Source organism: Mobula birostris, chromosome 2 (genome assembly GCF_030028105.1).
Source record: "Mobula birostris isolate sMobBir1 chromosome 2, sMobBir1.hap1, whole genome shotgun sequence".
Lineage (NCBI taxonomy): Eukaryota > Metazoa > Chordata > Chondrichthyes > Myliobatiformes > Myliobatidae > Mobula > Mobula birostris.
The window spans coordinates 75,158,810-75,407,646 of record NC_092371.1 but is presented as its reverse complement, the minus strand read 5'-3'; the positions used below and the strand labels follow the sequence as shown (position 1 = coordinate 75,407,646).

At 43.9% G+C, this 248,837-nt stretch overlaps 2 protein-coding genes across 14 annotated transcripts; one reads left to right on the top strand and one right to left on the bottom strand.

Annotated features, from left to right (window-relative positions):
* Positions 1-109,354: 109,354 nt before the first annotated feature.
* Positions 109,355-167,142, top strand: tp53inp2 (tumor protein p53 inducible nuclear protein 2). 5 transcript variants are annotated; one of them, XM_072243350.1, is made up of 4 exons: positions 109,355-109,656; positions 147,895-148,211; positions 161,174-161,306; positions 163,115-167,142. In XM_072243350.1, the coding sequence occupies exons 2-4, from the start codon at positions 148,094-148,096 to the stop codon at positions 163,362-163,364; spliced, it is 501 nt and encodes a 166-aa protein (XP_072099451.1). In that variant the 5' UTR covers positions 109,355-109,656; positions 147,895-148,093; the 3' UTR covers positions 163,365-167,142. The 5 variants fall into 5 exon arrangements, with proteins under 5 accessions (XP_072099451.1, XP_072099412.1, XP_072099441.1 ...); XM_072243311.1 differs by having other exon boundaries at positions 160,967-161,306; XM_072243340.1 differs by lacking the exon at positions 109,355-109,656 and adding an exon at positions 109,718-109,739 and having other exon boundaries at positions 160,967-161,306.
* Positions 167,143-168,380: 1,238 nt separating this feature from the next.
* On the bottom strand, positions 168,381-240,769 carry ncoa6 (nuclear receptor coactivator 6). 9 transcript variants are annotated; one of them, XM_072243235.1, is made up of 18 exons: positions 240,591-240,768; positions 230,896-231,010; positions 229,079-229,240; positions 225,910-226,170; positions 224,487-224,642; positions 223,577-223,690; positions 218,914-219,057; positions 214,401-215,159; positions 212,881-213,030; positions 211,260-212,373; positions 205,413-205,540; positions 200,681-203,605; positions 194,347-194,400; positions 190,208-190,273; positions 189,346-189,382; positions 189,196-189,264; positions 185,738-185,895; positions 168,381-169,160 (listed from the first exon to the last, which is right to left on the bottom strand). In XM_072243235.1, exons 4-18 carry the CDS (start codon positions 226,130-226,132, stop codon positions 169,108-169,110), a joined length of 6,150 nt encoding a protein of 2,049 aa, XP_072099336.1. In that variant the 5' UTR covers positions 226,133-226,170; positions 229,079-229,240; positions 230,896-231,010; positions 240,591-240,768; the 3' UTR covers positions 168,381-169,107. The 9 variants fall into 9 exon arrangements, with proteins under 9 accessions (XP_072099336.1, XP_072099327.1, XP_072099362.1 ...); XM_072243226.1 differs by lacking the exon at positions 230,896-231,010; XM_072243261.1 differs by lacking the exon at positions 230,896-231,010 and having other exon boundaries at positions 201,194-203,605.
* Between the last annotated feature and the right edge of the window lie 8,068 nt (positions 240,770-248,837).

Sequence of the window (248,837 nt, the reverse complement as noted above, 5' to 3'; positions counted from 1 at the left end):
CATCATGGGAAAAACCCTTCCAACCATTGAGCACATCTAAATGAAACGTTGCTGTAGAAAAGCAGCGTCCACCATCACAGATCCTCACCACCCAGGCCATGATCTTTTCTTGCTGCTGCCATCAGGTTTAAGGTACAAGTGGCTCAGGACTTGAACCACCAGGTTCATGAACAGTTACTACCCTCAGCCACCAGGCTCCTGAACAGAAGAGGATAACTACACTCATTCTACTCCTGGTGTTCCCACAACCAATTTTGTCACTTTAAGGACCCTTTATCTTTTTTTTTCATGCACTCTTTATTTATTACTTTTTATTTGTATTTGCATTTGCATTTTCTTGTTCATTGATCCTGTTTACAGAGACTGTTCGATAGATTTGCTAAGTATGCCTGCAGAGACAAGAATCTTAGGGCTGTTTGTGGTGACATGTATGTACTCTGATAATAATTTTTGCTTTCAACTTTGAACCATTGCAATCACATCCTCCCCCTAGTGTGGTGACCAAAACTGCACACAGTTTTCCCCTGGATGCCTACACAGACCATAAGACCTTAAGACATAGGAGTAGAATTAGGTATTCAGCCCACCAAGTCTACTCTACCATTTGATCAAAGCTGACTTCAAAGTTCAAAGTAAACTTATTATTAAAGTACATATATGTCACCATATGTGACCCTGATATTCATTTTCTTGCAGGCATACTCAGTAAATCCTTAACAGAATAATAACCAAACCAGAATCAATGAAAGACCGCACCAACTTGGGGGTTCAACCAGTGTACAAAAGTTAACAAGCTGTGCAAGTACAAAAAGAAATAATGGTTGGTGGAGGTTGGCACCGTCTGTCTCGAGGGACAATGGGTGATGATGATCACCATCACAAGCCTGGGCGGAAGGTATGGAGATCCTGAGATGCCCAGTCATCAAGATCCCCTCTCGGCCTCACCAGCGTAGTCCAAAGGAAAGCTTATGAAGCAATACGTTTGTCACCAGCTTGGCTGCAGGAGCTGCCGGAAGGATGTTCAATCACATCCAGCCACCTTAGGTGCACCACTCTGGATCTGCTGTCTGGGTTTACTCCTGTAGCCTTCGTCTCTCCCAAGGCTGCCCACAAGGCAGTAGGGCTATTTACCCACGGCTGGGGATCTGGTTCACAAGCACCAGGGCGTGTCCTCACACCCATGGGCTTGGGTGCTACACGTGCAGGGGCCAGACCTCCTCCCCGTCCTCTGTAGTTCAGACAGAGACCAAAAGGGGTTCAGTTTCCGTGTGTCACAGGCGAGGAGGCATTACATGAGGCTTGCTGTTGGAGAGGCTATGTACTGGCAGGGAGAAACTTTACCATCCGGAAAACAGTACCACAATGTAAATGCCAGGACCAACCATGAGACTGATTAATTCATGCTGATACAACTGTATTTCTATGTAATATTGACCGTCCTGTTGCACATACTCTTTATTATAAATTACTATAAGTTGCACATTGCACATTTAGACGGAGAAGTAATGTAAAGATTTTTACTCCTCATGTATATGAAGGATGTAAGTAATATAGTCAATTCAATTCACTTCATTCAGTTCTCCTTTTTGCGAGACTGCTAGCCAATGGAGGAAGCTGAAAGTGAAGGTGACAAGCACTACCTACTACACTACCACACTGGACACGTCAAAACAACCATTTTGACACCAAGAGGAATTAATAGTAATAAATAAATAAGGAATAAATATTGAGAACATGAGATGAAGAGTCCTTGAAAGTGATTTGATAAGTAGTGGGAACAGTTCAGTTATGGGGCAAGTGATGTTGAGTGTAGTTATTGCATTTGGTTCAAGAGCCTGATGTTTGAGGGGTAATAACTGACCTAGAACCTGGTGGTGTGAGTCCTGAGGCTCCTTGTACCTTCTTCCTGATGCAGCAGAGAGAAGTGAGCATGACCTGGGTGGTGGGGGTCCCTGATGATGGATGCTGCTTTCCTGCAACAACACTCTGTGTAGATGTGCTCAATGGAGGGGAGGGCTTTACCTGTGACAGGCTGAGCCGTATCCACTACTTTTTGTAGCCTTTTCCCTTAGAGGGCATTGGTCTTTCCATATCAGGCTGTAATGTAGCCAGGCAATATACTCTCCACTACACATGTATCAAAGCTTTTCAAAGAGAGTACATTGACTGGCTGCGTCACATCCTGGTATGGAAACACCAATGCATTTGTTATCTCTCTCAACCCCACTCCCCTGCCTTCACCCTATAATCTTTAATATCCTTACTAATCAATAAGCTAGCAACCTCCACTTTAATATACCCAGTGACTTGGCCTCCACACCCATCTGTGGCATGAATTCCACTGTGGGACCAAGGGTTTCTGTACTTCCTGTAAAGTGCCTGTTTCTTTGTTGAATGGGATTACAAGTCTCTCATCATTATCATCATCATTAAGTGTGGTGTCATTTGACGTGGGTAATCATGGTCTTCCATCTGTCTTTCATCTGAAGCTCTTCAAATTCTTTTCTTTATCCACGACCATGATTGTTCTTGACAAATTCTACAGAAGTGGTTTGCCATTGCCTTCTTCTGGGCAGTGTCTTTACAAGATGGATGACTCTAGCTATTATCAATACTCTTCAGAGATTGTCTGCCTGGCATCCGTGGTCGCATAACCAGGAGTTGTGATTTGCACCAGCTGCTCATACGACCATCCACCACCTGCTCCCATGACTTCACATGACCATGATCGGGGTGGGTGGCTAAGTGGGTGCTACACCTTGCCCGTGGGTGACCTGCAGGCTAGCGGAGGGAAGGAGAACCTTACACCTCCTTTAGTAAACACATATCTGGTCAAGGAAGAAACCTCCTCTCGTGCTGCTTTAAGAGAAGTGACGTTTTGGGCTCATTGTTCTTCTGTTACCTTGTCAGTACTGTGGCTTCACGCTGCCTTCTTGAACGTAACCCAGCAGGGGGACCCCTAGTCACACTGACACATGCAAGTCAATGCTCACACATTTCTTGTGTTCAGAACTTGAAGGGAGTGAGGAGTGTATGAAGGGAAGTTGGGTGGCATTGGGCCTGCACTCGCTGGAGTCTAGCAGAATGAGGAGGATTCTCATTGAAACCTATCGAATACACTGGACAACAAACTTTGTTGAAAGTATTACTTCCTCATTTGTGGTTATAATAGACCATTTGAAGCTGAATGCAAATTTGGAGAAATAAGAAGTGAACTTTTATTGAATATAATGTGTTTAATTGCATGTCAGAGCTGACATTTTGCAATAGTTCATCTAAGTTAAGAATATTTTGTTGATGATTTACATTTGTACTCAGTGTCTGAGGCTTCTTGCTTCAGTGTCCCAACAAAAATCAGATGGATTCCAGTTACCCTGATGCTATTTCTCCATGACCACAACATCCTGGTGAAACCTTTCACCATGCTTGTCACTGTCAGCGTCAAGATTTGCAGGGAAGAAGTTACAATGGGAATGCGGCAAATGTGTGGAGCCTAGGCTTTGCCTTGGTCACCAATCTTACAGCCAAAGTAGAGCTTTTTAAATAAGAGGAGTCATGATCCATCTTTGAGATTTAAACGTATACTCACCACAAATATAACAGAAAGTAACTCAGCTGTTGCAATATTGGTGGGATATTTTACTATCACAAACACTCCTGAAAATATAATTACTTTATTATAATAAATAAACACAATCAGAATCAGAATCAGGTTTATTATCACCAACATGTGACATGAAATTTGTTAACTTAGCAGCAGCAGTTCAATGCAATACACAATCTAGAAGAGAGAAAAAAATAAATAGAATTAAAAATCATAAATTAAATAATAATAAATAAACAAGTAAATCAATTACAGTATACGAATATTGAATAGATTTTAAAAAGTGCAAAAGACAGATACTGTATATTAAAAATAGTGAGGTAGTGTCCAAGGATTGAATGTCCATTAAGGAATCAGATGGCAGGGGGGAAGAGGCTGTTCCTGAATCACTGAGTGTGTGCCTTCAGGCTTCTGTACCTCCTACCTGATGGTAACAGTGAGAAAAGGGCATGCCCTGGGTGCTGGAGGTGCTTAATAATGGACGCTGCCTTTTTGAGACACTGCTCCCTGAAAACGTCCTGGGTACATTGTAGGCTAGTACCCAAGATGGAGCTGACTAGATTTACAACCCTCTGTTGCTTCTTTCAGTCCTGTGCAGTAGCCCCCCCCCGCCACCAATGTCAGACAGTGATGCAGCCTGTCAGAATGCTCACCAACGAACAACTATAGAAGTTTTGTGTGTACTTGTTGACATGCCAAATATCTTCAAACTCTTAATGAAGTATAGCTGCTGACTTTCCTTCTTTATAACTACACACCAGGTTAGATCCTCAGAGATCTTGACACCCAGGAACTTGAAACTGCTCACTCTCAATATACTATGTGTGTAGAGCAAACCAATATAAATGTAAACACAATGTATAGAATGGTATAACACACACAAAATGCTGGAGGAACTCAGCAGGCCAGGCTTCATTTCAGGCCAAAACGTCGACTTGTGCTTTTTTCCATAGATGCTACCTGGCCTGCTGAGTTCCTCCAGCATTTGTGTGTGTTGCTCGGATTTCCAGCATCTGCAGATTTTCTCTTGTTTGTACATAGAACAGCATGTGTGTGATGCTTTTATAGTCTTTCTAAAACCAGTCCTGCCGTGCAGGTCCCACCCTGCCTAAGCATGCTCAGGCATGCCTGGACAAGACAGAAAATTTTTCAGCTGACATTATGGATAACATTTTAACTGACTTGAACTATGAATTGAAATAACAAACATAGGTGATTATAAAAAATGGTGCGTGAAAGGGAAATTTCACTATGATTTTCATGATCAGTCCAAAATCCATAAGATACACTCGAAAGTATTCAGGAAGCAAAATCTTCGATGTTCTGTCATATTGAAAGGCCTAGGCAGGGTGGACGTGGAGAGGATGTTTCCTACTGTGTGGGAATCTAGGACCAGAGAGAACCGTATCAGATTAGAAAGATATTATTTCAAACTGAGGTGAGGAGGAATTTCTTTAGCCAGAAGGTGGTGAATTTATGGAATTCATTCCCACAGATGGCTGTGGAAGCCAAGTCACTGGGTATATTTAAAGTGGAGGTTGATAGATTCTTCATTAGTAAGGGTATCAAAGGTTATGGAGAGAAGGCAGGAGAATGGGGTTGAGATGAATGGAATGGTAGAGCGAACTTAATGGGCCAAATGGCCTCATTTTGCTCCATTGTCTTATGGATAGGGATGGAGATGTCCAGACTTTTGTTTATACACCTTAGGAGAGATATTCTGACCATCTGTCCAACCACATAAGCACATCAGAGTGGAAAACTGGCAATCAGGTTGTTGCCTTGTGTTCGGCACAACTCCTTCTGTATCCTGTTTACACTCTGATGCAATAGGAAATTACAAGCTAAAATTATGCCATACTGCTGGGGGGGAGAGAAGTTAAAAAAAAAACAAATTGTGTTTATATAGCGCCTTTCAGCCATCACAAATATCCCATGATGCCACAGAGGAGAATCATCAGGCAAAAATTAACGTTATTCACCTTAGGGTAGGTTTGAAGAGGTAGAATTTAAAAGAAGAGTGAGAGGTAGATTATGTAGGGAGGGAGCTTAGGACCTTGGCAGTCTATTTTCCACTGCAAATCCCCTGGGTATATTATCCCTGACATATGTTCTTGCCTTCTATTAATCGTTGCCCTTGCTACTTCTTTTAGCCGGCACTTCGCTCGCTTTCCAAGTTTTACCTTCACTTGAAGGAAGGGCAATTTTTAAAAGTGCTTTGAAGAGTAAATTAGCAGATGTTACAAATATTTCTTTGGTGACTAATTTATCTAGAGTTTTGTCTTTACTGTTAATTAGTTTTGTTTTAGTTTTCGGAGTAGGATAACAGGCCCCTCTGGACCAGCGAGCCCATCATGCCAATTTTACACCCTAGTGACCTACTAGCCCGTAAATCTTTTGAACGTGGGAGTAAACTGAAGCAGCTGGAAGAAGCCGACGTGGTCACGGGGAGAACGTAAAAAACTCCTTTCAGACAAGAGTGATATTAGAAACATAGAAAACCTACAGCACAATACAGGCCCTTTGGCCCACAAAGCTGTGCCGAACATGTCCCTACCTTAGAACTACATAGGCTTTACCCATAGCCCTCTACTTTTCTAAGCTCCATGTATCCATCCAGGAGTCTCTTAAAAGACCCTATCATTTCCACCTCCACCACTGTCACCGGCAGCCCATTCCACACACTCACCGCTCTCTGCGTAAAAAACTTACCCCTGACATCCCCTCTGTACCTACTTCCAAGCACTTTAAAACTATGCCTCTCGTGTTCACCATTTCAGCCCTGGGAAAAAGCCTCTGACTATCCACATGATCAATGCCTCTCATCATCTTATACACCTCTATCAGTTCACCTCTCGTCCTCCGTTGCTCCAAGGAGAAAAGGCCAAGTTCACTCAACCTACTCCCATAAGGCATGCAACATCCAGGCAACATCCTTGTAAATCTCCTCTGCACCCTCTCTATAGTTTCCACATCCTTCCTATAGTGAGGTGACCAGAATTGAGCACAGTACTCCAAGCAGGGTCTGACCAGGTTCCTATATAGCTGCAACATTACCTTTTGGCTCTTAAACTCAATCCTACGATTGATGAAGGCCAATGCACCATATGCCTTCTTAACCACAGAGTCAACCTGCGTAGCAGCTTTGAGTATCCTATGGACTTGGACCCTGAGATCCCTCTGATCATCCACACTGCCAAGAGTTTTGCCATTAATGCTATATTCTGCCATCATATTTGACCTACATTGAACCCAGGTTGCAGACTGCTGCACTACTGTGCCTGCGACTGAACTGTGCACTATTCATAGTACACAGTTTATCATGCTCTACTCCTTTCTGCCTTCAATGTTTGAGGAAGATCTGCTGCAACCATAATGTAATTTTCATTATAAAATGTCTTTGAATTGACACCCATAACGCCACAGATCCTAGAGACTGAAGTAAAAATAGAAAATGCTGAAAGCACTCAGCAATTCAGACAGCTGGGAAAGAGTTGCAGTTAATGTTTCAAGCATTAAAGATGCTCCTACTCTCTGCACCGGTGCTACCTGACCCGCAGAGTGCTTTCAGCGTTTTCTGTTTTTATTTCAGAAAAGACAGTCAGAAATTTGTAGAGTTCATATTGATTGGCCTCGGCATAAATTTCTCTACTATATTTATGAGGATAATGTCCAAAAAGGATGGCATAGTAGCACAGTGGTCAGCACAATGCTTCGCAGTACCAATGATCCAGGTTCAATTAAGGAGTTTGTACATTTTTCCCATGACCGTGTGGGGTTTCCTCTGGGTGTTCCAGTTTCTTCCCACAGTCCAAAGACCTATCAGTTAGTAGTTTATTGGTGATTGTAAATTATCCTGTGGTTAGGCTGGGGTTAAATAGATGGGCTGCTGGGCGGCATGGCTCAAAGTACCGGAAGGGCCTGTTCCACTTTGTATCTCAATCAATAAATTTATAGAAAGGAATTTAGATTTTTTTATCCGCAAAATCAAACCATTGACCTCGTCCGCAATTTATGCTGCATTTTAGGGAGATGAAAAGAAGCAGAGGACAACCCTTTATTATTTTACCCTAGGATGTTCACCTGTATGTCGGGAGGGTGCAGAGGAGATTTACCAGTGTGCTGCCAGGACTAGAGAGCATTTGCTCGGAGGATAGGTTGAGTGAACGAGGGCTTTTCTGTTTGGAGCAAAGGAAGAAGAGAGGTGATTGGACAGAAATGTACAAGATGGTAAGAGGCATAGATCAAGTGGACAATAAGACACTTTTCTCGGAGTGGAAAGGGCTAACACAAGGGGGAATAATTTTAATGTGATTGGAGGAAAGTATAGTGGGGGTGATGTCAGAGGTAAGTTTTTTCCAGAGAGTGGTGAATGAATGTAATGCCCTAGCAGGAGTGGAGGAGGCAGATATTAGGGGCATTTAAGAAACTCTTAGATAGGCACATGGATGATAGAAAAATGGAGGGCTACGTGAGAGGGAAGGGCTAGATTGACCTCAGGGTAGGTTAAAAGGTTGGCACAACAATGTGAGCCGAAGGGCCTGTACTGTGCTGTGGTGTTCCAGGTTCTATGTTCTATTTGACATGTTAGAGTAAGTGACACGGCTAAAACCCATGTTCCTCTGTGTGTTGCACAACACAGCCGTGCAATTCACATTCAGTCACATACCAGCTCCTATGTCACACACACTCCAGTCCATTCAATGTCGGAAGTAGAATATGACGTACAATCCATTTACTGTGTGGAGCAGTACGACAGAACGGAGATTCACCTACTTGCCTGAACAAAGCTTGGGCTGTTGGCTTAGAGGCTGGAGCTCAAATCCCCAAATGGCAGATGGAGGATTTATATTCAAGCAAAGAAATAAAGCTGGAATTAAAATGGCAGAATCAGTAATCACAGCCGTGAAACTACCAGCCAGTTGGAAAACCCAAGGTGCTTCAGGGAAGAAAATCTGGCCTTTATTCGAGTCCCTGTGGTTAACTGGTAACTCTTTTTGAAATGGGCTGTGAAGGCACTTAGTCTCGGGTGCCAGTTGGAGATGAATGATGTACATGTTTACTATATTTATTTAGAAATACAGCATGCAACAGGATTTCTGGACCAACGAGCCCATGCTGCCTAATTAAACCCACGTGACCAGTTAACCTACGAACCCATACTTCTTTGGAATGTGGGAGGCAACTGGCATGCTCGGAGGAAACCCACGCAGTCACGGGGAAAATGTACGGATAGCAGAGGGAAATAAACCCGGTTCACTGGTGCTATAACAGTGTTACATACCAATATGCTACTGTACCGCCCTGATTAGCTTTTATCTGTCACATGTACATCGAAACATTAGAGCGAAATATGTCATTTGCGTCAACAACCAACACAGTCTGAGGATGAGTTGGGGGCAGCCAGCAAGTGTCGCCATGCTTCCGGCATCAACATAGCAAGCCCACAACTCACTAAGCCCCTATTACGTCTTTGGAATGTGGGAGGAAGCAGGAGCATCCGGAGGAAAATCACGCGTTCACAGGGAGAACGTAAAGACAGTGGTGGGAATTGAACCCCGATCACTGGCTTTGTAAAGCGTTATGCTAACTGCTAAGCTACTGTGCCTGCAATTCCATGAATAAACAAAATGAAAGATTTTTGTGTTGTATTATGGCACTCTTATCTCCACTGTGACAATGTGAATGAGTTTGCACAAAATGGGGTTGAGAAGGATAATAAATCAGCCATGGTGGAATGGGGAGCAGACACGATGGGCTGAATGGCCTAATTGTGCTCCTATATCTTATTGGTCATTAATTCCTAGTACATTTATGATTTATCTATACAACTGTGCATCTACCCAATCAGCTTCAAGCCAGAGGTTTATCCCAGCAAATTGTTCATTTGCTCTTTAAAGATATGTCCTCTATTCATCCATGGAAACAGAAATGGATGCCAAGTTTACTGTGGCAATCGACCGGGCTGCTTCTTTGTATTTATGAATGTCTGAAATATCAAGAAGGGAACCTATTTGGAAAACAACTTTCATTAAAACTAATTTCATTTTCCATAGCAACGGCCAATAACTGCAGTTAGTTAGGCAATGTACTAGATGAAGGGTCTCAAACCGAAATGTCAATTATTTTTTCCTTTCCATTGATGCGGCCAGACCTGCTCAGTTCCTCCCGCATTTGTTTGTGTTACTCTAGATCAGGGGTTCCCAGCCTGAGGCCCACAGTCCTCTTGCTTAACGGTATAGGTCTATGGCATAAAAAAGGTTGGGAACCCCTGCTCTAGGTGTGCTAGATAGTGATAGTGTACTGGATCCCAATCAGTTCTTGAACGAACTGGCACAACCTTAATCAATACAGTATAGTAATATAGACACAAGGAAATCTGCAGATGCTGGAATTTCAAGCAAAACACATTAAAATTGCTGGTGAACGCAGCAGGCCAGGCAGCATCTGTAGGAAGAGGTACAGTCGACGTTTCGGGCCGAGACCCTTCGTCAGGACTAACTGAAAGAAGAGATAGTAAGAGATTTGAAAGTGAGAGGGGGAGGGGGAGATCCAAAATGATAGGAGAAGACAGGAGGGGGAGGGATGGAGCTAAGAGCTGGAAAGTTGATTGGCAAAAGGGATACAAGTCTGGAGAAGGGAGAGGATCATGGGATGAGAAGCCTGGGGAGAAAGAGAAGAGGAAGGGGAGCCCAGAGGGTGGAGAGCAGACAAGGAGTTATAGTGAGAGGGACAGAGGGAGAAAAAAGAGAGAAGAAAAAGGGGAAATAAAAATATTTTTTTAAAATAAATAAACAAATAAGGGATGGGGTGTGAAGGGGAGGAGGGGCATAAGTAACATTATGATTATGATGGCCACTTTGTAGTAAAATGAACATTTAAAAAAATTTGGGCATGGCACTTGCAAATTTCCACAGATATACCTGTGAAGAGAATTCTAACTGGCTGCATCATTGTCTGACAGGATTGAAATAAACTGCAGCGAGCTGTAAACTTAGTCATTTCTATTATGGTCACTAGCCTCCGTAGTATCCAGGATATTTTCAAGGAGTGATGCCTCAAAAAGGCCGTGTCCATTATTAAGGAACCCCGTCACCCTGGACATGCCCTCCTCTCATTGCTACCATTGGAGTGGAGAAACAGGAGCCTGAAGGCAAACACTCAGCAATTCAGGAACAGCTTGATCTGCTCTGCCATTGGATTACTGAATGGACATTGAACCCATGAACACTACCTCATTAATTTTCTTTCTCTTTCTGCATTACTTATTTAACCTTTAAAAAATATATATACTTCTTTATTGTTTTTATTATTATATATTGCAATGCACTGCTGCTGCATAACAACAAATTTCACAACCTGTCAGTGATATTAATCCCTGATTCTGAATTCTGAATTTGGAATGCAGTGCCATTGGTAATGGTAGAGGCTGAGCCCTCTGGTCCTAGACTTCCCCCAGCATAGGGAATATCCTCTCCATATCCACTATATCGAGAACCTTCTGCTCCTATATTTTATGGGCTTATGGTTATGTATTACCAAGTTCCAACATACTAGTTTGATTCACTTCTGTTGACAACTTTGCCACTGGTGTCCAGATCCCAGTGACTCACTGCATGAAAGAAAATGCACTTTGTTTGATTTACTTCTGTCCATTCTAACCGTCAATCTTACAACTTGAAGATTGTTTATTGTCATTCTTCAGTACATGAGTGTAAAGCAGGAAAAAAAAGGTGGTACTCCAGATCCAATGCCGCATAAAAAAATAATAAATATATACACAAAACATCATCGTCATCATTATGCGCCGTGTTGTATGACGTGGGCGACCTGTTCTTTCCATGACCATGATTGTTCTCGGCAAATTTTTCAATAGAAATGTTTTGCCATTGCCTTCTTCTGGGCAGTGTCTTTACAGGATGGGTGACCCCAGCCATTATCAATACTCTTCAGAGATTGCCTGCCTGGCGTCAGTGGTCGCATAACCAGGACTTGTGATGTGCACCAGTTGCTCGTACGACCATCCACCACCTGCTCCCATGGCTTCATGTGACCCCGATCAAGGAGCTCAGCAGGTGCTACACCTCGCCTGAGGGTGACCTGCAGGCTGGCAGAGGGAAGGAGCACCTTACACCTCCTTTGGCTGAGGCTTATCTCCAACCCGCCACCCAATCCTATAAAAAACGCTTAAGTTACTGAGTACATAAGATTAGTTTATATACATAAACACACCTAAAATGACCCAAGGTGCAGGAGTATCTGCACAAATGTGACTGCAACAGGAAATGATTTCACTTTTATTTTTTTCGTTGAGATACAATGCAGAATAAGCCCTTTCTTTGAGCCACTCTACCCAGCAACACCCCAATTTACTCCCACCCTCATCACATGACAATTTACAATGAGCAGTTAAAATGACAAAATGGCTCTTGGCGATAGGAACTCTTCTAGGTAGCAGCAGAAAACACAGTAGGACAGTAACTGAGACAACAGGAATTCTGCAGATGCTGGAAATTCAAGCAACACACATAGAAGTTGCTGGTGAACGCAGCAGGTCAGGCAGCATCTCTAGGAAGAGGTGCAGTCGACGTTTCAGGCCAGTAACTGTGTCACTGTAGGCGTGAGGTGTGGAGTGTAAGTGTAAAGTGACCATGTATGAGGGGATGAAGGGTGCTGAGGGGCTGTGGAGAGGAGTGGTTGATGTGGATGTAATGCTGGTGGGTGTGATGGGGTGGGTTAATGGGTGGATTGCCTCTTAAGCTGATCTCTGTCAAAATTTAAAATGGGTATGCAACAAAATAAGCACTCTTTAACAACTTAAAAATGCATTTATTTATTAAGATACTGTGCGGAGTAGGCCCTTCCGGCACTTTGAGCCGCACTGCCTAGCAATCTGCAATTTAATCTGAGCCTAATCACATAACTATTTACACTGACCAATTAACCTACCAACCAGTATGTCTTTGGACTGTGGGAGGAAACTGGAGCACCCGGAGGAAACCCACACAGTCATGGGGAGAATATATAAACTTCTGACAGGAAGCAGTGGGAATTGAACCCTGTACTATAAAGTGTTGTGCTGCCCCCTTTAGTCAAAAGCCAATCAATACACAGCTGAGCCTTATTGCAAACAAGAGCGAATCTGCAGATGCTGGAAATCCAGAGCAACACACACAAAATGCTGGAGGAACTCAGCAGGCCAGGCAGCATCTATGGAAAAGAGTACAGACGACGTTTCAGGCCGAGACCCTTCATCAGGACTGGAGAAAAAATGATGAGGTGTAGAGTTAAAATGTGGGGAGAGGGAAGGGAGAAACACAAGGTGCTAGGTGAAACGGGGAGGGGGAAGGGTGAACTAAAGAGCTGGGAAATTGATTGGCGAAAGACATACAGTGCTGGAGAAGGGGAAATCTGATAGGAGAGGACAGAAGGCCATGGAAGAAAGAAAAGGGGAGAGGAGCATTAGAGGGAGGTGATGGGAAGGCAAGGAGATAAAATGAGTGAGGGAAAAGGGGATGGAGAATGGTGAAGGTGCTGGGGGGGGGGGGGGGAGGGGAGGCCATTATCAGAGTTCAGAGGAATTGATGTTCATGCCATCAGGTTAGAGGCTACCCGGACAGAATATAAGGTGATGTTCCTCCAACCTAATTATGACCTCATCACGACAGTCAAGGAGACTGTCAAACATATCAGAGTGGGAAAGGGAAGTGGAATTAAAGTGGGTGGCCATTGGAGATCCCACTTTTTCTGGCACTTTTTCTGCTTGTGACTTCACCCAGCATAGGGAATATCCTCTCCATATCCACTATATCGAGAACCTTCAATATTTGATAGGTTTCAATGAGGTCACCCCTCATTCTTCTGAATTCCAGTGATGTATACAAAAGGTAGGGTTATGGGCAGTGTAGGAAGGAAGGATTAAATTGATCATAGAGCAGATTAAAAGATTGGCACAACGTCGTGGGCCAAAGAGTGCATACTGTGCTGTACTGTTCTATGTTAAATTGTGTTCTTTCTTGTAAAAACTGTGTATAATTTGTTTATGTCTTTCTTGTGAATTCTACTTACATGATGCAATGTGCCTGTGATGCTGTTGCAAGTGAGTTTTTCAATGCACCTGGGCATACTTGTTACAAGCACAAGAGGTTCTGTAGATGCTGGAAATCCAGAGCAACACACTCAGAATTCCAGAGGCACCCTGCAGGACAGCCAGCATCTATGGAGGGGAATAAAGAGTCAAAGTTTTAGGCTGAGACTCTTCATCAGGTCCAAAGTGTTGACTTTTTATTCCTCTCCATTGATGTTGCCTGTCCTGCTGAGTTCCTTCAGCACTTTATGCATGTTACTGTGCATACATTGCCTCTCAAAGTCCAGCCCATCATGAGAGGTCGAAATGGGTAAGGTTGACCAACAGGGCTCTGGTGAAGCTGTTTAGGCCAATCCCCTGTACAGCGGATACGAAGGATTGCAGAAACGTTGATGAATTCCAACCAGACCATCGACTTTGGATGATGGAGATGGACAGTCATCAATGGCCTATACTCCACTGGGAGCTCAGGGCCCAAGAACAAGAAGACTGTGCAAATATGTACTTGTGCGAATGAAACTCAACTTTGACTTCGAGTTGTGGTGTCCCAATTTAAGTTGAAGCAATCATGATTCTTATGTGCCAGTACTTGAAAGTGTTTTAAAATCTACTATCATTTTATGGAGAAGATATGTTTCCGATTTTCTGCGACTGTACAAGGGCTTTGCCTTTGACAGACGCTGTAGAAGCTACCTAATCTGCTGGGTATTTCCAGCATTCTGCTTCGTTGTAGAGTCCCAGCAAGTGCCCTGTTGAGGAGTGCTTGATGACTCTGGGTCTGTACTAACTGGAATTCAGAAGAATGAGGGTAAATCTCATTGAAACCTATCAAATGTTGAAAGGTCTCAATAGAGTAGATTTGGAGCAGGTCTTTCCTATGGTGAGGGAGTCTAAGACCAGGGGATATAGCCTTAGAGGGGACATCCATTTTATAAGGGAGAAGAGGAGGAATTTCTTCAGCCAGAGAGTGGTGAATCTGTGGAATTCATTGCCACAGGTGGTTATGCAGGCCAAGTCACTGGGTATATTTAAGGCAGTGTTGATTGATTTTTAATTAGACAGGGCAAGAAGGGATACAGGCACGAGGCAGAAGATTGGAGCTGAAAGGGAAAATGAATCAACCATGATGAAATGGTGGAACAGACTCGACAGGCCAAATGGCCCAATTCTGCTCCTATATTTTATGGGTTTATGGTTATGTATTACCAAGTTCTAACATACTAGTTTGATTCACTTCTGTTGACAACTTTGCCACTGGTGTCCAGATCCCAGTGACTCACTGCATGAAAGAAAATGCACTTTGTTTGATTTACTTCTGTCCATTCTAACCGTCAATCTTACAACTTGAAGATTGTTTATTGTCATTCTTCAGTACATGAGTGTAAAGCAGGAAAAAAAAAGTGGTACTCCAGATCCAATGCCGCATAAAAAAATAATAAATATATACACAAAACATCATCATCGTCATCATTATGCGCCGTGTTGTATGACGTGGGCGACCTGTTCTTTCCATGACCATGATTGTTCTCGGCAAATTTTTCAATAGAAATGTTTTGCCATTGCCTTCTTCTGGGCAGTGTCTTTACAGGATGGGTGACCCCAGCCATTATCAATACTCTTCAGAGATTGCCTGCCTGGTGTCAGTGGTCGTATAACCAGGACTTGTGATGTGCACCAGTTGCTCGTACGACCATCCACCACCTGCTCCCATGGCTTCATGTGACCCCGATCAAGGAGCTCAGCAGGTGCTACACCTCGCCTGAGGGTGACCTGCAGGCTGGCAGAGGGAAGGAGCACCTTACACCTCCTTTGGCTGAGGCTTATCTCCAACCCGCCACCCAATCCTATAAAAAACAACGTTTAAGTTACTGAGTACATAAGATTAGTTTATATACATAAGCACACCTAAAATGACCCAAGGTGCAGGAGTATCTGCACAAATGTGACTGCAACAGGAAATGATTTCACTTTTATTTTTTCGTTGAGATACAATGCAGAATAAGCCCTTTCTTTGAGCCACTCTACCCAGCAACACCCCAATTTACTCCCACCCTCATCACATGACAATTTACAATGAGCAGTTAAAATGACAAAATGGCTCTTGGCGATAGGAACTCTTCTAGGTTGCAGCAGAAAACACAGTAGGACAGTAACTGAAACAACAGGAATTCTGCAGATGCTGGAAATTCAAGCAACACACATAGAAGTTGCTGGTGAACGCAGCAGGTCAGGCAGCATCTCTAGGAAGAGGTGCAGTCGACGTTTCAGGCCAGTAACTGTGTCACTGTAGGCGTGAGGTGTGGAGTGTAAGTGTAAAGTGACCATGTATGAGGGGGTGAAGGGTGCTGAGGGGCTGTGGAGAGGAGTGATTGATGTGGATGTAATGCTGGTGGGTGTGATGGGGTGGGTTAATGGGTGGATTGCCTCTTAAGCTGATCTCTGTCAAAATTTAAAATGGGTATGCAACAAAATAAGCACTCTTTAACAACTTAAAAATGCATTTATTTATTAAGATACTGTGCGGAGTAGGCCCTTCCGGCCTTTGAGCCGCACTGCCTAGCAATCTGCAATTTAATCTGAGCCTAATCACATAACTACTTACACTGACCAATTAACCTACCAACCAGTATGTCTTTGGACTGTGGGAGGAAACTGGAGCACCCGGAGGAAACCCACACAGTCATGGGGAGAATATATAAACTTCTGACAGGAAGCAGTGGGAATTGAACCCTGTACTATAAAGTGTTGTGCTGCCCCCTTTAGTCAAAAGCCAATCAATACACAGCTGAGCCTTATTGCAAACAAGAGTGAATCTGCAGATGCTGGAAATCCAGAGCAACACACACAAAACGCTGGAGGAACTCAGCAGGCCAGGCAGCATCTATGGAAAAGAGTACAGACGACGTTTCAGGCCGAGACCCTTCATCAGGACTGGAGAAAAAATGATGAAGTGTAGAGTTAAAATGTGGGGAGAGGGAAGGGAGAAACACAAGGTGCTAGGTGAAGCGGGGAGGGGGAAGGGTGAACTAAAGAGCTGGGAAATTGATTGGCGAAAGACATACAGTGCTGGAGAAGGGGAAATCTGATAGGAGAGGACAGAAGGCCATGGAAGAAAGAAAAGGGGAGAGGAGCATTAGAGGGAGGTGATGGGAAGGCAAGGAGATAAAATGAGTGAGGGAAAAGGGGATGGAGAATGGTGAAGGTGCTGGGGGGGGTGGGGGGAGGGGAGGCCATTATCAGAATTCAGAGGAATTGATGTTCATGCCATCAGGTTAGAGGCTACCCGAACAGAATATAAGGTGATGTTCCTCCAACCTAATTATGACCTCATCACGACAGTCAAGGAGACTGTCAAACATATCAGAGTGGGAAAGGGAAGTGGAATTAAAGTGGGTGGCCATTGGAAATCCCACTTTTTCTGGCACTTTTTCTGCTTGTGAGGCGACTTCCCAATCTACGTCGGTCTCACCGATATACAAGAGACCACACCCGGAGCATTGGCTACAGTGGATGAATGACCCCAACAGACTCACAGGTGAAGTATTGCCTCACCTGCAAGGATTGTTTGGGACCCTGAATGGTAGTGAAGGAGGAGGTGTAGGGCCGGGTATAGCACTTGTTCTGCTTGCAGGGATAAGTGCCAGGAGGGAGATCAGTGAAGAAGGATGAATGGACAAGGGAGTCGCATAGGGAGCTATCCCTGCAGAAAGCAAAAAGTGGGGGGGAGGGGGAAGGCAAGAGATGTGCTTGGTGGTAGGCTTCCATCGGAGATTGCGGAAGTTGCTGAGAATTATGTGAATGCAGAGGCTGGTGGGGTGGTAGGTGAGGATAAGAGGAATCCTATCCCTGGTAGGGTGGTAGGAGGATGTGGTGAGAGCAGATGTGCCTGAAATGGAAGAGATGCGGTTGATGGCAGCATTGATTGGGAAGGAAGGGGAGCCCTTTTCTTTGAAGAAGGAGGACATCTCCTTCTTCCTGGTATGAAAATCCTCATCCTGAGAACAGATGTGGCAGAAATGGAGGAATTGAGAGAAGGGGATGGTGTCTTTACAAGTAACAGGGTGGAAAGAGGTATAGTCCAGATAGCTGTGAGAGTCAGTGGGTTTATAATAGATATCAGTAGATAAGTTGTCTCCAGAGATAGAGACAGGAAGATAGAGAAAGTGGAGGGAGGTGTCAGAAATGGACCAGGTAAATTTGAGGGCAGGGTGGAAGCTGGAGGCAAAGTGGATGAAGTCAACAAGTTCAGCATGGGTGCAGGAAGCAGCACCAATGCAGTCATCGATGTAGCATAGGAAAAGTGGGGGACGGGCACCTGTGTAGGCTTTGAACACAGACTATTCCATGTAGCTGACAAAAAGGCAGACATAACTGAGACCCATGCGAGTGCCCGTGGCTTTCTTTATTTGAAGTAAGTGAGAGGATCCAAAGGAGAAATTATTGAGAGGACAATTTCCACCAGATGGAGGAGAACTGGTTGAGTTTGGTGTCCAGAAAGAAATGAAGAGTTCTGAGGCCTTCCTGGTGGGAAATGGAGGTGTAAAGGGAGTAGACATCCATAGTGAAAATAAGATGCTTGTTACAAGTGGGGCACTGGTAGTGGACCCAACTGTAAAGCACAGACACTGAAGTTCTAGGAACAGGACTAGGATTATCGAGATAGCAAGGTGAGTCAGGAAGAAATTATGCTGGACATTGACACAGGCCCTGGATGAGACTAGAATTCAGGGCCTGGGCTAGGACTTGGGCTAGAAGCACGGGATCCGGATGTGGAACTAGGAACAAGGAGCCTGGACTAGGAACTCGGAACTCCAGAACCAGAGTCTGGACAAGCACTCGGAACCGGAACTCAGGTCTAGCCAAGGCACCGGAACCCGGGTCCAGGCAAGGAACCGGAACTAGGATCTTGGCAAGGACAGGATGTGGCTACAAGACAGGACGAGGAATCTCCAGCACCAGGTTGGGCGAGGTAATCCTGGGCTAGGTTTGGCTCAGCTCTTGGACTCAGCTTGGTTAGGCTCTTTGGTACAGAGCCCGGGCTCCTCCTTGAGCGCAGGGCTGGGACCCTTTCTAGGACGCAGCGCCAGGATGACTGCTGAGGATACTTGCCGAGGGAACTGCCGAGGTAAACTGCTGAGAATTCAGATGGGGTCGATCCAGCACAGGGTGAGGAATTTCCAGCACCGGGCAAGGAATCTCCAGCACCGGGCTGGGTGAGGCACCAGAACTGGATGAGGACACGAAGCTCAGACTTGGACAGGGCTGGAACATGGTGCCTGGACTTGGTCTTGGAACCCAGGGACACAGAGCCTTAGATTTGAGCACAGGAACACAGAGCCTTGGACTTGAGCACAGGAACAGAGAACACAGAGTCAGAACCCCTCCTTGGGGACAGGATGTAGGGCCGGGACTCATATACAGAACACAGACACCAAACACAGGGACACAAAGAGACAGTTCCAAACTCAACAATAGATAGTTCCTTATCTTAGCGTGACAAGGCTCCGTTCTCACTCCAGCGGTTGAATTGGACAGGGATACTGACGAGGTTTCAGAAGGAAGGGGAAGGGAACAGTCCAGCAGGGAATCCTTGGTTTGAGAGGTATCTATGTGCCAGCCCACAATGAGAATCAGGTGCCTCAGTTAAGGCACCCAACAGAACAGGGGAGAAAACAGGAAATCCCAGAACAAGGATCGATGGACCGGACCGTGAACCGGAATGCAGACTTCACGGACCGGACCATGACAATGCTGGGGGCCAGGTAACTTGAAATCATTGAAAAGGTCCAGAGCGTGAAGTGTCACGGATGTGGGGAGGAAGGGACTGAACTAGGGGGGAATGAAATAGAGTTGAGGTATGCAGATATGAGTTCAGTGAGGTGGCAACAAGCTGAAACAATGGGTCTACCTAGACAAGCGGGTTTGTGGATCTTGGGTAGGAGGTAGAAACGGGAGGTGCAGGGTGCAGGAACTATGAGGTTGGTGGCAGTGGATGGGAGATCCTCAGAGTCAATAGGTTGGTGATGGTGTGGGAGACAATGGCCTGGAGCTCCTTAGTTGGATCCTTACTCTGGCTGCATTTTTTATGGTGATTTGAAAAAATATAACATTTTAACTTTATCTCTCTTTTCCATTCTGTCTCTTATTTTTCACTTTTATTCTCTTCTTTATTTCTCTAGGTATGAACCATAGAGGGAGTACAAAGAAGGTTCTTTGAGGCTCCGGAGGGTTCCTGTGCTGTGGAAGACGTTCTGCCTCGTCCCTGTGCTGAAGACACCGCGCCCCAGCGGCCTCAATGACTACAGACTGGTGGCATTGACCTCCCACATTATGAAGACCCCAGAGAGACTTGTTCTGGAGCTGCTCCGGCCTATGGTCAGGCCACACTTAGATCCACTCCAGTTCGCCTACCAGACCCGACAAGGAGTTGAGGATGCCAGCATCTACCTGCTGAACTGTGTCTACGCCCACCTGGACAAGCCAGCGAGCACTGTGAGGGTCATGGTTTTTGACTTCTCTAGTGCGTTCAACACCATCCGCCCTGCTCTGCAACACTGTGTGTCTGACAGAGTGATCAGCAGCACTGGGGCTCCACAGAGGACTGTCTTGTCTCCCTTTCTCTTCACCATTTACACCTCGGACTTCAACTACTGCACAGAGTCTTGTCATCTTCAGAAGTTTTCTGATGACTCTGCCATAGCTGGATGCATCAGCAGGGGAGATGAGGCTGAGTACAGAGCTACGGTAGGAAACTTTGTCACATGGTGTGAGCAGAATTATCTGCAGCTTAATGTGAAAAAGACTAAGGAGCTGGTGGTAGACCTGAGGAGAGCTAAGGTACCGGTGACCCCTGTTTCCATCCAGGGGGTCAGTGTGGACATGGTGGAGGATTACAAATACCTGGGGATACGAATTGACAATAAACTGGACTGGTCAAAGAACACTGAGACTGTCTACAAGAAGGGTAAGAGCCGTCTCTATTTCCTGAGGAGACTGAGGTCCTTTAACATCTGCCGGACAATGCTGAGGATGTTCTACAAGTCTGTGGTGGCCAGTGTGATCATGTTTGCTGTTGTGTGCTGGGGCAGCAGTTGAGGGTAGCAGACACCAACAGAATCAACAAACTCATTGGTAAGGCCAGTGATGTTGTGGGGATGGAACTGGACTCTCTCACGGTGGTGTCTGAAAAGAGGATGCTGTCCAGGTTGCATGCCATCTTGGGCAATATGTCCCATCCACTACATAATGTACTGGTTGGGCACAGGAGTACATTCAGCCAGAGACTCATTCCACCGAGATGCAACACCGAGCGTCATAGGAAGTCATTCCTGCCTGTGGCCATCAAACTTTACAACTCCTCCCTTGGAGGGTTGGACACCCTGAGCCAATAGGCTGGTCCTGGACTTATTTCCTGGCATAATTTACATATTACTATTTAATTATTTATGGTTTTATTACTATTTAATTATTTATGATGCAACTGTAACGAAAACCAATTTCCCCCGGGATCAATAAAGTATGACTATGACTATGTTCACCAGATTCTTGCCATAGAGGGAGTACGAAGAAGGTTCACCAGATTGATTCCTGGGATGGCAGGACTTTCATATGATGAAAGACTGGATCAACTAGGCTTAAACTCTCTGGAACTTAGAAGATTGAGGGGGGATCTGATGGAAATGTATAAAATTCTAAAGGGATTACACAGGCTAGATGCAGGAAGATTGTTCCCAATGTTGGGGAAGTCTAGAATGAGGGGTCAGATTGCGGATAAAGGGGAAGCCTTTTAGGACCGAGATGAGGAAAAACTTCTTCACACAGAGAGTGGTGAATCTGTGGAATTCTCTGCCACAGGAAACAGTTGAGACCAGTTCATTGGCTATATTTAAGAGGGAGTTAGATATGGCCCTTGTGGCTAAAGGGATCATGGGGTATGGAGAGAAGGCAGGTACAGGGTTCTCAGTTGGATGATCAGCCATGATCGTACTGAATGGAGGTGCAGGCTCAAAGGGCTGAATGGCCTACTCCTGCACCTATTTTCTATGTCTCTATGTTTCTAACCAGTGAGAATTTGTAGCAACATCTCTTCCTCGCTGACTATCAATACAGGCGTACTTTAAGGCTGTATGTTTTGGCCGTAGCTCTTGTGAATCAGAAACACGAGGAAATCTGCAGACGCTGAAAATCCAGGGCAACACACACAAAATGCTGGAGGAACTCAGCAGGCCAGACAACTCTATGGAAAAGAGAAAACAGCTGTGTTTTGGGCTCAGACCCTTCTTCAGGACTGAGTAGGGAGGGGAGAAGGGAGAAGTCAGGATAGGAAGACGGGGATAAGGGAGGAGTAGTGCAATGTGACAGGTAAAAAGTGCAAATAATCGGAGAGCAGCTGAGATCACAGAAGGAGAGCAGTCAGAGAAGGCTTCACTGAACTCCCCTTCAACAGGTTGAGTTGAGTTTTCCTGCTGAGGTCCTCCAGCATTTTGTGTGTGTTGCTCTTGTGAATGTGGTGTCTCTGATATTATGTGCCTGTGATGCAGCAGGAAGTCAGTCTTTCATTTCACCTGTACACTCATGTGCCTCTACATTGAAAATAAATTCAAAATTGACCTTGGAGTGCAGGAAGGAGATAGTGAGCTTAGTAACAGGGTGTCATGGCAACAACCTTTCCCTCAATGTCAGCAAACGAAAGAACTGGTCACTGACTTCTGAACGGGATGCAGGGGGAGGGGGTTCAGAGTACCTGTGCCTCTCTACATCAATGGTGTTGACTTTGACAGGGTTGAAAGCTTCAAGTTCAAGGTGTGAACATCACCAATGGCCTGGCAAGGTCCAATGAATTTGATGTCACAGCCAAAGAAGTTCACCTCTCCATCTACTTCCTTAGGAGGCCAAAGAACTTTGACACATCCCTGTTGACTCCTGCCAGTTTTCATTGATGCACCACTTGGATGGCGTGGTGGAGATACGTCTCTACTAAAGGAGGTGTAAGGTGCTCCTTCCCTCTGCTAGCCTGCAGGTCACCCTTGGGCAAGGTGTAACACATGCTTAGTCCCCCCGATCAGGGTCACATGAAACTATGGGAGCAGGTGGTGGACGGTTGTATGAGCAGTTGGTACATATCACAAGGCCTGGTGATGTGCCTACTGACGCCAAGCAGACAATCTCTGAAGAGCATTGATAATGACTGGGGTCACCATCTTGTAAAGACACTGCCCAGAAGGCGGCAATGGCAATGAACTTCTGTAGAGATATTTGCCAAGAACAATCATGATTATGGACACCATGATTGCCCATGTCATACGACACTGTCACAACCGCAGATTCGGCAGCACATCAGATTCAGCAATTGTGTTCGTGAATATGCAAGTGTCAGCTAATATTATTTTACTGTGATAGTATTTAACTCCAATCACTCAGTCGTAGTGTTTGTCAAGACTTGAATGCAGGACATAGCTGCAATTCGTTTCCGACATTCCGCCTTGCCTGAGAAATTGGACTGTCAAATCAACTGACGCTGAAGACAAGCGGTATTCGTTTTATTCTTCCTGCCACCCCACTAGGACATCTGCTCTCACCCCATCCTCCCGCCACCCCACTAGGAATAGGGTTCCCCTTGCCCTCACCTACCACCCCAACAGCCTCCGGGTCCAATATATAATTCTCCGTAACTTCCGCCACCTCCTACGGGATCCCACCACTAAGCACATCTTTCCCTCACCCCCTCTCTTTGCTTTCCACAGGGATTGCTCCCTATGTGACTCCCTTGTCCAATCGTTCCCCCACCCCCCGCATCCTTCCCCACCAATCTCCCTCCCGGCACTTATCCTTGTAAGCGGAACAAGTGCTACACATGCCCTTACACTTCCTCCCTCACCACCATTCAGGGTCCCAAACAGTCCTTCCAGGTGAGGCGACACTTCACCTGTGAGTCGGCTGGGGTGATATACTGCGTCCGGTGCTCCCGATGCAGACTTCTATATATTAACGAGACCCGACGCGGACTGGGAGACCATTTCACTGAACACCTACGCTCTGTCCACCAGAGAAAGCAGGATCTCCCAGTGGCCACACATTTTAATTCCACATCCCATTCTCATTCTGACATGTCTATCCACAGCCTCCTCTACTGTAAAGATGAAGCCACACTCAGGTTGGAGGAACAACACCTTAAATTCAGTCTGGGTAGCCTCCAACCTGATGGCATGAACATTGACTTTTCTAACTTCCATTAATGCCCCACCTCCCCCTCGTACTCCATCCGTTATTGCCCATCTTCTGGGCTTCTCCCCTCCCCTTTTCTTTCTTCCTAGGCCACCCATTCCATGATCCTCTCATATCCCTTTTGCCAAACAACTGTCCAGCTCTTGGCTCCATCCCTCCCCCTCCTGTCTTCTCCTATCATTTTGGATCTCCCTCTTCCCCTCCCACTTTCAAATCTCTTACTAGTTCTTCTTTCAGTTAGTCTGACGAAGGGTCTCGGCCTGAAACATCGACTGTACCTCTTCCTATAGATGCTGCCTGGCCTGCTGTGTTCACCAGCAATTTTTATGTGTGTTGCTTGAAATTCCAGCATCTGCAGATTTCCTCGTGTTTGCGTTCGTTTTATTCTCAGTTGTTCTTTTCAGCCGCAGTGTTGGCTTCGTTTTCCATTTGAGAGTTTTAGTTAACGACCCTGTTTGACCTAGCGTTTGTTGTTTTCTTTTCCCTTTAACACTGTCCGCATTAAAGTCTGTGAAATATCAACCTACTTCAGTGACTCTCACTGGGCCATATCTGAACCGGAGGTGACACGACACGGCACATAACGAATGAGCATAGAAAGTATTCTGCCTGGATGTATAATGGCTTGGCAAGGCAACTGCTCAGCATGCGATCCCAAGAAACTGCAGAGAGCACAACACAGAACGCTATGCTTGTCTAATGAGCCAATGGGACCAGGCTGCCCAATTACATCCATGTCACCAATTATCCTACTAGCCTGTATCTCTTTGGAATGTGGGAGGGAACCAGAGCATCGGAGGAAAGCCACATGGTGAAGGAGGTATAAACTCCTTATAGACAGCAGTGAAATTGAACCTGGGTTGCTGTACTACACTATCATGCTGCCCTATATTTCTAAAAAAAAGTTCAAAGTAAATTTTATTCTCAAAGTACATATATATCACTGTAATCAACCCCCAAGGTTCCTTTTTCCTGTTGGCATAGTCAGCAAATCTACAGAATAGTAACTGTAAACAGGATCAGATCAAGTAGAACACAAAAGACAACAATTTGTGCAAATGCAAATATAAATAATTAGAAATAAATAATGAGAGCATGTAAGATTGAAAGGTTAATTTTATTGTCAAAGTATGCATGTACAATACAGCTCAGAATCAGGTTTATTATCACTGGCATGTGACGTGAAATTTGTTAACTCAGCAGCAGCAGTTCAATGCAATACATAATCTAGCAGAGAGAGAAAAAATAAATAAAATAAAACATAATAATAAATAAACAAGTAAATCAATTACGTGTATTGAATAGATTTTTTTAAATGTGCAAAAACAGAAATACTATATATTAAAAAAAAAGTGAGGTAGTGTCCAAAGCTTCAATATCCATTTAGGGATCAGATGGCAGAGAGGAAGGAGCTGTTCCTGAATCGCTGAGTGTGTGCCTTCAGTCTTCTGTACCTCCTTCCTGATGGTAACAGTGAGAAAAGGGCATGCACTGGGTGCTGGAGATCTTTAATAATGGACGCTGCCTTTCTGAGACACCGCTCCCTGAAGATGTCCTGGGTACTCTGTAGGCTAGTACCCAAGATGGAGCTGACTAGATTTACAATCTTCTGCAGCTTCTTTCGGTCCTGTGCAGTAGCCCCCCTATACCAGACAGTGATGCAGCCTGTCAGAATGCTCTCCATGGTACAACTACAGGAGTTTTTGAGTGTATTTGTTGACATGCCAAATCTCTTCAAACTCCTAATAAGGTATAGCTGCTGTCTTGCTTTCTTTATAACTACATCGATATGCTGGAACCAGGTTAGACCCTCAGAGATCTTGACACCGAGGAACTTGAAGCTGCTCACTCTCTCCACTTCTGATCCCTCTGAGGATTGGTATGTGTTCCCTCATCTTAATCTTCCTGAAGTCCACAATCAGCTCTTCCGTCTTACTGACGTTGAGTGCCAGGTTGTTGCTGTGGCACCACTCCACTAGTTGGCATATCTCACTCCTGTACGCCCTCTGATCACCACCTGAAATTCTACCAACAATAGTTGTATCGTCAGCAAATTTGTAGATGGTATTTGAGCTATGCCTAGACACACGGTCATGTGTATATAGAGAGTAGAGCAGTGGGCTAAGCACTGATATTTGTCTTCTTAAGATAGCTGTTAAATACAGAAAGACTATTGGTGTTGATGAAAGAAAAGATATCAACTCCTCCTCCTCCCAGCACATAAAAGAAAAGAAACAAAACTCGCAGACTCCAAAAATCCACCCCTCCCCTGCAGCAAAAATAACAGCAACAATAACAGTCCCCAATCCCCCCACGTGTAGAATAGGAGCAGTGACAGTAGCACCAAACCCCCCCCACACAAAAAAATTAACAGATCAGCCACAAGAAAGAAAACACTGAAAACTGAAGGAAACCAATATAAAGTACAGTTCAATAATCACACAAATCGCAGAATATCAAAAACATCTTTTCATCTGCATATGAGGAGAGCAGTCGCATGAGCTCAGTCCTTCTGTAAGGAGGGAGTGCAGACCCGGTTGCTAATGCTGCAGGTCCATAGCCGAACACGTTGGTCCGGCTGCTGACCGTCTCCATTGGGAGCCATCACTGACCCCCACCATATTCACCTCGATGCTTCAATCCTCCTCACCTCTTCAAGATAGAGCCATTCATGACCCTGTTTCCTTGTCTTTCATCTTTTCCCCGAGTCAGCTTGTGTCTCGGTCCTTTTCGAACCCCTCGCTCTCCCCCTTCCCGCCTCTAATCTCCACAGGGCAGCTCTCCAGATATAGCATACTGCTGGATCCTTCGACTGAGATTCAAAACTGTACATCACAGGCTTCAACAGTTTCTGCAACAGACAAAAAGAACAAGCAGAAAGCGTAGAAAAAGTGAAATAATTGGAAAGATTTGCTATCTGAAAGATGGTGCCCGAGGAATCGTCGTTTGCTGGTGCCATCTTGACTGGAAGTAACAAGATAAAGTTTTTCTGGCAATTTTGTGAGTGACTAATTGTTTTGTATTCCGTCCTGCTAACTCGAGCTCCAGGACTCTCAGAGGGAACTGATGAGTCTTTCTGAGCAGAGCAAGCTGCCTGGGGGGATGGTCCAGCACACATGTGAATTAGCTGACACCCCCACCCCAGTTCACCGAAGCCTTTGATCCAATGTCAAAACTCCACTGAGGTCCATCCCACTGTGCAAAGAAAAATAGCCTCAGGGAAATGTGGGACTAACTCACTGGCATTTTAAGCAAGCCAGAACAGATGCAATGGATGCCTTAATGCTACAGCATTCTGTGACTCTACAAGCCTCCTAGACATCGCCTCTATGCTGGATTTTGTCCTCTGTAAAGGAATCCAAAATTACCTTTTAAAAAATCATTGCTGCAGCATCTAACAATCCAAATGCAGAGATATAATTCATGTGACAGAAGTGTCCTTTGCACTGAAGATCATCCTTATGCACTGAGTTACTTATCTCCTGTTTAATGTTGTTTATGTTTCTTGAGTTGATCAGCCATGGAATTATCTGTCAGCAGATGTGACAACAAATAGCATTTACATTGAGTTGCTAAGTTATTAGGTGCACCTGGACACCTGATTGATTAAGCAAATGTTTAATCAGCCAATCATGTGGCAGCAACTCAATGCACAAAAGCATGCAGACATGGTCAAGAGGTTCAGTTGTTGTTGAGACCAAACATCAGAATGGGGAAGAAACGTGATCTAAATGACTTTGACCATGGAATGATTGTTAGTGCCAGATGGGGTGGTTTGAGTATCTCAGAAACTGCTGACCTCCTGGGATTTTCATGCACAACAGTCTCTAGAATTTACAGAGAATGGTGCAAAAAACAAAAAAAAACCCAGTGAGCGGTGGTTCTGTGCGTGACAGTGCCTTGTTAATGAGAGAGGTCAGAGGAGAATGGCCAGACTGGTACTGTCATAACCACAGATTCGGCAGTGCAGTAGGTACGGCAATTGCGCTTGTGAATTTGCATGTGTCAGCTAATTATTATTTAATCATGACAGTATTTAACTCAATACTTGTCGTCGTAGTGCTTGTCAAGACTTGGACAGAGCATAGCCACGTTTCGCTGCTGTTTTTGCTTTCCAGCTTCCCTGAGATATTGGACTTTCAAGTCAACTGACTCTGAAGACTGGCGGTATTCGTTTAATGTTTAATTGTTCTTTTCAGCCACAGTGTAGGCTTCATTTTCCTTTTGAGAGTTTTAGTTAAAAGCCCTGTTTGGCCTAGTGTTTATTGTTTCATTTTCCCTTTAACACTGCTCACTTTGAAGTCTGTGAACTATCGACCTGCTTCAGTGTCTCTCACTCCGCACTTGGGCCATGTCCGAACCTGGTAACAGGTACAAGCTGACTTGAAGGCAACAATTGCTCAAATAATCATGTGTTACAACAGTGGCGTGCAGAAGACCACCTCTGAACACATAATACGCCAAACCTTGAAATGAATGGGCTACACCAGTAGGAAACCATGAAGATACACTCAGTGACCCCTTTATTAGGTAAATGAAGCGGAGATACCTGACAGGAAGACAGGCACCTAATAAAGTGACCACTGTGAGTTTATAGTCATATTGATGGGGTGAAACATTCCAAGTTGTCTTATTAAATAAAATCAGACAGCATGCTATAGAACCTCCAAGAGGACCACAGCCTTGTGTTGGGTTTGGAGGCTTGTGTGCCTCAATAACCTGCAGAGCTATATTACTTGGAGTTAGGGCCTTGTGCTTTGGCTCTTGGTAGGGCCACCCATGCCAAACAGGTCAAAGGGTAGAGGCCACACTAAGAGTGGTCAGGGGTTCAGCTCAGAGCTATAAACACTGAATTGTCAAAAAAATTTGTTATGGACACAGCAATGAAGAATCCTATAAAGTGTGTGACAAGATGGCCAAGGACAGACAGAGATGGAGGAACCCTGAGATTTTGCTCTAATGTGTTGTTTTGCACATACTTTTCTGAATCTCTTAGAACATAGAACAATACAGCACAGTACACGATATTGAGCTGATCTTTTGACCTACTCCAGTGTTAGCTTCCCTCCCACATAGTCCACCATTTTCCTTTCGTTCATGTGGCTACTTAAGAGCCTCTTATATGTCCCCGATATATCTGCCCCTACCACCACACCCAGCAGCATGTGCCATGCATCCACCATTCTCTGTAAAAAACCTACCTCTGACATCTCCCCGACACTTTTTTCAATTACTCTAATATTATGTAATCTTATCTTAGCCATTTCTCCTCTCTATCTATGCTTCTTATCACCTTGTACATCTCTGTCAGCTCTCATGCACATTTGCTGCAAAGAGAAAAGCCTTAGCTTGGTCAACCTGTCCTCTACAATCCAGGCAGCATCCAGGAAAATCTCCCCTCACCCTCTAAAGCTTCCATGTCCTTCCTGTAATGAGAGGACTGGTATTCAACACAATGTTCCAAGTGTTGTCCAGCTGGGGTGTGATAGAACTGCAACATTACCTTGCGGACCTTGAATCCAATCCCCAAACTAATGAAGTGTATCACACCTTGACTATCGCCCAGTGGCACTTACATCCACAGTGATAAAATGTCTTGAGAGGCTGGTGCTGCTATATCAGCTTCCGTATGAGTGGTGACTTGGATCCGCTCTAATTTGCCTACTGGGACGACAGGTCCACAGCAGGTACCATTTCATTGGCTCTTCACACAACCCTGAAACATCTGGACTGCAAAGATGCTCTTTATTCATTACGGCTCAGTATTTAATACTATCATCCCCTCAAAACTAATCAGTAAACTCTGAGATCTGGGCCTCAATACCCTCTTGTGCAATTGGATCCTGGATTTCCTCACTTGCAGACCCTAGTTAGTTTGGATTGGCAAAAACATCTCCTCCACAACCTCCATCAGCACAGGAGTACTTTATACTTATACTTTATACTTTATTGTCGCCAAACAATTGATACTAGAACGTACAATCATCACAGCGATATTTGATTCTGCGCTTCCCGCTCCCTGGATTACAAATCGATAGTAAATATTAAAAATTTAAATCATAAATCATAAATAGAAAATAGAAAAATGGAAAGTAAGGTAGTGCAAAAAAAACCGAGAGGCAGGTCCGGATATTTGGAGGGTACGGCCCAGATCCGGGTCAGGATCCGTTCAGCAGTCTTATCACAGTTGGAAAGAAGCTGTTCCCAAATCTGGCCGTGTGAGTCTTCAAGCTCCTGAGCCTTCTCCCGGAGGGAAGAGGGACGAAAAGTGTGTTGGCTGGGTGGGTCATGTCCTTGATTATCCTGGCAGCACTGTTCCAACAGCGTGCGGTGTAAAGTGAGTCCAAGGACAGAAGATTGGTTTGTGTGATCTTCTGCAGCTTCTTCCGGTCTTGGTCCAGAACACAGGAATGTGTGCTTAACCCCCTGCTCTATTCACTTTACACCTCTGACTTGGTGGCTAGGTACAGCTCCAACACCTGTATTCAAGTGTGCTGATGACACCATTGCTGTGGACTGTATCAAAGGTGGTGATGAATCAGCATACAGGAGGTAGGTTGAAAATTTGGCTGAGTGGTTTCATAACAACAACCTCTCACTGGATGTCAGCAGACCAAGAAGCTGATCGTAGACTTCAGGAGAGGGAAACCAGAGATCCATGAGCCAGTGTTCATCAGAAGATCAGAGGTAGAGAGGATCAGTAACTTAAAAAATTTCTGGGTGTCACTATCTCAGAGGACCTGTCCTGGACCCATCATATAAATTAAATTGCAAAGAAAGCACATCAGCACCTCTGTTACGAGACGCCGCTAATTGAGGCACCTTCCGGGATTTAGACGCTCAAACTCCCTGAGGTATAGCTGACGTGCCCCTTTAAGATTTCAGGACCGTGCTGCTAATCGGTAATCATGTTTCAAAAATTGAGTATTTAAGGATCCCCTGAACTGTGGTTCGGTGCTCAATCATAAGCCTTACTAGTGATTTCACCTAGCGTTTGTTTAGTGCTCAGTTCCCGACCCAGCTTGAAACCATGTCTCGATCTTTGCCAAGGATACTCTAGCATTTGGGTCCAAGCCATCCTTCTCAAGGACTCTCATCGCAGTACGACTGGGCCAACATGGACCCAGCAGAGTATTGGAGCCTTTCATCAGTTGTGGCCAGCCATAGCGAGAAAATTTCCAGACAGAGCCTGGAGATACATCACCTCCAGGTCGTCATGTGCCAACTATTGCAGGAGGGAAGCCAAGGTCGTTCGAATGAGGCTGTCGGTCGCTCTGCGGAGTCAGTCCATGTTCCAACCCTGGAGAGATTCGACAGTGACCTGGGCTCCTGCTGGGGCTTCAACATCCAGTGTTCATTAGCTTTTGAACTCCAGCCACCCCGGTTCCATTCGGAGTGCAGAAAGGTGGCCTTCATTATCCCTCCTCTGACTGGAAGAGCCCTGGCCTGGGCCATCGCACATTGGAACTCAGATCGGAGATTTGCCTGATTTGGAGGAATTTGTGGCCATTATGAAAAAGGAGTTCCATCATGCCACTGGAATCAGCAAAGTTTCAGACCACCTGATGAAGACTGGACAGGGTAGAAGATCAGCAGCTGACTACACAATTGAATTTTGGACCGTGGTCCAAGAGAATGGCTGGAACGGGGAGGCCTTGACCATGCCATACCACTCAGACTCTGAGATGAACTGAAGGGTGCCCTCATCTTAGGAGAATCAGCTGAAGACTTACAGGTTCTGATCAACCAATCCATTCTTCTCAATAATCGTCTGACAGAGTAAAAGTAGGACCCCTTTAGGAGGTTGAAGAGAGTCAGTCCGAGCCTGGTCCCTATACAACACAGTTCCACTCCCTAACCTTGGACCAAGACCAGCCTATCACCTGCTCGAGATCCAGTCGCACCCGTGCAGGTCAGCAGCACTAGGGTCTATGCAAATGAGAGGTCCCGGCGTCACCGCCCCCCCAACAGCGCTAGCTTCTGGGATTTAGATGCTCAAACTCGCTGGAGTACAGATAGCTGACGTGGCCCCTTTAAGGGTTGAGAACTGTCCCGCTAACTGGTAATCATGGTTCAAAAATTGACTATTTAAGGAACGCCTGAGTTGTGGCTCGGTGCTCAATCGAAGCCTCACTTGTGACTTCACCTAGTGTTTGTTTTGTGTTCAGTTCTCGATCCAGTTTGATACCATGTCTCAATTCTTGTTTGGATACTTCAGCATTTGGGTCCAAGCTATCCTTGTCAAGGACTCTTGTCACAGCCTCTACTTCCTTAGGAGTCTGCAGAGATTCAGCATGATATCAAAAACGTTGAGAAACTTCTATAGACGTGTAGTGGAGAGTGTATTGTCTGGCTGCATCATGGCCTGGTATGGAAACACCAATGCCTTTGAATGGGAAATCCTACAAAAGGTAGTGGATTTGGCCTAGTACATCAGGGGTAAAACCCTCACAACCATTGGAAATGTCTTCATGAAACACTGCTGTAGGAAAGCAGCATCCATCATCTGACATCCTCAGCACCCAGTCCATGCTCTTTTTTTCGCTGCTGCCATCAGGTCGAAGGTACAGGAGCCTCAGGACTCACACCACTAGGCTCAAGAACAGTTACTACCCCACAACCATCAGGCTCTTGAACAAAGGGGATAACTACGCTCTCTTACCCATCCATTGAGATGTTCCCACAGCAAATTATCTCAAAATAAGGACCTTTTATCTTGCTATCTCATGTTCTTGTTATTCATTGCTATTTATATTTGAATTTACACCGTTTGTTGTCTTCTGCACTCGATCTTTCGATCTTTCACTGATCCTGCTATAGTTGCTATTCTATAGGTTTGCTGAGTATGACCGCAGGAAAAAGAATCTCAGGATTGTATATGGTGAAATATATGTACTCTAATAATAAATACCACTTTGAACTATATGCCATCAATGCATGGCAACTGAGGATCAGCTATTGTGGAATAACACATGGGTAAACTGGGTGAGGATGGCAAACTTTCTTCCCTGAAGGACATCACTAAACAAGATGAGTTTTTGCCACAATCCAACAGGTTTATGTTTACTGTTACTTGGATCAATAAGCCAGCTGTAATTTAATGTCAAACAAACTAGACGTAATTGGGTCAGTATAACCCGATCTAGCACACCACAAAAATGTTTGCAATCTAATACTGACTGGAGATTATTTATAGGCAATGATTTAAGATGACACCCTTATGCTCCTGTAATGATAAGAGATTAACTCATTATACCAAAATATGACAATTATATCATTATTTGTCGTAAATTGGCAGTAGTTGGATTTTTTTTTCAAATCTTCAATCAGTGATGTAAGCTAGTGACTTGGTATATTTTGCTTTGATAATCGCTCCACATGGGTGGCAAGGTGGAGATACATCTCTACCAAAGGAGGTGTAAGTTCTCCATCCCTCCGCTAGCCTGCAGGTCAACCTTGGGCAAGGTGTAGCACCTGCTTAGTCTCCCGATCAGGGTCACGTGAAGCCATGGTGGTGGATGGTTGTACGAGCAGCTGGTGTACTGCATATCACAAGTCGTGGTTATGCGAGCACTGACACCAGACAGACAATCTCTGAAGAGTATTGATAATGGCTGGGATCACCCATCTTGTAAAGACACTATCCAGAAGAAGGCAATGGCAAGCCACTTCTGTAGAAAAATTTGACAAGAACAATCATGGTCAAAGACCGTGATCGCCCACGTCATACGGCACGGCACGTAATGATGATGTCATATGACATGGCACACAATGGTGATGTCATACGACACAGCACGATGGTGATGACTCGCCCCACCCTGCACACTGGTTTCACTGTGAGAAAGTGCCTGAACTCAGCGCTGTGAAAGGCAGAGGAACAAATTCAATTGCTTTTCCATTCGAGGCTGTGCTTCAACTGCCAAGATCTTCAGCTCTGGAACACCCTTTGTCAACCTCATTACCTCACTCCTTCCATTTCCTTCTTGGAAACATAGATTCCAGCCACTTCCCAAAGCCGGTGTGGTGACTAGGTTTGACGACATCGCCTTTTTCCCGCACTGTGAAAGGGATATTTTAACTGCTGGTGTTAGTCTTACAGTCCTTGTAAGGCAGGCAACTGTCATCTGCACAACTCCTTGTGTTAACCACAACCAGCTGTTGAAATCCAAGCATCAAATCAGAATCAGGTTTATTACAACAGTCATACATCATGGAGTGCTGTTTTGTGGCATCAGCTCAGTGCCATACATAAAAATTACTATAAATTACAATAAGAATATATAAACAGGAACATATTATTTTCTTGAACTTCCGGTAATTGTTCCCCCCGCCTTCACAATTCTCCATTCCCATTTCCCTCTGTCACCTTTATCTCCTTACCTGCCCATCACCTCCCTCTGCTGTTCCCCTTCCTTCCCTTTCTTCCATGATCTCCTGCCCTCTCCTATCAGATTCCCCCTTCTCCAGCCCCATATCTCCTTCACCAATCAACTTCCCAGCTCTTTACTTCCCCCCTCCCCCCTCCTACTTTCACCTATCACCTGCCACCTTGTACTACTTCCACCCCTCCCCCGCCTTCTCAGTCTGACTCCTTGCCCCTTCCTTTCCAATCCTGGTGAAAGGTCTCAACCTGAAACGTTAAGTCTTTACTCTTTTCCAGAGATGTTGCCTGACCTGCTGAGTTCCTCAGGCATTTTGTGTGTGTTGATCCGGATTTCCAGCATCTGCGGAATTTTAAGCAACACACATAAAAGTTGCTGGTGAACGCAGCAGGCCAGGCAGCATCTGTAGGAAGAGGTGCAGTCGAGGTTTCAGGCCGAGACCCTTCGTCAGGACTAACTGAAGGAAGAGTTAGTAAGAGATTTGAAAGTGGGAGGGGGAGGGGGAGATCAGAAATGATAGGAGAAGACAGGAGGGGGAGGGATGGAGCCAAGAGCTGGACAGGTGATTGGCAAAAGGGATATGAGAGGATCATGGGACAGGAGGTCCGGGGAGAAAGACAAGGGGGAGGGGGGAAAAACCCAGAGGATGGGCAAGGGGTATACTCAGAGGGACTGAGGGAGAAAAAGGAGAGTGAGAGAAAGAATGTGTGCATAAAAATAAATAACGGATGGGGTACGAGGGGGAGGTGGGGCCTTAGCGGAAGTTAGAGAAGTCGATGTTCATCCCATCAGGTTGGAGGCTACCCAGACGGAATATAAGGTGTTATCTGCGGAATTTTCTTGTGTCTGACATGTTATTTTGTTACTGAATGCATTATTAAAATCAGAATCAGGTTTATTATCACAGTCATACAGTAAACTGTGAAATTTGTTGTATTGTTGGCAGCAAGGCATAAAAAATTAATGTAAGTTACAAAAAAAAGTAAATCGTGCAAAAGAGGAATGGTGAGGTAGTTTTCATGGGTTCATGGACCGCTCAGAAATCTGGTGGCAGAGGGAAGAAGCTCTTCCTAGAACACTGAGTGGGGGTCTTTAAGCTCCTGTACCTCCTCCCTCGTGGTAGTAACAAGAAGGGGGCATGTCCAGGGTGTTGAATTAGAATCCAGATCACGTTTATTATCACTGACATATGTTCTCTGCAATGGTCATCTCCATGGCGCTAAGACCATGGAGACTGCCTCGGCTACTGTGCTCCGTGCCTGCTAATAGGATGAACTGATAAGGGAGGCTTTGGGCCTACTCAGTGTGGTGATATGACGTGTCAGAACGTGATTGGAGAGAGTTCTGAGCATGCGCAGAAATGTTAGAATGATCAAGAACATGGTACTGTAAAAACATGGTTTGGTTGTTGCAATAAATGAAAGTTCTATGTCTTCCAGAATATATGATTCTTTATTAGTAACCCACAGTACGTATAAATATAAAGGACACAACATGGTGTCAGAAGTTGATCTGGAAGACAACATGGTGTCAGAAGTCGGTCTGGAAGAATAATACGTTACCTAACACGGGAGAATCGAAGATAATCGAAAAGAGTTTGAACTGTTTTGGTGTGCTAACACAGTGGTCCCCAACCACTGGGCCGCGAACCGGTACCGGACCGCAAAGCATGTGCTACCAGGCCGCGAGGAAACGATATGATTTGGCGACATAAGTCAGCTGCACCTTTCCTCATTCCCTGTCACGCCCACTGTTGAGCTTGAACGCACGCGAGGGCATTACCCGCGCGTCATCCATGTCAGCGCGGGAAGGAGATCAACTCCTCGAGCTTGCAAATGACGGCGGGCTGAAAAGTATGTTTGACATAACATCTCTGCCGGCGTTCTGGATCAAAGTCAAGGCTAAATATCCTGAGATAGCCACGAAAGCACTGAAAACGTTGCTTCCATTTCCAGTATTTTTCTGTGAGGCGGAGTTTTCTGCAATGAATGCAACGAAAACTAAATTTCAGAATAGACTGGACATAAGGAACCCCCTTCGAGTATCGCTGTCTCCCATCACCCCTCGATAGGACCGTCTTGTTGCAGGGAAACAAGCCCAGGGCTCCCACTGATTCAGCGATATTGGTGTGTTGCAATGATTTTATATGTTCATACAGGGAAAATATGTGCTGTGTGTTTAATATCCAAATGTTACTTAAAATGTTATGATGCTATTGACTTACTTATATAACCATATAACAATTACAGCACGGAAACAGGCGATCCCGGCCCTTCTAGTCCATGCCGAACGCCACTCTCACCTAGTCCCACCGACCTGCACTCAGTCCATAACCCTCCATCCTTTTCCTGTCCATATACCTATCCAATTTTTCTTTAAATGACAATATTGAACCTGCCTCTACCACTTCTACTGGAAATTCCTTCAACACTTACTTCAAGCTCCCCTGATAATTGGCTTATCACTATATTCATGCGAGGAAAATATGCGCTGTGTGTTTAATATTAAATTCGTTAGATAAACCCTTTTAGAAACGAAATTGAGTGTATTAGCCACTTATCACCTATATTCCAGTCGTGATTAACACCCCCCCCACCACCCGAACAGAATTGGCAAAAACGATTTGTAGAAAAAAATTGGCACGTACACGCATGCGCACTGGTGCCCGCGCAAGGCTTCATGGTCATTGTAGTCTTTCTCTGGGTAAACAACGTATTTGACTGCTACTCTTGTCCGTTGGCATCCCCACCATCCCCCCCTCCCCCGGCTCAGCCGGTCTGCAAGAATATTATCAATATTAAACCGGTCCGCAGTGCAAAAAAGGTTGGGGACCCCTGTGCAAATGGAAGGGCTGCAACCTCCACCGATAATTCAATTATCTGGTAACTTAGCTGAACACTGGAGAAAATTTAAGCAGCATTTTGAACTGTATTTATCGGTGATTGAAGCGGATGGAAAACCGGAAAAAACGAAAGCAGCGCTTCTACTCCACATAATAGGTGACGACGCAATTGAGGTATATAATCATTTTATTTTTGAAAATGGAGATAATTTAAAGTTGGAATTGATAATGGAAAAATTTGAAGCGTTTTGTATACCAAAGTGTAATGTGACGTACAAAAGGAATAGATTTTTCACATGTGCACAGAGAGCTGGTGAAACAATTGATCAATGTGTTACTGAGCTGAGACACCGGAGTAAAACATGCAAGTTTGGAGAACTGACAGACTCTGTCATTAAAGACAGAGTTAATTGTGGCATTCAGGATAATGGTCTGAGAGAAAGACTGTTAAGAGGACAAGACTTAGACTTGGAAAAAGCTTTGATGCTCTGTAAAGCTTCGGAAACCATGACGTCACAGGCTAAAAACCTTTTCATTGAGAGCTACAACGTAGACGCTGTGAGAAAGCAAACATATTAGAAAAACTAATAAAACGATGACAAAACCGACAGAGAGCAAGACGTCATCTGAGAGAAAAAAGCTATGTGATCGCTGCGGGCAGCAGCATCGGCCAAAACAGTGTCCAGCGTATGGGAAAATGAGCAACGACTGTGGTAAGAGTAATCATTTTTCACGCTGTTCCAGAAGTAGAAAGAAAATAAGACACATAAATGCAGCGCTTGGAAATGAACTTGAGGAGTTCTATATAGATGTGCTTTGTGAAAACAAACAAAGTAAGAACGACTGGACTATTTCATTGCAAGTGAACCAAAACAATATTCTGTTTAAACTTGATACTGGAGCACAAGTAAATGTTCTTGCAGAATCTGAGTTTACTGCATTAAAGCCAAGATCAAAGTTACATAAGACAAATACTAAAGTGACTGGGTATTCAGGTGCAGACATTTCAGTTAAAGGAACATGTGTGGCAAAAGTGTCACACAAAAATATTCTGCACACGCTTTCATTTGTAGTGGTGCCAAGGAATGTAGAGTCAATACTGGGTTTATCTGCCTGTAGGAGACTGAATTGGTGAAAAGAGTATTAGTCCTGGACAGTAACTCAGAGTCAGAATACAGTGACTTAATGAAAGAGTATGAGGACTTGTTCAAAGGGCTTGGTTGTCTTCCAGGAGAGCACAGGATTATAATTGACAACACAGTGCACCGGTAGTACACCCATGTAGAAAAGTGCCTTTTGCATTACGTCATCAACTGAAAACAGAGCTTGACAGAATGGAACGGCTAGGAGTCATAAAAAAGTTGATGAACCTACTAAATGGGTCAATTCGCTTATCATTGTTGATAAGAAAAATGGAAAACTGTGGATTTGCCTAGATCCAAGAGACTTGAATCGGGCCATTAAAAGAGAGCATTTCAAATTGCCTACTTGTGAAGAAATTATGTCACAGTTTGCTAATGCCAAGTACTTTAGTAAATTAGGTGCATCCTCTGGATTCTGGCAACTTAAACTAGATGAACTGAGTTCAAAGTTGTGTACCCCTAACACTCCTTTTGCCAGATGTTTTCTTCGGCTTCCGTTTGGAATTACATCAGCTCCTGAAGTGTACCATAAAACCATTCACATGCTACATGAGCACATTGAGGGCGTAGATTCTTCCATGGGCGATACTGTTGTTTGGGGATCAGCTAAACAAGAGCATGACACCAGACTCGGACAAGTCTTTGAGGCAACACGCAAGGCAAACCTGAAGTTGAATAAAGACAAATGTCAGCTAGGAGTGACTGAACTTACCTTTGTGGGTGATATCATCAGCAATGAGGGTGTGCATCCTGATCCATTGAAGGTTTCTGCTATTGAGAACATGCCGAGACCGCAATGTAAAAAGGATGTTCAAAGGTTCATGGTCAACTACATGGGAAAATACATACCCAGTCTTTCAGATCAGCTTGCTCAATTGTGTAGCTAACAGAAAAGAGAAACGAATGGAGCTGGAATCATGAACAGAAGAAGGCATGGCAAAACCTCAAGAAAGTGCTCACCAAAGAATCTGTGTTGAAATTCTGTGATGCTGAGAGACCCATCAAAATCTCATGTGATGCATCTCAAGCAGGCTTAGGGGCAGTATTACTCCAGAAACATGATCAGGAATGGCTACCAGTAGCATATGCTCCTCGTTCATTATCAGATCCAGAAACAAGGTATGCCCAAATTGAAAAAGAATTGCTCAGCGTCATGTTTACTTGCGAGAGATTTCATCAGTTTGTGTCAGGGCAATCTATTGATGTTCAAGCTGATCATTAAGCCTCTGATTGCATTGTTTTGTAAACCTTTAAAAAACTGTCCTTTTCGAATTCAGCGAATGATGATCAAATTGCAAAGATATGTGTTGAATGTGTTATACACACCTGGGAAATTCATGTACACGGCTGACACACTTTCCAGAGCTGTGGATCCAACAACAAAAGACAGTCACAGGGACGCTGTTGATGTTCAGGCATTTGTTGATATGATCATAGAGACCGTACCTGTTTCTGCTGAAAAGTTGGAACTGCTGCGTCTTGAGACAGAGAAGGACAAAATTCTCAGTCAGGTAATACAAGTGGTGATGGATGGATGGCCAGATAATAAGCATGACTGTACCTCAGTAGTACAAGAATGTTGGAACCACAGATCAGAACTGTCTGTTGTGGATAGGATATTGTACAAAGGTAGCAGAATTGTGATTCCTAAAAGTCTCCGAAAAGAAATGTTTGGGAATGCTTGCCACCTAGGTATTGAAAACTGTAAGAGAAGGGCACAGGAGGTGATGCTTTGGCCCAGGATGAATCAATAAATTGCAGAATTGGTGTCTTCTTGTCAAATGTGCCTTAAATACCAATCTAGCAACCATAAGGAGCCACTGCATCCACATCTTAATCCTCAGAGACATTATCAGAAGGTGATTTTTTTGTAACTAACAACAAAGGTTATCTATTAATAACAGATTACTACTCATTGTATGTTGAAGTATGTGGTCTGAGCAGAACAACTGCAGAGAATGTAATTACATGCATGAAATCAGTTTTTTCCAGACATGGTGTACCTGATGAAGTTTTCACAGACAATGGTCCACAATTCAATGGTTAATGCATGAGACATTTTGTTCATGAATGGGGCTTTGTTCATATAATATCTAGTCAATATATATAATAATGAACACAAAGCAAAACAGAAATCATACTTTGACAGATGTTCTTGTCCATTACCTGAACTGCATCAAGGAGATGAAGTAAGGACACAAGACAAAATGAGCACATGGACACAGAAAGCTACAGTACTTGAAGAAGTCCAACCCAGATCATACATGGTCCAAACAGAAGTAGGAGCAGTGTTAAGAAGAAATCACAAAGACCTTAAGAAAGAGCCAACTTCAGAGTTTCAGTTAACTGATGCAGACCAGACAAAACATGGAAATAACAACGAGACACAAGAACTGTGTGAACCACTTAGAAGGTCTACTCATATTCGTAACCCCCAGAGACTGATAGAGACATGTTAAATTATGTATTTTAATGGTCAATGTTGCTAATCATTTTTCTTTCTAAGGAAAGGAAGATGTGGTGATATGACATGTCTGAACGTGATTGGAGAGAGCTCCGAGCATGTACAGAAATGTTAGAATGATCGAGAACATGGTACTGTAAAAACGTGGTTTGGTTGTTGCCGTAAATAAAAGTTCTACATCTTCCAGAACATGATTCTTTCTTAGTAACCCATGGTACATATAAATATAAAGAGCATAACACTCAGGGCTGCTCCAGGGTTTGGATCTGAGGACTCAGTTTTGGTTCTGAATGCTGTTGTTCGCTTCAATTGTTTGCATGGTTTTTCTCTCTCTTGGGCAATGAGCATTCTTTTATTTTTAATTTTTATTCTTTTTTCCTTTAAATTAGGTTCTTTCAGGTTTCCTGCTTTGTGGCTACCTGTGAACAAGCAAATCTCAAGGTTGTATAATTTATACATTCTTCGATAATAAATGAATCTTGAATCTTGAATCTGTTGAGAAATTTGTTGTTTTGTGGCAGCAGTAGGGTGCAATGCATAAAAAATACTATCTTACAAAAAGAAATACAAAAAATAAATAAGTAGGCTAAATAAAGCCGCAAAGGGAAATTGTCTCTATAATTTGAAGTCATCTTAATAACTGACTGATGATTGCTATTTTTAGCCATTCTGTATACAATCCTAGACCCAGCAACATGGTCAACTGTTAACTGCTCCGGAGAGGCACTCTATCCGGTGTTTGATTCTGTCCCAGCCAATCACACTCAAAACCCATGAATGAATTGAATAAATGAGACAAAAACCCCTCAAAGTGTCTCAACTATAATTAGCTGCTCACAGCAGCTTGAGGATTTGTGAGTCTGTTTTGATGGGAAAACTGCTTTAAATAGAAGCAACAGAAATTACAGTGTTGCTTATCCAAATGGAACTATCAACACTTGGGGCTGATTGAATGCCAAGAGCTGAGCTCTGAAAAGCATCAGCTTGGTCTGGCTCCTGATGGCTTGGTTACCCGAGATGAGGTGACAGCTATTTTGATGTGCAAGGTGATTCCAGAGTCACAGAACATTACAGCACTGTACAGGCCCTTTGGCCCACGATGTAGTGCTGACCCTTTAACCTACTCTAAGATCTATCTAACCCCTGCCTCCCACATAGTCTTTCTTTTTTCTATTATCCATGTGCCTATCTAAGAGTCTCTTAAATGTCCCTAATGTGTCCTTAAACTTTAAGCTTCATCTCCTTTAAACTTTCCTCCCTCTCACCTTAAATACATGTCCTCTGATATTTGACATTTCTACCCTGGGGAAAAGACTTATTTTAAAGGTCAAAGGTTCATTGATTATCAAAGTATGTATCCATATACAACTCTGATATTCGTCTTCTCCAGATAGCCATGCAACAAAGAAAAAACATAAAAGGTGTTCAGTGGCAAACATAAACATCTATCAGGTCTCCCCTAAGCCTCTGATGTTCCAGAGAAAGCAACCCAATTTTCTCAAAACCAAGTTCATACATAGCTTACCATTTTTCTCTCATCTATATGCCTAAATAAGATCTTCATTAATGACCATGATGTATATGATGAGATATGATGATGTATATGACCATGATTTGTGAAAGGAAAATCATGTCTGATGAATCTCATCGAATTTTTTGAGGATGTAACTAGTAGAGTGGATAGGGGAGAACCAGTGGATGTGGTATATTTGGATTTTCAGAAGGCTTTTGACAAGGTCCCACACAGGAGATTAGTGTGCAAACTTAAAGCACACGGTATTGGGGGTAAGGTATTGGTGTGGGTGGAGAGTTGGTTAGCAGATAGGAAGCAAAGAGTGGGAATAAGCGGGACCTTTTCAGAATGGCAGGCGGTGACTAGTGGGGTACCGCAAGGCTCAGTGCTGGGACCCCAGTTGTTTACAATATATATTAATGACTTGGATGAGGGAATTAAATGCAGCATCTCCAAGTTTGCGGATGACACGAAGCTGGGTGGCAGTGTTAGCTGTGAGGAGGATGCTAAGAGGATGCAGGGTGACTTGGATAGGTTGGGTGAGTGGGCAAATTCATGGCAGATGCAATTTGATGTGGATAAATGTGAAGTTATCCACTTTGGTGGCAAAAATAGGAAAACAGATTATTATCTGAATGGTGGCCGATTAGGAAAAGGGGAGGTGCAACGAGACCTGGGTGTCATTATACACCAGTCATTGAAAGTGGGCATGCAGGTACAGCAGGCGGTGAAAAAGGCGAATGGTATGCTGGCATTTATAGCGAGAGGATTCGAGTACAGGAGCAGGGAGGTACTACTGCAGTTGTACAAGGCCTTGGTGAGACCACACCTGGAGTATTGTGTGCAGTTTTGGTCCCCTAATCTGAGGAAAGACATCCTTGCCATAGAGGGAGTACAAAGAAGGTTCACCAGATTGATTCCTGGGATGGCAGGACTTTCATATGAAGAAAGACTGGATGAACTGGGCTTGTACTCGTTGGAATTTAGAAGATTGAATGGGGATCTGATTGAAACGTATAAGATCCTAAAGGGATTGGACAGGCTAGATGCAGGAAGATTGTTCCCGATGTTGGGGAAGTCCAGAACGAGGGGCCACAGTTTGAGGATAGAGGGGAAGCCTTTTAGGACCGAGATGAGGAAAAACTTCTTCACACAGAGAGTGGTGAATCTGTGGAATTCTCTACCACAGGAAACAGTTGAGGCCAGTTCATTGGCTATATTTAAGAGGGAGTTAGATATGGCCCTTGTGGCTACGGGGGTCAGGGGGTATGGAAGGAAGGCTGGGGCGGGGTTCTGAGTTGGATGATCAGCCATGATCATACTGAATGGTGGTGCAGGCTCAAAGGGCCGAATGGCCTACTCCTGCACCTATTTTCTATGTTTCTATGTTTCTATGTTTCTATATGCCGCTACCACCACCACCATTGTGTTCCATGCACTCACCACTCATGGTGTAAAAAACTTACTGTATCTCTGACCTTCCTCCAATCTTCTTAAGAAAATGCCCCCCCTCCCACCCTGTATTAGCCGTTTCCACCCTGGGAAAATCTTTGGTTGTGTACTCTATCTATGCCTCTTATCATCTTGAATACCTCCATCAAATAATCACTCATCCTCCTTCACTCCAACGAGAAAAGCCCTAGCTTGCTCAACCTATCCCTATAAACACATGCTCTCTAATTCAGGCAGAAATCAGGGTAAGTCTCCTCTACACCCTCTCCAAAGCTTCCATGCCTTTTCTATATTGAATTGACCAGAACAGAACACAGTACTCCAAGCATACTCTAACCAGGGTTTTATAAAGCTGCAACATTAATTCACGGCTCTTTAGCTCAGACCCGGACTAATGAAAACCAATGAGGAAGATGTCATGGGGAAATACAACCTGTAAGCATAAAATCCATCTCAGTTGCCATTTAGAACCTCCAAGTTACCAGAGGCTGGGGCAGACTGAACAAGAGAGAACTATTTTTACTTAGAAGGTGGTGGGGTGGAGAGACATCTCTACCAAAGGATGTCTAAGGTGCTCCTTCCCTCTACTAGCCTGCAGGTTACTCTTGGGTAAGGTGCAGCACCGGCTTAGCCCCCCGCCCCCCCACCCCTGATCAGGGTAATGTGAAGCAGGTGGTGGATGATCGTATGAGCAGCTGGTGCACATCACAAGTCCTGGTTATGTTACCACTGACGCCAGGCAGACTATCTCAGAAGAGTATTGATAATGGCTGAGTTCATCTGTCTTGAAAAGACACTGCCCAGAAGAAGGCAATGGCAAACCAATTCTGTAGAAAACTTTGTCAAGAACAGTCATGTTCAAAGAACATGATCGCCCACGTCATAAAACATGGCACATAATGACAATGATTTTACTTAGGAGAGAGTTCAATGCCTAGGAAACCAGAAAAGAAAGAAAGAAGTGTGGGGGAAAAAATATTCTGGTAAGCAGAGGTTTGAAAGTCTGAACGGCAGTGGAGGCAAAAGCTCTCACTGTGTTTCACAGGTACCTGTGTGAGCACTTGAAAAGCATTCATCTGCAGGACTCTGCACTGGGAAATGGAAACTGGAATTAAACTCAGGAAAACAAGAGATTCTGCAGATGCTGGGAATCCAGAGGAACTAACACAAAATACTGGAGGAACGCAAACACGAGGAAATTTGCAGATGCTAGAAATTCAAGCAACACACACAAAATGCTGGTGGAACGCAGCAGGCCAGGCAGCATCTATAGGAAGAGGTACAGTCGACGTTTCGGGCCGAGACATCGACTGTACCCTTCCTATAGATGCTGCCTGGCCCGCTGTGTTCCACCAGCATTTTGTGTGAAATACTGGAGGAACTCAGCAGCTCAAGCAACGAAGCATTGAGTTTCAGGCTGAGTTCTGATGACGTATCTTGGTACCAAATGTTGACTGTTCACTCCTCTCCATAAACCTGACCTGCTGAGTTCCTCCAGCATTTTGTGCTTATTAATCTCAGGCTCTCTTTTGGCAGGCAGAGGCATGATGAGCTGAATGGTCACATCCTACAGAATAAATTTCCGTGATCCAGTAATTCCAGGATGAAATGAAATGGTGTGGTTTGTGGAAGGGTGTGTAGATTGCATGAATCAGGACGTGACACGGAGATGAAAAGTGTGAAGTACAACCTCATCAGTAATCCCTCTCTGATCCAGCTGCCAGTGACTCAAGTGAAGGGTCAATCCCACCTATTGGCCTGTTTCAAGTGGATACTCTACTTTCTGATGTAGATATTTGTCCATCATAAATATTTGCCAGAGTTTATTTTTGTCCATAGATACTGTTTCTATTTTTCAACTGTGCTAAGGATGCGGATGTCAGTGCCAAGACCAATATTTAGTGCCCATCCCTAACTGCTCCTGAGGAGGTGGTGGTGTGTCAGCTTCTCAAGTTACTGCAATCTTTCCATTGAAGGTAATTTTTTGATGCCTTTGACAAAGGAGTTTCTTGATTTAGCAATGATAGTGCTGAAGTGGTGGCCCAGACTTCCAAGTGAATAGTGAGAGACTCAGAATGGGAACGTGGTGCCATTCCCTTGTACATTCTACATCAGCGGTTTGAGAGGTGAGCTGAGGAATCCTTAGCTAGATGCTGCAGTGCCTCGAGTAGATGGTTTGGGAAGTAGTCATGTAGGAAGTTTGGGAAAGAAAGGAGCATTTGATGGTTCTGGGCCTGTACTTGTTGGAGTTTAAAAGAATGGGTGGGGATTTCATTGAAATCTAGCAAATATTGAAAGGCCTACCTAGAGTGGACATGGAGAGGATGTTTCCTATAATGAAGGAAGTTGAGGATGGGAGGGCAAAGCCATTAGTATATGTGCATGTACTTTAGGACACAGATGAGGAGGAATCTCTTTAGCCAGAGGGTGGGGAATCTGTGGAGGATAAGTCATTGTGTGTATCTAAAGAGAAGGTTGATAGGTTTTTGATCAGTAAAAGCATCAAAGGTATGGGGAGAAGGCAGGAGAATGGGTTTGAGAGGGATAATAGAGCAGATCTGATGGGCCAAATGGCTGAATTTTGCTCCTATGTCTAATGGTCTTATGGCATGTCTCTGGATAGGATTCACAAAATGGGTATCAATGTGTTGTTAACTTAAATGTATTCTTCTTAGCTTGTCAGTGTTCCAGCTGGCATCAAGAACAGTTGCCTGCAGTTTCCAACAAATCCATCCTTCCCGTCTCCCGTCTCCCATCTCCCATCTCCCAAACACTCCTCTGAATATGTGGACTATACTTACAGTTAGTCAAGCATTCATATCCCAGAGAAAACCTACACTCAGTGACCACTTTTTTTAGGTACACCAGTACACCTGCTCATTAATGTAAATATCTAATCAGACAATCATGTGGCAACAACTAAATGCATAAAAGCATGCAGACATGATCAAGAGGTTCATTTGTTGTTTGACCGAACATCAGAATGGGGAAGAAATGGGATCCAAGTGACTTTGGCTGTGGAATGTTTGCTGGTGCCAGAAAGGGTGGTTTGAGGACTGCTGATCTCCTGGGATTTTCACAGACAACAGTCTCTAGAATTTACAGAGAATGGTGTAAAAAATAAAATAAAACATCCAGAGAGCTGCAGAGCTGTGGGCAAAAATGCCTTGTTAATGAGAGGTCAGAGGAGAATAGCCAGGCTGGTTCAAGCTGACAGGAAGGCAACAAATAACCAAATAACACATGTTACAACAGTGATGTGCAGAAGAACAGCAGCGGAAGACCAACCAGGTTCTATTACTTAATAAAGTGTATATCGAGAAATTAAGCTGCATATTTATTTATTTACTTATCCATGTATTTATTGATTGATTGATTATTTATTTATTTATTAGCAATTAAAGTGCAGAACAGGCCCCTCCAGCCTAATGAGCCAAGATGCCCACTAACCCAACTATTTAACATTAGCCTAAACATAGGACGATTCACCATAACCAACTAACCTACTAACCAGTATATCTTTGGATTATGGGAGGAAACTGGAGCACCCGGAAGAAACCCACACGTTCACGGGGAGGACGTGCAAACTCCTTACAGAAGGCACTGGAATTGAACCGAGCTGCAATAGCGTTGGGCTAACTGCTACGCTGCCGTACCGTATTATCAGAACCACTGTGTGAGCACAATCATCGACATTGTTCCAAGTCTCTGTTGGTGATCCCACTTCCATTAAAGGTGTGAAGGAAAATATTTATTTCTTCTACCATCTGCTAATGTTCATATCATTTCTACTTCTGTGGCAATTCCTTAAAGTCGAGGATGACTTGGAGGTGCTTGACAGAGCAGATGTGGAACACACAGGGTATTGGTGTTGGTTTCTTATTGTCACATGTACCAGGATACAGTCGAAGTCCATTGAGGTAAAACATTATCAATGTAAGTGACTACTGGTGTAGTGGCATCCACACTGGACTTTGAGGCGAGTGGTCACAGGTTCAAAACCGGCAGGCTCCTTGCATGCTTTCCACCTGTGCTGGGTTGATGGTTGAGCTAGCAACTTGGCCTTGTAAAAAACAGACTGAAATGCAAAAGAGATGGCAAGGTTGCTGCCCGATGCACTTCAAAGCATGGAAAGGTCAACGTTGAAGTATGAGATCATAACGAGGTAGATTGTGATGCCAAGAGGCCTTGAGAGATTTGTTCAAGAGTTGGTAACAAGGGGATGGAAGCTGTCCTTGAACCTGGTGGTATGTTCTGTCAGGCTTTTGTATCCTCTACAGGAGAAAGTCTGCAGATGCTGGAAATTCAAAGCAACATGTACAAAATGCCGGAGGAACTCAGCAGACCAGGCAGTATCTACGGAAATTAATAAGCAGTCAGTGTTCTGGGCCAGGACTCTTCCTCAGGACTGAAATGGAAGGAGGAATACGCAAGAATGAAGAGGTAGCGGGTGGTGGAGGAGAAGTTGAATAGCTAGAAGGGGTTAGGTGAAGCCAGGTGGGTGAGAAAGATAAAGGGCTAGAGAGGAAGGAATCTGTTAGGAGAGGAGATTGGACCATAGGAGAAAGGGAAAGAGGAATAGACATAGGGGGAGGTGATAGGCAATTGAGAAGAAGTAAGGGGCCAGAGTGGGGAATAGAAGAAGAGGAGAGGGGGAGGGAAAACATGTTATACTGGAAGGAGAAATAGATATTCATGACATCGAGTTGGAGGCTCCACTGATGCTATGCAAACCACAGTGCTACTTTGTATTTTGATATTAAAAAGAGTGATTTAGAAGGGTGTTGAGATTTCTGCCAGTCATAGAATTTATCCCAAAGGGTGTGGACTGTTAATGAAAGTCAGAACATAAAGAACAACGCAAGTTATCACCATGGCAAGACTAAAAGAGTCAGACAGTAGATTTGACCATATATGTGCATGGTGCAAGCTGATACCTGTGCAACAGAGCCCAGACAGTCCTTCCAGGTGAGGCGACACTTCACCTGTGAGTCGACTGGGGTGATATACTGCGTCCGGTGCTCCCGATGTGGCCTTCTATACATTGGCGAGACCCGACTCTGTCAGCCAGAGAAAGCAGGATCTCCCAGTGGCCACACATTTTAATTCCACATCCCATTCCCATTCTGATATGTCTATCCACGGCCTCCTCTACTGTAAAGATGAAGCCACACTCAGGTTGGAGGAACACCACCTTATATTTGGTCTGGGCAGCCTCCAACCTGATGGCATGAACATTGACTTCTCAAACTTCCGCTAATGCCCCACCTCCCCCTCGTACCCCATCTGTTATTTATTTATATATACACATTCTTTCTCTCTCGCTCCTTTTTCTCCCTCTGTCCCTCTCACTATACCCCTTGCCCATCCTCTGGGTTCCCCCCCCCTTTCTTTCTCCCTGGGCCTCCTGTCCCATGATCCTCTCGTATCCCTTTTGCCAATCACCTGTCTAGCTCTTGGCTCTATCCCTCCCCCTCCTGTCTTCTCCTATCATTTCGGATCTCCCCCTCCCCCTCCCACTTTCAAATCTCTTACTAGCTCTTCCTTCAGTTAGTCCTGACGAAGGGTCTCGGCCCGAAACGTCGACTGTACCTCTTCCTACAGATGCTGCCTGGCCTGCTGCGTTCACCAACAACTTTTATGTGTGTTGCTTGAAATTCCAGCATCTGCAGATCTCCTCATGTTCGCGAGCAAACAAAAGCCCACATTGCAAACTCTCCCTTTTTGTTCTTTTGGACATTGAAGTTCAATATATGTTTTGTCCTTATCAACACTTATTTCCTGCCTTTTGAAATAAATGGAAACCGAACAATACCATTAAGCAAGGTGTCTGTGGGCTCCAGGTTGGGAACCCCTGATGCAGAAGATTTTAGTGGTACAATAGTGACCTTATAGCAGTGGAGGACATTCTAACTAGTTGCATCACTGTCTGGTCTGGAGGGGTCATTGCACAGGATCAGAGAAAAGCTGCAGCAAGTATTTAAATCTGACAGCTCCACCATGGGCACTAGCCTCCCAGCGTCCAAGACACCTTCAAAAGGCAATGCCTCACACATGTATACAGCCAAATGAAATAAAGTTACTCAGGACACAGTACGTATACAACTTTGAGAATCATTGTACATTGATATCTTCAAGAAGCGATACCTCAGAAAGGCGGCATCCATTATTTAGGACCCCCATCACCCAGGACATGCCCTCTTCTTGTTGCTTCCATCAGGGAGGAGGTACAGGAGACTGAAGTCCCACGTTCAGTGATTCAGGAACAGCTTCTTCCCCTCTCGGTGGACATTGAACCCATGAACACTACCTCACTGCTTTTCTTCACACTACTTAATTAATTAATATATTTTAATATATACTTTTATTGTAATTTATAGTTTATTATTATGTATTATAATAATAAATGTATTTTTGCTGCAAAACAACAAATTTCATGACATATTCCGGTGATATTAAAGCTGATTCTAATTCCCTGTATATTTAGCATCTTCGACATTGTGAAGTTTCGAGGGAGTACTAGCAAGCAAAAGTTGACAGCAACCCATGCAAGAAAGTGCCATGGCAGCTCGTATTTCCTTATAACATTGAGTCTATGCTGGCTCCCTGAACAACCCAATCAATCCATTCCCCCACTTATTTTCCTTTAACATAGTCTCTCACAAGCCTATTAACTCGTTTCTAACTTCTACTGCCCAGCTAAACTAGGGATTATCTCCAGCAGCCAACTAGTTTACCAAATAGCAAAGAATAACCTGCAGGTCGAGCAGCATCTACTAATCAATATATTAATAGCCAGTAAGCTTGATTTTTCAATTGATGTTGATAAACTACCATTGAAGAATCCTTGCACTTTCTTCAAAACAAAACCATTGCGTCTTTTACAGGGCCTTGAGTTAGTATTTTATTTTATTTAATTTATTTAGAACAGGGGTTCCCAACCTTTTTTATGGCATGGAGCCTTACCATTAACCGAGGGGTCCATGGACCCCAGACTGGGAACCCCTGATTTAGAGAGACAGTACGGAACAGACCCTTCCAGCCCAACAAGCTGTGCTGCCTAGCAACCCACCTATTTTACACTAGCCTAGTCACAGGACAGTTTACAATGACCAATTAACCTACTAACACGTACATCTTTGGAATGTGGGGGGAAACCAGAGCACCCAGAGGAAGCCCACACAATTACGGGCAGAACTCCTTACAGACAGTGGCATGTGGCGCAGTGGTTAGGGCGTTGGACTAGCGATCTGAAGGTCGTGGGTTCGAGCCTCGGCCGAGGCAGCGTGTGTGTCCTTGAGCAAGGCACTTGACCACACAATGCTCCAGTCTACCCGGCTGAGAATGGGTACCAGCAAAAATGCTGGGGGTGAACCTTGCAATAGACTGGCGTCCTATCCGGGGAGGGGGGGAAAGTCTCGTACTGTCAGTTGCTTCACGCCACGGAAACTGGCATAACCGGCCTGATGGGCCACAGGCTCAGGACAAACTTTAATCTTAATCCTTACAGACAGCACAGGAAATTAACTCCGAACCCCGACACCCAGAGCTGTAATATTTTCGCACTAATCGTTACACTATAGTGGTGCCGAGAGCCTATCTGTATGGCAACACGGCCTAAGCTCAATTCCGCACTGGATAGTCAATCTGGATGTGCTTGAGACGCTGAGTCCACTAGACTTTGGCTTACAGACAAGAGTCCTACCAGCTGAGCACAGCTACTATCTACCAAATTACCACTGACATTTCACAAAGACCTTTTTCCCCTTTATTTCATAGTCCGATGTCCTCTCCTATCAGGTTCCAAAGCACAACGCTTTACAGTGCAGTTGACCCGGGTTCAATTCCCACCGCTCTCTCTGAGGAGTTTGTACGTTTTCCCCGTGATCACGTGAGTTTCCTCCGGGTGCTCCAGTTTCCTCCCACAGTCCAAAGACTTACAGGTTGGCTGGTTAATTGGTTATTGTAAATTGTCCCGTGATTAGGCTAGGATTAAATCGGGGGGTTGCTGAGTGGCATCCCTCAAAGGGCTGGAAGGCCCTATTCCACATTGTATCTCAATAAATTTACTTATTCCACCTATCACTTCCCAGCGTCTTACTTCATCCCACCTCACCCCTCATCTGCGTTCACTTACCACCTACCAGCTTGTCCTCATCCCTACCCTCCACCTTCTTATCCTCCCCCCCCCCTTCCTTTCCAGTTCTGATGAAGGGGCTTGACCCAAAATGTTAACTGTTTATTTCCCTCAAAGGTGCTGTCTGACCTGCTGAGTTCCTCCGGCATTTTGTGTTGTTGCTCCGGATTTCCAGCATTTGCAGAATCTCAGGAAGACTTTTTCTACACACTTCCTGTGGAAGCGCTTATTCTTTGTAGTTAGCTTCATCTAAACCAGGGGCTCCCAACCTTTTCATACCATGGACCCCTACCATTAACGGAGGCCAGTGGACCTCAGGTTGGGAACCCCTGATCGAGTTGTTAAAGGCTGGAAGTACGCAGGAATAGAGAATTCCGTGGCCCTGCTCTTGCTTGAACTTTCAATTGGGATCCAAGAGGGAGGCAGCATGGCAGTTAACACAAACGCTTTATAGTGCTAATGGTGGGTTCGATTCCCACCACTGTCTGTAAGGAGTTGGTATGTTCTTCCCATGACTGTGTGGGCTTTCTCCAGATGCTCCAGTTTCCTCCCACATTCCAAAGACACACGGGTTGGTGTTAGTGGGTTGTGGGCGTGCTATGTTGGAGCCGGAAGCATGGCGACACTTGCGGGCTGCCCCCAGCGCAATCCTCGGGCTGTGTTGGTCAATGACGCAAACAGTGCATTTCACTGTGTGTTTCAATGGACGTGTGAGAAATAAAGCTAATCTTAAGAAGTTTCACCTTATGTAAACTCTCACAGTGAACAATGTGTGACTTTAAATTGCTTCATCGCATAGTTAGTAAAGTTGATCAGTAGATGCTGTGTTCCAGAGGTGTTGGTTAAAAGGCAAACATTTGTTTTATAAAAATTTGCATTTATGTGTCCAGAACTGATGATTTTAAGTCCAGTGACAACATGGTGTCTAATCACTCTCTCCTCCTGTGGAAAACCTGCCTCTCCTAGACCCAGTCTAGTGAACGTTGTCATGCTCTCTGTATAGCAAGTTCATTCTCTCGTAGGTAAGAATATGCTTGCTCAGGATATTGAAGAAAGTAAATGCATATAGTTGAAGTAGATGGGCACATTTGAACACAGGTATTTCTGTCTAAGGGACTGTGAATTTATGGATTGGACTGGGGTCTTCAGTTTTATGTCATTTATATTCTGTGTTTTCATCTGTTCTTACTTGTTGTGATTTAATTTGGTGCAATTTGTAAGTTTTTTTTGTGCGGGGAAGTGGTTGGGGTTTAATATTCTTGCAGATTGCATGATTTGTTTTTCTGAGCGTGGGGTGTTTTGTTGCTCTTGTTTCATTGCGTGATTGTTTTTTCTTCTTGAATGGGGGGATCTGTGAATGGAACCGCCGCAGGAAAATTGATTCATTACATTTGGCCTTTGTAAAAATGAAAGCATGTTCTCGCTCACCATAGACAAAGATTGGAAGAACAAGCCAGTGAGTGTACAGCCTTTTTTTTTATCAAAATAAACTTCATTCATAACAAAAATTATTTACAAGAAGATTTTCAATTTACATCCATAGACAATGCCCTAAGCAATGTTAACTGGACTGTTGTAATTACGTAGAAAGCACTGTAGTGCCTCGACTTCCTTAGGAGTTTCTGCAGATTTGGCATGACATCTAAAACTTTGACAAACTTCTATAGATGTGTAGTGGACAGCATATTGACTGGCTGCATCACAGCCTGGTATGGAAACAACAATGCCCTTGAATGGAAAATCCTACAAAAAATATTGGATATGGTCCAGTCCATCACAGGTAAAGCCCACCCCACCCATTGAACATGTCTACATGAAACACCGTCACAGGAAAGTAGCATCCATCATCAGGGATCCCCACCAGCAGGACGTGCTCTCTTCTCACTGCTGCCATCAGGAAGAAGATACAGGAGCCTCAGGATTCACATCACCAGGTTCAGGAAAACTTACTACCCCTCAACCATCAGGCTCTTGAACCAAAGGGGATAACTTCACTCATCCCATCACTGATATGTTCCCACAGCCAATGGACTCACTTTCAAGGACTCTTCATCTCATCTTCTCGATATCTATTGCTTATTTCTTTATATTGTTGTTTCTTCTTTTTGTATTTACACAGTTTGCTGTTTTCTGCAATCTGGTTGAACAGCCTAGTTGGGCAGTCTTTCATTTATCTTGATATGGTTATTATTCTATAGATTCGTTGAGTATGCTCACAAGAAAATGAATCTCAGGGTTGTATACAGTGGCATATATATATTTTGAATATAAGATTTCACTTTGAACTTTGATACCTGTGATTTGATGTTTCATCGTGAGGTCTGATCATGGCAGATGGGACCTCAGGATGAAACGTCAACCATCACAGATTTTCTTCTGAGCTAGGGAACAATGCTATGTGTCACAACAGGACAACTCCTGGAAGTACTGTTTGGGGCCCTGAATGGTAGCAAGAGAGGAGTCTGTTAGGGTCACCTATTGCATCCGGTGCTCCCGGTGTGGCCTCCTCTACATCGGTGAAACCCAACGCAGATTGGGGGACCGCTTCGTCGAGCACCTCCTCTCTGTCCGCCAAAACAGAAAGGATCTCCCAGTAGCCACCCACTTCAACTCTGCTTCCCATTCCCATTCAGATATGTCCATACATGGCCTCCTTTACTGCCATGATGAGGCTAAACTCAGGTTGGAGGAGCAACACCTCATATAACGTCTAGGTAGTCTCCAGCCCCATAGAATTCTCCAACTTCCGGTAATTCCCTCCTCCTCCCTTCCCCTATCCCTATGTCACTCTGCCCCCTCCCCCAGCTGCCTATCACCTCCCTCATGGTTCCGCCTCCTTCTACTACCCATTGTGTTTTTCCCTATTCCTTCTTCACCTTTCCTGCCTATTTCCTCCCTGCTTCCCCTCCCCCACCCCTTTATCTTTCCTCTTACTGGTTTTTCACCTGGAACCTACCAGCCTTCTCCTTCCCACCCTCCCCCCACCTTCTTCACAGGGTCTCTGCCCCTTCCCTCTACAGTCCTGACGAAGGGTTCCAGCCCAAAACGTCGACCGATCTTTTCCACGGATGCTGCCCAGCCTGCTGAGTTCCTCCAGCGTGTTGTGAGTGTTACTTTGACCCCAGCATCTGCAGATTATTTTGTGTGAAAGATTCAAATCAGCTTATTTGACACAGTACAAGATGCTCAGGAGAACAGTGAGGAAGATGAGGAGATTGTGTAAGTGTCTGACAATTGTTCAGGAAGTTTTGCCCCACCGAAAATGTGACTGAAGAGAGACAGGAAGCGGCACTTTCAGTGAGGCCCAGAGGTGGACATTGCATCAACTTCTGTTGAGTCTCCATATTCCAAAATATGCAGCACCTGCAGATATGAATGGTGAAGAGCATTTGACTCCCAGTTAATTTGCAAATCTTTAAATGTTGTTAAACTCGTTTGACTCATGTTTTAAACAGGGAAGCAGCACAGTGGATGTAAATAAATGTGATGCACCAATTTGATGGATTTAATCATATGTAGAACACTCAAAGTGCTGGAGGAACTCAAAGTTCAAAATAAATTTATTATTAAAGTACATATATGTCACTATATACTACCCTGAGATTCATTTTCTTGCAGGCATTCACAGTAGAACAAAGAAATGCAATAGGTTCAACGAAAACCTACAAAGACTGACAAAAAAACAATGTGCAAAAGAAGAAAACTGTGCAAATACAAAACAAGACATATAATAATAATAATAAATAAATATGTAAACAAGTAAATAATAAATAAATGTCTCTATTTTCTTTTTCAAGGTGGCTGTGGTCTTGTCGGAGTCTGTGATCTACAGTGGTGTGTTCCCGTTCTTGGAATTCGGTGATCAGCTGTGTTTTCGATACCTTGAGGTGCGGTCTGAAGTCGGGCGCCTTCGAGGTCCGGCCTTGCACGGCCCTGTGGACATGAATTCTCGCTGGTGTCACGAACTGGAGTGTCACAGGGAGCTGGAACATTGGGACAATGAGAGCGGCTGTCAAAGGCCTCTGCTCTCCGGTAATAGCTCACTGTCTCTCTCGATGGTAAGTGGGAGTTTGCTGCTGATTCTTGAGTTGGGGGAGCGAAATAAAAAGCAACACTGCAGATTGTGACTGTAACATCGAGACAGCAACTTATTGTCTCCCCTCCTGCTGTGGAAGGGGTGATATCTGTCTCTCCCTTGACTGTACTGAAGTCTGATGGCAAAAGGGAAGGTGTACTTAAAGCACAGAGTATGACTGAGGAATAAGTCTTTCAGGATGAATCCATGGCTCTCAGTTGGGAGAGAGCCTGAGTGATGTCGAACTGTTGGGATGTACAGTAGTTTTTGATGGAGTGTAGACCATGGTCACTCTTTGGGGTTTGCTTTTGCTGACAAGGTGTGTAGTGGGAAAGCTAATGCTTCATGCCGAAATAAGTGGGGAGAGGGGAGGGCTGATGCTGCTTGTGCATGAGGTGGATTCCTATGTTTTTTCTATCATTCATTCTTTCAGGTTTTTCTCCTGTTTTGCGGATGTCTGTGAAGACTATGAATTTCAGGTTGTATAATATACACATTCTTTGATATTAAATGGAACCATTGAACCATTAAATAAATAATACTAAGCAGATAAGGCAGCATCTATGGAAAAGAATAAACAGTTTGAACCCCGAACATCACCTATTTCTTCCTCTCCACGGATGCAGCCTGATCTGCTGCGTTCACCCAGCATTTTGCTCTGGATTTCCAACATCTGCAGAATCTCTTGTGTTTATAATCATACGTATATGCTTGTGTGCATAAGGGCAAACTGAAAAAAAAAGAATTAAATCAGACATACCTTTCTGAGCTCCTAGTGTTACTGTTTGCAGATTGCATGTTACTGCACCTGTGTCCAGGAGCCCACAGAGGTGCATATATCACAAATAGCGTATTTTCTAAATGGGGAGAAAATTCAGGACTCAGAGGTGCAAAGAGACTTGGGAATCTTCCTGCAGGATTCCCTAAAGGTTAACTTGCAGGTTGAGTCAGTGGTAAGGAAGGCAAATGCAATGTTAGCATTCATTTCAGGAGGACTAGAATTCAGGAGCAAAGAATGTCATGCTGAGACTTTATAAAGCATTGGTGAGGACTCACTTGGAGTATTGTGAACAGTTTTGGACCCCTTATCTAAGAAAGGATGTGCTGGCATATGGGAAGGTCCAGAGGTAGTTCATGAGAATGATCCTGGGAATGAAAGTGTTAATGTATAAGAAGTATTTAATGGTTTTGGGACTTGCTGGAGTTTGGAAGAATGAAGAGGGATCTTATTGAAACCTATCCAATATTGAAAAGCCTAGAAAGATGGATGTGGAGAGGTGTTTCCTATAGTGAAGAGTCCAGGACCAGAGGATACCACCTCAGAATAGAAGGGTGTCATTTTAGAATAGGGCTGAGGAAGAATTTCTTTAGCCAGAGGGTGGTGAATCTGTGGGATGTGTACATATATGGCTGTGGAGGCCACATCGTTGGGTATATTTAAATGGAGGTTGATAGGTTCGTGATTAGTAAGGGCAAAGATTATGGGGAGAAGACGGGAGAATGGGGTTGAGGGGGATTATAAATCAGCCTTGATTGAATGGCAGGGCAGTGGGAGGTAGCTGACAGACTTCCCCCCATTGCAGAGTTCAGCTCATCTCAGGACAACGCTGTGCCTCAGAGCATGTCTGCAAGACCACAAAGAGAGGTCCTTCCTCTCTATCATCCAGCCTATCTTCTGATGCCTTCTGGATGGTTCTGGTGATGGGATGATTTGCAAAATGATGTGAGCAACGTGATTTGGCAGAGCCCAATTTGGTTTAGAGTACATTTTCTGCTCTCCTTGTCATCAGTGATTCACTGGACTCTGAAAGCTCACACTTGTTCCTCAATCACACATTATTTACAAGTGCTCAAGGAGAATAGCCTGGTCCCTGACACCAAACTGTTAGGAAGTATGAAGAAAGAAATGCCATTTTTATACAGAAATTGACAAGTTGGATACAGATATTAACCAATTGGTAACCTTGTGGATGCTCAACTTCCTCATTTGAATAACCAACCACCAATCACACTACAATAATACAGGTGTTAATAGCCAATAGAATCTATGTGTTAAAGGCCAATCATTATCATCATTATGTGCTGTCTTGTATGACGGGGGGCAATCAAGGTCTTCCATCTGTCTTTAACCTGAAAAGTTCTAATAAGCTCTTCAAAACTTTTATAAAAATATTATAAAGGCCAATAATACTTCAGAATGAGTAAAGTAACTGAACAATGGAAAATGTCACCGTTGGCTGTATCTTTATATCTCGTTTTGGTATGCCAAATGGCTCCGGTTCCCTGCTGTGCAAAGGGAATCTATGCTCTTCAAAGACCTTTCTTGCCTGGGTTGACTGAACACTGTCTGTAAACTATTCTTGCCTGGACATTACCTTGACCTTTGCCTTGCTGTCTGAAACTTTTTGGTCTGCCAACACATTGAGATACCTGTGGAAGAACGTTGCCAACTGGCACACTCAGAGCTGAAAGAACACACTGACGCTTGGTGCAGCCACCACAAGGGCTCAGTGGGGGAGGACCACAGTGTAAGGTTCTTCCGCTACTGGAGAAGGAGAGGTGGGGTTCGTTGAGGAAGCCCCTCAGTTATTGTCATCGTGTATCAGCCGAGGGGGCCACATGAGTGGCAACAGTTGCACCTTCTTATTCTGTCTTCTCCCCTTCCTCTCCAGTCCTGATGAAGGGTCTCGGCCCGAAACGTCAACTGTTTACTCATTTCCATAGATGCTGCCCGGCCTGCTGAGTTCCTCCAGGATTTTGTGTCTGTTGCTTTGACTTCCCATCTGCAGATATTTTCAGGTTAGTGGCAACAGTCCTGTTGGTTTTGTGGAATGTTATAAAAGGGTACTGACAGCATTGACCGTGAATATAAGAATGAAAAGGCAAGAGGTAGTTTATTCTTGTAAACAGTAATAAATAAAGGTAATGTAATGGTTAGCACGACGCTCTTCCAGCTTGGAGCATCAGAGTTCAAATTTGACGCCATCATTAAGGAGTTTGTGCATTCTCCCCGTGACCGGGTCAGTTTTCTCCCCCAGTCCAAAGACGTGCCGGTCAGTAGGGTAATTGTGCTGTTATTAGCCCAGTGTTAGATCAGTGGGTCACTGGGCACTGCGGCTCATTGGACTGGAAGGGCCTGTTCTGCGCTGTATCCACAACTCCCTTTCAAACACTTTTCGTCTCATCTTCTCCATATGTATTGCTTATTTATTATTATTATTATTATTTCTTTTTTCCCTTTATTTTTGTAAAAAAAAGAAAAAAACGAAGACCATATTAACAGACAGAAAGATGAGCATGTACACTAAAAACAGAATACTGCAGTGCTACATTTATTCTATCCTGACTTACGGAAGTGAATGCTGGACCATTTCCCCAGCAATGGAAAAGAAACTAGAAGCAGCTGAATTATGGTTCTACAGGAGAATATTAAAAATATCATGGACCACACGCACCTCAAATGAAGAAGTTCTCAGAAGAGCCCAAGCAGTTCGATCACTCATAGCAATAATAAGAGAAAGACAACTCAGATTCCTAGGACACATCATGCAGAAAGATGAACTAGAAAAGCACATACTCTCTGGAAAGATTGAGGGGAGCAAACCTAGAGGAAGACCTTGGCTTATGTACATCAAAAGCATAGCCAGGTGGCTACACATCGAGGAAATGGAATTCATCCAAAAAACGAAGGATGGATCTATATGGAAAACCATGGTCACCAAAGTCCGCATCGGATATGGTACCTAGACAGACAGACATTTTTGTATTTGCACAGTTTGTTGTGTTTTGCAGACCGGTTGAAGGCTCAGTTGGTACAGTCTTTCATTGATTCTATTATGGTTATTATTCAATTATGGATTTATTGAGTATGTCTTCAAGAAAATGAATCTCAGGGTTGTACATGGTGACATACTGTATATGTACTTAGATAATAAATTTACTTTGAGCTTTGAAATTTGTATCTTTAAGTAAATGAAATAATTTTTTAAATTATAAATAAAGATTATTTTGATAAAAGGACTCTTGCTGTGCTGCAGCTTCCACAGCCTCGGGACTTTAAGTATGTCTTGGACTGTCTGTTAGCCAATGTGGTTGTAGTTGAAGATGTTCCTCTTCAGAAACGTCTCCGTCCAGGAGAGATGAGAGATGGGGGTTAGGGAGTGTGCCTACAGATCAACTTCCCAGGATGTCTTGAGACTGATCAGTTGGTGTGTCTGCACCTAGCCTTAGAGTCTTTCACCACAGAAACAGACCTTCAGTCCAACAAGTCCATGCTGAGCATCTAAGCTAGTCCCATTTGTCTGTGTTTCATCCCTATATGTACCTCTATAAGGAGTCTGTACTTTCTCCCTGTGACTGGTTCAGTTTCCAGGGGTTCTCAACTTGGGATCCACGGTCCCCTTGCTTAATGCATTGGTCCATGGCATAAAAAAGGTTCAGAACTCCCGCTCTAAACCTTCCTATCCATGTACACGCTCAAGTACCATTTACATCTTGTCCCTCAGTCCCTCGAGTTGCAGTAACATCTTTGTAAATCCCTTCTGCATTTTTGCAGCACTTAGTGGCATCTGTCCTGTAGCAGAGGGTCAGAACCGAATTCAATATTCTAAATACCTCACCAGCCCATCGTACACCATCCAGTATGAACTTTCTTGGAGATGCGGAGAAGAAACTTTATTTGTCACATGGACATTGAAACATATAGTGAAATGTGTCGGCTTTGTCAGTGACCAACAGTCTGAGAAGTGTGGGGGCAGGCCACGAGTGTCATCGTGCTTTTGGTGCCAACAAATTACTAACGTATGGTCATGGTGGCTGCTAGCAGGACTGGACCCAGGTGTGGAGGAACAGCAGACTCTGTCACGGCGAGCACTGGTAACGACTCACCCAGGTTCAGAGGACAGCAGACTCCCCGTGAAGAGATGGAAACAAAAGTTCAGACATAGGAATACCGACAGAACATTGGAGGCACAACCGAGCGACACCGTGAGACAAATCATTCTCCACAAACACAATGACTCAGAAACAGTGCTAAACAGGAGTCCCCTTTACATAATCATAGAATGTGGGAAACCCGTGCCACTCACAATTAATGTGACAAGATTAAGCAGAAAGCACCAGGGCTTAATGGTTCTCATTAAGACAACAATTAGCAAATACAGGTGCTTCAGAAGCCCAACGCTGTATGGCACACCACAGAGGCTCGCAGGGCTAGCGACACTCATATGTCTTCGGAATGTGGCAGGAAACCGGAGCATCCGGAGGAAACTCACATGGTCACAGGGGAGAACGTACAAACTCCTTACAGACAGTGGCAGGAATTGAACCCACTGTAAAGCATTAAGCTAACCGCTCTATGCTGCAAGGATTTCAGCATTTAGTGACACTGTGGTACTGGATCAGGGCATAAACACAAGGAAATGAATACCCTGTGGGTCGAATCATCGGGGGATTCTGCTAGAGGAGGGAATCTTTGTCTGAAAACAAGGGAAGAATTGTAATTGTTTCTTTAGCCCTTCCGGCCTACTGGGGTGAAAGGATCTGTATGGATGGCATGCAAAACTCAGTTTCTCACTGTACTTTGGTACATCTGACAGTAATAATCCATTGTCCTGCCCCCGTACTTTGTGCCCAGGTTGCCCAGAGTGTTATTTATTTATTTATTTTTAATTTAGAGATACAAAACAGAATAGGGTCTTCCAGCCCTTTGAGCCACGCACCCGGCAAACCCCAAAAACTTTGATTTAACCCTAACCTAATCACGGGACAACTTACAATGACTGATTAATCTAACTGCTGTGTCTTTGCACTGTGGGGGAAACCAGGGATCCCGGAGAAAACCCACACATTCCACAGAGAGGATGTACGGAGACCCCTTACAGAACTGCGCCAGAATTGAACTCCAAGCTCCAGAACGCCCCGAGCTGTAGTACCGACGCGCTAACCCCGACTCTACAGCGCTGCTCCCATATCATGAACAGAGTGGTTTTAGGATGGAGACAAATAACATCAGAATGTTCAAAGCTTACTTCATCATTACCATGCATATGAGAACATACACATGGCCACTTTATAAGGTATACCTCTATGCCAGTTCATTAATGCATACATCTAATCAGCCAATCATGTGGCAGCAGCTCAATGCATATAAGCATGTTGACATAGTCAAGAGGTTCAGAATGGGGAATGATTGTTGGCTGGTGACAAGCGGGGTGGATTGAGTATCTCAGAATCTGCTGATTTCCTGGGATTTTCACATACAATAGCCTCTAGAGTTTACAGGGAATGGTGTGAAAAACAAAAAAAAATCCAGCGAATGGCAGTTCTGTGGGAGTAAATGCTTTGTTAATGAGAGAGGTCAGAGGAGAACAACCAAACTAGTTCAAGCTGATAGGAAGCCAACAGTAACTCAAATAACCACATGTAACAACAGTGGTATGCAGAAGAGCATCTGTGAATGCATAACACATCAAACCTTGAAGTGGATGGGCTACAGTAGCAGAAGACCATGAACATACACTCAGTTGCCACTTTATGAGGTACATGATGTACCTAGTAATGTGCCTTTCTGTATATGTGCTCTACTTTGGTACAATTTCTTTACTAAAATATTGTCCAGTAATTTCCTGTTTTAGAATTGGGTTGAGGTTGCACCTTTTCATCTGAGCCAGAATTTGAAAAAAGAATCCTTATTAGTAAATAGACATGCCACATTTCAAACCCATTTGGGGAATTATCTTGGGAAGAATGCCACCTAAAGCACAGAAATCCTTAGACCTTGATCCCAAATCTTAACCATGCATTCTTGTAAACAGAACAAGTTTGGAATGTGAATTGTTATTTTTAAATGGACACCTTAAATGGGCAGTGTCACCATAGCAACAGCAGGCTTTGAAAGATATTTTGGTTCAAGGGAATAAGGATGTAAGTTGCTTCATCTTGGCACCATTCTGTTCTAAGTTTTTCTCCACTGAAATCCAATGGGTGCTTTAAATCTTTTTTACACCTTCAAATTATTAAATTGTTATTTTTATCATTTAATGTTGGTTGTCTCAAATTTACTGAAACCTACCGAAGATTTTAAACCTAAGCCTTTGTCATGTTGGTGAATAATGTCTTTGTTAGCTGCCTGAGATTACTCCAGCACCCATGCATTAGTTGCCTCTTTCCATTAGCCATCTGGTACTTTTGCCCTCTGACTGATCCGTGGCATGGTGCCACGCTCAAAAGCTGACATTTTCTAAATGTGTGACAAGAGCAAAGACGTTGTCAAGCTCATCTCAATATTATTGGGCTGCGACCGGCAATATTTTGTGTCTACAAGCTGAGAAAGATTTGTGTAGTGTGTACGAACCATCTTTCCAGCAATTGCCCATTACAAGTTTGAAGCTGGAATCATCTCCACTGATAAAAACATAAACCAAATTCAAACATCATAGGGCAGGCCTTTGATTTAGTAACCAACCATTGCTCTGCTCTCTTTAACAACAACAATAACTGCAAGGACACTGCTCTGAGCTCAGAGCCCAGCGATGTGGCGAGGGGACGAGGAACATTCGGAGACTAGGCCTCTGCTCTACGGCTGAAGAGCAGCGGAGTGGACAGGTGACAAGTGACGTCTGCGGGTATTGGGCTGTGCCAGTCGGTGGGTCCTGGGATAAGAAAAAGGGACAGCCGGTTGGTGAGCCCAGAGTTCAAGCCTGGAGTTTCGGGTCCTGTCATCAGTTACTCCGGGGGTCAATACCGAAGATCAAAGCTTAGAGGTCAATCAGAAAACTGGAAGTTGAGCACTGATGGAATCTGGAGACTGGAGTCCCAGAGGCCTGTCCATAAGACCATAAGACATAATAGCAGAATTAGCCATTCGGCCCCTTGAGTCTCTTCTGCTATTTCACCATGGCTGATTTATTACTCCTCTCAACCCCATTCTACTACCATTTGATACCCTCACTAATCAAGACCCCATCAATCTTCACTTTAAATATACCCAATGACGTGGCCTCCACAGCCGCCTGTGTCAGTGAATTCCACAGATTCACCACCCCCTTGCTAAAGAAATTCCTCCTCATTTCTGTTCTAAAGGGACATCCTTGTATTCTGAGGCTCTGCCCTCTGGTCCTACTGAACTGGAGTTGAAAGACTGTCCATGTGCCTGGGTGGGAGGGAGGAACGGAGTCTGTTTTACTGTTGTTCTTTGGTTGCTTGTTGTGTTCCATGCTGCTCTGCTGAGCATTGTGGGTATGCTATGTTGGCATCAGAATGGGTGGTGAGACCTGCCTGAGGGCTGCCCCCAGAACACCCTTCAGTTGTTAACACAAACAATGCCTTTCACTTTACAGTAAATTTCCATGTACATCTGATAAATAAATCTGAACCTGAACCATTTACGTAGCATCTGACAGGGGCAAAAGGTGACACTGATCTACTTAAAGCAGGGGTTCCATGGACCCCTTGGTTACTGGTAGGGATCCACGGCATAAAAAAGGTTAAAATACAAGAAGGAGGGAGAAGTGGGAGGATCTAGTGAGGGAGTTCTAGAGCTTAGGGTCTTAGCAACCAAAGGTATTGGAGCCATTAAGATGTCAAGTAGGAGAGAGGTTTGGCCATTGACTCTCTTCAGTTACCAGATTGGCAAGGATACCTGATGTTTTTCTGATGTCTCTACTGGCTTGACGAGTTGCAATTCCCTCTGTGGTGCTGGGTCTAAACCCTGGATCTCTGTACCCTGGGTTATTGCGAGACCACAACTAGAGGTCATGGGTGAAGGGTGAAAGGTGAAAAGTTTAAAGGGAACAGGAGGGGAAACGTCTTCACTCAGGGGGTCATGAGAGTGTGGAATGAGCTGCCAGCACAAGTGGTGCATGCGAGCTCGGTTTCAATGGTTAAGGGAACTTTGGATAGGTACATGGATGGTAGGAATTTTGAGGGCTATGGTCCCGGTGTAGATTGATGGGAGTAGGCCGTTTAAATGGCTTGGCATGGACTAGATGGACCAAAGGGCCTGTCTCTATGACCAGGATTGCAACTGCTGAAAATGACAGCTAAATGCCATCTCCTTAGTGGAAGCTGCTGACAAATTTTACATGTTGGCCTTGCAAGAGATGCTCACATTTTCTTAATGACTTGAAACAAAACTGCATGGAAAAGAGACTGAAAGGACAAGATACAGCGGATGTGAAGAGGATGTTTCCTGTAGTGGGGGAGTTTAGGACCAGACGGCACGGCCTCAGAGTACAAGGATGTCCTTTTCGAATGGAGATGAGGAGGAATTTCTTCAGCTAGAAGGTGGTGAATCTATGGAATTCATTGTCACAGATGGCCTTAGAGACCAGGTTGCTGGACATATTTAAAACAAAGGTTCAGAGCATCCGTTATTCAGCGTCAGCCATGGATGTTGCGATCTAGCTGTGGGTGATACACAAGCCAGGGCGGTACAATATGGAGAGAATGCTGTTGCCCACACAGCAGGCTCCCCTTCTCCATGCAGCTGAAGAACAGCAGAGACCGATACAGCTTGGCACTGGCAGCATCACAGGAGTTGCCAGTCAGTGTTGAACTCAATGTAGGACTGTCTTATGGACACCAGCTCTGGGTTTTTCCCGCAGGGTTTACTCCCAAAGCCTTCCCAGTGAGTAGGTATAGCCGCAAAACAGTGCAGGATTGAGGGCAGAGTTTTCATTCTCCTAGCTGAGCTGCCAACCATGGCTGACAAGCCTCGTCTGCCTGAAGCGACTGGTTTTAAGGCTCCAGTAACTCACCTTTGCCCCTTCTCTTGTCAGTAGATGCAGTTCCGCCCGGCTTGGCAGCTAAGCCACACGTGAAGGCCGGGAGCTGGACGTGGTTGTCAGAGGCTATTTGAGACACACACTATTGGGAGAATTAAGTAGGCAGTGGGAGCTTGTCCCCACTACCTCCAACCCCCTGTCCCGCCGGCAATAACAACTTTAAGGAAGCAGCAGAAGTTGATAAGCAATTAGGTAGTAAGGCTGGCAAATATTATGGGGAGAAGGGAGGAGGACTGTGTCCAGAGGGAAAGTAAATCATCCAAGATGGAATGGCAGAGCAGACTTGATGGGCTGAATGGCCCAATTCTGCTCTTACGTTTTATGGTATGAAGTCATTGGATAGATTTCAAGCAGAGGTTGATAAGTAATTAATTAGTAAGGGTGTTATGGAGAGATGAGAGGATAATGGTGTTGAGAGGGAAAATAAATCAGCCATGATTGAATGAGTTGAACGGCCTTATTCTGCTCCTATGTCTTATGGAGATGGGTTGAGGTTGGCAACTCTGTTTCATCTACGCGACAATACATTTCACCAGCAAAACGCAGAAAAAATACATTCCATTTCAGCTGATGTTGGCTGTCCCTTGACAAACAACATTATGTATTAAGAAGATGCTGCTTACTAAAAGGATGATGGGTAATGCAGCTGAATTTATGCTGGATGGACTATAAATATACTGTAGCGGTTGTCAGCCTTTCAAGAGGTACCATCTTGTAGCCAGAAAGGATAGCAGCAAAAGCAGTTTACAGATCTGTTAGTCCATTACTACCTGAGCTTTGATACTGGGGACAGTGTCTCACCTATCAGTATCTCTAAGAGACACATCGTAGGAGCAAAGTGCTTCTCAGAGCAAATCAAGTTTGAAGTTATTGGCACTCAACTGCATCCATGTATACCACCAAACAAAATAATGTTCCCCTAGGCCAAGGTGCACGACACAGTACACCTGACTCACACAACATACGAAGTAATGTTACCACAAATAAATTAACAAATAATAAGGTGCATTTACATCACAAGGTAAAAAATAAACAGTGTAATGTTATTGGCGCTTCATACATGATGAGACCTGGATGGTGGCTGGGAGTTCTGTAGGCTCACGGCCCGGGGAAGAAGCTGTTTCCCATCCTAACAGTTCTTGTCCTAATGCTTCTTCCCCCCCCCGCTGTCAGATTTTTGAATGGTCCATGACCACTCCCTCACTATCCTCTTTCCCTGAACTATTTGTGGGCGGTATGGTAGTGTAGCATCTACCGTAATACTGTAACAGCGCCAGCGATCACTGATTGGCGTTCGATTCCCGCCACTGTCCGTAAGGAGTTTGTGCATTCTCTCCGTGATCACGTGGGCTTCCTCTGCATGCCCCAGTTTTCTCCCACCTTCCCAAGACGTACTGTTAGGTTTCGACAGTTGTGCCTGTGTTATATTGCCACTGGGACCATGGTGGCACTTCTGGGCTGGACTCCGCACCTCCTCACCAATTTGAATGGATGCAAATAATCCATTTTGCTGTATGTTCAAAGTTCAAAATTCAAATGACATTGATTATCAAAGTATGTGTGCATTATACAACCTTGAGGTTTGTTTCCTTACAGGTAGCCAGAAAACGATGAAACAGAGGAACCCATAAAAAAATGTCTATCAAGTGTGCAGAGAGAGAAAAAAACGAATTGTGGAAACAATAAAAGTAAGCAAGTATTCAGAACTGAAGTATACAAAAGAGAGTCCGTACTCAGACATGAAGCCACAGCCTTAGTTCTGCGCAGAGCAGTGCGCTGAACCAGCCTGTCCCTCGCCTCTGGACCCAACACCCTGACCTTTTCAACGTGGCCCAGTGCTTCAATTGTGCGCACATCAGGCCGTTCCTCGCTCTCAGATCCAGGCTCTGTCACTTCGATGCGCTCTGGGGCCCAGATCCTGCCGGCTCGATTTGACCTGTACCAGACCTTTCCAATTCAACCCAGCACTTACATCAATCAAACCTCAGGTCTTTCCTCGCTCTTGGGCTCTGCCTTGACTCTACCTCTCCTCCATACCACATCAATATGCCTCCAAGTCCGCTCCAGCAATGACCGTACGTTGTCTCATTCCCCACTCTCCGTCCCGCCATGCTGCAACCATATTGCACCGTCAAGACTTCACACCGCAAAAATGCCAGGTCATGCAGGCAGTTCAAAAGCTCAACTCCGAAAGGGAAGTTACAGACTATTGTTTCCAGTGTATATAAAAATGACAAATAAAGTTAATCTTTTATGTTAAGCAACACACACAAAGTGCTGGAAGAACTCAGCAGATCAGGCAGCATCTATGGAAAAGAGTAAGCAGTCCATGTTTCGAGCTGAGAACCTTCTTCAGAACCTTATCTTACTTCATCTCTTTTTTTTGTCTGTTGCAAAGCAATAAATTTCATGTTGTATAAGACAATGATAATAAACCAGATTCTTATTCTGATCTATTGCAAGTTCGGAGACCCTCAGCTCCTCTCAATAAGGCCATTGTTTTACACCTCTTCAGGGTACCTTCGGTTTAGGGGAATGTTGCAGCATATTCTGAAAGGTTGAAAGAGTACAGAGAAAATTTACAAGGATGTTGCCGGGACTGGAGGACCTGAGTTACAAGGAAAGATTGAACTTTATGCTTTAGAACAGCCTTTCTCAACCTTTTTGCCCTGGAGGAATCCTTGAAATAGCTTTCAGGTCTCAGGAAACCCCCCTTGTAAAAATTGTTTTATCTACAGCTCACGGTACATTAGTGTTATCAGTAAGTTGTAGATATAATAATCCAAAAATAATTGTCAATTTTCTTTTGAGTACAGAATGAATTTTTAGCCAACCTTTCTTGAAAAAAATACAGATAGTTAAGCTTAGCTTACCTTTCTTGAAATTAATCTCTTTCTTTCCCTTTCATAAATTTTAAAAACTCATAAGGAAAACAAAATATATTTCTCAATTCTGGGTCGAACTTGAGATAAGCACACACGGATTTCACCTTCAACTGAAATTAGTTGATTTCTGTCTTTGTTCTTGATACTTGTTAAACAAGAAAAAGTTCGCTCACACATGTAGGAAGTTGAAAACTGCAGCAAAATGTTTATTGTTTTGCTATGAATGCCAGGATGCTCTTTTTTTCACAGAAATCCAGAACTTATCCGAGGTAGGTGAGTAAATCTCATCTTGAGTGCATGATCAGAGTACTGCTCACAAAGTTCGTCCTCTTCTCTCAAAATCAAGTTCTTAAGCTGAGCAGAAGATTCAGAGAAAGGGACCCTCACCAAGTCATGCACTTGTGTCAAAAGAGAGGAAAAATACTATTCAATTTTGTTCTCCAGTTCTTCTGGATGGTTTTCAATAGGACTTAAGACTTTCTGATATCCTTCCTCACTCTCAAACCCAAGTAACAGTGGGAACATTTCAAGATTTCCTTTTTTTAACATGATTTTTCCAAAGGTTCAGTCTCATTTTAAATCCAAGAATCTTGTCGCTTGAAGTCAAAACACTTTCTCCAGGGCTTTGCAGATCCTTGTCCAACTGGTTCATATGATGAAAAATGTCTGTTAAGTAGACTAATTTCTGCAGCCATTCTTCATCTTCAAAGCACTTTGCAAAATCTGGCCTACTACTTTCTTGAAAGTACTCCTGCAATTCACCTTTCGGCTCAAGCATCCTGTTGAGAACTCTTCCCCAGCTAAGCCTCCAGATTTCTCTATGTAGCAGGAGATTGGTGTGCTCTTTGTCCAGATTTTCACACAGTTTTTTAAATGCTCTCGAGTGAGCTGGTCATAAAACTCCTAAATATCTTGCTTCCTGAGTTCTTTTACTGATTGTGGCTTTATTTTCAAAAGCTGTAATCTGTTGATTTGAGATTCCAATAGTCATTTAATATAATCAGCACTTTTACGTGTTATCTGTCTGTTATCTGTTTGCTACATTTGTAAGTTGTTTGCCACAGACTAGGCACAATGGAATAGGACAACTTGGATCACCAGTCCATGTAAAACCCATTGATAAATAGCTTTGATTTTAAAGTCAGACGTTCTTTTCCGTTGTTGCACTGGTGTAGTGAAATGACTCAGAAGATTGTAATTCTTCATCATTAACCTTATCAGAATTGTTCGTAGGCCTAGAGTCCTCCTCTTCCACCTCACACATCCTCTCCAAAAATCACCACACTGGACTGTCTTTAGAATGAAAATTTCCCTCCAATTTTCTCTGACTCCGGCAGTCTATTTGCTCCTATAATCCAGTTGGTGGCTGTAAGGGGAAACTGGGGAGGCAATTCAGGAGGAAGAGGTTGACATCACAGCCCAAGTTGGGCAAGTCCATTCAATGCTTGGAAACCACACTTCATGCTCAGCAGCCTGCCGTCCTCCTGTGCAATACAGCGCTCACCAATTATCAACGGCTTCCCTTATCTTGCATCAGAAACTGAGAATGGACTCAACTAAATAACCACAGTCCTACTGCACACTGCCACACTGAGCTGAGATTGCTATCGGGACTGCTCGGTCACTGCCTACCACTGTGAGCGCTAACATCGCACAAAGTTGAATTTTTTAAAAATTATGGTCTCTTGTGGAACCCCGGTTGAGAAACCCTGCTCTAGAATGTAGGAGATTGAGGGAAACTTGATAGACCTGAACAGAGGTATTGAACTGCTGCTGCTAAGTTAACAAATTCCACGATACAAGCTGGTGATAGTAAACCCGGTTCTGATTCTGATTCTGGAGGGCTATGGACTGGATGCAGGTCAATGGGACTAGGCAGTTTAAATGATTCAGCATGGACTAGATGGGATGAAAGGCCTGCTTCTGTCCTGTAGTTTTCTATAACTCTGTGACTTTAAGGTGTGGTTATGCTTTATTGGATCTGTCTCACTAGCTCCTTCCCACAATGAGGGGTGTCACTGACTCTGACAGGTTCTAGGAGCTGTCTTTGGTGAGACATTCACGGGGCAAATATCACATAGATCAGGGGTGGCCAACCTTTTACATTCCATGCATCAATTTCTTCACTCTTGTACCCCCATTCAATTCTTGTAAAAATATGTTAATATAGAACTCGTGCCTGAAAAAAGTCGCATCTGAGCTCGTGCGTGAAAAGATTAACGCGTGGAATGTAAACGGTTGGCCACCCCTGACATAGGTCATCAACAACTGTGGCAGAGCCCTCAAAAATAACTGACAGATTCTAAACCTGAGCCACAGTTTAATTTGCCAGCAGACAGGAGTAATTCCACCAAGGTAGTAGGAAACAGCAGCAGCTTTGCATTCTATCGTCCAAGAAGACCTCAGCTCAACCCACACCTCACATCCACAGACCCTAGCTCCTTTAACTTCAGTTAGTTGGGAAAGCCAGACATTTCACACGATAGCATGGTAGCGTAGCGGTTAGCAAAATTGCTCTGCGGCGATCATAAATCCAGGTTCAATTTCTATTGTTGCTGTAAGCAATTTGTACATTCTCCCCACGACTGCATGGATCTTCTCCAGGTGCTCCGGTTTCCTCCCACATTCCAAAGGCACACGGATAGTTAGAGTTCGGGTAAGTGAGTTGTCAGCACGCTGTATTAGCGTCGGAATCGTGACAACACTTGTGCGTTGCTTCCAGCACATATACGGACTGTATCAGTTCTAAAGGGTGGCGGGGAGGTGGAGACAGGTCTCTACCAAAGGAGGTGTAAGACACTCTACCCCCTCTGCTAGCCTGCAGGTTACCCTTGGGCAAGGTGTAGCACCTGCTTAGTCCTCTGATCAGGGTCACGTGAAGCCATGGGAGCAGTTGGTGCATATCACAAATCCTGGTTATATGACCACTGACGACAGGCAGACAGTCTCTGAGGAGTATTGATAATGGCTGGGGTCACCTGTCTTGTAAAGACACTGCCCAGAAAAAGGCAATGGCAAACCACCTCTGTAGAAAAATTTGCCAAGGACAATCTCGGTCATGGAAAGACTGTGATTGCCCACATCATACGACACAGTGTATAATGATGATGATTAGTCACTATATATTTTGATGTTTTGATGTACATATGGTAAAGAAAACTCATCTTAGCAAGTGTTTACAGAAATACTTAAAATCATACTATTATCTTTTGAAAGAAGGTACTTTACACTAGAAAAGAGTTATGGAGAAAAACGGCCTCGAGTCCGTGCCAACCACCAAACACCCATCTCCTCTCATCTTATGTTGATCTCATTTTATTCCCCCACTCACCTCGACTGCAGTTTACAATAGGCAATGAGCTACTGACTGGTATGCCTTCGTGGTGTACATGGAAACCGACACACCCGGAGGAAACCCACGCAGTAAAAGGGAGAACATGCAAACTCCACACAGACAGCTCCTGCTGAGGCAGGTGCACCACTATGCCATCTGAAGCTCAGGGAGACATGTTGATTGCTGGATTGCTGATCATGGATCCAGGCTATCATTCAGTAAGTTGCCTGGGTGACAAATGGAATGTCGCCCACCCCCTCCACCCACTTGCTGATGGGCACTTTGTTCTTATTCCATGCTAATTGTGGAAAATCAGGCTCCCCTCCATGGACTCCATGGTCAACACTTCCTGGTACTTCAGTAAAAGTAGCTAGCATTATCAAAGGCTCACCCCCACCGCCCCCCGACGTTCTCTCTTTTTCCCTTTCCAATCGGGCAGAAGATATAAAAGCCTGCAAGCACATACCACTGGCCTCAAAGGCAGCTTCTACACTGCTTTTATAAGACTATTGAATGGTTCCCCAGCACAATAAAATGGACCTTTGACATCACAATGTACCTCATTATGACCTTATCTAAGTGCAGTGCACTTTCTCTGTAGCTTTTACACTTTATTCTGCATTATTATTGTTTTACCTTGTTCTTCCTCAGTGCACTGTGTAATGATTTGATCCGTATGAACAGTATGCAAGACAAGCTTTTCACTGTACCTCGGTTCACTTGACAATTGGAAACTTAAATCTAAGCCAATGACATTGAGAGAATGATTGTTGTCTATACCAGGTTAATGGTAAATTGTTCATTTAAATGAAGCAAATGGGACTTCTCTTTGAAAATGGTGCAAGTGTGGAAGGAGCTGCCAGCAGATGTGGTGGACGTGGCTTTGGTTGCAACATTTAAGAGAAGTTTGCATAAGTACATGGATCAAGGGATATGGAGGGCTCTGGTCTGGGTGCAGCTCGATGGGACTAGGCAGAATAATAGTTCAACATACACTAGATGGGCGGAAGGGCCTGTTTCTGTGCTGTAGAGCCCTATGGCTCTATAACTCTGAAGTAGGTTGGGTGGAGACCTGCCATGATCTCACTGAATGGTAATGGTCTTGTGGACTTCTCCCAGTTCCTTCCAAGGAGAGGTACAGTGGAACCTATCGGGCAGAACAAGCCCCAAAGGGACTAGTAACCTCATTCTGTGATATATGACTCAGCACATTAGGAATGACAATTACTCTGGACAACAATTTTTTTCGGAAGTGTTGTTTCCTCAGAATTTTTTATTTGTTTATGATAGACCACTTGAAGCTGAACACAAATATAATTTTAGACTACTTGTATCACGTAGGAATTTGAAGAAACAAGAAATTAACTTATTGAATATAATGCATTGACTTGCATAGCGGTGCTGACACTTGCAATCGTTCAACCAAGCTAAAAATGTTGTGTTGATGATTTTCATTTGTACTGAGGGTCTGCAGCTTCTCGCTTAAGTGTCCAACAATAATCAACCAGCATTGATGGATTCCAGTTGCCATGACTATTTCTCCATGACCACAATGTCCTCATGAAACTTTTCACCATGCGTGTCACTGACAGTGCCAAGATCTGCAGGGAAGCAGTCTGAATGGGAATGCAGAAAATGAATCTTTAGTGACGTGTTGCACTTCATGGTTTTGTGTGCTTGAAGCATGTTGTCAACCAGCTGCACGTAGTTTGGTGCTCTGCAGTTGCCAGGAAAATTTACAGCGACATCCTTGAACGCCTTGCATGCAATTTTCTCCGGTCCCACTAGAAGTTCTTCAAATTGCCTGTCACTGATGACCTGTTTGATCTGTGGATCAACAAAAAAGCCTTCAGTTATTCTCGGAAACATCTGTCTCAAATATAAAAATCCTTCGTGGAAATTTATAGCCCTTCTAAAACCTGTCCTGCCACTCAGCATCACCCTGCCTAAGCATGCCCAGGCATGCCTGGACAAGATAGAAAACTTTTCAGCCTACATTGTGAGCTACATTTTAATTGACTTGAATTATTAATTGAAATAACAAATATAGATGATTTTTTTAAAAATGGTGCCTGATAGGGAAATTTCATAGCAATTTTCATGATCAATAGCACAAAATCCATAAGATAAACCCAAAAAGTATTCAGGAAGCAAAACCTTTGTTGTCCAGGTTAAACACAAGAGATACTGCAGGTGCTGGAAATCCAGAGTTACACACACAATATGCAAGAGGAACTTAGCAGGTATGACAGCATCTATGGAAAGGAATAAACAGTCAACGGTTCAGGCCAAGAGCTTTTATCAGGACTGGAAAGAAAGGAGGAAGAAGCCAGAATAAGAAAGTGGGAGGGAGGAGGAGAAGGAATATAAACTGGAAGGTGATAGATGAGGGGGAAGGAAGGTGGGTGGGGAAACTTCACATTAGGATATCATTGTAACCTGCTTTACATTATGAAGTAAAGAATATTCAAGTTATGTTAACCGTTCTCTACATCCCTGATGCTTCTGCAGTCATGAGAGCTCTAATCCCATCCAATCAGTCTGCTTGGGTTGATTTAAAGCTCTGGTTGCCAAGGGATTCAGTACTGTAGCTGTTGAAATAGTGTGTTGGAAGGACATTGTGTTAATCCACTGGAACATCCACTCCCCTGCAGCTCTCCTTTAAAGGAAACACGAGCAAAGGCACAAACATTTCAGTGATAGGATGTTCTATGGAAATTTTACTGAGAAAGAACCAGACACGCCATCCTACAATTTACGTGAAAGCCGATAAGAAGTGTCCAAAGAGCTGCGGCAGCACCAGAAAAGGTGACAACTCAAAATAGCTCCAAACTTAAACTTATGACCTTACAGTGACTAAATACACTGTATGTTTACGTTCATAGCCTCCTGCTGTTGTAGCCCATCCACTTCAAGGTTTGACGTGTTGTGCGTTCAGAGATGCTCTTCTGCACACCACTGTTGTGATGTGTGGTTATTTGATTTACTGTCGCCTTCTTGTCAGTTTGAACCGGCCTGTCCGACCTCTCTCATTAACAAGTTTTCACCCACAGAACTGCCGCTTTTTGTTTTTCACACCATTCTCTGTAAATTTAAGGGGCTGTTGTGTGTGAAAATCCCAGGAAATCAAGAGTTTCTGAGATACTCAAACCATCCCGTCTGGCAGCAACCTACAGTCATTCCATGGTTAAAGGCACTTAGATCATACTTCTTCCCCATTCTGATGTTTGGCCAGATGTTTGAATTGATGAACAGATATACAGGTGTACCTAATAAAATAGCCACTGAGTCCAGTTCTGAATTTAAGCTTATGACCTTACAGTGACTAAATTAGTCACATATTGTTTATGTTACTGAGAACTGACACTTGATTTTCACACCGCCGGGTTTGGTAACAATGTGTTTAGGGAGGCTCCATGAGATGATGCCCCATTGGTTGACTTCCCCACTTCCTCCCTACTGCCCATGTTCCTGCTATTTGTCACACCATCTTTAAGGAACCTGACTTCAAATTGAACATTTACACCTAAAGTAAAAATACACAGTTTGGACCACTTGATATTGCACAGTTATCATGAATGACAAGGCATTACAAACATGAGAAGATCTGCAGATGTAGGAAATCCAAAGCAACACACACAAAACTCTGGAGGAACTCAGCAGGTCAGACAGCATCTACGGAAAAGAGTAAGCACTCAACATTTCAGGCTGAGACCCTTCATCAGGACTTGATATGAGCTGTAGAAGTTGAACACTGAAAGGGAAAGTTATGATACTCCACCTTGTACTGGGCTCAACTTGTCATGAGGTTGGAGCAGACCTTTTACATACACAGGAAGTTAGATGGGGAGAGGAATGAACAGGAGAATGGGGGATGATGGGCAGGATCAATGAGAGTGTTCTAGAGCAGCATCATTTGGTGATTCAGAGAGAGGAGCTGTGGTGTTCAAGCCCTTGTTGGAGATTTGAGAAAAAGTTGGAAAGTTGGACAAAATCTCTCTCCCTCTCTCTCTCTCTCTGTCTCTCTCTCTCTCTCTTTCACTACTCCCTCCCTCTCACCCCATCTCTGTAGCTCTTTCCCCCTCTCTCTTGCTCCTTCCATCTCTTTCTTTCCTTCCTCTTTCCCTCCCTCCTTTTCCCTCTCTTTCTTTCTCCCCCTCTCTCCTCCCTCTCTCCTTATTCTGCCTCCCTCTCTGTCTCCTTGTTTCTCTCTCTCTCTCTCATTCAGTTCCTTTCTCTCCTGTTCCTCCCACCTCCCAGACTTGAGCATTATGTTTTCATGCCAAGTGCCCATCCAATTCCCCTTTGAAGGCCCTGGGTGATTCTGTTCCCACTAGACTTACAGCCATTGAATCTCAGACAAGAGCTATTCCGACTAGAGATGTAATCAGACATCCTCTGTGCACTCGTGCTCAAAATTTAAAATAGCTGCCCCTTGATCCTTCAACCATTTGCTAATTGGAACAACTTCTCTTAGAATCGTCTCTTGATGACACAAAGGTTGGGGTTGTTTTGTATAGTGTGGAGGGCTGTCAGAGGTTACAGCAGGACATTGACAGAATGCAAAACTGGGCTGAGAAGTGGCAGATGGAGTTCAACCCAGATAACTGTGAGGTGGTTCATTTTGGTAGGTCAAATATGATGGCAGAATATAGTATTAATGGTAAGACTCTTGGCAGTGTGGAGGATCAGAGGGATCTTGGGGTCTGAGTCCATAGGACACTCAAAGCTGCTGTGTAGGTTGACTCTGTGGCTAAGAAGGCATACGGTGCATTGGCCTTCATCAATTGTGGGATTGAGTTTAGGAGCCGAGAGGTAATGTTACAGCTATATAGGACCCTGGTCAGACCCCACTTGGAGTACTGTGCTCAGTTCTGGTCACCTCACTGCAGGAAGGATGTGGAAACCATAGAAAGGGTACAGAGGAGATTTACAAGGATTTTGCCTGGATTGGGGAGCATGCCTTATGAGAGCAGGTTGAGTGAACCCGGCTTTTCCTCCTTGGAGCGTCGGAGGATGAGAAGTGACCTGATAGAGGTGTATAAGATGATGAGAGGCATTGATCGTGTGGATAGTCAGAGATTTCTTCCCAGGGCTGAAATGGCTAACACGAGAGGGCACAGTTTTAAGATGCTTGGGAGTAGGTATGGAGGAGATGTCAAGAGTAAGTTTTTTATGCAGAGAGTGGTGAGTGCGTGGAATGGGCCGCCAGTGATGGTGGTGGAGGTGGATACGATAGGGTCTTTTAAGAGACTCCTGGATAGGTACATGGAGCTTAGAAAAATAGAGGGCTATGGGTAACCCTAGTAATTTCTAAAGTAAGTACACGTTCAGCACAGCATTGTGGGCTGAAGGGTCTGTATTGTGCGGTAAGTTTTCTATGATTCTATGTTTCTAGTCAGAATCAGGTTCAATATCAAAGGCATATGTTGTGAAATTTGCTCTCTTTGTGGTAGCCGTTCAAAGCATACATAATAGGGAAAAATAAAGTCATAATCTTGCACTCTTTTATTGCATCTCATATTTTCTCAGACATAAAAGGAGGCTATAGGCACTATTAGTAATAAACATAACTTTCACGAATGATGCCTCTGATTCCTGAGATCCCAGCTACTTTCAATGAATCTTGCACACATGACCCTTGCTTGCTCTGTTCCTGCAAGCTATTTGTAACAGGAACATGTCAGATTCCTCTTGTTTTCTGGAATGGAAAGTGATGGATACAGCCCAGTCCATCACAGGAAAAGCCCTCCCACCACTGAGCACCTCTACACAGAGCATCATCACCATGTCATATGATGGTGGTGAACATGATCTCATGACCATGATTGTTCTTGGCAAATTTTTGTACGGAAGTGGTTTGCCTTTGCCTTCTCCTGGGCAGTGTCTTCACAAAGCAGGTGACCACAGCCATTGTCAATATTTAATTCAATTCAATTTGTTTAATTGTTTTTCAACCATATGATGATGATGATGACATCATCATCATCATCATCATCATCACATCATCATCATCAACCATATATGAATATTCATGAATGCAGTCAAACCCACAGTGTTACTCTGGGTTCAAGCACATTACCTACACAGGGACACATTCACGGAATAAGAGTACTGATACCCCATTCCCCCGCAACACCGTGGCCTGATGCCCAGCCCTCAAACATACAAGTCAACAAACCCATGAGTATCAATAAAATACAATGAGGCAGAAAATGCATGGATATATTCCAGACCACCCCCCCAGCCCACTGAGATCATATGTCAACACACCCTGACGCCCTCTAGATGACACCATAGTTTTGAGGCCCAGTCCTTGAGTCCTCAAAGTTCTTAAGTGGGAGGGTGAACAGCCAGACGTTGTGGTCCATGTAGGTATCAATGACATGGGTAGGATGAGTGATGAGGTTCTGCATAGGGAACTCAGGGAGTTAGGTGCTAAGTTAAAGGGCAGGACCTCCAGGGTTGTGATCTCAGGTTTGCCACCCATGCTCCATGCTTGTGAGACCAGAACTGGGTAGGTTATACAGTTTAATATGTGGCTAAGGAGTTGGTGTAGGAGGGAGGGCAGAAAACTTCTGAATCATTGGTCTTCTTCCAGGGAGGGTGGGGCCGGTATAGAAGGAATGGTTTACACCTGAACTGGAGGGGGACTAATATCCCAGTGGGAAGGTTTGTTAATGCTACATGGTGGGGTTTAAACTAGAGTTGCAGGGGGATGAGAACCAGAGTGCCAGAACAGTGGAGAAGTTGTGGAGGCAGATAGTGTTAAGACCTCAGATGAAGTTAGGAATCAAAAGGTTGAGCATACCTCAAGGCATTCTACAAGTATGTGAAGAGCAAGAGGATAAGACGTGAGAGAATAGGACCAATCAAGTGTGACAGTGGAAAAGTGTGTATGGAACCGGAGGAGATTGCAGAGGTATTTAATGAATACTTTGCTTCAGTATTCACCACAGAAAAGGATCTTGGCAATTGTAGGGATGACTTACAGTGGATTGAAAAGCTTGAGCATGTAGATATTAATAAAGAGGATATGCTGGAAATTTTGGAAAGCATCAAGTTGGATTAGTCACCGGGACCAGACAAGATATACCCCAGGATACTGTGGGAGATGAGGGAGGAGATTGCTGAGCCTCTAGCAATGATCTTTGCGTCATCCATGGGGACAGGAGAGGTTCCAGAGGATTGGAGGGTTACGGATGTTGTTCCATTATTCAAGAAAGGGTCTAGAGATAGCCCAGGAAATTATAGACCAGTGAGTCTTACTTCAGTGGTTGGTAAGTTGATGGAGAAGATCCTAAGAGGCAGGATTTATGAACATTCGGAGAGGCATAATAGAGACCTAGGGATAGTCAGCATGGCTTTGTCAAGGGCAGTTTGTGCCTTACGAGCCTAATTGAATTTTTTGAGGATGTGACTAAACACATTGATAAAGGTAGAGCAGTAGATGTACTGTATATGGATTTCAGCAAGGCATTTGATAAGGTACTCCATGCAAGGCTTATTGAGAAAGTAAGGAGGCATGGAATCCAAGGGGACATTGCTTTGTGGATCCAGAACTGGCTTGCCCACAAAAGGCAAAGAGTGGTTGTAGACGGGTCATATTCTGTATGGAGGTCGGTAACCAGTGGCGTGCCTCAGGAATCTGTTCTGGGACCCGCACTCTTTGTGATTTTTATAAATGACCTGGATGAGGAAGTGGAGGGATGGGTTAGTAAATTTGCTGATGACACAAAGGTTGGATGTGTTTTGGAAAGTGTGGAGAGCTGTCAGAGATTACAGCGGGACATTGATAGGATGCAAAACTGGGCTGAGAAGTGGCAGATGGAGTTCAACCCAGATAAGTGTGAGTTGGTTCATTTTGGTAGGTCAAATATGATGGCGAAATATAGTTTTAATGGTAAGACTCTTGGCAGTGTGGAGGATCAGCGGGATCTTGGGGAGTCCATAGGACACTCAAAGCTGCTGTGCAGGTTGACTCTGTGGTTAAGAAAGCACATGGTACATTGGCCTTCATCAATCGTGGGACTGAGTCTAAGAGCCGAGAGGTAATGTTGCAGCTATATAGGACCCTGGTCAGAACCCACTTGGAGTACTGTGCTCAGTTCTGGTCACCTCACTGCAAGAAGGATGTGGAAACCATAGAAAGGGTGTAGAGGAGATGTACAAGGATGTTGCCTGGATTGGGGAGCAATGCCTTTTGAGAATAGGTTGAGTGAACTCGGCCTTTTTTCCTTGGAGCGTCGGAGGATGAGAAGTGACCTGATAGAGGTGTATAAGATGATGAGAGGCATTGATCATGCGGATAGACAGAGGCTTTTTCCCAGGGTTGAAATGACTTGTACGAGAGGGCATAGTTTTAAGGTGCTTGGAAGTAGGTACAGAGGAGATGTCAGGGGTAAGTTTTTTTACGCAGAGGGTGGTGAGTGTGTGGAATGGGCTGCCGGCGACGGTGGTGGAGGCGGAAATGATAGGGTCTTTTAAGAGACTCCTGGACAGGTACATGGAGCTCAGAAAAATAGAGAGCTATGGGTAACCCAAGGTAATTTCTAATGGTAAGGCACAGCTTTGTGGGCCGAAGGGCCTGTATTGTGCTGTAGGTTTTCTATGTTTCTTTCTATGTTTCTATGTGTGACAAAATTGAAAAGGGTGAATACAGGACTGAAAGTGTTGTATCTGAATGCGTGCAGTATACGGAATCAGATAGATGAACTTGCAGCACAGCTGCAGATTGGCAGGTATGATGCTGTAGGCACCACGGAGACATGGCTGAAAAATTATAGCTGGGAGTTTAATGTCCAAGGGTACACATTGTATTGAAAGGATAGGCAGGAAGGCAGAGAGGGTAGCATTGCTCTGTTGATAAAAAATTAAATCAAATCATGAGAAAGAGGTGACATATGGTCAAGAAGGGGTTGAATCATTGTGGATTGAGCTGAGGAACTGCAAGGGTAAAAAGACCCTGATGGGGGTTGTATACAGACCCCCAAACAGTAGCAAGGATGTGGCCTACAAACTACAACAGGAGATAGAAAATGCATGCCATAAGGGCAATGTTACAATAGTCATGGAGGACTTCAATAGGCAGATAGATTGGGAAAATCAGATTGGTGATGGATCACGGGAGGGGAATTTCTAGTGTGACTATGAGATGACTTTTTAGAGCAGCTCCTGGTTGAGCCCACTAGAGGATCAGCTATGCAGGATTGGATGTTGTGCAATGAACCAGAATTGATTAGAGAGCTTAAAGTAGGAGAACCCTTAGGGGAAAGTGATCATAATGTGATCAAATTCACCCCAAAGTTTGAGAAGGAGAAACTAAAGTCAGATGTATCAGTATTACGGTGGAGTACAGGGAATTACAGAGGCATGAGACAGGAGTTGGCCAGAATTGATTGGAAAAGAACACTGGCAGGGATGACAGCAGAGCAGCAATGGCTGGAATTTCTGGAAGCAATTTGAAAGGCACAGGGTATAATCCCAAAGAGGGAGATGCATTTTAAAGGAAAGATGACACAACCATGGCTAACGAGACAAGTGAAAGCCAACATAAAAGCCAAAGTGAGGGTAGATAATAGAACAAAGATTATTTGGAAGTTAGAGGATTGGGAAGCATTTAAAAACCAACAGAGGGCAACTAAAAAAGTCATTAAGCAGGTAAAGATGGAATACAAAAGCAAGCTAGCCAAAGAGGATAGCAAAAGTTTCTTCAGGTATAAAATGTGTAAAAGAGAGGCAAGACTGGATATTGACTGCTGGAAAATAATGCTGGAGCGATAGTAATGAGGGGTAAGGAAATGGCAGATGGGCAGAATATGTATTTTGTATCAGTCTACACTGTGGAAGACACTAACAATATAGTGGAAGTTCAGGGGTCATAAAGTGTGTGAAGTTACCGTAACTAGAGAGCAGGTTCTTGGAAAAACAGAAAGGTCTGAAAGTAGATGAATCACCTGGCCCTGATGGTGTACACCCCAGGGTTCTGAGGAGATGGCTGAAGAGATCATGGAGGCATTAGTAATGATCTTTCAAGAATCACTAGATTCTGGAATGGTTCCAGAAGACTGGAAAATTGAAAATGTCACTTCATTCTTCAATAAGGTAGAAAGGTAGAAGAAAGAAAACTATAGGCCAGTTAGTCTGACTTCAGTGGTTGGGAAGATGTTAATAATTAAGGATGAGGTCTCAGGGTACTGGACCACAAGATAAAATAGGCCATAGTCAGAAACAGGAGAAAATCTGCAGATGCTGGAAATCCAAGCAATACACACAAAATGCTGGAGGAACTCAACAGGCCAGGCAGCATCTATGTAAGAAAGTACAGTCGACATTTTGGGCTGAAACCCTTCAGCAGGACTGGAGAAAAAAAGCTGAGGAGCAGATTTGAAAGATGGGGGGAGGGGAGAGAGAAACTCCAGGTGATGGGTGAAACTTGGAGGGGGAGGGATGAAGCAGAGAGCTAGGAAGTTGATTGGTGAAAGAGACAGAAGGTCATGGAAAAAAGAAGGGGAGGGAGAGGAGAACCAGAGGAAGGTGATGGTCAGACAAAGGGATAACATGAGAGAGGGACAAGGGAATGGGAAATTGTGAAAGAGTGGGGCGGGACGTAGAGGTATTACTGGAAATTAGAGAAATCGATGTTCATGCCATCAGGTTGGAGGTTGCTCAAAAGGAATATAAGGTGTTGTTCCTCCAGCATAGCTGTGGCTTTATCCCGATGGTGGAGGAGGCCATGGATGGACATACCTCAGCACATTTGGAAAACGGTGAAATCATCAGACAAAGTCAGCATGGATTTGTGAAAGGAAAATCATGTCTGACGAATCTCATAGAATTTTTTGAGGATGTAACTAGTAGAGTGGATAGGGGAGAACCAGTGGATGTGGTATATTTGGATTTTCAAAAGGCTTTTGACAAGGTCCCACACAGGAGATTAGTGTGCAAACTTAAAGCACACGGTATTGGGGGTAAGGTATTGATGTGGATAGAGAATTGGTTAGCAGACAGGAAGCAAAGAGTGGGAATAAACGGGACCTTTTTCGTATGGCAGGCAGTGACTAGTGGGGTACCGCAAGGCTCAGTGTTGGGACCCCAGTTGTTTACAATATATATTAATGACTTGGATGAGGGAATTAAATGCAGCATCTTCGAGTTTGCGGATGACACGAAGCTGGGTGGCAGTGTTAGCTGTGAGGAGGATGCTAAGAGGATGCAGGGTGGCTTGGATAGGTTGGGTGAGTGGGCAAATTCATGGCAGATGCAATTTAATGTGGATAAATGTGAAGTTATCCACTTTGGTGGCAAAAATAGGAAAACAGATTATTATCTGAATGGTGGCCGATTAGGAAAAGGGGAGGTGCAATGAGACCTGGGTGTCATTATACACCAGTCATTGAAAGTGGGCATGCAGGTACAGCAGGCGGTGAAAAAGGCGAATGGTATGCTGGCATTTATAGCGAGAGGATTCGAGTACAGGAGCAGGGAGGTACTACTGCAGTTGTACGAGGCCTTGGTGAGACCACACCTGGAGTATTGTGTGCAGTTTTGGTCCCCTAATGTGAGGAAAGACATCCTTGCCATAGAGGGAGTACAAAGAAGGTTCACCAGATTGATTCCTGGAATGGCGGGACTTTCATATGAAGAAAGACTGGATGAACTAGGCTTGTACTCGTTGGAATTTAGAAGATTGAGGGGGGATCTGATTGAAACGTATAAAATCCTAAAGGGATTGGACAGGCTAGATGCAGGAAGATTGTTCCCGATGTTGGGGAAGTCCAGAACGAGGGGTCACAGTTTGAGGATAAGGGGGAAGCCTTTTAGGACCGAGATTAGGAAAAACTTCTTCACACAGAGAGTGGTGAATCTGTGGAATTCTCTGCCACAGGAAACAGTTGAGGCCAGTTCATTGGCTATATTAAAGAGGGAGTTAGATATGGCCCTTGTGGCTACGGGGATCGGGGGTATGGACGGAAGGCTGGTGCAGGGTTCTGAGTTGGATGATCAGCCATGATCATAATAAATGGTGGTGCAGGCTCAAAGGGCCGAATGGCCTACTCCTGCACCTATTTTCTATGTTTCTATATCGGAATGTGAACGTGAAGTGGAATTAAAATGGGTGGCCATTGGGAGATCCCACTTGTTCTGGCAGACGAGCATAGATGCTCAGCGAAGTGGTCCCCCAATCTATGTTGTGCCTCACCGATATACAAGAGGCCACAGTGGGAGCACCAAACATAGTATATGCTCCCAACAGACTCACAGGTGAAGTGTTGCCTCACCTGGAAGAACTGATTGGGGCCCTGAATGGTAGTGAGGGAGGAGGTGTAGGGGCAGGTGAAGCACTTGTTCTGCTTGCAAGGATAAGTGCCAGGAAGGAGATCAGTGGGGAGGGACGAATGGACAAGGGAGTCACGGAGGGAGAATTATATGCTGGATGCGGAGGCTGGTGGAGTGGTAGGTGAGAACAAGAGGAACCCTATCCCTGGTAGCATGGCGGGAGATTAGGGTAAGAGCAGACGTGTGTGAAATGGAGGAGATGCGGTTGAGGGCAGCGTTGATGGTGGAGGAAGGGAAGTCCCTTTCTTTGAAAAAAGAGGACATCTCCTTCATCCTAGAATGAAAAACTTCATCCTGAAACCAGATGCAGCGGAGACGGAGGAATTGAGAAAAGGGAATGGCATTTTTACAAGTAACTGGGTGTTAGATGGTTTTCTTCTTTTAATTGGGTTTTATTGGGTTCCTTTGTTTTGTGGCTGCCTGTTAGGAGATGAATCTCAAGGTTCCATAATGTATACTGTACATACTTTGATAATAAATGTACTTTGAACTTCGAACATATGCATATGTACTTTGAAACAAATTTAATTTGACTTTGACTTCAAATAATTTAATGAGGTTGGTGAAGCAAGATGTATGTTTTTGAATCAATATAATAATTTCAGATTTTATTGGATATTGCTCAATGTTTGCTTTTCCTCTTCATGTTCAGTTGGGATTTCAAAGTGCTCCCCAGGGATATTCCGCTCCACTAACTAGCAGTAACCATGTAAGTTGTTCACCAATAATGGGCTGCAGGATCTTTTCTAATGAATATTTAATTTGTGTAGCAGCCCCTCAACTATCTGTTCTATTGAGTGATAGAAAATGCCTGCATGCATTTCATCCAGATCAGGATTTCATTTGTTTTCCTTTGAATAGCACTTAATATTTCCGTTCTTTGTTTTAAAACGCAGCCTTTCATTTCTCATCTCGTCATCAGTTGTTATCGTTTGAACCATTTCTTTGATACGCCCTGAAACAAGAGGAACAAAACGGCTGCCAAATCACTATCACCGTTTCCTCTTTGACTTATGTGCTTTATATTCCTTGACAATTTAATTTCATTGATCCTTAGTGGGAAAGGACCACAGAAAAGGCTTCTTCTGCTACTGGAGAGGGAGGGGCCAGGATGGGTGAGGAAGCCCCTCGATTATTGTAGTAGTGTACCCCCCCAGGCGGCCACATGAGTGGCAGCAGTCCTACTGGTTTTAAGGAATGTAATCGAACACTACTGAAAGCATTGACTATGAATGTAAGAACGAAAATGTATTGCTGGCTTAGTTTTGTAAATATTTTTAAAATTATGAATAAAGTTTATTTTGATCATCGAAATATTAATTGATTCTGACTTAAGGCTGATCTGTACTTGTGCATCAAATGCACGCCGTAGGCACAGCGTAGCTGCGTATCCTATGCCGAACCCGACGCCCAACCTCTCCCAAAATGTAACTACATGTTGTGGTGACGCAGACCGAAACAACTGTGATTGGTCCGCTTGGTAGCATCGCATTTCCTCCTACCCTGTAATAGCTTGCCATTGGGCGACTGAAGGGCAGGGAAGGAACTCTGGCTGCAAAGCTTTCCATAAAGCTTTACAGACCTCCGAAATTATGGAGGACCCTGTGCTTGACGCCAGTTTGTAGCTAGCTGCTACAGCCTGTTGACTTCCACCTGAAGCTAAAACTCGAATGGTGATTGCCAGTCTCTGAGTATACTGTGCGTACACTGTTGGAGACGATGAACCAAATTGCCAAATCTACCCGCCGACATCCAAAAATATTTGAAATGCATTTCCTCGTCCATGACTCTCAGTGGCCTGACAAGCACAGAAAATTCACCCTCCTTCAGTTTCAGTCGCCATTGTTTGAAGTCTGAGTTTCTTCTCTTCGTGTTGAGTTTCAACACAGTGGCATAGAAACCCCACCGCGAACTAGCGTTTTGGCGGTGAATTGCAGAGTGACACAGACACACCAACGCACAAGTATAAGTGCTCACAACAGCGTAGCCCACTTGCGTAGGCCACGGCGTAAGCTAGTGCACACAAGTATAAATCAGCCTTTACTCTCAGTAACGAGGAAATCTGCAGATGCTGGAAATTCAAGCAATTGGTCTCAGGGTCTCAGCCCGAAACATCGACTGTACCTCATCCTGCAGATGCTGCCTGGCCTGCTGTATTCACCAGCATTTTTTATGTCCTGACGAAGGGTCTCGGCCTGAAACATCGACTGTACCTCTTCTTATAGATGCTGCCTGGCCTGCTGCGTTCACCAGCATTTTTTATGTCCTGACGAAGGGTCTCAGCCCGAAACGTCGACTGTACCTCTTCCTGTAGATGCTGCCTGGCCTGCTGCGTTCACCAGCATTTTTTATGTGTGTTGCTTTACACTCAGTGCCCGCTTTGTTAAATTCCTCCTGTACCTCCCGTACATGGTGGCCACTGAGTGTATGTTCATGGTTTTCTGCTGCTGTAGCCCATCCACTTCAAAGTCTGACGCGTTGTGTGTTCAGAGATGCTCTTCTGCACACCGCTGAGGTTACACCTAGTTATCTGAGTCACTGTCACCTTCCTGTCAGCTTGACCCACTCCAGCCATTCCTCTTTTGACCTCTCTCATTAGCAAGGCATTTTCGCCCACAGAGCTGCTGCTGACGGATGCGGCAGGATACTGGAGCAGGTCCGTGCAGTCTCAGGCAGAACGTGAAAACTCTTTACAGGCAGCAGTGGGATTTGCCTTCATGTAACTACACTAGATGGTTTGTATTTGGTGTGGACTCGGTGAGCTGAAGGGCCCTGCTTGCGTGCTGTACTTCTCTATGACTCCATGGAAACTTCATACCTTTCAGTTACTCTATCTCACTCTGTTTCGACAACCTGAAAGACCAGTTTATTGGAGGTTGTGAGAAATTATTAGGTGAGCATAATTAATGGTGGCTTGTTGCTAGGACTGAGTGACTTCCTGGTTACTGACTCTTTTGAGACAGGAAACCATTTTTATAAAGTTAGGAAATTTAGGTGATCATGAACGGAACGGTGCATTTCATAATAGGGAACATAGAATACAGAGAGCAACACACACAAAATGCTGGAGGAACTCAGAAGGTCAGGGGGCATCTGTGGAAATAAATAAACAGTCAGTGTTTTGGGCCGAGATCCTTCTTCAGGACTGGAAAGGAAGAGGGAAGACGTCAGAAAAAAAAGGTGGGGGGAGGGGAAGGAGGAAAGCTGGGAGCTGACAGGGGAAGCCAGTGGGTGGGAAAGGTAAAGTGCTGGAGAGGAAGGAATAGTCATAGTCATAGTCATACTTTATTAATCCCGGGGGAAATTGGTTTTCATTACAGTTGCACCATAAATAATTAAATAGTAATAAAACCATAAATAGCTAAATAGTAATATGTAAAATTATGCCAGGAAATAAATCCAGGACCAGCCTATTGGCTCAGGATGTCTAACCTTCTGGAGGAATTGTAAAGTTTGATGGCCACAGGCCGGAATGACTTCCTATGAAGCTCTGTGCTCCATCTCGGTGGAATGAGTCTCTGGATGAATGTACTCCTGTGCCCACCCAGTACATTATGTAGTGGGTGGGAGACATTGACCAAGATGGTATGCAACTTAGACAGCATCCTCTTTTCAGACACCACCGTGAGAGAGTCCAGTTCCATCCCCACAACATCACTGGCCTTACGAATGAGTTTGTTGATTCTGTTGGTGTCTGCTACCCTCAGCCTGCTGCCCCAGCACACAACAGTAAACATGACAGCACTGGCCACCACAGACTCGTAGAACATTCTCAGCATCGTCCGGCAGATGTTAAAGGACCCAGTCTCCTCAGGAAATAGAGATGGCTCTGACCCTTCTTGTAGACAGTCTCAGTGTTCTTTGACCAGTCCAGTTTATTGTCAATTTATATCCCCAGGTATTTGTAATACTCCACCATGTCCACACTGACCCCCTGGATGGAAACAGGGGTCACCGATACCTTAGCTCTCCTCAGGTCTACCACCAGCTCCTTAGTCTTTTTCACATTAAGCTAGAGATAATTCTGCTCACACCACGTGACAAAGTTTTCTACCGTAGCCCTGTACTCAGCCTCATCTCCCTTGCTGATGCATCCAACTATGGCAGAGTCATCCGAAGACTTCCGAAGATGACAAGACTCTGTGCAGTAGTTGAAGTCCGAGGTGTAAATGGTGAAGAGAAAGGGAGACAAGACAGTCCCCTGTGGAGCCCCAGTGCTGCTGATCACTCTGTCGGACACACAGTGTTGCAAGCACATGTACTGTGGTCTGCCAGTCAGGCAATCAAGAATCCATGATACCAGGGAAGCATCCACCTGCATCGCTGTCAGCTTCTCCCCCAGCAGAGCAGGGCGGATGGTGTTGAACGCACTGGAGAAGTCAAAAAACATGACCCTCACAGTGCTCGCTGGCTTGTCCAGGTGGGCGTAGACACAGTTCAGCCGGTAGACGATGGCATCCTCAACTCCTAGTTGGGGCTGGTAGGCAAACTGGAGGGGATCTAAGTGTGGCCTGACCATAGGCCGGAGCAGCTCCAGCCAAGTCTCTCCAGGGTCTTCATGATGTGAGAGGTCAATGCCACCGGTCTGTAGTCATTGAGGCCGCTGGGGCGTGGCATCTTCGGCACAGGGACGAGGCAGGACGTCTTCCACAGCACAGGAACCCTCCGGAGCCTCAGGCTCAGGTTGAAGACATGGCGAAGTGCTTCACATAGCTGAGGGGCACAGGCTTTGAGCACCCTGGTACTGACACCATCTGGTCCTGCAGCCTTGCTTGGGTTGAGACCTTTCAGCTGTCTTCTCACCTGTTCAGCTGTGAAGCCCACCGTGGTGGTTTCGTGTGGGGAAGGGGTATAGTCAAGAGAGCAGGATGGGGGACTGTGAGGAGGGGTAGGAGGGGAGAGTGGAATATGTGTTGGTTGGGGGCCAACAACAGATGACTCACGTGGGGGATGGGCAAGGTCCACAGTGTCAAATCTGTTAAAGAACAGGTTAAGTTCGTTGGCCCTGTCCACACTGCCTTCAGCTCCTCTGTTGCTAGTTTGCCGGAACCCAGTGATGGTCCTCATCCCACTCCAGACCTCTCTCAAGTTGTTTTGCTGGAGTTTCCACTCAAGCTTCCTCCTGTACCTGTCTTTAGCCTCCCTGATCCTGGCTTTCAGGTCCCTCTGTATTGCCCTCAGCTCCTCCCTATTTCCATCTCTAAATGCCCTCTTTTTAACATTCAGGATGTCCTTAATGTCCTTTGTTACCCATGGCTTGTCATTTGAATAACAAAGGACAGTTCTTGTCGGAACATTGCAGTCCACACAGAAGTTGATGTAATCAGTGATGCACTATGTGAGGCCATCAATATCCTCTCCATGTGGCTCACAGAGTGCCTGCCAGTCTGTCACCTCAAAACAACCCTGGAGCGCCTCATAAGCCTCCTCCGATCATTTCCTCACTGTCCTCGAGGTTGCAGGTTTACTCTTCACCAGAGGCACATAGCAGGGTTTTAGATGCGCCAGGTTGGGATCTGACCTTTCCAGTGGGGGGAGGGGAGAGGAGCTGTATGTATCCTTAACGTTAGCGTACATCAAATCCAGAGTCCTCTCCCCTCTGACTGTACAGCTCACATACTGCGTGAAGTTGGGCAGTGTTCTAGTCATGGTAACACCATGGAGTCGAGGGTGATAGGAGATGAGGGTGAACCACAGGAGAAGGGGAAGGAGGACGGGACACAGGGGGAAGTGATAGCCAGGTGAGAAGAGGTAAGAGGCCAGAGTGGGGAATAGAGGAAGTGGGGAGGGGGAGGGAAATATTTTTTATCTGGAAGGAGAAATCGATAATCATGCCATCAAATTAGAGGCAACACAGATGAAATCTAAGGTGTTGCTCCTCCACCCTGAGGGTGGCCTCATCTTGACACAAGAGGACAGGAACCAACATGTTGGAATAGGCATGGGACTCAGAATTAAAATGTTTGCCCACCGGGAAGTTCCACTTCTGGTGGATGGTGCGGAGGTGCTCAACGAAGCAGTACCCCGATTTACGACGGGTCTCGCCTGGGTAGTGGAAGCTGCATCAGGACCACGCGACACCATAGACGACCCCAGCAGATCTGCAGGGGAAGTGTTGCCTCACCTGGAAGGACGGCTTGGGGCCCTGAGTGCAGGTGAATGGGCAGGGGTAGCACTTTGGCTGCTTTCAGGGATAGATGCCAGGAGGGACAAATGTGCAAGGGAATTGCGGAGGGAGCGATCCCTGTGGATAGCGGAGAGTAGTGGGAGGGAAAGGTATGTTTGGTGGTACGATATGGTGGAAGTTGTGGAGGATGATGTGTTGGATGTGGAGGCTCATGGGGTGGTAGGTTAGGACAAGGGGAACTCCATCATTGTTAAAGTGGCAGGAAGATGGGCTGAGTGCGGAGTGTAGAATACAGACATAGAACAATACGGCATGGCGCAGGGTCCTCAGCCTACAATTTTGGGCGGACTTTTTAACCTACCTGGACAAAGTACCAAGACTTGGTGGAGGAGTGCTGTTGCAAGGGGTGGTGGGCACATTGCATGCCCGTACAGGTGGGCTGCGGGGTGGCTGGGGGGGCATTTGCTGGTCAATGCCTCTGCCAAGCCTGCAGTCAAGTGGGCATCTTGGGAGCCCAGAACTGGAAAGCCATCAGGAATACCACACAGGCATCAATGCGAGCCTCAAGATAGCTGTGGATCAGGAGGGGAGATCTGTGGCAGAATGTTACTCAGACACCAGGGTCGTCCGGGCAAGGGTGTCGGATGTTGAAGGACCCGAAACACCCTGTCTAACCCTTCCCTTCCACATAGCCCTCTATTTTCTGTCATTCAAGTGCCTATCTAAGAATTTCTTAAATGCCCTTAATGTATCTGCCTCTGTCACCACCCCTGGTAGTGCGTTCCACGCACCCACCACTCTCAATGTTAGATTAAGCTAAATCCTAATCCTGCTGGTAATATCTACACAACGATCGTAAAGCACTGGAAATTCCACGTTAGTAGCACAGTATCACCATCACAATCCTTTAAAAACTCTTAAAAATTAGCTGCCAACAAACATTTTCAGTCAATATATTTTGATTTGTATTTTCAGTTTTTGATTTTTTAAATGATAAAATGATTTAAAATATCCACAAGGATTTACTTAGTCAATTCTTCATCTTCACCAATTAATTTCTGCCTTTGCAGTGAATCTCACTGTGTGAAGGCATTACCCTACCGTTCACCATGCTGACACACAGTTTGTTATGACCATGAGCAGTTGCATTGTGGTCTGGAGGATCGTGTTGCTACCAGACAGCCCCAGGGAGCTAGGTTCGACGCTGACCTGGTATGCTGTGTGAAATGTGCACATTCTCATTACGACCATGTGCACGCCTCCTTGGAATGCCTGTGTCCTCCCACATCCCAAAGATGAAACCCAGATGCTGCATCCTGACCTCTGACCTGAAGTGTTGACAGTCCTGCCCCTCCCCACTGAGGGTGCTGCTCGACCTGCCAAGCTCCTCCTGCAGATTGTTGTTCCAGATTCCTGTGAGCAGTCTCCTGGGTGTCTGAAAGGCATGCTGATTTGGTACAGTACCGTGCAAAAGTCTTGAACACATATATAGAGCTAGGGTGCCTATGACTTTTGCACAGTACTGTCCTTGTCAACATGGAGCAGAGAGCAAGTTTGTAAATCTGGCGGGAGCAAAGGAAGGCGGGAATCGCGAGGGTGGAGTGCCACGGGAGGGGTGTGGGACAGGTGGCAGAGACAGAGCACTAGGGGTGGGGGGGAGGTGCCACATGTGCAGACACACCCAGCCTTGAGACACCAGGCAAGGCCATTTGATTCCAAACAATTAGTTTATTGATCATTACAGAATGTCTCTCTGGTGCGTCCTGCTCCCTCCCCTCTCCCTTCCCCCTTTCCCAACCACAATTACCCTCTCCCTGTCCCATTCCCATTCCTCGTCCACAATAGAGACCCATATCAGAATCAGAACCCATATCACATCACTCACATATGTCAAGATTGTTTTTCTGAAACAGCAGTACAATGTAGTACATAATATTACTACAGTACTGTGCACGTGGGCACGTGGCCAAGTGGATAAGGCGTTCGACTAGCGATCTGAAGTTCGTGAGTTCGAGCCCCAGCCGAGACAGCATGTTGTGTCCTTGAGCAAGGCACTTGACCACACATTGCTCTGCGAGGACACCGGTGCCAAGCTGTATGGGTCCTAATGCCCTTCCCTTGGACAACATCGGTGTCGTGGAGAGGGGAGACTTGCAGTGTGGGCAACTGCTGGTCTTCCATACAACTTTGCCCAGGCCTGTGCCCTGGAGAGTGAAGACTTTCCAGGCACAGAATCCATGGTCTTGCAAGACTAACGGATGCCTTTACTTTACTGTGCAAAAGTCTTCGGCTCCCTGGCTGTGTATATGTACTTTTGTACGACACTTACTGTAGGTCTATTGCGTGCTGTAAGTTGATCGGTGGTAGGAGAATTTGGGGTTTGTTTTTAGGTATGTGAGGTCTAACAGGATTGAGACTTACGGGTGGCATGGCGGTATAGTTAGCGTAACACCATTACAGCTCAATTGAAACAGATTCAGTTCCGTCGCTGTCTGTAAGGAGTTCGCACGTTCTCTCCAGGACTGTGTGGGTTTCCTCCGGGTGCTCCACTTTCCTCCCACTATCCAAGCACATAGGTTAACTGGTCGCATGAGTGTCATTGGGCAGCGCAGGCTCGTTGGGCTGGAAGGGCTTGTTACCATCTCTGAATACAAATAAATAGATAAAGTGGTACCCAGGGAAGTGACCGACCCCACTTCCATGTGGATTGGACTGGTCAATGGGGTGATGGTGCTGACCTCATGGTTACCAGTTACATAAAGAAGACTTTGTTTGTACATCTTTTGCTATCATTACTGAATACAGACTCAGAAATTTGAAGTCAGAAGTTTTATTCACAATTAAGAAGACCCAAGTTTGCCAAAGGTTAATAATACTAGAAACAAATCAAAAATAAAACAAAATATTCAAGCATGGTTATAATTTTTTTTTGTTTGAGTGTTGAAACATCTGCCTAAGAGTAATGGGTCAGTGGGGAAGACAGTCATTTTGTGTCTCATGGTGCATTATGTGTTAGTAGCCATGGTTTCCTTGGCTTCCTTGGGAGTTGATAAGGAAGTTAGAGCCATAGGGTTAGAGGAAAGTACAGCACCAAAACAGATCCTTCAGCCCATCTAGCCCATGCTGAACCGTTTAAACTGTCTAGTCCCTTCAACCTGAATCGGGACCATTGCCATCCATGTACCTATCCAGACTTCCCTTAAATGTAGAAATCAAGCCCACATGCACCACTTACACTAACAGCTCGTTCCACACAATCACAACCCTCTGAGTGAAAACGTTCCCCTTCATGTTCCTCTTAAATTTTTCTCCTTTCACCCTTACACCGTGAAGTCTAGTTGTTGTCCCACCCAACCTCAGTGGAAAAAGTTTGCTTCATTTATTCTATCTATACCCCTCATAATTGTGTATCTGTTTCTTATCAAATCTCCCCTCAATATTCTACATCCCGAGGAATAAAATCCAATCTTCCCTTATAACTCAGGTCCTCCAGTGGTTTCAACATCCTTATAAATTTTCTATGTACTCTTTCAACCTTACTTACATCTTTCCTGTACGTAGGTGACCAAAACTGCACACGATACTCCAAATTAGGCCTCACCAATGTCCAATACAACATCCCATCTCCTGTACTCAATACTTTGATTTATGAAGGCCAATGTGCCAAAAGCTTTCTTCACCACCCTATCAACCTGTGACGTCACTTTCAATGAATTATGGACCAGTATTCCCAGAAGTTCCTCAAAGAATTTTCTACGGATATTTTTCTAGGCTATTCCTAGGAATTAACATTTACTGAGAGAGGCAAACTAGGTTGCACTGTGCACTGGAAGAGTCCTGACGAAGGGTCTCGGCCTGAAACGTCGACTGCACCTCTTCCTAGAGATGCTGCCTGGCCTGCTGCGTTCACCAGCAACTTTTATGTGTGTTGCTTGAATTTCCAGCATCTGCAGAATTCCTGTTGTTTGCACTGGAAGAGGTTTATTTTCTCTCCTTTATAATTATAACACCGAGGAAAAGGACAATGTATTTCCTGAATCTCAGTGAAGGGGTTTATGCACAAGGAAACAAGGAGTCTTCCCCCTTCTCAGGGATTGTGACATGCTATGTATCCATCAAAATGTGTAAAGCACTAGCAGGTTGTCCCCAGCATATCTTAACTTGTGATGGTTGTTTGTGCTTATGACGTATTTCACTGTATTTTTTGATGTCTATGTGATCCTGGGAGCTTCATATGTATTTATATATTTATTGTGTTTTTTATTTTATTATGTTGTTTTGGTTTTGCATCGGATCTGGAGTAACAATTATTTTTCTTTTCCGTTACAGGTGTGCAGTGGAAATGACATTAAACAATCTTGAATCTTGAACCTTGGAACAAGTGAGGCTGAATCTGAATGTCCGTGACAAAAGCAGAGTCAGTTGTAATTGGGTGGGGTAGGGACCAAACAAATTAATTCAATGAGACCGATATTGTTGACACCAGAGTTTCTGCAGATACCGGAGATCCAGAGTAACACACAAATTAGGTTTATTGTCATTTAACTATATACCTGTATATAAAACGTATATGACCATATATAGAAATGAGGCAATGTTCCTTTGAACCAGGGTGTAAAGCACAGTAGTGTACATAACACATGATAATTTATGAAGGTAAGGATAAAATCTACAGATGAATCACACATAAAGAACAAACTAAAGTGCATTAATATGAAATATTGGAAGGTATGGAACAGATTAACCAGTGATATTTTGAAGAGGGTGCAGCTAGGAGTTCAGAAGCTGAATGGCCTGGAGGAAGAACGTGTTTCTCATCCTGACCATTCTTGTTTTTATCCATTGTAGTCTCCTGTCTGATGATAGAAAGTCAAAAAGGATGTTGGATGGATGGGTGGGATCCTTGATAACACTAAGGGCCCCAATGAATGGTACACGCACAGAAAATGCTGGAAGAACTCAACAGGTCAGGCAGCATCTATAGAGAGGAATTAACAGTACATGTTTTGGGCTGAGACACTGGTCCTGATTCCAGGTCTAGGCCAAAAAATTGACTCTTTATTCCTCTGTATCCATCATCAGAGACTCCACCTTCTAGGCCATGCTCTTTTCTCACTGTTGCCATCAGGAAGAAGATATAGGAGCCTCAGGACTCACACCACCAGGTTTAGAAACACTTATTACTCCTCAACCATCAAGCTCTTGAACCAAAGGGGATAACTTCACTCAATTTCATTTGGCCCATCACTGAAATGTTCTCACAACAAGTGGACTCACCTTCAAAGTCTCTTCCTCATGTTCTTGATATTTATTGCTTATTTTCATGTAGTCATAGAAAAGCACAGCACAGAAACAGGCTCTTCAACTCATTGACTTGCACAGAAACCATGGCCCTCCATATCCCTACCATCCATGTACTTACCCAGACTTCTTAAATGTTGAAATCATGCACCATTTGTGCTGGCAGCTCATTCCACACTCTCACGACCCTCTGAGTGAAGGAGTTTCCCCTCATGTTCCTCTTAAACTTTTAACCTTTCACCCTTAACCCATGACTTTTAGTTGTTGTCCCACCCAACCTCAATGGAAATAACCTGCTTGCATTTACCTGACCTATACCCCTCACTATTTATTATTATTATTATTATTATTTCTTTCGTATTGTATTTGCAGTTTGTTGTCTTAGGCACCCTGGTTAAACATCCAAATAGGGTGTTCTTTCATTGATTCTGTTATGGTTATTACTCTATAGATTTAATGAGTACGCCCACATGAAAATAGATCTCGGGGTTGTATGTGGTGACATGTTTGTACTTTTACAATAAATTTACTTTGATGTTCTTTCCATAGTTGCTGCTTGACAGGCTGAGTTCCTCCAGCATTTTGTGTATGCGTTACATGAGCATTGTTAAAGAATTATATGATAAATTTATCAAATAATGCACAGTGATCAAGAAAGATAATACGCTCGGTAAAGCAGATTAGCAGGTCGTTTGGTTTGAACAAAGGCTAATCTGCCAGTTTGTTTGAGCTGTTTCATGATTGATGTACACCAAAGGCGTTAAACTGATCATTTGCACATTGTGTGATTTTTGGATTTGATACTTTCTGTTGTTTTAATGAGAATTTTAAGCTTAACATCCATACCTATTTTGGAAATTACTCGGAAAATGTGTATAAAAGCAAGAAAATCTGCAGATGCGGGAAAACCAAGCAACACACACAAAAACACAAGGAAATCTGCAGATGCTGGAATTTCAAGCAGCACACGTCGGGCTGAGACGTCGACTGTACTTCTTCCTAGAGATGCTGCCTGGCCTGCTGCATTCACCAGCAACTTTTATGTGTGTTGCAACACACACAAAATTCTGGAGGAACTCAGCAGGCCAGACAGCATCTATTGAAGAAAGTAAACGTTCAGCGTTTCGGTCTGAGACCCTTCATCGGGTCTCATGAAGGGTCTCAGCTCGAAACATCGGCTGTTTACTCCTTTCCATCTATACTACCTGGCCTGCTGAGTTCCTCCAGCATTTTGTGTGTGTTGCTCAAAAAATGTATAGCTCAGGCGGTTGATGATGTTTGGATTGTCCAATAGACCATTGTCAAGTACAGAAGAAGTCCTCGTAAGAGGTCTCAATTGTAATTTAAAAGTACAGCAGGGCCGGCTGGTGGCACAATGACATTGGCGCCAGACCCGGGAGCGGAGGTTCCCAGGTTCAAAACCAGTCGGGTCCGCTCCCGAGTACGCTTTCCATCCGCGTCGGGTTGAGTGTCGAGATCGCAACTCGACCTCGTAAAACAAAGGGGAAAATACTGTGAAAATGTCTGTGTGAGCAGTGGCACGCCACACAGTCTCTCCCGCTCCGTGGCTTGTAAAAGCCATGAAAAAGACATCATCACAGACGCACGCATGCACGCACACGCACAGACTCGCACGCACGGAGGCACACGCCAAAAGAAAAATGAGAGATACAGCAGACAAAGATTACCTAACCAATTTAGAACACATGCTCAACTCAAAAAGGTTACCAGAAGAAATGCAACAGCAGATAAGATAAATAATTATACCAGCTATGACACGCAAGAGATTCTTCAATGCCTTTATCAAGACTGGGACAAAAAGCAGTCCTCAAAAGTACCTATTTAGAATTGCTATTTTGTTAGTTAGAGATTGATGGATGACAATGTCAATCTACTTGTCAGATACAAGAATGGTTTAAGGACCGGCAGTGCAGGCAACAGATGGTTTCGATACTCCTGATGACAGCGGTACCCTGGAATGCTTCCTAATTGATCATTTAAGAATGGACACAGGAGAGAATCAGTAGCACAAATTAAAACAATACACTTACACTGTAGTAGCTGCTTCATTAGGTACACCTGTACACCTGCTCATAAATGCAAATATCTAATCAGCCAGTCATGTAGCAGCTACTCAATGCATCAAAGCATGCAGACAGGGTCAGGAGGTTCAGTTGCTGTTCACACCAAACATCAGAATGGGGAAAAATGTGATCTAAGTGACTTCGACCATGGAATGATTGTTGGTGCCAGGCAGGATGGTTTGAGTATCTCAGGAACTGCTGATCTCCTGGGATTTCCACACACAACAGGCTCTAGAGCTTACAATCGTTTTACACATCTTTCCCGCTCCACCCCTCTCCACTTTCCGCAGGGATCGGTCCCTCCGTGACTCCCTTATCCACACGTCCAACCCCACGGATCGCCCACCCGACACTTATCCCTGTAAGCGTAAGTGCTACACCTGTCCCTACACCTCCTCTCTTGCCACCATTCAAGGCCCCAAACAGTCCTTCCAGGTGAGGCAACACTTCACTTGTGAGTCTGTTGGGGTCATCTATTGCATCCGGTGCGGCTTCCTCTACATCGGTGAAACCCGACACAGATTGGGGGAACTGCTTCGTCGAGCACCTCCACTCCGTCCGCTACAACAGACAGGATCTCCCGGTAGCCACCCACTTCAACTCTGCTTCCCACTCCCATTCAGATATGTCCATACATGGCCTCCTCTACTGCCATGATGAGGCTAAACTCAGGTTGGAGGAGCAACACCTCATATACCGTCTTGGTAGTCTCCAGCCCCTTGGTATGAACATAGAATTCTCCAACTTCCGGTAATTCCCTCCCCCTCTCTTCCTCCATCCCTATGTCACTCTACTCCCTCCCCCAGCTGCCTATCACCTCCCTCATGGTTCCGTCTCCTTCTTCTACTACCCATTGTTTTCCTGCCTATGACGTCCCTGCTTCCCTTCCCCCACCCCTTTGTCTTTCAAATTACTGGTTTTTCAACTGAACCTACAAGCATTCTTCAAATGCTTCCCCCTCCTTCTTTCTTCAGTCCTGACGAAGGGTTCCGGCCCGAAACGTTGACTCATCATTTCTGACATGCTGCCCGACCTGCTGAGTTCCTCCAGCGTGTTGTGAGTGTTGCTTTGATCCCAGCATCTGCAGATTATTTTGTGTTCACATACACACGTAACAACAAAGGTGTGCAGAAGGACGTCTCTGAACAGACATCTTGTTGAACTTAGAAGTGGATGGGCTACGGCATCAGAAGACCACGATCGTAATTTAGGAAGTTCCCAAAAAAGTGGTCACAGGGAGTATATTGATGTTATTTTTGTTTAGTAGCATGATCTTGGGGCCTGCAAGAAATAAAAGGTAGAATAAAATAAGGGAAGATCAAAAGTATTGGTATTGGTTTATTATTGTCTTATGTGCTGAGAACCTCCAAGAGGACAACATCCTTGACGTGGTTCGGAGGCTTGCGTGCCTCAATGTCTCATTGAGCTCTGTTGGTTGGGGTCATGGCTTTATGCTTTGGCTCTTGGTAGGGTCACCCATGCCAAACAGGTCAAAGGGTAGGGGCCAGACTAAGAGTGGACCACCGGTCCTCCAGGTTTGAGGGTTCAGCTCAGGGCTAACAACCCTGGCTGGTAAAACAAAATTGAAAGAGCAATGAAGAATCCTTCTACATCTGAGTGCGACAGTATTCCTGAGTCTCCACGCGGGACTTGCATGACTGACAATGTGAAAACTGAGCAATTGACACAATGAAGAAAGCCCTGAACACTGCCAGAGATGGAGAACTTTTACGGCTGCCCTAAACACCAGTGGCATCACGGGCAGTAGAGTAGAGACATACTGAGAACGAGAGGAAATATTCTGTTACCCTTCACCTTCTTATTCTGGCTTTTCCCCCCCTTCTTATTCTTGCAAAAAACCAAGAATGGTCCCGATGAGAAACAGTTTCTTCCCCCAAGCCTGTTTCTTCAGACAGGCTTCTGAACTCCTGTCTGCATTCGAAGTGTAACTGGTTAATCTGTTCCATACCTTACAAAGTTTAATACTAATGCACTTTAGTTTGTTAGTTATGTGTGATTCATCTGTAGATTGTATCCTTACCTTCATAAGTTATCATGCGTTATGCGCTTTACACCCTGGTTCGGAAAAACGTTGTCTCATTTCTATATACATCATATGGTTATATACGTTATATACATGAATGTAGTTAAGTGACAATAAATGACTTGACTTTCCAGTCCTGATGCAGGTTCTCGGCCCGTAAAGTGAACTTTTCATTCCCCTCCATAGATGCTGCCTGATCTGCTGAGTTCCTCCAGCATTTTGTGCTTGTTTGTCCATTCCCAGCATCTGCAGAATCTCTTGTGCCTTTTTTTTTACGTGTCATGCAGACAGATTGTGGAATACTGTACATAATTACATCAGGATAGTAAAACAAATATTGCATAGCAGCTCTAAATGGGAGGGTGAACAGCCAGAAGTTGTGGTATATATTGGTACCTACGACATAGATAGGAAAAGAGAGGAGGTCCTGAAGAGAGAATACAAGGAGTTAGATAGATAGCTGAAAAACAAGACCTGCAGGGTAGTAATCTCTGGCAAGAGAAAATCTGCAGATGCTGGAAATCCAAGCAACACACACAAAATGCTGGAGGAACTCAGCAGGCCAGGCAGCACCTATAGAAGAAAGTACAGTCAGTCCTGCCTAAGGGTTTCGGTCTGGAACATCAACTGTACTTCAGCATAGATGCTGCTTGGCCTGCTGAGTTCCTCCAGCATTTTGTGTGTGTTGCTAGTAATCTCTGGATTGCTGTCTGTACCATGCACCAGTGAGGGTAAAAGTAAGGAAATCTGGCAGATGAATGTGTTGTTGAGGAATTGGTGCAGGTTCAGATTTCGGGATCACTGGGATTTCTTCTGGAGAAGGTATAACCCATTCTGGAGGATGGGTTACACTTGAACTTGAGGGGGAGGATTTAAACTAATTTGGCAGGGGAATTTGGCAGAGGATGGGGCAGTTGATAAACAAGTAGTGAGACTATGAGGGAGGACAGGCAGATGATAGAGCAAAGTTGGAATCAGTGGGATGAATTTGAAAAGGATGAAGAACAGAGGACTGAAGGTGTTATATTTGAACACATGAAATATATGCAGAATCAGAACTTGTTAAAGGGTCTTGGCCTGAATTATAAAATTCATATTATCTCCATTCGATAAGAATGTTGGGGATTTCAATCAGACTTGTTTGAAGAAACCCCTGCCTAATTACCATCAGCGTATAACCTGTTGCACTAGAGGTCCCAACATACTAGATCACGGTTATACTAAGATAAGGAATGCCTACCGTTCCATGCCCAGACCGCCTTTTGGAAAATCTGATCACTTGGTTGTTCTTCTCTTGCCTGTATAGAGCAAGGCTCCAAGGATTAGGACAACATAGAGGTGGTCGCAGGAGGCTGGAGTGGCTACAGGATTGCTTTGAGTCAGTTTACTGTGCCGTGTTCAAGGACACATCTGTAGATCTGAATGAGTACGTCACAGTTGTCATGGACTTCACTCAAACATCTGTGGATGAATGGGTCCCCACAAAATCATTCAGTCTTACCCAGCCAGAAGTCCTGGATGAACCATGAGATCCACAATCTACTAGAAGCCAGATTAGTGACATTCAGGTCTGGCGACCAAGAAAGTTACAAGAGGTCCAGGTACGATCTCTGGAAAGCCACCTCACAGGCAAAGTGGCAGTTCTGGACTAAACTTGATTCAATGAAGGATGCTCGACTGCTGCGGCTGGGCTTGAATGTTATCACTTCTTACAAAGTGAAGCAAGTGACATAGGTAACAACAGGGCTTCAATTCCAGATGAGTGCAAAGCTTTTTATGCTTGCTTTGACATCAAAACATGGAGGAACCAACAGAAACTCCCACAGGCCCGGATGATCCTGCGATTTCAGTCTCTGAGGCCAACACAAGACCATCCTTCAGGAAAGTGAAACCATGGAAAGCATCCGGCCCAGACGGGGTACCTGGCCAAGTACTAAAGGCCTGTGCTGATCAACTGGCTGGAGTGTTCAGTGAGATCTTTGACCTCTCACTTCGGCAGACTGAGGTACCCATCTGCTTCAAGCAGGCTTCAATTATACCGTGCCCAAGAAGAACGTGGTGATCCGCTCCAATGATTATCATCTAGGAGCATTTATATCCACAGCGATGGAGTGTTTTGAAAGGCTGGTGATGAAACGTATCAGCTCCTGCCAGAGAAGTGACTTGGATCCGCTCCTATTTGTCTACCAGCACAGCAGGTCATCAGCAGCTGCCATTTCATTGGCTCTTCACTCAACCCTGGAACACCTGGACAGCAAAGATACATCAGGATGATCTTTATTGACCACAGCTCAGTATTCAATACGATCATCCCTTCAAAATGAATCAATAAGGTTCAAGACCTTTGCCTTGATAATTCCTTGTACAATTTGATCCTCAATTTCCTCATTTACAGAGTCCAGTCAGTTCAGATTGGCGACAACATCTCCACAATCTCCATCAGCAGAGGTGCACCACAAGGCGATGTGCTTACCCCCTGCTCTACTCACTTTAAACTTATGACTGTGTAGCTAAGCACAGCTAGAATGCCATAGTTAAGTTTGCTGATGACACCACTAATGTTGGCTGAATCAAAGGTGGTGATGAATCAGCATATAGGAGGGAGATTGAAAATCTGGCTAGGTGGTATCACAACAACAACCTCTCGGTGTCAGCAGAACTAAAGAGCTGATACGGACTTCAGGAGGAGAGAAGCCAAGGTCCATGAGCCTATCCTCATTGGATGATCAGAAGTGGAGGGGGTCAATAACTTGAAATTCCTTGGTGTTATCATTTCAGAAGACCTGTCCTGGGCCCAGCGCTTAATCTCATTTGCGAAGAAAGCATGACAACGCCACTACTTCCTTAGGACTTTGCGAAGATTTGGCATGACATTTATAACTTCGATTAACTTCCATAGGTGTATAGTGGAGAGTATATTGACTGGTTGTATCACAGTCTGTTATGGAAACACCAGTGTCCTTGAACAGGAAATCCTACATAAAATAGTGGACACAGCCCAGTCCATCATGGCTAAAGGCCTCCCCACCACTGAGCTCATCTACACAGAGCATAGATGCAGGAAAACAACATCCATCATCAGAACCCCCAACACTCAGCTCGTGCTCTCTTCTTGCCATGAGGAAGAAGGCGCAGGAGCCTCAGGGCTCACACCGCCAGGTTCAGGAACAGTTACTACCCCTCAACCATCAGGCTCCTGAACTAGAGGGGATAACTTCACTCAACTTCATTTGCCCCATCACTGATCAGTTCCCACAACCTATGGACTCATTTCTGTCTATGTCTTTATTATTATTACCAATATTACTATTATTTCTTTTATTTTCTTTATTTTTGTATTTGCACACTGGTTGTCTACCCTGTTAGTCCAGACTTTCATTGATTCTATTACAGTTATTGGGTTTATTGAGTATGCCTGCAAGAAAATGAATCTCAGTGTTGTATATGGTGACATATATGTATTTTTATAATCAATTTACTTTGAACTTTGAATAAAACTTGCCCTATAAGTTAGGCAGCATCAGTAGAAGTGAATGTTTCGGACCGAGTTGTTTCATGAGGAATTGATGAAATACCTCAATCTGAAATGTCATCCCCTCCATTTTATAATAAAAATGCAGCTGCTGTATGACATCTTTCCCATGACACAAAGCCGACTGAACATACAGTACCAATGTAGCAGCCTCCTGCAAAAAAAAATTTAGAATGTAATATTTCTTTAGACATGGAATCTTCTGTTTTCTGCCTCTACGTGTGTACGTTTACACTGTGATCCTGTTGGGCAGCCGAGTCTCATGGTTTGCCTTCTTCTCATACAATGGGACTGTTTCACAGATATTCCCTTTCAGCAAACTCTAAGAGCATGTAAATAAGGGCATTCTTTTGTAAATAAACCTCTTTTTGATTGAAATGCTGCATCTTAATACATTGTGAGGACATTTCTAATTGGCAATGAGGAAGTTGAAGGACTTGTTGAACAACACTGATGAATCCCTTGTCTGTTTCTTTCAACCACCTCATCGGAATTTTGAACGTATTGAGATATTCTTCTTCCTCCTACACCCAGCCCCACCACTGGGGCATAGGCCACCAACAGCAGCTCACTGGAGTCCTCTGTCCCGGGCCCGTCTTTCAAGTTGTCCCCAGGTGTAGCCCATCTTCAAAGACCCTTCCTTTCCCAGGGATGAAGTCTTTGGAGCTTCTGCTGCCATTTCTGTAGCTCAGAATCAGGTTTAATATCTCCAGCATACCGACATCCCACCTCTCCCGGAAGTTCCGGGAGTCTCCCGCAAATTGATAGTGCTACCTCCCTGAAATGAGTTTTTACAGGGTGGGATGTCTGAGCATATGTCACAAAATTTGTTGTCTTTGCAGCAGCAGTACAATGCAATACATAATAACTGAAAAAATATGAATTACTGTAAGTGTGTATGTATATATTTTGGGTAGATGGAGCTCGTCAGCCTGGGAAGGCAGTCCATCGAAGAGAGGGAAAACGCTGATTTCAAACCTCCGCTGCCTTGCAGCCATACTCACTCATGGGAAAGGCTTCGGGTGTAAACCCTGAGACCCGGTCTTGTCTCCCTTTCTCTTCACCATTTACACCTCGGACTTCAACTACTGCACAGAGTCTTGTCATCTTCAGAAGTTTTCGGATGACTCTGCCATAGTTGGATGCATCAGCAAGGGGAATGAGGCTGAGTACAGGGCTACAGTAGGAAACTTTGTCACATGGTGTGAGCAGAATTATCTCTAGCTTAATGTGAAAAAGACTAAGGAGCTGGTGGTAGACCTGAGGAGAGCTAAGGTACCGGTGACCCCTGTTTCCATCCAGGGGGTCAGTGTGGACATGGTGGAGGATTACACATACCTAGGGATACGAATTGACAATAAACTGGACTGGTCAAAGAACACTGAGGCTGTCTACAAGAAGGGTCAGAGCCGTCCCTATTTCCTGAAGAGACTGAGGTCCTTTAACATCTGCCAGACGATGCTGAGGATGTTCTACGAGTCTGTGGTGGCCAGTGCGATCATGTTTGCTGTTGTGTGCTGGGGCAGCAGGCTGAGGGTAGCAGACACCAACAGAATCAACAAACTCATTCGTAAGGCCAGTGACGTTGTGGGGATGGAACTGGACTCTCTCACGGTGGTGTCTGAAAAGAGGATGCTGTCTAAGTTGCATACCATCTTGGTCAATGTCTCCCATCCACTACATAATGTACTGGGTGGGGCACAGGAGTACATTCAGCCAGAGACTCATTCCACCGAGATGCAGCACAGAGCGTCATAGGAAGTCATTCCTGCCTGTGGCCATCAAACTTTACAACTCCTCCCTTGGAGTGTCAGACACACTGAGTCGATAGGCTGGTCCTGGACTTATTTGATAATTTACTGGCATAATGTACATATTACTATTTAACTATTTATGGTTCTATTACTATTTATTATTTATGGTGCAACTGTAACAAAAACCAATTTCCCCCGGGATCAATAAAGTATGACTATGACTATGACTAATCCGGCGATTGAGTCCCTAAGGCAGTCTGACATTGCTTTCAACCTCGCTCTGGCAACTCCTGCGACATCACCGGTGCCAAGCTGTATCGGCCCTTGCCCTTCCCTTGGACAACATCGGTGGCGTGGAGAGGGGAGACTTGCAGCATTGGCAACTGCCGGTCTTCCATACAACCTTGCCCAGGCCTGCGCCCTGGAGAGACTAAAGCAAGACTTTCCAGGTGCAGATCCATGCTCTCGCAAGACTAACGGATGCCATCCAGTATGTATATATACAAAGCAGTTAAGAAATAGGTAATGCAAAACTAGAAGTTAAAAAAAAACAGTGAGGTAGTGTCCATAGGTTCAATGTCCATTCAGAAATTGGATGGCAGAGGGGAAGAAGCTGTTCCTGAAATGCTGAGTGTGTGCCTTCAGGCTCCTGTACCTCCTCTCTGCTGGTAGCAATAAGAACAAGGCATGACCTGGGTGATGGGGGTCCTTAATGATGGACACAGCCTTTCAGAGGCATCACTCCTGTAAGATGTCCTGGAGACTACAGAGGCTAGTGCCCACGATGGAGCTGACTAAGTTTACCACTCTCTGCAGCATATTTTGCTCCTACGCAGTAGGCATCCCCAACCCCCACAATACCAGACGGTGATGCAACTCTGGGTTTAAACAGGATGGGGTTGCTCGCCCCGTGCCCAACCCTCCTTCCTTTGCAGCTGGGCTTGGGACCATCCATGGCAGATTTGTCCTGTGGTATGAAGTCAGAGTAACAGGAGACAGTGGTGATGAGTAACACACAGAATGCTGGAGGGACTCAGCAGATGAGGTCATGGAGCGGAATAAGCAGTGGACATTTCGGGCCAAGACTCTTCGCCAGGGTAGTGGTGTTCGTCTATCATTGGGTTGTCAGAGTGATCAACCTTAGTTGTTTCACTATTGAGTGAGAGTGAGACAGTGGGCTGCATGACTGGGCAAAGGAAACATTTCAACATGACATCTAAAAACAGGGAGGACTTTGCACTCAATAGATACACCTGGAGAAAACCAGTTCAGGAGGGAGCCTCACTACACGAGAACGACCTCTGCTGTGTCACAGAGAAGAAGCGGTGGCTGCGAATGGAGAGACTGACAATCAAAAGACCCAACCACAAACCACAGCCAACACTTACCCTTGCCCACACTGCACCAGTATATGTGGATGTCAGATCAGCCTCTCCAGCCACTTGAGGAGCTACCAATAGACAATCGCTTAGGAGAACTTCAGACCTGACTTGAGTGATTGCAATACTATGACATGACTGGCTATGTTAGGAGTTCTAGCATGTATGATTAAGCTTGAGAACAATTTAGCTTGTATATAAATGAAATTAAAGCACACAGTATCCTGGAGGATGAAATATAACATCATAGTGTCATTAGAGCCCAAACGAGGATATAAAAGTAACACTCATGCCCAGAACTGATCGATGCAACAGGGGCCAGGTCTTACAGTGAGGAATGACCTGATACTTGGGTGTTTTATGCGCTGGGCCAGATGGATTGAGAAGGCAGGGTTTGGGGACCAGGGGCAAGGGTTGGGCTGGTTCTGCTCACTGAGCTGAGGCTGGGGTCTGTTCCGACTGCTCCAGGCTTCATGTCTGCAGGCTCCGCAACATTCACTCTGCTGCGCGCTGAACTGAGGCTAAAGCTGTGGCCTGCTCCGGGCTTCGTGTCTGAGACTCGCTTTTGGTCTAAATGCTATTTGCTTACACTTATTGTTTGCACAATTTGTTTTTTTCCCTCTCCCTGCGGACTGGGTGTTTGTCGGTCTTTCTTATGGGTTCTTTTGGGTTTCTCTGTTCTGTGGCTCCCTGCAAGGAAACAAATCTCAAGGTTGTATAAGGTATTAAATATTAAATAGGTATCCGTTAGTCTCATGAGACCCTGGATTTGTGCCTTGGAAGGCTTCCAGGACGCAGGCCTGGGCAAGGTTATATGGAAGACTGGCAGTTGCCCTTGCTGCAAGTCTCCCCTCCCCTCTCCACGCCACCGATGTTGTCCAATGGAAGGGCATTAGGACCCATACAGCTTGGCACCTGTGTCGTCGCTGAGCAATGTGTGGTTAAGTGCCTTGCTCAAGGACACAACACGCTGCCTCAGCCAAGGCTCGAACTAGCGACCTTCAGATCACTAGACAAATACCTTAACCACTTGGCCACGCGGCAACACAGTATAAGGCATACAAGCTGATGAAGAGTCTCAGCCGGAAATGTTGACTGTTCGTTTCCATGGATGCTGCCCGACCTGCTGAGTTCCTCCAGCGTGTTGTACATGTTGCAGAAAGCTGTCCAAGGGCATTTTGGGCCAAAACCCTTCAGCAGGACTCATTAATACTCATTAATTAATGGGTATATTGTCTTAATAAAGAACTTACCTTTGCATTGTAATTTTAGTGCTTCTTTTTTTGGGTATGTGTCTTCCACAATAAGTGTGTGTGTGTAGTTCAGTTAGTGACACATTCCTGTGCTGATGGTACAGGAATGAAAGGGTTAACATATGAGTGTTTGATGGCTCTGGGCTTGTACTCCCTGGAGATTAGAAGAATGAGGGGGGAGGGGTATATCATTGAGACCTATCGGATATAGAAAACCTTAGACTGAGTGGACGTGGAGAGGATAATTTTGTACAGTGGGGGAGTCTGGGACTAGAGGGCACAGCCTCAGAATAGAAGGATGGGCCCTTAGAACAGAGATGAGGAGAAATTTCTTTAGCCAGGGGAGGCGAATCTGTGGAATTCGTTGCCACAGACGGCTGTGGAAGGCAAGTCATTGAGTGTACTCAAAGCAGAGGTTGACAGGTTCTTGATTGGTAAGTGTGTCAAAGGTTACAGTGAGAAGGCAGAAGAATGGGGTTGAGAGGGTTAATGAACGTAAGAGCAGAATTGATGGGTCAAATTACCTAATTCTGCTTCTGTGTCTTATGGTAATTGCATTCAACAATGCTACGAGATTTTGTCTTCAACCAGTAATTGGTATAGCTTCAATCCAGAGTCAGCCTATGCAACCAAACCAAAGGTGTACTGGTAGGATCAGTTAAGTCCATTTCTAGGTTCGCAAAGACCGTTGTGATGCATTGCATTGTTACTTATTTTTATTTATTTTATTTAGAGCCCTTCCGGTCCAACAAGCCGCGCATACCAGCAACCCGCCTAGTTAACCCTAGCCTTATCACAGGTCAATTTACAATGACCAATTAACCCACCGACTTTGGACTGTGGGAGAAAACCGTCCACAGACGTACCGGTTAGTAGGTTAACTAGTCATTGTAAATTGTCCCGCGATTAGACTAGGGTTAAATCGGTGGGTTGCTGGGCGGCGCGGGTTGTTATTTAAAGTATTTCCTGAAAGGTCACATTTCGGCAACCTGCTGATCCAAAGCAACGAATGTATTTTCAATGGGAATTCGAAATGATAATAGAAAGAATTCCACACTTTGGAAGTGCGTTCAGACAACGAGTAAGTGGTATTATACAACATCTTTCCCAGCGTTGGACTGGATTTAAATAGACTTTTCGCCAAAGGTGTCCTACGACCCCGAAGCAAAAAGCTGAGGCGTCGCCAGTATGCCTAAGACTGAAAAGTGCAGCGGAGATGAAGTGATTTATCATTGGCATGACCCATCATCTTTACAACTACACCGTAACTCAAGTAGTCTGTGAGCAAACTGGTCTTCAGTCCCCGCACGTAAATACTGGTGCGGCCACCAAGGACTTCCAGCTCTGTGACGTTCCCTCTGCAGCCTAGCAACCTCTCTTTAGACGCGAAAGGGAGGCATATGTTTTTTTTAAATCTGCAATTATTTGATGCTGCTTTTGAAATGTATTGCCATCAGAAATGACATCATATCTGACCGTACGCCTCAATCTGCCCTCGCTGGAAAAACAAATCGGCCCGTACCAGGTCACGTGGGAGGGAAGCGGACGCCGTTGATTGGCGAGGAGGCTGGGGATGCGTCACAAAGTGGCCTGCCCCCCCCCCATGGTCTGGCGGAGGCCGATCAGCTGTTCAGTAACATTCTAAAATCTGATACACTCCGTGGGACCGGCCGGGCCGGGGGTGAAATAACAGATGGCCGAGTAGGGTAGCTGGGGAGCTTTTTTTCCATTCCCTCGCTCTTCCCCCTAAATTAAACGAGCAGGCTGCACTGCTTTCTGTTCAATCACATAGTTCTACCTCACTTCAACTGCCCGCGAGGTGTTTTTTTTTGTTGTTGTGTCTTGTTTTTTTTTGTTTGCCGTTTGTTTTTTTTCATGGTGCAGTCTGCAGATAATTCGGTAACAAGAAGAAGGCAGGTAAGCCTTACTGGGAATTAACCCCCACCCCTCAACATCCCCCTCACCTCTGGTATTGTGACATATTTCCTTGTGTGTGTAAGGTCAGTTGTTTTTCTCTCTCGCATTGTAACTACTTGTGTAACCGCTTTGTGCCACTTGAGGATGCGGCTGGCGAGAGGTATTTCATAATTTGTGCGGCTTTGGAGATTTTCACTTTTGATGTAATACTTTCTGTTAGGATTTTATTTCTATCTGGAATCGTGTTTAAAGTATTTCGTAGTCACAGTATCCTACTTTGTATGATTGTCATTGGTTGACCCCCATCCTCTTTCTCCGACTAAGCGAGAGAACTGTCTCCGTTGGCTATATAAATAGCTCGTTTTCCCACTAGCTCAGTATATTAATTTGAAATGTTTATTGGTACATTGATGTACTTCAGAGTGTGACCTTGTTCCCGAATAATATAAATAACTACTACTCCCCTATGGACTGTGTAACTCGGAAGCGGATTAACTGTACTAGTTATTTATTTGTGTGTTGAGATTAAATCGGGAAGCAATAATGTGGAGACCAGAATCCAGAACCCTTTCCTCCCCGGGTCTAAATATTTATATTATTTTTTTCCCCGATTTGATTCAAGCCCGAACTGTTCTTCTATTGTTAAACAGCTGATTTTTGCCGGTATTGGCTAGTTGGGATTAGTCAATAAGGTGACGTGAAGGTTATTAACATAAAAACACAGCCGCACAATGACGTAATGCTTCTTAAAGGAGCCGGCTCCTCGTTCTGTGGTTTCTATAAACCCGGTTTGGAATCGCCTTGTATCTGCGTTTGGCTGGGTTTGGAGTAACGATTCAGTAGAGATAGGTACATCTCCTTTCAAGACGCGGAGGGTAAATGTCCTTGTAGTTCATGCAGTTTGGGATGATGTCAGCTGAGTGTCAGCTTTTGAAAGTTTTCTGCAATTATGTGCGAAGTTTTGAATTAAGATAATTTAAATGCCTTCTCGTCGATTTTCCTCCATTGAATCTAATTGAACTCTTTGTTTTCCCTTTCCCCGCGCTTCCTATCGTGATTTTTTAAAAAAAAAACTGGCTACAATGTGCTATTCGGAGATGAGTTTGAGCGAAGTGTTCGGTCATTTACGCAGAGTTAAAGATTGTGGATTTTACCTTCCACAGTGGCTATGCCTGGTGTGTTGATCCGTCCTGGTACTCGTCGTTAATGAATTTTTCTCTGAATAACGTGTGTAAGAAAGTGGATGCGTGACCTGAGGTGGTTAATTGGTCCGCTGCACATGACCATTAAACAAATCGAATTGTTCTCCCTTCCCTGCCACCCCCTCCCACTCGCATCCAAGATTCTTCAAATTGTTTGTATGTCTAGTGACTAAATCTAGTCCTGTAGTAACATTATTTTATTTTAGATCCAGCCCTTCCGGCCCAAGGAGCCCGCGCTACCCTATTACACCCATGGGCCCAATTAACCTGCTAACCCGTGAGTCTTTGGAATGTGGACTGGGCTCTGACCGATCAACACCTCCACTCAACCCCCAACACCACTGTATCCAGGCAAACTGCTCCTCCCCAGTCCTGATGAAGGGTCTCTGCCCAAAACATCGAACCCTCCATAGCTGCTGCCTGACCTGCTGAGTTCCTCCAGCATTTTGTGTGAGTTACTCTTTGCCACGGTCCCTCAGCGCCTTTCAACACCCACCCCCCATGCACTGCCGCTTTACGCTTACACTTCCCACCCATACTGATAGCTGTGTTCCGATATGCTATCTAGAAGTTTCTCTTGCTAAGTGTCACTTTATCAACTCCTGTCAGTCGCCGTGTGTTCAGGTACCCCTGCACCTAGCGTTGCCTAATTGTGCTTACAATCGGTCTGTGTCTACAAGTTATCTTATGTAAATTCGGCCGGTCTCTCAGTTTTATTGTTTTATATTTATAGTGTTTTATGCTTAAATTATGGTTCTTTATGTTGCATCTGATCAGGAATAAGAATCAGCTTATTCTCCTTTACAACTGTACTGAAGAATGACAATAAACAATGTTGAATCTTGAACATCTTGAATCCTGAGTTGTGGCTCTGTCCATATCTTCACATGGCATGAAATTTGTTGTTTTGTGGCAGTACAGAGCTATAAATTGCAACAAATGTATATAATTAGTAGTAAATTAAACCAATGAGCAAACATAGTTGGCTCATTGTCCATTCAGAAATCTGATGGTAGAGGGGAAGTTGTTCCTCGAGTGAGTGAGTATGTGCGCAGGCTCTGGTGTCACCTCTTTGGTAGTAATGAGAAGAGGACATGTCCCGGGTGATGGAGGTCCTTTTTGATGCACCACCTTTTGGAGATGTACTTAATGCTATTGGTGTTACTTCCTAACAAGTATTGTTATGGCCATTTGCCATGTCTCAGTGTCTTCAGATTTGTAGATTCAATTGCCAGCTGTGTGTTTGCCACTGTATAGTTCAGCAACTTGGCACTTTGAATGCAGTGCTGAATAACTCAAGCCACATTATTGCTTCACTTTTTTTCTGAATCAAACGCCCAGTAGAATATTTGCTTTGGCACTTGCTGGAATCTATCGTATTGGGTTTTGTGCCTTGAGTGGCTGCGGTATTCTTCAGTGTGAATGGGCCCGTGGAGTTTCGGGCTGTGAAGTGGAACACAATGTTTCTGTCTTTTCCTGAATTGTGTGCGATCTTATAGGTCAGCCACAGGCTTTGTATCCAAAATGCCCTACCATCCTTTATATCCTTTTGAGATGCAGTGCATTATCTGGCCCAACAAGTCTGCGCCACCCACTTACACGCATGTCACTAATTAACCTACAAACTCGTACATCTTTGGAATATGGGAGGAAACCAGAGCAGCCAGAGAAATCCTACATGGTTACGGGGGAAAATGTACAAACTTGTTACAGACAACTGGCGCTGTAAGATTGCACTAACCATTGCACAACATGCCGCCTTGGATCTGTATTGTAATCCTGATTGGATAGAAGTCATGCGGTGTGGAAGTCAACACGGTGGGGTCAACCTGCAGATGCTGGAAATCCAAAATAAAAAAAAGTGTTTGGAAGCTTTAGAGAGGGTGCAGAGGAGATTTACCAGGATGTTGTCTGGGTCAGAACATCTCTTATGAGAAGAGATTGAGTGAGCTAGGACTTCTCTCCAGCTCACTCAACCTGGTGTACAAGATGAGGGGAATAGATTGAGTGGATAGGCAAAGACCTTTACCCAGGGCAGAAATGGCTAATAATGAGGGGCATAATTTTAAGGTGATTGGAGGAAAGTATAGGGGCAAGTTCTTCACACAGTGGTGGGTGTGTAGAATGCCCTGGCAGGGGTGGTGGTAGAGGCTGGGACATTTAAGAAACTCTAAGATAGGCACATGGATGATAGGGTGGTGTGGTGTGGGAGGGGACGGTTAGATTGATCTTGGAGTAGGTTATGGTTCAACATCATGGGCTGAAGGGCCTGTACTGTGCTGTAATGTTCAATATTCTCTGAAGTATTCAGTGGGTCAGGCTGCACCTGTGGTAAAAATGAACCATTAACACTTACAGGAGACTCTTTAAGGGAGTGAGGCTGCTGCACTGCTGGAAAGCAATCTCATAAGTCATTCTGCCAGTTTCGATTTGATATGTAAATAATTTTTTGCTACCTTCCACCCTCTTTTGAATGAGCTTTTGGTTGTTTGATTGAATGGCTTTGTGTATCCAGGAATTAATTTTTAGCTCTGGTAAGCTGGCAGTGTACTCAGACGTAGCAGCTTCTACTGGGACAACCGGTTTTGTTGTCTCCTTTAACCATTTTTTTATGATGACTCGGCCCTGCTGGACATTAGGAAGTTGTAGTACTGTGGGTCTACCCCATCATTGAGTTACTATTGGCAGAGAAACTGAAGGAGTGGGACTTGGTGAGGACTGCGACAGAGGCGCTGGCGTGCAGTCTCACAGTGAGTGGTTGTCTTACTTTTCTCTGTGATCACAATCCCTGTTGGATATTGGTTATGTGGAATGCTGCAAGTTACTGGTTTACTGGCGAGGCGGACGTGGAGGAGTGGCGTGGCCTCGGTCGTAGCAAGAACTGGACCTCAAGCGGTGGTGATGCCTGTTTGCGGCCATCCAGGAATGTTGGTGCTGGAGATGGTGTGGCATAGGGTCCAGCCTGGCGTCAGTGCTGCCCTCCAGTGATCGCTGAGCAGAAGACAAGTTGTATTGTGTTTGACATGGACTTGGGGACTTGGACTATATATATTTTTGTGTATATGACTATATACTTGGTGCTGTCTTGTGTGCTTTCTGTTGTTATGACTGTTAGTACTGTGTTTTGTACCTTGGCCCCAGAGTAATGATATTTTGTTTGGCTGTATTTATGTATGGTTGAATGACAAACTTGAACAAGTTGATAATGTTTTAAAAAAATCACCTTTTTGCTACATTATAAATGCTATATAGATGGAAATTGTTGAATCTATTGTGGGGGCACGTTTTGTGCTTCTTGGGAAAGCAAGCCAGTTGTGGACCTCCGACTTTGTTCAATCAATCCCAGACCTCTTGCCCTCCCACCTTGCCCATCACCCACTTCCACCTCCCTGGTGTGCTTCTGTACTCCACCTTGCTTTCCCATCATATCCCATCCTCCGCAGCCCTCTGCCTCCAGTATCACCGCCCAGCCTCCCTCGCTATCTCAACCCTTCCCTTTCCACCTGACTCTCTGCCACTTCCCCCTCCCGGCCCATTGATTTACTTTTGATCACTTTGTTTAGAGATGCACGGCGGCAATGAGCCCACACTGCCAATTACACCCATGTTACTAGTTACCTTACTAAGTGGCATGTCTCATCCCACATTCCAAAGACCAGAGCACCCAGTAGAAACCAGCACTTGGAGCGAACATACAAACTCCTTAGTGGCAGAAATTATAAAGTGAATGTACTAACTATAAAGGCCTCTCTCTTCTCTGTATACTAGCCCTCTCCCCTCTGCCCTCAATGCTGGTGGAGGGTTTCCTCTCACAGATGTTGCTTGAGCTGCTGAGTTCTTTCTCTAGGGTGTCTTTTGTTCCAACCCAAACCCATGTTATTCTCTCCACATTCCCATCAGCTCTCCCTCCCCTAGCACATTCCTCTAATACATTACAATTTGCCCATGTAACTACAGTGGCTGACAAACCAACTAATCTGTGCTCCCAGGAATCAGGGAGGCATGGTAGTGTAGTGGTTAGCGCAACACTTTACAGTACAGGCGCTGGGTTCAGTTCCTGACACTGCCTGTAGTTTGTACATTCTCCCTGTGACCTCATGGGTTTCCTCCCACAGTCCAAAGCCCTACTGGTTTGCATGTTAATTGGTCATTGTAAACTGTCCCGTAATTAAGCTAGGATTAAATTGGGGGAATTCTGGATGGCATGGTTCAAAGGGCTGGATTCCTGTGCTGTTTCTCAATAAATATGCCATCTCCACAGATCAAGATTGAACGGGTTTGATCATCAGACCATCAGGCATGGGTGCAGAATTGGGTCCATCAAGTCTGCTCCACCATTGAGATTGTGTCCTGTAGCTGGAATTGGTTGGGATACAGCTGATGTGGCAACTGCTCTCTTTTATATTAAAAAAAAGTAGACAATTTATTGAATTACAATAAATTATAAGACCATATGATATAGGAGAAGAATTAGGCCATTCAGTTGATTGAGTCTGCTCCAACATTCCATGGCTGATTTAATATCCCTCGTAACCGCATTCTCCCATGACCTTTGATACCTTTACTACTCAGAACTTTTCAACCTCCGCTTTAAAGGTAAGTTAGTCTGTCCCGAGCCTTATAGCTTATAGCGGTTTCCGTGGTGTGAAGCAACTGAGAGTACGAGACTCCCCCCGATAGGAAGCCATTCTATCCCAAGGTTAACCCCCAACATTTTGAGGGTACCCATTCTCAGCTGGGTGGACTGGAGCATTGTGTGGTTAAGTGCCTTGCTCAAGGACACAACACACTGCCCCGGCTGGGGCTCAAACTCACGACCTTCAGATCGCTAGTCCAACGCCCTAACCACTTGGCCATGCGCCATGCTTTAAATATCCCCAGTAACTTGGCCTTCACAGCTGTCTGTGGCAATGGATTTTTTTAGATTAGATTTTTACAAACGTTTGTAGATTAGATTGAGGACACTCAGTCCTCTTTTATTGTCATTTAGTAATGCATGCATTAAGAAATGATGCAATGTTTTTCCAGAATGATATCACAGAAACACATGATGAACCAACTGGAAAAACTGACAAAAACCACATAATTATAACATATAGTTACAATAGTGCAAAGCAATACTGTAATTTGATAAAGAACAGACCATGGCACAGTAAAAGTCTCAAAGTCTCTCAAAAGTCCCATCATCTCACGCAGGCGGTGAACCTCCAGCGCTGCAAACTTGCCGATGCAGCACCCTGGAAGCATCTGACCACAGTCCGACTCTGAGTCCGTCCGAAGCCTCCGACCAGCTCTCTGACACTGAGAACGATCTCTGACGAGTGCTTCGACCCCGGCAATAGGCAAATCCGAGGATTTACGGCCTTCCCCTCTGGAGATTCTCGATCGCACAGTAGCAGCGGCAGCGAAGCAGGCATTTCAAAAGTTTCTCCAGGTGTTCCTTCGTGCTTCTCACGGCTGCCTCCATCAAATCAGGATTGTGCACAGCCCCCAGTTAACACATAAGATATCGTTTGGAATGGCCGCGCGTGCTGCGTCGCACCACCATCTTCTCCTCCCTCCTCCCGATTTGCTATGCTCTGACCAAAGAAATTCTTCCTCATCTCTGTTAAAAAGGGATGTCCTTCTACTCAGAGGCTGTGCGCTGCAACACAGCTAACGTTATGGCAACTGCTCTCAAAATAAAAGGTTGTGAATATTTTCTTGAATTATAATAAATTATTGTAGTTTCAGATGAAATGGATGAGACTTGTGTGCAAGGGAGTTGGGTTTCTGACTGTGACTATACAAATTGAACTTCCCCACCTGGGCTGGAAATATATCAAATATTGCAAGGGTTAGATAATGGATGTGGAGAGAATGGTCCTATAGTGTGTGTGGGGGGTGGGGGGGGGAGCGGTCTAGGACCAGAGGTCCTATTCTTCTACCTCAGAATAGAAGGATGTCTCATTGAAACAGAGATGAGGAGAAATTTCTTTAGCCAGAGGGTGGTGAATCTGTGGAATTCATTGCCACAGATGGCTGTGGAGGCATCAGTGAGTTTATTTTAAGCAGAGATCGATAGGTTCTTGACTAGTAAGGGCATCAAAGTTTACAGAGAGAAGGCAGAAGAGTGCGGCTGAGAGGGGTAATAACCTTGTGGGCTTGTGGGTGTTGGAGATTGATTGATGCGGTTCCTTGTGTTGTTACTATGACAATCCTTGTTCCATGAAACAAATGATTTTCATATAGTATTCTAATTAACCTATTTTCAGAGCATATCTTGACTACTCATTATTTAGTTGTAATTAGTGATGTCACATTGGAAGTATTTTTAAAGTGAGTCATTGCAATAACTTTGTCTATTGCATTGGAACAAAGTGTGTGTGGGTAGATCACTGCTGAGTGGAATACCTGAACTATTTGTAGCTGTGCAGTTCCAAATGATGCAACTGCTTGCAAGTAGCAGTGATTTAGAGCATCATGTAACATGACTTGGATCTTTCATCATCTGCTGGGCGTGTGAACTTCAGTCTGTTCTTCATGCACCACAGAATGGTGTATTTTGTTAATGAGTCTGAAGGTGGATCAGTTATCCCATTAGACTGTGGTGGCTGTGATTTGGTGAGCCGAGGAATTTTCTCTTAAACTTGGGGTTCCAGGGCTTCAATGTTCTATCATTCATTCTATGGGGTCTCTTGTTTTGTGGATGTCTGTGAAGAGTACGAATTTCAGGTTGTATACTGTATACATTCTCTGATATTAAAGGAACCTAAATCTAAACAATTTGTCTTGAAACAGTGATCGGACACTATCCAAATGATGAGGGGCATAGATTGGGTGAATGAGTACTGTCTTTTCCCAAGGGTTGTGGAATCTAAAACTTGAAAGCATAAGGTGAGAATGGAGAGATTTAATAGGAACTTGAGGGGCAACTTTTTCCATCAAGAGGATGGTCAGTAAATGGTTTGGGTGTATATATTAACATTTAAAAGACATCTACAGATAATTGGATAGGAGAGGTTTAGGGAGATTGGGATAAAGCAGGGTTCCCACCCTTTCTTATGCCTGGGCCAGTACTCTGAAGTGAGGGGTGAAAACCCCTGCTCTAAATCCGCAGTCACTTCTAACTAAAAGGTCTCAACCCGAAACATTGACTGTTTATTTCTGTCTCTGGATGCTGCCTGGCTTGTTGAGTTTCTCCGGCACTTTTTTGTGTTGCAATGAATCAAAATCAGGTTCATTATCACCGGCGTATGTTATGAAATTTATTGACTCAGTACAATGATAATATAGAATGAAAAATAAATCATTTACAGTAAGTACTGGTGAATATTAAATAGATTAAAAATAGTGCAAAACAAATAATATACATTTTTAAAAAAAAGTGCGGTAGTGTTCATAGGCTCAATGTCCATATAGGAATCAGGTGGCAGAGGGGAAGAAGCTGTTCCTGAATTGTTGTGTGCCTTCAGGCTCCGGTACCCCTCCCTGGCGGTAGCAATGAGAAGAGGGCATTTCCTGGGTGATGAGGATGCTGCCTTTCTGAGGCATTGCTCCCTAAAGTTGTCAATGCACAATGATTCTCAAGGTTGTATATGTACTGTGTCCTGAGTAACTTTGTTTCATCTGGCCGTGTACATGGTTGAATGCCAATAAACTGAACTAAATTATATGTACTTTGATAGCTTACTTTGAAATGCGAGCAAATGAGACTAGTTTAAACAACACACATCAAAGTTGCTGGTGAACGCAGCAAGCCAGGCAGCATCTGTAGGAAGAGGTGCAGTCGACGTTTCAGGCCGAGACCCTTCGTCAGGACTAACTGAAGGAAGAGTGAGTAAGGGATTTAAAAGTGGGAGGGGGAGGTGGAGATCCAAAATGATAGGAGAAGACAGGAGGGGGAGGGATGGAGCCAAGAGCTGGACAGGTGATAGGCAAAAGGGGATACGAGAGGATCATGGGACAGGAGGTCCCAGGAGAAGGAAGGGGGGGGGGACCCAGAGGATGGGCAAAAGGTATATGCAGAGGGACAGAGGGAGAAAAAGGAGAGTGAGAGAAAGAATGTGTGTATAAAAATAAGTAACAGATGGGGTACGAGGGGGAGGTGGGGCATTAGCGGAAGTTAGAGAAGTCGATGTTCATGCCATCAGGTTGGAGGCTACCCAGACGGAATATAAGGTGTTGTTCCTCCAACCTGAGTGTGGCTTCATCTTTACAGTAGAGGAGGCCATGGATAGACATGTCAGAATGGGAATGGGATGTGGAGTTAAAATGTGTGGCCACTGGGAGATCCTGCTTTCTCTGGCGGACAGAGCGTAGATGTTCAGCAAAGCGGTCTCCCAGTCTGCGTTGGGTCTGGCCAATATATAGAAGGCCACATCGGGAGCACGGGACGCAGTATATCACCCCAGCTGACTCTCAGGTGAAGTGTCGCCTCACCTGGAAGGACTGTTTGGGGCCCTGAATGGGGCCTGCTGTGTTCACCAGCAACTTTTATGTGTGTTGCTTGAATTTCCAGCATCTGCAGAATTCCTGTTGTTTGAGACTAGTTTAAATGTGGATTTTGGGCAGCACAGTTGGGCTGAAGGGTTTGTTTCAGTGTTGTATGATTCTTGACAGTTTTCCACAGTTATTAATTCTACAAGCATGTCCAGCCTGTCTGGTTTTATAGTCTGCCGTTGTGTTACACTGCCAGTTTAATTGCAGGAATGCTATATTATGCTAAAACCTTCACATCAGGTGAAGGCACTGTGTGTATGCATGCACGCACAGGGCTCTGATCCTGACAAGACTAATCAAAGCTGGGCAAAACATAAATTGTCTGGAAATTGGAGACGGCCTAACCTGCTTTAATGTCTTACGCTGTTGACATCCTGTTGGCCTTGTTTTAAACCTGCTGAATTCCTCACTCGCTGCATTCCCTGGCATTGTTGGGTGCACGCTCACACTCCGGCATTTGTCAAGAGCAGTGCGTTGTGAAGGAGAATGGCAGATGGGGGTGATGGTGCAGTAAATCACCCAAACTAATGGATGACAGCAGCAAAATTGAATATAAATGTGTAGGGTTTAGTTTTGTTCACAGAGGACATGGAATGGCACATACAGGAAAAGTCCCTTCAGCCCATTGTCCTGATGTAGTCTCAGCCTGAAACAAGTGTTTATTCCTCTCCATAGATGCTGCCTGACTTGAGTTCCTTCTGTGTGTGTGTGTGTGTGTGTGTGTGTGTTATATTGAAAGTGAGTCTGGCTTCTTCTGCCTTCCCTATCCAGTTCTGATAGGATCTTGACCTGAAACTTTGACTGTTTATTCTGCTCCATAGATGCCGTCTGACGTGTGTTATGTTGTTCCAGTCCATAAAGCTGTCAAACTAATTAAAGTAGTACTTAACTAAATTAGTCCCATCTGTGAACACAATGCCCATATCCTTCCATTCTCTGCACATCCATGTACCTATTTAAGTCTCTTAAACACCCATATCACTTTTGCCTCCACCACCACCCCTGACAGTGTATTTCAGGCACTTGTCACTCTCTGTATTTTCAAAAAAACTTTGCACTGAACATCTCTTTTAAACTTGTCCCCTCTCACCTGATAAACTTGCCCTCTAGTTTTGACATTTTTGACCCTGGAGAAAAGATTCAATTATCTATACTTGTCATAATCTTAGTTCAAAGTAAATTTATTATCAATGTGCATGTGTCACCATGTACAACCCTGAGATTCATTTTATTGCAGGCATACTCAATAAATCCAGAAAAGAATAATTATAATAGACTCAAAGATTATACTTGTAATGCCAAATCTTTGCAAGCTCCTAAGGAAGTAGAGGTGCTCTTGTGCTTTATTCATAATTACACTTGTGTGCTGGGTCCCGGACAGGTCCTCTGAAATAATAACACTGATGAATTTTAAGTTGCTAATCCTCCAATGAGGACTGCCTCAGGGACCTCTGGTTTCCTCCTCTATCAGGTCTTCCCTCCTGTTACTTCAGAATTTGTGCAACCTTTTCCTTGTTGCACAAGTCCTCTAATCCATTTATTCCCAGAATAATCTCTTGCGTCTCAGACAATGTGTTGACTACACAACGTTAGGTGAAGGGTTGGTGTGGAGAACTGACGAAGTGGGAGGCACAACCAGTGAAATGTAGTTGTCAATTCATTCAAGGTGCTGTTGCCATTGGGAATTTGAAAAACTTAAAGGCAGATCATTTTACTTCTGCAGTTGAATCTAAGTGTGAGATTGGATCAAATGTAGCACAATGCAAGGCATATTTCTTCACTTAACTCTTTCCAGAGTCGATTGTGTTTTTTCAAAAAACAAAAATCCGGACACTTAATATTGGCAGAAATTCTTCAGAGAGTAGCTGGCCTATAACATTTGAAAGCAAGATTAGCTTTATTTGTCACATACTTTGAATTGACATACAGTGAAATGAGTCGTTTGCTTCAAATCAAATTAGTGAGGTTTGTGCTGTGGCCAGCCTGCAGGAGTTGCCACAAACCGGGCACCAGCATAGTATGCCCACACCTCATCACCCTAACCGTACACCTTTGAGAATGTGGGATGGAACTGAAGGAAACCCACAGTCTCAGTACACTTTCTCTTTTGATGGAGAGACAGCCTGTTGGTCCTCAGTGCGGGAGGTTGTAACATTGGAGCAGCAAGTTGGTGGTCTCCGTTCTCGTTGCAGGAGTGCCGTCTCTCTCCTCTCGCTGGTGAGGGGGAGTATGTCCGAGATGCCAAGTGCTGGTTTGTGGATCATGGACTTGAGGGACTCTCGGTGGTTGGGGGGGGGGTTGCTGCTTCTGGTGGAGGTGGGGTCAATGCTTTTGCTACTGCTTGTGCAAAATGACAAGGGGGGGCTTCAGGGTTTTGGGTTTTTTGTTTCATGGATGCCTGTGAAGAGGGTGAATTTCAGGTTGTATACTGTATACAGTGATATTAAATGTACCTTGGAGACAGCAGCAGAATTGAACATGGATCTTAGCATTGTCACTAAAGTGTTGCACTAACCGCTATGCTACCGTGTCACCCTGGTGTATGCCTGATATAGAAAGTCTTTATGCTTTGATTTCCATTACATGTTGGGTTGATTATAACCTTAAATGTTTGATTCATGGGGAATAGTATAACACAAAACTAAAATTGGTAAGAAGATCAGGTAACCAAGGTAATTCCTAATCCTCTTGCACACCACTCTGGGGAGGGGAGATAATCGAAAGGTTCACTGGCTAGGGTGGAGGAGGTGAGGAATAATTTTTTTAAGAACATTTGTGTAACCAATGAGAGAAGTCAGGGTAATGGGATCCTAACCTTTCAAAGAAAGGTTAAGAAAACATCTTGGGAGGACAGCATCAGCAGGCTTGATGTTGGCTTAGATTTAAGAGGATTACTTTGGGACTAATGTCTGAATGTCATCAATGTACTGAGTCATTTTGGACTCTTTATCTCAGTATTTTTTTAAGCACTTAATAGTTACACTACCAACTTTGGAAAGCAAGCAGGGGTTGTATCAGGAAACAGATGAGGTTGTTGCAGGAGAAGGGGCTTTGAAGACAATATACACTGGCCACTTTATTAGTTAGACCTGTTTAAGCTATAAATGTAATACCTAATCAGCCAATCATGTAGCAGCAACTCAATGCATGAAGCATGCAGACATGGTCATGAGGTTCATTTGTTTAAACCAAACATCAGAAAGGAGAAGAAAAGTGATCTAAGTGACTTTGACCATGGTTGGTGCCAGATGGGCTGGTTTGAGTATCACAGAAACTGCTGATCATCTGGGATTTTCACTCACAACAGTCTCAACTTTACAGAAAAGGGTGTGAAAAATGAAAAAAAAAAATCCAGTGAGTGGCAGTTCTGGGGGCAAAGATGCCTTATTAATGAGAGAGGTCAGAGGAGAATGGCCAGACTGGTTCAAGCTGACAGGAAGGTAACAGTAACTTAACCATGTGTTACAACAGTGATGTGCAAAAGAGCATCGCTGAATGCACAACATGTCAAACCTTGAGGTGTCTTTGACTGTGAAATGATAAGTGTGAGATGGGGTGGTCTGAGGTAAATACTGAAAGCGAATTGTAGAGACCTTGAAAGTGAGCCAGTTCAGTGTTTGGGGTGAGTGAAGTTACCCACGCCATGAGGGTTGAAGGTTAATAACTGTTCCTAAACATGGTGGTGTGGGACCCAAGGCTCTTGCACCTCCTACCTGATTGTAATAGCTCCATCAATTCTGCATTGGCTTGTTTGTTAAATGCTGTGCCATATGACATGGGCTATCATGGTTGTTCCAGGAAAACTTTTGTCATCTTGCCTTCTCCTGGGCATTGTCTTTACAAGGCAGGTGACGCCAGCCATTATCAATACTCTTCAGTGGTTGTCAGCCTGGCATCAGTGGTTGTATAACCAGGACTTACTAGGAAGTAGATGGGTTACGGAAGGACTCAGACAGATTAGGAGAATGGGCAAAGAAGTGGCAGATAGCATAGTGTCAGGAAGTGTATTCAAGATTCAATATATTTACCAATGTATAAATTTTACATCTCAAGATTTGTCTGCTCACAGACAGCCACAAAGCAAGAAACCCAAGGAATCCAAATTTTTTTAAAAAAAGCGCCCAAAGGAGAAAGAGAAAGGGAGAAAAAACTCAAAATCATGCGCAGTATTCCAGATCAGAGTGAGTCTCCGGACCCACTCCCAGAGTAGGCCCAAGCCTCGGTCCCAATCCATCACACCAGTGGGGCAAAAATACACGAGAGCTGGATCATTCAGTCTTGTCACAGCGGAGAAAGAGTGAACACTCAGTGACTGAAATCAGCCTGGCCGTTGAGCTTCCAGTCTATCTGTGCCAGTGTTTAAATTGTCCAAGCACTGGATAGTGCTTTGCTCTAGGACTAGGACCCGGACCCTGGTGCCACGATACGCTTGGGCCGCGCAGCCCGAAGACCTTCTCGATCTCACCAAATCGGCTCGGCACTTAGAGCGAACCAACCTCTCATCCAGGTTAGGTGGACGGACATCGAAACTCCTCTCCAAATTGCTCACTCCATCTCTGGCATCGATACCAACTCCATCTGCGACTCCCATCTTGAACACATTGTGCCTCGCAATGCCCCAGCATGGCTCATCCCTCAAACGAGCCTCACCTCCGCCTGGCTCCTCACTGCCTGCGGCAATAGTTCACCACAATTTGCTTCAGAAAAGGTGTTAAGTAATGTTTTTAGTAGGACTTCTTGCCTTCCAAACATCTTCGGTCGTGGCATCTCAAACTGGAACTGGTTATGCACTTTGGTGGTAGAAATGAAAGGTTGACTATTTTCAAAATGAGTAAATTTAAAAATCTGAGTGCAACGGGACTCTGGAGACCTTGTGTCGGATTCCCAGAAGGTTAACTTGCAGGTTGAGTCTGTGGTGAGAAAGGCAAATGCAATGTTAGCATTCATTTCAAGAGGACTAGAATATAAAAGCAAGGATGTAATGTTGAGACGTTATAAAGCACTGGTGAGGCCTCACTTGGAGTACTGTGAGCAGGTTTGGGCCCCTTAGAAAGGATGTGCTGAAACTGGAAAAGGTTCAAAGGAGGTTCGCAAACTGATTCCAGGATTAAGTGGCTTTGGAGAGCATTTGATGGCTCTGGGTCTGTATTGACTGGAATTCAGAATGAGGAGTGACCTCACAGGAACCTGTGAAATGGTGATAGAGTGGATGTGGAGAGGTTTCCTTTGGTGGGAGAGTCTAGGACCAGAGGACGCAGCCTCAAAATAGAAGGGTGCTCTTTCAGAACTGAGATGAGTAATTTCTTTAGCCAGAGACTGGTGAATCTGTGGAATTCTTTGCCACAGGCAGCTGTAGAGGCAAAGTCTTTATATGCATTAAGGCAGAGATTCTTGATTTGTCAGGCATGAAGGGATATGGGGAGATGGTAGGAGATTGGGGTTGGCAGGAAAGTTGGATCAGCCATGATGAAATAGTGGAGTAAACTTGATTGGGCCAGATGGCCTAATTCTGCTCCTACATCTTGTGGTCTTGTGATTATGCACCAGCTGCTCATATGACCATCCCCCACCTCCCATGGCTTCATTGTGACCCTGACCGGTGGGGGGAGAGTCTAAGCAGGTGCTACACCTTGCCCACGGGTGACCTGCAGGCTAGCGGAGGGAAGGAGCACTTTACACCTCTGGTGGCGACGCATCTCCACCCTGCCACCCAATGATGCATCAGCTTCAGGCCGCCACAGAGTGACGTGAGCACCTTTAGTCTCGCCAAATCCTTTTACATTACAACAAGATTTAAATTTCTACTGCCAAAAGGGAGCGTCGGAGAGAGGTTGTGGGGCTGAGCGGAAAGAGGAGCAACATTTTGCTTTCCTGCGGTGATCTGCTGAAAAGCCTACTCCTGCTGGGTCTTGTAGTAAATGTAAATGGTATCTCTGCCTTTGAAAGCAGTGTTGTGACCGGAGTTTCCCACCTTTGTGTGAAAGCTGAGATAATCAAAAGCAGCAGGAAAGAAGCTACAAGCTACATAGAGGTGAATATATAAAAAAAATTGTAAATATGTTGCTTCCTCCTTCTCCCTCTTTGCAGAAGATGACTTCAATTAACACCATTTTCTAATTCAAAGCTTCTGTGCATGACTTGGAATTCTCTCTGTGACTGTGTTTGTTAAGTCACCATGGAGCTACTTGAATTATTCCTACAGATCCAACCTCCCTCTTTCTCCTGGAATGAATTAGCTTTGTTAATCAGATTTAGTAGCATGTGAAACTCTGTACGGGAAAAACAAAGTACCAATTATAATGAGTGATTTTGTTTGGAGTCTCAAACCAGCCTGTGGTGAAACATTCCATTGTATAACATACAGTAAATAGTCTCCATGCCTTTGTTATTTGGAGTTTCCAATGGTTAGTAAAATGCTAACTTAAACACATTTCAAAGATTCAAAGTACATTTATTGAAGTATGTATACAGAATACAAGTCTGAAATTCATCCTCCTGCAGGCATCTACGAAACAGAAACACCATGGAACCCAGTCAAAGAATACATCAAACCCCCAATGTTCTTTTTTTTTTAAAAAAGAACAAATTGTGTAAATGACCAAAGCAAGAGAGCAACACATATCAAACATCAAACCAGGAGTCTAGTAATATTTGGTTGAGTTCAGTTCGCGGCCGTGCCACCAGCAGTTCAAGGCCATTTGCTGCTAGAGCCATTCCACCCAGTCCGCATCATCCATCCTGATCAAACTGCAAAGAAAACAGTAACCAGAATCCAGGAACACATGCAGTAAGAACCTCAAAGTCCTTGCCGATCAATCCTTGCAACAGAGAACCCTAGCCTCCTGCACTTCCCTCTGACAGCAGGTAGCGCGAGGAGACAAACACAGGCAGGCGTCACCGGGCACCTGCCCATCCTCTGCTCTAACCTCATTGACCTCAAACTTGCTCAACCCCGCAATGGCAGAGAAGCAATGGAGTCGATCATGGGCTCGCACCCTGTCTCCAGGCTGTGCACTCTGCTCCAAATCTCAGAGCTCCCTCGAGGAAGCAAAACGCCAGATTATTCATGGACTCAAAACACATGATTAAAATATAAATCACAGTTTCCAATTGCATGCAGCTCAGCAATTGAATAATATTTGAAAGAAATGAGAGTTTTGTAAACTGTCTGCAGGATGTTGCTGTTGGTTGTGTTTGCTGGTGCCATCTTGAAGAAATGTTTTAACATTTGAAATAAATACAAGTCCTTTTAATTTCTCCACTTTGAGATGGTTATTGGCAGTACCTCCTGAGGCACTGTGGTAATTCTCTGTCACAAGGGGAATGTTCAAACTCCACCCAGTGCCAGAGGTCAGGATTGAACTTTGCTCGCTGTGTAAACGTAAATTTGCCGGTTCAAATAACCACAGCACAAAAAGATTGTTACTTATTTTTTCACCAGTTTATTTCTTCTGTCTCAGCCGGCGAGTGAACTTGGCCCCGACATCAGGGGAGAAGCGTTCTCATCCCTCCAGCGGTCCAACAAGTTCACTGCCTGACATCAGATTTGTTACAAGTTATAAGGCCACCGATACAAAACACTCAGGTTGATACAAAAGAACAATCAGTTTGATAGACATCCCAGCTACTCAAATAGAGCAAAACTTAATAACTTAGATAAAAGACTCCACTGAAATTTAAATTTTAATTGATAAAGGAATGTCCTGTCTTAAATCGCCTTTTGTCAAAACCAAAAGGTGTGAAAAGGCAGGAGACGTCTTTTGTGGAGAACTTTATCACCTGGAGCTGTGGCAAGAACTCCACCAGCTACGCCATTGCTGTTGGAAATGTGACGGTTGCCTTAAGTTGAGTAAGCTCACAACAGCGGCGAGACGATTCAAAAGTAAAATACTGTGGAAGCTTGAAATCTGAAATAAGAAGATCGAATGATTCTTTTAAAAAGAAAATCCAAAGCGTGAGGTTCTGCAGGTGCTGGAAATCTTGAGCAACACACTGGGAAAACTCAGAGGTCGGAGCGTTTATGGACAGAAATAAACGGTCAGTGTTTTGGATTCATCAACACTCATAAAGGGTCTTAGCCCAAAATATCCATAGATGTTGCCTGACTTGCTGAATCTCACCAGCACTTGGTGTGTGTTCCACCAGTTAGATGACCCATCTGTATTTGAATACCATTTGCCTCGTGTGGTTCCGATTGTGAAGGCCCCTCACAGAACAAACAAGATCCCGAGCGACATAATGCTTGAGGACTGACGAGTCTTCTCGGGCTGAATTGTCAACTGTTCATTTCCCGCCAAAGATATTGCCTGACCTAAGTTCCTTCAGCATGTTGTTTGTGAATGCCGGTAAGGACAGTTGGTATGTATGGGACTGTGCAAAGGATTTGGGCACATACAGGATATAGGTAGACACAAAATAATCTGCAGATGCTGGGATCAAAGCAACACTCACAACACGCTGGAGGAACTCAGCAGGTTGGGCACCATTTGTGGAAAAGATCAGTGGACGTTTCGGGCTGGAACCCTTCATCTGGACTATAGGGGGAAGGGGCAGAGGCCCTATAAAGAAGGGGAGGGTGGGAAAGAGAAGGCTGGTAGGTTCCAGGTGAAAAACCAGTAAGGGGAAAGATAAAGGGGCGGGGGAGGGGATAGGCAGGAAAGGTGAAGAAGGAATAGGGGAAAACACAATGGGTAGTAGAAGGAGGCGGAACCATGAGGGAGGTGATAGGCAGCTGGGGGAGGGGGCAGAGTGACATAGGGATAGGGGAAGGGAGGGGGAGGGAATTACCGCAAGTTGGAGAATTCTATGGGGCTGGAGACTACCTAGACGGTATATGAGGTGTTGCTCCTCCAACCTGCGTTTAGCCTCATCATGGCAGTAAAGGAGGCCATGTATGGACATATCTGAATGGGAGTGGGAAGCAGAGTTGAAGTGGGTGGCTACTGGGAGATCCTGTCTGTTTTGGCAGACGGAGCGGAGGTGCTTAGTGCAAGTGCTACACCTGTCCCTACACCACCTCACTTGCCACCATTTAGGGCCCCAAACAGTACTTCCAAGTGAGGTAACACTTCACTTGTGAGTCTGTTGGGGTCATCTATTGCATCTGGTGCTCCCGGTGTGGCCGCCTCTACATCAGTGAGACCCGACGCAGATTGGGGGACCGCTTCATCGAGCACCTCCACTCCGTCTGCCACAACAGACAGGATCTCCTGGTAGCCACCCACTTCAACTCTGCTTCCCATTCCCATTCAGATATGTCCATACATGGCCTCCTCTACTGCCATGTTGAGGCTAAGCTCAGGTTGGAGGAGCAACACCTCATATACCGTCTAGGTAGTCTCCAGCCCCTTGGTATGAACATAGAATTCTCCAACTTGTGGTAATTCCCTCCCTTTCCCTTACCCTATCCCTATGTCACTCTGCCCCCTCCCCCAGCTGCCTACCACCACCCTCTTGGTTCCACCTCCTACTACCCATTGTGTTTTCCCATATTCTTTCTTCACCTTTCCTGCCTACCCCCTCCCTGCCTCCCCTCCCCCACCCCTTTATCTTTCCCCTTACTGGTTTTTCACCTGGTACCTACCAGCCTTCTCCTTCCCACCCTCCCCCACCTTCTTTATAGGGCCTCTGCCCCTTCCCTCTTCAGTCCTGACGAAGGGTTCCAGCCCGAAACGTCGACCGATCGTTTCTACGGATGCTGCCCGACCTGCTGAGTTCCTCCAGTGTGTTGTGAGGATATAGGTAGGGTGTCTAAGGCTTTTGCATGGTGCTGTAGTAATTTTATGTATTGCTCTGCACTGATTCTGCAAAAAAAAATTCAATACATGTGAGTGCTGTTAAACCTGATTCTGATATGGGTCTCTATTGTGGACAGAGTGGAATGGAGCAGGGAGAGGGGTTTTGTTGGGAAGAGGGGAAGGGAGTGGGAAGAACCAGAGAGACATTCTGTAATGATCAAGAAGCTAATTGTTTGCGATCAAGAAGCTAATTGTTTGCAATCAAGTGACCTTTCCTGGTGACTTGAGGCTGGGTCTGGGTGTGCCTGTACCCGTGCCATCCCTGGTCCTGGCACTCTGCCACCTGTCCCACACCCTTCCAGCGTTCCACCCTTGCCATTCCCAAAATTGTTTGCTCCCAGATTTACAAACTCACTCTCTGCCCCACGTTGACAAATACAGTACTGTGCAAAAGTGGGCATCCTAGCTGTATATGTACCCAAGACTTTTGCACATACTGTAAATGGAGAGGAACAGACTGAATGCTTTAACTTGTTGGCATTTCTGCAGAACCAGCTTTGATTCAAAATCATCTGCTCTTTCCGCATAGATGGGACTCTACCTGAAAGCCAAGGAAAGGGGGTATTCATTGTTTTTGTGGGTAAGGTAGGCATTATTTCAGCATCTGCAGAATCTCTTGTCCTCTGCAATCTCTCTATCCCCACTCATCAGGCTTTCCTTTGAATGCTCTTTACCACAACTATTCGATATAATAATGTATTCCACATGCCGATCATTCCCTAGTTAAAATGTTTTTTTCCAAAATTCCTCATTGGACTTTATTAATGACCTCCTCTTTGGATTCCCAGCACACAGATTAATTTTGGAGAGGTGATCAGACAATGAGTAACAATGGACAGACAATGGCACAAAGCTGGAAGTAGGCTGAACTATTAAATTCTGACCCATCACACTTGGCACCTGCAGACTACACACACACAGTCCTGGAGGAACTCAGCAGGCCAGCATTTATGGAGGGGGATAAATGGTCAACATTTTGGGACAAGACCCTTCGTCAGGACTGGAGTGGGGGGGAGAAGAGTTAGGAGTACAAGATGGCAGGGGATAGGTGAAACCAGGTGAGGGGGAGAGGGAAGTAGGAATGAAGTAAGAAGCTGGGAGGTGATGGGTGCAAGAGCTGACGTGCTGAAGGAGGAATCTGATAGGAGAGGAAAGTGGATCATGGGAGAAAGGGTTGGGAGGTAATGGGCAGGTGCAGAGAAGAGAAACTGGTAAGAAAGGGAGACAGAATGAGGAATGGAAAAAGAGAAGGGGAGAAATTACCGGAAGTTGGGGTCGAGGTTGTTGCAAATTAACCATTTCTTCCATTGACCAGGTTATGATGCTGCCTTCTCTGTTGGTGCAGTACTGTGGGTATCTTGTAAGGTGCACAGATGACATTCAGTCAGTTTATACCTGACTCTACACTGATCAGTCTGCTGATGTTATGTGAGCCCTTGAGTCAAAACCAAGAACCTGATTGATTTTATTTCTCTTAAGCCTTTTTCCTTCGAGATTTCAACGTCTACCTTCCCCTTGAGATATATTCATTTCATTATCCTGCATTGTAATTTTGAGTATCACATTTTTTTGGCAAAGATATAACTTGCACCAGCAGGTATAATCATGGGTAGATGCTTATTTCATGTTCTATAAAATAGAGGGTGATGTAGGAGGGAGGGGTTAGATTTGCATTGTAAATGTAACCTGTTTTCCCCTCCCTCATGTACAGTTTACATTGCAAATACATGCTGGTATTTGTGTATCTGTGCACACACTTTATTCCATTTACTTCTAACTTTTATGTAATTCTTTATTCTAATAATTACTGAATGTTTTTTGTTGTATGTCGCACGACACCACAGCAAATTCCTAATGCACGTAAATGTATATGGCAAATAAAGCTGATTCTTGATTGATCTTGGAGTTTAAAAGGTCGGCACCACATCATAGGCCGAGGGGCCTGCAGTGCACTATCAACGTAATTCTGTCTCAGTGAACCTCCTACATTGTAAACCCAAGACTTCTGGCCAAATGCTTGTTTAGAACAGATTCTCTTCTATTTTAACCCAGTTACCGAGCGATTTTGGAAGTATCTGTAGGCTGAGCAACAACAAGAATCATATCCCAAGTAGAGAAGGGGCTGAGGATGGGAAAAAGTGAAGATCTCTCAGTGATTTTTGGCATCAGCTAAAGCACAACTAAATACTCATGACCTTGTTCATGAACTTTCTTTGATCAGAGTTTCGCAGCTCTTTGTTTATTTAGAGATTTTTAATTTATTGAGATACAGGGCAAGAATAGGCCCTTTCAACCCATGCTGCCCAGCAATCCCCGAGTTTCATCCTTGCCCAATCACTGGACAGTTTACAATGACCAATTAACCTACCAGCTGGTACATCTTTGGACTGTGGGAGGAAACCGGAGGAGACTGACGCAGTGACGGGGAGAATGTACAAACAGAGGTGGGATTTGAATGCGGGGTCATCTGTATTGTTAAACGTTGCTATGCTATCGTGCCACCCCAATACATTGCAAAACAGGCACTTCCCCGCCACCAAGCTCAGCCACCTACAGCCCACCTATTTAACACTATCCTAATCACAGGACAATTTACAATGCCCGATTGACCTAACAGTTATGTCTTTGGACTGAGAGGAAACCCACACGCTGGAAGAACGTGATGTTTCTTACAGAGGATGCTGGAATTGAATTCTGAATTCCACGCCCCCCCCCCCCCCCCCCCCAAATGAGCTGTAAAAGTGTCAGACAAAATGCTACCATGGCACCCCAATTTTTCTCTGCTCTAGGTAGGGCTTTCATTCCAATTGTTCTTTTAATTTATTAATTACTCAAAGCTTTACATTTTTTTTACTGTTCTCAGCTCTGATCCAACTTGGATTCTACTTTGATGCTCCTAGAGTTGTACAGCACAGAAACAGGCCTTTCGGCCCTCCAGGTCTATGCTGACCTCTTTGCCTTCTCGCATGTATCCCATTTGCATGCACTAGCTCTGTATCCTCATATACTAAGCCTATTTAAATGCCTGTCAAAATATTTCTTAAAGGCAATGATTCCATCATCTCTGGCAGAGTGTTCCAAATATCAGCCGCTGTGTATAAAAAGAAATAAATGGGCAAAATTTAAAAATGACCCCTTTCCCCTCAAATCCACTTTTAAAAGCCCTTCCCTCCCACCTTCGGTCGCCCTTTTGTTTTTGGTATCTCTGTGGGTGGAGGGAGTGGAAGAAAAGATTCTATTGACTCGGACTCGCCATCATTTTGGAATTCTCTTCAGTCTCACTTGCCGGTAGCCCCACTGCCCCCTGATTTAAGTTGTCTCCTCACGTTATATATTTCTCCTCTCTGTACTTCTCTCTGTCTCAGTCAAGCAGTCAAAGACCTCACCTACTCTGGACATTCTCTTCTCCCGTCTCCCATTAATCCTGTAGGTGTGCATCACCAGGCTGAAGGACCACTTCTACCCACTGTCATAAGACTTTTGAAAAATGGACGCTTGACCTCACAGTTTGCCTGATTATGATCTTGCAGCTTGCTGTTTACTTGCACTTTCTCTGTAGCTTTTACACTTCATTCTGCATTGTAGTTGTTTTACCTCAATGCACTGTGTAATGATCTGATCTGTATGAACAGTATGCAAGACAAGCTTTTCACTGCATCTCGATACCTGTGACAATAGTAAAACAATTCCAGTTCCCTTGGTTTTACTTGCTTTGACCTGCTATATTCTTCAGTTTTTCCTGATCACCATTTGTTGGCGGGGATTGACCATGGGTATTGTTTCCTAGCTGTCTACATGATACACAAGCCAGTGTGATATGGAGAACAGGCTATTACCCATACAGCAGGCTCCCCTTCTCCACACAGCTGCTGAATCCAAAGGAACGGCAGAGACCGATACAGTTTGGCACCAGCAGTGTCACAGAAGTTGCCAGTCAGCGATAAACTTGATGTGAGACTGTCTTTGGGACCCCAGCTCCAGAGTTTTCCTCAGGTTTTACTCCCAAAGCCTTCCCCTGAGTGGGCATCACCACAAGGCAGAGAGGAGGTTTGAAATCGGTTTTCCTTCTAGGTGAGCTAGTGAACCCCATCTGTCCAAAGCGACTGGTTTTAAGGAGCCAGTAACCTGCCTTTGCCCCTTCTGTCAGTAGAAACGGTTCTGCTGGGCTTAGTAGCTAAGCCACACGTGAAGGCCAGGAGCTGGACTTGGTTGTCAGAGGCTATTTCAGACACACACCATTGGGACCATTTAATAGGTAATGGGAGCTTATCCTCACTACCACTCCCCAGTTATAACCTTAAGGAACCTCCTGATTTAATATCTTTAATGTCCTTTGTCATCCAAGGTTCCCTAATGTTGCTAGCTTTGCTTTACACCCTTACCGGCCCTGAATTTTTTTTTTTTTTTATTTTAAAAGACTGACACTGCTTTATCTGGAAGCATCTGCTCCCAATCTGCTTATGCAGGTCATCACTTGTGCTTTTGAAACTGGTCTTTCCGCCATTTCAAAACATACAACGCCTATAAAAAGTACTCACCTCCCTTGGTAGTTTTCCTGTTTTATTGTTTTATAACAATTGAATCACAGTGGATTTGATTTGGCTTTTTGACACTGAGCAGCAGAAAAAGCCTCTCATGTCAAAGTCACTGAATATCCCTTGGAGTACAGTTAAGTCAATCATCAATAAATGGAGAAGAATATGGCACAGCTGTAAATCTACCTAGAGCATGCCATCCTCAAAAACTGAGTGACCGTGCAAGAAGGGGACTAGTGAGGGAGGCCACCAAGAGACCTATGACAACACTAGAGGGGTTACGAGCTTCAGTGGCTGGGATGGGGGCAACTGCGTATACAACAACTGTTGCCCAGGTGCTTCACCAGTCGCAGTTCTATGGGAGAGTGGCAAAGGGAAAGCCACTGTTGAAAAACTCACGTGAAATCTCAGCTAGAGTTTGCCAGAAGGCACGTGGGAGACTCTGAAGTCAGCTGGAAGAAAGTTCTACGGTCTGATGAAACCAAAACAGCTTTTTCTGGCCGTCAGCCAGTGAGAACACAGGAGTTTAAAAACAAGACAGATTTATACAGGAAAGAAACACGGATAGTAGTTTGCCTCCCAGGTGCCAGTGTCTGGGATGTTTCTGATCACGTTCACGATATCTTGAAGTGGGAAGGAGAACCACGATATCTTGAAGTGGGAAGGAGAACAGCCAGAGGTCGTGGTGCATATTGGTACCAATGACATAAGTAGAAAAAGGGAGGAGGTCCTGAAAATAGACTACAGGGAGTTAGGAAGGAAGTTGAGAAGCAGGACCTCAAAGGTAGTAATCTCGGGATTACTGCCTGTGCCATGTGACAGTGAGTATAGGAATAGAATGAGGTGGAGGATAAATGCATAGCTGAGGAATTGGAGCAGGGGGCAGGGATTCAGGTTTCTGGATCATTGGGACCTCTTTTGGGGCAGGTGTGACCTGTACAAAAGGGACGGCTTGCACTTGAATCCCAGGGGAACCAATATCCTGGCAGTGAGGTTTAATAAGGCTATTGGGGAGACTAAATTAAGATTGCTGGGAGGTGGGAACTGAGCTGAAGTGATGGAGGAAAGGGAGGTTGGCTCACAAATAGAGAAAGCTTGGAGACAGTACGAAAGGGAGGATAGGCAAGTGATAGAGAAGGGATGCACTCAAACCAATGGTTTGAGATGTGTCTATTTTAATGCGAGGAGTATTATGAACAAAGCGGATGAGCTTGGAGCGTGGATTGGTACTTGGAGCTATGATGTTGTGGTCATTACAGAGACTTGGATGGTTCAGGGGCAGGAATGGCTACTTCAAGTGCCAGGCTTTAGATGTTTCAGAAAGGACAGGGAAGGAGGCAAAAGAGGGGGTGTGGCACTGTTGATCAGAGATAGTGTCATAGCTGCAGAAAAGGAGAAAATCATGGAGGGATTTTCTACTGAGTCTCTGTGGGTGGAAGTTAGAAACAGGAAGGGGTCAATAACTCTACTGGGTGTTTTTTATACACCACCCAATAGTAACAGGGACATAGAGGAGCAGATGGGGAGACAGATTCTAGAAAGGTATAATAATAACAGGGTTGTTGTGGTGGGAGATTTTAATTTCCCAAATATTGATTAGCATCTCCTTAGAGTGAGGGGTTTAGATGGGGTGGAGTTTGTTAGGTGTGTTCAGGAAGGTTTCCTGACACAATATGTAGATAAGCCTACAAGAGGAGAGGCTATACTTGATCTGGCATTGGGAAATGAACCTGTTCAGATGTCAGGTCTTTCAGTGGGAGAACATTTTGGAGATAGTGATCACAATTCTCTCTCCTTTACCATGGCATTGGAGAGGGATAGGAACAGATAAGTTAGGGAAACGTTTAATTGGATTAAGGGGAAATATGAGGCAATCAGGCAGGAACTTGGAAATATAAACTGGAAACAGATGTTCTCAGGGAAACGCACGGAAGAAATGTGGCAAATGTTCAAGGGATATTTGTGTTGTGTTCTGCATAGGTACGTTCCAGTGAGACAGGGAAAGGACGGTAGGGTACAGGAACGTGGTGTACAAAGGCTGTTGTAAATCTAGTCAAGAAGAAAAGAGCTTACGGAAGGTTCAAAAAACGAGGTAATGATAGAGACCTAGAAAATTATAAGGCTAGCAGGAAGGAGCTTAAAAATGAAATTAGGAGAGCCAGAAGGGGCCATGAGAAGGACGGGATTAAGGAAAACCCAAAGGCATTCTGCAAGTATGTGAAGAGCAAGAGGATAAGACGTGAGCAATAGGACCAATCAAGTGCGACAGTAGAAAAGTGTGTATGGAAACGGAGGAGATAGCAGAGGTACTTAATACTTTGCTTCAGTATTCACCATGGAAAAGGACCTTGGCGATTGTAGGGATGACTTGCAGCAGACTGAAAAGCTTGAGCATGTAGATAGACAATAGGTGCAGGAGTAGGCCATTCGGCCCTTCGAGCCAGCACCACCATTCACTGTGATCATAGCTGATCATCCACAATCAGTATCCAGTTCCTGCCTTCTCCCCATATCCCTTGACTTCGCTATCTTTAAGAGCTCCATCTAATGCTTTCTTGAAAGAATCCAGAGAATTGGCCTCCACTGCCTTCTGAGGCAGAGCATTCCACAGATCCACAACCCTCTGTGTGGAAAAAGTTTTTCCTCAACTCCGTTCTAAATTGTCTACCCCTTATTCTTAAACTGAGGCCTCTGGTTCTGGACTCCCCCAACATCGGGAACATGTTTCCTGCCTCTAGCGTGTCCAGTCCCTAAATAATCTTGTGTTTCAATCAGATCCCCTCTCATCCTTCCAAATTCCAGTGTATACAAGCTCAGTCGCTCCAATCTTTCAACATATGACATTCCCGCCATCCTTAGAATTAACCCAGTGAACCTACGCTGCACTCCCTCCCTAGCAAGAATGTCCTTCCTCAAATTTGGAGACCAAAACTGCACACAATACTTCAGGTGGGGTCTCACCAGGGCCTTGTACAACTGCAGAAGGACCTCTTTGCTCCTATATTCAACTCTCCTTGTTATGAAGGCCAACATGCCATTAGCTTTCTTCACTGCCTGCTGTACCTGTATGCTTACTTTCAGTGACTGATGAACAAGGACACCCAGATATTAAGGAAGAGGATGTGCTGGAGCTTTTGGAAAGCATCAAGTTGGATAAGTCACCGGTACTGGATGGGATGTACCCCAGGCTACTGTAGGAAGCGAGGGAGGAGATTGCTGAGCCTCTGGCGATGATCTTTACATCATCAATGAGGGCGGAAGAGGTTCCGGAGGATTGGAAGGTTGCAGATGCTGTTCCCTTATTCAAGAAAGGGAGTAGAGATAGCCCAGGAAATTATAGACCAGTGAGTCCTTACTTCAGTGGTTGGTAAGTTGAGGGAGAAGATCCTGAGAGGTAGGAATTATGAACATTTTGAGAGGCATAATATAATTAGGAATAGTCAATATGGCCTTGTCAAAGGCAGGTTGTGCCTTACGAGCCTGATTGAATTTTTTTGAGGATGTGACTAAACACATTGATGAGGGTAGAGCCATAGACTTAGTGTGTATGGACTTGAGCAAGGCCTCCGATAAGGTACCCTATGCAAGGCTTATTGAGAAAGTAAGGAGGCATGGGATCCAAGGGGACATTGCTTTGTGGATCCAGAACTGGCTTGCCCACAGAAGAGTGGTTGTAGACGGGTCACATTCTGCATGGAGGTTGGTGTCCAGTGGTGTGCCTCAGGGGTCTGTTATGGGACACCTGCTCTTTGTGAATTTCATAAATGACCTGGATGAGGAAGTGGAGGGATGTGTTAGTAAATTTGCTGATGACACAAAGGTTGGGGTTGTTGTGGATGGTGTGGAGGGCTGTCAGAGGTTACAACGGGACATTGATATGATGCAAAACTGGGCTGAGAAGTGGCAGATGGGGTTCAACCCAGATAAGTGTGAGGTAGTTCAATTTGGTAGGTCTTGGAGTCCGAGTCCACAGGACACTCAAAGCTGCTGCGCAGGTTGACTCTGTGGTTAAGAAGGCATATGGTGCATTGGCCTTCATCAACCATGGGATTGAGTTTAAGAGCCGAGAGGTAATATTGCAGCTATAGAGGAACCTGGTCAGAACCCACTTGGAGTACTGTGCTCAGCTCTGGTCGCCTCACTACAGGAAGGACATGGAAACCATAGAAAGGGTGCAGAGGAGATTTACAAGGATGTTGCTTGGATTGGGGAGCATACCTTATGAGAATAGGTTGAGTGAACTCAGCCCTTTGTCCTTGGAGTGACGGAGGATGAGAGGTGACCTGATAGAGGTGTATAAGATAATGAAATGCATTGATCGTGTGGGTAGTCAGAGGCTTTTCCCCAGAGCTGAAATGGCTAGCACGAGAGGACATAGTTTTAAGGTGCTTAGAAGTGGGTACACAGGAGATGTCAGGGGTAAGTTTTTTACTCAGAGAGTGGTGAGTGTGTGGATTGGGCTGCCGGCAGTGGTGGTGAGGTGGATACAATAGGGTCTTTTAAGAGACTCCTGGATAGGTGCGTGGAGCTTGGAAAAATAGAGGACTATGGGAAAGCCTAGGTAGTTCTAAGGTAAGGACACTTCTGGCACAGCTTTGTGGAGCAAAGGGCCTGTATTGTGCCATTGATTTTCTATGTTTCTATCATGTTTGGCGTAAGCCAAACACTGCACATCAAAAACAGCATTCCTACCATGAAGCATGGTGGTGGCTGCATCATGCTGTGGGATGCTTCACTGCAGCAGGCCCTGGAAGGTTTGTGAAGGTAGAGGGTAAAATGAATGCTGCAAAATTCAGGGAAATCCTGGAGGAAAACCTGATGCAGTCTGCAAGAGACTTGGTAGAATTGTTTTCCAGGACCTTAAGATTTAAAAAGGCAAATAGATTGCTAAAAACAGAAAGTATGTAATTAAAAAAAAACTAAAGAGCTTCTTGTTTGGAGGTGAGGGTGAGTGTACTTTTCTTGCCTATTTTAGGTTTCTTTTAAAAATATTTAAAGAAAACAAAGCCCACGTATATAGGGTTTTGTCTGTGAATGTGAAAATGTTTCATTCTTTGTTACACCAATGTTACTGTGGCGCAAGAGTTAACTCTGTAGCTTCCCTTTGCTTGAGTGCTCGTCCTCCACTGATGCCTCTCCAAACTGATGTGGGGCCGCCATTATTCTCAACGGCCCCACACTGGGATGTTGACAGTGCTGCTCTTTATTTCCCGCTCACTGGGCAAAGTGGAACAAACGTTGGACACCTATGACTTCAGAAAGATGAAAGTGTCTGCTGGAGCTGGAAATCCGGAGCAACACACAAAATGGTGGAGGATTTCCGAGAGGCTGGATGGAGGGGAATAAACGGTTGTTTCTCGGATGAGACACTTAAGGATTGGAAAGGAAGCCAGAATAAGTTGTTGGGGAAGAGAGGGAAGGAGTACAGGCTGGCTGGTGATGGGCGAGGAGGGGGATGATGGAAGGAGCTGGAAGGTGATAGGTGGAAGAGGTAAAGGGATGAAGGAGGAGTAATCTGATGGGGATGGAGAGTGGACCGTGGAAGAATCAGGAAAAGGGTAGGAGGGGAGCCAGAATGGGCAATGGAAAAGGAGAGAAGGGGAATATATTGAGGCTCATTGTCTACCCAGACAATGAGATGTTTCTCCTCCAGCTTGAGTGTGGCCTCATCGTGGCAGTAGAGGAGGCCATGGACTGACCTATCAGAATGGGAACAGGAAGCCGAATTAAAATGGTTGTCTACTGGGAAATCCCACCGTTTGTGGCAGATGGAGCTCAGTGAAGAATCCTCAATGTAGAGGAGATTGCACTGGATACAGTAGATGACTGAGCCAGACTTGCAGCTGACGTGTCTCCTCACTTTAAGATATTATTTTAATGACTTTAAAATGTTAGTGGGGAAACCACTGGTAACCTAATTCCAGAAGGTGGTTCTTCAACCTGCCCCTTTTAAATTTTCTCTTGGGAGTGAGCTAAGTTTGGTTCTGGAACAGACCTCAAGTAAGACAACATTTGAGTTATAGCGTGGAAAGGAAGCATGTACGGTAGCTAATAGACTGAGTACCTCCTGGAAGCTTGCAGTTCTGACAGAACGTGTTGTTTTGTAAGGCTGCAGTGATGCTGTGATTGACTTTAATGACCAAATTCCATGTGTTGCTATTGAAGTCTTGATGTCTTCACTGCTGTCGGAATCCGACGCTCTGTCGTGTCTAATAAAGCCAAAATAAGCTACAAGTTATAGTAGCCTATTTATAAACTGGAACACTTTTAACCCATTAGGTGCAGTGAACACTCTTAGAGTCATAGAAATACAGCACCAAAACAGGCCCCTTCACCCATCTAGTCAGTGCCAAGCCATTTAAACTGCCATCAACCTGCACCTGGACCACACCCCTGCCATCCATGTACCTATCCAAACTTCTCTTAAACTTTGAAATCAAGCTCGCGTGCACCACCTGCGCTGGCGGCTTATTCCACACTCTCATGACCCTCTGTGTGAAGAAGTTTCCCTTCATGTTCCCCTTAAACTTTTCACTTTTCACTCTTAACCCATGATTTCTAGTTATAGTCCCATTCAACCTCAGTGGAAGAAACCTGCTTGCATTTACTCTATCTATAGCTGACTTAATTTTGTATATCTCTGTCAAGTCTCCTCTCAATTTTCTATGTTCCAAGGAATAAAGTCTTATTATTCAATCTTTACTTGTAACTCAGGACCTCCTGTCCTGGCAATATCCTTGTAAATTTTCTCTGTACACTTTCAACCTTATTTACATCTTTCCTGCAGGTGGTTGACCAAAACTGCACACAGTACTCCAATTTAGGCCTCACTATGTCTTATGCAACTTCAAAATAACATCCTGTACTCAATAGAATTTTGTCCTTATTTCCTCATTGCTCCTCCTCTCTAGAATGATACAACGCTGGGACGGGGGGGTGTTTGTTAAGGGAGGAGATGAAGAGAGGCTTCAGGGGAATGTAGAAGGGGGATGTGAATGGGTGAGGATGTGGCTGATGCAATGTCACTTGGAATAGGTGGGATCTTCTTTGGCAGAGAAATAGAAACCCTGAGTTTTAAACAATGACAGCCAGAAGAGAAGTTGGGATAGGCACATGGATGAGAAGGGAATGGAGGATTATGGTTTGGGTGCAGATAGATGGGACTAGGCAGGAAACCAGGCTGGCACTGACTAGATGGGCCAAAAGGCCTGTTTCTGTACTGTAGTACTCTGACTCTATAAAGGCCCATTGCAACTTTGGTACCATTGCTACATCCATCGTTACCTTGTTTCCTCTGGAGTGACGGGGACTGAGCTGGGACCTGATGGACAGGGTAGATTATGCATTTTTTTTTTCCCCTTCTGCTAGGGGCATCAAAGTCATGAGGCCATTAGTTCAAGATTCGAAGAAGTAGTTTTAAGCAGGATCTGAGGGGAAAGATTTTAACACAGAGATTGAGCAAGCTCGGGCTTTTCTGTTTGGAGTGAAAGAAGATGGGAGGTAACTTAATGGAGGTGTAGAAGATGAGAGGCATACATCAAGTGGATAGCCAGAAACTTTTACCCAGGGTAGAAATGGCTAATGTGAGGGCATAATTTTAAGGGGATTAGAGAATAACTTGAAATTGGTTGGAAGAAAATATCAGGGGGGGGGTGGATATCAGATCTAAGTTGTTTTTTTTAAAGTGGTGGATACTTGGGCAAGCTGCCAGTGTTGGTGGTAGAGGCAAATACATCAGGGACGTTTAAGAAACTTAGAGAGCCGACTATTTTTGCCTATATGGGAGGAAAGGGTTAGTTTGATGTTGGAGCAGGTTAAGGTCAGTTTGACATGATGGGCCGAAGGCCTGTGCTGTTTAATGCTCTTGTAAAACCTGCATCCCACAGAAATGTGTGCCGGCTTGGATTTTGAATTTAATGAAAGGTTCTGTGGTATCTGGAGTGTGATGAAATCCAGTAATACCATCACTACACTTGGACAGGCACTTGAATAGACGAGGCATGGAAAGAAATGCAGGCGGCTGGGATCAGTGGAGATAGCAGGAGACTGGTGAGCTGAGGGCCCTGTCCCTGTGCTGTACCACTCTGAGGTGTGGGTAGGTGTTCCACAGGATCTGTGTCCCCCTGCTCACCAGTCGCCTGATGTTAATACTCAGGTATAGCATGGATTCAGGAATGTAAACAGCCTTCTGAAGGGTGAACCCATGGAAAGCAATCCGGCCGCCAAGCACTAAGAACCTATGCTGATCAACCAGCTGGAGTGTTCACCGAGATCTTTAACCTCTCACTTCAGCAGTCTGAGGTATCCACCTACTTCAAGCAGGCTTCAATTATACCAGTGCCTATGAAGCATGTGGTAACCTACCTCAATGATTATCATCCAATAGCACTTGCACCCACAGTGAGGTGTTTTGAGAGGTCGGTGATGAAACAGATCAGCTCCTGCCTGACAAGTGACTTGGATCTGCTCCAGTTTGCCTGCCAACACTACAGGTCTGCAAATACCATCTTATTGGCTCTTCACTCAACCCTGGAACACCTGGACAGCGAAGATGCATACATCACGATGATCTTTAACGACTTCAGCTTCGCATTCAATACTATCATCCCTTCAAATCTAATCAATAACCTTCAAGACCTTTCCCTCAAAACCTCGTGGTGCAATTAGATCCTCAATTTCATCACTTGCAGACTCCCATCAGTTTGAGTTGACAACAACATCTCCACAATCTCCATCAGCACAGGTGCACCACAGGACTGTGTGCTTAGCCCCCTGCTCTACTTGCTTTCCACTTACGACTGTGTGGCTGAGCACAGCTCCAATGTCGAACTCAAGTTTGATGACAACACCAGTGCCATAGGCTGAATCAAAGATGGTGACGAATCAGCATTTTGGAGGGAAATTGAAAATCTGGTTGAGTGCCACAACAACAACCTCTCACTCACTGTCGGCAAGACAAAGGAGCTGACTATTGACTTTAGCTGAAGGAAACTGGAGGTCCTCATTGGGGATCAGAGGTGGAGAGGGTCAGCAACTTTAAACTCCGTGGTATTATTACTTCAGGGGACCTGTCCTAGGCCCAGCGTGCAAGTGCAATTGTGAAGAAAGCACAACAGCGCCTCTACTTCCTTAAGAGTTTGTGAAGGCTTGGCGTGACATCCAAAAGTTTGACAAACTTCTATAGATGTGTGGTGGAGAGTATATTGACTGGCTGCATCACAACCTTGTCTGGAACCACCAATGCCCTTGAACAAAAAATCCTACAAAAATAGTGGATAGTGTCCAGTCCATCACAGGTAAAGCACTCCCTATCAAAGCTGCTCCCACCATTGAGTACATCTATGTGAATTGTTGCAGGAATGCAGCATCCATCACTAAGGACCCCTACCACCCAGGATATGCTCTCTCCTCACAGTTGCCATCAGGAAGAAGATATAGGAGCCTCAGGATTCATATCTCCAGGTTCAGGGAGAGTTACTACCCCTCAACCATTAGGCTCTTGAACCAAAAGTGATAAGTTCACTCAACTTTCATTGCTCCATCTTTGAATTGTTCCCACAACCCATGGCTCACTTTCAAGACTCCATCTCATGTTCTTTGTATTTATTGCTTATTTATTTATTAGTATTTTTGCTCTTGTATTTGCAGTTTATTGTCTTTTGAATACCTGTTCTGCACAACCAGGGTCTGATGTAACCAGTCAATACACTCTTCACCACACATCTATAGAAGTTTGTTAAAGTTTTAGATGTTATGCCGATCTCTACAGCTCCTAAGGGAGGAGAGGCACAGCTGTGCTTTCTTCGTAATGGAGTAGCCAAGTTGGTGCAGTCTTTCATTGATTCTATTATGGTTATTATTCTATTATTGAGAATGCCCACAAGGAAATGAATCTCAGGGTTGTATATGATGACATGTATTTAGTTTGAACTTGAAATGGTACGTTGGCCTTCACTGTTTATGAAGACTAACTGCTTCGCTTGTGTACTTGGCCTGTTGTGTACAGTATATGGGTCTGCCACCGTGTCTAGGAATATACTTGATCAAGGCGGTGTGGTAATAACATCACCAGATCGATCACTGAGATAGTGAGCTCATCAAGAGCGGTGTAGGCCTTGATCTGTTCCAGTGAGTGATGGTTTGACTCTGTTTTCACCCCCCAGCAACATGTGTGGATCTGGGGACTATTTCCACCAGTTTATGTGTACGTTTTGTCTGTCTGTGATCTAATTTTGTGTCGGTGCTTAATGGGGCATAACATTGACTCCCACTGAATTGTTCATGACCAAGAAAAAAAGGGAAAGAGATAAAGATTTAGTGTTATTGACACGTTAAAACATGCAGTGGAAGGTGTCATTTCCATCAAGTATTGTGCGGGGCAGCTCACAAGTGTTCTGATAGCATGCCCACAACTCACCAAAAAGAGCAACATCCATCATCAAGGACCCCCACCATTCAGGCCGTGCTCACTTCTCGCTGCTGCTGGCGGGCCGGAGTTACAGGAGCCTCAGGATCTACACCACCGGGTTCAGGAACAGTTATTACCCCTCAGGCTCCTGAAGCAGCAAGGATAACTTCACTCACCTCAACTTTGAACTAATTCCACAATCTATGTACTGGCTGTCAAGAACTCCACAACTCATGTTCTCAGCGTGATTTACTTACTGTGTGCATAATTTGTTGTCTTTGCGCATTGGTTGTTTGTGAGACTTTGTGTAGTTTTTCATTGATTCTATTGTATTTCTCTGTTCTGCTGTGAAAGCCCACAAAAAATTGTCATGGTAGTATATGGTGACACGTGCATTCTTTGATAATAAATTGACTTTTGAACTTTGAACCTTAACCATACATCTTTGCAATATGAGAGAAAACCCATGCACTCGTGAGAAGAATTACGAGCAGTGATAGGAATTGAACCCTGTCGGATTTTTACAGCCGACATTGTAAGATGTGCTAACCACTACACTACACTACCCTGGAGCAGCATAGTAGTTAACACACCGCTTTACAGTACAGGCAGCTGGTATTCAATTCCCACTGCTGCCTGTAACCCCGTGGGTTTCCTCCCACAGTCCAAAGGTCAGTAGGTTAATTGCTCATTGTAAATTGTCCACTGATTAGGCTATAGTTTTCTCAATAAATAAATTAATTCATGGACCCCAATATCAGGTGGGCTGCCCAGTACAGAAATGAAAATTTTTCCTCCAAATGGTGGTGAATCCTTGGAAGGGTATTCAAGGAGTGGATTAATGGATTTAAGAGAAATGGGGCACTTGGGAAGTGTCACGGGGTGAATATCAGCCACTATGCTGCTGAAGATCAGAATGGTACAAATGCCCAATGGAGATCTCCTAGTTCTGTTCCTTGTTTTCAAGGATCTGGAACCTGGTTTATTGGCGTCTTGCCTATAGCCGTTAGTCAAAGTGAATATTGGTAGGGTGATTAGCCATGATGGCTCAATGTCAAGTTTGTAAACTCTTGTCCTGGAATCTCGATACATCAAACAAATTTGGAAACATTACTAGCATTGGACGGAGCATAGTTTTATCAAACACATTGTAACAGTTTTGTAAATCTGGTAAAAGAGAAAAGACTTAATCAGATAATAATGTGCACTGAAAATCAAAAACCAATCAGCAATTACTGGAAAAGTGAAATGAAACACATGCTGGAAACACTCAGCAGGTTGGAATTATCATTTTCGATTAAGGATCTATCTGACAAACACTATTCCCTTCAAGCTGCACTGGTGCACAGCCGAGCAATAAATGAAATGCTCCCATGCACATAGCCTTTGCCATGCAGCTGGAATTTTATTTTATGTAATGTTAATATAATTTTGAAATCATGCTCATAATTGTCAAATAGTGTGCAAAATTAATTGTTAATGAACATTATCCATAAATTTTCTAAATAAAAAATGTACCACAACTTTTACTTTGAACCATTTTAGAGCTTCAACGTACTTGTTGGTGTTTCAAGGTATAACACTGTTACAAAGTGTAACAATAAACACAGAATGGAACTTGGTAGCTCATTGTTAATAAATTGCAGATACTATCTAAATTTAAAAGTTAACAAAATGTGAAAGATTTTCCTTGTACTGTATTTTATACTCTTCAATTAATAAAATCAACAGTGTGAGTTTTTCCATTTTCATTCTAAATATTCGTAGATTAGTATTACAATAAAGTATTAGTGCTGCACAGTTTTCAGTCTGTATATTAAAAAAATTTCCAGCTCTGAGCAATCGTTGGTCTGTGCAGCAGTTTGAAAAAAATATTAGAGGGATTGCTGCTGATAGAGAGTTTCTGACCCATACCTTTAACTGTGTTTCTGTCTGTTGTCTTCTGGTTTTATTCTGAATAGACTGTGCTTTTGGATTAGTCTGGGGAGGATGTGGATAAATGTCAAAGTCCAGCTTATCATCTGCACGAATGCACACATGCAGTGAAAATCTTATTTGCAGCAGCATCTCAGGCACGTGTACAAGGACGTTGCCAGGTCTGAAACACCTGAGTGAAAAGGAAAGATTGAATAGGTTAGGATTTTATTCCTCGGAATGTAGAAGGCTGAGGGGAGATGTGATAGAGGTATACAAAGTTGAGCGGTATAGACAGGGTAAATGCAAGCAGGCTTTTTCCACTGAGGTTGGGTGGAACTACAACCAGAGGGGAATAAGCAGTTGATATTTTGAGCCTGATCCTGATGAAGGGTCTCTGCCTGAAACATTCCCCTCCATAGCTGCTCCTTCTCTTGCTGTTTGTGGTGGTCAGGCTTATGTGCCTTCTGCCTGATGGTAGCTGTGCGAAGCCTGCATGGACCAGAGGGTGGGGATAGAGTCACAGAAAAATACCGCACAGTAAAAGGTCCTTTGGCCCATCTAGTCTATGCCAAACCATTTAACCTGCCTACTCACATCAACCTGCACCGGGACCATAGTCCTCCATACCCCTACCATCCACATACCTGTCCAAACTTCTCTTAAACCATGAAATTGAGCTCTCGTGTACTACTTGTGCTGGCAGCTCGTTTTACACTCTCAGCACCCTCTGAGTGAAGAAGTTCCCCCGATGTTCCCCTTAAACTTTTCACCTTTCACCCCTAATCCATGACCTCTAGTTGTAGCCTCACCCAACGTCAGTGGAAAAAGTCTGTTTGCATTTGCCCTATCTGTACCCCTCATAATTTTGTATATCTCTATCAAAACTTATATGTTCCAAGGAATAAAGTCCTAACCTATTCAATCATTTCTCATATGGAAGGTCTTTGGAAGTTGCTTTCGTGAGGCAAAGCTTCCTGTAGATATGACTAGTGCTTGGGAGGGATGCACCCATGGTGTATTGGGCAGAGTCACCTATTCTCTGCAGCTTCAGTGCATTTGAATGGCAACCAATGGAAGGAAGGCACGTGATGGAATCTGCAGGAATACAGCGAACCGGAGATGGTATTCCCTGATCCATATTGTCCCCAGAGTGTGCACCCACCTAAAGTTTAAGTGGAGTCCAAGCAGATGGCATATTGAGTATTTAATACTAGTATCCTATTATCTTCAATAGTGGTTTGGGTTTGCAGGAGGGGTGGTTTTGAGGCTTTACAAGGTATTGGTAAGACTGCATTTGGAGTATTGAGAGCTGTTTTGGGGCCCCTTATCTCATGAAGGTTGTGCTGGTAATGAAGATTGTCTATAGGTGGTTCACAAGAATGATCCCTGGAATGAAAGGGTTAACATATGAGCTGTATCTGATGTCTCTGGGACTATACTCGCTGGAGTTTAGAAAGCTGAGGAGTGGGATCTCATTGAGACCTATTGAATATCGAAAACCTCAAATAGAGTGGATACGGAGAGGACGCTTCTAATAGTGGGGGAGTCTAGAACCAGAGGGTACAGCCACCGTATACAAGAATATCTCTTCAGAACAGATGAGAAGGAGTTTCTTTAGACAGAAGGTCGTGAACCCATGAAACTCATTGCCACAGATAGATGTAGATTCAAGTGATTGAGTATATTTAAAGTAGAGTTTGATAGGTTCTCGATTAAAAAGGGTATCAAGGGTTACGGGGAGAGTGGGGCTGAGAGGGATAATAATGATGGAAGAGTGGAGCAGAACTCGATGGGCCAAATGGTCTAATTCAGCTGCTATGTCATGTGGGAAGAAAGGCATTTGTTAGTTATTGTTCTTGGGTAAAAGTTGTTTTACTTTTTGCGTCCTCTTGTTCCAGGCCTTCTTTTCAACTGAACCAAGTGGTCACCGTATGACAGGCCTCTGAGCTGTGCCCTCCCTTCAGCTGCCCAGCATCTGAGGGATCTTCCTGTGCTGCTTGCCCACCAGCCTCCTGCCAGTCCCTCGAAGATCGGTTGCCTGCCTGTGCATTAAGCTGCGAGCTGCGAGCCCCCCGCCCCCCCTACGATCAGACTGCCATGTTCCACCGATTCACCAGCTTCTTCTATGGGGACTCTGAAGATGTCTGCGCACAGACTCCTGATCCCAGATTAATCGAGAAGGAGGACGATGGCTGGCTAATCGTTGACTTTCCAGGTGAGTTTCAAGCACGTAATCTCAGTGGCTAGTGGTAAAATTCATTTTTGGAATCTCTTTGAATTCTGGGAATTTTTTTTTAAATGAACCACCAGCTTCAGGAACAGTTATTACCCTTCAACCATCAGGCTCCTGAACCGGTTTGGATAACTTCACTCACCCCAACATCGCACTGATTCCTCAACCAGCGGACTCACATTCAAGGCTTTGACAAGTGATGTTCTCAATATTGTTTATTCACTTATTGATTTGTTATTTTATTACTTGTTGTATTTGCACAGTTTTTCTTTTGCACATTGGTTGCTTGTTGTAGTTTTTCATTGATTTTGTTGTATTTCTTTGTTCAACTGTGAATGCCTGCAAGAAAATGAATCTCGGGGTAGTACATGGTGACATGCATGTAAGATGATACAACATAGGAGCAGAATTCGGCCACTCAGCCCATTGAGTCTGCTCCACCATTCCATCATGCCTGATTACTTTTCCTTCTCATCCCCATTCTCGTGCCTTTTCCATGTAACCGTTGATGTCCTGATTGCCTAAGAACTTTTCAACCTCTGTTTTAAATATATTCAAGCTGACCTTGGAAACGAAGTCCATAGATTCACCACCCTCTGGCTAGATAAATTCCTTCTCATCTCTGTTCTAATTGGACGTCTTTCTATTCTGTGGCTGTGTCCACTGCTCCTAGACTCCCCAGTATTGGGAACATGCTCTCCGCGTCCACTCTGTCTAAGCCTTTCGATGTTCAATAGTTTTCAATGAGGATTTCCCAACCCCCTCATTCTTCTAAACCCCGGCAAGTATAGGCTGAGGGCCATCATATGCTCCTTGTACACTAGCCCTTTCATTCCCAGAATTATTCTCGTGAGCCTCCTCTAGACTCCCCCCAATGCCAGCATGTCTTTTCTTGGATAAGGGGCCCAAAACTGCTCTCAATACTCCCCAGTGCCTCAGCATCACATCCTTGCTCTTATATTCTAGCTAACATTGCATTTGCCTTCCTCGCCACTGACTCAACCCGCAAGTTAACTTTAAGGGCATTCTGCAAAAGGACTCCAAAGTCCCTTTGTAACTTTTTGAATTTCTCCCTGTTTAGGAAATAGACCAGGCCTTTATTCCTTCCACCAGAGTGCGTGACCGTACACTTCCCTACGCTATATTCTATCTGCCACTTCTTTGTCCATTCTTTCAATCTGTCCAGGTCCTTCTGCAGACTCTCTGCTTCCTCAACATTACCTGCCCCTCCACCTATCTTCGTATTGTCTGCAAATTTGGCCAAAAAGCCATCAATTCCATTGTCCGAATCATTGATATATCATGTGAAAAGAAGCGGTCCCAACACTGACCCCTGCTGAAAGCCACTAGTCACCGGCAGCCAACCAGAAAGGGCCCCCTTTCTTCACATTCTTTGCCTCATAATGTCCATCAACCAAACTTTTATCCATGCTGAAATCTTTCCTGTAAATTTATGGGCTTTTATTCTTGTTAAGCAGCCTCATGTGCAAAACTTTATCAAAGGGCTTCTGAAAATCTATGTAAGCAACATCCACTGACTTTCCTTTGTCTATCCCGACTTTGGCGTATTTTGTCATGTGCATCCAAGTACCTGAAACCCTCATCCTTAATAATGGACTCCAACAACTGAAGTCAAGCTAAATGGTCTATAATTTCCCTTTCTTCTGCCTCTCTCCCTTCTTAAAGAGTGGAGTGCTATTTGAAATTTTCCAGTCCTCTGCAACCATTTCAGAATCTAGTGATTCTTGAGAGATTACTATCTCTTCAGCTAACTCTTTCAGAACCCTGGGGTGTAGTCCACCTAGTCCAGGTGACTCATTTACCTTCAGATCTTCCAGCTTCCCAAGTACCTTCTCCTTAGTAGTAGCAGCTGCACTCTCTGCTACCCCCTGACAACCTCAAATTTCTGGCACACTGCTTGTGATGACAGACACAAAATGTTTATTAGATACGTCTGTTATTTCCTTGTCCACCATTACTACCCCTCCTGTGGCTCTTTCCAGTTGTCCAATATCCACTCTCGTCTCTCTTTTACTCCTTATATAATAAAATGGCCTAATTCTGCTCCTATATCTTATGATATAATAAAGCACAAAAAACACTTGTTATCACCACAAATATATCCAAGTCCAAATCAAATCCACACTTCCAAAAAACCTTTAACACCAAGATGCTGAGTGATTTTTGATGATTTCTTTGATTACGCATCTTTTCCTCAATAGGGTGTGTGGAAACAATAAGAGTGAGAAAGGTTGTGAAGTTTGGTGCTCTACAAATAGAAAACCTTCTTCTTGAAGGGTATTGCGCTGTAGAAACCTATGGTGTTGCTTAATCTAACTCTGAGTCCTCCCATCTAGGGGAAGAGCAGAGGTGGGTGCTATAATGATATTTAAAAGATATTTGGATCGGTACGTAGGAAAGATTTAGGGCGGGGTTTCCAACTTTTTTTATGCCATGGACCAATACCATTAAGCAAAGGGGTCCTTGGACCCCAGGTTGGGACCCTCTGCTTTAGGGGAATGTGGATCAAAAGTGTAAATGAGGGTAGCTTAAGTGGTCAACTTGGTCAACAAGGATGAGTTTGGTTGGAGAGTTAGGCTTTATGGATCGTCCTAAAGGAAGAGGCGGAAACTGGGGTATCTTCAGGAAAAACGTGGCTCCTCACCAAAGACCTTGCACAAACATTGGGATAGAAACCTCTGTCACATCGATTTTCTGTGTTTAAAAAAGAGAACTGAAAGTGAATATACTGGGACTTGGTCTCATGCCCTGGTTTAGTGTGATGGAGAGGTGCCTGCTCTGAATGGGTACTCAATGGCAATAGGTTCATGCAGTAAGTTCATGACTGCTTGTTGGTGGGAGTGATCTGATTATTGGTCTGTCAATACATGGTACTTTGGATTGTGTTTGGAATTTATCAATCTATAGGTCATGACACTTAGACTTGGCCTATATCATTTTTTGTGACTATGTTTTACTTCTATTGTAATTATATGGGCCTTGTGCTGTGTGTGACTGTTGGTGCTATGTTTTGTATCTTCACCCCAGAGGAACACTGTTTCGTTTGGCTGTATACATGTGGATGGTTGAATACAACTTAAATTTGCACGTGCTTCACCCCAGTGTGTCTGCCCCTGTGTTTACAGCGTCACAGAAGAAAGAACTTTCTCCCTTCTCACCCTTCCCCTCCTGGCACCACGGCAGCATAGCGATTAGCACAGTGCTATTACAGTTCAGGGCGTCGGCGTCTGGCGTTCAATTCCAGCATCCTCTGTAAGCGAGCATGTGTGTTCCTTCCCTGTGCGTGCATGGGTGTCCTCCCTCAGTCCAAAGACATACCAGGTAGTACAAACCCCATTTCCAGAAAAGTTGGGATATTTTCCAAAATGCAATAAAAACAAAAATCTATGATATGTTAATTCATGTGAACCTTTATTTAACTGACAAAAGTACAAAGAAAAGATTTTCAATAGTTTTGCTGACCAACTTAATTGTATTTTGTAAATATGCACAAATTTAGAATTTGATGGCTGCAACACACTCAACAAAAGTTGGGACAGAGTTAAAATAAGATTGAAAAGTGCACAGAAAAGTCATGCTACTGTGACAATTATAGCCACCTGGGCTCAGGAGTACTTCGGAAAACCATTGTCACTCAACACAGTCCGTCGCTGCATCCAGAAATGCAACTTGAAACTGTATTACGCAAGGAGGAAGCCAGACATCAACTCTATGCAGAAATGCCGGCAAGTTCTCTGGGCCCAAGCTCATCTCAGATGGACCGAAAGACTGTGGAACCGTGTGCTGTGGTCAAATGAGTCCACATTTCAGCTAGTTTTCGGCAAAAACGGGCGTCGAGTTCTCCGTGCAAAAGATGGAAACGACCATCCAGATTGTTATCAGCATGGGTGAGTTGCATGTATGTGAAGGTACCATTGACTCTGAGGTATATATTAGGATTTTAGAGAGACATATGTTGCCATCAAGGCGACATCTCTTCCCGGGATGTCCATGCTTATTTCAGCAGGACAATGCCAGACCACATTCTGCACGGGCTACAACAGCGTGGCTTTGTAGACACAGAGTGTGTGTGCTTGACTGGCCTGCTGCCAGTCCAGATCTATCTCCTATTGAAAATGTATGGCGCATCATGAAGAGGAGCATCAGACAACGGAGACCACGGACTGTTAAGCAGCTGAAGTCTTAGATCAAGCAAGAATGGACAACATTTCCAATTGCAAATCTACTACAATTAGTATCCTCAGTTCCAAAACGATTAAAAAGTGTTATTAAAAGGAAAGGTGATGTAACACAAGGGTAAACATGCCTCTGTCCCAACTTTTGTTGAGTGTGTTGCAGCCATCAAATTCTAAATTTGTGTGTGTTTACAAAATACAATTACGTTGGTCAGTAAAACTATTGAAAATCTTTTCTTTGTACTTTTGTCAGTTAAATAAAGGTTCACGTGAATTAGCATATCACAGATTTTTGTTTTTATTACATTTTGGAAAATATCCCAACTTTTCTGGAGATGGGGTTTGTAGTTCGATTGGTCATTGTAAATTGTCCTGTGGTTAGGCTGGGCTGCAGGGCCACGCTGCATCTCTAAGTAAATAATCCGGTGTTCCCCAAGGGTGAAATTTGCCCATGGGAAATGTACCCCTTTACCTTGCTGATCTGATGACAGATTCTCCAGCTGTTTTCTTCCTGGTCTTGTGCTTCAGAATGAACTGTTTGTAACAGACTGCACTGTCCCTTGGGCTCTTACTTTGCAAGCAGTGGCACTAGTTCTGGTCACTTGTTCCAGCTGCAAGGGATATTTTGTACAAAATATTGTGCAGAGCCGATCATTTAGCCTGTCACTATTTAAACATGAGAAAGTCTGCAGATGGGGGAACTACAGAGCAAAACACACAACATGTGGAGGAAATCGGCAGGCCAGGCAGCATCTATAGAGATGAATAGACAGTCGACGTTTCAGGCCGAGACCCTTCTTCAGGAATGAGAAGGAAGGGGGAAGATGCCAAAATATAAAGGTGGGGGAAGGGGAAGGAGGCTGGCTGGAAAGTGATAGGTGAAGCCGGGTGGGTTAGAAAGATAAATGGCTGGAGAAGAAGGAATCTGGTGGGAGAGGAGAGTGGACAATAGTAGAAAGGGGTGAAGGAGCAGGCCCAGGAGGAGGTGATACTTATGCCAGCCCTCTCGATGCAGCTATTTAGTCCCACTCATTCACTTTTCCACATTCCAGAGTTTGGAGTTAAATTCTGGCACTGGCGCGACTGTAAGGAGTTTGCACTTCCTCCCGTAAACGTGTGGGTTTCCTCTGGTTGCTCCAGTTTCCTCCCACAGTCCAAAGAAATTAATCATTGTAAGTTGTGATTAGGCTAGGTAGGGTTAAATAAGTGGGCTGCTGGGAAAGTGGCTCGTTGGGTCAGAAGGGCCTATTCCATGCTGCATTTCTGAATAAATAAAGTAAATATTTTTCCCTCTAAGCACAGATTAAATGTTATTTTACTGCTGCCAAGAGCCAGTCTTGGATCTCCTTGGTCACTGGGTTATTGTGAACAACTGCCCCCTGCAGGTGTGTGGTGGAAGTGCGGCTAAGGTTTCTGCAGGGCCCAAGAGTAAGTCCTCTCTCAGCTGCAATGGATGAACGGTTTGAAATGGTTGCAAGTAAAATAGCTGCTGTTAATCTGGAATGAGGAGGGTGCAGAAAAAGGGAATAATCATAAGATATAGGAGCAGAATTAGGCTATCTGGCCCACTGACCCTGCTCCACCGTTCTGTCTTGGCTGATTTATTATCCCCCTCAACCACATTCTCTTGTCTTTTCTCTGTAACCTTTGACACCCTTACTAACTAAGAAACTATCAAGCTGTGCTTTAAGTATACCCCTTGATTTGGCCTCCACAGCCATCTGGCTAAAAAAAAATTCTCTTCATCTCTGTTATCCTTTAGTTCTGAGGATGCATCCTCTGGTCTGAGATTCCCCCACAATAGTAAACATCCTCTCCAAGCTCACTGTATCTAGACCTTTCAATATCTGATAGGATTTGTGTAACTTCCTGAACCTGCCAGCTATTGAGTATGAGCCTGGCTACAAATTAGGGAGAGGTCACTGTTACTGTGCTCAAAGCTACTGTGTCGTTCCATTGTGGATCTGATTGTAATCTCATCTCTGCAGCCCTGATAGCTCTCAGTAACATTTCACCCCATACTGGTGCACCGGAGGTCACCGGTTGACCTATGATGCCAGCCTGGGAAATCGCGCCATCGATCACTCTTTGTTTTGCTGTCCTGGGAACAGCATGCACATGCCATCAGAAAGAAGGCACATCAGCACCCCTGCTTCCTTAGAAATTCGTGTAGATTCAGCTTGTCACTGAAAACATTGACAAACTTCTCTAGAGGCACAGTGGAGGGTACCCTGACGGGTTGCATCATGGCCTCTTGTGGAAAAAACAATGCCCAGGAATGGAAAAGTCTACATAAAGTGGTGGATACAACCCAGTCCATCACAGGCAAAGCCCTCTCCACCAATGACTACATTTACATGGAGCACTGCCACAAGGAAGCAGCATCCATCATCAAGGACCCCCGCCACCCAGGCCCTGCTCTCTTCTCGCTACCACCATCAGGTAGGAGGTACAGGAGCCTCAGGTCCCACACCACCAAGTTTAGGAGCAATTATTACCCTACAACCATCAGGCTCTTGAATCAGCTTGGATAACTTCTCCCACCACAGCTCTGAACTCGAAAAATACACCAGGATGGTTCGGCGGAGCAGGTTTGGTGGGCTGAATTTTTGTCCTGTCTCTTGCGGTCCAAGTGAGGTGGTAGGTGGTGGAGGCTTTGGTAAAATTCAAGAGTCATGTGAATGAAGTATTGAGTCCAACGATTGGATCCAGAGTAGAACTGAATTATTCCGAGTTCCACATGGGCTCCTTCAAGTTCTCTTTTGGTTTATAGAGCTTTTCTAATTGCTCTGTTATCTCTGTATTCTGCTATCAGGATGCTAGTATTTGTGTTCCTGTTCAGCCCTTGGGTCAGCTGCTACATTGGTGAGCTGCATTCCCTGGTGACTAGAGGGGATTATTGTGACAATGTGACTAACGGTTCGAAAGTGCTGCCTGATGTACTATATCAAGAAGGCTTGAGAGAGTAATTTGACCTTGGGACTTAAAAGCCACTAGATAAGAACATAAGAAAAGGGGCCAGCTTGCCTACCTATATTTCTTGAATTTGCTCTGGTGTTAATTTAGAAATGTTATGGATGGGCTGAGTCCACCCTAAACATTAAGTACTCATTTACATCGATCCTATTGGACCATAAGACGTAGAAGCAGAATCAGGCCATTTGGCCCATCAAGTCCGTTCCGTCATTCCATCATAGCTGATTTAGTATCCCTCTCACACCATCCTCCTGCCTCTTCTCCGCAACTTTTGACACCCTCCGAATCAAGAACCTATCAACCCCCACTTCAAATATACCCAGTATCAAGAAATTCCTCCTCATCTCTGTCGTCCTGTTTTCTTAAGCTGTGTTCTCTGGTTCTAGACTCCGCCACTATAGGAAGTATCCTCTCCACATCCTCTGTATCTAGGTATTTCAATATTTGGTAGGTTTCAGTGGGAACCTCTCCCTCATTCTTTGGTGGCATTGGAAACCTGGACATAACAGATTTTTCTGTCTCAGGCCACGTCCCTGCACTTGTCCCCACGTCCCCTTATTCCTTCAAAGAATCTATCAGTCTGTTTGAATGGACACAACGATGGGGTCTCCTCGTGCCTCGAGGAGAGAATTCCAAAGGTTCACTACCGGCTGTTTGAAGTTTCTCCTCTTCTTATCCTAACCAGCCCTATGCAACAGTAAATTGGAAACACGAGAGACTGCATGTGCTGGAGTCTGGAGAAATGGGCCTAGCGGGTCAGAATCTTGTCCTGATAAAATGTAGTCCCATGAATGCCCCTAATGTATTTGCCTCTACCCACCCTTGGCAGTGCATTCCACACATTTGCCATGCTGTATGAGGAAAACCTACCTCCAATACTATATACTTGTCTCCAAACACTTTATAGTTATCCCTTTTGTATCAGCCATTTTACCCTGGGGAGAGAGCGTTGTCTGTCCACTCTGTGCCTCTTATCATCTTGAACATCTCTATCAAGCTAGCTCTCATCCCCAGTCCCTCCTAAGAGAAAAGCCCTAGATCACTCAACCCATTGTGATGCAGGTTTTGTACCCAAAATGTCAACAATTAGAGGTAGAGGCAGATACATTGGGGAACAGTCTCAATGGGCCAAATGGCCTAATTTGCACCTATATCTTAAGGTGTCATGGTCTTATTTAAGACTGCTTAGATAGCCCTCCGCTTTACTTTTGTCATGTGTTTGAGGGAGGAAAGGATTTAGTTGATGTTGGAGTGAGTTAAAAACATCATGGACCAAAGTGCCTGTACTGTTCTGTTTCTAAAAACATTTAATTTCTAAATGTGCTTACTCAGAGTAAAGTTTCTACTGCTAAAACTCTGCTCAGGGAGTTGAAATCTTTGGAGGTGCAGGAACCAACAGGGGTAGGTGTCACAACCCACAAGACTCCAACTGAATACCCATTTGATAGGGCTCCTCTGTCTGACTGTCCCTTGCGCTTTAACTGATTTATTAAATACTTCCTTTCAGATGAACTTTAATTATCAAATAAAACATTAAAGCAAATAAACATTTCGTAAATTTTATTTCCCATAAAATCTTTTAAAATTTCACGAAAAAGAACTTCTGTTCATTGGTCACACTGATCCTAGATGGTTGGGGAGTCTAGGACCAGAGGGCACACCCTCAGAATAGAGAGACGTCCATTTAGAACGGAGGTGAGGAGGAATTTCTTTAGCCAGTGGGTGGTGAATCTGTGGAATTCATTGCCACAGACGGCTGTGGAGGCCAATTCATGGGGTATATTTAAAGCAGAGGTTGCTGGGTTCTTGATTAGTAAGGGTGCGAAAGGTTATGGGGAGAAGGCAGGAGAATAAGGTTGTGAGGGGAATGGATCAGCCATGATGAAGTGGCACATCAGACGTGATGGGCTGAATGGCCTAATTCTGCTCCTATGTCTTCTGGTCTTGATAATGTCCATTCATGTCGAGGTCATCTGCTCTCTGGAATAACAGCTGATAATATTTTATATGAAGATGGATGAGCCAAGAAATAATGAGATGTGTGAAGCTGGGATATAGAATGTCACAGTAACCGTCATACAAGTTGCTGGTGAACGCAGCAGGCCAGGCAGCACCTCTAGGAAGAGGTATGGTCGACATTTCGGGCCCAGACCCTTCGTCAGGACTAACTGAAGGAAGAGCTAGTAAGAGATTTGAAAGTGGGAGGGGGAGATCCAAAATGATAGGAGAAGACAGGAGGGGGAGGGATGGAGCCAAGAGCCAGACAGGTGATTGGCAAAAGGGATACGAGAGGATCATGGGACGGGAGGCCTAGGGAGAAAAACAAGGGGGAGGGGGGGAAAACCAGAGGATGGGCAAGGGGTATAGAGAGAGGGACAAAAAGGAGAGAGAGAGAAAGAATGTGTGTATATAAATAAATAACGGATGGGGTACGAGGGCGAGGTGGGGCATTAGCTGAAGTTTGAGAAGTCAATGTTCATGCCATCAGGTTGGAGGCTTCCCAGACTGAATATAAGGTGTTGTTCCTCCAACCTGAGTGTGGCTTCATCTTTACAGTAGAGGAGGCCGTGGATAGACATATCAGAATGGGAATGGGACATGGAATTAAAAGGTCACAGTAACCTTGTTGGTTTTTAAGCACCTCTTTACTTTTAACTTATTTGGAGTTCCTTGACCTCTCCACTTAAGTTTCCATTGAGTTCAACTGAAAATTAAGGGAGGGGGGCTCAGTGAACCCAACTTATTTCTGTCTATGACCTTGGGAGTTCTACATACCAGCTCACCAGCACGATGTCGAAGATATCTGGGGTGGCCAATGATTGCAGATCTTGCTGGAGGCCTGTTATTGTCAAGAGCAGGGGTTCCCACCTTGGGGTCCACAGACCCCTCAGTTGATGGTAAAGCTCCATAGCATAAAAAGGTTGGGAACCCCTGTTCTAGAATGAAAGCTTATAGTTATGCCCAAGAAACAGGAGCAAGTGAAGGGCAGGTCCTTGCGCTTCCATTGTTTAGTTTGAAGACTTTGTTTTGTCTGGTTGTTTCTAAGTTTTACACATAACCAACAGTCCCAGAGCTGCACCAACACTTTGACCCAACTTGTCAATGCCAGGTCACCATATCAACTCATCTCTGCCAACCAAGTTGTCCACTTGAGCTAGTTCCTTTTGCCTGCATTTGGTCTATATTTCTCTAAACCTTTCCTATATGTGACTATCTAAATGTCCTTTAGATGTTATAGTTGTACTCACCTCTGCTGCTTCATAGCTCAATCCATATACTCACCATCCTCTGTGTGGAAAAAGTTGCCCCTCGGGTCCCTTTGGCTCTTTTATCTCCTAATTTAATCATGTGCCCTCTAGTTTTGGACTCCTCTACCCTTTGGAAAAGATGGTGACCTTTCAGCTTATTGATGCCTCCCATTGTTTATAAAACTCTATGGGGCCGCCCTTGGCCTCTCTGTCACCCTGGTTTAACGTTAGAGCAGCTGCACTGGAGAAATTACATCTCCCTCTGACTCCCTCAGTGGGAGTTCCTCGACTATCCATATATACCACATTAAGAGCAGCATCCATCATCAAAGACCCCCATTGTGTATGTGCGGAGCAAGGACAACAACAGAGTAGTCGGATTAAATGTTTATACTGAGTCACATTAGTAAAACAATGCCTGTTGGGCAACAGTGTGGGAGTGACGAACTGGGCTCACAGAAAAGAAACACGTGCTAACGCAAAAGCCCGCACCCAGAAGAGGGAGGGTGAGAGCCCTGCGCGCGTAGGAGGCCCAGTTAATTCACAGTGCGATCAAACGGCCATCAATCCAGTGCAGTTCACCCACCATCCAGACCATGCTCTCTTCTCGCCACTTCCATCAGGAAGGAGTTAGTTACAGGAGCCTTGGGTCCCACACCACCAGATTCAGGAGCAGTTATAACCCTACAACAGTCCGGAAGCTCCTTAGCCAGCATGGATAATTTCAATCACCACAGCTCTGAACTGATTCTACAACAGACAAACTCACTTTCAAGGACTCTACAACTAGTTCTCAGCATTACCCTTTGTACTTGCACTGTTTGTCTTTTGCACATTGGTTGTTCATCAGTCTTTGTGTGTAGTTTTTCATAAATTCTATTGTATTCCCCCCCACCAAATACCTCCAGGAAAATGAATCTCAGGGTTTTTATGGTGACATATACGCACTTCGATAATAAATTTACTGTACTTTGCATGGTCACTTGTAAATGTAGAAGTTGCATTATTTAGGATTGACTGTGCAACACCAACAAAATGCTGGAGGAACTCAACAAGTCAGACAGGATCTGTGGATGGAAATAAACAGTTGATGATCGAGCCAGGATCCTTCACCGGGACTATGGAAATGTATAAACAGTCGATGTTTCGGACTGAGGCTCTTCAGCAGGACATGATAAAGGGTCTCTCCCAAAACACTGACCGTTTGTTAATTTCTATAGATGCTGAGTTCCTCCAGCATTTAGTGTGTGTTCCTTTGGAATTGACTGAACCTGATTGGCATGAAATTTGCTTTACAGCTTGGCCTGTATTTCCTCTTTATATTTGAATGTAATGGCTATTAACTCTGAACCCACTCACAATTACCTTTAGCAGTTAACATCACTGCAGTTGCTGTGGCTTTGAAGTGTCCTACTTCAGAGAGCACCAAACATTAATTATCGGAGAAATACTCTCCAGGATAATTTTACGCATTTCTTTTGATTCCTAAGTTTGCCTTTAGCTAGAGGTGAAACCACTCCCCACAAAGAGAGTGCACATTTTATGTTTATTGTAATGATGTTTTCAATTCTTAGAAAGTGGTACTTGCCATTAGTGATGGAAAGTTGGGCTGGAGAAAGTCACCACAGATAACGTGTGCACCTCCAGGACATGGTTCCACTGAGTTCTGTGCCCGGTGTAGTTTCCATGAGACATTATTTCTTCTCTCCTCATCACCCTGCTCCAAAAATAATTTGTAACATTCCTTTTCCCAGTTAGTTTTGTACACAAAAGGGAACCTACCTATCACCTATCCACCTATCACCTTTCAGCTTCTTACTTCAGCCCCCACTCACCTGGCTTCACCAATCACATTTTAGCTTGTACTTTCCTTCCCATCAGCCCCACCACCTTTTCTGGCTTCTTCCTCCCCCCCACCCCCACCTCCTTCCTTTCCAGTCCCGAAGAGGGCCTCACCCAAAACGTTGTCTGTATATTCCTCTCTACAGGCTGAATTCCTCCAGCATTTTGTGTGTGTTACTCTGGATTTCCAACATTTGCGGAATCTCTTGTGTGTACAAAAGGGAGTTCGTTCTTTGGAGCAAATTGTTCTTGGGCCGTTTGCTCTTAATGGACTTTAAAGAGAAATGCTGGACCTGTCATTATGGGGGAAAATGACTAATCAGTCTTTTTATTTTTGTTTTTTTTTTCACCCTCTCCCTAATTTTCCCTTCAAACCCTTTCAACAAAATACTTTTGATTCTCTCGCACCAACTTGTTACGACCACCATGCCCACCACTGGATGATGGTATTGCCCCTCCTACCCGTACCTGCAAGTTGTGAATCGAGATGCTTGCATTACCCCCTCAAGCGAAGAAGTGGAGGTGAAGGCAAACACTACCGTGCCTGACGACACCCCTCCTCCACCGGCCCCTTCTTCTCTTGAGTCTCTTTCTAGCGGCAGTGACTCCAGTCCTGCCCGGTCTTCGGCTGGCACGTTGGAAGAGAGTTGGTTTGTCACCCCTCCCCCCTGTTTTACTGCAGAAGGCCAGGATGACATCCAGGTGGAGAGCAGCCCTTTGGAAAACCTGCTCATTGAACACCCGAGCATGTCTGTTTATGCCGACAGCAACACCAACATCAGTACCCTGGAGGACGTCAGCGAGATCAACATTGGGTAAGAACTGCCTGGGGCTTGTGAGAGCGTGTGGTGGGAGGGGGGGTGGTTCGATGTAATGGAAAATGTCCTTTCCTCCTCATACAGTAACTAAACAACCCCTTTCAGGGTGATTAAGTACACAGTGACACTCCGATACCCTTCACCCTTGCCACTGGCATGGTGACATAGCGGATACCTAACGCTACTGCAGTGCAAGTGATCACCAATCAGGGTTCAGTTCCGGATTTGTAAGAAGTTTGCATGTTCTCCCTGTGTTTGCGTGAGCTTCCTCCCACATTCCAAAGATGTACAGGCTCGGGTTCGTAAGCTGCAGGTGTGCTAGGTTGGCACAGAAGCACTTGCAGACTGCCCCCAGCACAGTCCTGTCTGTATCGGTCTTACACATTTCACTGTATTTCAATGCATATAATACAAAGTTCATCTTTAAAAGATGAGCTTTATTTGTCACATGTACATTGACACGTACAAGTGATTTGCGCCGTTTTGCATCAATGACCAACACTGTCCAAATGTGTGCAGGGGGCAGCCCGCAAGTACTTCTGCATCGACATAGCATGGCCACAACTTACGAACCGTAACCGACACATCTTTGGAATGTGGGAGGAAACCAGAGCCTCAGAGGAAAGCCACGCAATCGCAACTTCCTTACAGACACGGCGAGAACTGAATCCCTCTATGCTACCGCGCCTGATGAGCAGGTTTTCCTGATATTCGGAGTGAGCCCCACATAATTTTGTACATATGATAGAGTAGTATCATTGTTTCCCGTGAATTGGGTGAATTTACAGGGAGCAAGCAGGGAACTGAGCTCTGTCAGCTTCAAGGGAATGGAAGCAACCCAGTAATTGGAGCTTTTCGAACTCTGGACTAATGAGGCAGCCAGATGCCGAGCTGTCACATAATGGATTTATTGGAGTTTTACTGTGCTTTCTTCCAATTTGATTGCAAAGATTTGTTACAGTGCTATTGTTACCTTGTAGGCTAGACAATGTGATCTCAACTCCACAGCTTTTGTTCCAATTCTGAATTTGGTCCTCTGATCACTTGTTGACAATGGCCTCCTGATAAGTAACACGTCCTAAGTGTTCATCCTTGTTTTCAAACTTCAATTCCTTACCCACCCCCTCGTAGCAGCCCCCTGACCCTTCAACAGCCCGGATCCTCAGAGTTCAATTCTGATGTCATCTGCAAGGAGTCTGTACTGTGCATGGGTTTCCTCCGGGTGCTCCGGTTTCCTCCTACATTCTAAAGATGTAATATTTAAAAGGTTAATTGGTCGTTGTAAATTGTCCTGTGATTAGGCTAGGATAAAATCAGGGGTTGCTGGGATGTAAGGCCCTATTCCACACTGCATCTCGATAAGTAAATAGAAATTTCTGCACCCCTTCAGTTCTGACCTCTGGCCTGAAGGTAGTCATCAAAAATCAAATTAAAAGAAGCAGATCTGTGGCAGACTCTCTTAGAAGATCAGTAGGCAGGGGCACGCCATTTGGCCCATCGAGCCTGTTCCACCATTCAATAAGATCATGACTGGTCTGGCCATGGACTCTGCTCCACCTGCCTGCCTTTTCCCCATAACCCTCAATTCTTTTGCCTTGTAAAACCAAACATAACTGTGTCTTAAGTATATTTAATGAGGTTGCCTCTATTGCTTTCCTGGACGATGTGGTTGCACTCTATTGTGCTTCATTTCCAGGTTAAGTATGCAACGTGCATGTGACATGTTGACAGGGAAACAATGGTGTGGATGTAATAATGTGTTAGAAGTCTGATTCATGAAACTTGGCTTCTTGCTCCCTTTGTAGAACGACGGCTCAGACTAGGGTGGAACGTTGGGCACCCCCGGCTCCTGCAGCAGTGCTAGGGCGAACGGGCATCTTGGAAAAGGCAAATCAGGTCCGCCGCATCCAACGGGCGAAACAGCGGGTTGAGAAACGCCAGTTGAGCCGCAACCGACTCCAGAGGCAGAACCTAGCGAGGGACAGCCGCCACCGACGGACCAAACAGCATGGCAACTTTGTGTACCAGCCACCCCGGCGCCAGTACAACTACTAAACCACTTCAGGAAACCGGGTAGTTTGGGTCAGTCAGATGGCATTAACAATAAACCTTGGGCAAACTGTGCACCTCACCGCCGCACGGTTTTCATTGTAGCTGGCCTTTTTGTTCTGAGGTAGCTCTTTCAAAATAAAAACAATTTGTTCCATTCTCCAACAGGGACACATCATATGGGACCTTCTCTTGTCTTTCCGCTTAGTTCACCTTTTGTTTTCAGGAACATGCAAATGAGCTTGCCCGTTTGCTTTCCTTCCTAATTAAGCTAGTAGAACCCAGTGCTCGGCTTTGCTTTATTCAGACAAACTGAAATGCTAATATGCCAACAGGAGAATTAGTGAACCTTCTACCACTCTTGCCTATTCCAGCCTGCAGTCAGTCAGCTATATTGGGTTAACTTAGCCCGACCAGAGTTTGGAGCTCAAGTTAGTTAATCATTTTCTGCTTGAATCCATTTCACTGAGGGGAAAATGCTTCCGAAGGGCCTGTTCCTGTGCCGTACTGCTTTATGCTCTGTAGACAGGCACGTGAATGTGAGGGAAATGGAGGGATGTGGACACTGTGTAGGCAGAAGGGATTAGTTTAGTTGCCTATTTGATTACTAATTTTAATTGGTTCAGCACAAAGGGCCTGTTCCTGTGTTTAAATTGATATCACTGTAAAGAGTTGTCAATAAGTTTACAGATTACTCTGGACTTTTCCCTCACCAGATCAAGTTCCCTTTGCATAATAGATCTGGCCGAGATCCAATCCTGATGAAGGGTCTCGGCCCAAAAATGTCAACTGTTTATTCCTCTCCATAGATGCTGCCTGACCTGCTGAGTTCCACCAGCATTTTGTGTGTGTTGTAGTGAGATCACCCATTATTTAAACTAGCTGCATTTAATGGGACATGGCCTCAGGAAAGTACAGCCCAGAAATAGTGTACCAGACTAAATACTACCACACAAAAATAACATGCAATGCAGATTGTGTACATGAACGCTGGAACTCTGAAATGAACCAAAAAAAATGCTACTGAGATCTAACAAAGGGTTCCATTATGTACTGTGACCTTTGCATTCAAGGTGCTGAGAAAACCACTGTGCATTTGGAATAATTCTGTTCATTTTGTGGGTGATAGCTTCCATTGTCAAATCTTCTTGGGCCCTTTGGCTTTGCAGTCTATTCGTGCTAGTTTTGGATGCCTCCATCCCAATCTCCAGCTTGTCAGCGATGCTAAGAATGCTTAGCTTTTTAATTGCTTCCCCTCTAAAAATGAACTTTCTCCAGTTTTGAATGAACAAATGCTTGTGGGGTGCCGGTGGCGTGCTTCTGACTCCAATGACAAATGTGTGTTTGAGATGCTTTGATTAAATACTCAGTGCACTGAACCTCTACTGGTGTAACTGGGGCTTTCAAGAGCAATTCGTATCTACCTACTAACTTGTACTGAATGCCTTGTTATAAAAGAAAGTCCTTATACTAGGGTCTGACTATGGATCTATCCAAGTGTGGTGCTGAACTGATAGAATAATACAATTTTATTTTGTAACAGAAAACATGTGAGTTTGTGGACAGTATTATTTCTTGATTACTACAACAACTAAAGGTTTTGAAGTTTCTGCTGTGCTGCTGTTGAGATCAGTGCTCTGAAATAGAATTACTTGTCAGTGACTGGGATGAGTGTTTTACTGATGTATGTTTCTGAATAATTTATTTAAGGATAAATGTGTTTTGTGAGCTACAGTTTTTCATGCTAAACTACACAGCACAGGCTCTCTCAGGGACAATACTCCACAATGCAGTGTGTTTGTTAATTTAAATTAATATCCATATAAATAAGAAACATGAGGCTTATGTACATAATCTTTTGTTTTTGGGCTCCTGTTCATCATGGATTTTGGGTGGCTTATGTGGAGTAATAGTAACTTTTCTCTCAGGATGAAGATCGCTACTGTTCGGATAAAGCGGCGGCTTCATTAACTAATAATTTTCTGTCAGTGCTATTTTGAGATTTGATTAAGTTATCGTCTCCAGTCTATCACAATGAGGTGATGTACTTGGTTGGAAACCTCGACAGATGAATCTCCACCTTTCAAGATCACTGTTAAGCTTTAGTTCACTTGTTCTGTGACAAACTTCTAAACCACAATTGCTTGGTCTATTTGAGAGGACCATATCTTTAATTACAAGTCCTTGAATGCTTGAATGTGATCATGATTGAAATTGTCTGATTTAGGGATGCCACAGTAGTATTACAGCTCAGGGCGCTGGGAGTTCAATTCCGGTGCTGCCTGTGAGGAGTTTGTACATTCTCCCCATGGTGCGTGTGGTTCCTCCAGGTACTGCTGTTTCCTCCCACAGTCCAAAGACATGCTGGTTAGCAGGGTAATTGGACATTGTAAATTATCCTGTGATTAGGATAATGTTTAAAAAGGTGGATTGCTGGCTATAAGGGCCGGAAGGGCCTATGCCATGCTGTTCTCTACTTATGAAGCAGTTAATTTCTGTCTAATGTAAGGGTTGATATACAACACTCAGTTCTCTGTGCATTGCTTGAAGTTTATATATATCTATAATACCTGAACTTAAAGCAATACTTTTATAGGGGTAGGTGGAGCTAATACTTTAAAAAATGGCATTTCTCCTCTTTTCCCCTATCACCAAGCTGTGGCTTTGAAATATAAAATCCTCAATGCAAAAGAAGCAACTTTGGATTTCAGTAGTGAAATTTCAAAAAGAGAATGTTACAAGGTTGAAACAAGCTAATGAATCCATTAGATCAGGGGTTTCTCAACCTGGGGTTCACAGACCCCTTGCTTATGGTATTGCTCTATGGCATATAAAAGGTTGGGACTCCTGCATTAGATCTTTGCTCGTATGTGCCTCTGGATGAGCTCTATATAGTAATCCCTCTTTAGTTTTATTTCCAATATCACCTTAATTTTCCAATTTTTTCTGGATATTTTTCATTTTGTTTTCTGATGTATAATATTTAAACATTAGATACTGCATCATGCACATCTAATTAGCACTAAAATGCCATACTACAAACCTTAGAATAAAACACAATACTAGAGCGTGTTCTGTCTTTTAAATTTTGTGATTCTATTATTAATTGTGTACTGCTGAGAAACATTTTTTTTTGTTAGCATAGTGTCTGAGTCCTTGTTCTAACTGCAGTCTGAATGTGTCATCTATTATGTTATGGGCGTTTATTGACAATACTGCTGGCCAGTGACTCTTAATGAAAAGAAACATATCCACACTGAAATTGTTTCGTTTCTGCAGGGAAGTGTGCAAGCGGTGGATTGTTGCACACAACGTAATCTGGCCGCAGCAGTGTGGTCACCAAGGTCAATAGGGGAAATCCCCACATCCAACGTCTCTGGATGCAGTATTGTCACTATATGCAGCCATTTAATAAAATAAATGTACTAAAAAAAATTAGTTATACAGCTTGTGTTCATCAAGTTTACCTCCCATGTATTGATTTGTGTACGTGCCTTCCATTCTGGGGCTGAAGTGAGGGGAGGGGATTTTAATTCGAGATGTGTATACATGAACAGAAATTGACATTTGAATGGCAACAGTAAAGTCCTATGCAAAACAAAGGGCAGCTTGTGTGTGTGTGTGTTTTTTTGGTCTCATAACTGTTTTCAAACCGTTTCTAAATATTGGAAGTGTGAAATGTAACTGGATTATGGATGTTGCAGTAGTGCTTGTTATTATAGCCACTTGCTGACTGTGGGAATTTCATTATTTTCATATATAAAAATATCACTTTTTCCAAAAACTATTGCATTGTGTCCTCAATGTGTTTGGTAATTGTCTAAATCTTTAAACATAGAAAAATAATTATAATTTCTCCTTCCAAAAGCCTCTGGAGGATGGACAGATATCTGCTAGTGTAGTGATTAGTGTAACACTATTACTGTAACACTATTACTGTGCCAGCAAATGGTTAATTGATTATTTGGATGTGGCAGGCTCCCTGGGCTAGAAGGGTCTGTTATTATGCTGTCTCTCTAAATTAAAAAAAAAATGAAGTACTTAAGTTACAATGTCCTTTAATTCATAGTGGAGGTAACAGTCCTCCTCCTTTGGCCAGCCAGAGGTCTTATTGACTATTTAACATCTTATTAGCTTACCACTAACTAGACTTTGTAAGATTATTGTTCAGATCACATTTGGAGTGGATAGACAAGAACGTGGGAGATGGAATGCATAAAGTGTCAGTTTATCTAGTTGGGTGGAGAAAAAACAAAACAGCAATTTTGAATAATGAAAGGTTGAAAAGTTTGAAAGGTGTTCAGATAGCTCACCTCAAACCTGAGTTACTAAGTCAATATACAAAAACAAGCAAGCAATGAAGGCAACCAATATATTGGCCTATATCTCAAACTGGTTTGAGAACAAGAGTAGAGGTTTCATATTGTAGTTATGTAGGGCAATGGTGAGTTTGTGGCTGAAAAGCAATATATATTGGTCTAGTCTATTTCCAGAAGGACGTACTTGAAATAGAGAAAACTCAAGATCCACTAGATTCATTCTATAATAGAAAGGCCGCAATTAACAGATATACAGCTGGGAAGATTGCAAAGCAATCTCACTGAAACATGCACAAGTCTTGATGGTATGGATGAGAGAATTTGCTTTCCCTGATAGGAATCAAATACTGTAATATGTTGTGAAATTCGGATATCCCGAGGCTTTAAATCCCAGTCGCATGAGGAAGGTATCAACTAGATTGGGATTGGAATGTTTCTTTACCTAGATGGCTGTAAGCATTTAAAATTCTCCACCTCAGGTCCCATCGTTGAGCATATCCAAACAGAGTAAAATAAGAAAGGGGTGCTGACTTTAAGATCACCCAATGGCAGAGACGTGTTTTTCTGTTCTAATCTGCAAATCACATTTCCTACAATTTCACTGGGAGAAAAACAAACACCCTTTACACATGATTGCATTCTGAAGTACCTGCCCGGCCAAGAGGAACTGGGTTGCCAAATATAACAAATGGCTATAACCAAGATTTGCAACTAATTTTCATTTGAACATTTAATGTTATTGATACAAGTGGGGCAAACTACACGTCTGTACAAAATCTTATTAGTGTAAATATAGACTGGGGTGAAGAGTGTAAGCAAATTACCAACATAATTAAAATTATTACAACTGCCCTCCGCTGTATAGTTCTTTTGTGGGCTGTACTCAACAGCAGTCTGTAGAGGGATCCATACTTTGAAAGTCTGTTTGCCACTGGCACTAGAGACGGCAACAGCTACTGGTGGGACCGATACCTGAAAGAATGGATAGAGAATATTTCACAAGGTATGTGACTATATAAACTTGCTGGTAAGGGGTTCTGCTTCACACTCAACATCCAGTGGCAATGGGCTTTATTACACCCTTATACAAATATTCACATACAGTATTTAAGACTTAACACAATTTAACAGTAAATATCAAATTAAAAATAACATACTATATTTTACCAAGGTTGGTGACAGTGACAAAATCTGACAACTTTATCTTTGCAAAAATTACCAGTACAGTTACATTCCAGTGGGGGATTTTACTGGCTGTACGATCTTGTTTAAACAGTTTCAGGATTCAAAAAAAATCTTTCAAGTCACATTTCAGTGGGACAAATATTAAAACAGTACTCTATACACAATTTCATGATAGAAAAGTAGCTTGGAAAAATTATTTAAATTCACAAACATTTACACTTTCACAGGTTTACAATTGAGAGATTTTATTTGGATTTCCTTCGTTTTGTTTGTGTAGGGCTGGTGGCTGTGCTGGTGTCTAGGAGAAAGAAGAGAAGAGGCAATTATTACAACAGCAGTCACTATTTCTGAGCCACAGGTCAAGACCTGTGTTCCATCTGGCAGAATTATCTGGAGGTGCTGCAGTGGGAATATTGTCTAATGAACAATACATTGTCTGAATTGTTAGGCATTAAATGTAATAAGCAAACATTAATCCAATAGAGTAAGTGTCCTGGAAAATTCCACTTACAGAATTCACAAACATTTAGTACCGAAGGACATAGTATAGTTAAAGCAGAGGTCAATAGTTCTTGACTAGTCAGGGCATCAAAGGTTATGAGGAGAATGGGTTTGAGGAATAATAAATCAACCATGGTGGAATGGCAGAACAGACTCAATGGCCAAATGGCCTAATTCTGTCCCTATGTCTTATGGTCCTATAAAAGATGGATACTGGGCAAAGACTAGATTAAGATCAGTGAATACTCAAAACATTAGAGCACCAGATGCTGAGGTGACTCCTAGTAGAAAGATTGAGAAGCATAGATAGGGTAAAAATGTCAATTTTAAGGTGAGAGGGGAGGAAGATTAAAGATGTGCAGGGCAAGTTTTTTAAAAAAAGCTTGTCTGGAATGGACTGCTGGGAGAGTGGAAGCAGATACAATAGTGGCATTTAAAAGGCAGTTAGCCACACAGATAAGCAGGGAATGCAAGGATATGGATCATTCGCAGGCAGGAGAGAATTAAATTCATTCTGCATTGTCTTTGGCACACATAGTGTAGTCTGAGGGGCTTGTAACTGTACTGATTTGTTTTATGTAACAGGGGCTTATCACCACTTTTATAAGCTTCCTTTTAAAATATGCCCTCTTGATCAACATTCTAGAGAATGAGTTGCAGTAATTGGCAAAACAAATTACATATTTTTTGACCTTATAAAACCCAGCACAGAATTCTACATCCTAAGAGTGCTTTTGGTTTAATTTGTAATTTGTGCATGGTAGGACACAATTTTGTAAGATCATTTCAGGTCTCTACCTCAGAGATAGGGTTCATGAATAATTTAATACCCAAGTTACTCCACGCAGTAGTCCTTCTTTGTAAGTTGAAAAATTTGTGACCCAGTTTCTTACCCTGCCCCTGCCCCAAGGAGAAAACCTTCACTGGTAAGGTAATCTGGCATTACTTGAACAAAAAGTATACCTTTAATTGTTAAGACCATAAGACATTGGAGCAAATTAACACAAATACAACAAATATTCCCAATGCATTTCAGCAACTAATTCTACCAACCCTTAATTTTACAAATTTGGGTGCAGCAATGTATGTTGTACACAGTCACAGTACACTTGAGAGCAGACAAGAGGCTCAAGGTCCCATGGTGACTCCTAGTTTTCAACCAGAGCAAGCCTGCTTTGGAGAACAAGATGCTAACTTGGTATTGAACTCCATTTTCACCATCCCTTGCTTTCCTGGACACAAGTTGGGACACAAAGACCGCTTGGCTCCTTAAGTGCACATATAGTTGGGAGCCCACACAGTGGCTCAAGGTAAATATCTAATATCTATATACATGGGAAAGGGAGTCCTTGACAACAAAAGGGGAAGGCAACCATGGCCAAAGGCCAGACTCCTCAACCTTGAAGAAAGGTTATTTAAGGCTAATTGAGGCAGCTATAACAGAGTGGAGATATGTCTCAACCAAAGGAGGTGAAATGCACTCCTTACCTCCACTAGCCTGCAGATCACCCTTGGGCAAGGTGCAGATACCATGAGCAAGTGGTGCATATCACAAGCCCAGGTTATGCAAACACTGCCCAGAAGGCAGCAATGGAAAACCACTTCTGTAGAAATTTGCCAAGAACAATCATAGCCATAAGACCATGATCACTCATGTCATACCACACGGCATGTAATGATGATGAGATCAAAACTCTGAAAAGACTGGTACTTGAGATGGAAATGACAAGATTACAGGGTCTAATGATACTAAAGTGATTTCAGTTTGTGCAATCTGATGGTACACATATTCCTTTATAGCTTGTGCAGCTAACATGTGAGTAGGGTGGTTTCACTGGGTAGCACAGAGCTCACCATGGATGGGTGTGATTTTAAGCAGTCCCAGCTTAGTGTGTTAGCTTGACAAGGCAAGGGTTAAGACAGTGTGCAGGCAAGGACAGTTTACAGATAATTTGCAGCCATCACAGTCAAGAAAGCTCTTTGAAGAGCATTGCTTCCCTATGCACAGAAGGGGAGCACAGCCATTTAATATATAGAGATAAAGATGCAAATAAAGACATTTACTATGAACTATCTTTTTTTCCAGTCCTGATGAAGGGTCTTGGCTGAAACGTTGACTGTTTACTCTTTTCCATAGATGCTACATGGCCTGTTGAGTTCTTCCAGCACTTTGTGCATGTTACTATTGGACAGTTACTTTACTACCTCAGAATTAGTATTAGCCTTTAATGTGTAGATTCTAGTGGCTATTGATACCTGTATTATATTAGTGCAATTCATGATTGATTATGCTAATAAGCAATTTGAATATCCACAAGGTCTCCAATTGGCCAATATCTGTATCCAACTAGTCAGCTTCTGTATAAAAAGGCATTTCTTTGTTCAAACTTTAGGACAATTTGGTGACAAGAGGCCAGGCTTTTCTCCTTGTGCACAAGTAAAGAAAGTGCAATTGAGGAACAAGTGTGAGTTTTCAGAGCCCAGTTAATCGCCAATGACAATAGAGCCCAGTAGATGTACCAGGCATGCATTTGGGGTCTGATTCTAATTAATTACGAGGTAACGGTCATGGGCAAGAGGCCACTTAGGAAGATATTTAGAACAAATCTTCCCACAAATCAGAAAATTCAATGAAAAACAGAACCCACCAATCAGCATAGTTTTAAGATAGAACAGTCACCTACTGGGGCCAAGCAGAGTATGTGTAGGGGCATACACAAGGAGGATGTTAGGAGGACAAAAGGGGCCACGTGATATCCCTGGCAGATGGGTTACAGGAATATCTTAAAAGATTCAACAAGTATATTAAAAGCAAAAGAGTAACAAGGGAGAGAATACTTCCCCTTAAAGATAAGTGTAGTAGTCTGAGTGCACAGCCACTAACTACACAGGGTCTTAAGTTAATACTTTTGTTTGTACTTGACATGGAAAGGTACATGTAAACTAGTAAGTTCAGAGGAGAGAACCATGACGTTCTGAAGCATACCAACATTATTTATAAATACAGAGCAGAACAGACCCTTTTGGTCCAACGAGCCACACTGCACAGCCTTTGACCTATTTAACCCTAGCCTAATCACAGGGCAATTTACAGTGATCAATTAACCTACTAACAAGAGTCACAAACAAGAGAAAATGAAATCCAAGCAACACACTCAGAACCCTGGAGGAATTCAGCAGGCCAGCCAGCATCTATGGAAAAAGAATACAGTCGACATTTTGGGCCAAGACCCTTCAGCAGGACTGGAGGAAAAAAAAAGATGAGTCAGAGTTAAGGAAGAAACACGTGATAGGTGAAACTGGGAGGGGGAGGGGTGAAATAAAGGGCTGGAAGTTGATTGGTGAAAGAGATACAGGGCTGGAAAAGGGGGAATCTGATAGGAGAGGACAGATGGCCACAGGAAAAGAAAAAGGGGGAGGAGCACCAAAGAGAGGTGATGGGCAGGCAACGAGATAAAGTTAGAGAGAGAAAAGGGGATGGGGAATGGGGGGGGGTGCAATACTGGAAGTTAGAGAAATCGATGTTCATGCCATCAGGTTGGAGGCTACCCAAACTGATTACAAGGTGTTGTTCCACCAACCTGAGTGTGGCCTCATCACAACAGTAGAGGCGGCCATGGATGCACATGTCAGAATGGGAAGTGGAATTAAAATGGGTGGCCACTGGGAGATCCCACTTTTTCCGGCGAACGGAGTGTAGGTACTCGGCAAAGTGGCCTCTCAATCTACGCTGGGTCTCACCAATATACAGGAGGCCACACCAGGAGCACCAGATACAGTAGATGACCCCAACAGACTCACAGGTGAAATGTCGCCTCATCTGGTAGGACTGTTTGGGGCCCTGAATGGTAGTGAGGGAGGTGGTGTAGGGGCAGATATATCACTTGTTCCACTTGCAAGTGTAACGCACTTTAAGGTTTCACTGCTATGTAGCAGCAGTATTTGGGTTATAACTAGAGATAACGGGGTTTTGGAATGTGGGGCTATCCAATGAGAGAGATGTTGTTCTTTCTTGTGGGTCTGGGAGCAGGAATTTCACTTTTTTTTTGCCGGGATGAGGAGAGAAGACGCAAATGGAGAGATGGTAGACTGCCGGACAGAGTGGACTTGGAGCGAGGGTCTGAAGGTCATTGACGCTCGGAGGAGATCGATAGTGGACTAAGGGCCTTATCAGTGAGCTCCGACATTGCACATTAGACTCTTTCATGAGAATGGGTCTTTTTCTTTTTTTGATCTTTTACTAACCATATAGTCAAATTAAGAATTATAAAGCTCAATCATTTAATCACATATTGTGTACTGTTTGTTATTTCATGCTACTGATTTGTAACAGGGGATACATCGCACAGCATCCGCCCAAAGAAGATTTCTTAAGTTTGGCTGGGCCGAGGGCTGTCTTCCCCTAGATTAACCGCTAGATGAACTGAGTTACAATTGTGGGGGCTTGTCCGGGATTGATTTCATTGGATGCTGTGTGATTACCCTGAGCATTGAACCAGTGGGGTAGATATTCGCACTCCGCATGAATTGTTAATTCACCTGTTAAGTACTGTTAAAGTTGCAATTGTGGCCGGAGATTTGATAAGATGGCGGGCGCAGCTCTCATTTTAATGCAGACCAGCACTGACATAGCAGTAGCTGGGGGCAGAGATTTCAAAGACAGGGTTCTATCGTTTCTGAGGAGTGAGGGGAAGGAATGATCCAATTTGGAATGTCTAGTTAGTCCACATCCCCCAGTGAAGAGTGAGAATTCTGAGTTAGCATCCGCCCTTACCTCTCTGGAGAATAAACAGAAAAATGCCCAGGTTCAAAGCCCCAGCTGTGGTAGGGTCCGCCTATTCTCTGGAACAACGCCCACCCCTAAAGGGGAAGAGGAGTATGAGACTTGGGTGGAGCAGACCTCTCAGTGGTTAGATGAGTGGCAGTGCTCTGATGATGTAAAGCAACAGAGATTGGTTGAGAGCTTGAGTGGGCGGGCTGCTGATGTTGTGAGAGCCATCAGGTTGCGGTATCCCTTAGCGACAGCTGTCAATTACATGCAAGCACTGGACAATGCTTTTGGCCCGACAGAAAGCCTAATGGAGCTCATGGTGGAGTTTCAGAACATGCGTCAGAAGAAGGGGGAGAAGCTTTCTGCTTTTATTTTTCAGCTAGATTGGCAGCTAAATTGCTTGCAGCACAGAGGGGTCATTCAGGCAACTGATGTGGACCAGATAGCCAGGGGCGCCCAGTCCCATGACCTGATTGGGGTCTTCAACAGTCTCATAAGACACGACGATCTTTTGTTGAGCCGATCAGAGAGGTATGGGAAGAAGAGAATGCATCGGAGGCGCGGGAGACCTCCGTCAGCAGGGTACAGTCCTCAGTAGTGGTTTCCTGTGGCGAAGTGACCACGGATAGTCTACACCAGGGAGCGGTAGAGGAGATTGTAGCAGAGTTGAGAACGGAGATACGTCAGCTGTTATCAGCGGGTGTGACCCCCCCATATGATGGAGCTGATGGGGGGGGTCGGATCCCCCAGGGGGAGGGACAATGCTGAGGGCTGCTGGCAGCAGGTGTCACGCCAGAAGGAGAGTGAGCCCCCGGGTACCTAAGCAGAGAGAGTCATTGGGAAAACTTAGAGGACACCCAGTGAGGGAACGGCCTGGTGTCTCTGGGGGAACACGTTCCCAGCAATATACCAAGGAACCCCTGAAAGCGAAAGGCCCTATTCCTGAAGGCTTAGTGGGATCATGTTCCAGCATGTTGCTACGAATAGAGGGTATTTATGCTAAAGTCATACTCGACACCAGATCGCAGGTCACGTTGTTGTACCATTTGTTCTACACCCAGAATCTGAAGCATTTACCATTGACCTCATTCAGGGCACGGAAAATTTGGGGGCTTAGTGCTAGTGATTATCCGTACGACGGTTATTTGTCAGTGAAGTTGGAGTTCTCGGAGGTCGATGTGGTAGTATCTGAGGCCCTTGATACATTAGTGCTGGTTTGTCCGGACCCTGTTGAGAAGGGCGGCGTTTCAGTTCTGGTGGGGACCAACACCCCTCTTGTGAGGAGGCTCATGGGGTCTGCAAGGAGAAGGCTGGTGAGAGCTTTCTGGGAACATTGTCCATGCACCCGATGTTTTGAGCTGCTTTTGAGGAAGTGAGTGGCTGCACTGGCCAGATACCGAATTTAGATAAGGGACTCTGTGGTTCACCCAGTCAAAGCCAATGGTGGTACAGCCCAGGGAAGTAGCGAGAGTGATGGGGACCCCCAAATTTCCTGGAGTGCCTGAGAGCGAGGCCCTTTTAGTGGAAGACCACGAGGGGGAGTTGGGATTTCCTGCTGGGGTACTGGTGAGGCCCGAATCGCAGAATCCCTCGGTTGTACAGGTGAGCAGGATGGCAGCGATTGTCAGGATCACTACGAAGAGGGAGGTCACCTTCGTACGGATCTGCGTGGACTATAGGACTCTGAGCAGGCACACCGTCCCTGACCAGTATACGGTCCTGAGGATTGAAGACGTGCTGCCCTGCCTGAGTGGTGCGAAGTGGTTTAGTGTGCTGGACTTGAGGAGTGGATATTGCCAGATCCCCATAAGTGAGGCTGACAAAGGGAAGACGGCATTTATTTGTCCCCTGGGATTTTTCCCAGTTCAAAAGGATGCCCCGGGGCATATCGGGAGACCTTACAACCTTCCAGCGGGTTGTGGAGAAGACAGTGAGGGGATACGAACTTGCTTGAGGTATTGGTGTATCTGGATGACCTCAGTGTTTGGATCTGCCTTGGAAGAACATGAAGCAAGGCTGCTGAAGGTGCTGGGCTGCCAGAAAGCTGAAGGGTTAAAACTTTCCCTGGACAAGTGCCAATTCTGTCAAATGTCTATTAGCTATGTTGGGCACATAGTCTCACGGGATGGACTAGCTACAGATTCGGCTACGATAGAGGCAATGACCACTTGGCCAAGACCCCAGACTGTGCTCTCGTTCCTTGGGTTCTGTGGTTACTACTGGAGGTTTGTGAAAGGCTACGCGAAACTGAGTCACCCGTTGAATCAGCTTCTGAGCGGTTACGCTCTCTTGGGGAAGAAAGGGAGGGGGAGAAAGGACAGGAGGGTGGAGGGTATCTTAGCACATTGGAGCCCTTTGGACCGAGATGGGACACAAAATGTGAGGACGCCTTTCAGTCGCTGAAGGAGCTGCTGACCCAGGCGCTAGTGCTGGCTCTTGCGGACCCCCGATTGCCATATGTACTGCACGCGAATGCCTGCCGAGAGGGCTTAGGGGGCATCCTGTATCAGGGCACCGGGTTAAGACCTGTTGCATTTGTCAGCCGGAGTCTGTCGCCCTCCAAGAAAAACTATCCCATGCACAAGTTGGAGTTTCTGGTGCTGAAATGGGCTGCGGTGGATAAGCTGAGTGACTACCCCTACGGGGCCAAGTTTGAGGTGAGAACAGACAACAACCCTCTAACTTATATCCTGACCTCGGTGAAACTGGATGCCACAGGCCATCGGTGGTTGACGACGTTGTTTGCCTATGATTTCAGCCTGAAGTACTGGCCGGGAAGCAGGAACATTGATGTTGATGCTTTGTACCAAAGGGCACATGAGGGACTGGACAGGGATGAGCGTTCCTGTCCCAGGGGTGAAGGTCATGTGTCAGTTTGCTATCACTGTAAAGGCAGAGGGAAAAGAGGGGCAGGATCGAGTGGTGGATCAATTGGGAGCTTCAGATGACGCCATTCCCCAAGTTTACTTTTACCTGATGGCTCTGAAGACAAATCAGCTGCCAGAATTGAGTTCTGGGGAAGTGGCAGTTGCTCAGCGAGATGACCCAGGCATCTGTATCATTTGGTCAGTGGTCAAAAAGGGAGACACGGGTCCAGCAGAGAAGACGAAACATGTGGTGGTGCCTCCATTACTGAAAGAATGGCCTCAGTTGGAGTTGCAGAACCAGATCCTATACCGGGTCACATCACCCCAGACCAACCTCGAAGTTGCCAGCCGTTTCTGCCCAAGAAGTATCAGAGGATCTCGCTGAAGTCACTTCATGATGATTCTGGACATTTGGGGGTGGAAAGGACCTATGGATTGCTCAGAGACCGGTTTTACTGACCCCGAATGAAGTTGGAGGTTGGAGAATACTGCAAGTCGTGCACTCGATGCATATAGCGGAAGACGCTGCCTACGCGGGCAGCTCCCTTGTTCCACTTGCAGAGTACAGGGCCCCTGGACCTGGTGTGCATGGATTTCCTGTCCATAGAACACGATGCCAGCAACGTGGCGAATGTCTTAGTCATCAAGGACCACTACACCAGATAAGCACAGGATTTTCCTACCAAGGACCAGAGAGCATCCACGGTGGCCAAAGTGTTATGGGAGAAGTATTTCATTTATTATGGCCTTCCCAGGTGGATCCATGGTGATCATGGACGGGATTTCAAGAGCAGACTCATCCATGAATTACTGGGCATGCTTGGAGTCCAGAAGTTGAGGACCACGCCCTACGACCACAGGGTGATCCCCAGCCCGAAAGGTTTAATCGGACCTTGCTAGACATGCTCAGGACCTTGGAGGTCAGCAAGAAGAGCAGGTGGAGTCAACATATTGGACATCTGGTCCACAGTTACAACTGTACCCAAAATGAAGCTACTGGGCACTCACCATACTATCTGATGTTTGGGCACGAGGCGAGGTTGCCCATTGACCTTTGCTTTAGGACTGATGAGGGCGATTTACCACCGAAGACTTGTCTGAAGTATGTGTCAGATATGAGAAAAGAGCTGAAAGGGGCTTATGAATCAGCTGGGGTCGCGGCTGCCAAGAAGAATCAAAGAAATAAGAGGAGATATGATCAAAGGGTGAGGTTCTCCCAACTCCCGCCGGGACACCGGATCCTCACAAAGAATTTGGGGCTACCTAGGAAACACAAGTTGGCAGACCACTGGGCAGCCAAACCCTATGTGGAGAGTCAAATGCCAAACCTACCAGCTTTCTGGGTGAAACCAGAGGATGGGAATGGGCCTGTCAAGGATCTCCATCGGAACCACCTGCTGCCCCTGGGACAAGAGGTGCAAGTAGACCCAGAGCCAGACTCAGAGACTACACCTAGTAAGAGGACTCTGCTGAAACACGGGGCGTCTGCAGAGTCCACAGCAGGAGAAGTTAGGCCGGCCCTCACCCCTGCAAAGGATACTGATTTGGAGGATGAGGACCTGGATGTGTGGTATATGCTGCCTTTTGCTAACTCACCATTGATTAAGGAAGAGAGTTCCAGCACTTTTCCTGCTGAGTCAGGTGAAGTGGGTGGGGGGGGCTACCTGTGGACAGCCTGGGTTGCAGTGGGTCCCTGCAAGGGATGAAGTGGGGCTTGGGCACAGGACCGTGGGTCCGAGTTGCAGGTGGGCACGAGTGATAGGTCGGGGAGGCCTCGCCAAATAGACCGTAAATATACCCAGTAGTGTCTGAACCTGAAGAGTTAGGTGAGGGGTTGCAGAGGTCTCAGAGAATTAGGAGACCACCGGATAGACTGGCCTACATAGCACCAGGAGAACAGAGTGTGACCATTTTGGGGAGCTATGTCACTGCCTTATGCACTTGTATTGGACTTGGTGCTTTGCAGAAAGGGTTGGCGAATTATCTCAACGTCATGAGGACATGACTAAACTTGGTGAGGGGAGAGTGCAATGCGCTGTAAGATTTCACTGCTAATGTAATGGTTTCTCTGTAGCAGCAGTGTTTGGGTTATGACTAGAGATAATGGGCTTTGGAATGTGGGGCTCTCCAATGAGAGGGAGGTTGTTCGTTCTTGTGGGTCTGGGAGCAGGGATTTCGTGGTCTTTTGCCGGGGAGAGATCAGGGGAAAAGACGTGAATGGAGAGAGTTGGTAGACTGCTGGACGGAGTGGACTTGGAGCAAGGGACCGAAGGTCAGCGACGATCGGAGGAGGTCGATGGTGGACGAACGGCCCTATCAGTGAGCTCCAAGATTGCACATTAGACTCTTTCATGAGAATGGGTCCTTTCCTTTTTTTTTGGATTCTTTACTAACCATATAGTCAAATTAAGAATTATAAAGCTCAATTGTTTAATCACATTGTGTACTGGTTTGTTATTTCGTGGTACTGATTTGTAACGGGGACACATCACGCAGCATCCACCCAAACAAGATTTTGGCCGGGCTGTCTTCCCCTAGATTAAGCCGCTAGCCGAACCGAAAGTTACACAAGGATAGGTGCCAGGAGGGAGATCAGTGGGGAGGGATGAATGGACAAGGGAGTCACGTAGGGAGTGAATCCTGCAGAATGCATTAGGGGGTGTGGAGGGAAAGATGTGCTTAGTGGTGAGAGCATCTGCTCTCAGGATGAGGCTTTTCATTCCAGAATGACGATGATGTCCTCCTCCTTCAAAGAAAGGGGCCTCCCTTCCTCCACCAACCGCATCTCTTCCATTTCATATACGTCTGCCCTCACCACAACCTCTTGCCACCCTATGAGGGAAAGGGTTTCTCTTGTCCTCATCTACCACCCCACTAGCCTCCGCGTTCAGCTCATAATTCTCCAGAACTTCCACCATCTCCAACGGGAAGCCACCACCAAGCACATTTTTCCCTCCTCTCCCCCCCCGCCCCACCACTTTCTGATTTCTGCAGGGATCGCTCCCTAGGTGACTCCCTTGTCAATTTGTCCCTCCCTCCTGGTCTTATCCTAGCAAGCAGAACAAGTTCTGTACCTGCCCCTACAACTCCTCCCTCACTACCACTCAGGGCCCCAAACAGTCCTTCCAGGTGAGGTGACACTTCACCTGTGAGTCTGTTGGGGCCACCTACCGTATCCGGTGCTCCCAATGTGTCCTCTTATATATCGGTGAGACCCGACTTAGATTGAGAGGCCACTTCCCCAAGCACCTACACTCCGTCCGCAGGATAAAGCTGGATCTCCCAGTGGCCACCCATTTTAATTCAACTTCCCATTCCGACAAGTCCATCCATGGCCTCCTCTACTGCCGTGAGGCCACACTCAGGTTGGAGGAACAACACCTTATATTCAGTATGAGTAGCCTCCAACCTGATGGCATGAACATTGACTTCTCTAACTTCCAGTAATGGCCACACCTCCATTCCACATCCCCCTTTCTCTCTCACATTATCTCCTTGCCTGCCCATTGCCTCCCTCTGGTGCTCCTCCCCTTTCTTCTTTTTTCCATGGGTCTGTCCTCTCCTATTAGTTTCCCTCCTCCAGCCCTGTATCTCTTTCACTAATCAACTTCCCAGCTGTTTACTTCAACCCTCCCCCTCCCAGTTTCACCCATCACTCTGTGTTTCTTCCTCCCCTCCTCCCCACCTTTTAAATCTACTCTTTTTTTTCTTCAGTCCTGCTGAAGGGTCTCGACCCAAAACGTCAACTGTACTGTTTTCCATAGATGCTGCCTGGCCTGCTGAGTTCCTGCAGCATTTCGTGTGTGTGTGTAACCCACGAACCACTATGTCTTTGAACTGTGGGAGGAAACCGGAGCACCCAGAGGAAACCTATGTGCTCATGGAAAGGACGTGCAAACTTCCTACACACAGTGTCAGAATTGAACACCGAACTCTGACACCCTGAGCCATAACAGCGTTGTACTAACCATTATGCTACTGTGCTGCCCCTTTATGAAGGAGGTAGTAATGGAGGTCTTGAAACAATGGTCAATATATTGCTTCGGCCAGGTCAAGTATATCCTAGAGTATTATGGGAAGGAAGGAAAGAGATTTGCTGGGGCCTTGGCACAGGTTTTTTTATCTTTAGCCACAGGCAAGGTACAGAATGGCTGGAACATAGATCATGTTGTGCCTTTGAGGACGTCCTGACGAAGAGTTTTGGCCCGAAACGTCGACTGTACCTCTTCCTAGAGATGTTGCCTGGCCTGCTGCGTTCACCAGCAAATTTTGTGTGTGTTGCAAGGCAGGGAACCACATGCTTGAACCTTGCATCACTCATGGGAAAGTTATTGGAAGAGATTCTGACACAGGATTTATTTGCATCTGGAAAGACTTTGGACTATTAAAGCAAGTCAACATGGTTTTGTGCATGGGAAATTATGTCCCATTAATTTAATCAGTTTTTTTGGGTAGTTGTCTATGTAGGGTTTTCAGTAATACTAGATGGTCTGTTAACTGTTAATCGCTTATTACCAAAATGGTTTCTCTGATGTGTTATATTAAAATGGCTTCTTGTACTGTTAACTGCTGAGCAAGGGGTTCTCTGTAACAGCAATGTTTGGATTATACTATGTGATAATGGAAATTGTATTCATTTTGCTAGCCAATGGAAGTCATGTTATGATATATTGTATATGTGTGCTGAGTTGAGGAGCGCGGGCTTTTTTGGGAGGTGTGTCAAGAGGACGGACACGTGGAGAACGGACAGTGGTTCCAGGGCGGCGGATACCGGACCTCGAGGGTTCAGATGGTGGCCGGAGTCTCAGAAGGACGGTGTAGATGGAATCGGAGGCGTGAGCTCCAACGTATTAAAATATGATGTGCACAAGACTGGTAAGTTACTTATGTGGCACCTTTTCTTTTGGTTGTTGCTACTAACCCATCACCAAAATTTGCTATAAAGTATAATTCTTTACTCGCACTTGGTATATTGTTTCATATTTGTGTCATGGCTGGTCATTGGGCATCTCACACCGCATCCACACCAAAGCATTTGCACTGTTTGGCAGGGTCGATGGCTATTCACCCTAGGCAATGCGAGTAATATGTATTAATGTTTTGGATGAGAATGCAAGTGGCAAGATTAGCAAGTCTACAGATTACACCAAAATTATTGGTACAGTGGACAATGAGAGAACAGCAAGGGAAGTGGGCACAGAAATGGCAGGTATGATACAACTCACACAAATATGCAATGATGCATTGAGAAAGTTAAGCCAAAGCACCCAGAGAATGCCCCCTTCTCATTACTACCATCAGAACGGAGTCTGAAGACAGGCACTTCCTCCCCTCTGCCATCAGATTGTTGAACCAACAATGAACCCATGAATACTACCTCATTTTTTCCTAACTCTCTCTTACACTCATTTTATTTAAGCATTTTCAATAATTTATAACATTGTATTTCACTGTACTGCCGCAAAATATAAAATGTTATAAATTATAATACGAAACAATAAATTTCAAAACACATGTCAGTGATAATCAACCTGATTCTGACATACACCGTGAATAGCTGGGCCTCAGGGAGTGTCATTGAAGAGAGACCTTGAGATACAAGTGCATAGTTACTGAACATAACAAACAGGTGAACAGATGGGTGAAGGCAACATATGGCATGTTTGACATCATCAGCTGAGATACTGAGCTTGGAAGTCATGTTACAATTGTACAACGTGTTAGTTATTAACTGCGTGGAGTGCTGTGCGCAATTCTGGTTGCCATGCTATAGGAAAGATGGAGCCGACAAGATTCACATGGATGTTGCCTGGCTTGAAGAGCTTGAGTTGTAAGGAGAGAATGGATAGGCTCAGTGTTCCCTCTAAGGTGTGTGCGTGTGTGAGCACACACATCTTTTGCTACAAGTGTACAAAAGGAATTTAAACTGTGCACAAAAGGTCCTCACCATCTACCTCATTGGCATGTTAAGTGTATTTCACGATCGTACACAATCACATTTCCTTTTCTGGCTTCCGATGTGGACAGTGTTGATAACGTGGAGTTTGTGATGACTTGTCTGCAGATTTTAGAATTGGCTTATTTATACTGTTTTTATTGAAGAAATTGTTCAGTGTGCACATTGTCATCACTGAGCGAAAAACTGCATAGTCATTACAAATTTGAGGGAAATTGGATAAGCTGGGTGTTTATTTCTTTCCCTGTAGCGAAGGAGGTGGAGAGGTAATGTGATAGAGGTACAGGTGTCTCCCGCTTTTTGAACATTGGGTTTACGAACCTCGCTGTTACGAAAAACCTACATTAGTTACCCGTTTTCGCTAAAAGGTGTTTTCACTGTTACGAAGAAAAGGCATCGCACGCCCCGAGCAGACAAGCTCCTCCCCCGGAACTGCGTTCCAGCCAGTATTGCTTAAACATGTGCCTGTGAGCAGCCGTTTGCAAGATGAGTTCTACGGTATCGGAAAAGCCTAAAAGAGCTCGTAAAGGTGTTACACTTAGCATAAATCTAGACATAAATAAGCATTTCGGTTGTGGTGAACGAAGTAAGGACAAAGTGAGTTTGGCTTGTGGAAGTTGATGAAGATGATGTTGAAGAGGTTTTGCCATCCCATGACCAAGAACGGATAGATGAAGAGCTGATGCAATTGGAAGAGGAAAGGATAACAATCGAAACCGAATGCAGTAGCGAACGGACTGAAAGTGAAGTCGTCCAGGAACTGAATGTGAAGCAACTGCGTGAGATTTAGATTATGAGGACACACAGTCCTCTTTTATTGTCATTTAGTAATGCATGCATTAAGAAATAATGCAATGTTTTTCCAGAATGATTTCACAGAAACACGACAAACCGACTTAAAAACTGACAAAAACCACATAATTATAACATATAGTCACAACAGTGCAAAGCAATACCGTAATTTGATAAGAACAGACCATGGGCACGGTAAAAGTCTCAAAGTCTCTCGAAAGTCCCATCATCTCACGCAGACTGTGAACCTCCAGCGCCACAAACTTGCCAATGCAGCATCCTGGAAGCACCTGACCACAGTCCGACTCTGAGTCCGTCCGAAATCTCCGAGCCTCTGACCAACTCTCCGACACGCAACACCATCTCTGCCGAGCGCTTCGACCCCGGCCCCGGCAACTGGCAACAGGTAAAGCCGAGGATTTGGGCCTTCCCCTCCGGAGATTCTCAATCATACACTAGCAGTGGCAGCAAAGCGGGCATTTCAGAAGTTTCTCCAGGTGTTCGATCTGTGCTTCTCATGGCTGTCTCCATCAAATCAGGATTGTGCACGGCCCCCTTGTTAACACATATCGATATCATTTGGAACGGCTGCGCGCGCTGCATCTTGCCATCTTCTCCTCCCTCCTAAATGTCGGCCCAGATCAGAGGCGATTGCCGATTGCGTCGCTTCTGATCTGGGCCAACATTTACATGCCAGGCGGCACCTAATTAATTAGCTTGTTTATTTCGGCTTTTTTCTTAAAGATGTGCTGGGTGCATCCCGGCCACCGCTGCATCCCCGTATGCTTCGCGGATCGGTATCGGTCGGCAGCCTGGAGGTTGGGGACCACTGCACCACCCCAACCTCCAACGACTCAGCCTAACACACCGTCATCAGCGTGCTCGGTGCTGTCTTCCTGATTCCAGTAAGTGATACTACACTGTACATACATTATTTCTACTTTATATAGGCTGTGTATTTTTATGCGTTATTTGGTATGATTTGGCAGGTTCATCGCTTAAAGGTTACTGGAGAGAGTGTTTCTGCTGAGAGCGCTTGCGCCGTGTTTCTGCCGAGAGCACTTGCGTGAGATTTTCGCTACGGAGAACAGTGCGGCAATGATTGTAGAAAAGTTTTTCTACTTTATATAGGCTGTGTATTTATCATATCATTCCTGCTTTTACTATATATTACTGTTATTTTAGGTTTTATGTGTTACTTGGCATGATTTAGTAGGTTATTTTTTGGGTCTGCGAACGCTCACAAATTTTTCCCATATAAATAAATAGTAATTGCTTCCTCGCTTTACGACATTCCAGCTTACGAACGGTTTCATAGGAATGCTCTACCTTCAGATGGCGGGGGAAACCTATATATGAAATTCTGGGAGGCACCAATAGTCTGTGGAGACCAGGGTCTGTTTCCCATGGTAGGACTACCTAAAGCTAAAGAGCATGGGTTCATGGTGAGCAGGAGGAGGTCTAAAGGGAATCTGAGGGGTAAATTTTTCATACAAAGTAGGTCATTCCAGATGACAAGTCAGTGATGGGAAAAGTAATATTCAAAAGACATCTGAACAGGTACTCAAGTGAGCAAGGCAGAAGGATATGGAACTGATGCAGTTAGTGGGATTAGTATAGATTGGCATGGTGGTTAGCAGTGGGTTTCTATTACTTTACCACTGTAGCAAGAACCTTGGAATATTAAAAGCTGGGATTATTTAGGTTAATCTGTTAGCGTAGCAGTGAATGCAAACTATTACAGCACCAGCGACCTGGGTTCAATTCCGTCTGTAAGGAGTTTGTTCGTTCTCCCCATGATTGTATGAGTTTCTTCAGGGTGCTCTAGTTTCCTCCCATGTTCCAAAGCCATGTGAGGTTTACTTGGTTAATTGGTCACATGGGTGTAATTGGGTGGGTGTGGACTCGTCAGGCTGGAAGGGCCTGTTATTATGCTGTATCTTTAAATAAATATAAAACAAATAAATAAATAGCAACAGGAGGTTTACCTTTTACGCCCCCCGTTGTAGAGCCTGGTCGTGAAGCCCTCTTCCGTTGCCCATTTTCAGAAGATTCCTGAAGAGATGAAGCCTCCTCGCTCTCCTTTTCACTTTTTGAGTTTTTTCTGGTAGGACTTTTCGATTTCTCTAGAGTATTTTTTGCTTCACTATCGCGGAAGAAGAGAGAAATGAGAAAATGCTTAAAACTGTAAATTTGCACAAAAAGCAAAGGAGTAATTTATAGGTGCAATTTTTGTTTCAGTCATAACAGTGGAGAACCATAAGACATACGAGCAGAATTCAGCCATTTGGCCCATTTTCCCTCTCAGCCCCAATCTGTATCCCCTCATGCCCTGACAAATCAAGAATCTATCAACCTCTGCCTTAAGAATGTCCTTCTATTCTGAAGCTATGTCCTCTGATCTTGGACTCTCCCACCATAAGAAAAACCCTCTCCACATCCACTCTATTAAGGCGTTTCACCATTCAATAGGTTTTAATGAGGTCACCCCATGTTCTTCCGAATCCTAGTGAATACATACCCAGAGCCATCAAACACTCTTCATATGACATTGTTCAATCCTGGAATCATTTTCGTGAACCTCCTTTGAACCTTTTCCAATTTCAGCACATCATTTCTCAGGGGCCCAAAACTGCTCATAATACTCAAAGTGAGGCCTCATCAGTGCATTATAAAGCCTCAACGTTATATCCTTGCTTTTATATTCTAGTCCTCTCAAAATGAATGCTAACTTTGCATTTGCCTTCTTTATCACCAACTCAACCTGCCAATTAACCTTCAGGGAATCCTGCACAAGCAATTTGCACCTCAGTTTTTTGAACTTTCTCTCCATTTAGAAAATAGTCTACTACCAAAGTGCATGACCATATACTTCCTGATACTGTATTCCATTTGTCTAATCTGTCTACGTCCTTCTGTAGCCTTGCTACTTCTTCAAAACTACCTACCCCTCCATCTATCTTCCTATTGTCCGTAAGCTTTGCAACAAAAGCCATCAATTCCATCATCTGAATCACTGACATATAATGTAAAAAGAATCAGTCCCAATGCAGATCCCTGTGGAACACCACTAGTCAGTGGCAGCCAACCATCTTCTAGAACCTAACCTTTCCCACCCTTGTCTTAAAAGCAATGAGCTCTGATTTTCACGTAAACAAGACCTCAACTATTGGTAATAAATGGTTGGGTGACTTTTAGATCAATGGCCGTAAATAGACTTTGCCACTGAATAGTCAGAATTTGCATTTCAATCAACAGCAGACAATTGTGCCTCTTGACCATAACACTCCATGGTAAAAGAATCGCTTAAACTGAGGTCAAATAGTTCAGCACAAGACAATATATCAATCTCTGCTCAGTGGCCCATGGGAATCTCCCCATTCTCTCAACGTGATGGTGAAGAAATCTGAATTAACCATCCAATTGGTGACAATGACTTGAGATGCAGGGGTGTCCAAAACTGACCAAAAAAGTTGATATAAATGAAAAGAACTTTGAGTCAGGCAGAGGATGCCTCATTGTAAGATGGAACTGGTGTTTGCATTACCTACAGATCACTACACTTACAAAACCCCTGTTTTGCCAAAAACTTACATTGCTTTTTCTCCCGGAAAAGTCACAAAAAAGCAACTTTAAACTATTATACCTAAAAATAACATTAAATGTAAGAATTCAGAGCTGTTCAATGTAGCATTAGAGCCTGCATTTTAGAAAGGCTCCAAATCTCTACTAGGTCACCAGTAGTGGGCTGAGAAGTTGAACAATTGCTTTGTACAGAAGATTTTTTAAAAATCTATGGAGCTACGGGTGGTAATGACCAGCCTGCTGCTACTTTGTAAATGTTTATTTATTTATTTATTGTGATACAGCACAGAATAGGCCTTTCTTACCCAATGAGCCATGCCGCCCAGCAATGCTCCGATTTAATCCTAGCCTAATCACAGGACAATTTACAAAGACCAATTAAGCTACCAACCAGAATGTCTTTGGATTGTGGGAAGAAACCGGAGCACCCTGAGGAAACCCACGCAGTCATGGCAAGAACACAAACTCATTACATGCACTGGTGGAAATTGAACCGGGGTTCACCTGTACCATAAAGCGTTGTTAACCACTACGCTACAGTGTCACCCAACTTCAAACAACAAAACAAAATATTAAAATTGATTGGAGTGCAGAGTAATTACATAATTGATTCTTGGTTCAATTGTCTTATTTTAAATTTAGAATCCTTTAAATGGGAAAAAAGTTCAGAAATGAGAATTCAAAGATGGGTAGATTGGATTTGCAGCTTGATGTTGCTTCAGTTTTAAACCCCATGAGCTTGTCTAAAGTTAAGGGTCTTTCATTCCAAAAATATTAAATTAAGCTGAAACAGCAAGTTAAAGTAGCTTGTTTTCAACCTGTAACTCTCAATTCTTTCACATATCTGGCTCAATGACACTTGAATTACCACCAGAACTAGGAATAAAATTAAGACTTTATTCCCTACAAAGTCGAAGATTGAGAGGAGATTTGATAGAGCTATACAAAATTATGGAGGGGTATAGATAAGGTAAATGCACACAAGCATTTTCCACAGAGGTTGGGTGACACCAGAATAAGAGGTCACAGGTTAAAGGGGAAAATGAGGGGGAATGTCTTCACTCAGAGGGTGGTTACAACGTGGAATGAGCTGTCAATGTAAGTGGTGGACGCAGGTTTGATTTCAATATTTGGGAGAAATTTGGATATGTACATGGATGGGAGGGGTAGGGAGGGCTATGGTCTGGGTGCAGGTCAATAGGTCTAAGCAGATAAATAGTTTGGCATGGACTAAATGGGCTGAAGGGCCTGCTTCTGTGCTGTAGTGTTCTATGACAGGAATGTATTCATGCCTAATATACGTGGAAATTTTAGAATCATAGCCTTCTGCACTGGAAATTTTCTACAGTTCAACTAAAAACATAGAAACATAGAAAACCTACAGCACAATACAGGCCCTTACCTGAGAAATTACCCATAGCCCTCTATTTTTCTGAGCTCCATATACCTGTCCAGAAGTCTCTTAAAAGACCCCATTGTATCTGCCTCCATCACCGTCGCCGCCAGCCCATTCCACGCACTCACCACTCTCTGCGTAAAAAACCTTAAGCACCTTAAAACTGTGCCCTCTCGTGCCAGCCATTTCAGCCCTGGGAAAAAGCCTCTGACTATCCAAACGATCAATACCTCTCATCATCTTATACACCTCTATCAGGTCACCTCTCATCCTCCATTGCTCCAAGGAAAAAAGGCCAAGTTCACCCAACCTATTCTCATAAGGCATGCTCCCCAATCCAGGCAACATCCTTGAAAATCTCCTCTGCATCCTTTCTATGGTTTCCACATTATAGTGAGACAACCAGAACTGAGCACAGTACTTTAAGTGGGGTCTGACCAAGGTCCTATATAGCTGCAACATTACCTCTCAGCTCCCAAACTCGATCCCACGAATGATGAAGGCCATTGCACCATATGCTTTTCTATCCATAACCTTTAATCAAAGGTTGTGAATCAATATTTAAATCTCTAACTCTAAATTTCATTATATTAATAATTGTATACATACACCTACCTCTGAGCCACTTCATTTGCAACATTCAAGTCTTCTCCTGCGCACACAAAACAAAATCTGCTTAATGGATCATGTTATTTTGACAGCAAAATGCTTGTTTGAAAAATCCTTTACAGCTGTTAAGCATTAATCCACTTTTTATAAAGAAAGATCCTGACAAAATGGGGAGGACGAACAAGAAACACAAAAGCTCACAAGGAATAGGCTATAAAACTCATTGAGCCTTACCCACTTTTCAATGACATGGCTGACCATGGAAGCTAAATCATGGTGCAGGAACATAGGACATTCTGCATATGCTAGAAATCCAAAGTAACACACAGTCAGCAGGTCAGGCAGTATCTACGGAAAGGAATACAGAGTCGATGTTTTGGGCTAAGACCCCCCATCAGGACTGGAACGGAAGGGGGAAGAAACTGCCTGACCTACTGAGTTCCTCCAGCATTTTGTATGTGCCACCATGGTACAGGAGTTCAAAGCCAACTTAAATGGCATCTGTGTTACCCTTACAATTCACCAAGTGAGTTGCTTGTTGAACATACCACCAAAGATCCCAAGCAATCTTTTGTTTCCATACCAGCTTTAGCATCCCTCTGATGCTGTAGCTGAGAGCAGCTAACTCATTACAGACCAGGGATCAAACATAAACCCTTAATGGCTCAGAATGGATGGACATCAGGGAAGTTTTCATGAATGTTTTTGATGCAAATAGATATAGCACTGTTAAACTGTCATGTTAACACAGTCCAAACTCATATGCATCATTATACGAGTGATCAGTTGTAAAGGAGTGTACTACTTGAAGAATCAAATGTTTCTTTCCAGTTATTAAGAGATTCATCTTTTGAATGCATCACCTTACCATTTTTCACTGTGGTCCCTTGTTGCACTGAATTGGGGGATATTTGCTCTGGAACAACTTGGGGTGCTAAAAACAAAAGAAAATATTCTTAAGCAATAAATAGCTCAGTGGACATTCATCTTGGATTATATTAAGTATGTGAGCCTAGATAACAAACAAATGCTTTTTTTTAGATGCAGTTTTTCAATCCCTGGATTCAGAAGCACTTTTGAAATGGTGCCCCTCCTCCTTCCCTTTCTCCCCATTGGTCCACTCTCCTCTCCCATCAGATTCCCCCTTCTTCAGCCCCTTAACTTTCTCACCTATCACCTCCCATCTTCTTACTTAACCCTCCTTCCTGCAATCACCTACATTCCCCCTCACCTGGTCTCACCCATCACTGGCCAGCTTGTACTCCTTCTGCTCCCTCCATCTTATTCTAGCTTCTGCCCCTTCTTTTCCAGTTTCAGCACGTCAACTGCTTACTCCTTTCCACAGATGCTGCCTGACCAACGGAGCTTCTCCAGCATGTTGTGTGTGTTAACACACATCAACTTGCAAACTGTAAGCCTCAAACATCGCTCATAATGACCATTAATAGCAGAAACATAAACAATTAAACAAATTCCCCTTCACACACTAGATGTTTTACACATATGTATGTATAATGGCAAGTTTTGTCCCTATTCCTCCCACTTTTACTTTATTAGCTAACCATGCGTTGATGGGGTGTTTACGTTGCTGGAAACATTAGAATTAAATGGCCACCCCTAGCTACCCCGAAGTTAGGAAACAGTTAAAAAAAAAATCACCAACACATTAGTGGATCTGGAATCATGTTATGGGCAGACTAAGAAGATAATCTTCTTGTGGAATCTGGTGATAATCCAGTAGTTTCACATTTACCATTTATGAGACAAAACTTTTTTTTGTACTAGAATTTGGTATCTCAAGAAAATAAAGCTGAATTCAATTTCAATTCTCTGGATCAATGGCACAAAATTTCCATTGTTAGATGAGAAACCTGGCTTCTACATCAAGGTACATACCACTTATAACAATTTGGCCAATTTTAACCAATATGCTTCCTCTCTTTCCCAGTTCAAACCAAGGGTTGAAGGACAAATAACTTTGGTTTAGCATGTCTTCTGGAAGTTCTGGATTTCAGCCATAAAGAAGTTTCAAAGGGGCTCAAAGCTTCCAATGTGCTTGAGGATGTGAAATTTGCAGGTTGCTTTGTAGGGTGGTGATCATCATCACTAAGCTCAATCCATCAATTGCTGCAGCTAGCGGGTGGTTGATGTCCAACTGGAGGACTGAGGTCTGTTCTATAGCCATAATGCAACCACCAAATCCAAGTATCCAAGCCAATGAAGAGAGAAGTCTCAAATTAATCTGATCTAATAAAATGACACATTTGGTGGGAAGACTGATTTTAAAAGCTCCATTGCCAGTTTTGTTAGCTAAGGCAGAGAAATATTAGAACATGCTCACACAAAACAGCACCTGCATGGGAAAGGTGTTGTAAACTCCTTTCCATACAGATTACCAGCACCAGTGATCGAAAGATCAGTGTTCAGTCCCCATGCTGACAATAAGGAGTTTGTATGTTCTCTCCATGACCACTTAGGTTTCTTTCCACATTGCAAAGACATATGAGTTAGGGATAGTTAGTTGTAAGCATGCTATGTTGGTGCTGGAAGCATGGTGACACTTGTGAGGTGCCCCCAGAACATTCTCGGACCGTGTTGGTTGTTGATGCAAATGACATTTTTCACTGTATGCTTTGATGTACTTGACAAAAAGTTAATCTTTCTCTTCAATACAAGTGAGATGATACCTGCGAAAGTCCAGCAGATGATTCTCCAATACATACCACATCAAAAGTACATCATTTACCATAGCATTCTACAGATGCATAGTAGAGGGTGCTGCATGATACGGAAACTATACTGCGGTGGTCAGGAAGGCTCTACAACGGGTAGTCAAAACTGCCCAAGGCATCACTGGCATCAGCCTACCCACCATCAAGGACATATATACAGAAAGCTTTTAGAAAAGGACCAGTTACATCACGAAGGACTCCACCCACCCTGCTCATCTACTGTTTGTCCCACTCCCATCAGAGAGGCTGCTACACAGTATCCACGCTAGGACCACCACACTCAAAAACAGTTACTTTCCCAAGCAGTAAGGCTCCACCCACTAACCCACCAACCCACCATTACTTCATCATTTCCTGCCAGCCACCTTGTGCATAGACACTCGTGTGCCCAGTGTCACTTTATGGACATATAATCAATGTATACAAGTCATCTCATATTTATTTTTCCATTTTGTTTTTTTATTATTGTGTTGTTTATCTTACTGTGTTTTTTTTCTATGCTGCAATGGATCTAGAGTAATGATGACCCCATTTCCCTTTACACTTGTGTACTGGACTGGAAATGACATTAAACAATCATTGAATCAAAAGTACATCTCACTGCTAGTCCAACAGTTAACTGAAGCAAGCCTTCAGATTCTTTACTCTGTCTGTCAGAATGAAGACATTAATCTCCCCGGATTTACAGGATCCAGGCCATTACTGGCATCAGAACAAAGAGGTCTTCATAGATTACCATGATTCAGAAAAGAATACCTTGGGGTCCAGCAAGTGTGAATGGGTTACAGAAAATTCAATGGGGAAAGAGACCAACACAATGTTTTGAGAGACAGCGTTGTTTCAATAAGCTGATTGGCCTCATCCTATATCATACAACAGAACTGTAGTATGGAAGGGACAGTCTGCAGGTAAGCCTCAATCAAACAAAGCCCAATGCCAATTCACCTTGGGAAAATTTTTAATTTTTTCTGTTTCCCTCATGGTTAGCTTTACTTGTCACATGTACATCAAAACACAGTGAAATGTGTTGTTTGCACAGTCACAGTCCAAGGACGTGCTGGGGGCAGCATGCAAGTGTTGCCATGCTTCTGGCTCCAACAGAGCATGCCCACAGCTTATTAACCATAACCCAATGTCTTTGAAATATGCAGGAAAACCAGAGCATGCTGAAGAAACTCACGTGGTCACAAGGGGAATGTACAAACTCCTTATAGACAGTGGTGGAAATTGAACCCCAATCTTCCAATCACCGATGCAGTAAGCATTTTGCTAGCTGCCACGCTACCATGCCACCCCAGAAGTATAACATTTCCAAGCTTATTTTTTGGCAGGTGCATGGAATGGCCAGGCGTAGTGATGTGTGGAGAAAGAGGGGAGAAAGTACGTGAAAGGAGGAACAAAAAAAGAAAACAACAGGAATTCTGCAGATGCTGGAAATTCAAGCAACACACATAAAAGTTGCTGGTGAACGCAGGCCAGGCAGCATCTCTAGGAAGAGGTGCAGTCGACGTTTCAGACCCTTCGTCAGGGTCTCGGCCTGAAACATCGACTGCACCTCTTCCTACAAAAAAAAAAATGCACTATTATATCGCAATATTCATAAACCCAAGAGGAGTCAAAGTAGTAATGCTTAAAAGTTGAATGAATATCCTTTATTCCTCAGATATGGACACATTTAACTCAAAAAAGTGGTAAAACTAGCGAAAATTCAGTATTAAATTGCCAATTTTATCCCACAGTATGGTGGTAATGCAAGCCACATCCTGGGAAGCTTTACTGTTATGAACTACAAGACAACCACATCCTTGTCATTGGATTTGTAGGGTTGTGTGCCTCAGTGACCTGGAGAGCATGTTGGCTGGAGTCGGCTTTGTGCTTTGGCTCTTGGTAAGGTAACTCATGCCAAACAGGTCAAAGGGTAGAGGCCAGATCAAGAGAGGTCCACTGATCCTTCAGGTTTGGGGGTTCAGCTCAGGGCTAACAACCCTGATTGGGGGAAAAAGAATGTTACGGAAACAGCAATGAAGAACCCTTCATATCTGTGTGTCGCTGTATGGACAGAGATGGAGGATCTTCATTGCTGACCTAAACGCCAGTGGCGTAAAGGGTAGTAAGTAATTACTGTTAAGAGTAAATTATATTACTGATGAGCTTCCATTTTTACTTGAAATTTTAATCCCACTGGGGCTCAGTTTGTGGAATTTCCAGCTAAAGTAGCAACAAGGAATTTCATACAGTGTACACATAAAAGACCATTAAAACCATAATTACTTACTGGTGGCTGGCAGTCCTGTGTCCGAATGTTCCAAAGCTTCTTTTCTTTGCTCAACTACCAAAAGAGAAGTGCATAAAAATAGATGAGATGCCAATGCTTTGTATGTTAATCAAAATAATGTTTACAGCAAGGAATGCAAATTGGGTTATTAATTAAAATTGAATTCCAATGGGAAATTTTGCATGCACATTTAGCAATATCCTGCCATTAGCACAAAATGATCAACATACTATTAGCTTAAAAATAAGTTGATGCAGTACACTTATCACCGATTTAAACTAGCTCAACACAATAATTTAAGAATTTCCAATTCAAGCAAAAATAGAGGCAGCAAATAAACTACAATTTCGTCTTCAATAGCAATGGGGAAAAGATAATGACCTCTGCCTATCCTGTGGACAATTATCATTTGACCGCAAGTTGATTTAACAACTAATTTTGTGCAGAAACCAGAGAAGACCAACTACTAATGAAGTGTGATGTTTATAAATCAGGGCTTTTCATAAGAACTGAAAGGAGGAGATTGTTTCCATTGACAGGAGTCAGAGACTGGAGGAGCCAGTGTAGTGTTGTCAAAAGAACCGAATGACACACAAAATGCCGGAGGAACTCAGCAAGTCAGGGCAGAATCTATGGAAATGAATAAAGTATCAACTTTTTGGACTGAGACCCCTCATCAGCACTGGAAAGGAAGGGGGAAGAAGCCAGAATAAAGTGGGGGTACAAGCTATGAGGTGATAGGTGAAGGGGAAGGTGAACGAAATGAAAAGGTAGCAGCTGATATGCAGATGAGGTAAGGGCAGATGAGGTAAAGGGCTGAAGAAGCAGGAATCTGTCAGGAGACAAGAATGGACATAAGTTTTTTTTTGCAATATGATATTATGATCTGGAGTGCTTTATCTGAAAGTGGCAAAAAAAATTTAACAGCAACTTTCAAAACAAAATTGGTTGCATGCTTGAGCAGGAAAAAGGAAATCAGAATTATGGGGAAGCAGAAGAGGAATTGTCTGCTTTTATGATGCAAGACTACATATTCTTGAAGATACAGCAGATGCTGCAATATGGAGCAAAAAAAAATTCTGGAGGAACTCAGCCAGTACAGTAACATCTGTGGAGAGGGTAAAGGAGTGATTCAGGTTTTGGGTTGAAACCCTGCAACAGGGCAGTGGCAATAGAAGATTGTTGCTATAAACAGAAGAGAAGGGTAACACAGGGGCTATTAGGTGGACCAAGGACAGCAGAATGACTGACAGAGCCAATTTTTTTCCCCCTGGGTGGCGGTGGGGGGGGGGGATGGGAGGAGGGGAAAAGAGGGTAGTTGGAGATAGAGATATGGAGGGTGATGAGCAGAAACAAAGGCTACAAGTGCTGGAATCTGTTAAAGAAATTGTTAAACAGGAACCATTGAGGAAGAGATGCGATGGGTGAAGTCTGTGGACATGAGTAATTGTTCCTCCTGTCTGTCTTAACCTGTCTTGTCATACACAATTGCTCGGGGAACTCAGGTCAGACAGCATCGTTGGAAAGGAATAAAGAGTCAACATTTCAGGTCTTAGCCCAAAATAGTTGACTGTTCATTCCTTTCCATAGGTGCTGCCTGACCTGCTGAGATCCTCCAGCATTTCCTGTTTGTTACTCTGGACTGATTTCCAGTATTTGCAGAATCTAGCGTTTAACCAGTCCGTCCTCTGCATTTTACACTCTCTACCCACTCCCGCCCCAGTTTCAAATGACCTTCCTTTTGTCCTTTAATAGCCCCATTGATCATTTTTCTCACATCATATAGCAGGATTTACAAACTTTGTGTTCATAAAACCATTAGGATTAAGGAGCAGAATCAAATGTGCTCCACCATTCCACAGATTCACCTTCTAGCAGAAGAATTTGAACCTCATCTCAGTTTTGTAGAATGTACCTTAATTCTGGGATGTGCCTCAGATCCTAGACCCTCAATGGAAACCTCCGCTCCACCTGGGGTCTCTGCTATCAACCTCTAGCAGCTGCCCCCCACCTTCACTCTCTCCCATCTGGCTCCTTTGTCCATCATCCTTCCACTGTCAGTCACAGAACACCACAGCACAGAAACAGGTCCTCTGGCCCATCTAGGCCATGCCTAACTATTCACCCTGTCAACACTTGCTCCCTCCCTCCCCTTTTTTTAAATACTGGCCATCTTTCCTCTCTGCTCAGTCTTGCAATATTTTATTTAGAGATACAGAGCAGAACAGATCCTCCTGGCCCAACAAGCCATGCTGTCAAGCAACCCACTATTTAACCCTAGCCTAATCACAGGACAATTTATAATGCCAATTAACCTACTAACTGGTACATCTGTGGACTCTGTGAGGAAACCAGAGCACCCGGAGGAAACTCATACGGTCACGGGGAGAATGTACCAAAATTGAACTCTGACCTCCAGAATGCCCTGAGCTGTCGTACTGTCACGCCAATGGCGCCCCAATTTATTCACCCACATAGAAGTTGCTCGACCACCTGAGCCCCTCCATCTATGTTTTTCTTGCTTCATATTCTTTTTAGTCAGGGCACTTATATGTTTGAAAGCCAAATAATGTTCCAAGATATGGGAAACAAAAAAAAAAATCCAACAGGAAGAACATGATTTGCTTCAGTAAATTCTTCACTCCAAGGAAAGAAGTCATTATTAAGTATAGGTCCTGTCACCTAGCTCCCACTCTTCAGCTGTCTCAATTAAGAGATCAAACATTTAAAATTACCAGTAGTCAATGTTCCAGACACTACCATCTCTTGTTTTACACTCATACAAAATAGCAATTTAGTGTTATCTACTTTCAGTTCAGATTCAGCAACCAAAATATTTTGCTTTTAAGCAACTTTTGCACTGGATGGGGGGGGGAATGAGTGGATGTACAGTATGCTTTTAAAATTCAGGGTAGTCTCACTGTACAGAGAAATTTTGATGGTATCTGATATTCAACGCAACAGAATTGTGACTATAGATTCTCCAGATGTTGCAAACTTCCTATGAATTGAGATTTTGCACTCAAGCCTACCCTCAAGTTCTTTAATGCTTATCCTTAGCTGTCGAGTGTTATGGCTATGCCAGGAAGATGGTTAATTCTTATTGTTTGGTCGAACCCTTTTGTCAACTCAGCTTTCTATTGCAATAAGCCACCTGCAGCTTTATCAGGAAATGACAGATGCAGAACACCTGATAGGATAGAACTGGAAAGAAGAGCTGCATCATCACTGCATGTTAAAGGGTTTGTGTTGGGCATGTGGTATTATTGTCACATACACTCAGTGGTCACTTTATTAGTTACTTCCTGTAACTAATAACATGGCCATTGAGTGTACGTTTGTGGTCTCCTGCTGTCCTAGCCCATCCACTTCGAGGTTCGATGTGCTGTGCAGTTTGAGATGTCCTTTTGCACACCACTACTGTTATACATGGTTATTTGAGTTACTGTCGCCTTCCTGCTGGCTTGAACCAGTCTGGCCATTCTCCTCTGACTTCCGTCATTAACAAGGCATTTTCACCCACAGAACTGCCACTCCCTGGATGTTTTGTGCTTTTCGCATCACTCTCTGTAAACCCTAGAGACAACTGTATGTGAAGATCCAAGAAAATCAGCAGTTTCTGAGATAGTCAAACCACCCCATCTGACACCAACAATCATTCCACGGTCAAAGTCAGTTAGATCACATTTCTTCCCCACTCTGATGTTTGGTCTGAAAAACAACTGAACCTCTTGACCACGTCTGCATATTTTTATGCATTGAGTTGCTGCCACATGATTGGCTGATTAGATATTTGCATTAACGTGCAGCAGTACAGGTGTACTTCATAAAGTGGCCACCTTGAGTATAAATTACTTTACAATACAGTGACATAATATATGGCTGGGCCTTTGCAAATTTGAAGATACAATTTCTTTCAGCAATCCTTTCACATTGTAAGTAACCAATACACCAACTATAGTATAGCATGTGGCTAGGGAAGATAAATTTAAAAACTGACAAGCATTTGTTTGATAGCAGAATGTTTTCTATGAGTAGAGGTGCATTTCACATTTATTGCACCTTGCAGAGGCATTTGAAAAATCATCTCCTCCAACTCAGACAGCTTTTGACACCCAGAGAGAAGCAATGCCACAGTGAACTAGGCCAAAAGAAAGTTAAAATTAGACTGAAAACTGCAACAATTCAAGCCGAATTAATATCTGATGATTTTCCCTCAGGGAAGAGGAGATGATTCCCTCAGGGAAGAGGAGGGCAATAGAAGAATCAGAAATGGCAGCCAGAAGTGGAGAAATAAAACAGAATTAAGGTAAAAATAAATACAAAGTAGAATTTCTTTGCCCGGGAAGTTGACAGTGTGGAACTATTACAATTAATATTTTAGAGAAATAGTGTATACGTTGAGGTGCAGATAATTAGGTATATCAAGAGCAGGTCATATTGATGGGGGCAGATGTGGCATGATGGAGAAAGTCTTGTGCAGCTCAAAAAAACCATCTACCTCTGGACCACACTTCTACGCTGTATCTCGTACACAATTCTGACTATGAACAATACTCCTAAATCAGAGCAACACTGGTTAGTGCTGGAGCTAATGTTACCACAAATGATTTCAGTGCTAAAAACATAATCATTTGGTCATAATAAGGCAATATTGATATTTAATTCCTCATGTTCCAATGGAAATAACATTACTTTCTTTTCATTATTATCAGTAGTTATTTAAATGCTCTTCTATAATAGGGTTTTAAATGTCAACAGTGCCTAATTATGACAGAATGATTATGTATTTGGACACTTGTCTGTATGTACTGAAATCTTTTGTGGTAACATTGGCTCCAGCACCAACCAGTGGAGAAACTTGAGAACTGCATAATGGCAGGATCAACTTCAGAGCCTGTTTACCTCATTATGCCTGTTTTCTTATTCAGAATGATTGAAAATACCTAAACACGAGCCTAGAATCATTGAAAAGTCGGGACTGTGGGCCTGGATCACACATTTGAGCAGTTCAGTAAGTTTAGCCTGAGTGATTATTTGTCAAAGAAAGGATTTTGACAACTACAGAAAGAGCCCTTACTATGGTAAGGTCATGACCAGTCATATCAAAGCACTGACTAACCACCGAATTGGGTGATGTGGAGGAGAAACATCTCTACCAATGGAGGTGTAAGGCTAGCCAACAGGTCACCCTTGGACAAGGTGCTTAGCCCCTCCCTAACAGGGTCACGTGAAGCCATGGGAGCAGGTGCTAGATGGTCGTATGAACAGTTGGTGCATGTCGCAAGTCCTGGTTATGGAACCACTGACGCCAGGCAGACAATCACTTAAGAGTATTGATAATGGCTGGAGTCACGCGTCTTGTAAAGACACTGCCCAGAAAAAGGCAATGACAAACAATTTCTGTAAAAACATTTGCCAAGAATAATCATGGTCATGGAATGACCATGACTACCCACGTCATACCACACAGCACATGATGATGATGATGATAAACCACTGAATAAAAAATATCATTTTAAAGAGTAATTTACTTGCAGAACCAAGCCTTAGGGAAGTGAAAACTATCTACATTCAAGATTATAAATTACTGGAGGAATTATTGCATGGTCAGAGTATTCCCTTGTGGCTAAATAGATCAAGGATTGCCAGCAATCCTCTCAGGTAAATGTTAAAGATCTCAACTGGTTATTTGAAGAGCTCAATCTTCTGGCAAATGGCTATCATGCAAAATTTGAATTTTTGTTGGTGATATCATATTTATGGGACATTAATGTGCAAAACAATTGATGTGTTTTCCTGCAGCACAACACTTTAAAGATATTTAAATTGGCTTGAACTAATGCCCAATGGTTGCAAAAGACAATCCTTTCTAGAATTGGTTAATATCATTGGTACTCTTGGAAAAATATTCTACTTTTGAATAAAAAGGTAGAGAACATTTAGACACTGACAGAAGTTGTACAATAACCTCCACAGATTTGGTAATTAAATCACTGATTTGCATGATTTATTAACTTGGATGCATGGAACAATGTAGAATAATTCGGATTAAAAGTGTCATAATATTGCCAATCTTGCTTTCTTCTCTCAAAATATCTGATAAGCTTTGAGATAGCTCAAAAATCAAATCATGCAGCTCAAAGCAGAGTAGTGTCATTATGCTCCATTGGTTGAGGGATGGTTGTTCCCAATTTTAGAAGCAACTCAAAAGATGTAGATATGGTGGTTAAAACTATATGCTACTTAAAATTACAACAAATAAGACTATGTGCTGATGCTTACTTAATTCACACAGAATTCTGCAAACACATGCACAGTTCCAATTAGGTACCTGTATTTGGTTGGTGCTCTTTATCTGTTCCCACTTTCTCTGCTGACGAACAACTTCCCTCAGATTGTGAGACTGCAAGACTGCTATCACCAACAGTTACTACAGATTCAGGATCAAGGCTCTGGGGGCAGGCAGCTGACGTGACATTGCTTTGAGAAGTGCTACTCAATGTATTTGCAGGTGAGGAAACAGAGACAGAAGAAGCAGAGCTGCTAGTTGTACCAAGTGTGATGTTAACAGAAGTGCCTACGTCTGGTTGACTAGTTGGAGAAGAAATGTTGGTCTGATTAGTCTCAATAGGAGGAACTTCTCCTTCAGGACTACCAGGAAGTGCTGCTTTTGGCATCTGACCATCAACACCTGGGTAAGCCAATTCAGATGCTGCTGGGTCATCTTTCTTATCTGGGGAGGCCCTCTGACATGCCTTGGTCATGAGGAGTTGACCAATTTTATCTACTTTCCCTCTTCCTTTGTTGGATGATATTGGACTTCGCCTACTACTATTAGAGCTACCTGGGCTAGCTGAAGTAGGTGACGTTGCAACTGCACTTGGGTGGGATGAAGCTGAAGAGCTTTGGTCAACCGTGCCGTTACTCTGAAGAGGTTCACTGAGGCCGAAGTCTGCAGCTGGCCTGTGAGGAGATGGTGAGGAGACGGTTGGAGGAGCCGGAGAAGTGGAAGGTGGCTGAACGGGGGATGCAGATGACCTCTGAACCAGCAGTCTGCTCGTTGGTGCAGAAGAAGAGTTAATGGTGCTATTGACAGGTGGGGTAGTTGAAACTGCTGAGCATGAACTCGGAGCAGTGTGGGATACCTGGATTACAGTAACAGACTGGGACACCAATGAAGAAGTTGAAGGTAAAGTTACTTTAGGAACGGTGGCTGATTGAGATAACAAAGGTTCTTTAACCACCTGGAATACAGACGTATTTATAAACACAGGTGCAGTGATGAACGCTGGCTGAGAGCCTGTGTGTACCATTGGCTGTACATCAGATACCACTTTATTACCCAGGGTTGGCATTGTGACCACAGATGGAACAACCGCAGGCTGAGACTGAGTCTGTGCAGGTGCAGTTACACTGCTTGCAGATTTAATGGGACTAGAACTTAGAAACACTGTTATTGGATTTGAAGCAGAGATAGACGCAGGCACCACTGGTGTGGGCACCCTAGGTGGACCACTTTGAGTCACGTTAATATTTAATTCCCCCGGTTCTGGTCGACTTGGGGCTAAGCCACTGTCACAAATGACTTGTGCTGATGTGCTAGGAATTTCCTTAACAGATTCATCTTTCTCTTTATCTCCAGAAGGTATAGGATGTCCCATTTGGTTGGAACTAGTGGTCTTAACGGCAGCACCAGGACTACCAGAAGTGTCCAGAAGTTGATTAAGTGAAACTGGAACTTCTCTTAAAGGTGGCAGGCTTTTTTCTTCTCCACATCCACCAGGATTAACAGCTTCCAGTGGCTTAATTCCTTTTTTTACTTGAATCTCAGGACCAATCTTCTTCTCCAAGTTGTTGATGCCTTGAGGACTGCATTCAAAGGACATCTGTTCTTTGTTACTAGAGACCTGCTTCAATGTACCATTGCCAGACAAGGGTAAACCTTCCTTGCTTTCTTCAGGATGGTTAGCAAAAATTCTGACAGAAATTGGTGTATTTTGAGTACTTGGAACTATATTGCTAGGATCACTCAAACTTCCGGGAACTGAATTTGACAGAACCTGTGCTGCGCCTGTTAGAATGTTCTTTTGTACATCCATGTTTGGTACGATGGCAGGGTTCTGCTGAAGGGTCAATGCTGATTTCAAGCCTTTCCCACTTTGTCTGCCCGAACTCTGACCAGCTTTTCGACTGGCCCCAGTGCTGGCTCTCCTGCTAGTACTAGGACTTGCACGTTTTCCAGTAGCCTGTTTTGCTGAACTGACTATTACTGAATCCAGCTTATTTGCCTGTGAAGCCACAGTAGCAGACGGGTTGCTGGCAAGGGGAGGAATACTGGATGGGGCCTGCCCAATTGCTTTCAGAGTGGTTGGGTTTAGACCCTGTTGATCAAATCCTCTGTTTAAAGGGGGCTGCCGAGGAGGTAAGAGAATGTTGATTTGAGGAGGGAAAAGACCTGCGATAGATGCATTTAATCTTTCAGGTGACAAACTTATCTCAGAAGGTTCTGTGCTGGGTGGTCTACTGGTGGGTGTATGGGGAAAATAGGGTCTGGGGCTTGCTCGGTTTGGTGTTTTTGGTCTTGAGGTTTGTGTAGTAGTAGTAGTATTAGGAAAGTGAAGGTTGTGTGTGCCTTGTAAAGGAAGGGGTCCCTGCTGCTGTGGACTTGCACCTTGTGGCGTTGAGATCTGAGGATGTCCAGGCTTAGTCCCAGTGATGAGCACTTGGGTGGGTAGGGGAACAGGTTGTGGCCCCGGATTAACTTGGGATCCAGTGGAGAGCGAAAGTTCAGTTGCTGTTCCATCAGGATGATGTGCAGTTGTGTTTCCTTCCTCGGGGACGGACGATGGGACATTTTGAATATTTTCCTGGAAAGGCATCTTCCTGAGTGTGTTACCAGCTTGATGGCCAACTAATAAAGGCATCCTCGATTTATCTGGTGACGGCGGCACTCCACTCTGGCCAGGCAAGCTTACCATGACTGCTTTATTACCAGCTGTGGTCAGTGGCATTCTCGACGCATCTGGAGTTAAGGCAGTTTTAGGTGGAAGTGTATTAGGGGTCACTGGAATTCTAATTGACTTTGAGTCTGGCTGCTGTTGTTGGTGCTGCTGCTGCTGTTGTTGCTGCTTCATCATCATCATCATCATCATCTGCTGTTGCTGTTGTGGCTGCTGCTGTTGCTGTTGTGGGTGCTGGACAGATTGTATAGTTGTCTGCTGCAGTGTTCTCTGATCAACAGCCTGCAAATGGAAGCCTGCATGGAATACATGAAACAGACACTTGGTAACCAGCAACCTGACAAATTGTTACAATCTGCAAACAAGAAAACACAAATCATTTCTTCCATGAATGATGATTACTGTATGGTTAGGTTCTTCAAACCACAGCTTTATTTCAAGGGAGCACTAATGATGTTTGTTAGGGCATATTCCAGAGTTAGGGTATGTAGCAAATATTACTTTCAACAGCAGCCATACTTCAGTTTTGAATGTGGTTTGCAGACTGAATTTAAGATGCAGCTCAGAACAATGGGTTTCCTAGAGCTGCAGGCTGGAGTCAATTGCAAACAAAGAAACACTCCACTTAGACCTCAAAAGCCTGGATATGCATGAATCTGGCCTAGAGTCAGTGGGGACTACCATTCATTTTGGGTGTCTGGAGCGTGGATGTGAAAACTATATGTAATTTAAAGGAAGCATTGTAGATACATCGGAACTATAGAATTGTCTTGCTGTTACCTTTGATCTTAATATTGGATAAAGCAGGTCTCTTTTTCCATGAGTGTCTCGAATATGATGCCTGTATACTCATTTTGTTAGCATAAAGGCTTCTATATCTACTAGCTTCAGTGTCTCTCCGGTGACTTTGCTCATAGTTACAACGTGTTTAGTGGCAATGCGACTTAAGGGAAAGTCACCAACAAATTCGAACAGCCATTTATGGCACTCAACTAAGGATAAAGCTTGGGGTGAAATAATATCCTAAAATACAACTGAGAACTTCGAGAATCTCCGGAGGGAAGGCCCCAAAATCCCCAGCTTTGCCTGCTGCTGGCGACCAAGGCTGGGGTCGAAGCGCTCGGCAGAGATGGTGCTCGGTACTCGGTGTCGGAGGGCTGGTCGGAGGCTCGAAGTTTTCGGACGACTCAGAGTCGGACCGTGGTCAGGCATGGCAGGGAGAGTTTTCGTCCTTCTCCCGTCTGTGTGAGATGTGGGACTTTCGAGAGACTTGAACTTTTTTACTGTGCCCATGGCCTGTTCTTCATCAAGTTATGGTATTGTTGCACTGTTGTAACTATATGTTATAATTATGTGGTTTTTGTTAGTTTTTCAGTCTTGGTCTGTCCTGTGTTTCTGTGATATCACACCGGAGGAATATTGTATCATTTCTTAATGCATGCATTACTAAATGACAATAAAAGAGGACTGCACGTCCTCATAATCTAATCTAATCTAAACTTATTACTGAACAGTTTTACAGAATGAAATTTCAAAAACTTATTAAGTCATGAATATTTGCCCATTCAGGGAAACCTTTTAGTGTTACATTAAAATGCAATTTAAAATGGTGCTTTCCAAAACAATGAAACATTCTGCAACACACAAAATGCGAAAGGAATTCAGCAAATCAGGTAGCATCTATGGAAGGTAATAAGCTATTGTTTTAGTCTGAGACCCTTCATCAGGACTGGAAAGGAAGGGGAAAGAAGCCAGGATAGTAGCGGGGTAAAGGGAAGGAGTACTAGCTGGCAGGTGATGTGCAAGGGGGAAGGTGGGTGGGTGGATAAAATAAGAAACTTGGAGAGGATAGGTGGAAGACGTAAAGGGTGGAATCTAACAGAAGACAGTGGACCATGGTAAAAAAGGGAAGGAGAGGAACCAGAGGGAGGTTATGAGCAGGTGAGAAGAGAAGGGGTAAGAGGGTAACCACAACAGGAAATGGAAAAAGAGGGGGAGGAGGGAGTATCAGTTGGTACATGGAGAATGTTTTCAGGTTTTATTTCAGATAGCCAGGAAGAAAAATGTGAGAAGTCCCAAGCCACTCGTACACAAATTACTTACCAGCAGATCGATTTGCAAATTCAGACAATTTGTTGGCTGCTGGATCAATTCCTACACTCTGTTCTCCTGTCATTTGTTGCGGTTCTCCGTCGTCCAGCCCTGGCTGCATCTGACGGGTATCTGAAATCCTTCAAAAATTAATAATGTTTTAATTATGCTATGCACAATGGTATTACTCCAGAGAACTGCAACGTCAGAAATCCTGTTTAAGTTGGCTGTACAAAGTGAATCTTGTGGTTTATGATGAATAGTAAATTGATTTAATCTACAATCTGGGGCCATGTTATATATTTTATTTAGAGATACAAGGCGGAACAGGCTCTCCTGGCCCACCAAGCAGCACCAACCCAGCAACTTCCCCGATTTAAGTCTAGCCAAATCCCAAGACAATTTACATTGACCAAATAACCTACTAACCAGTACATCTTTGGAATGTGAGGGGAAACCGGAGCATCCGGAGAAGATCCACGCATTCCACAGGAAGGACATATAGATTCCTTACAGAAGACATCGGAATTGAACTCCATAGTCCAGAGCTGTGATAGCGTCACACTAACCACTACGCTACCATGATGTGGAATACCTTAGCTCCCAACTTACAGATGAAATCAATTTACTGTTTAGCATAATAAACAAGATGCTATTCATATCACCAAATTAAGGTGATCCAAATAGGGAAAGCATGGAGACAGGTGCCACAGTAGCAGAGCAGTTAGTGCAATGCTATTTCAGCTTGGGGCATCAGAGTTCAGAGTTCAATCCTGGTGTTCTCTGTAAGGAGTCTTTACTTTTTCTCTGTGGAATGTGTGAGTTTTCTCCGGGTCCTCTGGTTTCCTCCCACAATCCAAAAATGTACCGCAGGTTAACTGGTCATTGCCAACTGGTTCGTGATTAGGATAGGGGTAAATCAGGGTAGTCAGAGATTGCTGGGTGGTGGGAGGGCCTATTCAGCACTGTATCAATAAATAAATAATAAGCAAGCAGCTCTCAGTATAAGCAAATCCTGCTTCTGAAAAGTCCAATCTACTTCAGTGTTTTGTCCCTCTGAGAAACTGCAGAGGTACAAAGTAAAAAGAGTCAATCTACAGTACAACAGATGTTCTATGATTTAATATAAAATCAGCAATTAGGCAGTATCATTTTCCAGCAAGAAGAGGATAGAAAGTAGAAGTAATTGTGGCTCCATGGTAGTGTAGAGATCAAAGTGATACTTCTACAGCTCGGGGCATCGGAGCTCAGAGTTCAATTCCGACATTGTCTGTAAGGAGTCTGTATATCCTCTCCATGAATGCGTGGGTTTCCTCCGGGTACTCAGTCTTTCTCCCACATTCCAAAGATGTACCAGTTAGTAGGTTAATTGTCATTGTAAATTGCCCTGCAATCAGGCTAAGCCTGTTCCACGCTGTATCTCTAAATAAATAAATACTTTCGCACCAAATAATTCTTTTCAACGTTGATGTTGAAAAACAGTTGCCAGGTTGAACATGAGGTAATTAAGCTATACAAATAAGATAGTTCTCATTTATCTGCCAGTCTTTTGGTAAAACTCCGGCCCCTATAGGCCAAATTTGAGGGAAATGAGGTACATCAAATCATTTATTTTGCATAGTTGAGCAGATAATTAACTATAACAAGAAATAGTTAGCAGAGTTCAAAATAGGTTGCCACAGGCACCTGTGTCCAGAATAACTGGAGAACCCAGGACAGTATTTCTGCCCCTAATTACCAATTAGCAATCCTGTTGAAGTGCACAAGAAAGGACAAACACAGGATTGTGAATGAATGTGATGTCCCCCTTTGTAGAAAAGGCATATAGATTCTCACCATCTTGGGCAATACACAAGGAATGGCCAGAGCCTAGACAACTGCAAGACATACCACTGGGAGGACAAACAAGGTTAAGACTTTCACAGCAAATGGTAGGACAATGAGATGTGCAGCAGAACAAAGCGACCCAGGAACATATATGTCCATAATTCTTTTGAAGTTATGTCTCAGGTAAATAGGACAGTAAAAGGAGCTTTTAGCACCTTTGTCTTCAAAAATCAGAACACTGAGCACAAGAGTTGTACAAGACATTGGCAAGGCTAAATTTGGAGTTTCTTGTGCAGTTCTGGTCACCTATCTCCAGAAAGATACAAGTCTGAAAGAGTACAGAGTAAATTTACAAGGATGTTGCCAGGATTAAGGACTTGAGTGATAGGGAAAGGTTGAATGGGTTGAGACCTTATTCCCTGGGGGGCATGAGAACGAGGGGAAATCTACAAAATTATGAGATAGATAGGTAAAATGCATGCAGCCTTTTCCTCTTCAGGTTGGCTGAGACTGGAACTGGTCATAGGTGAAATATTCAAGCGAAATCTGAAGACAAACTTTTTACTCAGAGGGTGGTGCAACTGTGAAACAAGCTACTAGAGAAAGTGGCAGATTCAGGTTCAAATATAACATTTAAGATAATTTTGGATAGGATCATGGTTGAGAGGGGTTTGAAAGGATATGGCCCAGGTGCAGGTGGACGGAACTAGGCAGAAGATCAGTGCATCATAGACTGGATGGACTGAAAGGCCTGTTTCTATGATATTGTGCTCTATGACACTTTACTTCAGGCTACCGTTTATCAATTACAACTCAAGAGTACACCACCATCCAAAACCATAAGACCATGGGAGCAAAATGAGGTCATTTGGCCCACTGAATCTACTCTGCCATTTCATCATGGCTGATCCATTTTCTCTCTCAGCCCCAATCTCCTACCTTCATGCCCTGACTAATCAAGAAGCTATCAACCTCTGCCTTAAATATATCCAATGACTTGGCCTTCACAGCTGCCCGTGGCAAGGAATTCCACAGATTCACCACTCTCTGGCTGAAGAAATTGATCATCTCCGTTCTAAAAGGACATCTCTCTATCCAGAGGCTGTGTCCTCTGGTCTTAGATACCCCCACCATAGGAAACATTCTCTCCATTTCCACTCTATCGAGGCTTTTCAACATTTAATAGGTTTCAATGAGGTCACCCCCTCATTCTTCTGAATTTTAGTGAATACAGACCCAGAGCCATCAAACATTCCTCATGACAACCTGCTCAATCCTGGAATAACTTTTGTGAACCTCCTTTGAACCTTCTCCAGTTTCAGTACCTTCTTTCTTAGATAATGGGCCCAAAACTGCTCACTATACTCCAAGTGAGGCTTCATCAGTGCTTTATAGAGTGTCAAATTTACATTCTTGCTTTTATATTCTAGTCTTCTTGAAATGAATGCTAACATTGCATTTGCCTCCTCACCATAGACTCAACATGTAAATTAACCTTTAGGGAATCCTGCAAAAGCACTCCCAAGTCCCCTTACACCTCAGATTTTCACCTGGGCCTCTGCACCTCTCTCTGCTTAGATCCTCAATTTCCTTACTGGGAGACCAGTTGCAGATAGGTAATAGCATCTCACTGACAATCAACACAAGTGTACTTCAAGTATCTGCGCCAGCTCACTGCTCTACTCTCTACACCCACACAGCTCTAATGCTATCTATAAACTTTCCTATGACACCACTGTTGTTGGTAGAATCTCAGCTGCTGATGAGCAGGACTTAAAGGAACGAGGTAGATTGACTGGTTGAGTGCAGTTGCAACAACCACCTTGCACTTGATGTTAGTAAGACCAAGGAATTGAGTGCAGACTTTAGGAAGGCAAGAAAACTTACCAATCCTCAATGAGGACTCATCTGTGGAAAGAATGAACAGCTTCAAGTTCCTAGACATCAATACTCTTGGGGCAACACATCAATGTAACCATGAAGAGGCACGCTAGCAACCCTACTTAGGAGTTTCAGGACACCTGCCATGGGCATCAACAGCACTATAGATGTACAGTGAAGAGCTTTCTGACCAGAAACTTCCAATGCAAAGGATCTCAAAAGGAATGTGGACTCAGTCAGTTCATTCACGGGCACGACCTTCCCCACTATTGAGGACATCTTCAAGAGACTATGTCTCAACAAGGTGTTATCCATCATTAAGGATGGTCCCCACCCAGGACATATCCTCTTCTCGTTACTACCATTAGGGAGGTGCTACAGGAGCCTGACGACCAATACTCCATGATGAGTATGGGGTGTCAGGGAGGGGTAGCACCTCTGGTGGGGGAACATGTCGCGTCCTTTTCAGGGTGGTTAGTCCACCCTTGGTCCCCACCTGGCACTCGGCTCTCACCTGTGGCTCCCCGTAGCTGTTTGCATGCGACAGCGGCCACACCCTGGGCAACAGCTTCGACAAGCCGGCTAAACCAGGTGAGGGTAGCCGACTGGTCTCAAACCCTCGGTGTGATAGGGAGTTGTCTATCCCAGCATGTGAAGACAGACTCCGGCAGATTGAGCGGACGAGACCAATGGAAGGTCCAATGGTCAAGAAGGCCGTCTCTGCAAGCGTCGTGGAACGTGTAGAGCAGGACAAGACACAGAAGACGTCCTGGTCATCCACTGCGCCTAGTCCCATCTCCAGCCGTCTAGACTCTGTCTTGCCACTGGATCCAGATGGGAATTGGGAAGAGAAAGTGAGGCTGATACTGCACAACTCTCCCTCATTTAAATCCAAATCACGCGCTAGTCTCAACACCATCATAATGGTGTTGGGGTCCTCATCGACGTCAACGATGGATGAACAACCAACTCAATGAAGAGGACAGCTTATTCCCCTCCATCAGATTTACGAACAGTCCTTGATCATTACTTCGGTTTTTTTTTTGTACTATTTATTTTTGTAATATATAGTTTTATGTCTGCACCGTACTGCTGCTGCAAAACAAATTTCATGTCATGTTAGTGACAATAAATCACTGCATTGGGCACCTATTCAGCCACATCCCTGCCCACAAGTTAATATTTTAAAAGGGTGGGGAAGACAAGTGAAAAAAAAAACTAACAGGGAAAATAAAGCAACACACAAAATGCTGGAGGAACTCAGTAGGTTAGGCAGCATCTATGGAAATGAATGAACAGTTGACATTTCGGGCTGAGACATTTCTTCAAGACTAAAATGGAAGGGGGAAAGTCGCCAGAATAAAAAGGTGGTGCGGGGGTGGGGAGAAGGGGAAGAAGGATGGCTAGAAGTTGATAGGTGAAGCCAAGCAGATGGGAAACGAAAATGGCCGAATAAGGAGGAATCTGATAGGAGAGAAGAGTAGACCGTGGAAGAAAGGGAAGGAGGAAGGGACCCGGGGGAAGTGACAGGCAGGTGAAGAGAGGTAAAAGGCCAGCATGGGGAACAGAGGTGGGGGGGGGGGAGGGGGGGTAGGTGAAAAACTTTTTACCGGAAAGAGGAATCAATATGCATGCCATCAAGTTGGAGGTTAACCAGACGGAATACTAAGTGTTGCTCCTCCACCCTGAGGGTGGCCTCCTCTTGGCACAAGAGGAGGATATGGATTGACATGTTGGAACAGGAATCAGCCTTCCAGGAACAGGAAGTTCCGCTTTTGGGAGATGGAGCAGAGGTGTTCGGCTAAGTGATTCCCCAATTTACGTTGAGCCTCACCAATGAAAAGGAGGACACATTGCGAGCACTGGGCACAATAAATGACCCCAGCAGAAAATAAAGCTATTTTCAAAAAAAAGGGCAAATTTAGATCAAAAATGAGAGCAGCACACAGAAAATGCTGAAGAAACACAGCAGGCCAGGCAGCATCTATGGAAAAGAGTAAACAGTCAACATTTCAGGTTGAGACCCTTTGTCAGAAACTTAGACCAAACTCAACACCAATGCAAGGAGGAGGGTAATTCAAACACAACCAAAGCTTTCAAAAGACAAGAGTTTCTTGAAAAACCCTTGGTAATATTTATTTTCAAACTTACACATGTTGTGTTTGCTCTTCTGCCTGCTGAGATCCATTGTTCTTTTTCTTCTGTGAACGCGACGGTTTTTTCTTCTTGGGTTTGTTGATAGCCTGGCTGTTTTGCTTGTTACTCATGGCAAATTGCGCTGACGTGATATCACTCTGCAGCAGGTTCACAAGCAACGGACTAGTCAGAGTGACATCCTTATTGTTTGGAAAACCAGAGGCAGTGACCAAGGACACTTGACTTCCACTTGCTGTTGTGCTGTAAGGAGCGCTGAATGCCATACTGTGGGTTGAAAAGTGGGATCCAGTAGAGTTGCCGGCCTGCATGGTTTGCAAGTGAGAGGCGACCACACTTTGCTGCATTTGAAGATCAGGCAGCATCTGCGTTACATTGACATCACTGGCTGATGTTGTATGGTCACCATGTTGTTGATTTACGTGAGGTACTGATGGTCTAAGCCCTTGACCCTGAATGCCAATCCCTTGGGAATTCCCATTCAGTGGATTCTGCTGGATCATCTGTGTGGAAAATTGAACCATACTACCCTGCGAGTTGACAGCAGGTCCCCTCATCATCTGACCTGGCCCCGCTATTACATTCTGCGGGTTCTGATTATTGAAACCTTGCTTGTTTCCCTGCACCTGACTGACAACAATCTGCTCGGGTAGCCCCATCATCTGGCTCTGCTGCAAGACAACTTGCCCCTGAGGTCCTATTAGTTGCCCATGAGTTGTCATTATCTGCTGGCCCTGCTGTGAATGCAGCGGCTTGGGCGGAGTCATCCTCTGTCCCGGTGCGACGGCACTGTGACTTTGGGACGTCGCCATCATCATTTGGTTTTGGATGAGCTGAGGGCGAGAAATAATCATCTGGTTTGGTGGATGTGGACCTTGCGATTGAACGTTCATCACCTGGCCCTGTGAAGGTGCGATTTGTTGATGCATCCCAATAAACTGTGACTGGGGGCCCTGCTGCCCCTGCACATTACTCATGTTCACTTGCGTATTGAGGGACTGCTGATTATTCATGTTCCCATGAAGTCCAAGGAGATTTGTTTGCATCACATTAGTTGGCCCATGAGACTGTACATTCATAGGACTTTGAGCAGCGACATTACTAGTACCACCTAGAACAAGAGCGCAAAAGTACTGTAAGCTTCTGAAATTCACCTTGTACTTATCTACAAGTCACATTTCCCATTTGCCCCAGCAAGCTGCTAACCCTTAGAGCAATCCCATTTCCCCATTTAAATGAAGAAATTCTCTTCCTCTACATCAAAACAGTTGAATGTCTGTTCTTAAGAGCTTGTCACAATCATAGACTAGTTGACCGGTGCTGTAGCGGCATCAGCACTGAACTTTCGAGACAAGTGGTCCTGGGTTCGAATCCGGCCAGCTCCTTGCACACTTACCATCCGTGCTGGGTTGAGTGTTGAGCTTAGCAGCTGTCTCAAAAACAGACAAAAATGCTAAAGGAATGGAAAGGATGCAACCCAATGTGCCACAAGGTGCAGCAGGGAACAACAGTAGCAATTACAGAATGAGGTATTTATTACCCACAGTTAACTCCCAAATTTCCTCCCTGAATAACACAAACATCAACTCAATTACTTGTGTTTTCTAGAAAAGCCAACCTGTATGCGGTGCATTCTGATTAGGCTGCACCTGCAGAATTCCACTGTTCATCGATGTGGCAGATGCAACAGCTTGGTTAATCTGTGCCTGAGTGAAGTTTTGATTAGGCTGACCAGGAGGAAAGGTTGGTGGAAGACGCTTTTGCATGCCTGAAACAAATTGAAATGGGCACTAGCTTTGATTTCACTGCAATTGCTAAATACCAACTCTGGATACATTCCTGGAAATAAAAAATGATTTGTACAAACCACTTTACAATATTCAAGCCATCCTAAATCATTTCATAGCCACATGCACAGTCAGCTTGTAGAGATGCTGGTTCAACTCCAACCTGACCTCTGGTGCTGTCCATGTGAAGTTTGCATATTTTGCAACAGTGTGGATTTCTTCCGCGTTTCCTCCCGCCTCTCAATGATGTGGCAGTTCTATATGCCACCATAAATTGTTCCTCATGACTACAGTGACATGATCTTGAAGTTAGTTTATAGAATGTTGGAGAAAAAGGGGACAGCATAAACGGGTAACACACACAAAATGCTGGACAAAGTCACCAAGTTAGGCAGCATCTATGGAGGGGAATAAACAGTTGATGCCTTATGCCGAAACCCTTCATCAAAGGCATCAACTGTTTATTCCCCTCCATAAATGATACCTGATTAGCATAGTTCTTCCAGCATTTTGTACGTTTCTCAAGATTTTCAGCATCTGCAGATTCTTTTGCTTTAACATAAATGGGTGCTTGATGGTTGGAGACTTAAGTTATAGAACACTACAGCACAGAATCAAGCCCTTCAACCCATCTAGTCCATGCCAAACTATTAAACTGCCTGGTCCAATCCACCTGTACCCAGACCACAGTGCTCCATACCCCTCCAAATTTGTCTTAAATGTTAAAGTTGAACATGCACCCGCCACTTCCGCTGGCAGCTCATTCCACACACTCACCTCCCTCTGAATGAAGAGGTTCCCCTTAAATTTTTACCTTTCACGCTTAACCTATGACCTCTAGCTCAAGTCTCAGCCAAGCTCAACGGAAAAAAAGTGTTTGCATTTACCCCATCAACACCCCTCATAATTTTGTAAAACTTTCAAATGTTGCCTCATTCTCCTATGCTCTGGGGAATGAAATCCTAACCTATTCAACCCTTCCTTATGGGCTTACGCTCCATTTTGGGCTGTACAACTATGGCAAGCCATCTGCTCTAATTTTTATGCTATTATAGCTTGGGGAGTTTAGAGTTCAATTCTGGCATCCTCTGTAAGCATGTTTGTGTGCTACTTCCCATGAGTGTGGGGGCTCCCTCCCACAAACCAAAGACATACAGGTTAGTAGGTTAATTGGTCATTGTACGCTGTCCCATGATTAGGCAAGGGATAAGTAGGTGGGTTGCTGGGCAGCATAGCTCAAAGGGCCCGTTCCACCCAGTATTTCTAAACAAAACCTCCAGGATGCACTTTAGAACTACATTTTCCTTATTAAAAAATCTTTTAAGTTTTTTTAAAAACAAGAAATACTTACCTCCTATGGTAGGATGAGCACTCTGGGCCACCTGATTTGCTTGCATCATAAACCCAGCTGGTAAGTTTCCTTGCTGAACTATGGGACCTCGACTTGGAGAACTCTGGCACACTGTGGGCTGAAACGTTTGTGGCAGGGAACTGCTCTGAGGTGTTCTAGGCCCGATGTGCTGTTGTGGCTGGTTGACTGGAGAGGAAGAGGGGGAGCCTTGTTGAAAAGTAGAGGGAGACGAGGCTGGAGACTTATTGGTCAGATGTGGCTGCTGCAGGGGCGTAGGAACTCGAGGAGGTCCACCCTGGTGGTTCTTAGGTGGAGGCGATGCAAATTGCGGTGAGCTGCAAGGCTGAGAGAAGGTTTGATGAGCCTGTGATGTTTGTTGACTTCCAAATGGGTAGGGAGGTGGAGGATGAGTAGGGGTCTGAACAGTTGCCATGGGTGGCCTGGCCTGAAGTTGCTGAGGCTGCATTTGTCCAGGCATAGGAGCCTTCTTCCACACAGGATTTGCCAAAGTCCCTAGAGCCCCCTGGCTGGAGGGGGATTGGATTGCTGCTGCTGGGACCTGATTCCACGTGCCAGCCATGGAAATCTGAGCTGGATTAAATGGAGGTCGACCTCCCTGCAACTGGTGCTGCTGTAGGTTGGCTGGGGCGACCTGCCGGTTGGTGGACATTGTCTGCACAATGTGAGGCTGCTGAGGCAATGATCCGGAGGGGTGTCCTGCAGTTTGAATGTTCAGAGTCGAGAGAACAGAATCCATACCTGGTTAGAAAATAAAACGCAATGCGGTTGTAAATTCAAATCTGAGATTTTTTATTATAAGAAATACTATTATAATGTTAGAATGCACTCAAGTTCTACTAGAAGAAACAAATAGGATTGTGTTTTTAAATTTGACATTGTAAATACTAATTATATTCATATTTTAAGGGGTAACTCCCCAAGAAATATGACTTTTCAATGCAACTGCGAGATTCCAGGAATTAAGGCAGCATGACAGCATAGTGGTTAGCACAATGCTCTACAGTACGTTGTCTAATGCATGTGGTTCTAGTATTTTTCTGCTTCTCTTTCAGAGTTCCAACATCCGCCGTTTTTAATTTTACCCTCTAAGACAAGGGTTTCCAACCCTTTTTACGCCATGGACCAATATCATTCAGCAAGGGGTCTGTGGACCACAGGTTAGGAAACCTGCTCTCAAAAGAAAACAGGAAGGAAGTGTTTGTAAAAGGACATATTTAGAGTGTGCCAATTAAGCCAAGTTTAAGCATGTTCCTATATCATCAAGACATTGAAATACAATGTATTCCATTTAATTTGGCCATCGGTTAATCAGGCCAACTGTTTATTTAGGACAACTCTTAAAGAAAAAAAAACTGAGAAAAAAGCCAGGATTCCCTTCATTTATTTTGGACACTATGTTGCTTAATTGTGACAAGAGACTGCTGCCGAACAGTTTCTAACTGTTTTAGCAGCAGTTGAGAGCACTTGTGGGGGTGTTAGACAACACTGTGCCTAGAGCAAACAGCTTTTAAATAGCGTCAGTTGCATGTGTTTGCGTTCAAGAAGCATTTTTTTTAGTGTCTGATGGTGAGAAATAAGCAGTAAGACATTCAGAACTGTTTTGCTCACAGTAGTTTCAAGCATCCATGCTTGCAGATGCAAGAAACAGCTTGGAGTAAAAATGAAACGATGTCACTACTTCAAATTAGGAACTACAAGGAATTTAAAGGTATTGACAATTATCTTGAATGTTACAATGAAAATAAAGATTTGAAGGATGCAATCATCAAAAGCAATGTGAGGCAGTCCATTATCTGCTCTTATTTTGTTCCTTTATGTTCAATCAAAAGAACACAGCTGTGTACACTATCGTTCCTCTATCAATAATTATGAATTAATAGAGTTTTATAGTACAGGTGTCCCCCGCTTTTCAAACGTTTGCTTTACGAAACCTCGCTATTATGAAAGACCAACGTTAGTTACCTGTTTTTGCTAACAGAAGGTGTTCTCACTGTTACAAAAAAAAGCAGCACGCAAAAAAAGGCAGCGCGTGCCCCGGGCAGCCAAGCCTCTCCCCCGGAACTGCATTCTCGCCGACATTCGTGCCTGTGAGCATCTGTGCTTTATATTGATTTATTTTGAGCATCCGTTTGCAAGATGAGTTCTAAGGTATCGAAAAAGCCTAAAAGAGCTTGTAAGGGTGTTACACTTAGCGTAAAACTAGATACAATTAAGCATTTCAATCATGGTGAACGAAGGAAGGACAAAGTGAGTTTGGCTTGTGGAAGCTGACGAAGATGATGTTGAAGAGGTTTTGGCATCCCATGACCAAGAACTGATAGATGAAGAGCTGATGCAATTGGAAGAGGAAAGGATAACAATCGAAACCAAAAGCAGTAGCAAACGAACCGAAAGTGAGTCGTCCAGGAACTGAACGTAAAGCAACTGCATGAGATGATAGAAAAATGCGCGAGACTAAGTAGTCAAGCATACTGCCGTTTTTCAAGCCTTCCACAGCAGACGATGAACCTCGACCCTCGACATCGAGGCAGGCAGACATAAAAGATGACCTGCCTGCCCTGATGGAAACAGAAGACAATGAGATGACACCCCAGTGTCCCACCACCCCAACCCCCAAGCCGCAGACCGATATATTGCCGTGGAGAATGCAGCGGTAGCCGGGATGCACCCAGCACATCTTTAAGAAAAAAGCCGAAATAAGCAAGCATTGACACTCAAATTTCTGGCATATTGCTTGTGTCTTCCATGGTGAAGATTGACACAATATACTTGCTCACCATTTCTTGTCCCCCATTACTACTTCTCCACCATCATTTACCAGCAGTCCAATATCTACTCATTTCTCAGTCACTCTTTATATATTTGAAAAAACAATTGGGAACCTCTTTGATAATACGGACTTGCTTTTCTTCATTTTTCATCTTTTCTCTCCTTTTGGTTTTAATTAGTTACTTCCTGTTGATTTTTAAAAACTTCCCAATCCAATAACTTCCTACTAATTTTTGCTGTATTACATGCCCTCTCTTTTGCTTTTATGCTGTCCTTTTGGAATATTTATTCATGATTGGGATATATCTATCCTGTACTTTCCGAATTGCCCCAGAAACTCCAGCCATCATGCACCGTCATCATCCCTGCTAGTGTCTCCTTCCAATCAACATTGGCCAGCCCCTCACTCATGCCTCTGTAATTCTGTTTATTCCACTATAATACTGGCACATCTTCTCAAACTGCAGGGTGAGTTCTATCATATTATGATCACTGTCTCCTAAGGATTTCTTTATCTTAAGCTCCCTAAACAAACTTGATTCTGTGAGGTAAAGTAAGGGGCAGCAGCAACGTGTTTCTTTTTTTTGGCATCAGCTAAGTTCTCAAAGCATCAGATTGCACATGTATTCTCAAAGCATCAGATTGCACACATATTAAATTGTATGAAATGAGAAAAACTGGTTAAGACCTTCTTAAAAAATTATTCTAGTTTTTCATATTTTATGAGAACAAATTTACAACCGTAGTCAGCCTTAGAGTGATTTTTGATCTTCCACAGAGGAATGTGACACTGCATAAAAGTTTCTGGTTTCAATCACCGATTCATTTGGCCAAGTAAGGGAAAAAAGTTCCTTAAAGAAGGAGACAGATTTCTGTCAGCCTTGGTGAAGGAATCAACGTAATCAAAGACTCCATCCACCCTGGTCATCCTCTTTTCGACCCACCTCCCGTTGGGCAGAAGGTACCCAAAGCCTGAAAGGACTCAAGCTCAAGGGCAACTTTTATCGTGTGTTTGAAGATGAGTGAACAGAATTCTAGAAAATAAGATGGAGTCTTGACCTCACAATCTACAAGGCCATGCACTTTGCTGACTGTGTGCACTGCACTTTCTCTGTAACAGTTTATTCTCCATTCTGTTATTGTATTCCTTTGTCCAACAACAATGCACTTGATGGATGGCACGCAAAACAGTTTGTCCCCACTTACCTTGGTACATGTGACTACACTAAAATAAGCAAACAAAAATATAAATTCTATCAGGAAATTGCACAGTAAGTTCCTGTGAATAGTCAATGCTTTTTGGTACGTTAATTTAAATAATTCATTTTGAAAACTTTCCTAACACAACTTGAAGACTATAAACTGAGAGTGTTAAGAGTTTTCTGTTCAAATTGGAGCACCCGATTATGCAAAATAAAGAGGTTCAAAGTGTTGGTGTAACAATTGCAAAGCAGGAAAACATTTGGATGTATTTCCATACAAACAAAGACCTTTGGTGATTAGAAACTAATTTACAAACCTCATGTTTATTCCATAAACTTTACTCAAGCTAAACAGTAAGTACACTTTCATAAATGAATGTACTACAAATAGCAACTTTCCCAAAACATTAAAACCTGCATAGAAAAATAAAAAGTAAAAAAATTAAAACTGAAAGAACTGGACAGAAAAACTTTTGTCTCTTGTAGGTAACTGCATTTTTTAATGAACATCCCTTTCTTACCAGGCTGAGCAGTGGGTCGTGAGGAAGGATGTGGTAATCTATTTTGCATTAGCTCTGAATTGGCTCCACTGCCAGCCAAGGAAGCTGCCATATTGCTACTTGAAGGGATCATGGGAGCAGATGGGTTGTTAACTCGAATCAAACCTGTTTCCAAAAATAGAACAATAAATTAGAATTCTGTTGAATAATTTGCCAAATTCTAATTGCCTTAATAGCATTTGCATCCAGGACAACATTTTTCCAATTCAGAACCAATGTTTTCTCAACATTAACAAGCATGCATGCTTTTTAAAGATCTTTCTGAGTTCAAGATCAAGTTTAATTGTCATTCAGCTATCTATAAATTTGCTGACGATACATTATTGGCAGAATTTCAGATGGTGACAAGAGGGCGTACAGGAGTGAGATGTAACAACCTTGCATTCATCGCCAGTAAGGCCAAAGAACTGACTGGACAACAAAAGGGGTAAGATGAGGGAACACACACCATTACTCAGAGGGACCAGAAGTGGGAAGAGTGCGCAATGTCAAATTCCTGAGTGTCAATATATCTGAGGATCTAAACTGGACCCAACATAACGATGCAGTTACAAGGGCGGCACAATAGCATCTATAGTTCATTAGGAGTTTGAGAAGATTTGGTATGTCTCCAAAAACACATGTTACAGATGTACCTTGGAGAGCATTCTAACTGGCTGCATCACAATCTAGTACTGGGGGGCATCTGTACAGGATCAAAGCAAGCTGCAGTTCTATATTCAGTCAGCTCCATCATGGGCACTGGCCTCCATAGTATCCAGGACATCTTCAAGGAGCGATGCCTCAAAAAGGCTGCATCCATTATTAAGGATCCCCATCTCGCAGGACATGCCCTCTCCTCGTTGCTACCATCAGGAAGGAGGTACAGGAGCCTGAAGGCACATACTCAATGATTAAGGAACAGCTTCTTCCCCTCTGCCATCTGATTTCTGAATGGCCACTGAACCTCACTACTTTTTTGCACTACTTGTATATACATTTACTCTAATTCAGTTTTCTCCCCACTATTATTGTGTATTGCATTGTGCTGCTGCTGTCTTAAAGTCAACAATTTTCATGACATATGCAGTGATATTAAACCTGATTTTGATTATAGATACAGCACAGATTGAATTGAACTGACTTTGTTTCTTACATCCTTCACATACATGAGGAGTAAAAATCTTTATGTCTCCATCTAAATGTGAAATGTGCAATCATAGTAATTTATAATAAATAGAACAGTCAATGTAATATAGAGTACACTCAAATAAACGTGAGTTCATCAGTCTGATGGCCTGATGGAAGAAGCTGTCCCGGAGCCTGTTGGTCCTGGCTTTTATGCTGCAGTACCATTTCCTGGATGGTAGCAGCTGGAACAGTTTGTGGTTGGGTTAACTTGGGTCCTCAATGATCCTTTGGGCCCTTTTTACACACCCGTCCTTGTAGATGTCCAGAATCATGGGAAGTTCACAACTACAGATGCTCTGGGCTGTCCGCACCACTCTCTGCAGAGTCCTGCGATTAAGGGAGGTACAGTTTCCATACCAGGCAGTGATGCAGCCAGTCAGGATGCTCTTGATTGTGCCCCTGTAGAAAGTTCTTAGGATTTGGGGGCCCATACCAAACTTCCTCAACCATCTGAGGTGAAAGCGGCGCTGTTGTGGATGTTGTTGAAGCTGTTTACCCTCTCAACCCCAGATCCATTGATGTCAATTGCGGTTAGCCCGTCTCCATTCCTCCTGTAATCCACAACCAGCTGCTTTGTTTTTGCGACATTGAGGGAGAGGTTGTTTTCTTGACACCACTGTGTCAGAGATATGACTTCATCCCTGTAGGCCACCTCGTTATTGTTTGTGATAAGGCCAGTCAATGTAGTGTCGTCAGCAAATTTAATTGGCAGATCGGAGCCATTCCAAATTGGCCCTTCCAGCCATTCAATCCGCCTCACCCAGCAACCGCTGATTTAATCCTAACCTAATCACAGGACAATTTACAATTACCAATTAACCAATCCGGTACATCTTTGGACCGTGGGAGGAAACCAGAGCACGCAAAGGAAACCCACGTCATTTCACAGGCAGGATACACAGATTCCTTACAAACGATGCCAGGGTTGAATTCTGAACTCCAACACCCCAAATCATAATAGCATTGTGCTAACTGCTATGCTACCGTAGCACCCATGTAGAGAGCTAAACAAAACAATGCTCATTTTTGCTCAATTGTTTTAATACAATGAGTACTTTTAATACAAATACCATATTATCAGATACAAATAATTTTACTGATTAGTAAAGTTGACCAGTTTAAATGCAGTCATTGGGGTAATCTTTCCTAGCATAATACATTAACTGAGAATATATCATTTTGCCAGTAGAAGCATAGAAAACCTACTTTCAAGCACCTTAAAACTGTGCCCTCTCGTGCTAGCCATTTCAGCCCTGGGAAACTCCATCTGCCACTTCTCAGCCCAGTTTTGCATCCTATCAACATCCTGCTGTAACTTCTGACAGCCCTCCACACTATCCACACCACCTCCAACCTTTGTGTCATCAGCAAACTTACTAACCCATCCCTCCACTTCTTCATCTGGGTCATTTATAAAAATCACGAATAGCAGGGGTCCCAGAACAGATCCCTGAGGCATACCACTAGTCATTGACCTCCATGCAGAATATGACCAGTCTAAAACCACTCTTTGCCTTCCGTGGGCAAGCCAGTTCTGGATCCACTAAGCAATGTGTCTTGGATACCATGCCTCCTTACTTTCTCAATAAGCCTTGCATGGGGTACCTTGTCAAATGCCTTGCTGAAAACCATATACACTACATCAACTGCTCTACCTTCATCACATCCTCAAAAAATACAATCAGGCTCGAAGGCATGACCTGCCATTCACAAAGCCATATTCATAATCATATTATGCCTCTCCAAATGTTCATAATCCTTCCTTTCAGGATCTTCTCCATCAACTTATCAACCACTGAAGTAAGACTCACTGGTCTATAATTTCCTGGGCTATCTCTACTCCCTTTCTTGAATAAGGGAACAATATCCCCAACCCTCCAATCCTCCAGAACCTCTCCCATCCCCATTGATGATGCAAAGATCATCACCAACGGTTAGCAATCTCCTCCCTCAGTAGTCTGGGTTACATCTCGTCTGGTCCCGGTGACTTATCCAGCTTGATGCTTTCCAAAAGCACCAACACATCTTCTTTCTTAGTAACTACATGTTCAAGCTTTTCAGTCTGCTGCAAGTCATCCCTATAATCGCCAAGATCACCTTCCATAGTGAATACTGAAGCAAAGTACTCATTAAGTACCTCTGCTATCTCCTCCAGTTTCATACACACTGTTCCACTGTCACACTTGATTGGTCCTATTCTCTCATGTCTTATCCTCTTGCTCTTCACATACTTGTAGAATGCCTTGGGGTTTTCCTTAATCCTGTCTGCCAAGGCCTTCTCATGGCCCCTTCTGGCTCTCCTAATTTCTTTCTTAAGTTCCTTCTTGCTAGCCTTATAATCTTCTAGATCTCTATCATTACCTAGTTTTTTGAACCTTTCGTAAGCTCTTCTTTTCTTCTTGACTGGACTTACAACAGCCTTTGTACACCACGGTTCCTGCACCTTACCATCCTTTCCCCGTCTCATTGGAATGCACCTATGCAAAGCTCCACGCAAATATCCCCTGAACATCTGTCACATTTCTTCCGTACATTTCCCTGAGAACATCCGTTTCCAATTTATGCTTCCAAGTTCTTGCCTGATAGCCTCATATTTCCCCTTACTCCAATTAAACGCTTTCCTAACTTGTCTGTTCCTATCTCTCTCCAATGCTACGGTAGAGGAGATAGAATTGTGATCACTATCTCCAAAATGCTCTCCCACTGAGAGATCTGACACCTGACCAGGTTCATTTCCTAATACTGGATCAAGCACAGCCTCTCCTCTTGTAGGCTTACCTACATACTGTGTCAAGAAACCTTCTTGGACACACCTAACAAACTCCACCCCATCTAAACCCCTCGCTCTGGGGACATGCCAATCTATATTTGGGAAATTAAAATTAAAATCTCCCCATGAGAACCCTGTTATTATTGCATCTTTCCAGAATCTGTTTCCCTATCTGCTCCTCGATGTCCCTGTTACAATTGTGTGGTCCAGTAGAGTTATTGATCCTTTCCTGTTCTTAACTTCCACCCACAGAGACTCCGTGGTCTTTATTTCAGCCACAAATATAGAGACATCTCATCAGTTAGGAATCTGGACACAACTTAGTTAACAACTAATAAATAATTTAATTTAGTTAATAAAACATGCAAAATATCCACTTACTTACAGTATTCATGCACAGTTATGTGCAGGAATGGAGAAAAAATGACAAACAAATTGGATGCTCCACAGTACTAAAAGGAAAAGTCTAGAATTGGGCACTTGGAGAGAGCTCGCTGAATGGATAAACGAATGTGGCTCTAAAGCCTTCTTTCATCCAAAATTAACCTTATTTTCATTCTATCAGTCAATTAATAGAAAACAGTTACATGCACCTGCCTTTTCAAGTGATACATCAGCACTATACTTAAAGGAACAACTGTGGTATTGGACAATATAGAATTATAGACAGAACAGGTGAAATACCTTGTCCTCCTTGCAAAGAAAATCCAGGGTCCATTCTGATCTGATTCACCGGTCCATTTACTCTGATCTCTTGACTTCTCTGCTGTACTAAAGCCAAATTAATAACTCCTTCACCTAAAGAAGAAGCAAACTTTAATTTCTGAAAAGATAATTAGCTCATGTAACTTTGTGTTTTACTGAAATATTCGAACAAAATCCACAAACGAGCACAAAATTGAAGCCTGACACAAACCTGATCAGCATGCTGAATCCAAATGTGGTCTGAACCCGATACATGCAAGTTTAAGACACTAGGTATTAGTTGGGCAATGAGATTCTATACAGATAACACTTTTAAAATGTTAGTCTTCAGATTTTGTTTGTGCACCAGTGCATGCACAGAACGAAGGATCCCACCCCTCCCACACTCCACCATCTAGATTATGCTCTCTTCTCACTCCTGTCATCCGGAAAACTACCAGAACCCTTCAACCATCAGGCTCCTGAAACAGTCTTCACTCACCTCAACACTGAACCGATTCCACAACCTACAGACTCATTTTATAGGACTCTACAGCTCATTTTCTCAGTGTTATTCACTATTTATTATTTGTCCTTTTTTAGTAGTCATAGTCATACTTTATTGATCCCAGGGGGAAACTTAAACAGTATTTACACAGATTGTCTTCTTTTGTACATTGGTTGTTAGTCAGTCTTTGTGTGTAGCTTTTCATTGATTCTATTGTATTTCTTGTCCTACTGTGAATGCCCACAAGAAAATAAATCTTACGGAGACATACACATACTTCGTTAAAAAACTTACTTTGAACAACTTTCAAACTTTCCACCCATAATTGTAACAAGCTCGTGAATGTCTTCACAACAAAGCTAAAATACCCACTCCTTCCAGAAGGTAGAAGAGATAGCATACCTTCAATCTGAACAGAAAGAATGCCCAAGTCACGCAACTGCTGGTTATTACTCTGTGCCAACAGTCGTAACCGCTCTGCAGCTTCTCGGGGAATATTAAATGTCACACGAACACTATTCCATGGCTCCACTTTCTCAAGCTTCAGTTTCTTTGAATCTAGTAGACAAGTTAGCAAACACTTTATGGTCTTGTAATGATTTTTAACTGTTTTTCTACAAAAGGGTTGCTTTCAAATTACATATTTAAAAACTTTTTGTGGCTTATAAATTATGTGTTATATTATTATGCCACAATGGTATAATATCTTGTTATATTATCCTCCAACTATGTTCTATAGAGATACATTAGGGATTTCATGGACTTTTATCTTAAGAAACTGCTTGTCAGATTTTTGCTCAAATCAAGATAATGCAAGTCACATATTTCTGGAGTTCCAGGAAAGAGCAGCTTTAAAAGCCAGTAACTTAGGAGTTTCACACTAGGCAGCCCCTCCGTTGGTTGAGGTTGACCATGGCTGCTGCATCTAGCTATCTCAAGCCAGTACTCAAGCTAGGGCAGTACAATATGGAGAGCAAGATGTTGTCCACACAGCAGGCTTGCCCCCTTCATGCAGCTGATGAATCCAAAGGAACGGCAGAGTCTGATACAGTTTGGCACCAGTGGTGTTGCTAGTCAACATTGAACTCAACATAGGACTGCTAGAACATAGAAAATTAACTGCACATTACAGGCCCTTCTGCCTACAATGTTGGGTCAACCATGTAACCTACTCTAGAAGTTGCCAAGGATTTCCCTAGGGACTCTAGCTGCAGATTTTTCCTCTGGGTTTACTCCCAAAGTCTTCTCCATGAATGGGTATAGCTGCTAGGCAGTGGCGGTTCAAGATCATTTTTCTTCTCCTGAATGAGCTGCCAACCACAGCTGATGAGACCCTTCTGCCCAGACTCACAACAGAAAATTTTCAAAAAACCAACAGGAACATGAAGATTTAAAGAAGCCACATCTGTTGCTCCCACAAGGAATTATTTCAGAATACATATTGATTAAAACTTCTCCTGGAGGCCAAATCATTGGGCATATTTAAAGCATAGGTTGATATGTTCTTAATTAGGAATGTCATCAAAGGTTATTCGGAGAAGGCAGGAGAATGGTGTTGAGAGAGAAAATACTTGAGCCAAGATTGAATGAAGGAGCAGACTCAAAGGGCTGAATGGCTTAATTCTGGTTTGTCTTATAATCTCACGAAAAATGAGCAAATATTGTGACTGCCACCATTAGAGATGATAAACATTGCATAGAAATTAATTTTACAGAAATTAGTAGGTGAATTTTCTTTCACAAATAACAGTGAAAATACGTTATTTTGATTTAAAAGAAAGGCGACATTTTTGGATGGAAAGCATTTCTTGGATGGAATTCTTACCCATTTTCAGAAGGCATGGCATGTTATTAACGATTAGGTCTAGTTTATTTGCAAAATCAACATCCTTCATGTTCCCCTTGAAAGCGATCCGTACTGTGAAGTCATCCTCCCCGACTTCCAGATCCAGCTGACCTTTATCTGGCTCCAGGTTCATTTCCTCAGTGGGTGTAGACCACATGGAGCCAAACATGCCTTCTACATTAGGTAGGTCATCTGAATCCATTTTGTTTCAGATTGAGGCCAGATGGTGAGCCATAGAAGCTGTTGACAAAATTAGAACAAGTTAATACACAATAAACACCTTGGGGGTAGTTCAAATTCGTATGACTCACATGCTAGGACAATCCTAAAATAGGTGCAACACACATAATGCTGGAGGAACTTGAGCAGGCCAGGCAGCATCTATTGAAATGAGTACAGTCAACATTTTGGGCTGAGACCCTGCAGCAGGAAGGGTCCGATTTCTGATGAAAGGTCTCGGCCTGAAATATCGACTGTATTCCTTTCCATAGATGTTGCTTGGCCTGCTGATTTCCTCCAGCATCGTGTGTGTGTGTGTTGCTTGGATTTCCAGCATCTGCAGATTTTCTCGTCTAAAATAGGAGGTTTGAAGACACATTGAGCAATCATCCCAGCTGCCCAAGGGCATTAAAACCTTCTCAAAATAGTTTTTCTGACATTGTTATTCAGAACATTTTAGTGTTAATGTTACTCATATCAGGGTTATCAACCAAATATGACAATAATAATTTTAAAACAATTACAATCATCTTTAAACATCTCTACTTGAATTTCAACTCTACATTTAATTACACAAGATCATATTTGACCATTATCTCACCCACATCTTGCTGGATCCTCAGAACCACACTGCTCCCATTGCTCTGGAGGTCCAAGCAATATTGAGGTCTACACTTGGGACTTCTGGCTACCACTGTACTCCAGATATTATTAAAAACATCTCGCCTTTTTAACAAAAATTGGTGACCTGATTCAAATGAATTAGGTAGTGTTTGCTCTATCAGTTAGACCCAGCTGTGTGGCCAGAAACAAAATGAATCCTGCTGCTCACCTCAGTACAACCCAGGAACTGATGCTGAACTCAGCTTCCAATTCCAGCAGTGAGGAGGCGATCAGGCATACACTCAGTGGCACTTTCAGATACATCTGAATACCTACTCTCCTATCAAATATCTAATCAATCATTTGATGAGGTTACTAGGAAAGTTGACGAAAGTAAAGCGGTGGATGTTGTCTATAACGTCTTCCGTAAGGTTCCACACGGAAGGTTAGTTAGGAAGGTTCAACCGTTGGGCATCAATATGGAAGTTGTAAAATGGATTCAGCAGTGGCTGGATGGGAGACGCCAGACAGCAGTGGTCGATAACAGTGTGTCAGATTGGAAGACGGTGTCTAGTGGTGTGCCTCAGGGATCTGTACTGGGTCCAATGTTATTTGTCATATATATTAATGATCTGGATGATGGGGTGGTAAATTGGATTAGTAAGTATGCAGATGATACTAAGATAGGTGGAGTTGTGGATAATGAAGTAGGTTTTCAAAGCTTGCAGAGAGATTTAGACCACTTAGGAGAGTGGGCTGAAAGATGGCAGATGGAGTTTAATGCTGATAAATGCGAGGTGCTACAATTTGGTAGGACTAATCAAAATTGGACATACATGGTAAATGGTAGGGCATTGAAGAATGCAATAGAGCAGAGAGATCTAGGAATAATGGTGCAGTTCCCTGAAGGTGGAATCTCATGTGGATAGGGTGGTGAAGAAAGCTTTTGGTATGCTGGCCTTTATAAATCAGAGCATTGAGTATAGGAGTTGGGATGTCATTTTGAAATTGTATAAGGCATTCATGAAGCCAAAACTGGAGTATTGTGTACAGTTCTAGTCACCGAACTATAGGAAAAATGTCAATAAAATTGAGAGAATACTGAGGAGATTTACTAAAATGTTGCCTGGGTTTCATCTCCTAAGTTACAGAAAAAGGTTGAACAAGTTAGTTCTTTATTCTTTGGAGTAAAATTATGAGGGGGATAGATAGAGTTGACGTGGATAGGATTTTTCCATTGAGAGTCGGGGAGATTCAAACAAGAGGACATGAGTTGAGAGTTAAAGGGCAAAAGTTTAGGGGTAACATGAGGGGGAACTTCTTTACTCAGAGAGTGGTAGCTGTGTGGAACAAGCTTCCAGCAGAAGTGGTTGAGGCAGGTTCGATGTTGTCATTTAAAGTTAAATTGGATAGATATATGGACAGGAAAGGAATGGAGGGTATGGGCTGAGTGCAGGTCGGTGGGACTAGGTAAGAGTAAGAGTTCGGCACGGACTAGAAGGGCCGAGATGGCCTGTTTTCGTGCTGTAATTGTTATATGGTTATATGGCAGCAACTCTATGCATAAAAGCACGCAGACATGGTCAAGAGGTTTAGATGTTCAGACCAAACATCACATCGAGGGAAGAAATTACTTCGACCATGGAATGATTGTTGGTGCCAAACAGGGTGATTTGAGTATCTCAGAAAACGCTGATCACTTGGATCTTCACGCACAACAATCTCTAGAGTTTACAGAGAATGATGTGAGGAAACAAAAAACATCCAGTGAACTGCAGTTATGTGAATGCAAATACTATGTTAATCAGAGAGGTCAAAGGAGAATGGCCAGACTGGTTCAAGCTGACAGGTGACAGTAACTCAAGTAACAAAATGTTACAAAGTGGTATGGAGAAGAGCACCTCTGAACACACAAAACGCTGAACCTTGAAGTGGATGGGCTACAGCAGCCGAAGACCAAGATTATATTGTCACTGACCACTTTATTAGGTGCAGGTGGTACATAATAAAGTGGCCACTGAGTGTACAACTATACTTCTAGCATGTTACAGAGCAGTATTAGGACGTAGACATTTTGGACAGGACTGAGATGCGCTGCAGCTACCTGGTGGTTTCCCTACAGAATTGGTGGCTAAAAACTAGCATGATCCAACTCATTATACATTTAGCAAAGTCCATGTCCAAGTACAGAGCAGAATCACATTAACCAATTAGACCTCAGTTCAATTTATTGACTGAAGATAAATTATTGACAGAGTCTGATTAAGGATGAGGGGTAGGAAGTGAATTGTGAGGTTTAACAAATATTATGGCCGTAACAACTCACCATATTTATAAATCATTTGGATGACAGGATAGAAGGCCACATATCCAAGTTTGCAGATGACACAAGCAAGGTCGCATTAGATTTCAAGGAGATTAAAACTGAGTGGGCAAAACTGGCAAATGGATGTCGATGCAGGGAAATGTGAAGTCATCCACTTCACATCTAAAAAAGATAGAACAACATATTTCAAATGATGAAAGCTGGACAGCAGTGATCAAAATTTTCAGGATCCCAAAAGTTGTCAATGACAGGTACAGGGTGATGCACCTAAAGTTAGTCCTTTAAATGACTCCTGAACATTTTTTAATAAAGACAGAAATTACTTCCAACAGCAGCATTTCTTACCTGTGTGTATATTTTTGCCCTTGGACTTAAAATTTAAGTGATGAAAATGTACAAATCAAAATACTGTGCCAATCCCACATTTAAAAAAGTGAATTCCCAATGTAGAACATTACCAGACTAACTGAAGTAGTTCCAGTGTGTATAATAATATCTTCTTAAGGAAAAAGTCAGTTCTCAAGGCCCACACCATCAGGTTCATAAACCATTATTTCCCCTCAACCACCGGTGTCTTGAACCAAAAGGAATAACTTCACTCACCCGAACACTGAACTGATTCTGCAATTTATGCACTCACTTTCAAGGACCCTACAACTCATGGTCTTGATATTTATTGCTTATTTATTATTGTTTTGTGTGCTTTTGCATATTAATTGTCCGCTTTTGTTGTGTGCAATTTTTCATTGATTTCATTGTCTTTTCTTTGTATTTACTGAGAATGCCTACAAGAAAATGAATCTCAGGATTTTATATGGTTACATATATGTTTTCAGATGTTTTTATTGTGGAACATCAGCTTAACCACAACCGACAATGTCCTAAAGTACAATGCTTTTTTCTTTTTTCTTATAACAACATAATGAAAGTCAAATGAATGTACGTATAGTAAACAAGCAAAAAGCAAAGGAAACCCTACCACCCCGTCTCCTTTCCCCTTCCCAGCCCTACCCTCCCCCCTCACCCCTCCCGTATGTGCTGTTTAGGTCCTACCGCCCCCCCCACACTTAGTTCAGCTGTCGGTCTCTTCTAAATACAACAGTAATGGTTGCCAGATTTTTTTTCAAATTCCCTGAGTCTGTCCTTGATAACGCATCTTATCCTATCTAGATGCAGAGTATCCTTTAATGCAGCCAGCCATTGTCTGAGTGATGGAGTTTTCTCCTTTTTCCAGAACATCAGTACGAGTTCTTTCCATTAAGTATGCTACAAGTCAGGTGTTGTTGCTGGGTAGCCTGGAATTTATTTGACCTCGCAGAAGTTCCAAAAAATTATTAAAATGGGGTCTGGTATCATCTGAACCTTTAGTATCTTCGACAGGACCTCAAATATTTGCTTCCAATACTCTTGTATCCTGGGACATAAAGCATAACTATGTAACAAATTTGCCTCCGAGGATTTGCATTTCTCACACATTGGGGACACCTCTGGGAATATTTTATAAATCCTTACTTTTGAGTAATGTAGTCTATGTAGGATTTTAAATTGTATTAAACAATGCCTGGCATTGATGGAACAGGAGTCAACATACTCCAAAGCCTCATTCCATATAACCTCCTCTATCTCTGTACCCAACTCCTCTTCCCACTCTTTATTTATCCATTGTTGTATGACACTTGTTTTGTACGGTATCATACAGATAGGCGATGATGTGTTTTGTCCCTAAACATGACCTTAAATGATTATCTAATTTATTAGGTTCTGCCATCTCAAAACCAGAAAGATGTGATCTTATATAGTGTCTTAGCTGGAGATACCTGAAAAAATGACTCTTTCGCAATCCGAATTTGTCCTGGAGCTGCCGAAATGATGCAAAAATCCCTTCTCCAACGTTGCGTATCCCTAATTCTCGCCATGCATCAAAGGCCCCATCTATACATGGGGGGGATAAAAGAGGGGTTCGCTGATATAGGTACAAGAAAAGATAATGTTCTGAGTTTCAAATGCTTCCCCATTTGTCTCCACATCTGTATGGAACTATGGATAATGGGATTGCCTCTATAACAGGCTTTATTTAACCGAATAGGAGACGTAATAATTGCCCCTATGGCAGGCAATCCTCATGCTCCATCTCCAACCATCCAGGGAGTACAACTGTATCCGTCCGTGCACTCACTTTACACCGCACGCTGTCGGAGCAGTGCTGCCAGGATAATCAAGGACACAACCCACCCAACACACTTTTTGTCCCTCTTCCCTCCGGGAGAAGGCTCAGGAGCTTGAAGACTCATACGGCCAGATTTGGGAACAGCTTCTTTCCAACTGTGATAAGACTGCTGAACGGATCCTGACCCGGATCTGGGCCGTACCCTCCAACTATCCGGACCTGCCTCTCGGTTTTTTTGCACTACCTTATTTCCCATTTTTCTATTTTCTATTTATGATTTACAATTTAAATTTTTAATATTTACTAATTTAACATTTAATATTTGTAATCCAGGGTGTGGGAAGCACAGAACCAAATATCGCTGTGATGATTGTACGTTCTAATACCAATTGTTTGGCGACAATAAAGTATAAAGTATCAGCTATATGGCTAACGTTAACAGCCCAGTAATAATAAAAAATAAAGTTGGGTAGTGCCAGCCCCCCAATAGTCTTATTCTTGCAGAGATGTTCTTTCCTAATTCGATGGGCTTTATAATTCCATATAAAAGGTAGAATTATTGAATCTAATCTTTTAAAAAAGGTTTTGGTACGATAGAAGGGCAGGTTCTGAAATAGATAGAGCAGTTGGGGAAGAAAGATCATCTTGACTGCATTTACTCTACCACTAAAGAAATTGGGAGTACCCTCCAAAATTCTATTTTCTTTTTAATCTTTTCAATTAGATGGATAAAATTTGTTTCAAATAGAGAACTATACTTTTTGGTTATTACAATTCCAAGTAAACTTCTCAAGGATAATTTTGAATGGAAATTGTTTAAGCCCCTCCTGTTCTTCTACTCAGACCGGGAATAATTCACTTTTCCCCCCATTTAATCTTATAACCCAAGAAAGTGCCAAATAAATTGACTACTTCCAGCAAAACTGGAATAGTATATGGTTACATATATGTACTTTGTACAATAAATATAAAATTCCAAATGTTATCCATATGCGAAGAAGCAGCAGGTTTATTTAGTGATACCGCCCCAAGCACACAACCCTAATTAACCATAACCTAATCACAGGGCAATTTACAATGACCAATTAACTTACCCAGTACATCTTTGGACTATGGAATGAAACCGGAGAATCCAGAGAAAACACACACATTCTACAGGAAGGATGTACAGAGACTCCTCATAGAACTCTGCCAGAATTGAACTCTAAACTCTGGAACACCCTGAGTTGTAACAGTTTTGCACTAACCACTACACACCATTGCACCCACATTTGCTTGCATGTTAAAATATTCAAAGTTTCAGTGATTTCACTCAAATTTTCAAGACTGTTGGAATTTCATTTCTATCCTCCTCATAACCTATTGGTGGTTGTCAATTAACTAGGACCCAAGCCCCAATAGTCACCACCTGCCACCAAGGCCCATTTATTCCTGACAACCAAATTATAACCATATTATCCCAATCCCACATGGACTTTAACCTATTTAATAGAACTTGAGTATAGATCTGCCAAAAATCCAAGTATACCACTGATTCTTTTTCGTGTATTCTAGCTATTGGATCCACAAAAAAAACTCCAGTAGGTTAGTCAAACACTGCTTCCCTTTGATAACTCCAATCAGACTACCTGTAATCCAATTGATATTTTCTAACAGTAAACAAATCAACGTACAGGATTCTGAATTTGGATTATAAGAATTTTTTTTCTTTAAATCATTATTCCCAGAGTTTAATTAAAATTAATCGGCAAAAGATTGTAACTTGGTTATTTCTCATCTTTGTTTTCAAAGTGACTCAATATTCACCGAGTACATCATTAACACACATTTAACTTAGAATAACCACTATAACACATTTTTACCATTCCATCCATCATAGATTAGCTATGTTCTTCCTGTACAAGTGTTTCAACATTTGCAGTAAAGCAACTGCAGTGGCCCTCTATGCTTAATAAGAGACTGACATGGGTGTTGCTTATAAATGCTGGAGGAGCTCAGGTCAGGCAGTATCAATGGAGAAGACCGAGACCCTTTATCAGGACTGATGAAGGGTCTCGGCCCAAAACCTCAACTATTTATTCTTCTCCATAGATGCTGTCTAACCTGTTGAGTTCCTTCTGCATTTTGTGTGTTGCTCTGGATTTCCAGCACCTACAGAACCTCTTGTGTTTCTGACATTTATAACCCTGCAGTCCAAAAAATTAACACTTTGAGTCTGGAATGACTTAGAAAACTATGGCCAACAGATCTCTAATTTTCACACCTAGAATTTTTAAGATGTCTACCTTGATCATTTTCTCACACAAAACGCTGGAGGAACTCAGCAAGCTAAGCAGAATCCATGGAAGGGAGTAAACAGTTGACATTTTGGACCATGACGCTTCATCAGGACTGGTGACATTTCTGCCATAACAGTGACCCACACAACATTGTATCTTGCAATTTTTAACTAGATTGAAGGTTATGGTAAGGCCTAATGTATCCAGATTCTTTCCTCATCCAACCAAATCTCATGTTCCCAGAAACAAGGGACTAAAGGTGCTCATATTGACCAGGTGAATAGACAACAATCTGGACACCAAAACCTTGTTGATCATTATGAAGGGACATGAAAGAAATCTATATAGCTAAATACTTACTGTATATAACAGACAATCTGCTTCCTTTCATTATAGTTCAATGGTATATCATGTTCCAATGGAATAAACAAATTGCTATCAATCCAGACAAAGGAGAATTGCCCTACCTAAAATGTAGCAATGGGATCCCCCTAGAATTTAGGCTATTGCCCTCATTGACTCAAGATAAATACACTAACATTAACCACATAAGCACAAGCAGAGAAAAAGCCCGGCAACTGAGCCACCCCGTCTATTAAATACAACTTCCGGTCACGCATTTGTTTTGGAAAAAAGAACAAGAAAGTGCTAAATATTTGTCAAATAATTTGAACAGTTAATGTGTGTCCCAAAATATAAAAGCACAATTCAATAAAAGCTCTCTGTTAGCATACTTGTGCTGCTCTTGGCTAAATAAAATATAATTTTGCAGGATGCTCAACATCGAAAACATTTCACCACCAGAAATAAGGCACTGCAACGAAAATGGAGCCTCGGCCAACTGTATGCAGAAATTGTGCCTTTAATAAAATATTAAACAATTCATTATTGCTTCTGCTCATAAAGCTCTATGTAAAAGGCATTAAATAAATCCTTGTCCAACTGTCACTTAAAGTGCAACGTGCAATTTAGATGAAACAAGCCTTTGCTGAAACTGATTACTTCAGTCTGAAAACAAGCATTACAGAATTAATGCTGACATATTTAGGTCATGTCATATATTCAAAGGTCCAGATGGTACTCAAATTTAATCCTGATTCTGAACTATGTTTATTATCACTAGCATATGCTGTGAAATTTATTGTTTTTCAGCAGCAGTATACATAAAATACACTATAAATTATATTATATATAAATAAAAGCAGTGGATTCTGGTTAATTTGCCCATCGGTTAATCAGGACAGCTGCTTATTTGGGACAACTCTTAAAGAACAAAAACAAATCAAGAAAATAGCTGGAATTCCCTTTGTTTACTGGGGACACTATGCCACTTATTTGGGACAGAACACTGTTGCAAAACAGTTTCTAACTAGCAGCAGTCGCCTGTACTCATGTGGCCGTTAGACACTACACCATACTTAGAGGGTACTGTTTTAAAATAGTGACAGTTATGTGTGCCTGCATTCAAAAAGCAGTGATTTTTGTCACTGATAGTTAGTTAGTGAGAAATAAGCACCGAGGCAATTCGGAACTGCTTTGCTCACCACAGTTTCAAGGATTCAGGCTTGGAGATGCCAGAAATGGCCGGGAGTGAAAATGAAACTATTTCATGACTTCAACAAGCTAGGATTTACAAAGAGTTTGAATTTAATTCATGTACAGTCAATCAAAAGAATACACCTGTGTACACTGTGGTTCTTCAGGCTCCAGAACGTTTCATGAGAAATAAATAAAAATGCAAGTGATTTCCAAAAAAAAAAAAAGCATTTTCTTACGCATTTCAACTCTTGGGTCACTCATCTGTGTTGGTAAGTTAGCATTCCTGGTTAAGCTGCCAGGAGAATAAATGAAGGCATACACTTCTCATCGAGAGACTTAATTAGTCACAGTGAGGCAGCTAGACTAATTAAATTCAAATTATTAAAGCAATTTGAAGTAAATCAACAGCAGGAACCAGGAAACTATTGGATTGGTGTTAACAAAGCATTTTGCTAACAAGCATGCTTAATTTAGGATTGGAAGTAAACACTGGCCTTACTAGTGTTATCACATCTTGTGGAAAACAATTATTTTGAAAACAAATAGCCACTTCTATAAAATACAAAGATTTCAACAAATACTCACATCATGGAACATACAACAGTGATGAAGGGTATCCTCCAAAGATCTTGCCTGGCATACTGAGTTCCTCCAACATGATACCACACTACAGCACAACAATAAGCCCTTAACCCATAATGTCAAGATCAGAATCAGGTTTAATATCACCGGCAAATGTCATGAAATGTGTTATCTTTGCGGCAGCAGTACAATGCAATACATAATAATAGTAAGTTTTTTTAATTAGTGCAAACAGAAATTTAAAAAAGTGAGGTAGTGAGTCAATGTCCATTCAGAAATCAGATGTCAGAGAGGAAGCAACAGTTTCTGAATTGTTGTGTGCCTTCAGGCTTCTGTACCTCCTTCCTGATGGTAGCAATGAGAAGAGGGCATGTCCTGGGTAACGGGGGTCTTTAATGATGGATGCCACCTTTTTGAGGGATTGCTCCTTGAAGATGTCCTGGATACAATGGAGGCTGGTGCCGTGATGGAGCTGACTAAGCTCTCAACACTCTGCAGCATATTTTGATCCTGCACAGTAGCTCCCACCGCCCATAACAGACGGTGATGCAGCCAGTTAGAATGCTCTCCATGGTACAACCATTGAAATTTACACGCGTCTTTGGTGACATACCAAATCTCCTCAAACTCCTAATGAAATGTAGCTGCTGCCGTGCCTTGTAGCTGCATCGATATGTTGGGCCCCTGGTTAGATCCTTAGAGATACTGACACTAGGGAACTTGAAATTGCTTGTCCTTTCCACTTCTGATCTGTCTATGAATTGCTGTGTATTCCCTCATCTTACCCTTTCTGAAGTTCACAATCAGTTCTTTGCTTTTACTGATGTTGAGTGCATTGTTATTGCTACACCACCACTCAACTAGCTGATATAGCTCGCTCTTGTATGCTTTTTCATCATCATCTGAAATTCTGCCAACAATAGTCGTGTCGTCAGCAAGTTTCTAGATGGCATTTGAGCTGTACCGAGCCACACTCTTATGGGTGTCGAGAGAGTAGAACAGCGAACTAAACTCATATTCCTGAGGTGCCCAGTGTTGATTGTCAGCAAGACTGAGAGGTTATTTCTGATCTACACAGATTGTGGCTAACAGTTAAGTAGTAGAGGATCCAGTTGTCAAGGGAGATACAGAGGCCCAGGTTCTTGAGCTTTTTGATCAGATTAAGAATGATTGTGTTAAATACTGAGCTGTAGTCAATAAACAGCATCCTGCCATAGGTATTTGTATTGTCCAGGTGACCCAAAGCTTTGTGAAGAGCCAATCAGATTGCCATTGACCTATTGTGGTTATAGGCAAACTGCAGTGGTCTAGGTCCTTGCTGAGATAGAGTTAAACATAGTCATGACCAACCTCAATGCACTTCATCACTGTAGAGGTGAGTGCTACTGAACAATAGTCGTTAAGGCCGTTCTCCCTGCTCTTCTTGGGCACTGGTATAATTGTTGCTCTTTTGAAGCAGGTGGGAAACTCTGACTGTAGCAACAGATTGAAAATGTCTTTGAACACACCCACCAGTTGGTTGGCATAGATTTTCAGAGCCCTACCAGGTACTCCACCAGGGCCTGCCAAGTTGAGAGAGTCCATTCTCTTGAAAGTCAGCCTGATGTTGGCAACCGAGACAGATCACAGGGTTATCAGGTGCTGCAGAGATCCTCATAGCCAAGGCTTTATTCTCCTTGTCAATGCATAAATAAAAGGTCTGCACCAATTCCAAATTAACTGTCTGGGGAAACGTAAACCCCAAGGGCCAAAACTGTGTCATTTTAAGCAGTGTGGAAATGGATGCAAGGTACCCAAATTTGATGCATTTCAAAAACCTGATTGCTGAAATAAACCATGGCTCTTCTCACGAGAAGTGCAGATGGAAAGCAGAACCAGAACACATTTTCTGTAGGATTGTTCCGGTAATACAACTACTTCTGCAATCATGCATTCTTCAAAGTAAAACAACATATCCCCTTTCATATCTACCTGTAATAAACACAGCAAGCCGCTTTTTCCTGTGATTATTCACTGCGGCTATTCAAGACATCAGAAAAAAAAAGTACAAAATGTAGCAAAGTAAAATAAACTGCATTTTAACAAATGTATGATTTCAAATGAGTGTGGTGCTTACACAAGTAAACATTTGTATTAATGTCACTAAATAATCAACCTTAATCATAGAATTTTGTGGCTAGGTTATTGTACCTACTCCAGAGCTACTGGGCTAAAGGCTCGTAAGTTATAGTTCTTCAATACTCATCCAAGCTTTTTTTTAAAACTGCATAGCTAAAGTTCAAGTTCAGTTTATTGTCATACACTTAGCTACTCAGGTACAGCTTCTTTCGCTCTGCCATCAGATCTTTGAATGGATATTGAAATGTTGAACACTCCCTCACTACTTTTATATCAACACATACAAAATGCTGGAGGAACTCAGCAGGCCAGGCAGCATCTATGGAAAAAAGTACAGTCAACATATCAGGCCGAAACCCTTCAGCTGGATTTCCAGCATCTGCAGATTTTCTCTTGCTTCCGACTTCTTTTATATTGTCTGCTTTTGCAGAACTTACTTAACTATTTGATATATATATACATACATATACACACACACTTAATGGTATTCAGTTTTTTTTTCTATATTATCATGTATTCCATTGTACTGCTGCCACAAAATTAACAAATTGCATGACATATGCCAGTGATATTAAACCTGTTTCTGATTCAACTGTACACGTGTACTACCAAATGAAACAATGCTCCTCTGGACCAAGGTGCACAACATAGTACTTTATACTTTATTGTCACCAAACAATTGATACTAGACCGTACAATTATCACAGCGATATTTGATTCTGCGCTTCCCACTCCCTGTATTACATATCGATAGTAAATATTAAAAATTTAATTTAGTACGTCTCAATATAATATTACCACAAATGTATTTATTTGTTTATTGAGATACATTGCAGAATAGGACCTTCGAGCCACAGTGCCCAGCAACCTCTGATTTAACCCTTGCCGAATCAAGGGGCAATTTACAATGATCAATTAACCTAGTATGGACTCCTTTTTGATGACGTCAGAATCGAACTCCGATGCTATGAGCTGTAATAGTGTCACACCAAGCGCATTCAGGTGCCTTGCAATTTCCATACCAGATGGTGATGCAGCTGGTCAGGACACTCTTGATGTTGCTCCTGGAAAAATGGGGGGTGGGGGGTTGTGGGGCTCACGCCTCAATCTCTTCAGGAAGTGGATTGCTGTTGTGCTTTCTTGACCAAGAAGAGCGTTAAGACCTCCACCACTCAGACACTCGTACAGGGTTTTTCCACAACTACTGTCCAATCCTTATTTCCTTAAATCCAGGCTGCCTCAACAGCAACTGCTGTATCCAGGAATATACGTCTATCCTGTTAATCCCAGGCCTCTCATTACATTATATGCCTCAAAATTCCCTTCAGTCTCCCATTTGAATCAATCCTTCTTCACAACTAAAATTCTCCTGTTATGACAACATCCTCCAAAATCTCCTCTGCACCTTTTTCTTGTGCCTAAAGACAAGTAAACAGACATTTAGTCACCATAAAAGGAAAGGAGGTGGAGAGGATCTGTTGCTTTAAATTCTTTGGCATGAATGCTTCAGGTGATCTGTCCTGGGACCAGCAAGTGTCATCACAGAGAAGGTACAACTTTCTCCGATATACTTTCTTGGAAGTTTGCATAGATATTACATGTCACTGAAACCTTTGGCAAGTATCCCAACTCACAGTATCACAGCTTACTGTATCCATATTCATGGAAACACCAATGCCAAGGAAGAAAAAAAGGCTTCAGAAAGTGGTGGCTGCAGCCCAGTCCAGAGGCAAAGCCATGCACACCATTGAAGATAGTCACATGGTGCACTGTCACTAGAAAGCACATCCATCAAAGACATCTACCATCCAGGCCATACCTTCTTCTCATTACTGAAGTACAGAAACTTTAGGTCCCACACTACCAGGTTCAGGAACAGTTATTATCCTACAACCATTACGTTCCTCAACCAGAGTGGATACCTTTAATCGCGATTATTCTGAACAAAGCACAGATTCACTTTCAAGGGCTCTTTACAGCTCATGTTCTCAGTGTTTATTTTTATTTGCATAGTTTGTCTTCTTTTGTACATTGGTTATTTGTCAGTATATATAGTTTTCATAAATTATATTCTATTTCAGTTTTTCCCCAGTAAGTGTCTACTAAGGAATGAATCTCTAGGTAGTATATGATAGATATACATTCTTAGATAATAAATTTACTTTGAACTTTGAATGCACACATAACACAAGAGGTAAATGGAAGCTGATTCAATAGCAACTTTTCAGGAGTTAGCAGGATGGAAAAACCCGACAGGTAGACAGGAAAGAGCAATACCTGGACAAGAAATGATGAGTTGGATGGCCTTACGTTTATAATTCAAAAAATAACCATGACAAGGTCATGATGACAAAGACACAACAAACGATAACGCTGTACTTTGTAGATGACTGACAGATCATAAACTGTTCGGAGAGGCTTTGCTTGCAAGCTGGAGATAGACCCCTATCTACAATGCAAAACTCGCTGGACCTGCGTCTGCATTCAATCCGCTCAAGTAGTAGGGTAAATAAACGTAAGTGAAAGACTTCTTGCTCACGACACACCATCCAGGGTTAGAATTATACCGCCAATACCCTCCGGGTGAGGATACAGGCCGGGGATGGGGTTCTCAGTCTGGCACAGGGAAGGCCGCGAGGTTTGGACAGCGGCTGGGGCCTTGGGCACCTGGTCCTTTCCCTCGCCCACCCGTACCTGTACCCGTACCCGTACCCGTACCCGTACCCGTACCCTTACCCCTAGTTGCCGCTGACTCCACGGTAGGGCGGGCCGAGACCCACTAGGGCCCGCTGCCGCTAGCGGAACGCATCAGAGCCCGGACACTTACCGGCTTGCCTCAGGCGGCCACCCTGCCCGCTCTCATCCCCCAGCGACGTGCAGCGGGCAGCCGAACCCTTCCACGAAGCCACAGAAGCACCGTGAATAAATCCACACGGACGGCCCGCTCCCCGGCGCCGTCAACACAGCCTCGCCGACCCCGCACACAACCCTCTTCCCATTGGGAGTGCAACAGTAAAGCGCTTTCCCATAGGCCCGGGCCTCACCCAATCAACGTTCACCCGACACGCGATGACGTCAAGGACTTCTCCCACCTGTTGGTTTGTCCAGAATGAAGATCTCACCGATATCGTTCTGTCAGTGCTTGTTGGAATTGGTTTACTATTGTCACATGTCCCAAGATACAGTGAACAGCTTGCTCGCACAGTTTATACACATCAAATCATTATACAGTACTTTGAGACAAGACAAAAGAATTCTGAATAAGCTGAAGGCATAAGAGTTTCTGCAGATGCTGGAAATCTTGAGCAATCCACGCAAAACGCTGGAGGAACTCAGGAAGTCTGGCAGCATCTCCGGAGGGAAATACAGCACTGTGCAACTGGGTGTTGGACTCCCTCTAACCAACAGACCTCAGGTGGTCGGGATGCACAACCGCTCCCCCCTCACCATCATCCTCAACACGTGTTTCCCCCCCCCAGGGCTGTGTACTGAGCCCATTGCTGTACCCTCTGCTCACACGACTGCATGGCCAAACACCTAAATAATCACATTGTCAAGTTCTCTGATGACATGGTAGTGGTAGGGCTCACCACCAACAGCGATAAGACAGGCAAGGAGGTAGAAGAGCTTGAGATCTTGTGCTAGGCAAATAACCTCTACCTCAATGTCAACAAGACAAAAGAGGTGGGTATCAACTTCAGGAGAACCCACGCCACTCAAACCCCTCTTCACAGCAGTTTCAAACAGCTTGGGGAGCACATCTTGCACAACTTCTCATGGTCCCAGAAAACATTCTGCACAAATCAGGAAAGCTCACTGACACCTCTACTTTTTGAGGAGACTGAAGAGGGCTGGAGTCTCTACTCATGTCATTCTACAGATATGCGGCAAAGAGCATCCTAACAAGTTGCATCGCTGCTTGGTACAGAAACTGCACTGTGTCAGACAGGAAGGTTCTACAACAGGTAGTCAAAATTGCCCATCCACCATCAAGGACGTAAATTCAGAAAGGTGCTGGAAAAGGGCCAGTAACATCATGAAAGATTCAAAGTACATTTATTATCAAAGAATGTATAAATTATACAACCTTGAAATGTATTTGTTTCAGTGTAGCCACAAAGCAAGAAACCCAAAAGAACCCATTTTTAAAAAAGACCAATTCCCAATACACGAGAGAAAGATTAAAAAAAAGCACAAATCATGCAAACAATTGTAGCGGACAACTTTCCAACCTAAAGATCTCACCCACTCTGCTCATAGGCTGTCTGTCCCACTTCCATCAGGGAGGAGGCTACACAGCATCCACACCAGGATCACCAGACTCAAAAACAGTTAGCAGCAAGGCTGATCAAATCCTCCAGCTACTAACCCACCCCTCCACATCCCCTAGCACCACTAATTTACCATTTCCTGTCAGTCACCTTATGTACAAACACTCCTGTGCCTGATGTGACTTTATGGACATAGCAACCCCATCCCATAAAAACCCAGAGATACAAAAACACCAACAGAAGCTCCAAAGACCTCGTTCCTGGGAAAGGGAGGATTTTCAAAGATGGGCTATACCTGTGGACGATTTGAAAGACTGGTCCAGGATAGAGGACTCTGGCGAGCTGCTGTTGGCACAATGCCCCAGCAGGGGTGATGGGCTTTAGTAAGTAAGTAATGCCAGAGAATGGAAGAGATTAAAGTGGATCACTTTGCAATGGTGGAACCAGATGTAAAGAGTTATGGGACTGTAGAGCACAGAAACAAGCTTTACAACTCACCATGTTGATGCCAATCTACTTGCCTGCATGAATTGCATTACCCTCTCTTTTGTCATTCAAGTACAAAATACTCTTAAATGTTGTGACTGTTCCTGCCTCCACCAACTGCTTTGGCGGCTCATTCTAGATACCAACTACCCTTTGTGAGAAAAATAACCTCTCCTCAATGTTAAACAACTTCTAAGAGGACCACAACTTTGTTGTAGGGTTTGGACGCTTGCGTGCCTCAATGATCCGAAGAGCTATTTTGGTTGGAGTCAGGGCCTTGTGCTTTGACTCTTGGTAGGGTCATCCATGCCAAACAGGTCAAAGGGTGGAGGGCAGACTAAGAGTGGTCCAGTGGTCCTCCAGTTGGGGTTCATCTCTGGACTAACAACCTTGATTGGTAAAACAAAACTGCAACGGAAACAGCAATGAAGAATCCTTCTGCTAAAGACCTTCATTCCTGCCCTAAATGCTAGTGGCATAACAGGCAGTAACTAACTCAATGAAAACAAGACAAAGGAGGTGGTTATTGACTTCAAGAGAACTTGTACCACTCACACCCCTCTTTACATCAGCACTGTAAATTGTGAGCAGTTTCATGATCCTGGGAGTCCCCGTCTTGCACAACCTCTGAAGTCCCAGAACACATCCTACACAATCAAGGAAGCTCACTAACGCCTCTACTTTCTGAGGAGGCTGAAGAGAGCTGGACTTTGCACATCCATACTCATGACCCTCTACAGATGGTCAGTAGAGAACATCAGAACATGCTGCATCACTGCATGGTACAGAAACTGCACTGCAGTGGACAGGAAAGCCTTAAACATGTAGTCAAAACTGCCCAACGCATCACTAACAGCAGCCTCCCTGCCATCATGAACAAATATGCAGAAAGGTGCCAAAAAAAAGGCCAGCCGTGCCATGAAGGATCCTGCCCGACCTGTTCATGGATTATTTGTCCCACTCTCTTCAGGGAGGAGTCTACATAGTATTCACTCCTGGACCACCAGACTCAAAAACAGTTACTTTCCTCAAACAGTAAGGCTGATCAACACCTCCACCCACTAACTCACACATCCACGCCCACCACCACCATGACTTTATCATCTCCTGTCAGAGTCACTTTATGTACAGACACTCCTGTGCCTAAAAAAAATATAGGAGATTTGAAGTGCCTGTGGGAGCAAATAAGTTGTAGAGCTATTGGTAGCATAGCCGTTAGCACAGTCACTTTACAATGCTCCGGCTGTAAGAACTGGTTCAATTCCCGTTGCTGTCTGTAAAGAGTTTGTACACACTCCCCATGACCATGTGGGTTTCCTCCAGGTGCTCCTGTTTCCTCCCACACTCCAAAGACGTATAGGTTAGTGGATTAATTGGTCATATAGGTGTCTTCTGGCCAGAAGGGCCTGTTACCATGCTGTATCTCTAAAAACAAAAAAATACCTAATTAACAGTAAAAAGAGCTCTAGATAAATCAATCATCAAAGGGCTAGAGAGTTCTAATCTACACTGGCACTGGAAGTGGGGCAACATTCACAGGCTATCAGCACAATCCTCTCTGACTTGATTTAATACAAGCGACGCATTTCACTCTATGCTTCGGTGTACATGTGACCAATAAAGTTAATCTTTAAAACCAGGAGCAGGTCTCCTGGGAGCTTCTGGGCCAAATAAGCAATGAAAACTGAATTTTCAACACTTTAGTGCATTACACACTTCATGCACTCAATCAATGTAAGATTTCTTTTCCATCTGTCCTAATTGTGCCAAGCTAGTTGAGAAGCCGGCAAGTTTCCTCCAGCATTGTTTTATTCTGAACCCATTCTGGCTCATAAAAGACTCATAGTTTCAAGAAACTTTTGCAATCTTCAGATTGTCTCCAAGTGCTTTAATTCTAAGGTTTCTCAGAAACAATCATTATAATGTAGGAAACACAACAGACAATTGCTCAAGGGAGAACTTCACTGGTGTTCTGATTCATCCCAATCCCTTTCTCGGAAAAGTTTTGGCTTACTTGTGCTGGAGCCAAGTTCACAGTGCTTCAGTTTCTCCATCTTACTGAGCAAGGAGAAGTATCTACAGGTGGGGCATTGCAACCCTACCTACCCAAATAAGTCAAAAGATTGCTTTAACTAAAGGCATAATGGACAATTGAAAGTGTGGTTAGTCCCCTGCTCTATTCGTTCTACACTTATGGCTGTGTGACTAAGGCAGCTCTAATGCCATATTCAAGTTTGCTGATGATACCGCTATTGTAGGCCAAATCAAGAATGGTAACGAATCAGCATATAGGAGGGAGATTGAAAATCTGGCTGAGTGGTGCCACAACAACAACCTCTCACTCAATGTCAACAAGACCAAGGAACTGATTAGACTTTAGGAGAAAGAAACCAGAAGTCCATGCACCAGTTCTCATCAGAGGATCATTGGTAGAGAGGGTTAACAACTTTAAATTCATAGGTGTATCTCAGGGTTGTATATGGTGACATATATGTACTTTGATAATAAAATTTACTTTGAACTTTGAAATCTGTAGCAAAATGAGATGAGGAGGGGACACCTCTTTCTCCCTTATTAGGGAGAGAGAGAGCCTGTGGTATGTTGACTACTGGGAGAACGAGTACTCTTTGGGGTACTGCAAGTCTGTGTCTTTGCTGATGCTTTGCTGCACGCTTGAGTGCTCAGTGGTGGGTGCTGATGCTTTTTTTTGCTGGTGGGGAGGGGGATCATTGCTTTGCTGCTGCTAACGTGTGGGTGGGGGGAGCTGGGGGGGCTTTGAGGTTCTAACATTTAACTATCATTCATTCTTTGGGGGCACTCCTCTGTTTTTGTGGACGGTTGTGAAGAAAAAGTATTTCAGGATGTATATTGTATGCATTTCTCTGACATTAAATGTATCTTTGAAACCTTTGAATTTGATACATCGTCCTCTTTAATACTAAAAATATACTGAATGATATATGAAAGAAATTATCATTTCACAATTTTAATGAATCTGCATAAATAGAGATGATTGAATGAAGTGAAACAAACAGAAGAAACTTGAATTACTTCAGTATAAATCAAGAAGAATATACCTAGAAGGACCTTAGCATCTACAGTAGCACAATGGTTAGCACGACACTGTTACAGCTCGGGGCATCAGTGTTCAGAGTTCAATCCGAATGCCTCTGTAAGGACTTTAAACATCATCCCTGTGGAATGCATGGGTTTCCTCCCACAGTCCAAAGACGGACAGGTTGGTCAGTTAATTGGTTATTGTAAATTGTCCTGTTGAATAGCCGAGGGTTGAATTGGTGGGGTGCTGCCAACATGGCTCGAAAGAGCAGAAAGGCCTGTCCGTATCTCTAAATAGGTGCAGTATTGTGCAAAGTTCCTAGCTATTTACAATATATGCCTGAACCTTCTGCACGGTACTGTAAGGAAATAAACCTATCATGTGATTGTAAGCTACAGCATTGGCAATGATTTACATGGGTGTTCAATGCAGAAATTTTATATTAAAGTTGAATTTCTTTTCCAAATTTTGAACGAAAATAATTCTCAGCTGGAGTAAGGGCTAACATTTAGGTAATACGACTACTTTTGATGCAATGTCTAGACACCCATTCTTCCAGTCTTAGCCGTTCACATCCAACAGCCTCCTGACTGAATTCTAATTTTGATCCACTCCCACATCATCCCCCTGTTTACTGACTTACACTGCTTCTACCTAAAAATGATTATTATTCTTTTTTCAAATTACTTCTTGCATCTTCTTTACCCCTGCCATCTCCCTCAGCTTTATAACCCACCAGGATCTTTAAACTCCTGCAATTTCTTGTGGCTGTACAAACTTGCTTTTAATTGCTTTGTATCTGGCAGTTGTTCCCTCAAAGCTTTAGTTCAAAGTTATAATATTCTTTCCCAATCTTCTTGCCTCTAAATCTCCCTGATTTTCCAACACAGAATCACAGAACTGTTAAAAAAGGCTATTCCGACCAAACAGAATGGGGCAGAAAATCATTTTCTTCCCAAGTGTATATTAAATACCAATTTAAAATCCCTGATTGTTACACACTCAGTAGCCACCTTACTAGTTTCCTCTTGTGGTTACTGAGTGTGTGTTTGTAGTCTCCTTCTGCTGCTGTAGCCCATCCACTCCAAGGTTCAAAATGTTGTGCGTTAGCAGAGATGATCATCTGCACACCACTGCTGTACCATGTGCTTATTTGAGTTACTGTCTCCTTCCTGTCAGCTTGAACCACTCTGGCCGTTCTCCTCTGACCTCAATCATTAACAAGACATTTTTGCCCTCTCAACTGTTCTTTTTTTGGATCTTTTTTTGTTTTTCGTACCATTCTCTGTAAACTCTGGACACTGTTGTGTGTGAAAATCCCAGAAGATCAGCAGTTTCTGAGATACTCAAACCACCCTGCCTCGCACAATCAACCATTCCTTGGTAAAAAGTAATTTCAATCACATTTCTTCACCATTCTGTTTGTTCTGAACAACAACTGAATCTCTTGGCCATGTCTGCATACTTTTATGCATTGATTGGCTGGTTGGATACTTCATTAACAAGCAGAAATATCAGTGCACCTAATAAAGTGGCCACTTCATGGACAATACACAGATGCATGGTATGGAAGCACAGACTAGATGGGCCAAAGAGCCAATATCCATTCTGTATCCCTCCCTGATCCTATGAGAGGGGACAATCAGAGTAAATTATCGCCAGTAAATTAAAGAGAGATGGCATTTCATGATTCAAAGAATAGTTGAGAGATAAATGATTTAATCTTTTTGGGAAACTATTAGAAGTGGGAAATGCAAAGCTTCAGGAAAGCATGAGAGTGGAAGTGGTTTTGGACTGTTATACACGGATGTCAAATGTTGAATGATATTAGATTAATAGAACCTATTAGCTTCCTTCTTCAGCTCTTTACCTCTTCAACCTATCGCCTCCCAGCTTCCTACTTCATTTCTCCCCCACCCCCCACATTCCCCCTTACCTGATCTCCCCTATCACCTGTCAGCTAGTACTCCTTCCCCTCCTTCCAGCTTCTCATTCTGGCTCTGCCCCTTCCTTTCCAGTCCTGAGGAAGGGTCTCGGCCAGAAACGATGTCAGCTGTTTATTCCCCGGCATTTTGTGCGCATTCCTAAAATGTTGAATGGTCTTGTTCAAGGCAGTGAACTCCATATCTCTCCATGTTAAGTCACCCACTAGGAAGTGTTGGAAGGTGCTTCAAGACATACCAGCTCAACACTCTATAATGATGTCATTTCATTTAACTGCTGACATTTTTTTTAAATCCCCTCAATTTTTGTTTTTTTACACAGGATCATAAGCAGCAGCACATATGAATCACAGTAAACCAAACTTGTAAGTACAAATAAGAACATTACTCATGCCCCACAATAACATAGATGGACTTAATTGGAATGTGAGAGGAGATTCCATAAGACCCAACACAGAATAGTTGGTTAGGATAGGCAGCATCTGTACGACACTTTATGTACAGTAGGCAAATTTATCAATCAGGTTGATAGATGGAACAGCGAGATCTCCGCACCAGTTCTAGATATAAAGCAGTGAGGAAATAGGAGCTGTTACTAGAAATGCCTCCGAGAGGACCACAAACGTGTCGTGGTTTGGAGACTTGTATGCCCAAATGACCCGGAGGGCTACGGTGGCTGGAGTCAGGGCTTTATGCTTTGGGTCTCAGTAGGGTCACCCATGCCAAACAGGTCAAAGGGTAGAGACCAGACTAAGAGCGGTCCACCAGTCCTTCAGATCAGGGGTTCAGCTCAGAGTAACATATCTGTCTCATCACAAAATATATTTACAGAAACAGCAATGAGGAATCCTTCTATATCTGAGTGCAATGGTATTCCTGAGTCTCCACCTGGAACTTACACGATTGACAGTAATGAAAACCAAACTATTGATACAATGAAGGAAGCCCTGAACACTGCCAGAGATGGAGAGCCTTCATTGCCGCTCTAAACACCAGTGCCGGAATGAGCAACAGAGAGATTAGGACTGGGTAATGTCATCCAGAGTTGTAGCTCTCACCTACTGTGTACTCTGTCAGAAAGTGCACACACAGAGGCACCGGATGAGAAAAGGAATAAGATTGACTGTGACATCCCTCGAGACCTTGAATTATAGCTCTCATTGAGTCTGGAGAAAATTTGGTAGATCTGGGCAATGTGGTTAACCCTACATAGGGCAGCATGGAACAGTCGTGCTCAGCACAACACTTTACAGCTCCGGCAATGGGGGTCATTTCCTACTGTTGTCGTTAAGGAGTTAGTATGTTCTCCTTGTAAC

Coding starts and splice junctions, on each gene's coding strand:
- tp53inp2 (XM_072243311.1), top strand. CDS start 148,094: ATGTTCCACCGATTCACCAGCTTCTTCTATGGGGACTCTGAAGATGTC. Junction 148,212..160,966: donor GCTAATCGTTGACTTTCCAG/GTGAGTTTCAAG, acceptor CGTACCTGCAAG/TTGTGAATCGAGATGCTTGC. Junction 161,307..163,114: donor GTCAGCGAGATCAACATTGG/GTAAGAACTGCC, acceptor CTCCCTTTGTAG/AACGACGGCTCAGACTAGGG.
- ncoa6 (XM_072243235.1), bottom strand. CDS start 226,132: ATGGATTCAGATGACCTACCTAATGTAGAAGGCATGTTTGGCTCCATG. Junction 189,383..190,207: donor AGGGACCACAGTGAAAAATG/GTAAGGTGATGC, acceptor TTGTGTGCGCAG/GAGAAGACTTGAATGTTGCA. Junction 169,161..185,737: donor TACAACGGGGGGCGTAAAAG/GTAAACCTCCTG, acceptor TCTTTCTCCTAG/ACACCAGCACAGCCACCAGC.